The sequence below is a fragment of the Topomyia yanbarensis genome, chromosome 1, assembly GCF_030247195.1.
Source record: "Topomyia yanbarensis strain Yona2022 chromosome 1, ASM3024719v1, whole genome shotgun sequence".
NCBI lineage: Eukaryota > Metazoa > Arthropoda > Insecta > Diptera > Culicidae > Topomyia > Topomyia yanbarensis.
In genome coordinates, this window is record NC_080670.1 from 137337844 (window position 1) to 137626201 (window position 288358).

Genomic DNA, 288358 nt, shown 5'->3' on the forward strand with positions numbered 1-288358 from the left:
ACAACACGACGAGGCCCATGACCAACTAATTTATGTTGTGCTTCTGAAGTTAAAAGGTAAGGCCGCTGCAGCTATCCGCAGGATAAAAGCCGAAACGTGGCCGGACGTTAGATCCAACCTGATAAGAGAATTTGGGGACAACACGCCGGTGGAAGCACTATTGAAAAAATAGAAACGCTAAGGCAAGGACCAAACGAATCCAGTATAGAATTAGAGTCCTCGGGTTGAAAAGCGACCTGGAATCTTATAACGAGGACAACAGTAATTGCAGAGCAATGGACAAAAATCTAAGGCTGCACTGCATCGGTGGCTTCAGAAACCACCAATTGATTCAAATGGCCCAAGGGCACAGAGACATGGAATTGGAGGAATTGCTGGACTATTTAGAGGAACAACACGCAGAATGCGAGGAAATAGCTGGCATTAGCCAGAGATTGCGTAACCTCGACCAACCGGGGCGAGGACACCAAACCCCCAGACCACAAAATAATTGGGCCAATAAGAATGACCAGATTAACTGGAGGGATAGACAACAACTAAGCGTTGGACCATCCAGACAACAGAATTATCCACCACCACAAAGAAACAACTGGGAAGAGAGACAGAACTTTCCGGAGAACAACCGGAACAGAAATAATATCAGATGGAACGACCAGATCAGGAACAATACGAGATGGGACGGCCAGAATAGGAACAATAATAATAGTCGGGACAACCAAAATAACGAGAACAATAGACATCGGAATAACCAGAATGGTGATAGCGATAACAGAGGAAACGGCCAAAACAACAATTGGAGCCGACAGAACCAAGTCAGAAACTATCACTACGATAGAGATTCAAGGCAGAATGGGCCAAATAACCCAAACCATAGATATAGCAGAATCGGCCAGAACGGACGACAAGAATATAGGAATACGCAATCAAAAAACTAGGGAGTAGGGTGTTCGACGGACCAGCCCGAACACCCTCGAAGAGAATGCGTGCAATAAGCAATAGAAGAAACAACGAAAACGTCAGAATAATCAGAGCACATGGCAACACGCCAGAAAGAATAGAGTTACGTATGAAGCGGGACATCACTAATTTACCGCGAATAAAACTAGATAACGGGAACGAGCCGCTAGGAGATGTAAATTTCCTGTTGGACACGGGAGCAGGAGGTAGCATGATCCGAAAGGACATAGCTGAAAGTATAGGTGCATCCAAAATTGATAGATCGGAAACGATCAGATATACAGGAGTGGCAAATATATCCAAAACTAGTTACGGTACGGTAGAGATTACTTTCTGGATAGCAGGAAGAGCCTTTCCAGCCAAATTTGATGTGGTGGAAGACTTGATGTTAGAAGGGATTTTGGGGGTGGACTTCATAAACCAATATGTGGTTATGATAAATAATGCCGCTGGTACTATTACAATCCAGCAAGACCCAATAAAATTTAGTCCAAAGTTCAAGCTATACTCGCTGGACAGCTTTTTCCCGAGCGAAGGCCCAGGTAAAAATGGGACTTTCTTCGCGGAAGATGTATTCACAGAGGGAAGTACGTCAGGCACACAACGATATATGATCTACACCAAAGAACATAACGTTGTTGCTACGATTCCACCGACTAAAAACAATAATACCGCGGAAAGGACACACAACAGAAATGGGTTTAAAAAGACAACCGAGGAATATTCAAACTATAATGAAATTGATCTCGAATTACGCAAGGATTTCGATTTCATGGAAAATGCTAAGTTCAGACCTTTACTCGGACAGGATAGAGTGAAAGGTTTAGCTAGCGAGTTAGACCTTAGCCATCTAACAGAAGAAATGTTTCAACCAGTCCGAAACATGGTTGAAAACTATAATGACGTGTTCTTTTTAAACGGCGATAAACTAACGCACACTAATATCGCTATCCACGAAATAGAAACGTCAACTAATATCCCCATCAACAAGAGACAATACCGATTTCCGGAGTCAACAAAGACTCAAATCGATGAACAAATCGAAGAAATGGAGAAACAAGGCATCATCAAACCTAGTAGAAGTCCCTGGAATGCCCCGGTCCTTTGTGTACCAAAGAAACCAGACGCTAATGGTAATAAAAAGTATCGAATCGTAGTAGACTTTCGTGCTCTAAACACGATTACAAAACAATTTGTATACCCGATACCATTAATTGACGAAATACTGGACAATGTGGGACATAGTTGTTATTTCTCCTCTTTGGATTTGAAATCCGGATTTTATCAGGTGCCAATTCACCCACGGGATGCCGCTAAGACGGCATTCTCAACCCACAGAGGTCATTTTGAGTTCACTAGAATGCCAATGGGACTTAAGAATAGCCCAGCAACATTCCAAAAACTAATGAACACAATTTTATATGGTTTAAAGGGTATCAAAGCCTTCGTATATTTGGACGATGTCATTGTGTTCGGTCGAACAGTAAAGGAACATAACGAAAACTTGGAGAGAATTTTGAAAGCCCTGAGGGAGCACAACCTCAAATTGGAGCCGGGGAAGTGTCATCTTCTCATGGAGAGATTGCAGTATCTTGGACATGTTATCTCAAAGGACGGAATCCGCCCCAATGGAGACAATGTGGAGGCAATCAAGAACATGAATAGACCAAAAACGGTGAAGGAAGTTAGATCCTTTCTTGGAACCGTAAATTTTTATGGCAAATTCATTCGAGATATTGCCGCAAAGAGGAAACCTCTAAATGATTTACTTAAGAAGGAAGCAAAGTTTGTGTGGAGTCCGGAATGTGAAAACGCATTCAACGAATTAAGATTACACTTAACTTCGGATCCAATATTAGTAAGACCAAATTACGAAGACACATTCGTAATTACTACGGATGCAAGCGACTTTGCAATAGGCGCTGTGCTCTCCAACGAAAAGTCAACAGATCGTCCAATTGCATATGCAAGTAGAGGACTGGTCGGTGCCGAAAAGCGCTACCATACGATTGAGAAAGAATTACTCGTCATTGTATGGGCAGTAGAATACTTTAAGCACTATATATTTGGACAACGGTTCATAATATATACGGACCATCGTCCACTAATTTCAATCTGGCATTTAAAAGAAACCTCCTCAACACTTACGAGACTACGGCTTAAGCTACAAGGACTCGAGTGTGAGATCCGATATAAGCAAGGAAGAGAGAATGTGGTTCTATCTCGCCTACCACAAAACAATGAGATGACGAAAATAAAGAGTCAGCTGTCCCGGTACTAGTATTGACAAGAGCGCAGAAGCGTGAAAAAGACGCCGATACCGCGGAAAACAATCAGGCTGACAGTGATGACCTAGACTTCATTGATATAAGCAACGACGAGAGCCACAGAGACCGGGAGGAAAATATCAACATAAATGAAAGATACGAAGAATTCGAGGAAGCAATAGCATCTAATTCAATCCCCACCGAAATACTCAGTTTCGCATCGGTAATTGACACCGAAGGAACATATGACGCCAATTTTGTCATTTTGAATAGCAGAACATCGTACGCTGAAATTTCTAAAATTTGCAACTTACCGCATGGACTGAAGGATTATGTGCAGGACAGTATTCTTTCTGTCCCAGAGAAAAAACAATTTGGCATCATAATGCCAGGAAATGCCAATACGCTGCTAGACAGCAAAGACTTTTTTGACGTATTCATGCGGGGCTTTGCCACATTGATCAGCAAAATGCCCAACGCAAGTAACATATAGGTTGTTTCATTCAGAAAAATTAGACAATATGAGGCGATCCAAATGCTGCAATTCGCGGCATGGAAAGGCAGAAAGCAATGTACGCTGTACAATTCGGATTGCGAGCGCATTGCAGTAAAAACAGAGGAGGTAGAAAGAATCCTACTGGAATTCCACGATGCCCCTCTAGGAGGACATGTGGGAGCGAAACGCATGCTTCGCAGAATTAAGAATCTATTCCAGTGGAATAACATGCGCAGAGATGTAGAAAATTACGTACAACAATGCGAATCGTGCCAGAAGAACAAGATCCACAAGAAGAATAGGATTCCAATGAAAATTACTACAACGGCAACGGAACCGTTGGAAAAATTATATATGGATATAGTTGTCCTACCCGAATCAAACTGGGGAAACAAATATGGGTTGGTGATACAGGATGACCTCACCAGATACCTAATCGTAGCACCAATGGAGAATCAAGAAAGCGAAACAGTAGCGCGGACTTTCGTAGAACATGTAATCTGTAAATTTGGTACTCCACAGGAGCTAGTTACAGATAACGGCACAAACTTCGTTAGCTCTCTAATGAAGAATGTATGCAAAATTCTAAAGATAAAGAAGATAACTACCAGTGCATACCACCCGCAGGCAAACTTAGTAGAGAGAGCCAATAGGGAATTAAAAATTTACTTAAGACAGTATATAAGTGGAGAACACGGCACTTGGGACCAATTACTCCCATTCTTCACATTCGAGTACAACACTACAACGAACTCATCGACCGAATTTACACCGTACGAATTGATGTTCGGGCGAAAGGCTACACTTCCCACGTCAATTTATGAAAGAAAAGACCGGGAAATTTATTATGACAGCTACGCAGGCGAAATCAGGAAATGCTTCGCCAAAATGCACGCAACGGCAAAGGAAAGTCTGATTTTGTCAAAGCAAAAAAGAAAAGAACTCTATGACAAATCAACGAATGAATGGACACCTATGTGGGGGGATTTAGTATTAGTACACGCAACCCCTATGGGTGTAGGACAGAAATTGCAAAATCTATGGAGAGGACCATACGAAGTGGTCGAACTGCCTAGTGAGCAAACAGCCATTATTAAAAACGGAAATAAATTAGAAAAGGTACATGTCAACCGACTAAGGAAATATTACGAATAGAAATAAATATACACACCCATTGTATATATAGACATAAGGAATAGAAAGGTTGACGATCGTAGAACCGGGCTTGCAAAAGCCTTAATTTTATCTCTACGAGTAAGCTAACATAGAGTATTCGCAACAAAAAAAAAAGAAAGAGAAGGTGAAAAAACTTAACGAGTTGTCTTACTCTTCTCTTCTGTTTTTCTTTTACCCCAATAGGATGATTCTACTTTTGATATTGTTATTGGACGCGGCAGTGGGGAAGGAGCCCACACTTGTCCTGGAACGAATTCAAGGGGTTAAGATAGCCAGAGGGTTCTACACCATAACGGTAAGTCTGGACTCAGGTGAATTAACTCAGCACGAGAACCTATACTATAAGGCGATAAAGACATTCTCCGGCATATGCGCAAATTTAACGGAACACATTCCTACGAACGCATGCCAGGAGGTAAGCAGAAACATAGCACTAGCTAACAGTGACTTAAAAGAGAATAGCGAAGTCATTCAGAGCTTCTTCCAAGGGAGAAATAGGAGAAGTTTCTGGAGCACGTGCGGACTGATGGACAGTGGGGACAGAGCTAGAATTGACTACGATATGGACCAATTACGATTGAACGACGAGTCTATACGGACTCGCACCGACCACCAGGCACTAGTGGCCTCATCACTATACGATTTCGTGAACAAATAAATGATGAACATAGACAAAAAGAGCATTGGTATAATAGACAAATTCCAGGTTCTCAAAAACGAAGTCAGAAAAGGGATAAATTTCACGAGCCAAATAAAACATATTTTGGAAGTGGAAACGGAACTCGTAGAAGTAGGGATGTGGATACAAAATTTCTCAGAATATGTTAGAAGAAGACAAAGAACCTTTATGCAGGTTCTCATGGACGAGGTCCAGAAGAGCGATTTGTTATTACACCTGATAGGCAAAGAAGTAATCACAGCGACCCTCTCGGAGGCTAGGCGAACGTTGCCAGCAAATGTGAAGTTTCCAACTGGAAATGATGGTTTAACACCAGATGCCCTCAGGCTAGTTAAATTCGGCCACAGGGTTTCTGGACGGAAACAGCTTATACTAGACGTATTTTTTCCCTTAGTGGACACGAAAGAATACGAAGCAATAAGGGTATTCATTACACCTCAGATTCAAAACAACACGTTGTCATTTTTTCACGTGGAGGACAACATAATACTAAAAGACAAGCAAACTGAGTGGGGCTACATAATATCGGAGAACACACTCCGAACCTGTAAAACCCTGAGGAACGACCGAATATGCGAAATCGGGGAACCCGAGGAAAATCTTGCAAACAGTCGAAAATGTGCGGCACGTCTTATCTATGGTGCGTCTAGCAATAGCTGCGCATACAAAACGAGTAAGATAAACCATACTATGTGGTTTGCGACCCCTGACGCAAACGTATGGATCTATGCGGCCCCCTTGAAAACCATAGCGAATATAACTAATGGGAACAACTTCACCGTTTCGACTCTACAAGGTACGGGAAGAGTACTGTTACTAGAAGGAACAGCATTATATACAAACGAGGTAATAATAAGATACGAAGGAAACACCGCTCACCCAAGCAACTTCGAGATCAAAGAGAACTTCGGGAACATTTCAGTGCCCACATTAGACGCCTGGCAAATAAGCCCGTTGCCAATTCTAAACGAAACGGAAAAAATTTATTCATTTCTTGATAATAAGCGACTCTACGACCTAGGCGTAGATGTTAAGGATTTAATACTAGAAAGACCCATATTACGGGATTTAATTTACGCGCCACTGGAAAGACCATGGCTAAGCACGGGCGCATTAATAGGGGTAGTTGGCGCAATAACCTTAATCATTAGTGGATTTAAAGGGAAACTGTCCTGTTGCACGCGGGTATCATACACGGGACACACGCCAAAAAGGGCGGAGGAAAGAAGGAAGGAAATAAAAAGACCAAAACTTGAGATTTCCGAACCAATAATCCACCACGAAATCAGACGTGTTGACCAGGTAATAAATATTGAGACAATCGCCAGGAACGAAACCCAGAACAAGGCGGCGGAAAGAACAATACAAGATACCGAAAACGCGGGAGGAGAACCGCTGTATCTAGAACCACAGTACGAAGGGCAAGCTGAAGACGAGGAAACCCGAAACGAAATAAAATTAGAAGAGATAGGACAAGCTGCTATCAATAATAACGAGGTCCACAGTGGGGGACGTCGATGGGGGTCGCGTATTTTCTAATTCCGATCGTGTAAGTTAAACTACGATTTGGAACTCTCGAATTGACAAGACCGAATATCGAAGGAAGAACACAAAAAGAGTTTACGATACCTAATCGTAAATACACGCATACTAAGATGCAGTAGGATAACCATTAACATTGAACCAAGGCAGTTGTCATTAAAACCAATACACTAATAGATAGTGTAATAATCATTACTCAGAAGAAGAAAAAAAAAGAAAAGAAAACGGGAAACACAAAAAAAACTCACCCGTTAGCCGGCATCAATAAAACATATACAGCACACACCACTCCTTCTACCCGATAGGACGTAAAAGAGGAAACCTAAAATGAAAAAAAGAAGGTAACACCAAAAGAAAAAAATATAAGAAAAAAAAGATAATTAAGTACTTACCAACCCCACCCCGCGACGAGAAGAAAAAATTCAGATGGAGAAATGGGAAGCTGCTCCCAGTCTAGCATTTTTTTTTTTGTAGAAATTTATTCGTATAACCTCTAGAAAGCGAAGAAGAATGGAAAGGAAATTGAATCAGCTGAATTGAAAAAAAAAACAACAAAGATAAGACAAATAAGAAGTCCGTATGATTTTTTATTATTTTTTGAAATGATTTAAATTTAGATTGAGTAATTACAACATGAGTAAGGTGTACGAGTAAGTTAGGAAACCTTAATTTTATACGAATATCCAATATGAATATGAGCGATGAAGCATCCGAGTAAGCGGGCGAAGAAAGTCCGTTTCTTTCCAATTTCGGCGGCTGACTGCGACTATGGATGAACCTGGGAATGAAAAGAAAGAAAAATAACATAAGAAAGAAAAACAAAATATTATGGGCCGGGAAAGAGGCCAAGAGATCAAAATACTCACCAACGCTAAGAGGCGGACCGGAGTATCGCCCTAACACGACTTGTCGGATAGGGCGAAGTGTCCGCGATGTCCGAGATGAACGCGGATCGCGGTCGCCACAGAAAGTGACGAACGATCCGGAAGAGGGCCACTCGGTCATGTACCACAAAGGATACACCAAGTGGCCCGAGTTCATTGTTAATAAGTTGGTATTCCTCCGGGAAAAATGGCCCGGGCGTGGACGCCACCAAGGCGCGGCGGGTTAGCCAAGCCCACAACTCACGCACCAGGGGCCGGAAACCGGTCCACAAGTGGCGATGGGCGAACAAAAGCCATAAAAACCCGGCCTCACAATAGACGCGGGGTAACGGGCTCATTGGCGGTACGAAGGTCATGTGTGCATACCACATGAGACTGGCTATGAAGGGTGTATCGATACACCTAGCGACAGGTACACACAGCTGACGGTGTGGAATCGAAAAATATACCAGACTCATCTATAAGAAAATTAATCAAAGATTCTTCACACAATAAAATTGCCGGTTTAATAAATACTTAATTTAAACCACACTTAGAAAAATTCTCCCTAAGCCATAAGAAAATTAATCAAAGATTCTTCACACAATAAAATCACCGGTTTAATAAATACTTAATTTGGACCACACTTAGAAACATTCACTCAATTTTCACGGAACAAGAGGTTCCACTCATAAAGCTGTTATCATAATCGCTTAATCACCGGTTTAATAAATACTTAATTTGGACCACACTTAGAAACATTCACTCAATTTTCACGGAACAAGAGGTCCCACTCATAAAGCTGTTATCATAATCGCTTAATCACCGGTTTAATAAATACTTAATTTGGACCACACTTAGAAACATTCACTCAATTTTCACGGAACAAGAGGTCCCACTCATAAAGCTGTTATCATAATCGCTTAATCACCGGTTTAATAAATACTTAATTTGGACCACACTTAGAAACATTCACTCAATTTTCACGGAACAAGAGGTTCCACTCATAAAGCTGTTATCATAATCGCTTAATCACCGGTTTAATAAATACTTAATTTGGACCACACTTAGAAACATTCACTCAATTTTCACGGAACAAGAGGTCCCACTCATAAAGCTGTTATCATAATCGCTTAAGAGTACTTACCTTTTGATTTAGATCCTCCGCAACGAAAGGGCACTAGTCACTAGGTTGAACACACAACATAAAATAATCGAGGAATCGCCAAGCCACACTGCAGAAGCCTCAGTACTCGCGCATACAATCAAGGGAACGAACCCATTCCCATACTAGTTCGAATCTCAAGGCAACACCTATCACTCATCGCCGCTGTGCACGTCGCATTGGCGAGCACGCTCGAACGAAATAACCGAGCAATAGCGAGGGAGGGGGGCCCAACAAATGCCTACGGGACACTGAAGCACGAGTATCGCAGATATTTCAAAGATTACGTTATTACGAGACATTTAATACAGTTAACCTCTCAACCTGCAGCAATGCCAAAGGGATACACAAGCAAACAACTTGAAAACAATTAAACAAGTAACAAACAGATCGCAACTCGTAATACGGTAAGAATACAGACGGCACCTTACTGTAATACAATGAACTAACCGAACCAACAAAAAAATAAACAAAAACTAAGTGCAAGGTAGCACAAACGTAATTAAACACTATGCATTTGACCAAAGAAAAAAACGCACCGGTAGCTCGACTCGAGTTGCCAAGCAATAGAATGCTGCATAGACGGACCTCTTTCCGATCGACGCTGACGACAGTCATACAAATATTGATAGGGTGACCATGAGCGTTCTTGCAGATATAATGGACCGAAAGAATCCACAAATACGGGAATTTTAATGACAGAAAATATAAAAAGCGGGAAATATTTTAATAGTTTAAGATGCACAAAGACAGCCATAGACAATATGGGTTAAAATAAATATTGCAGCGTCAAATACAAGTATAAAATTGAATACATGGAAAAAAGTGCAATCAGAATGAAGGTTGCAAAACACTGATAACAAAATCGAATACAAGGGATGGTCAGAGTCCGAGAAACCTGAGCCGATCACAATGTTATAGAAAGAAACATATAAGAAGGCCTGAGTCAGTGAACCAGAGCCAAAATAAGAGTAGAGCCAAAAGCCAGAGTCAAAGGACCAGAGCTAGAGCCAAAATCATAGGGTGTCTCACGTATTTTCTAAATCGGATCATGTAAGCTATACTACGATTTGAAACTCCGGAGTAAACAATGCCGAAGTATCGAGATGGGAACACAAGAATGAATGAGCAAGGGGAAGTCAGACCCCTGGAATGAAAAGGGTGTATGATACACAAGGAAACTGACGCCAGGATGTATGATAAATGAATGAAGGGTGAACGAGTGTTTAAATGTTAGATAGGACGAAAAGGTTGACAAACGAGACCGAATCAAGTAAGGGCGAAAAGGGTGAAGAACAGGAATACGAGACAAAGACGAAGGGAATAATCGGTAGGAGATCTTAGCAGTGAAAACAAGGGAAAAAGTGTCATAATTAAAGAAAAGAACTACAATATATAGGTGATGAAAGCGTCACGAAAACCGTGAAAGTGGGAGTAGCAGACATTATCGAACAATTTATAAAGAGACGTGTAGCGAACACGTTCAGAAGATTACATTTTACCAAAGAGGCGTAGCATGAATCCGTCCAAGGTACTGATTAAAACATAAATACACATAATGAAAGGCAGACGAGTAGTAATGGCGAGTAAAACGCCCAGAAGGGAAATATTTTTACGGAAAACGGCAAACATGCCGGAGTCTGAAAACTATTAATAAATTGCAGTCGGGACAGACACTGCAGAAGAATTTCATTTTAAAATTCACAAGAGTCGCAAATCTGCCAAAATGCGTTATTTTTTCTATCTTTCTAAATATTATTAGGAGAATTTTGAGTTGGTTTCACAAGTTGCGCATCAGTCCACCTTGGCAATTGTAATTTTCAGGTACTCCCTAGGATGGATGTAGTTGATTATGGTAAGTAAGATTTCAGAGTACTTTTCTTTCATAACCGCATGGTTACAAATACCATGTATCTTTTCGGGAATTTAAGTCTTTATTTACAGGTACCCTCCTGGGTCAACCTCAATTGGATAGGGGGAGATGTCGAAGCAACATACACAATAGCCACAATAGACAGGAAGGAAGACAATCAAGTATTCCCACAAAAAATACATACCTCGCTTCGACAAATGTTGTCGGAACACCATTTTTGAAAAAAAATTTAAAGAAAAAAATATTTTATTATGAAAAAAAAATTATTATGAAAAAAAAATAAAACGCAATTAAAAAAAAAAAAAAAGACACAACTCGAGGAACACACAAAAAAATATATTATCCATCTCGAGTCTAAAACAATATTACCAAAAAAGAAATTTACTAAAAACGAGCACAATAGGCAAAAGAACTCGAAATTATTAAAACGAGCAAAGTAGCAAAAGATCTCGAACACAAAAAAAGACAAAAGAAAAAAAACATTTTGGGGAAAAAGAAGGAATTGGGGGAAACATACTAACCACTAACACTATGTTTTTGCTAAAAATCACCGACAAAAATTAGAAGATTAGGAAGATTGCCAAACCGAGTCGGTTTTCATTTTAAAATAAACTATAAACAAAAGTAATTTCACATATGACAAATTTTAAAAAGTTTAAAGCAAAAGATTGAAAACAAACATAAATTGAAATAATTAAATAGATATAGTAAATTACAGGTTGAGAATGAAGATAACACAAAAAAAAATTAGTTTGTTCATATTTTTAATACAATATTAATCTATACCAGTCAAATTATCAAAACCGTACAACAAATAAGCAAATAACGTATATTGACAAAAATAATAATAACTATTAAACATGGGAGATTTTGTATAAAGTGGAAGCAGAAGTCCAGAGAAGGGTGTGCCCTGTGGAGAAGGTAGTCACGAGCACTACCCAACGCGTTCGACAAGGATGGATTAAGGTAGCTTTGTTAGACTACCCAACGCGTTCGATAAGGATGGAACCAGTCGAAGATGGTGACGGGAACGATTGAGGGGCGCCACAGAAGACAACAAGAACAAGAAACGGAAAGCCAAACCGGCATGAAATGAGTATACGCTACTGGAAGTAAGAAGAAGACGTAGGGAGTGAAGTCGGTACAACCAATACCCGGCTCACTCCAAAACACGAGCAAAAAGGCCACAGCCGGGACATCAACCCGACTACGGTCATATAATTAACTACAAAGTACTTCGGTCGGAACATTACACTCTGACCGATGATACAAGAACAAGAAGTATGCCGCACAGTCGACACACTACAATTCGACTGATGCTTGGCCAACACATATATATTGCCCCAGTCGGAACTACCATAACGTCCGACTGCAGTGAATTACCGAACGAAGACACGACTGGAGAAAATCAAAAGCCCAGTCAGCCGCTCCAATAATGAGGCACTATACACAGTCAGAAACACCAAACTCTGACTGGTGCGAATATAAACGAAACATGAAGACAGTATACCACTAGGAGGGTGCAGGACCAGAGGAGGTGCCCCAAGATCAAAGTCCCGAAAACCATTATCGACCCGAGAGGAAGCAGCCAGGCAGCACACTGGTGAAAACACCGGTATAAGCATTGGACGAGCCGCGAGAAGGACAGCAGGGGTGCACACTAGGACCATCGTAAAGTTAGGATGTTAAGAAAATGTCAAATAATGATAGAAAATTGTAAATATTTGGTTTTGACAAAAGTAATAACAAATATGATTTTTGTAATGGCAATCTTAGGAGTTAGGACACAAAAGACTTTTTGACATAAATTTTTCTAAAGACCCGCCCAATCGTCTTGATGATGCGTCTCTTCGAGGCAACATCAAGCTCAGTAAGTAAGGGGGCATGCAGCGCCCATAGTTTTCGGCCAGCATCAACCCTGGAAAATTTCTCCAAGTGGTGCACCATGGAAGCTAATTTCCTGGGTTACATCACCAGCTACAGCCTTGAGCTAAGCTGATATTTTGATGCACTCGCGCTTTCCAAGCCATATGCTTACGGAAAACGAATACACACTTTGTTTAATTAAACACAGTTTGTTGCTGCTAGCAACAGACGGCGACGCTTTTGTAGAAAGTAAAGGCTTCCGAGTATGAGTCATAGTGAACTACTGATTCATCCACCGGGGTCTTTACTCTCGCGAGCGTGGAAAGAATGTTTTGTTTAGGTCTGAGACTCTCTCAGAGAGAAGTCTACACAGACGAAATGATAAAAGTCTTTTGCGTCAGATTGGAAGAGGTCAGTCGATATAAGTCAGTTAGAGTTAGCACGCGAAAACCGGGGTGCGTCGTGCAGTCTTGAGAAAAGTTAGTCGATAGTTGAGAACCACCTGACCGGGTTCGGCGGCTGAGAAAATTCAGTCAGAAGTCTATTCCTATCAGAAAATTAGTGATTAAAATTAAGCGGAAAATTCGACCGTATGTGAACATGTATGTATGTGCCTGAAGGTGTATCGCAAAACAAATAAAGGTAGTGAAACTTAGTGCCTTTTCTGTGCGCTATTTGTGCGAAAGAAAACGAAATAGCTTACGTTGGACCGAGTCCGGTAAGGCAAAATCTGTAAGGAAAATCCACCCTGCTCCCGTCATACAAAACCAGTGGCCACCGGCGGCTACAGTGGTCGTCTGAGCTATTCTGCCCGAGAATACACTATAAAACATCCAATAATACTTCCAAGCGTGTATTCTTTCACCAGAATGCTCGTTGATTATTTTCATCGTCAAACGGTCCACGGAGGACGTCTGCTAACACTAAAGGTTATGAGACAAGAGTTTTGGCCCATACACGAGTAAACGAGTGGTCAACAGTGTGCTTCGGAAATGTCATCGTTGTTTACGCTGCAATCCTGTACCCATCCAACAACCAACTGACCAGCTTCCGTGTCCACGCGTTCGACCAAGCAGACCGCTCTCCATTGTAGGTGTGGATTACTGCGGTTCTTTTTATTTAAAGCCTACGCATCGTCGAGCTGCAGCTCCCAAAGCAAAAAGCGTATATGTCTTTGTGTGTTTTGCCACCAAAGCGATGCACCTTGAAATCGTCGGTGACCAATAAACAGTTGGATTTATGTCGGCTTTCCCATCGCTTCATTGGATATCACAGTGCTCCGAGCGAAGTTCATTCAGACAATGCTAAAAACTTCGCTGGCACCAAGCACGAGTTAAATGAACTATACCCCATTCTAAATAATAAATCGAACAAAATTGGAACCGAACTTGCTCAACAAGGTATTTCATGGCAGTTTATTATGGGAGGCCGTAGTTCGCTCCGTCGAAACGTCTCTCAAACAGTAAATTGGTGTACGTCAGCTCTCTCATGAAGATTTCGCCACGCGTCTTGTTCAAATATCGGCTGTGTTAAATTGCCGTCCATTAGGACCATTGTCTGACGATCCCTCAGACCTCTATGCCCTTATTCCGGGGCATTTTTTGATCGGCGTCTCTATGAAAGCCCTTCCAGAACCCGATCTCCGCAGCATTCCCAAAAATCGTCTTGCCTAATAACAAAAGATGATAATTTTCCTATAAAACTGATTTCGAAAAATATGCAGGAAGCATCTAGCAGTCCAGATGAAATAAAGTATTTGCATTGAAATCAAAAAGAATTTTAAGCTAGTTTTTATGGCTTAGTCGAATGAGTATATAATACATTTTCCTTTAATCTGCAAAAACGAATTTTCATATCACAAAAAAACTATCTGATATATTATACAAAATTTTCGTAGTGTATTTTGAGGATCTTGATAAGACTTTCAGTGCGATTTCTACAATTTATGCGGGTTTTTATGAACACTCAAAACCTATCCAGTTTGATACTGTGTTTTTTTTTTGAATTTCTAAAGTACCGCGACTTTTTACATTTCTTACAAAAGAAATGTATAGGATTCGCTCAAACTTTGAAAACTTTTTCCGAGGCCCGGAGGGCCGAGTCTCATATATCAATCGACTTAGCTCGACAAATTGAGACAATGTCTGTATGTATGTGTATATATGTAAAAAAGGTCATGTAATTATCTCAGCAATGGCTGAACCGATCTTAATGAAACTATTTTCAAATGAAGGGCCCAACGCTCCCATTTGCCACTATTATTTTTGTTTTTCGACATGTTGTTTACTTATGCGTGAGTTTATCAAATTATAACAGGTTTATGGCAGATAACTTTCGAACAAGGCAATGTTGTTGCACAGTTGCACATTAGTAGAAAGCTAATAATTACCTTTCTAACAAGCCAAAGATTGTCAAAATCCGATCACGAGCGGCGGAGATATTAAACATTTTGTAATTTTATTCCTCGCTTATCAATTTTTACGACCGTTTCATACAGAGTTTTGTTTTACTGGTGCTTTAGGGGCTAAACTAAACCGATTTTGAATATCGGGGTATGAAAACACAACTACGTGATTCAAGGAATTCGTTTTTTTATTCGTTATCGAGCACTCAGTCGAGATAGAAGTCTTTTGTTGTCGATCCGTACACTATATAGCGACAAAAAGTGCTAATCCGCGTTCAAGGTTATTTCGCACACTCTACGCCTAGTCGAGGTTTCAGTATTTTTCCCTTCTTTTGTGTTTCTGAGTACCGTTAGCTTGTCAGTGACAAGTGAAGCAGTGTTCTTCTAGTAAGCCGTCTGGATACCGTCACCTACACAAGTTAAGTATTAGTTTACGTTTCCCCTTCTTGGTTGTCTTATTAACGTGCACTGGACAATAGGCCCGTGCAAAAATGACTTCCCCTGACGGCGGTTCATCTCAAGGTGAGATGGACGTCGAAACAAAATCGGCTCCCCGGCTCAAAGTATATCCAAGCACGGCCACCGGGCCATTCGTGATCTTCTTTCGGACCAAAGATAAAAAGTGTTTGAATCTGTTGCAGATTTCTCGAGTTCTGGCGGAGCGGTATTCGGCCGTGACAGAAATATCGAATGATATGCTTCGGGTGGTTATTAACAGTTTGACTCAGGCAAATGATATTGCTGGCCCGCCCTTTACGAAGGAGTACAGGGTGTATATTCCAGCTAACAGGGTCAACCCTGTCAGTGGGGTCGTTTCCGATTCTAGTCTGGATTGCGAGGACCTGCTGAAATATGGGACTGGCTGTTTCAAATAACCCATGCTTACGCCAGTGAATATACTGGAATGCAAACGTTTGCATTCAGCATCAGTCGCAGCTGACGGCAAGAAAATATACGTCAACTCAGACTCTTATCGGGCGACCTTCGCCGGTTCTGCTCTACCCAACTACCTCCTCTTTGACTAGGTTCGTCTACCTGTTCGCCTCTTTGTGCCGCGGGTCATGAACTGTACTCAGGCATTGCATTTATCGCTCATATGAGTAAATGCGCCCGGATAGTTTGCTACTGCGACAATAAAAACTCACATTTTCACACGAAAAGTTATTGGCACTCACACAACTTTCCTGTCGTTATTCCAAAACACGAAAAAACAAATCTATCATATTTCTTTGCCGCTTTTCTTTGTAATTAAGTGTATTTTTTGAAGTTTTTATTGATTTCCACGAAATTAAAATTTTATCACCTTCTCCGGTGAGAAGAAAAAAGTCAAATAAATTTTATCCGGAAAATCATTCTCACGCTATTTGTGGAGACGGAGAATTTTGCGACTCATCTTATCTCAGAAAAGTTGTACATCGGATAAACTTCTTCTCGCGTGAGTGAGAGAGAATTACAATGCCTGACTGTACTAATTGCAAACAATTGGGACACACAGCCTCCCATTGTAGCAGAACAACTTATGAAAAGGTCGTAATTTCACGAAGTAACACTTCATGTTGAAAGAAAATTTAAAATAACTTGAAAACATTTGCATTTTGAAGGACATTTTTCATGAGCGTTTTGAATTGAAAATAACATTTTGAAATACATTCTATAACTAAATTATTTAAAGAAAAAATTAAATTAAAATTAAGAAGAAATTTTGAAATATATTTCAAGTTTTTGTTATAAAATCTTTTATTGTTATTTTCTACACAATGCAATTATATTTTAAACTTTTTTATCTGTAATTCAATTTTACACGTGTTATGATTTTTGCGCTTGATATTTGTGAGTAGCTTATTGAAAGGGCGTATTTTCACTACTAGATACAAAATATTTTGGAAAAATTTTGTTAAGAGCATTTTGCTTCGAAATAACATTTAGTATTAATATTGTATAAGAAAATTATATTTATGACCGACAAATACTAAGAAATTTATAAGCATATTAAATGTCGGTAAAAATACTTTCCTATTAATAACTTCTTAATACTGCAATTACAGTCTCTTCTATTTTTAGGCTTGCGTTAACAAAATAAAAACATTTTTTTGTGATTTGCAAAATAAAAACATTTTTTTGCTTTTTACATTTCTTACAAAAGAAATGTATATGATTCGCTCAAACTTTGAAAACTTTCTCCGAGGCCCGGAAGGCCGAGTCTCATATACCAATCGACTCAGCTCGACAAATTGAGACAATGTATGTATGTGTGTATGTATGTATGTACAAAATGTCATGTAATTATCTCAGCAATGGCTGAACCGATCTTAATGAAACTAGTTTCAAATGAAAGGCCTAACGTTGCCATTTGACACTATTATTTTTGATTTTCGATATGTTGTTTACTTTCTGAGACATGGGCGATTTTGTCAAAACACAGCAGGTTTTTCGCAAATAACTTTCGAACAGTACAATATTGTCCCACAAAAATAGTAAGCTTTTAAAAATACCTTTCTAACAAGCTATAGATTGTCAAAATCCGTACACGAGCGGCGGAGATATTAAACATTTTGTATTTTTAGTCCTCGCTTACCAATTTCCACTAACTAAAAATGAGATTGTTTCATACAGAGTATTGCTTTACTGGTGTTTTAGGGGCAAAACTAAACCGATTTTGAATATCGGGGTATGAAAACACATCTACGTGATTCAAGGAATTCGATGTTGAGACATTTTGTGAATTACCTTTATAACAAATTAACTATTTCTCAAAAATCAATATATAAGTTCATTTCAAAGACAAAATAATGTGTTGATAAAGAAACAGTGAGTTCTAGTATTTATCCCTTGGATTAGGCATTGCGTCCAATCAAACAAGTAGTTCACCTAGTAGTGACATAAAAGATTTCTCATATAATTATACTCGTGGCGTTACCGAAAGCAACTGTATGTTTGAAGCCCAAAAATCTAGCGAAAATTTAGCTCTTTTGCAAGATTTAGGTTATACTGGTTATGGCGTAAAAATTACTACTTACATTATTTATGATAAGAATGTAAGAAATCAATATATCATAATAATATACCTATAAAAATAATGTCACTGCATTAACCATCATTTTAAATTCCTCACACGCCCCCCCCCACCTCTCTCTCCTCTCCACTCTCTCTCTCTCTCTCTCTCTCTCTCTCTCTCTCTCTCTCTCTCTCTCTCTCTCTCTCTCTCTCTCTCTCTCTCTGTCTCTCTTCTATCGCATGTATCTAGCTATTTCTGTATCCATTTCTAAGTTGTGTGATAAGATCTTCTGCCAATCTGAAATATTTATTAATTATAATTGCGAAGGTTTGAGAAAACAAAACTATTTTTTGTCTGCTGCTACATCAACTCAAATTTGAATCAATTGTATTCTAAGCCTGTATCTACACTATAATTAAGGAAATTCATGGCAATATTAAAAAAAATATTTGGCTTAGCTGGGTAATATGAAAGTTTGACGATGAAAAATTTCAAAAGAGACATTCCGCGTGCGATATGTACACTATTCGTATCTCTATTGAAGGTGGGTGGAGATGGAACGTGGCGCAGGCGAATGAACCATGAGTTGTATCAGCTGCACATTCGTTGTATTGGTACGAACTTTCATTAAAAATAACGGATCAAAGACCAAAAATATCCACAAATTAGATCCAGGAATAGAAGTCTCCCAAAGTACCCACTCTCCATGGGGGATGCAACTACAAATGTGTCTTCTAACTTATCGTCGTTCGTATCTGGATATACTGAGTAGTTTGAACCTTTTCTTTTTTCACAGTATTGGTCTGTGTAGGACTCATTTATCCATATTTCCTGCACGATAATTCCGAACGAAACAATATGAAAGCTATAAGGATGAATGGAAAGAGACTGCATTGCAATCAACTGAATGCACGGCTTTTATGCTATCGACATAGCCTAGACATTTTACACTATTTACTTCAATGCAAATAAAAACTTTGAAATATCTACCTGTTTCATTCACGAATCGCATTCTCCCTGTCGTTCTTTGTTCAAGGGGCTTGAAAGCACATGTGACCTTGTCTCACTTTACTATATTCAATTGCGCGTTGCCCAGCATCAACCCTGGCAAATTTCTCCAAGTGGTGCACCATGGAAGCTAATTTCCTGGGTTACATCACCAGCTACAGCCTTAAGCTAAGCTGATATTTTGATGCACTCGCGCTTTCCAAGGCATATGCTTACGGAAACGAATAAACACTTTGTTTAATTAAACACAGTTTGTTGCTGCTAGCAAACGGCGACGCTGTTGTAGAAAGTAAAGGCCTCCGAGTATGAGTCATAATGAACTACTGATTCATCCACCGGGGTCTTTACTCTCGCGAGCGTGGAAAGAATGTTTTGTTTAGGTCTGAGACTCTCTCAGAGAGAAGTCTACACAGACGATATGATAAAGGTCTTTTGGGTCAAATTGAAAAGAGTCAGTCGTGTGAAGTCGTTAAGGCGATAATTGGTGCTCGTACGCGGAACAGGCGCGCGCGTGCGAAAAAAGGAGTCGTTAATTATTAGTGACCTGCGCTCGTAGTCTGTAGTTGATAACCGCCCGACTCGGGTCCGGCGGTCCAGAAAGTTAATTACCCTAATAATAAATTGTTTCATATATATATATATATATATATATATATATATATATATATATATATATATATATATATATATATATATATATATATATATATATATATATATATATATATATATATATATATATATATATATATATATATATATATATATATATATATATAGATATATATATATATATATATATATATATATATATATATATATATATATATATATATATATATATATATATATATATATATATATATATATATATATATATATATATATATATATATATATATATATATGTGAGGGTAATTCGGACCCCCTCGATTTATCAGAAAATCGTAAGACTTTCTGACTGTCGTACATATTCGTGGAACCACTATTGTAATATTCTAAGGCATTAATTTTGACAGCAAAATCCAATTATTTGTTTTGTTTAGAAAGGCGATACAACGTGTTTCATTTTTTTGCCATCCTCAAAACAAAGATCACTATAATGCAAAAACCGTAATTAAAGCAACAAATAAAATTGAAACAAATGAAAGGTATGTATTTAAGAAAGCTTGAGGCTCTTATTTTATGGAATGATTATTGTTTGGATGAAAACACAGATATTTTGAAGACGCTAACCACTTTTGTGCGAAATTAGCGTACGGGGCTATTCGGACCCCCTATTCTATCAAACACCGTTTAGCGGCTTGCGGCTTCGCAGGCGATTGGACACGACATAGCAAAGAAAATACATGATGCGCCAATCGACAGCTGTGACTAACCAAATTAAGTTTTTGTATCGGTATTTTTTTCTTTGTTTCTTAAGGAGTTTCTCTAATAAATATTTCATAGGTAAATATAGCTGCATTGTAAAAAAAAACTAAAAAAACGGTCCGAATTGCCCCGTAGGGAGGTCCGAATTAGGGGAGACCGGGGCTAGTTGGCGGTGTACTGTATCGATTTTGTTGGCTATTTTCGGCAAATTTGAGACTAAGAGAAACGAAAGCAATGAAATTGAAAGACGGATAGGTATTCTAGAGCGAATCAGTTATAAACTTAGAACGGAAAACTAGAACTAGGCAGGCTCATATGGGCATGATCGAAAGGAAATGTGAAGAATTCTTTGCCTTCTGCAGAGTAGGAGTTGGGCGTTTCACCCAAGTCTACCGCATGGTCTATGGTAGAACATAACTCATCATCATGTTTTACCGCCGACGCCGGCAAAAAATTCTTCACAAGTCCTCGCCTAGAACGACCATGCGATCATTCTTCTCCCTTTTTAGTTGGCGGTGTTTTCAGTTTTCATTTTTTACCGCTTTGATTTTGATAGATCTTGCAAAATAGAACACGTTACATGAAAAGGCAGACTGTTGGCAACATCTCTTAATTTTATGAAAATGTTTCATACGTTGTCTTTATTTTTAGAGAAAAAAAATATGTGACGCGGAAAAGCCGCCAACTTACCCCAGCCCCGGGGTAAGTTGGTGGTATGTGTGGGGTAAGATGGCGGAATGCCAGAAAATAAGCAATCAAATGGAAATTCGATTACATCAGTGGTCCTTATGAAATGTGCCGATTGTCTTTTCAATAAAACTGTATATTATTCGACACTTTGCATTATATTTCAGTCTCAATAGCCTGTCATTTTCACTTCGACGCGTACTCCATATTAAAAAGCAAATTTTCGAAATTCTTCAGGCAATTGGTCGAAATAATTGTCCCCTGCATTGACGAGAGACACAAGAAAAAGTTTCTCTTACTTTGGAGTGAATTCGAGAAATGAAAATATTTGATGACTATTTTTGCACTGTAAATAGTACCGCCAACTTGCCCCGTGTGCGTCACCGCCAACTTACCCCTTTATAAAAAAAGATTAAAAAAATTACTTTTGTGTATGGATATGTGTAATATCTATACGGATACTGAAAGCTCTTTTCACGCACTATCGAAAAATATAATCATTCGGGGAATATATTGAAAACCACTTTAAATAACTCAAAATGTTTAAAATTAAGATAATTTACAAAGTATGCTCAAAAACACAATATCACCCACAGCTTCTACAAAACAAAATGTTTAACAACAACAACACATTGGATAATGCGTTTCACTTTACTTGAGGTTCACAACGAGAGAGAGCGCTTCATGTCTAATAAAAACGGAGAAAAAGGGATTCCGCCAACTTACCCCAACCGCCAACTAGCCCCGGGCTCCCCTACCCCTACATTGTAAAAGGATGGAAAACGTAGAGTTTTCCAAATAGCCACCTAGCGCTGTCATGGAGTGGTGCAAATGAACTTTTATAGCACCAAAATGTAGCTTAGGTTTCAAACTAATATTTTGGGACTTTTGACCGATTAATTTTTTCAGATCTATCCAGCTAAAAGGGCTATTTGCTTAGGTAGGTCCGAATAGCCCCGGGTTCCCCTATATAGGTTTTCTCTTTCGTCTACCGTTGTGATTTATAATCGGCGATTAATGATTTGTCCAGAATTCTCTCTTAAAGTGAATTTTGATAGTATGATTTTTGGCCCTTTTCAAAAAACAGATTTCTTGATGTGATGCGTTTTGGCATAGTGAGCGTAGTGAACGAATAATGACAAAAAATACGAAAAAGGTGAACATGCTACAAGTCCAAAAAAGTCAATTTTCGCCAAACAAATTTTTTTTTGTGTGATTTCACCAAATCTCAACGTTTCATGCATTTTAAAGCCATTTGACATCAAAAATGCAAATTCTATTTTGAAATTTTCTCTTACTCCCTCCTTTGAGATTTTTTCATTCAAGTTTATATGGGAATTTTCTGTGTGGTCGCACTCTTCCACCCGTAACTCCGGAACCGGAAGTCCAATCAATTAAAAATTCAATCACGGTGTGCCTAAAACCATTATTAATAAAAATGACTATAGATTTGGCATACGTCATTCGAAAGATACAGTATCCTAGCACCTTCTCAGTGAATTTCAAAATGATCCATCGAGAGATTCGAGAGAAATGGCGATTTGAAATTTTATTACACGTTTCATAAGGCTAACAGCAAACACCTACGGGTTTCGTCGTATCTTTATAAACAAAAAAGATTTGTCTACTTATTTGGTACCTGGCATTCGAAAGATATAGTAATCAAATATATCCGCTGCAAGTTTAAAAATATTTCATTGACGGAATCAAAAGTTATAACGATTTGAATGCGGTATGCGGTCATAGATGGGTTTTCTACCAGATTTCAAGCATGAAGCCATGTTTGTCCATTGACTATTTAGATCGTTTATACGTATCGCTGTTTTACAGAAAAACCTTACTATTTAATTACACAAATATAATGCCCAAAAGGTGTTATTTATAATGTGCGGCGAAAAACAGAGTTGTCTACCTCAAATAATAGACAATATAAATGTCTTAACTATATGTATTATCATTATTTAGTATTTTTTTATATTCAAAACGATGATCTATCGATTTCTATACATTGGCTCAATGCAGCGAACGCAATCTACAAATCATGGAAAATAAAATCATAAATTCAGTATATATATATATATATATATATATATATATATATATATATATATATATATATATATATATATATATATATATATATATATATATATATATATATATATATATATATATATATATATATATATATATATATATATATATATATATATATATATATATATATATATATATATATATATATATATATATATATATATATATATATATATATATATATATATATATATATATATATATATATATATATATATATATATATATATATACTGAATTTATGATTTTATTTTCCATGATTTGTAGATTGCATTCGCTGCATTGAGCCAATGTATAGAAATCGATAGATCATCGTTTTGAATATAAAAAATTACTAAATAATGATAATACATATAGTTAAGATCATTTATATTGTCTATTATTTGAGGTAGACAACTCTGTTTTTCGCCGCACATTATAAATAACACCTTTTGGGCATTATATTTGTGTAATTAAATAGTAAGGTTTTTCTGTAAAACAGCGATACGTATAAACGATCTAAATAGTCAATGGACAAACATGGCTTCATGCTTGAAATCTGGTAGAAAACCCATCTATGACCGCATACCGCATTCAAATCGTTATAACTTTTGATTCCGTTTCTCTCGAATCTCTCGATGGATCATTTTGAAATTCACTGAGAAGGTGCTAGGATACTGTATCTTTCGAATGACGTATGCCAAATCTATAGTCATTTTTATTAATAATGGTTTTAGGCACACCGTGATTGAATTTTTAATTGATTGGACTTCCGGTTCCGGAGTTACGGGTGGAAGAGTGCGACCACACAGAAAATTCCCATATAAACTTGAATGAAAAAATCTCAAAGGAGGGAGTAAGAGAAAATTTCAAAATAGAATTTGCATTTTTGATGTCAAATGGCTTTAAAATGCATGAAACGTTGAGATTTGGTGAAATCACACCAAAAAAAATTTGTTTGGCGAAAATTGACTTTTTTGGACTTGTAGCATGTTCACCTTTTTCGTATTTTTTGTCATTATTCGTTCACTACGCTCACTATGCCAAAACGCATCACATCAAGAAATCTGTTTTTTGAAAAGGGCCAAAAATCATACTATCAAAATTCACTTTAAGAGAGAATTCTGGACAAATCATTAATCGCCGATTATAAATCACAACGGTAGACGAAAGAGAAAACCTATATAGGGGAACCCGGGGCTATTCGGACCTACCTAAGCAAATAGCCCTTTTAGCTGGATAGATCTGAAAAAATTAATCGGTCAAAAGTCCCAAAATATTAGTTTGAAACCTAAGCTACATTTTGGTGCTATAAAAGTTCATTTGCACCACTCCATGACAGCGCTAGGTGGCTATTTGGAAAACTCTACGTTTTCCATCCTTTTACAATGTAGGGGTAGGGGAGCCCGGGGCTAGTTGGCGGTTGGGGTAAGTTGGCGGAATCCCTTTTTCTCCGTTTTTATTAGACATGAAGCGCTCTCTCTCGTTGTGAACCTCAAGTAAAGTGAAACGCATTATCCAATGTGTTGTTGTTTTTTTTTTTATTCATTTCGTTTATTTGATAGGCACAAATGCGTTAGCTTGGCGGTGCCAAATACTTATGTTTTTACATTTTGGATATCTTAAAACTAGGAGGTTACAATGTTGAAATATTTTTTTTACAAAGGAAAAAAAAAAGTTTACAGCTATCTTAAGACTAGAAATAAGATTCAATATACAAGAGAGGGCCAAAAGATTTTTTTATGAAAAAATTTAAAACAAGGGATTCACTTTGATATACAAGAGGGGGAGTAATAGTATTTTACGAAATATTTTACGGTTATCTTAAAACTAACAATATAGTTTAGTACACAAAAGGGGGAACAAATATTTATGAGAAACTTCACAGAAATCTTAAAACTAGGGATTCAATTCTATTTACAAGATGGAGGACAAGAGTTTCAATAAAGAGTAAAAATTATAGCTATCTTAAAACTAGGAATACAGAATACTAATTTGAATTTTTTAACTAAAACTTATGCTTGGTCAAGATATTCAGAGGGTGGCTTATTTCCGCATCAGTGTAGCAGCAGTTGTATCAAGGACAGGGGAGAGACAGGGAAAGAAGAGCAAAACTTGCAACTTTCGCTCGAACGGAGGGGGGGGGGGGGGGGGTAGGGGGATCAGCGAAACAAATTTGCGCCTCAGTCTAGTAAGTCGTCGAGTACCGGATTGGCGGATGGTATTCTTCGGACACGCGGGGAATCCTTCAAAACTCATCGGAACTCGAGTCGCTCTCGCTTCAGTTTCCTTCTATGCAGGAGTAGTGGTAAGGGCGACGGCGGTTACATAGTGGCACTCTGGAGCTGATCGGTTCCACAAGGCAGGAGGAAACTCTAAAAACGAGAAATAAAAGAGAGGGGCTAAATTGGGATATTTATCGTTTTTATGAAGGTATAAATAAGGGACATATAGGGGAAATCACGATTTGCCAGCATATCTCGGACTGGTACATTGGGTGGTCTACCACGGGCCCGAAGGGATTCCTTTAACTGAGACCTGGCGTCACAATACCCGGCGCATACCCAGACAACGTGTTCGATGTCGTGATAGCCCTCGTCACAAGCGCACAGACTACTCTCCGCAAGCCCAATACGCCGCAAATGCGCATCCATGGTGTAGTGATTGGACATAAGTCGGGACATTACGCGAATAAAATCCCGACCCACATCCATCCCCCCGAACCAAGGCTTCGTTGATACCTTTGGGATAATCGAATGTAGCCATCGTCCAAGTTCCCCGTTGCTCCACGAGGTTTGCCAACTGTTGAGCGTCCTCTGACGACAAATACTAAAAAATTCGTTGAAGCAGATTGGTCTTTCGTATATGTCACCATTTAATGCGCCCGCCTTTGCTAATGAGTCGGCCTTTTCATTGCCCGGGATAGAACAATGAGAGGGAACCCAAACAAAGGTAATCTGATAAGATTTTTCAGATAACGTACACAAGGACTCCTGTATCATCCCCAGAAAATACGGGAGTTGCTTTTTTGGCTTCACCGCACGAAGAGCCTCGATAGAGCTGAGGCTGTCCGAAACGATAAAGTAGTGATCTGTGGGCAGAGTGTCGATGATCCCAAGGGTGTACTGAATTGCAGCTAACTCTGCGACGTAAACTGAAGCGGGAGCATTGAGCTTGAATGAAGCGGTGATAGTATTGTTGAAGATACCGAAGCCAGTGGACCCATCGAGATTTGATCCGTCAGTGTAAAACATTTTGTCGCAGTCGACTTCTCGGAATTTATTATAAAATATATTGGGGATCACCTGCGGGCGTATATGGTCCGGGATTCCACGAATCTCTTCCTTCATGGATGTGTCGAAGAATACAGTAGAATCAGAAGTATCTAGGAAACGGACACGGTTGGGATTGTACGAAGAAGGATTGATGCTCTGTGCCATGTAGTCGAAGTACAAGGACATAAAACGGGTTTGAGAATTAAGCTCGACGAGCCTCTCGAAGTTTTGAATTACCAACGGGTTCAGAATGTCGCATCGGATGAGCAATCGTATGGGTCGAGTGCATGCAACCCAAGGCAATGCGCAAGCAACGATACTGGATTCTCTCCAGTTTGATGAAGTGTATGTTCGCAGCGGAGCGGAAACAGAAACACCCGTACTCCATCACCGACAATATCGTTGTTTGGTACAACCTGATCAGGTCTCCTGGGTGAGCACCCCACCATGTTCCAGTTATTGTTCGGAGAAAATTGATCCTTTGTTGGCATTTCTGTTTCAGATACCTAATGTGACATCCCCAGGTACCTTTAGAGTCGAACCAGACCCCGAGATATTTAAATGTGAAAACCTGGTTGATCGTTGCACCCATTAATAAAAGCTGGAGTTGCGCCGGCTCACGCTTCCTAGAAAAAACAACCAACTCAGTTTTCTCCGTGGAGAACTCAATACCCAGCTGAAGAGCCCAAGCAGACAAATTGTCCAAGGTATTTTGTAATGGTCCTTGCAAGTCGGCAGCTTTGGGCCCTGTAACAGAGACCACTCCGTCGTCTGCAAGTTGCCTTAGCGTGCATGAATTGGCAAGACAATCGTCAATGTCATTCACGTAGAAATTGTAGAGCAGGGGACTTAGACATGAGCCCTGGGGAAGACCCATGTAGCTAAATCGCGATGTTGTTAAATCGCCATGCGAAAAGTGCATGTGCTTTTCAGACAACAGGTTTAGCAAAAAGTTATTTAAAATTGGCGAAAGACCATGCTGGTGCAGCTTCTCTGACAGAATGTTGATAGAAACTGAGTCAAAAGCCCCCTTAATATCCAAGAAGACTGATGCCATCTGCTCTTTGTTAGCATAGGCCATTTGGATTTCTGTAGAAAGCAACGCAAGGCAATCGTTCGTCCCTTTGCCTTTGCGGAAGCCAAATTGTGTATCTGACAGTAAGCCATTTGCTTCAACCCAATTGTCGAGGCGAAACAAGATCATTTTCTCGAATAACTTCCGAATACAGGACAGCATTGCAATCGGCCGATACGAGTTGTGGTCGGAGGCTGGTTTTCCTGGTTTTTGGATGGCGATGACCTTCACTTGCCTCCATTCATAAGGGACAATGTTACCCTCAAGAAACTTGTTAAATAAATTCAACAAGCGCCTTTTTGCAGTGTCAGGCAGATTCTTCAGCAAGTTGAATTTAATTCTGTCTAACCCTGGGGCGTTATTGTTGCACGATAAGAGAGCAAGTGAGAACTCCACCATCGAAAACGATGTTTCGTTCGCGGTATCGTGAGGAGACGCGGCGCGGCACGTTTTCTGTACCGGGACAGAGTCCGGACAGATCTTCTTGGCGAAAGCGAATATCCAACGGTTTGAATATTCTACGTTCTCGTTGGTACTATTACGGTTACGCATACGTCGAGCCGTACCCCAAAGAGTGCTCATCGCTGTTTCTCTCGTTAACCCGTCGACGAACCGGCGCCAATAACTGCGTTTTTTGGCTTTCATTAGACTCTTCATTCGCCTTTCTAACGACGCGTACTGTTGATAGCTAGCGGGTAACCCGTCTTCCCGGAAGGCCTTATAAGCAGTGGACTTTTCCGCGTACAGCTCTGAGCACTCTTTATCCCACCACAGGGTGGGAGACCGTCCATGGGTATTCGCGCTGGGTACTGGTTTAGTCTGAGCTTGATTCGCACTGTCGAGAATCAAGCCAGCCAAAAACCTGTACTCTTCCTCCGGAGGAAGTTCTTGAGTGGATTCGATTTTAACGGATATCGCGGTCGCGTAACTCTTCCAATCAATGTTCCGTGTGAGGTCATATGAGACATTGATTGTTTCCGATGGTCTTGAACCGTTAGCAATTGAAATCACGATAGGCAAATGATCGCTACCGTGGGGATCAGGGATCACCTTCCACATGCAATCTAACTGTAGCGATGTCGAGCAAAGCGACAAATCCAACGCGCTTGCGCGTGCTGGTGGTGTAGGAATCCGCGTCATTTCTCCCGTGTTTAAGATGGTCATGTTGAAATTATCGCAAAGATCTTGGATTAATGTTGATCTATTATCATCATGAAGACAGCCCCATACCGTACCGTGCGAGTTAAAGTCTCCCAGAACTAGCCGCGGTGCCGGTAAGGATTCCGTGATATTACAAAGCGTTCGGTGCCCTACCGAGGCTCTAGGAGGAATGTGGATGGAAGCAACGCAAAGGTCTTTACCTTTGATTAAAACTTGACAAGCGACAATTTCAATGCCTGGTGTCGAAGGGAGGTTAATTCGGTTGAAAGAATAGCACTTTTTGATCCCCAAAAGTACTCCTCCATAGGGGTTTTCTCGATCCAGCCGAATTATATTAAAGTCGTGGAAGTTGAGATTTATATCGGAAGTTAACCAAGTTTCACATAATGCGAAAGCATCACATTTTAAACTATTTAGTAAAAATTTAAAGGAATCGATTTTCGGGAGGATACTTCTGCTGTTCCACTGTAGAACAGTGATCGAATCGGTGACCTCGTTCGATGACTTAGCCATCGAAGGATACGATCGCTGCAAGGAGGGGCCATTTAGTAGTCAACTGCTTCAAAAATGTTTGCACTATAGGGAGAAAACGTATCAGAAGGCTTTTAAGAGGATCAGTAACATTGAAAGCTGTGAAAATTAAGTCCACTATGTCAGAAAATTTCATTAGTCCGCTACTGGACTGAGTATCTGTTTGAAAAAAGGGGACACTTGGGGTTTTGGATGTCCCTGGAAGTGGTGGGTACTCCTTGTTAGAATTAATATTTCCAAGTCCTGGAGCAAATTGCTTCGACTTTTGTGCATCACTTCCGTTGGATTTATTGGTTGTAGATGGCGCACTCTGAGTGGACGACACCTTGGCACCCTTACGAGGCAATGTAGGGGAGGCTGGATTTCTCCTCTTCCTGGATTCCCCTGGGTTAACCAAAGATGTTCCCTCTCGTGGGTCGTCAGATTCTTGCTCAACGTTAGCCAAACCAGCATAGGGATTTTCGGACAGGACAGATGGCGAAGCATTCTTTAGCATTTCTGCATAAGAACGCCTTGAGCGTTCCTTAAGGGAGCGCTTAATTTTATCCCCGCGCTGCTTGTACGCAGGACATGATTTAAGAGCATGTGAAGGGCCCCCGCAGCAAATACACTTTTCAGTTTCTTTGTCGCAAGAGTCATCCTCATGCTCTCCTTCGCATTTGCCGCATCGTTTCTTATTTCCACAATATGTGGCTGTGTGGCCCAACTGCTTGCAATTGCTGCAGTTCATGACCCGCGGTACGAACAGGCGAACTGGTAGGCGAACCTTGTCAAGGAGGATGTAGTTGGGAAGAGAGGACCCGGCGAATGTCACCCGAATCGAGCCTGATAGAGAGTAGGTAGTCTTACCTCCCTCGGTGTTTGCGGTATACAATTGTTTGCATTCTAAGATCTTAATCTGTTCAAGAGAGGGGTCCTTAAAGCAGCCAACCCCGTGCTCCAACAGTTCTTCGCATTTCAGGCCCGGTTCGGACACTACCCCATCGATTTCACAGGCCACACAAGGCACGTATGCTTTAAATTCCCGCGTAAAGCGCTCACAGCAAGCAATCGCGTTTGCCTGGCCGAGATCACTCACTAGAACACGTATCTTGTTTGCCCGAACACGTGTTATCTGAGTCACGGCCGGGTAATTAGCAGTCAGATCTCGAGAAAGTTTTAATATATTAACCGGTTTCTCTCCGGTCCGAAAATATACCACCCATGGCCCAGAGGAACCTTCTGGGTACTGCTTTATACGGGGAGCAATGCGAGTATTAGGGGGATCAGGGACTTCCATGATTACATCAGATGGTATTTCGCCCTCGGCCATTTAAGCACGAGGGCAGAGCGTTATATAAACGGGAATGTGTCTTATTATTTGATTACAAGGTAGAGTAAAAGTAGGGAAAAGGAAAGAAAGGAAACGAGGAAAAAAAATAAAGCAAAACTTATCTGTAAACAACGTCGATTGTTCCGCACCAGCGAAAACAATGTACTGGATTTACTGCCGGCACCAGCAGAATGGTAGCTAACGAACGAACAAAGGATGACCTTGAATCACTGAATTTACACACCGAACACCACTGTGAAATATAACGATCCGTTCCGTTCAAAGGTTGGGAGACGTATCCATGTGTGTTGTTGTTGTTAAACATTTTGTTTTGTAGAAGCTGTGGGTGATATTGTGTTTTTGAGCATACTTTGTAAATTATCTTAATTTTAAACATTTTGAGTTATTTAAAGTGGTTTTCAATATATTCCCCGAATGATTATATTTTTCGATAGTGCGTGAAAAGAGCTTTCAGTATCCGTATAGATATTACACCTATCCATACACAAAAGTAATTTTTTTAATCCTTTTTTATAAAAAGTGCGGTTGGGGTAAGTTGGCGGTGACGCACACGGGGCAAGTTGGCGGTACTATTTACAGTGCAAAAATAGTCATCAAATATTTTCATTTCTCGAATTCACTCCAAAGTAAGAGAAACTTTTGGCTCAATGCAGCGAACGCAATCTACAAATCATGGAAAATAAAATCATAAATTCAGTATATATATATATATATATATATATATATATATATATATATATATATATATATATATATATATATATATATATATATATATATATATATATATATATATATATATATATATATATATATATATATATATATATATATATATATATATATATATATATTCTTTTGCGGTAAAATTGTTGATAAAACGTCTACCAGTTAAGTAACGAAAAAACAATTGGAGTCAGTCAACAAACCACTGATATATGGCCTTTTGACATTAAAAAAGTCTTACTCTACTATCTGGGGCTAGGTGTCATTCTAAAATCTAAACTATCTCCCATGTAACGAAACTATTTAAGGTTTGCACGCTTATAACTCCGATATTACTAGATGAATTTTAATCATTCATACACCAATCGATTCAGAAACACCTAACTTAAATATTGGTAATAATTTAATATCTCCCCAATAAAAGTAGACTTTTAGAAATTGGTAGAATTAAAAAGTTCACGAAAAACGGGAAAATTACCATTCGTGAGGCAGATTTCTCAGACACAGCCATCATTAGAGGGCACCTTAGTCGCTCAATCAAACACGAAAAGTCATAAATAGAAGCGACGCATGTCCGTTTAAATCAGTTGTTGCTAATATCCCATACGAGCAACATCGTCTCCGGGCGATGCAATAAGCGCTATCGATTTTCGGCAACGTTGGCATTTGCACACACTCGCACCTAAGTGACTAAACCATATACGGTTAGTTTATAAATAGAGGTGACGCGTACACGTTTGAATCAGTTTTTGTTCTTATGTCGAACGGGTAAGATCATGGCTGCAGCGTCTGGACGCTACTCTCTCTCTCTCTCTCTCTCTCTCTCTCTCTCTCTCTCTATATATATATATATATATATATATATATATATATATATATATATATATATATATATATATATATATATATATATATATATATATATATATATATATATATATATATATATATATATATATATATATATATATATATATATATATATATATATATATATATATATATATTGATTCCGTCAATGAAATATGTTCAACCTTGCAGCAGATATACTTGATTACTATATCTTTCGAATGCCAAGTACCAAATAAGTAGACAAATTTTTTTTGTTTATGTAGATGGGACGAAATCCGTGGGTCTTTGCTGGTAGCCTTATGAAACGTGTTATAAAACTTCAAATCGCCATTTCTCTCGAATCTCTCGATGGTTCATTTAGAAATTCACTGAGAAGATGCTTGGATACTGTATCTTTAAAATGACGTATGCCAAATTTATGGTTATTTTTTATTAATAATAGTTTTAGGCACACCGTGATTGAATTTTTAATTGATTGGACTTCCGGTTCCGGAGTTACGGGTGAAAGAGTGTGACCACACAGCAAATTCCCATATAAACTGAAATGAAAAATTCTCGAAGGGGAGACTAAGGGAAAATTTCAAAATCAAATTTGCATTTTTGATGCCAAATGACTTTAAAATGCGTGAAACGTTGAGATATGATGAAATCTCGAAAAAACAATTTTTTGACAAAAATTGACTTTTTTGACTTTGGCACATTTTTTCTCATATAGACAGGTTATGCAATCACTTTAAAAATCGTTAACCTAATCCCGGCCCGGAGGACCGAGTGTCATATGCGATTCGACTCAGTTCGTCGAGATCGGAAAATGTCTGTGTGTTGTAACCCGTACGGGTAACAATTTAGCACTGGGTGGAAATATACCTATTTCTGCGTACTCTCTCCGTAGAGTGTATTGTTATTGCAACATAACTCACCGCTGTTCATTATGCTCGTTCATGTTTTTGATGTAATTTTCGTTTAAATAATTGTCCATGAACGTTGTCATTAGTCCAGATAGGTGTAGTAATTTTTGTTGTGTATTTGTAAATAAATAGCATAGGGTTTAGCTAGGTTACCGCTCTCCTTTCGCTGCAAAAGTGGTCTGACTATGCTGTGCCATAGCGATGACAGCTATGCGGCGGTGCGTTTTTTGGTGTTTGTCTTGGGTCAAGTGAGGAAGGCGGCCATCGAGTTTTTAGAAACGAGCCACGGACGGACCACGAGCAAGAACAGACGTCCAGAATTTTTATTTTGCTTTCGGTACAGTTTTGCGCCACCGTAACTGTGGAGTTTAGTGCGCGCGTGTGACAGTGAAAATCCTGGCTCTCCTCTACAGCTAACAGTGAAGGAGAGGGAAGCAGGTAGGACAACGGCTCCACCTGGGAAGAACACTGCGGTGTGTTCCGGGATTCCTTGCGGGGAGCAAGTGAATCCGGTGATTTGTCACCAACGTCGCTAGGGAGGTTCCAACAAAGGAGCCAAGCTCACCTCCCTAGCTAATTGTCAAGGACCGCTGCCGGAGCAGCCAACGACCAAAGGAGAACGCGGCCGTTGTTGTCCCGGTCGGTCGGAGGAAACCGCCCGCCTTTCCGCCAGCAGTAGCAGATCACCAGCAGCAGCAGTAGTTGAGAGAGTAGCGGGGAATAAAAGTCGGTAAATTTAATAATTTTTCTGTTTGTTTACTTTTTTTGTTGTGTTACGAAATCAAATTTGAATTTTGGACGCCAAATGACTTTAAAAAATTGACTTTTTTTGTACTTTGGCACATTTTTGCCTTTCTCATATAGAAAGGTTATGCAATCGCTCTAAAAATCGTAAGGTTGATCCCGGCCATATACCATATGACAAAAATTGACTTTTTTGACTTTGGCACATTTTTTCTCATATAGACAGGTTATGCAATCACTTTAAAAATCGTTAACCTAATCCCGGCCCGGAGGACCGAGTGTCATATGCCATTCGACTCAGTTCGTCGAAATCGGAAAATGTCTGTCTGTGTGTATGTATGTGTATGTGTGTATATGGAAAAAAATGTACCTCTGTTTCTCTGAGATGGCTGGACCGGCTGTTATTGAATTTTTTGTTGATTGGACTTCTGGTTCTTGAGTTACGGGTTGAAGAATGCGACCACTCAGCAAATTCTCATATAAACTGAAATTAAAAATTCCCAAAGGGGGAGTAAGGGAAAATTTCAAAATCGAATTTGTGTTTTGGATGCCAAATAACTTTAAAATACATGAAACGTTGAGATTTGATGTAACCCCGAACATTTTTTTAACGATAATTGACTTTTTTGCCTTTGGCTCATTTTTGCCTTTCCCATATAGAAAGGTTATTGAATCGTCAACCTATTTTTTTGTCTTGTATAGGCTTAGGTAGGAGTATGCAGTAAGGGGTTGCTACTTTAAAATTATAACTAGTTTAAAATTTCTTAACGAAACTTCCACCTTGATTCGCCGCTGGTTTCAAGCGATGTTTCAGTGTCGACACATAGTATCTCAAAATCGTGGCTGTCGATCCATTGTATGTACTATGTGCAAATCGTACTGAATATGTAATATACATTTCCATCATTGAATTGAACATAACCAGCGATTGAATCGTAGTTTGGACAAATGAGAAAGGCACAATTGCACCACTAGGTGGATTAAAACAGGTTTTTCCTTTCTCATATAGAAAGGTTATGCAAACACTCTAAAAATCGTCAACCTAATCCCGGCCCGGGGGGCCGAGTGTCATATGCCATTCGACTCAGTTCGTCGAGATAGGAAAATGTCTATGTGTATGTATGTGTGTATGTGGAAAAAAATGTCACCTCTGTTTCTCAGAGATGGCTGGACCGATTTGCACCAACTTAGTCTCAAATGAGAGGTATGACCTTCCCATCGGCTGCTATTGAATTTTTCATTGATTGGACTTCCGGTTCCAGTCCCATATAAACTGAAATGAAAAGGTCTCAAAGGGGGAGGTAAGGGAAAATTTCAAAATCGAATTTGCATTTTTGATATCAAATGACATTAAAATGCATGAAACGTTGAGATTTGATGGAATCTCAAAAAAAAATTGACGAAAATTGACTTTTTTGGACTTGTAGCATGTTCACCTTTTTCGTAATTTTTGTCATTTTTCGTTCACTACGCTCACTAAGCCAAAACGCATCACTTCAAGAAATCTCGCGTGTTTTTTTGAAAAGGGCTAATAAGCATACTGTCAAAATTCACTTTAAGAGGAAATTCTGGACAAACCATTAATCGCCGATTATAGATCACAACGGCAGACGAAAGAGAAAACTTTTCTCTTTCATAAAATGTTAACATCCATTCTCGGCGAGCTACGGTTTGTTCGGAATTTTCTCTCAAAGTGAATTTTGACAGCATGCTTATTGGCCGTTTACAAAAACACGCGAGAAATATTCAGACGCTTGTGTACAAATATTCCCTTGCATGCAATTTTAGCCTATTTCGAATGAACTTTCAAAAAATATTCCGTCTCGCCAAAACCCAAATGCGCATGGGAAAGAAATGGAAAGATACGAATGTGTTAAGAGGAAAGAGTATTTTTAAAATTCAAGCGAGAAAAATGGTTGTCGAAAGAGTAGTATTTGTAAAAAATACGTACTTCCGATTACGAATACTCGAATCACTTTGCGCCTATCTGAGGATTTACAGAACTGCAACTCGTCCATTTTGCTCCTGATCATGGAAGAGGCATCAGTGTGAAGTTCTTTTTTTAGTATCGCGTTGTGTTTTGAAAGGTAGTTTGTTAAAAATGTGAGAAGTTTTCTAGGATTAAATTTATTAAAAAAAACGCTTTTAATCCACCTAACAGTGTGATGAGACATTTCTTATAACTCTTATCACTCTCTTCGGGTATTATATCGTTTGAGCACATTTAGAACTTGATGCTTCGCGATGTTTTGCCTTTCTCAATAGAAAGGTATTGCAATTGCTCTGAAAACCGACTTTTTAACGGAGGCCCGGAGGGCCGAGTGACATATACCATTCGATTCAGTTCGTCGAGTTCGGCAAATGTCTGTGTGTGTATGTATGTGTGTGTGTATGTATGTGTGTGTGTATGTGCGTCTGTGTGTGTGTACGCGAACACAATCTCACTAACTTTTCTCAGAGATGGATGAACCGATTTTTACAAACTTTGTCCCAAATGAAAGGTGCAACGTTCCCATAGGCTGCTATTGAATTTCTAATGTATCCGACTTCCGGTTCCGGAATTACAGGGTGATAAGTACGAACACGCAGAAAATGTCGATTTTAATAAATTCTGCAATGAATGTAAAAAGGTGAAAAATTTTCCAAAATATGACCACAACTGCTTCGACTTGTAGTATTAGGTCACTAACATCCATTCAAAGTCTATTTGGTCACATTGGCCACCATCCTCGGTTCCGGAAGCCCCGGCGGAAGTATCTAAATTCAGAATAACAGTCACATCGGTTTCTCGGAGATGGCTAGACCGATTCGACTAAACTTGGCCTCAAATGAAAGGTAGTGCGTCCCCGTAAATGGCTATTTAATTTCATCCCGATCCGACTTCCGGTTCCGGAGTTGCAGGTTGTGGCGTGCGATCACATAGCAAATTGTGATTCAAACCGATACTCCGATGAAAGCAAAAAAGGTAAAAATTTCGCTAAAATGTCTCTCAAACAACTTAAATTTGCTGTTCTAGGTCACCGACGGCCAACCAAACTTTCGTTGACTACATTAACCACCATAGACGGTTCCGGAAGTGCCCGGGAAAAGCGGCCATCTTTCATAACTAGCAAACTCATATCAGTTTCTCGGAAATGGTTGGGTCGATTTTCACAAACTTAGTCCCAAATGATAGCTATATTATCCCCACAGATGTCTATAAAATTTCGCACGGATCGCTTGTATGGTTCCGGAAATATAGACTGAACGGTCCGGTCACACATGAAATTCCCATATAAGCCTGAACTCATATTTTTTTTCAAAGGGGGGACCCCATGAAATTTCAGAAATCGAATTCGTATTTTTGATGCCAAACATCTTTAAAATGCATGAAACGTCGAGATTTAATGTTATCTCGAAAAACATTTTTTTTTAAAAATCGACTTTTTGGGACTTTGCCGATTTCGCACCTTTTTGCCTTTCTCAATAGAAAGGTATTGCAATTGCTCTGAAAACCGACTTTTTAACGGAGGCCCGGAGGGCCGAGTGACATATACCATTCGATTCAGTTCGTCGAGTTCGGCAAATGTCTGTGTGTGTATGTATGTGTGTATTGTAGCGGTCATGTCATATTCGGCAATATTTTTCAAATTTAGTAGAACCAGTCTGATTTGTTTGCGCCAAGAGTTAGACAACCTACCGTTGATCGACTCTTGCGCAACACCCTAGCAAATACTCCTCTCCGCGAGGGGAAGAAATTAAATTGCCTGTTGAGATTCTCCTGAAGACGAAAACCATGACGATCCTTCCCTTGGAATGCATGATGGAAAGGGACAGATAGAGCCAAAGGTTAGCTGACAGAATAAAACAGCTAGTGGGGTCGTTGATTTCCGAACTTGCCCGAAGAAATTTGCGGGAAAATACGCGCTTCCTGTAAGTTCGTACGAAATTACCTTCCCTAATCTGAGGATTAACGCTGCTAGTCCATTTCGTCCCAGTCCGCCAAACATAGTGAAAGTGCGCGTAGTTTTGTCCGGTTTAGTTTCCAAGTATGTAAAGTGTCGTGATAGTACTTTGAATTAGTCTAAATTTCTTGTCTCTCCCGTTCCATTAGTTGTATGTAAGTTCGTAGCAAACGCTAGCGTGTGGTAAAGTGCGTGCGAATTCAGGAGAAAGGTAATAGTGCTCAAAATTATAGTGCCATTGACCCTCCCCATGTGCTAATGACCCCGTTTGCAATAGCCAGACGGCACCTCTTTATTTGACACAGCTACGACGAACGAGAGGAAGAAGAGAGGAACAAAACCACACGCGCGCAGGTCCAAGCGCATCGGACGAAATTTGAACCCGGCACCGTTACGCCGCCGGAAGGAAGGACGACCCGTCTAAAAGCCGTCCCTTCTATCGTCGGGAAACCCAACGCAACTTTTCCGGCCGATAAATCATCAACCAGCATCCAACAACCGCTGGTCAGAAACCGGCGCGGCCGATCGATGTGATCGCCCGTCATCGAAACAGTCATCGCAGCAGAACGATCGACAGCAGCAGAAACCAACAGCAGCAGATTGGGTGAGTCGTATCGTTCTTGCTAATTAAGTGTGAAGGGTGGCGTCCAGGGAGGACGCCACAGTGATTTAATCCGGAAGAGCGCAAAACGCTCGAGAAGTCGTCCACGGACGGCTAGAATTAGGGACGCGTCCATGAAGTGAGGTTGTGTGTCGGCCATTATATCGAGTTCCGTTTTTATGAACGCCACACACAACCCTTTAATTAATTAGCCACCCGGGTGCAGAGTGCTAGCCAATAGAGCACTGGATCAGTGAGGTGACGTCACTAAAAGTTTGGGAGAGTTTTGATGGAAAAAGCACACAGTATGGTCAATGAGCACAGTAGGGAGAGAACACGCACACAGACAGAAGCTAGGCCTAGAATTTGAAAACTTTCAAATACAACATGAAATAGAAATAAATCTTTTCGTTCCGTACCGTGAAATAAATGCTATTTAGTGTAAACGTAGTCAGATGTTGTATTCATGTAGTACTCCCGTAAGTTTAGTCTCGTTCTAGTATGTTTACGTCACTTCGTTCGGTGTAGCTCTCGTTTTGTTTCGCTGTCTTCCGCTTGGCGGAATTTGATTAGTGGTGAAAGCTTCGCTTTCTGCATGTTTGTGCCACCTGGTAGTGTGTGGCTGCAGTTCCAGTGATGATAAGTTAGGTATGGGGAATTTCTTACCGCGCATTCTCTGAGGGTAAATAGGATCTTGATGATTGCTACTGACTGATAATAGGGTCGTCTACCCGATTTTTGGAGGCTGACTTTTGATAAGCCTGTCTGGTTCGATCCTGAATAATTTCTTTAGGTGAATTTTCTTCAGGGACTCGCCCTAAGAAGAGTCTCATCCGGGCAAACAAATCTTGGCGTGCAGTCTTCCTACGGGAAGTGGCGCATAAGCTGCACGCTTGCTAGGGATCGACCAGGGCTGGCTACAAATTGGCGCCCAACTGCAGGATTTTTTCGGAAGTCTTGAAGTATATTTGGAGAATATTGTTGAAATTATGATTGTTTCGGTTTTTTATTTCTTTTCTTATGTACATAGTTATTCTAGGTTCATGTTGTAATTTATGTAGTATTTAAGGTAATGTAGCGTATTTTGGAGTCCGTTTATTTTTTGGAGCAATATCATCAGGCATATTATTTTGGAGGAATTTTTTTGAGGATACAGAAATATTTTTGGGGTTTATAAGGAATATTCTTGTGATGTTATCGTTGTGTGGGAACATTTATTAGAGATAAGGGTTTATATTTACCATTTTTTGTACATTTTCTATACTATTTATTATTTTATACATAATCAAATATAAACCAAAATGGCTTCTAAGTTTCCGAGAGCTGACCACTTAACCAATGAGGAAGTAGATTACGAGCTCATGATTCGTGGTAAGGTTGAGGAAACTAAAACTGATTCGGAAGCCAAATACCGACTACTACGAAACCTTTTTTACGAAGATGTGAGGGAAAATCGGGATTATCCGTCGCGGTTTACTATCGAACAAGAGTTCGATCGCATGTCAAGCATAATCGATGTTTTGAGAGGAAAGTTGGAGAAAGGTCCAGATGAAAGGTGCATTTCCCGTTTGAAACATTACGCGCTTAGGGTCGCCCGAAGCATCGCCGAGGATCCGGGATCCGAAACCATGCGTAAAGAACTCGTGGGGGAAATTCGAAGTGTGTTGAACAAATTTAGTGGGAAGAAGGGTTTCGAAAATTCTCATTCAGAAGAAGTTGTCAATAATCAGCAGATGGCATTGGAGTCAGGGAATGATGATAGGAAAGACGAGGAGCATCGAGACGACGGACAAGAACGCGAAGACAGGTCGTCTGATGAGCATTCGAAGCGATCCCTTGGAGCTATTCCCAAAACGGCAAGTGAGGAACAACTGAAGAGGGAAAACCAATTAAACAACGAAAACAGAATGCTGAGAATGCAAGTGGCTGAGTTGAGGCGAGAATTGGCAGAATTTAGACTGGCAACCCAGATACCGGATCCGACGAGGTTCGTCAACCCTTCCAATCGAGGGCTTCAAGTTCCTGAGCTGATGAGTAGGGTGGAGTTCGACAGAGAAGCGCAACCGACACCGTACAACCGAGTCAACCGTCCAGAAACCGAACGCAGGCTGAGAGAAGAGGTACCACAACGACGATATAGCGGCATTCCACAGACGAGACAGGATGAGTCCGATAGGGGACGAGCGATTCGAAGGGAATCAGTTGAACGACGGATGGAGACAGTAAGCGACCGTTCCTACTACGATACACGAGACGGTCAGGAGCAAGCGCGACGGTTGAGCAGAATGTATAATATGGAGACGAGAATAGCTGAACGGGAGGATCCAGCTGATAGACGGTGGAGCGACAGACGGAGTTTTTCTCAGTGGGCTAGTCGAGGTAATCCCACCGGTGGCCTGCATCGAAGGCAGAGTGCAGTAATCCTGCAGAGTAGCGAGGACGAAGATGAGTATGACACTGAGCAGTTTCGTCCAAGACGTCGTGTGAATCGACGAATCGCGGATCGTGAGATTCAGGACGCAGACCGGCGTATGGAGAAATGGCATCTAACTTTTAGTGGCAACCCCCGCCATCGATCGTTAGAAGATTTTCTCCATAAGATTCGTAGGCTAGCGCGAATGGACCGGATCGCAGATGACATCCTGTTGCAGCGAGTGCATACCATATTGCGAGGAGATGCCTACGATTGGTACTTGTGCTACGCTGACGAGTTCCTAGATTGGCAGGACTTCGAGGAGAAAATCCGCTACATGTACGGCAACCCGAACAAGGACCAGGGAAATCGTCAGAAAATTTACGAGCGGAAACAACTTAGGAACGAGCCGTTCTTGACGTTTAAGACGGAGATAGAGAGGTTGAACAAGCTTCTATCATCACCACTTGATCAGGAAAGGGTGTTTGAAGTCATTTGGGACAACATGCGTCCACACTACCGTTCCAAACTGGCGTGCAGAACTGTACGAGATTTGCGCAAGCTCGAATACTATGCGTACCGTATCGATGCGAACGATCCGGCACTCAGACAGTGTCGAGAAGGACCGACACGTAACACGACGGGTCTACACAACATCGAGGCTGAAGAGTCGACGGGATCCTATTCCGAAGCAGAAGAGGTGAACGCGTTAGGAAAGAGGTTCGATGGTGATCGGCGGGCAAAGGAGCAGTCCAAATCAGTAACGCGTGCTCAACAACCCAGTACCACGCCGGCAGTCGAACAGACAAATGGTCCCCTTTGCTGGAATTGCCGCCAAACGGGACATATTTGGCGAAACTGCAGACACGAAAAGCAGTTGTTCTGCTACATCTGCGGAACACCCGGTAAGACGACGGTGACCTGCGAGAACCACCCACGGATTGACCGGGACAGGATTGGTAATCCATCGGGAAACTAGGTCAGGAATGCGGAGTAGGGAACAACAGCATTCCGCCGACGAACGATGTTCCCAGTTCTAGTCCGTTTGAGGACCCGTTTCTGAAGGTGTGTGAAGTAAGGGTCCACACCGAGAGCAGCCCTCACGTAACCGTGAAGATTTTTGACACCGATTACGACGCTCTACTCGACTCTGGAGCAAGCGTCAGTGTCACGAGCATGACTGATATTGCCAAAAGATATGGACTGACGATGCAGCGTAGCCCGCTGTAGATTGTCACGGCCGACAAAACCGTACATGAATGTCTCGGATTCGTACAGCTACCGATGGTATTCAAGGGAATGACCAGAGTGATTCCGACGCTAGTGGTACCGCAGATTTGTAGAGAGCTGATCCTGGGATACAACTTCTGGAAATCGTTCGGAATCGAGCCGATGATTGAGGGAGAGCACGGATTTGAACGAGTGGCCACTGTTGAGACAACTCCAACGGGAAATGAAAAGGTGGATACGATCCAATTCACCTTGCTGCCGATCGAGACGCTACCCGCGTTGAAGAATGTTGACCCTGATGCGACGTTGGATATTCCGGCTCTAGAGCTACCGGAACCTTCAAAAACGACTCCGGAGACGGTAGAAACGGAACATGATCTGACACCCGTCGAACGAAAGGAGCTGATTGAAGCAATTAAGAAATTTCCATGCACAACAGCAAATAAGTTGGGTAGGACCTCGTTGTTGCAACACGAGATTCGGTTGACCGAAGAAGCAAAACCGAGAAGACAACCATGGTATCGGTGTTCACCAGCAGTACAAGCGGAAATGGAAGCTGAGATTGAACGATACAAGCAGATGGATGCTATCGAAGAGTGTTCGAGCGAGTGGGCCAGCGCTTTAGTACCAGTTCGGAAAGCGAATGGTAAACTACGAGTCTGTCTGGACTCTCGCAAGATAAACGCCTGGACTAAGAAAGACTCGTACCCGATGAGGAACATGGGAGAGATCTTTCATCGTTTAGGGAGGGCGAAGTATTATTCGGTAGTGGATTTGAAGGATGCCTATTTCCAGATTCCTCTAAAGGAAGAATCAAGGGACTATACGGCATTCCGCACACCGCAAGGCTTGTTTCGGTTCAAAGTTTGTCCGTTTGGTTTAACAAACGCACCGTTCACGATGTGCCGGCTTATGGACCGGGTAATCGGATTCGATCTCGAACCAAACGTTTTCGTCTATCTGGACGATATCGTGATAGCGACGAATTCGTTCAGTGAGCATGTGAGACTGCTGAAAATAGTAGCAGATCGTTTGGCAAAGGCAAATCTGACTATTTCGCTTGATAAAAGTAGATTCTGCAGGAAACAGGTGTCATACCTCGGGTACCTTTTGACGGAGCGCGGCGTATCGATTGACAATGCGCGGATTTCACCAATTCTCGACTATACCCGTCCGAAGAGCGTGAAGGACATTCGGAGACTTTTAGGTTTGGCAGGGTTCTACCAGCGTTTTATACAGGACTACAGCCGCATCGTAGCCCCGATATCCGATCTGCTGAAAAAGTCAAAAAAGAAGTTCGTGTGGACAGAAGCAGCCGAGACAGCTTTCGGAGAGCTAAAGGCAGCTTTCGTGTCGGCGCCGATTCTAGGGAATCCAGACTTCGACAAGCCGTTTACGATCGAGTCTGATGCATCGGATAATGCGGTTGGTGCTGCACTGATACAGCACGTTGATGATCAGCCGAGAGTGATCGCCTACTTCAGCAAGAAGCTGAGTAGCACGCAACGGAAGTACGCCAGCGTGGAGAAAGAATGCTTGGGTGTTTTGCTAGCGATTGAGCATTTTCGTCACTACGTGGAGGGTTCTCGCTTCAAGGTGGTTACCGACGCACGTAGTTTGCTGTGGTTATTCACGATCGGGGTGGAATCTGGCAATTCGAAGTTGCTAAGGTGGGCTTTGAAGATTCAGTCATACGACATCGAGTTAGAATACCGGAAGGGTAAAAACAATATCCTGGCAGATTGTTTGTCGAGGTCGGTGGAGACGATATTTACCCTGACTGCCGATGTTGAGCATCAGGAATTAGCGGCGAAGATCCAGAAAGACCCAGCGAGTTTCTCGGATTTCAGGGTGATAGATGGACTGATCTTGAAGTACGTCAAAGGGGACAAAAAAGTGGAAGATGCACGATTCCAGTGGAAGAGATACCCGTCGAAGGTAGAGCGGAAGGAAATCGTCCAGGAAATTCACGATCGAGCTCATCTCGGTCCGGAGAAGACACTAGCAGCGGTGAAGGAGCGCTATTTCTGGCCACGAATGAGCAGCGAAGTGAAAAGGCAATGTCAGGCGTGCCTTGCATGCCAAACTAGTAAAGCGACAAACCAGAATACGACCGCGCCAATGGCAGAGCAGAAGAAGTTGGCTCAGTATCCCTGGCAGTTCTTGGCTATGGACTATGTCGGTCCACTTCCAGCTTCCGGCAAAGGCCGAAGTACTTGTCTCCTCGTCGTAACTGATCTCTTCAGCAAGTTTGTGCTGGTGCAGCCTTTTAGGCAAGCGACCGCGGAAACGTTGGTACAATTTGTGGAAAACATCATCTTCCTGCTGTTCGGTGTTCCGGAAGTGATCCTGTCGGACAATGGGACACAGTTTACTTCAGCGATGTTCCAAAGTCTGCTAGCGAAGTATAACGTGACGCACTGGAGAACTCCGAACTACCATCCTCAGGTAAACGATACGGAACGAGTCAACCGTGTAATCACGACAGCAATACGAGCCTCAATCCGGAAAGACCACAAAGAATGGGCCAATAACTTACAACAGATAGCCAATGCCGTGCGCAACTCAGTTCACGATGCCACTCGCTACACTCCGTACTTCGTTATGTTCGGCCGGAATATGGTTTCCGACGGTAGGGAATATCGCTATCTGAGGGATTCGCAAACGACCAACGATGGTCAGCTGAAGAACGAGGAAAGGGAGAAAATGCTCGAAGAGGTTCGGGAGAACTTGAAAGCGGCGTACAGCAAACACTCGTCCTACTATAATCTTCGCTCCAATGCCAATTGTCCAACTTACTCTGTGGGTGAGAAGGTTCTGAAGAAAAACATGGAACAATCGGACAAAGGCAAGGGATTTTCTGCAAAGCTGGCCCCCAAGTATGTGCCAGCCGTAGTGAAAAGGGTAGTAGGAACCCACTGTTATGACCTTGAGGACTTGAAGGGGAAGAGACTGGGAATTTTCAACTGCAAGTTTCTCAAGAAACTTACTCTTTCAAGTTCAGCTTTAACATCGATCACTGGTTGATCGAATAAAAGTCAAGCTATGTACCTCTCAGTATTTACTGATTGAGACAACGCACCATGATGCTTTTGCTCTGGTTGCAGAAAATACTGTACCGCAGTTCGTAAAGTTAGCACTGTCCTTCAGACAGTGCACCCCCACAACAACTTTCATTTACTGGGGGCATCCTTGTTGCTAAGATCTTCATTCTAGCTCAAGAAGAACTTTGCGAACGTGTTGGATTATGGTCATTTTAGATCTCCTTGAGTTGCAGCACTCTTGAGTATAAAACATTTGTTACTGAACGAACAAGTTCCCCTCGACCAGAAGACAGAGCGAGTCCTTGATTTCATCAGGACGATGAGCTATAAAACCAAGAACTCGGAGCCACCAGTGCGTTGATGAGGAGTATCGCAATCATTAAACGAGAAGCAATAAAGCGTGAGTTTAAGACTGGGGAATCTTAAACGTTGATCGTGAAATAAGACTCAGAAGTCGGCAGACAATGTTGAGCAAACCCGAGTTAATCGAGCTGTCAGTAACAAATTGCTTTAGCTGAATAGCATTGCAATTTTAAAGAAATCGGCAGTGTTCCTGGAAAATTAACCATGTTTGAAAAAAACACAGGTTGTATTGCATCGGGATACACATACCTTGTTAACAACCTATACAAGACTTGTGGGTGGAAGAAGAAAGGGGATTGTGCCTTTGCACGATCACCCAATGTATAAAAATTTTGTAAATACTATTTTTCGGATATAAGTAATGTTAGTTTGTAGTTCACAATGTTTCCTTATATCTATGTTAGTACTTAAAATTATTGTATATTTCTTTATATTCATGTTATTTGTTAATTGTTATTTATTTCTTTGTTAGTTATTTAAGTGTTTATTTATTTATCACAATATTTAGCAAAAATTTTGGGATTTAGTGGGTTAATGTTTAATGTGGGAGTTTATGTTAAATGTAGGTTCTTATTGAAGTCTTCCTTGGGGGTGGATTTCGCATCTTGGGTTTTGCCATCCGATTGTTCCTAAAATGAAAAAGAAAACATTAAAATTTGTTCACACACTTACCTTTAACTGGAAGTCAACTTCCCTTCTCGGCATCCGTTATAGCTGTCTTCAAATAGGCCGTTTGAGGCAATTCCGGGTCAGCATGGCAGCAGTCCGTCCAGCGCCAGTCCCGCTAAATAGTTCCGGCCCCGTGCCGTGGTCCACATTCATGTCCAGTCCAGCTGCATGCGACATCCTTCGATTCTGAAATTCGTCAAACGTTTGTTAGCCGGTCTGGCAAACATTAAAAAAAAAATCATTTAAACTCACCAGCATCAATTTGTCGTCCGCTTCAAGAGTCCAAATCCGTCCGTCCAGAACAGTCCAGTGCCGCGCGGAAACATCCCAGCCTTCATCTGAGTGGGTTTGTTTTGGTTTGTTTTGGTTGGTCCGTTTCAGCCTGAAAATACAAGAAAAACAACAAAAATTAGTTGACTCACCTTCCATTACGTTAGCCGTCTTTCGGAAACGTTTTATCTGCACGTTTTTTGGGCCATTTCGGTATAATATTTGGTAAATTACCTGGAAAATGTACAATTAACACACAGCACAACACATCACTTGCAATAATTTTTTAGTTTGACGTTTCTCTTCGTTGCGGGTTGGTAGTTCAGTGTATGCGTGAGTTTATGAGAGCTTTAATAGGGTTGGGAACTTTTTCATTTTCGTTGCATTTCGGTTTTGTCGAAAGTTTTTTTCGACGTAGGAAATGTAACGTAAGATGGATTTATGGGATATGTGGTCATTTAGGGTATGTGTTCGTATTGTCGGAATACATCCGGCTTTAATACATAACCAAAATGATTGTTTTGGGAGATATTTTCGGGGGATATTTTTGGGTGATATTTTCGGGGGATTTCGGGGGATATTTTCGGGGGATTTTCGGGGGATATTTTCGGGGGAATTTCGGGGGATATTTTCAGGAGAATTATGTGCAGATTTCTCACTAGCTGAATTATTTCGGCGTTCGAGTCACTGCAAAGGAAATTATGAAGTTCAGTTCTGCGTTTTGTCTAGTAGAAAGTGTTTATTCAGGGAAGAGCTCTGAGGTGCTTTCAAAAGACAAAACTGTGCGGTAAATTGAGTGAAGGGATACATTTCCAACGTAAGGATTGGAGTAGTTCTGGAACTCAATAAGCCTGTTTCTTGTAGTATTCATGAAGTTACATTGGGAATTATGTTGCATTGAGAGTCGTAAGAAACTCAATGTATGTTGTAGTGTTGGGGTTTCGGCTTGATCTAAAATTTCAATATTTTGGTATCAATGCCAGTATTTTGGGGATTTGTTGCAGTCTTTGAGTGTTATATATCTGAACTACCGGAGCGCAACAGGGGAAATGTCAAATCCATAAGTATTTCTGTATTCAAGGCGAACCTAGGATTAGTTGTACATAACATTTTGTAAATAGTAGTTGTAGTTTTTTTTCTATAGTTAGTTTTTGTCATTTTTGTAAGATTGTCCCTTACGAAAATTTGGTATTAATCCTAATACCAAATTTTCGTAAAACAAGCCTGGTGTTATGTAGCGGTCATGTCATATTCGGCAATATTTTTCAAATTTAGTAGAACCAGTCTGATTTGTTTGCGCCAAGAGTTAGACAACCTACCGTTGATCGACTCTTGCGCAACACCCTAGCAAATACTCCTCTCCGCGAGGGGAAGAAATTAAATTGCCTGTTGAGATTCTCCTGAAGACGAAAACCATGACGATCCTTCCCTTGGAATGCATGATGGAAAGGGACAGATAGAGCCAAAGGTTAGCTGACAGAATAAAACAGCTAGTGGGGTCGTTGATTTCCGAACTTGCCCGAAGAAATTTGCGGGAAAATACGCGCTTCCTGTAAGTTCGTACGAAATTACCTTCCCTAATCTGAGGATTAACGCTGCTAGTCCATTTCGTCCCAGTCCGCCAAACATAGTGAAAGTGCGCGTAGTTTTGTCCGGTTTAGTTTCCAAGTATGTAAAGTGTCGTGATAGTACTTTGAATTAGTCTAAATTTCTTGTCTCTCCCGTTCCATTAGTTGTATGTAAGTTCGTAGCAAACGCTAGCGTGTGGTAAAGTGCGTGCGAATTCAGGAGAAAGGTAATAGTGCTCAAAATTATAGTGCCATTGACCCTCCCCATGTGCTAATGACCCCGGTGTAGTTCTCGTTTTGTTTCGCTGTCTTCCGCTTGGCGGAATTTGATTAGTGGTGAAAGCTTCGCTTTCTGCATGTTTGTGCCACCTGGTAGTGTGTGGCTGCAGTTCCAGTGATGATAAGTTAGGTATGGGGAATTTCTTACCGCGTATTCTCTGAGGGTAAATAGGATCTTGATGATTGCTACTGACTGATAATAGGGTCGTCTACCCGATTTTTGGAGGCTGACTTTTGATAAGCCTGTCTGGTTCGATCCTGAATAATTTCTTTAGGTGAATTTTCTTCAGGGACTCGCCCTAAGAAGAGTCTCATCCGGGCAAACAAATCTTGGCGTGCAGTCTTCCTACGGGAAGTGGCGCATAAGCTGCACGCTTGCTAGGGATCGACCAGGGCTGGCTACAGTATGTATGTGTGTGTGTGTGTGTGTGTGTGTATGTGACCAAAAATGTCACTCATTTTTCTCAGAGATGGCTGAACCGATTTTGACAAACTTAGTCTCAAATGAAAGGTGCAACGTTCCCATAGGCTGCTATTGAATTTCTAATGGATCCGACTTCCGGTTCCGGATTTACAGGGTGATAAGTACGAACACGCAGAAAATGTCGATTTTAATAAATTCTGCAATGAATGTATAAAGGTGAAAATTTTTCCAAAATACGACCACAACTGCTTCGATTTGTAGTATTAGGTCACTAACATCCATTCAAAGTCTATTTGGCCACATTGGCCACCATCCTCGGTTCCGGAAGCCCCGGCGGAAGTATCTAAATTCAGAATAACAGTCACATCGGTTTCTCGGAGATGGCTAGACCGATTCGACTAAACTTGGCCTCAAATGAAAGGTATTGCGTCCCCGTAAATGGCTATTTAATTTCATCCCGATACGACTTCCGGTTCCGGAGTTACAGGTTGTGGCGTGCGATCACATAGCAAATTGTGATTCAAACCGATACTCCGATGAAAGCAAAACCTATTTTAATCCACCTAGCGGTGCAATTGTGCCTTTCTCAATCACGAATCACGAGAATGTGTGCGTTGTATATATTCATTGAAAGCTTTTAAATGCATATATTACATTTTATTATTATGCATCACATGACAACTATATACAGGAAAATAAATCATTATTCGCGTTCTAAAATTTTGAAAAAGAAGAAACACCAATATTAAACTGAAAAAAGGTGCAAAATCGGCAAAGTCCCAAAAAGTCGATTTTTATAAAAAAAAAATTTTCGAGATAACATTAAATCTCGACGTTTCATGCATTTTAAAGATGTTTGGCATCAAAAATACGAATTCGATTTCTGAAATTTCATGAGGTCCCCCCTTTGAAAAAAAATTTGAGTTCCGGCTTATATAGGAATTTCATATGTGACCGGACGGTTTAGTCTATATTTCCGGAACCATATAAGCGATCAGTACGAAATTTTATAGACATCTATGGGGATATTATAGCTATCATTTGGGACTAAGTTTGTGAAAATTGGCCCAACCATTTCCGGGAAACTGATGTGAGTTCGTAAATTTTGAAAGATGGCCGCTTTTCCCGGGCACTTCCGGAACCGTCTATGGTGGTTAATGTAGTCAACGAAAGTTTGGTTGGCCGTCGGTGACCTAGAACAGCAAATTTAAGTTGTTTGAGAGACATTTTAGCGAAATTTTTACCTTTTTTGCTTTCATCGGAGTATCGGTTTGAATCACAATTTGCTATGTGATCGCACGCCACAACCTGTAACTCCGGAGCCGGAAGTCGGATCGGGATGAAATTAAATAGCCATTTACGGGGACGCAATACCTTTCATTTGAGGCCAAGTTTAGTCGAATGGGTCTAGCCATCTCCGAGAAACCGATGTGACTGTTATTCTGAATTTAGATACTTCCGCCGGGGCTTCCGGAACCGATGATTGTGGCCAATGTGACCAAATAGACTTTGAATGGATGTTAGTGACCTAATACTACAAATCGAAGCAGTTGTGGTCATATTTTGGAAAAATTTTCACCTTTATACATTCATTGCAGAATTTATTAAAATCGATATTTTCTGCGTGTTCGTACTCATCACCCTGTAATTCCGGAACCGGAAGTCGGATCCATTAGAAATTCAATAGCAGCCTATGGGAACGTTGCACCTTTCATTTGAGACTAAGTTAGTCAAAATCGGTTCAGCCATCTCTGAGAAAAATGAGTGACATTTTTGGTCACATACACACACACATACACACACACATACATACATACACACATACATACACACACAGACATTTGCCGAACTCGACGAACTGAATCGAATGGTATATGTCACTCGGCCCTCCGGGCCTCCGTTAAAAAGTCGGTTTTCAGAGCAATTGCAATACCTTTCTATTGAGAAAGGCAAAAAGGTGCGAAATCGGCAAAGTCCCAAAAAGTCGATTTTTAAAAAAAAATGTTTTTCGAGATAACATTAAATCTCGACGTTTCATGCATTTTAAAGATGTTTGGCATCAAAAATACGAATTCGATTTCTGAAATTTCATGGGGTCCCCCCTTTGAAAAAAAATATGAGTTCAGGCTTATATGGGAATTTCATGTGTGACCGGACCGTTCAGTCTATATTTCCGGAACCATACAAGCGATCCGTGCGAAATTTTATAGACATCTGTGGGGATAATATAGCTATCATTTGGGACTAAGTTTGTGAAAATCGACCCAACCATTTCCGAGAAACTGATATGAGTTTGCTAGTTATGAAAGATGGCCGCTTTTCCCGGGCACTTCCGGAACCGTCTATGGTGGTTAATGTAGTCAACGAAAGTTTGGTTGGCCGTCGGTGACCTAGAACAGCAAATTTAAGTTGTTTGAGAGACATTTTAGCGAAATTTTTACCTTTTTTGCTTTCATCGGAGTATCGGTTTGAATCACAATTTGCTATGTGATCGCACGCCACAACCTGTAACTCCGGAACCGGAAGTCGGATCGGGATGAAATTAAATAGCCATTTACGGGGACGCAATACCTTTCATTTGAGGCCAAGTTTAGTCGAATCGGTCTAGCCATCTCCGAGAAACCGATGTGACTGTTATTCTGAATTTAGATACTTCCGCCGGGGCTTCCGGAACCGAGGATGGTGGCCAATGTGGCCAAATAGACTTTGAATGGATGTTAGTGACCTAATACTACAAGTCGAAGCAGTTGTGGTCATATTTTGGAAAATTTTTCACCTTTATACATTCATTGCAGAATTTATTAAAATCGACATTTTCTGCGTGTTCGTACTTATCACCCTGTAATTCCGGAACCGGAAGTCGGATACATTAGAAATTCAATAGCAGCCTATGGGAACGTTGCACCTTTCATTTGGGACAAAGTTTGTAAAAATCGGTTCATCCATCTCTGAGAAAAGTGAGTGAGATTGTGTTCGAGTACACACACACAGACGCACATACACACACACATACATACACACACACATACATACACACACACACATACATACACACACAGACATTTGCCGAACTCGACGAACTGAATCGAATGGTATATGTCACTCGGCCCTCCGGGCCTCCGTTAAAAAGTCGGTTTTCAGAGCAATTGCAATACCTTTCTATTGAGAAAGGCAAAAAGGTGCAAAATCGGCAAGTCCCAAAAAGTCGATTTTTATAAAAAAAATTTTTTCGAGATAACATAAAATCTCGACGTTTCATGCATTTTAAAGATGTTTGGCATCAAAAATACGAATTCGATTTCTGAAATTTCATGAGGTCCCCCCTTTGAAAAAAAAATTTAATTCCGGCTTATATGGGAATTTCATATGTGACCGGACGGTTTAGTCTATATTTCCGGAACCATACAAGCGATCCGTACGAAATTTTATGGACATCTATGGGGATATTATAGCTATCATTTGGGACTAAGTTTGTGAAAATCGGCCCAACCATTTCCGGGAAACTGATGTGAGTTCGTAAATTTTGAAAGATGGCCGCTTTTCCCGGGCACTTCCGGAACCGTTTATGGTGGTCAATGTAGTCAACGAAAGTTTGGTTGGCCGTCGGTGACCTAGAACAGCAAATTTAAGTTGTTTGAGAGACATTTTAGCGAAATTTTTACCTTTTTTGCTTTCATCGGAGTATCGGTTTGAATCACAATTTGCTATGTGATCGCACGCCACAACCTGTAACTCCGGAACCGGAAGTCGTATCGGGATGAAATTAAATAGCCATTTACGGGGACGCAACACCTTTCATTTGAGGCCAAGTTTAGTCGAATCGGTCTAGCCATCTCCGAGAAACCGATGTGACTGTTATTCTGAATTTAGATACTTCCGCCGGGGCTTCCGGAACCGAGGATGGTGGCCAATGTGGCCAAATAGACTTTGAATGGATGTTAGTGACCTAATACTACAAATCGAAGCAGTTGTGGTCATATTTTGGAAAAATTTTCACCTTTATACATTCATTGCAGAATTTATTAAAATCGACATTTTCTGCGTGTTCGTACTTATCACCCTGTAAATCCGGAACCGGAAGTCGGATCCATTAGAAATTCAATAGCAGCCTATGGGAACGTTGCACCTTTCATTTGAGACTAAGTTTGTCAAAATCGGTTCAGCCATCTCTGAGAAAAATGAGTGACATTTTTAGTCACATGCACACACACATACACACACATACATACATACACACATACATACACACACACAGACATTTGCCGAACTCGACGAACTGAATCGAATGGTATATGTCACTCGGCCCTCCGGGCCTCCGTTAAAAAGTCGGTTTTCAGAGCAATTGCAATACCTTTCTATTGAGAAAGGCAAAAAAGGTAAAAATTTCGCTAAAATGTCTCTCAAACAACTTAAATTTGCTGTTCTAGGTCACCGACGGCCAACCAAACTTTCGTTGACTACATTGACCACCATAAACGGTTCCGGAAGTGCCCGGGAAAAGCGGCCATCTTTCAAAATTTACGAACTCACATCAGTTTCCCGGAAATGGTTGGGCCGATTTTCACAAACTTAGTCCCAAATGATAGCTATAATATCCCCATAGATGTCTATAAAATTTCGTACGGATCGCTTATATGGTTCCGGAAATATAGACTAAACCGTCCGGTCACATATGAAATTCCCATATAAGCCGGAACTCAAATTTTTTGACATTAAAAATGTCTTACTCCACTATCTGGGGCTAGGTGTCATTCTAAAATCTAAACTATCTCCCATGTAACGAAACTATGTAAGGTTTGCACGCTTATAACTCCGATATTACTAGATGGATTTTAATCATTCATACACCAACCGATTCAGAAACACCTAACTTAAATATTGGTAATAATTTAATATCTCCCCAATAAAAGTAGACTTTTGGAAATTGGTAAAATTAAAAAGTTCACAAAAAACGGGAAAAATACCATTCGTGAGGCAGATTTCTCAGACACAGCCGTCAAAAGAGGGCAGCTTAGTTGCTCAATGAAACACGAAAAGTCATAAATAGAAGCAACGCATGTCCGTTTAAATCAGTTGTTGCTCTTATCCCACACGAGCAACGTCGTCTCCGGGCGATGCAATAAGCGCTATCGATTTTCGGTAACGTTGGCATTTGCACACACTCGCACTTAAGTGACTAAACCATATACGGTTAGTTTATAAATAGAGGTGACGCGTACCCGTTTGAATCAGTTTTTGTTCTTATGTCGAACGGGTAAGATCATGGCTGCAGCGTCTGGGCACTACAATAAGCGGTAGACGCTATGCATTTTCGGCAGCGGTGGCCGTGTGCGGATTTGTCGGGTACCAGCATGGTGTCACAGAATGATTTGCAAAGTGGGTGGGCGGGGTGGTTTGGATTTAATTCAATACGGTGTGTGCTGCTTAAGAGTGTTGCGTTTGAAAAAAATATATTTATTTTTATGCATGCGTGTGCGTTGTAACTTGTTAATCCATGTTTACGGCGCTTTGTAGCTGCGTAGGGTAAAGAGCCAATTGGTTTTCATGTTTCATATTTCGGTTATATGTTTTTTATCAGTAAGGCATCTGACAACGTGCTTCTGTAGTTATTGCACTGTTCAGCAGCGTAGTATTTTATATAGGAGAGTACACTCAGGTTTTTACGCGGATTTTGAAATTTACGCGGTTTTCATTAACGCGTTTTTTATAAATTTACGCGGTTTTCATTTACACGGCCTGTATCCCCTGCGTGAAAAATCTGAGTGTAATTGCATCGGAAACAATCACATTCCCAGCAGAACTTTTTGTTTTCTAATTTCAAACACTTTTGTTTCGTACTGCACACAACGGAAAATTTTAAAACAGAACTTACCGTCCCAGCAGCAGTTGAAGCGCGTGTTCTTTTTCGATTCAAATTCAAGCCATGTCTTGAGCGTTACTGGACTTAAAATTGTTTTCCCAGTTAAACCAGTCAGAATATCTGTCCTACCCTATGTATTTAAAACACAGTTCTAATTGCGTTTTAAGGTATACAACAAATACGGTTGTGTATACTAATTTAAATTTTAAAATAAATCTGTTCTAAATTATGAAACAAACCGCTGTACTGAACATATAATTATGTCAGTCCTATTACCACATAAAACACCTATATAACATAAAACGCTGCAGAATTGGTTTAATAATACAATGTTTACACTACAGAGTTATAACACGTTTTAATAATTAGCAACAAGAAAAATATCACCAAGATAGCATAAAAACCCGTTTTAACTGGTAGTGCGAACGTTGCATAACAATGTAATTTATCAAATAATTTCATTTTTCCACCACTAATCGATCAAGAAATACTTACACTTAAGATTGTTTACTTAAGTTCATTAGTACATTATTGAAAATTTAAATGGAAAATGAAATTTCATATTTTATGGAGAATCTGTATATTTCCGTTGGCGGGCGTGGGTTTCCTCATCACAGCTCTCAATATGGAACTTTTCTTTTGAATATATTTTCTGGACAGACCAGCCTATTTTTACTAGATGGATCAGCCAAATAATGCCAATCACCTAGTGAGATACTTGATTAATTAATAGATTACCGTTAAAAGACCTTCAATAAATTATGTTTTAATGGGGAGGGTATATAGCAAATTGTAACATATGAAAACAGGCGAGTGAACAAGAACGTGTGTCGATATGTGTGATAGATAAAAAAGCTATATTTTTAATGTCACCGTGGTCGTGTCCTGTACACAACCCTTTAATTTTTTTTTCCAAGGGGGGACCTCATGAAATTTCAGAAATCGAATTCGTATTTTTGATGCCAAACATCTTTAAAATGCATGAAACGTCGAGATTTTATGTTATCTCGAAAAATTTTTTTTTATAAAAATCGACTTTTTGGGACTTTGCCGATTTTGCACCTTTTTGCCTTTCTCAATAGAAAGGTATTGCAATTGCTCTGAAAACCGACTTTTTAACGGAGGCCCGGAGGGCCGAGTGACATATACCATTCGATTCAGTTCGTCGAGTTCGGCAAATGTCTGTGTGTGTGTATGTATGTGTGTATGTATGTATGTGTGTGTGTATGTGTGTGTGTATGTGACCAAAAATGTCACTCATTTTTCTCAGAGATGGCTGAACCGATTTTGACAAACTTAGTCTCAAATGAAAGGTGCAACGTTCCCATAGGCTGCTATTGAATTTCTAATGGATCCGACTTCCAGTTCCGGATTTACAGGGTGATAAGTACGAACACGCAGAAAATGTCGATTTTAATAAATTCTGCAATGAATGTATAAAGGTGAAAATTTTTCCAAAATACGATCACAACTGCTTCGATTTGTAGTATTAGGTCACTAACATCCATTCAAAGTCTATTTGGCCACATTGGCCACCATCCTCGGTTCCGGAAGCCCCGGCGGAAGTATCTAAATTCAGAATAACAGTCACATCGGTTTCTCGGAGATGGCTAGACCGATTCGACTAAACTTGGCCTCAAATGAAAGGTGTTGCGTCCCCGTAAATGGCTATTTAATTTCATCCCGATACGACTTCCGGTTCCGGAGTTACAGGTTGTGGCGTGCGATCACATAGCAAATTGTGATTCAAACCGATACTCCGATGAAAGCAAAAAAGGTAAAAATTTCGCTAAAATGTCTCTCAAACAACTTAAATTTGCTGTTCTAGGTCACCGACGGCCAACCAAACTTTCGTTGACTACATTAACCACCATAGACGGTTCCGGAAGTGCCCGGGAAAAGCGGCCATCTTTCAAAATTTACGAACTCACATCAGTTTCTCGGAAATGGTTGGGCCGATTTTCACAAACTTAGTCCCAAATGATAGCTATAATATCCCCATAGATGTCTATAAAATTTCGTACGGATCGCTTATATGGTTCCGGAAATATAGACTAAACCGTCCGGTCACATATGAAATTCCCATATAAGCCGGAATTAAATTTTTTTTTCAAAGGGGGGACCTCATGAAATTTCAGAAATCGAATTCGTATTTTTGATGCCAAACATCTTTAAAATGCATGAAACGTCGAGATTTTATGTTATCTCGAAAATTTTTTTTTTATAAAAATCGACTTTTTGGGACTTTGCCGATTTTGCACCTTTTTGCCTTTCTCAATAGAAAGGTATTGCAATTGCTCTGAAAACCGACTTTTTAACGGAGGCCCGGGGGGCCGAGTGACATATACCATTCGATTCAGTTCGTCGAGTTCGGCAAATGTCTGTGTGTGTGTATGTATGTGTGTATGTATGTATGTGTGTGTATGTGTGTGTGTATGTGACCAAAAATGTCACTCATTTTTCTCAGAGATGGCTGAACCGATTTTGACAAACTTAGTCTCAAATGAAAGGTGCAACGTTCCCATAGGCTGCTATTGAATTTCTAATGGATCCGACTTCCGGTTCCGGATTTACAGGGTGATGAGTACGAACACACAGAAAATGTCGATTTTAATAAATTCTGCAATGAATGTATAAAGGTGAAAATTTTTCCAAAATACGACCACAACTGCTTCGATTTGTAGTATTAGGTCACTAACATCCATTCAAAGTCTATTTGGCCACATTGGCCACCATCCTCGGTTCCGGAAGCCCCGGCGGAAGTATCTAAATTCAGAATAACAGTCACATCGGTTTCTCGGAGATGGCTAGACCGATTCGACTAAACTTGGCCTCAAATGAAAGGTATTGCGTCCCCGTAAATGGCTATTTAATTTCATCCCGATACGACTTCCGGTTCCGGAGTTACAGGTTGTGGCGTGCGATCACATAGCAAATTGTGATTCAAACCGATACTCCGATGAAAGCAAAAAAGGTAAAAATTTCGCTAAAATGTCTCTCAAACAACTTAAATTTGCTGTTCTAGGTCACCGACGGCCAACCAAACTTTCGTTGACTACATTGACCACCATAAACGGTTCCGGAAGTGCCCGGGAAAAGCGGCCATCTTTCAAAATTTACAAACTCACATCAGTTTCCCGGAAATGGTTGGGCCGATTTTCACAAACTTAGTCCCAAATGATAGCTATAATATCCCCATAGATGTCTATAAAATTTCGTACGGATCGCTTATATGGTTCCGGAAATATAGACTAAACCGTCCGGTCACATATGAAATTCTCATATAAGCCGGAACTCAAATTTTTTTTTTCAAAGGGGGGACCTCATGAAATTTCAGAAATCGAATTCGTATTTTTGATGCCAAACATCTTTAAAATGCATGAAACGTCGAGATTTTATGTTATCTCGAAAATTTTTTTTTATAAAAATCGACTTTTTGGGACTTTGCCGATTTTGCACCTTTTTGCCTTTCTCAATAGAAAGGTATTGCAATTGCTCTGAAAACCGACTTTTTAACGGAGGCCCGGAGGGCCGAGTGACATATACCATTCGATTCAGTTCGTCGAGTTCGGCAAATGTCTGTGTGTGTGTATGTATGTGTGTATGTATGTATGTGTGTGTGTATGTGTGTGTGTATGTGACCAAAAATGTCACTCATTTTTCTCAGAGATGGCTGAACCGATTTTGACAAACTTAGTCTCAAATGAAAGGTGCAACGTTCCCATAGGCTGCTATTGAATTTCTAATGGATCCGACTTCCGGTTCCGGATTTACAGGGTGATAAGTACGAACACGCAGAAAATGTCGATTTTAATAAATTCTGCAATGAATGTATAAAGGTGAAAATTTTTCCAAAATACGACCACAACTGCTTCGATTTGTAGTATTAGGTCACTAACATCCATTCAAAGTCTATTTGGCCACATTGGCCACCATCCTCGGTTCCGGAAGCCCCGGCGGAAGTATCTAAATTCAGAATAACAGTCACATCGGTTTCTCGGAGATGGCTAGACCGATTCGACGAAACTTGGCCTCAAATGAAAGGTATTGCGTCCCCGTAAATGGCTATTTAATTTCATCCCGATACGACTTCCGGTTCCGGAGTTACAGGTTGTGGCGTGCGATCACATAGCAAATTGTGATTCAAACCGATACTCCGATGAAAGCAAAACCTATTTTAATCCACCTAGCGGTGCAATTGTGCCTTTCTCAATCACGAATCACGAGAATGTGTGCGTTGTATATATTCATTGAAAGCTTTTAAATGCATATATTACATTTTATTATTATGCATCACATGACAACTATATACAGGAAAATAAATCATTATTCGCGTTCTAAAATTTTGAAAAAGAAGAAACACCAATATTAAACTGAAAAAATGTGCAAAATCGGCAAAGTCCCAAAAAGTCGATTTTTATAAAAAAAAAATTTTCGAGATAACATTAAATCTCGACGTTTCATGCATTTTAAAGATGTTTGGCATCAAAAATACGAATTCGATTTCTGAAATTTCATGAGGTCCCCCCTTTGAAAAAAAATTTGAGTTCCGGCTTATATAGGAATTTCATATGTGACCGGACGGTTTAGTCTATATTTCCGGAACCATATAAGCGATCAGTACGAAATTTTATAGACATCTATGGGGATATTATAGCTATCATTTGGGACTAAGTTTGTGAAAATTGGCCCAACCATTTCCGGGAAACTGATGTGAGTTCGTAAATTTTGAAAGATGGCCGCTTTTCCCGGGCACTTCCGGAACCGTCTATGGTGGTTAATGTAGTCAACGAAAGTTTGGTTGGCCGTCGGTGACCTAGAACAGCAAATTTAAGTTGTTTGAGAGACATTTTAGCGAAATTTTTACCTTTTTTGCTTTCATCGGAGTATCGGTTTGAATCACAATTTGCTATGTGATCGCACGCCACAACCTGTAACTCCGGAGCCGGAAGTCGGATCGGGATGAAATTAAATAGCCATTTACGGGGACGCAATACCTTTCATTTGAGGCCAAGTTTAGTCGAATGGGTCTAGCCATCTCCGAGAAACCGATGTGACTGTTATTCTGAATTTAGATACTTCCGCCGGGGCTTCCGGAACCGATGATTGTGGCCAATGTGACCAAATAGACTTTGAATGGATGTTAGTGACCTAATACTACAAATCGAAGCAGTTGTGGTCATATTTTGGAAAAATTTTCACCTTTATACATTCATTGCAGAATTTATTAAAATCGATATTTTCTGCGTGTTCGTACTCATCACCCTGTAATTCCGGAACCGGAAGTCGGATCCATTAGAAATTCAATAGCAGCCTATGGGAACGTTGCACCTTTCATTTGAGACTAAGTTAGTCAAAATCGGTTCAGCCATCTCTGAGAAAAATGAGTGACATTTTTGGTCACATACACACACACATACACACACACATACATACATACACACATACATACACACACAGACATTTGCCGAACTCGACGAACTGAATCGAATGGTATATGTCACTCGGCCCTCCGGGCCTCCGTTAAAAAGTCGGTTTTCAGAGCAATTGCAATACCTTTCTATTGAGAAAGGCAAAAAGGTGCGAAATCGGCAAAGTCCCAAAAAGTCGATTTTTACAAAAAAAAAAAAATTTCGAGATAACATAAAATCTCGACGTTTCATGCATTTTAAAGATGTTTGGCATCAAAAATACGAATTCGATTTCTGAAATTTCATGGGGTCCCCCCTTTGAAAAAAAATATGAGTTCAGGCTTATATGGGAATTTCATGTGTGACCGGACCGTTCAGTCTATATTTCCGGAACCATACAAGCGATCCGTGCGAAATTTTATAGACATCTGTGGGGATAATATAGCTATCATTTGGGACTAAGTTTGTGAAAATCGACCCAACCATTTCCGAGAAACTGATATGAGTTTGCTAGTTATGAAAGATGGCCGCTTTTCCCGGGCACTTCCGGAACCGTCTATGGTGGTTAATGTAGTCAACGAAAGTTTGGTTGGCCGTCGGTGACCTAGAACAGCAAATTTAAGTTGTTTGAGAGACATTTTAGCGAAATTTTTACCTTTTTTGCTTTCATCGGAGTATCGGTTTGAATCACAATTTGCTATGTGATCGCACGCCACAACCTGTAACTCCGGAACCGGAAGTCGGATCGGGATGAAATTAAATAGCCATTTACGGGGACGCAATACCTTTCATTTGAGGCCAAGTTTAGTCGAATCGGTCTAGCCATCTCCGAGAAACCGATGTGACTGTTATTCTGAATTTAGATACTTCCGCCGGGGCTTCCGGAACCGAGGATGGTGGCCAATGTGGCCAAATAGACTTTGAATGGATGTTAGTGACCTAATACTACAAGTCGAAGCAGTTGTGGTCATATTTTGGAAAATTTTTCACCTTTATACATTCATTGCAGAATTTATTAAAATCGACATTTTCTGCGTGTTCGTACTTATCACCCTGTAATTCCGGAACCGGAAGTCGGATACATTAGAAATTCAATAGCAGCCTATGGGAACGTTGCACCTTTCATTTGGGACAAAGTTTGTAAAAATCGGTTCATCCATCTCTGAGAAAAGTGAGTGAGATTGTGTTCGAGTACACACACACAGACGCACATACACACACATACATACACACACACATACATACACACACACATACATACACACACACAGACATTTGCCGAACTCGACGAACTGAATCGAATGGTATATGTCACTCGGCCCTCCGGGCCTCCGTTAAAAAGTCGGTTTTCAGAGCAATTGCAATACCTTTCTATTGAGAAAGGCAAAAAGGTGCAAAATCGGCAAAGTCCCAAAAAGTCGATTTTTATAAAAAAAAATTTTTCGAGATAACATAAAATCTCGACGTTTCATGCATTTTAAAGATGTTTGGCATCAAAAATACGAATTCGATTTCTGAAATTTCATGAGGTCCCCCCTTTGAAAAAAAAATTTAATTCCGGCTTATATGGGAATTTCATATGTGACCGGACGGTTTAGTCTATATTTCCGGAACCATATAAGCGATCCGTACGAAATTTTATGGACATCTATGGGGATATTATAGCTATCATTTGGGACTAAGTTTGTGAAAATCGGCCCAACCATTTCCGGGAAACTGATGTGAGTTCGTAAATTTTGAAAGATGGCCGCTTTTCCCGGGCACTTCCGGAACCGTTTATGGTGGTCAATGTAGTCAACGAAAGTTTGGTTGGCCGTCGGTGACCTAGAACAGCAAATTTAAGTTGTTTGAGAGACATTTTAGCGAAATTTTTACCTTTTTTGCTTTCATCGGAGTATCGGTTTGAATCACAATTTGCTATGTGATCGCACGCCACAACCTGTAACTCCGGAACCGGAAGTCGTATCGGGATGAAATTAAATAGCCATTTACGGGGACGCAACACCTTTCATTTGAGGCCAAGTTTAGTCGAATCGGTCTAGCCATCTCCGAGAAACCGATGTGACTGTTATTCTGAATTTAGATACTTCCGCCGGGGCTTCCGGAACCGAGGATGGTGGCCAATGTGGCCAAATAGACTTTGAATGGATGTTAGTGACCTAATACTACAAATCGAAGCAGTTGTGGTCATATTTTGGAAAAATTTTCACCTTTATACATTCATTGCAGAATTTATTAAAATCGACATTTTCTGCGTGTTCGTACTTATCACCCTGTAAATCCGGAACCGGAAGTCGGATCCATTAGAAATTCAATAGCAGCCTATGGGAACGTTGCACCTTTCATTTGAGACTAAGTTTGTCAAAATCGGTTCAGCCATCTCTGAGAAAAATGAGTGACATTTTTAGTCACATGCACACACACATACACACACACATACATACATACACACATACATACACACACACAGACATTTGCCGAACTCGACGAACTGAATCGAATGGTATATGTCACTCGGCCCTCCGGGCCTCCGTTAAAAAGTCGGTTTTCAGAGCAATTGCAATACCTTTCTATTGAGAAAGGCAAAAAAGGTAAAAATTTCGCTAAAATGTCTCTCAAACAACTTAAATTTGCTGTTCTAGGTCACCGACGGCCAACCAAACTTTCGTTGACTACATTGACCACCATAAACGGTTCCGGAAGTGCCCGGGAAAAGCGGCCATCTTTCAAAATTTACGAACTCACATCAGTTTCCCGGAAATGGTTGGGCCGATTTTCACAAACTTAGTCCCAAATGATAGCTATAATATCCCCATAGATGTCTATAAAATTTCGTACGGATCGCTTATATGGTTCCGGAAATATAGACTAAACCGTCCGGTCACATATGAAATTCCCATATAAGCCGGAACTCAAATTTTTTTTTTCAAAGGGGGGACCCCATGAAATTTCAGAAATCGAATTCGTATTTTTGATGCCAAACATCTTTAAAATGCATGAAACGTCGAGATTTTATGTTATCTCGAAAAATTTTTTTTTTATAAAAATCGACTTTTTGGGACTTTGCCGATTTTGCACCTTTTTGCCTTTCTCAATAGAAAGGTATTGCAATTGCTCTGAAAACCGACTTTTTAACGGAGGCCCGGAGGGCCGAGTGACATATACCATTCGATTCAGTTCGTCGAGTTCGGCAAATGTCTGTGTGTGTATGTATGTGTGTGTGTATGTATGTGTGTGTATGTGTGTGTGTATGTGACCAAAAATGTCACTCATTTTTCTCAGAGATGGCTGAACCGATTTTGACAAACTTAGTCTCAAATGAAAGGTGCAACGTTCCCATAGGCTGCTATTGAATTTCTAATGGATCCGACTTCCAGTTCCGGATTTACAGGGTGATAAGTACGAACACGCAGAAAATGTCGATTTTAATAAATTCTGCAATGAATGTATAAAGGTGAAAATTTTTCCAAAATACGATCACAACTGCTTCGATTTGTAGTATTAGGTCACTAACATCCATTCAAAGTCTATTTGGCCACATTGGCCACCATCCTCGGTTCCGGAAGCCCCGGCGGAAGTATCTAAATTCAGAATAACAGTCACATCGGTTTCTCGGAGATGGCTAGACCGATTCGACTAAACTTGGCCTCAAATGAAAGGTATTGCGTCCCCGTAAATGGCTATTTAATTTCATCCCGATACGACTTCCGGTTCCGGAGTTACAGGTTGTGGCGTGCGATCACATAGCAAATTGTGATTCAAACCGATACTCCGATGAAAGCAAAACCTATTTTAATCCACCTAGCGGTGCAATTGTGCCTTTCTCAATCACGAATCACGAGAATGTGTGCGTTGTATATATTCATTGAAAGCTTTTAAATGCATATATTACATTTTATTATTATGCATCACATGACAACTATATACAGGAAAATAAATCATTATTCGCGTTCTAAAATTTTGAAAAAGAAGAAACACCAATATTAAACTGAAAAAAGGTGCAAAATCGGCAAAGTCCCAAAAAGTCGATTTTTATAAAAAAAAATTTTTCGAGATAACATAAAATCTCGACGTTTCATGCATTTTAAAGATGTTTGGCATCAAAAATACGAATTCGATTTCTGAAATTTCATGAGGTCCCCCCTTTGAAAAAAAAATTTAATTCCGGCTTATATGGGAATTTCATATGTGACCGGACGGTTTAGTCTATATTTCCGGAACCATATAAGCGATCCGTACGAAATTTTATGGACATCTATGGGGATATTATAGCTATCATTTGGGACTAAGTTTGTGAAAATCGGCCCAACCATTTCCGGGAAACTGATGTGAGTTCGTAAATTTTGAAAGATGGCCGCTTTTCCCGGGCACTTCCGGAACCGTTTATGGTGGTCAATGTAGTCAACGAAAGTTTGGTTGGCCGTCGGTGACCTAGAACAGCAAATTTAAGTTGTTTGAGAGACATTTTAGCGAAATTTTTACCTTTTTTGCTTTCATCGGAGTATCGGTTTGAATCACAATTTGCTATGTGATCGCACGCCACAACCTGTAACTCCGGAACCGGAAGTCGTATCGGGATGAAATTAAATAGCCATTTACGGGGACGCAACACCTTTCATTTGAGGCCAAGTTTAGTCGAATCGGTCTAGCCATCTCCGAGAAACCGATGTGACTGTTATTCTGAATTTAGATACTTCCGCCGGGGCTTCCGGAACCGAGGATGGTGGCCAATGTGGCCAAATAGACTTTGAATGGATGTTAGTGACCTAATACTACAAATCGAAGCAGTTGTGGTAATATTTTGGAAAAATTTTCACCTTTATACATTCATTGCAGAATTTATTAAAATCGACATTTTCTGCGTGTTCGTACTTATCACCCTGTAAATCCGGAACCGGAAGTCGGATCCATTAGAAATTCAATAGCAGCCTATGGGAACGTTGCACCTTTCATTTGAGACTAAGTTTGTCAAAATCGGTTCAGCCATCTCTGAGAAAAATGAGTGACATTTTTAGTCACATGCACACACACATACACACACACATACATACATACACACATACATACACACACACAGACATTTGCCGAACTCGACGAACTGAATCGAATGGTATATGTCACTCGGCCCTCCGGGCCTCCGTTAAAAAGTCGGTTTTCAGAGCAATTGCAATACCTTTCTATTGAGAAAGGCAAAAAAGGTAAAAATTTCGCTAAAATGTCTCTCAAACAACTTAAATTTGCTGTTCTAGGTCACCGACGGCCAACCAAACTTTCGTTGACTACATTGACCACCATAAACGGTTCCGGAACTGCCCGGGAAAAGCGGCCATCTTTCAAAATTTACGAACTCACATCAGTTTCCCGGAAATGGTTGGGCCGATTTTCACAAACTTAGTCCCAAATGATAGCTATAATATCCCCATAGATGTCTATAAAATTTCGTACGGATCGCTTATATGGTTCCGGAAATATAGACTAAACCGTCCGGTCACATATGAAATTCCCATATAAGCCGGAACTCAAATTTTTTTTTTCAAAGGGGGGACCTCATGAAATTTCAGAAATCGAATTCGTATTTTTGATGCCAAACATCTTTAAAATGCATGAAACGTCGAGATTTTACGTTATCTCGAAAAATTTTTTTTTTATAAAAATCGACTTTTTGGGACTTTGCCGATTTTGCACCTTTTTGCCTTTCTCAATAGAAAGGTATTGCAATAGCTCTGAAAACCGACTTTTTAACGGAGGCCCGGAGGGCCGAGTGACATATACCATTCGATTCAGTTCGTCGAGTTCGGCAAATGTCTGTGTGTGTATGTATGTGTGTATGTATGTATGTGTGTGTGTATGTGTGTGTGTATGTGACCAAAAATGTCACTCATTTTTCTCAGAGATGGCTGAACCGATTTTGACAAACTTAGTCTCAAATGAAAGGTGCAACGTTCCCATAGGCTGCTATTGAATTTCTAATGGATCCGACTTCCAGTTCCGGATTTACAGGGTGATAAGTACGAACACGCAGAAAATGTCGATTTTAATAAATTCTGCAATTAATGTATAAAGGTGAAAATTTTTCCAAAATACGATCACAACTGCTTCGATTTGTAGTATTAGGTCACTAACATCCATTCAAAGTCTATTTGGCCACATTGGCCACCATCCTCGGTTCCGGAAGCCCCGGCGGAAGTATCTAAATTCAGAATAACAGTCACATCGGTTTCTCGGAGATGGCTAGACCGATTCGACTAAACTTGGCCTCAAATGAAAGGTATTGCGTCCCCGTAAATGGCTATTTAATTTCATCCCGATACGACTTCCGGTTCCGGAGTTACAGGTTGTGGCGTGCGATCACATAGCAAATTGTGATTCAAACCGATACTCCGATGAAAGCAAAAAAGGTAAAAATTTCGCTAAAATGTCTCTCAAACAACTTAAATTTGCTGTTCTAGGTCACCGACGGCCAACCAAACTTTCGTTGACTACATTAACCACCATAGACGGTTCCGGAAGTGCCCGGGAAAAGCGGCCATCTTTCAAAATTTACGAACTCACATCAGTTTCTCGGAAATGGTTGGGCCGATTTTCACAAACTTAGTCCCAAATGATAGCTATAATATCCCCATAGATGTCTATAAAATTTCGTACGGATCGCTTATATGGTTCCGGAAATATAGACTAAACCGTCCGGTCACATATGAAATTCCCATATAAGCCGGAATTAAATTTTTTTTTCAAAGGGGGGACCTCATGAAATTTCAGAAATCGAATTCGTATTTTTGATGCCAAACATCTTTAAAATGCATGAAACGTCGAGATTTTATGTTATCTCGAAAATTTTTTTTTTATAAAAATCGACTTTTTGGGACTTTGCCGATTTTGCACCTTTTTGCCTTTCTCAATAGAAAGGTATTGCAATTGCTCTGAAAACCGACTTTTTAACGGAGGCCCGGAGGGCCGAGTGACATATACCATTCGATTCAGTTCGTCGAGTTCGGCAAATGTCTGTGTGTGTGTATGTATGTGTGTATGTATGTATGTGTGTGTGTATGTGTGTGTGTGTATGTGACCAAAAATGTCACTCATTTTTCTCAGAGATGGCTGAACCGATTTTGACAAACTTAGTCTCAAATGAAAGGTGCAACGTTCCCATAGGCTGCTATTGAATTTCTAATGGATCCGACTTCCGGTGGTGGATTTACAGGGTGATAAGTACGAACACGCAGAAAATGTCGATTTTAATAAATTCTGCAATGAATGTATAAAGGTGAAATTTTTTCCAAAATACGACCACAACTGCTTCGATTTGTAGTATTAGGTCACTAACATCCATTCAAAGTCTATTTGGCCACATTGGCCACCATCCTCGGTTCCGGAAGCCCCGGCGGAAGTATCTAAATTCAGAATAACAGTCACATCGGTTTCTCGGAGATGGCTAGACCGATTCGACTAAACTTGGCCTCAAATGAAAGGTATTGCGTCCCCGTAAATGGCTATTTAATTTCATCCCGATACGACTTCCGGTTCCGGAGTTACAGGTTGTGGCGTGCGATCACATAGCAAATTGTGATTCAAACCGATACTCCGATGAAAGCAAAACCTATTTTAATCCACCTAGCGGTGCAATTGTGCCTTTCTCAATCACGAATCACGAGAATGTGTGCGTTGTATATATTCATTGAAAGCTTTTAAATGCATATATTACATTTTATTATTATGCATCACATGACAACTATATACAGGAAAATAAATCATTATTCGCGTTCTAAAATTTTGAAAAAGAAGAAACACCAATATTAAACTGAAAAAAGGTGCAAAATCGGCAAAGTCCCAAAAAGTCGATTTTTATAAAAAAAAAAATTTTCGAGATAACATTAAATCTCGACGTTTCATGCATTTTAAAGATGTTTGGCATCAAAAATACGAATTCGATTTCTGAAATTTCATGAGGTCCCCCCTTTGAAAAAAAATTTGAGTTCCGGCTTATATAGGAATTTCATATGTGACCGGACGGTTTAGTCTATATTTCCGGAACCATATAAGCGATCAGTACGAAATTTTATAGACATCTATGGGGATATTATAGCTATCATTTGGGACTAAGTTTGTGAAAATTGGCCCAACCATTTCCGGGAAACTGATGTGAGTTCGTAAATTTTGAAAGATGGCCGCTTTTCCCGGGCACTTCCGGAACCGTCTATGGTGGTTAATGTAGTCAACGAAAGTTTGGTTGGCCGTCGGTGACCTAGAACAGCAAATTTAAGTTGTTTGAGAGACATTTTAGCGAAATTTTTACCTTTTTTGCTTTCATCGGAGTATCGGTTTGAATCACAATTTGCTATGTGATCGCACGCCACAACCTGTAACTCCGGAGCCGGAAGTCGGATCGGGATGAAATTAAATAGCCATTTACGGGGACGCAATACCTTTCATTTGAGGCCAAGTTTAGTCGAATGGGTCTAGCCATCTCCGAGAAACCGATGTGACTGTTATTCTGAATTTAGATACTTCCGCCGGGGCTTCCGGAACCGATGATTGTGGCCAATGTGACCAAATAGACTTTGAATGGATGTTAGTGACCTAATACTACAAATCGAAGCAGTTGTGGTCATATTTTGGAAAAATTTTCACCTTTATACATTCATTGCAGAATTTATTAAAATCGATATTTTCTGCGTGTTCGTACTCATCACCCTGTAATTCCGGAACCGGAAGTCGGATCCATTAGAAATTCAATAGCAGCCTATGGGAACGTTGCACCTTTCATTTGAGACTAAGTTAGTCAAAATCGGTTCAGCCATCTCTGAGAAAAATGAGTGACATTTTTGGTCACATACACACACACATACACACACACATACATACATACACACATACATACACACACAGACATTTGCCGAACTCGACGAACTGAATCGAATGGTATATGTCACTCGGCCCTCCGGGCCTCCGTTAAAAAGTCGGTTTTCAGAGCAATTGCAATACCTTTCTATTGAGAAAGGCAAAAAGGTGCGAAATCGGCAAAGTCCCAAAAAGTCGATTTTTAAAAAAAAATGTTTTTCGAGATAACATTAAATCTCGACGTTTCATGCATTTTAAAGATGTTTGGCATCAAAAATACGAATTCGATTTCTGAAATTTCATGGGGTCCCCCCTTTGAAAAAAAATATGAGTTCAGGCTTATATGGGAATTTCATGTGTGACCGGACCGTTCAGTCTATATTTCCGGAACCATACAAGCGATCCGTGCGAAATTTTATAGACATCTGTGGGGATAATATAGCTATCATTTGGGACTAAGTTTGTGAAAATCGACCCAACCATTTCCGAGAAACTGATATGAGTTTGCTAGTTATGAAAGATGGCCGCTTTTCCCGGGCACTTCCGGAACCGTCTATGGTGGTTAATGTAGTCAACGAAAGTTTGGTTGGCCGTCGGTGACCTAGAACAGCAAATTTAAGTTGTTTGAGAGACATTTTAGCGAAATTTTTACCTTTTTTGCTTTCATCGGAGTATCGGTTTGAATCACAATTTGCTATGTGATCGCACGCCACAACCTGTAACTCCGGAACCGGAAGTCGGATCGGGATGAAATTAAATAGCCATTTACGGGGACGCAATACCTTTCATTTGAGGCCAAGTTTAGTCGAATCGGTCTAGCCATCTCCGAGAAACCGATGTGACTGTTATTCTGAATTTAGATACTTCCGCCGGGGCTTCCGGAACCGAGGATGGTGGCCAATGTGGCCAAATAGACTTTGAATGGATGTTAGTGACCTAATACTACAAGTCGAAGCAGTTGTGGTCATATTTTGGAAAATTTTTCACCTTTATACATTCATTGCAGAATTTATTAAAATCGACATTTTCTGCGTGTTCGTACTTATCACCCTGTAATTCCGGAACCGGAAGTCGGATACATTAGAAATTCAATAGCAGCCTATGGGAACGTTGCACCTTTCATTTGGGACAAAGTTTGTAAAAATCGGTTCATCCATCTCTGAGAAAAGTGAGTGAGATTGTGTTCGAGTACACACACACAGACGCACATACACACACACATACATACACACACACATACATACACACACACACATACATACACACACACAGACATTTGCCGAACTCGACGAACTGAATCGAATGGTATATGTCACTCGGCCCTCCGGGCCTCCGTTAAAAAGTCGGTTTTCAGAGCAATTGCAATACCTTTCTATTGAGAAAGGCAAAAAGGTGCAAAATCGGCAAAGTCCCAAAAAGTCGATTTTTATAAAAAAATGTTTTTCGAGATAACATAAAATCTCGACGTTTCATGCATTTTAAAGATGTTTGGCATCAAAAATACGAATTCGATTTCTGAAATTTCATGAGGTCCCCACTTTGAAAAAAAAATTTAATTCCGGCTTATATGGGAATTTCATATGTGACCGGACGGTTTAGTCTATATTTCCGGAACCATATAAGCGATCCGTACGAAATTTTATGGACATCTATGGGGATATTATAGCTATCATTTGGGACTAAGTTTGTGAAAATCGGCCCAACCATTTCCGGGAAACTGATGTGAGTTCGTAAATTTTGAAAGATGGCCGCTTTTCCCGGGCACTTCCGGAACCGTTTATGGTGGTCAATGTAGTCAACGAAAGTTTGGTTGGCCGTCGGTGACCTAGAACAGCAAATTTAAGTTGTTTGAGAGACATTTTAGCGAAATTTTTACCTTTTTTGCTTTCATCGGAGTATCGGTTTGAATCACAATTTGCTATGTGATCGCACGCCACAACCTGTAACTCCGGAACCGGAAGTCGTATCGGGATGAAATTAAATAGCCATTTACGGGGACGCAACATCTTTCATTTGAGGCCAAGTTTAGTCGAATCGGTCTAGCCATCTCCGAGAAACCGATGTGACTGTTATTCTGAATTTAGATACTTCCGCCGGGGCTTCCGGAACCGAGGATGGTGGCCAATGTGGCCAAATAGACTTTGAATGGATGTTAGTGACCTAATACTACAAATCGAAGCAGTTGTGGTCATATTTTGGAAAAATTTTCACCTTTATACATTCATTGCAGAATTTATTAAAATCGACATTTTCTGCGTGTTCGTACTTATCACCCTGTAAATCCGGAACCGGAAGTCGGATCCATTAGAAATTCAATAGCAGCCTATGGGAACGTTGCACCTTTCATTTGAGACTAAGTTTGTCAAAATCGGTTCAGCCATCTCTGAGAAAAATGAGTGACATTTTTAGTCACATGCACACACACATACACACACACATACATACATACACACATACATACACACACCCAGACATTTGCCGAACTCGACGAACTGAATCGAATGGTATATGTCACTCGGCCCTCCGGGCCTCCGTTAAAAAGTCGGTTTTCAGAGCAATTGCAATACCTTTCTATTGAGAAAGGCAAAAAAGGTAAAAATTTCGCTAAAATGTCTCTCAAACAACTTAAATTTGCTGTTCTAGGTCACCGACGGCCAACCAAACTTTCGTTGACTACATTGACCACCATAAACGGTTCCGGAAGTGCCCGGGAAAAGCGGCCATCTTTCAAAATTTACGAACTCACATCAGTTTCCCGGAAATGGTTGGGCCGATTTTCACAAACTTAGTCCCAAATGATAGCTATAATATCCCCATAGATGTCTATAAAATTTCGTACGGATCGCTTATATGGTTCCGGAAATATAGACTAAACCGTCCGGTCACATATGAAATTCCCATATAAGCCGGAACTCAAATTTTTTTTTTCAAAGGGGGGACCTCATGAAATTTCAGAAATCGAATTCGTATTTTTGATGCCAAACATCTTTAAAATGCATGAAACGTCGAGATTTTATGTTATCTCGAAAAATTTTTTTTTTATAAAAATCGACTTTTTGGGACTTTGCCGATTTTGCACCTTTTTGCCTTTCTCAATAGAAAGGTATTGCAATTGCTCTGAAAACCGACTTTTTAACGGAGGCCCGGAGGGCCGAGTGACATATACCATTCGATTCAGTTCGTCGAGTTCGGCAAATGTCTGTGTGTGTATGTATGTGTGTATGTATGTATGTGTGTGTGTATGTGTGTGTGTATGTGACCAAAAATGTCACTCATTTTTCTCAGAGATGGCTGAACCGATTTTGACAAACTTAGTCTCAAATGAAAGGTGCAACGTTCCCATAGGCTGCTATTGAATTTCTAATGGATCCGACTTCCAGTTCCGGATTTACAGGGTGATAAGTACGAACACGCAGAAAATGTCGATTTTAATAAATTCTGCAATGAATGTATAAAGGTGAAAATTTTTCCAAAATACGATCACAACTGCTTCGATTTGTAGTATTAGGTCACTAACATCCATTCAAAGTCTATTTGGCCACATTGGCCACCATCCTCGGTTCCGGAAGCCCCGGCGGAAGTATCTAAATTCAGAATAACAGTCACATCGGTTTCTCGGAGATGGCTAGACCGATTCGACTAAACTTGGCCTCAAATGAAAGGTATTGCGTCCCCGTAAATGGCTATTTAATTTCATCCCGATACGACTTCCGGTTCCGGAGTTACAGGTTGTGGCGTGCGATCACATAGCAAATTGTGATTCAAACCGATACTCCGATGAAAGCAAAAAAGGTAAAAATTTCGCTAAAATGTCTCTCAAACAACTTAAATTTGCTGTTCTAGGTCACCGACGGCCAACCAAACTTTCGTTGACTACATTAACCACCATAGACGGTTCCGGAAGTGCCCGGGAAAAGCGGCCATCTTTCAAAATTTACGAACTCACATCAGTTTCCCGGAAATGGTTGGGCCGATTTTCACAAACTTAGTCCCAAATGATAGCTATAATATCCCCATAGATGTCTATAAAATTTCGTACGGATCGCTTATATGGTTCCGGAAATATAGACTAAACCGTCCGGTCACATATGAAATTCCCATATAAGCCGGAATTAAATTTTTTTTTCAAAGGGGGGACCTCATGAAATTTCAGAAATCGAATTCGTATTTTTGATGCCAAACATCTTTAAAATGCATGAAACGTCGAGATTTTATGTTATCTCGAAAAATTTTTTTTTATAAAAATCGACTTTTTGGGACTTTGCCGATTTTGCACCTTTTTGCCTTTCTCAATAGAAAGGTATTGCAATTGCTCTGAAAACCGACTTTTTAACGGAGGCCCGGGGGGCCGAGTGACATATACCATTCGATTCAGTTCGTCGAGTTCGGCAAATGTCTGTGTGTGTGTGTGTATGTATGTGTGTATGTATGTATGTGTGTGTGTATGTGTGTGTGTATGTGACCAAAAATGTCACTCATTTTTCTCAGAGATGGCTGAACCGATTTTGACAAACTTAGTCTCAAATGAAAGGTGCAACGTTCCCATAGGCTGCTATTGAATTTCTAATGGATCCGACTTCCGGTTCCGGATTTACAGGGTGATGAGTACGAACACACAGAAAATGTCGATTTTAATAAATTCTGCAATGAATGTATAAAGGTGAAAATTTTTCCAAAATACGACCACAACTGCTTCGATTTGTAGTATTAGGTCACTAACATCCATTCAAAGTCTATTTGGCCACATTGGCCACCATCCTCGGTTCCGGAAGCCCCGGCGGAAGTATCTAAATTCAGAATAACAGTCACATCGGTTTCTCGGAGATGGCTAGACCGATTCGACTAAACTTGGCCTCAAATGAAAGGTATTGCGTCCCCGTAAATGGCTATTTAATTTCATCCCGATACGACTTCCGGTTCCGGAGTTACAGGTTGTGGCGTGCGATCACATAGCAAATTGTGATTCAAACCGATACTCCGATGAAAGCAAAAAAGGTAAAAATTTCGCTAAAATGTCTCTCAAACAACTTAAATTTGCTGTTCTAGGTCACCGACGGCCAACCAAACTTTCGTTGACTACATTGACCACCATAAACGGTTCCGGAAGTGCCCGGGAAAAGCGGCCATCTTTCAAAATTTACGAACTCACATCAGTTTCCCGGAAATGGTTGGGCCGATTTTCACAAACTTAGTCCCAAATGATAGCTATAATATCCCCATAGATGTCTATAAAATTTCGTACGGATCGCTTATATGGTTCCGGAAATATAGACTAAACCGTCCGGTCACATATGAAATTCCCATATAAGCCGGAACTCAAATTTTTTTTTTCAAAGGGGGGACCTCATGAAATTTCAGAAATCGAATTCGTATTTTTGATGCCAAACATCTTTAAAATGCATGAAACGTCGAGATTTTATGTTATCTCGAAAATTTTTTTTTATAAAAATCGACTTTTTGGGACTTTGCCGATTTTGCACCTTTTTGCCTTTCTCAATAGAAAGGTATTGCAATTGCTCTGAAAACCGACTTTTTAACGGAGGCCCGGAGGGCCGAGTGACATATACCATTCGATTCAGTTCGTCGAGTTCGGCAAATGTCTGTGTGTGTATGTATGTGTGTGTGTATGTATGTGTGTGTGTATGTGTGTGTGTATGTGACCAAAAATGTCACTCATTTTTCTCAGAGATGGCTGAACCGATTTTGACAAACTTAGTCTCAAATGAAAGGTGCAACGTTCCCATAGGCTGCTATTGAATTTCTAATGGATCCGACTTCCGGTTCCGGATTTACAGGGTGATAAGTACGAACACGCAGAAAATGTCGATTTTAATAAATTCTGCAATGAATGTATAAAGGTGAAAATTTTTCCAAAATATGACCACAACTGCTTCGATTTGTAGTATTAGGTCACTAACATCCATTCAAAGTCTATTTGGCCACATTGGCCACCATCCTCGGTTCCGGAAGCCCCGGCGGAAGTATCTAAATTCAGAATAACAGTCACATCGGTTTCTCGGAGATGGCTAGACCGATTCGACTAAACTTGGCCTCAAATGAAAGGTGTTGCGTCCCCGTAAATGGCTATTTAATTTCATCCCGATACGACTTCCGGTTCCGGAGTTACAGGTTGTGGCGTGCGATCACATAGCAAATTGTGATTCAAACCGATACTCCGATGAAAGCAAAAAAGGTAAAAATTTCGCTAAAATGTCTCTCAAACAACTTAAATTTGCTGTTCTAGGTCACCGACGGCCAACCAAACTTTCGTTGACTACATTGACCACCATAAACGGTTCCGGAAGTGCCCGGGAAAAGCGGCCATCTTTCAAAATTTACGAACTCACATCAGTTTCCCGGAAATGGTTGGGCCGATTTTCACAAACTTAGTCCCAAATGATAGCTATAATATCCCCATAGATGTCCATAAAATTTCGTACGGATCGCTTATATGGTTCCGGAAATATAGACTAAACCGTCCGGTCACATATGAAATTCCCATATAAGCCGGAATTAAATTTTTTTTTTTCAAAGGGGGGACCTCATGAAATTTCAGAAATCGAATTCGTATTTTTGATGCCAAACATCTTTAAAATGCATGAAACGTCGAGATTTTATGTTATCTCGAAAAATTTTTTTTTATAAAAATCGACTTTTTGGGACTTTGCCGATTTCGCACCTTTTTGCCTTTCTCCATAGAAAGGTATTGCAATTGCTCTGAAAACCGACTTTTTAACGGAGGCCCGGAGGGCCGAGTGACATATACCATTCGATTCAGTTCGTCGAGTTCGGCAAATGTCTGTGTGTGTATGTATGTGTGTGTGTATGTATGTGTGTGTGTATGTGCGTCTGTGTGTGTGTACGCGAACACAATCTCACTCACTTTTCTCAGAGATGGATGAACCGATTTTTACAAACTTTGTCCCAAATGAAAGGTGCAACGTTCCCATAGGCTGCTATTGAATTTCTAATGTATCCGACTTCCGGTTCCGGAATTACAGGGTGATAAGTACGAACACGCAGAAAATGTCGATTTTAATAAATTCTGCAATGAATGTATAAAGGTGAAAAATTTTCCAAAATATGACCACAACTGCTTCGACTTGTAGTATTAGGTCACTAACATCCATTCAAAGTCTATTTGGCCACATTGGCCACCATCCTCGGTTCCGGAAGCCCCGGCGGAAGTATCTAAATTCAGAATAACAGTCACATCGGTTTCTCGGAGATGGCTAGACCGATTCGACTAAACTTGGCCTCAAATGAAAGGTATTGCGTCCCCGTAAATGGCTATTTAATTTCATCCCGATCCGACTTCCGGTTCCGGAGTTGCAGGTTGTGGCGTGCGATCACATAGCAAATTGTGATTCAAACCGATACTCCGATGAAAGCAAAAAAGGTAAAAATTTCGCTAAAATGTCTCTCAAACAACTTAAATTTGCTGTTCTAGGTCACCGACGGCCAACCAAACTTTCGTTGACTACATTAACCACCATAGACGGTTCCGGAAGTGCCCGGGAAAAGCGGCCATCTTTCATAACTAGCAAACTCATATCAGTTTCTCGGAAATGGTTGGGTCGATTTTCACAAACTTAGTCCCAAATGATAGCTATATTATCCCCACAGATGTCTATAAAATTTCGCACGGATCGCTTGTATGGTTCCGGAAATATAGACTGAACGGTCCGGTCACACATGAAATTCCCATATAAGCCTGAACTCATATTTTTTTTCAAAGGGGGGACCCCATGAAATTTCAGAAATCGAATTCGTATTTTTGATGCCAAACATCTTTAAAATGCATGAAACGTCGAGATTTTATGTTATCTCGAAAAACATTTTTTTTTTAAAATCGACTTTTTGGGACTTTGCCGATTTCGCACCTTTTTGCCTTTCTCAATAGAAAGGTATTGCAATTGCTCTGAAAACCGACTTTTTAACGGAGGCCCGGAGGGCCGAGTGACATATACCATTCGATTCAGTTCGTCGAGTTCGGCAAATGTCTGTGTGTGTATGTATGTGTGTATGTATGTATGTGTGTGTGTATGTGTGTGTGTATGTGACCAAAAATGTCACTCATTTTTCTCAGAGATGGCTGAACCGATTTTGACTAACTTAGTCTCAAATGAAAGGTGCAACGTTCCCATAGGCTGCTATTGAATTTCTAATGGATCCGACTTCCGGTTCCGGAATTACAGGGTGATGAGTACGAACACGCAGAAAATATCGATTTTAATAAATTCTGCAATGAATGTATAAAGGTGAAAATTTTTCCAAAATATGACCACAACTGCTTCGATTTGTAGTATTAGGTCACTAACATCCATTCAAAGTCTATTTGGTCACATTGGCCACAATCATCGGTTCCGGAAGCCCCGGCGGAAGTATCTAAATTCAGAATAACAGTCACATCGGTTTCTCGGAGATGGCTAGACCCATTCGACTAAACTTGGCCTCAAATGAAAGGTATTGCGTCCCCGTAAATGGCTATTTAATTTCATCCCGATACGACTTCCGGTTCCGGAGTTACAGGTTGTGGCGTGCGATCACATAGCAAATTGTGATTCAAACCGATACTCCGATGAAAGCAAAAAAGGTAAAAATTTCGCTAAAATGTCTCTCAAACAACTTAAATTTGCTGTTCTAGGTTACCGACGGCCAACCAAACTTTCGTTGACTACATTAACCACCATAGACGGTTCCGGAAGTGCCCGGGAAAAGCGGCCATCTTTCAAAATTTACGAACTCACATCAGTTTCCCGGAAATGGTTGGGCCAATTTTCACAAACTTAGTCCCAAATGATAGCTATAATATCCCCATAGATGTCTATAAAATTTCGTACGGATCGCTTATATGGTTCCGGAAATATAGACTAAACCGTCCGGTCACATATGAAATTCCTATATAAGCCGGAACTCAAATTTTTTTTCAAAGGGGGGACCTCATGAAATTTCAGAAATCGAATTCGTATTTTTGATGCCAAACATCTTTAAAATGCATGAAACGTCGAGATTTAATGTTATCTCGAAAAAAATTTTTTTTATAAAAATCGACTTTTTGGGACTTTGCCGATTTTGCACCTTTTTTTTCAGTTTAATATTGGTGTTTCTTCTTTTTCAAAATTTTAGAACGCGAATAATGATTTATTTTCCTGTATATAGTTGTCATGTGATGCATAATAATAAAATGTAATATATGCATTTAAAAGCTTTCAATGAATATATACAACGCACACATTCTCGTGATTCGTGATTGAGAAAGGCACAATTGCACCGCTAGGTGGATTAAAATAGGTTTTTGATAACACATACTACATGGGATAGTGGCAGGACTCAGAGAATCGCTCAAATCAGCATAGGACAACATCAGTGCTAGAAATCTCAAACCAAATCAATGGGAAAGCGAAAAAATGGCCCATAAAATAGACATACCAATGAATTATTGTTAATGCTCTGTTAATAAAATATCTAAATTGTGGTGGGAAAACTGAATTTTCCTAAAGGGGTTATATATTGTACTGAGCCAAAAAAATCGATTTTTTTTTAATCGATTTGAAGTTTATACTTTACTCAAATTTCCAACGCGACCGACAACTAAGAAACGCTTTTTCTTGAAAAGGCGATACTAGCAGTGACACCATTCAAAGAAAATCAACAGTGAATATTTCCAGACTTGGTTTTATTTCCTATTTAAGAACTATTGTATTTTTTACATCCTAGATTGCATGATTCAGTGATCGAAACCCAAAACTTCATAAAGTATTTGAAATTATTAAATTAAAATTTGTTTTTGCTATTGAAATTGACAAAATGATAGTATCGCCCCTTTGGCGATTGTTTACTTTTTCGGTCCCACCTATCAGCATTGAAGTATCGCCCTTACGTTTTTTTACAATAACTACCGTTCTACACCACCGATTTCGTCCGTGTTTTTTCAATAGCGATCATTGTTATTATTTACAGCTGGTATCAGCTTGATAATCCTAAAAAAATACGAAAAAAAACAGTTTCGCATCTAAACTGCTAGCAAAAAAAGTATCGCCCTGTTTGTTAAAATACAGTTTCGCCCGTTGTATTTTTTGCTGTAGCAAATATCGTATAATCCAAATTTTTAGGTTAATTTGTTGCATTTCAAAGCCCTCATTCGCATGTTGAAAAAAGCCTTATGTTTACATTTGTAAGAATCGCCCTTTTCACAAAAAAGCGTTGAAATGAATTCGCTGCTCCTGATATCACGCTATCTCTGAAGTGCATGCGTGCATAGTTCTAAATTTTACTTCGTCATCGACTTTTTCTAAAGGTGACTTCCCAGTAGTATCCTTGATTTGAATTATTATCGCTAATCCTACTGCCAAAGAACAAATAAAAACCTCTCGAAAACCAACCGTTTGGGAAAATTATCATCACAACTGGAATTTTCATTTTCACGAAACTTTTCGATAACCTTCCGTCACTTGCGTTAATGCACTGGGTGCACAGTGCTCTGAAAATCTAGCAAATTGTCTTAGGGCACCAGCGGGTCTAATTGAGAGCTATCTGCGCGGCGAGTTAAATCTATAAAGAATACTTAAATTTAATTTCTATTCCATCATTTTCAGTTCAGCAATTCGAGAGATCGTGCTCACCGCAAGCCATGAAAAATAGACTACGTTGTGAAGCGATTGTCACTATTTATTAAAAAATCACGGTTAAATAAAAAAAATAAAACTATTAAATAGTTTCAAATGGTTTTTAATTTTCACAAACTTATTAGGAAAAATGGTTTAACAAGCTTTCGTAATATTGTGTAGGATAAAAGCTGAAAATTTCAGTATTTTCTCTATCTGCAACATATAAACCCTTAAGTATACCAATTAATTGGTATACGAATTGGAATAGGTTCGCTAACTTTTGGAAGAAATCTATAAAATAACCCAGAGCCGTAGCAATCCTGTTTTGCGTGAGGGGGCAATTTTTTTTATTAAACTTAACGTATATTTAAAGCAAGGGACTGGAAGAAAAAATATTTTTAATATTTAGAACCACAGTACTCAAGACGATTTGGTGTTTAATGTGGATGAAGCAATTGCGCAATGTCGCGACACGGATCCAATGTCACGCCCCAGGATCCCGAAGCTGAAGTATTCTTTTAAGTTAACCTGTGAACTTCAGGTCATGAATGGTAACGTGCTCCCAATTCACCTGGAATTTGTGCAGAACTTACTACAGTGGCAACCGTAAGATGTTTACGGTAGCGGAGATTGGAGAGTCGGATCTGGAACAACTCTGCCGCTATCATTTCACATACTGAGCTTCACATGCTAGGAGCTCGCCAGCTGACGAAAAAACACAACACACTAATTCAGTAATGGAGTGTTTTATCGAAATGGCTAAGGCGTTACACTTCTATGACCAAATCAGCCACAAGAAGCCCAATTTCAGCGAAGGTCTACCGGATATCAGCGATGTTATAGCTTTGAATCAGTATTTGGGAGGTCCCCGTACAATATCGCGAAGGACAACAGTGGTTTAGGCGCGTGGAGAAATGACCAGGCGAAGAAATCGACGAGATGTTAGCTGTCTCCGTCGAAACCAATGATGTATGCGAGGGTACACAGTATCTTAGAAATTGGGCGTTACGCGAACCCCATTTATCGCCGGATTTCATCACCCGTGGTACCACAATTCTCATCCCCAAGGACATACCAATTACCTGTCTAAGAAGTCTGCACAAGATCATGAGCACCTTCATCACTACATACAGCCCACTATGAGAAGAATAGCACCAGAAGGACCAGAGGAGCAGAAGGGTGTAAAAAAATACACAAGACTGAAAAGATCAAGTTATCCTCCATGCAATCATTGTTTGTATTTGTATTTGTATTTGTATTTATCATATATACACCAACAGGCAATTCAAAGCCACAATGATGTCTTAATGCTAAACTTATTGCTAACAGTCAAATCGTTACAAACTTTGATAAAAATAATAACAATACAGTGAAAAAATCAACAATGAAGGAATCAGCCGACATTACGGGTCCGTTGAAGGCTAGGTAAAATCATTGGCGTTGGGCGAGGCAAATTAAAGTCGAAAGCTGATGAGACTCGGTTGACGATCCGTTGTAGGCCCGTAATGGCCCCGTGCATAATTAGTGCGTTGAAATGGCAATCGGAGCATGAGGTTGTTACGCGTTGTTCGAGGTGCAACATTTATGTTAATTTTTTCCAAGGTGGCTGAGCAATCCAGATGACCTCACAAAGTATCAGCATCAAACAAAGCCCTTGCTGTATTCCATTGAACAATCAGGGGTTCCAAACTAATCAGCTGGCACCGGCTTTCGTAACTTGGCAGACGGACGGGATCTCTCTACGGTAAACTACGAAGCGCAAAACGTAAAAAGCGCCGTTGCACGGACTCAATTCTCTCAATACCGTTGTTATAGTTTGGGCTCCAAACTTCGCAGCAGTACTTCAGGATTGAGTACGACAAAGAGCAGTACAGCGCTTTGAGACAATACATGTCAGTAAAATTTTTCGCTATCCTGAAGATGCATCCCAGCATTCGATATGCTTTGCTAACTGTATAAGAGACGTGCTGTTTAAACGCAAGTTGCGAGTCTCCTAGACACTCCTAGATCCTTCACCTGACTAACGCGTTCAATTTCAGTATCAGGTAGACAGTAGTTTAAACAAATCGGGTCTTTTTTCGTGAGAACGATGTCACCTAGCACTTTTTTGGATTTACACACATACGGTTCGTGTTACACCAGTCAGCGAAGGTTTCATACTGTGGTTGGAGTAATCTGCAATCTTCAGTAGAGCTGATGAGAAGAAACATCTTGACATCGTCTGCGAAGGACAGGCGTGGAATCTTCAGAACTAGATGAACGTCGTTGAAGTAAAGCAGAAACATCAGCGGTTCCAAGTGACTTCCCTGGGGTACTCCTGACGTAGAAATAAATGTGGGTGCCTGATAATCTCCAATGACAACCACTATTTCTCGACCTAAAAGGTAGGATCGAAACAACTGCAACAGACTATCGTTAATTCCAAATCTCTCCATTTTAGCGATTGTTATTTCATAGTTCACTTTGTCAAAAGCGGCAGATAGGTCTGTATAGATAACATCGGTTTGAGCGCGACGTTCCATACTCTCTGTTATGTATGATGTTAGGCAAAGCAGGTTAGTCGTTGTCGAACGGCCAGACATGAAGCCATGTTAATCGTCACTTAGGTACTGCCTGCAGTGAGCCTGAAGAGGTTCCATAATCACCAACTCTCGAACAACTTCGAGACAGCACTCAATGAAGTAATTCCCCGGTAATTATCGACGTCTCGCTTATTACCCTTTTTATGGACTGGGAACATGTTCGCGGACTTCCAGCAGGATGGAAAGATGCCAATTAGGCAATCCACCACGACGTTTGATTGACAATTCAGCGAGTGATTTTGTCAACAAGTTTTCTCCAGCGAACAGAAAAACCCGTCCGACGACCATACTTCGTTAGCCCGATTCGTTTGATGTTGGATCAAATCGGCGATTTTGTCAGACATCGCACCCACCCGAGTTACGTCAGAAGAAAAAGATGGGTGGGTAATGTCAGAGACATAACCGGAGTGAAGTAGAATACACTTTAGACCGGTAAATTCTGCTCTGGAATAAGCAATTTCTATGCGATTTTGTCGACTTTAACACATTCACAGTTTATTTGGAGTATTTTTGGAATTGTCAAGTTGACAATTTGCAACATTCTTTGAAAATATTGTTGAACTTTTATGAATGAAGGCACGCAAACGAGCGTTTGACCGTCGTCCTACTACCAGCATCAGAGAAGTAGCAGATCAGCATTTTTCGCTACATGGCCTGTACCAAACAAACCGCTCGTAAGTCCACCGGAGGAAAGGCTCCCCGCAAGCAGTTGGCAACAGCCCCCTGGCAACCCTATACCATCATATGGAGTTTGACAGCGACCGACATATATGGGGCGTTATAGCTATAAAGCCCCAAACAAAGAATTATGTTCGGCACTATGCTCGATATTCAAGCATTCCACACGACGTTTTGCATCTTGTGGGATGATTTAATAATTTAATTTAATCGACATTTTGTAACTAAATACAGCTTCTAATCATTCGGTTCAAAATCAATGTTTTGCCTTTCATGGCAGTGAGGCTGGCTGTACAGAGACGTCGTCCTTGACAGGGGGCTGGTTGGCAACGAAGGCCGTGTAAAAGTGCCCCAGTCACGGTTGGCGTTAAGAGCCTCATCGCTACCGAACAGAAACAGTCGCCCTGCGAAAAATTCACAGCTATCAGAAATCGAGCGGGCCTAAATTGTGACCCAAAATAAACCACAAACCAACAAGTTGTTTGCAGGACCAGCCAATTATAAAGTATTATTATTATAAATGAAATTTTCCATTGCCTTACAACCTCCCTCCCCCTTTCCTCCCGGCTTGAATAACTATCAATCTTGATGATGCTGTGCGGTGGGGGCACTAGTTTTTATTATGGTGGAAAATTTAGGTTTGCGCGTTTTTCCCAAAAGTTTTTTAGGTGTGCTGTTTTCAAGGAAGTTGTAGTTGAATTCAAAATAAAATAGTTTATTTCTATTGTCAGAGATGGACCTTCCAACGAAAACTAGTTTGGCTCGCTTGGAATCGAATTGTATGGACCAACCACTGCTTTCACAAAATCTGTTATTTTCAGTAATTGAACATTCTACATTTTTGTAAATTGAATCATTACACTAACCTGTCTACAAATCACACAAATATCTTTTTTATTTTGTGCCATTCTACTTGAAAGCGACGATATTGTTCACAAGTGGCTCACTTACCATCCAACGCTCTTGGCAAGCCACTTTCTGATGCTTGTAATAAAATTTCAATTCGATTCTTTGTCGATAAATTGATGGCCCTGAAAAGGGCCTGTTGTTTGGACAGTGTTCCGAATTTACTTGGAGCTGGTGTATATGGTAACAGTTTTGGTGCCATCGAAGACGGCGTGCTTGGCCAACTCTTCTGACAGCAGCAAACGGACGGCGGTTTGAATTTTGCGGGAGATACTGCAAACGAACTGCTGTATGCTGATGCTGGAAACGAACTGAGCGTGAGCAACAGCATGCTGAGTTTTTATACCTGACTACAGCACAATGTAAGCTCGTCCTTTTTTGTGTTGTCCTCAATATGTGTTCTTCGTAGCTCCACCCTTTCGTTGGTCGACCACATATTTTTGATAAAGAACAAAATTGAAATTGTGTTTCCAATACGGAGATTATTGAACACTCAGGGTAAAGAGAGTAATGTAATACGGCACATTGGTAAAATGTTTGAGAATTGAAACCTTTTTTGAATGCTTACTAGGCGAAACTGTAAACAAACACACAAATGATAACTTTTAATTTTGTGTCATTCTACGTGAAATCTACGATATTGTTTACAAGTAGCTCACTTGCCATCGAACGCTCTTGGCAAGCTACTTTCGGATGCTTGTAATAACAAAATATCAATTCGATTCTTTGTTGATAAATGGCCCGTACCAAACATACCGCTCGAAAATCCACCGGAGGAAAGCCTCCCCGCAAGCAGTAAGCAACGAAAGCCGTGTAAAAGTGCCCCAGTCACGGTTGGCGTTAGGAAGCCTCATCACTGCTGAACAGAAACTGTCGCCCTGCGAGATATTCACAGCTATCAGCAATCGAGCAGGCCTAAATTGTGACCCAAAATAAACCACAAACCAACAAGTTCTTTTCAGGACCAGCCAATTATATTCCAGTAAGATATAAATGAAATTTTCGTTTTCCATTGCCTTACAACCTCTTTCCTCCCGGCTTGAATTACTATCAATCTTGATGATGCTGTGCAGCTGGGCACAGGCAGTTTCCATTATAGTGGAAAATTTGGGTTTGCGCGTTTTTCCCAAAAGTTTTTTAGCTGTGCTGTTTTCAAGGAAGTTGTAGTTGAATTCAAAATAAAATAGTTTACTTCTATTGTCAGAGGTGGACCTTCCAACGAAAACTAGTCTGGCTCGCTTGGAATCGAATTGTATGGACCAACCACTGCTTTCACAAAATCCGTTATTTCAGTAATTGTACATTCTACAGAATTAGTCACAACTATTTCCAATCAGCGCAAAAATCGAAGGTTTTCATTCAATACAACAGAAGATTTTCACGTTTGAAAAAACAGGCAGCATTCTGGCCGAAAGTTTTGAAACGGAGCACCTATATCGAAACGTTAGAAAACGTTCGATTTTTGTAAATTGAATCATTACACTAAACTGTCTGGAAATCACAAATAACTTTTGATTTTGTGCCATTCTCGTGAAAGCGACGGTATTGTTCACAAGTGGCTCACTTACCATCCAACGCTCTTGACAAGCTGATGCTTGTAATAACAAAACTTCAATTTCATTCTTTGTCGATAAATTGATGGCCCTGAAAAGGGCCTTTTCATTGGGCAGTGTTCGAAATTTACTTGGTGCTGGTGTATATGGTAACAGTTTTGGTGCCATCGAAGACGGCGTGCTTGGCCAACTCTTCTGACAGCAGCAAACGGACGGCGGTTTGAATTTTGCGGGAGATGCTGCAAACGAACTGCTGTATGCTGATGCTGGAAACGAACTGAGCGTGAGCAACAGCATGCTGAGTTTTTATACCTGACTACAGCACAATGTAAGCTCGTCCTTTTTTGTGTTGTCCTGAATATGTGGTCGTCGTAGCTCCACCCCTTGGTTGGTCGACCACATATTTTTGATAAAGAACAAAATTGAAATTGTGTTTCCACTACGGAGATTATCGAACACTCAGGGTAAAGAGAGTAATGTAATACGGCACCTTGGTAAAATGTTTGAGAATTGAAACCTTTTTTGAATGCGCCTAGTAAAAATGTTTTCTACTTCACTCCAGTTTGTTTCTGATCATATTTGCAATTTGCGTACTGAAATAAATCATAATTTAGGGTTTAACCCAAATAGCTCTCCAAGGAGAAACAGCCCATGAAACAGAAAATGCAAACTTATTCTTTGAAATGATTTTGGTGGCCCTGAAAAGGGCCTTTTTTATAATGATACAAGTGAGTTCTACCTTTTCAACTTCCAAATCCATACAAAGTGCGTCCCTGCGCTTCAGAGTATAGACGACATTCATTGCGGTTTTGCGCTTGACGTGTTCAGTGTAGGTTACGGCATCTCGGATGACATTTTCCTGCACACCATCAGCATTCGTAGATTAAATCGGAGATGCATTTTACACCACCACGACGAGCCAGACGCCGAATGGCGGATTTTGTGATTCCCTGGATTTTATCACGAAGAACCTTGCGATGACGTTTGATACGGGAACGCAAACATGATACCGCTCATTGTACCGTCCGGACGAACATGTTGCTCGTGTGGTAAGCGAGCACCTACTGATACAAAACAAGCTCGCGCGACCTGTATATATAATATTCCCGTATGTAATGAAACGCTTACATGCCCCTTTTTGACGGCTCTGCGTGGGATATGCTGGCAAATTGCGCATTTCCTCGCTGTTTCCGAAGGATTTTTTAAAAATCCTAGTTTTGGTTTATTTATAGTAGTCGCACTAATTACGAAATTTAATACGAAATACGTGCACAAATTTCCGATCAGATAGTGCAAAAATATTGCGATTTCGTCCAGTAGAACGGAAGATATTCGCATTTCAAACCTGGGAAAATTTCTCAACTGAAATTTTTGCAACGGGACCCCATATTGAAACGTTAGAAGTATTCTACTTCAAAAATCATCTGATCAGAAATGCCTCATGGATTGCCTAATGGCAATAGATGCTCTAAAGATGCGAAGAAGGGGAAGTGCTAAAACGTCGATGTGCCTTTTTTAAAGTACTGAAGGGAAACCATCGGGTCCCGGATTGAAAGACGATTTTAACCGAGAACAAGCTCTGGTATTCATCTTTCATTGACATCAATAGCGCTTAGAGTTTGGCTCACAACCGGAACTTGACTAACAGCGAGTTCAATTTGATCAACTGTTAAGGCCTCATATGTGAACACATTCGCGAATTTCTCCGAAAAAATTCTGCACATATCTTGGGATGTGATAGCTGTGCGGCCGTTGAAAGTCATAGACGACGGCAGTCCGGATTCCTTGCGCTGCTCACTCACAAATTTCCAGAAACGTTTTGGGTGCAACTTGAGAATACGCTGAATGTTTTGCTGATATCGAAAGAAACAATCCTGGCTAGCTCGTTTATAAGCATGGTTGAGACTGACGTAATAGTTTCTGAGTGGAATTGTGCGATACTTGGTCAACCTCCGTAGAGCAGCTCTCCTAATGGACTTCAGCCGTCGCATCGTGCTCGTTTGCCAAGGATGGCCAATTGGTTGATGATGAATTTCGGGACGTGTCTGTCAATAACATAACCCAAAACGTTGGAAAATGTTTGAACTGCTGTATCAACATCTTCGGGGTCCAGAAAATTTAGCCAATCGAGAATGGAGAAGAGGTCTGCGATGTTGTTGGAGAAGTAGTGTGTAACCAACGAAACATTAGTATACCGATTACAAGAAGACATACAACTCCATATCGCACTCGCTCCTCATCAAGGTATTAAAGATGTATAAAGCTGATCCTGTAGTCTAAGGTTCCTACGGCAGGTGATGGAGAGAGGAACGATAAAACTGCTCAGCTCAGAAGTGGAAAAGACGTGTTGCGGTCTAGAATGCTTCGCGTCTTGAGGGGGACCTTCCAAGACGATTCTTTTATCCCGCACAGTAGGACACCTCAATGACTATCAGATAAGGTATAAAGAAAGCTCACCGGAAGAGACGTCCCATACTTTCTACGTGGACGACATCAAGATCTATGCTGACTCGACAGAACGACTGGGTGTAGTCATCAAACTAGCCGAAAGAATTGGTGGCGATATCAGCATAGCGTTTGACCTAGAGAAATGCCGATCTGCTCCGCTACTATCAGGGCGATTGGTCGAGACTGGAGACTGCGAGATCGACGATGGTGAGATGATTCGGCACACGATTCGAGGCGAATCATATCAGTATATCGGATTCCGGCAGCTCCTCGGGATTCGCCACACCGACATTTGGCTTAAGCTCCGAAATAACGTTCCATTATATTACTTTTAGGTGAATTAACTAAACGATATACTTCTGGAGATGCGCAATCATAAGGGCAAAAACTTCTCCGAACAATCTATACTTCTAAAGTTAAAGAGTTTAGACGCTATTAATTTTGAGCACGAAAACGACGTTTTAAAACACTGTGCAGAGTGGAAGTGGCTAGCTGTGCATGGTGCCCATCCACACCAGTTGGAGCAACCGTACATCGACAAGACTGCATCTAATTTTTGAAGAATTTGTGTTCTCATTCGGCCCTTCATTGTGCAATTTGCTATATTATGACAGATCGTCTAGGCGCGGTGTTTCATGAAGCGCGGCCATTTGCGGCAATGAAATTTCGGGTCGATACTATTTAACCCAGAATACAATATACAAATAGTCCTCTTGCTTTTTATTTGATTAATCTATAATTTCGCTCGGCGCAAAACGCGTGGGGGGGCAAAGCCCCCTCTTGCCCCTTAGGTTGCTACGGCTCTGAAATAACCCCTTGAAAACTAGCTAAAAATTGTTGTAGTTCGATGCAATAAAAAAATCCCCAAAAATGAAATGTACCTATTAATGTGAAACACAGTGAATAATACATACAATAAAGACCCATTTTTATCAGTCTCATGGTGTATTTTAGGCTGACAAAATGGGGACATTGACTAAATTGGGCATTTTTTTCTTTATAATAAACTGAAGCTGTTAAAATATTCTTCCCGTCCCTTGATGTAGTCTGATATCTATTTCTGATTATGATGAACTTTTTATTTTTCCATATTTCCATCTTCATGATAAGGAAAACTTGCTCAAGAAAGGATTTACTCGAATTCAGTCTGCTAGAGCCCATCAAACATATGTTCATATTTGGCTCATAAAATCGGGGTTTCAATATGTTATAATAGATATTCAGCATTCGAAGAAGTTTCTTGTGAACGAGTGTAAAACGACTTTGTTTCTACTTACTTGAAGTCAGCGGCGTAGCGGCGTAGTTTGGTGAAAATCGATCATACTGTCCAAACTTTTGAAGTTTTAAAATTATGCAGAATTAATTTTTCAGAAAATAGTAACAGAGTTCGTGTCTTTAGCGAATTTGTAGAGACTTTATTGTAGTCATGAATATTAACCTGAGAAAATTCACCATAAATACTTCTTGGACGATATACCGTCAAAATTATTTTATCAAATGATGCGCTGTTTAACGTTTGTAAAACTCATCGAAGATACTAAACCTCCGAAATTGGCGGTTTCAAAATGATGCTATCTTGACCTTAAATTACTGTTTTTAAACATTTGACCTATACATATAATTGGTCATGCAACAAAAATCAAATGCTCATCAAAATCGATCAGGACCTGCTAGAGTCGAATGGAAATCGTCATTTTTCATAAATTTCTCTTTATATTCGGAAAGTGTTATCCTTGTTATTAATCATATTACGTTTTCGTCTCAACTCGACGCATTCCAAAAATAAAAACCTGTTTTAATCCACCTAGTGGTGCAATTGTGCTTGTCTCATTTGTCCAGACTACGATTCCATGGCTTTTTCAATATAATACAATGGTGGAAATGAATATTACATGTTCAATACGATTTGCACATACATACAATGGATCGACAGCCACGATCTTGAGATACTATGTGATACTGAAACATCGCTTGAAACCAGCGGCGGATCATGGAGAAAGATCCGGGAGGTCCGGGTCCTGCCGAAAATTTTCAACTTATTAAGAAATTTTAAACTAGTTTTAATTTTAAAGTAGCAACCCCTCACTGCATACTCCCTCCGGGCCGGTATGATTGACGATTTTTAGAGTGATTGCATAACCTTTCTATATGAGAAAGGCAAAAATGTATGTCAAACATCTCAATGTTTCATGCATTTTAAAGTCATTTGGCATCAAAAATACAAATTTGATTTTGAAAATTTTTCATTTCAGTTTATATGGGAATTTGCTGTGTGATTGCACTCTTCAACTCGTAACTCCGGAACCAGAAGTCCAATCAATAAAAAATTCAATAGCAGCCGATGGGAAGGTTGTACCTTTCATTTGAGACTAACTTTGTGCAAATCGATCCAGCCATCTCTGATTAACAGAGGTCACATTTTTTCCACATACACACACAGACATTTTCCGATCTCGACGAACTGAGTCGATTGGCATATGACGCTCGGCCCTTCCGGTCGGGATTAGATTGACGAATTTTAGAGTGAATGAGAAAGGCAAAAACATTTTTAGCAAATGTTGAAAGTTATGCATTTTTTTGGTGAGCAGTTCTATGTTTCATAGACATTAAATCAATTTTAACTTCGCTTCCTATTAAATGAAAACCCTTATTACAGTACATCTCTACAAAAGCGAGCTCAATTTGAAAAGAAATCTGAGGATTATGATTGATTACAGAACTCTGGAAGCATAAGTCGCTCCAGGAGTCTTCCATAAGACCCTGTATGTAATAATTGATGTGCAACATATTTGGGGGGTAAAATAACGGCTTGTCCGGAAAATACAATCAGTTTCAATTCGACAATCATCGAGTGTTTTATTAAATAACTATCACCACCAATCGGGACTACGTCACTATTAGACAACTGTGAAATCAAGACCAATAGATCAGTTACATATCAGGACCCCATTCCGACAATTTATCAAAAGTCCTCATGATGTTTACAACAACAGGTTATCAATCTACAGATCAGATAATTGTTATTGTAATATTGAATTAAAACAGTCTGCATTAATAAATTTTCAACTTCAATCCAATATTTTTTTGGGTGTGGTGGGGGGTGGGGGCGTTGTATGGTGTTAAGCCCGAAAACCTTCTCTTGGCTACGCCGTTGCTTGGAGTTATTTATTTCGCTTTTTATTTTCCGATATGTTTCCGATCGATCCGATGGTCATAAGTTAGAAAAATTGCAGTCAGAAGGTTCGCACAAGTGAACATTTTTGCACTGATAAGTTATCAAGTTTTTTCCAGACAACTTGGAAGTGTTCGGTAATTATTTCTAGCGGTTGTAGATAGAAAAATGAAATACAAAATTCGTTTTATCGAAATAATGTTTGGCTTTTTTCAATGGATTATTACTATATTGAACAATAAATAGGCGACAAAGAGTAATCCACAAACAACAAGCCATAACTTTTAAAGTATTCAAAATAGATATTTGAAGTCTTCAGTAAAGTTATTCGCAAAAGTAAGAGCTACAAATTTGCTGAAGGCATCATTTCGATATAATCACTTCCAAGAAAATTTGTGAAAATATCTCACTCACAGGGGGATTAATCAGCAAAAGCACAATACTAAAAGAAATGGCATATTGCCTCCATTAAATTCTCCGAAGATACTATTGACCTAAAATAAGCCATTTTGGCGTTAATAATAGATTACATGTTTTTGGTCATATTTCTGGCAATGGGAAATGATAAAAAACTTTCGTCCGCATTTAATGTTAAATATCTCTTTTGATAATAGTCCGATTTCAACAATCTATAGCTTGTTCGAAAGGTATTCGTTGAAGCTGTCTAAAAACAGATAAATTGTTAATTTCGGCAAATAATTCAAAAAAACTGCAAAAAACGCTATTTTTACGCATTCAAAAATTCATATCTTGGAAACTAAACATCAGAATCAAAAACAAACTAATAGCGTTCTTACCGTTTTTTAGCTCTTTCATTTAAAATTGGTATGGATAAGATCGGTTCAGCCATTGCTGAGAAACACGAATGAGAATTTGTCCGTTACATACACACACAGACACACACACACAGACATTGTCCCAAATCGTCGAGCTGAGTCGATTGGTATATAAGACTCGGCTCTCCGGGCCTCGGAAAAATCTTGAAAGTTTGAGCGAGTTCTATACATTTCTTTTATATGAAATGTAAAAAGTTCCTTTCCGATAGGCATGCGGTCAAAATGCAAATTTGAAATCGCTACATTTCGTGCGAACTTGTGTGTGAAAAGAAGGTAAGATTAAATAATTGAGTTGTGTGATAAAAAGCTTCAAATCGTCGAATAGCCGATCGACGGCTTATTTACTTTTGTTGAAAGTTTGGAGGTTTCCGCCATCCGAGACGCATACGCTCAGCACGCCGCCCGTCTCGTTTGCCACCCTGCTGACCCCACGTTCCGGCTTCGAAAGTTCCCGACGCTTTTGGAAAAAGGTCGGAAGGAAGCAGCAAATCGATCAACGCGCTTCATTAGAGCGACGGCCATCTTCATCGTTAAATAGTCAGCCGAATTCAACACCCGGTAGGCAAAGGTCTAAATAGCGTCATCATTGCGACGCCATTGTAGACGCCGTTCGTCGCCATCGCTGCTTTGTTTTGCGATAGGAAGTCGGTGCCGCAGCCGCAATACCAGTCGGCACCCAGCTGGGATGCAGCTCTGCAAGATCGACGCTGTTCCAGAAATAACGTATGTGAGTAAACATAGATCGTTGATCCGTGCACGTAGATCCATACACACACAAAACTCAAACCTTCGAAAGCTTTCTTTGCCCCTCGAAAGCTAAAGCCGAGCGCGCATTTGTACTGCTAAGCGCAGCTTTATCCACTGGCAGAAATTTTAACTCCACTTAGGTATACAGAAAGGGGAATGCTAGATAGAGAGAGAAGGAACCGGAAACCTGTAAATATATTCGTTAATAAAACCTAGGTTAAGAATAAAATGGCTTAATTTCGATCCGTTCAATAAAATGTTTTACTGTTAGTGTTACCTGAAATGTTTGTATTTTTATGTTGATTGGCTCTCCCGTGTAATGAATTTGGTTCGAGAAGATTTCTCACGTTTCGCGTCGTCTTCCGTAGATTTGAATTGTTTTGTGTTTGTTTTACTCCGATGGGCTTTCGGGAATTAGTCCCCACTACTGCATACAAAGCGAGAGGGAAAGAGTGTTCGATTGAGTTCTGCCGGTGATGATAACTGATCGTTTTTTTTAGTGCATGAGCTTTCGAGTTGGTATAACGATCATTTTTCTTGTGTCTTTGCTAAAAATGGTAGTGGCTCTATACGCGAAACGGAGTACATCTTTTCACCATTTGTGTTTACCTGCCGTTTCTTTGCGCCATTTTGGGATCAATTTCAATAACCTGCCCTGAGGTTAGCTTTCATGCTGGGCAATTCTAACCTGGCGAGTGGTCCTCTTCGGGGGTGGCGCTAAAGCTACTCGTTTAAAACGTCCTGAGGAGCGTTTTGGTACACGGAAACCGTAAACGGCCATTTGGCCCGCTACAGACTTAGGCACATGTTGCCTCTCTCATATAGAAAGGTAATGCAATCACTCTAAAAAATGTCAACTTATTCCCGGAGGGCCAATTTTTTTATCTGTATAGGCTTAGATAGGAGTATGCAATGAGGGGTTGCTACTTTAAAATTGAAACTAGTTTAAAATTTCTTAACAAGTTGAAAATTTTCGGCAGGGTCGGAACCCCCCGGATCTTCCATCTTGATTCACTGCTGGTTTCAAGCGATGTTTCAGTGTCGACACATAATATCTCAAGATCTTGGCTGTCGATCCATTGTATGTATCTGCAAATCGTACTGAATATGTAATATACATTTCCATCATTGTATTGAACATAACCAGCCATGGAATCGTAGTTTGGACAAATGAAAAAGGCATAATTGCACCACTAGGTGGATTATAACAGGTTTTTCAGAGACATTCTACAAAAAGTTTCGTCACCGAGTCGCTTGTTGATATTTTTGCATACAAAAATTATAAAATGTTATTGAAATGATAAATTATAATGTACAAACGTTTTGATCAATTCGCTTCACGCTTAATTTAAAAAAATCGATAAAATAGTGCTTTTTTCACGCAGAAACCCTTTACCATTTTTTCTTGAAACTACACCTTTCATTTGATCTATCGACAATGAAAATTGGTTTAGCGGTTCAGAAGCTATGAATTTTTAAAAAATTCACCTCTTGAAAGATTTTTTGAACCAGTCTAACGTGGAAGGTTAATGACCCTAATGATAAAATATAAACAATATGTTAACATCCCAGTATGCGATTGGGTCTCTTAGCTGCCTCACATTGAAGGATTTCCTTTCCATATTTATTGAAATTACGCAAATTTCGAAAAAATATTAAACTGATGCACATTTTTCCGACTGATTAGTGTAAACATGGTATAATTCCGTTCAATACAATTAATGCTACTGACATTCAAAAACGGCTTTTCCGAAATTTTGTTTCGGTTTTTGGGCCCAGCGCAACATATACCTAGACGAAATCCAGTATTTCTGTAAATAATTTATTGATTGAAGGACTTATTCACAAAGCATTGGGTATGATTTGATTGTCCGTGTAATTCAAATGCCATTTTCTTTCGCTTTACCACTGATTTTATTTGACTTCGAATTTTCTCGCAATGATGTTGTTTCATGCTGTGTTGATCGTTTCTCTGAGCTCTGCTACTATCCCGTGTAGTATGTGTTATCAAAAACATCGCGAAACATGTTCTAAATGTTCTCAATGTCTGAATGGATAGTAGTAAGAGTTATAAAAAATATCTCCAAACACTGTTGGATGAATTAAAAGCGTTTCCTTTTTTATAGTATCAGTGATTCAAAGAGCACTTTTGTAATTAATTTTCTACAAAAGATGTGGTTCACTTACAAGCTCGTGTGCCGATTTAAAACACTTATTTTTATTTTCCCTAGCTTGTCCGGCAAACCGGTTGTATACAACAATGTATTATATCTATCTCCGAAAGTTCTGCTTCGAAACTTTGGGATAATAGTCTCATGTAATATGACTATACATAGCAAATCCTTTCATTGGAGTTATCCGCTTAAAATCATGTATCACACGCTGATATCTCATATCATAGAAACCTACATGGTGATGTTAAATCCAACAACTCAACAATATTGAAAACCAGAAAAGGTGAACAGTTAAATAGAACCCATAAGATGCTTACTATAAGCGGATAATTTTTTCTCGAGGAGTTCCTTATCTTGTTTCATATGACGGCGTATAGATTGGATAGACTTCAGCAGTACATGCTTATAGATGCAAGAAAAAACGCAAAACACTTACTTCTGTTAAGTATCTGAAATGCTTCGAGGGACTAGATTTTTATAAAACCCAATAAGATGAGGGATGACACCAAGGAAGCAAACTTTTTTGAAATATAGGACTCACCGTTATTCAGCGCGGATATAAACAACACAAAAAGTAAAAATCATCCCAATGCACAGTGGTCCAGAATGTAAATTTAGCAGGAATTTTAACTTTTTGCTAAAATTAAATGACTTAGCCTTACAACATGTTTGGCAAAATTGTTGTACTTTGCAAGGCCTTTCTTTTTGTTTAAACCGATGCTAGGGTGGTTCTAAATTTAGTAATATTTACAATAGAACTTTTTAACGGTTTGAGATAGAGCTTTACTGTCTTCGATGATGTTGTAGAGCAACACATTTTAGATAAATTTGCTGAAGACATGCAAGCTCTAGCTTTTATATTTTCCATTGCACGGGAAATTCAAATGTAAGCTTTAGGGTGTTCCTTAAAAACGGTTTTATTTCTATAACTTTTGAAGTTTTTATTTTACGCTGAAGCACCCTTTGGACAACTTAAAGATTATATTAGGGCGCATAGTTTGCTTTAAAACACCAACTACTTAACTTTTTTCGATTTAAAGTTATAAGAACTTTTATATAAAAAATACAACTTTTTCAAATAGAATTATCTTCGATTCGGGCACTCAACATTGATAACTGTTGCTTTCATATGGAATAGCATGCTTTCTAGTATAATCACCAAAAAATGGCAAATACGATATTTTTTATATCTTGCAATATTTACTCAACAAATTGTTGATTTTTAGTAAAAAGTATATATAACTTTCTAACGAGCGAAGCTAAAGGTTCAATATATTAAGACAAATTGTTCTCCTTCAAAATATCTGAAAGTATTTCTAAAGTGATCTTAATGAAAAATCAAAACTGCAAAAGTTATACAAAGAAAACCATTTTTTAAGAAACACCCCAAATTTTTTTGGTCAATTTCTTGTAAAATGAAAAGTATACGACATAAAGTTTCAGTGTCTTCGACAAAGTTTTTCAAAATTTTATTATCTTCAATTTTGTGGAAGACAGCGAAACTCTATCTCGAACCATTCTAAAGCTTTTTTTCTGATTTAAAAAAATTAGAACCACCCTACTCACTATTTAAAATAATAGAAAAGTATTGCAAAGTGCAGTATTTTATCATGAAAACGAAACTACACTGGTGTGCAATAAAATAGATGTGAACCATATTTATAGTTGCTGATTACGCCACACTGCTAACAACGCAATAGCAAAGAACACAACCTATTGATTATAGCAGCTTACCTTTATGGCACAACGGTGATGTAAACAAATCAGGTAGGTTTATTTTGTTGACGGGATAACATCGCCTGTTTTGAAAATCATTTATTTTGGACTGTGCAATATAATAGGTGTGTTTTGTTTTGAGCCATTCTCATTCTAAATTTTTGCCAATATTTATTTTTAATTGGTCAATGGCGTACTGGATTGCAAATGATATGATTGGCTTTGCTGAAAAGTTATAAATTTACATCATATATTTATTGTTTACAATTACGATGGGACGAGGCAAACATTGTTCACCAGAACTACGGAATTTAATCATCAAGCTTCGGAATGAAGGTAAAACTTATAAAACTATATCAGAGTTACTAATGTGTTCTCAAAGCACAATTACAAATGCCATGAAATGGCGTCCACGTGCCGAAAGGCGCGGTAAACCTCGAAAAACGACTTTACGGCAGAACCGATAGATTGCAAGGCACTCGAAAAAAACACCCATTTCCTTCATCAACGGACATTAGAGACGAGCTTGGTCTCAAAGTTGACACTAGTACAATTCGGAGACGCTTAATAGAACAAAATCTACGTGCAAGACGTCCCAGAAAAGTACCATTACTTTCGGCTAAAAACAGAAAATGTAGACTGCAATTCGCTAAGGAACACGTACATTGGCCAGTTTCAAAATGGCGAAACATTTTATGGAGTGATGAAACTAAAATCAACCTTTTTGGCTCTGACAGCTCCTCGAAACCTGTGAGACGACCTAAGAACAAAGCTTTTTATCCAGAGTATACTTTTAAAACCGTTAAGCATGGGGGTGGTTGTATTATAGTTTGGGGGTGCTTCTCATGGTACGGTATGGGTCCAATTCACTGGATACAACAAATCATGACGCAAACGGTGTACACTGAAATCTTAGAGAAAGTTATGCTTCAGCACGCCGATGAAGAAATGCTTCTAATCTGGACATTTCAACAGGATAATGACCCGAAGCACACGTCAAAAACGGCCAAAGTATTTTTTGAGAGAAACAAACTGAATGTCCTGAAATGGCCTTCTCAGTCACCGGACCTCAACCCTATAGAGAATCTATGGGGAATGGTGAAAAATGAGCTGAATAAAACTACACCGAAACCAAAGAACAAAACTGAACTGTGGATTGCAGTTAAAAAGCGTGGGAAAGTATTCCAACTGAAAAGTTGCAGAAGCTCGTGAACTCCATGCCTCACCGGTGTCAAGAAGTCATCAAAATAGGGGAAACAGCATTAATTATTAATACAAAAGATTGAGAAAATGAATTAGTTCAAAATGTTATTAAAAAAATGAAGAATAAATGTTAATGAATTCGTTATGCAATGTTTCTTTTGTTTTTGTGCTTCGTTTTTGAAATACACCTATTATTTTGCACAACCAGTGTAAGAGTTTTTGACTGAATGATTAGGTTTAACATAGCAGTTATTTATCAGCAATACGTTACTAACTTACGCACTAGATACATGTTCGTGAAAATATTGTTAGAAAAAAATAGCACAACCTATTTTTTTTAATATTATTTTTGCAAAAAAAAATCGACCGCACCTATTTTATTGCACACCAGTGTACATTTTTTATATTGTTCACCGTGAAAGTAATTTAAACATATTACAAAGAGTCAATTAATGAAAAACCAAATTTTTAATATAACTTCTTCAGTTTTCATTTTTTACAACCTATCCTTCAGATGTTTTTCAGAGTTTTTGGAGAAGAACATTTTCTTCTAATACATCAAAACTCCAGCTTTTATTGTTCAGAAGATATAAGCACATAATATTTCAAAAATAGATTTTTTTAAAATCAATTTTATGAAATTTTAAAAAATATCGTGATCGCCATTTTTTGCTGAATTATAACTCTAATCATGACCTTATTTATAGTTCAAAAAGAATTATCTTTTATTTGCCCCAAATGAGTGATATTGTTATTCAAAACAACCTCATTTTTGGCGAAAAAGTGCTCATAACTTTTCAACGCAAATAGCTAGATATATAGTGCCATGAAACAAATTATTCGCATTGAAACAATCTTAAAGTTGTCTGAAGACTACTTCAGTTTTTAATGAATACAGCAAAAGTTATTGGAATAAAACTGTATTTCGAAGAAACACCCTAAGTTCTGACTTTAAAACTTTTCCAAAATTTGTCGTTCTACAACTTCGCTGCAGGTCGTTTGGCTCTAGCTAGGATGATTAAAAAGTTAATTTTGAAATTGGATGATTAAAAAGTTAATCTTGGTAAAATTAGAACCACCCTAACTGTTGTTTTAACAAAAAGAAGGGGCTCATAAACTACGAAAACTTCTCCAAAGACTTAATAAGGCTAAGTTGTTTAGTTTTAGTAAAATCTCAAAATTCCTGCTAAATTTGCATTCTGGACCACGGTGCAATGTTTATATTGAAATTCGGTACTTTCATTCAATTCGGTACGCGAGTTACGAGCATGACTGCGATTTATAAGTTAGTCGCTTGCTGACCAAGCGCATGTTAAACTCGTAGTAGCTAGCATCGACGAAGAGTGAAGATTTGATTATACTTCGTTTAAAAGCTAAAAAGTTCTCTGGCGTACCTCACCAAAGTGATACCCGCAGAGGGAAAATGTAAACCTTAACGTGAAAAGTTTTGAATTACACCTAATATAGACAATACACGAGCTTATTATCAATGGAACCCAAAAAATTTCATAATTCTGGATCAGTGCAAACCACAATTAGTGAAAATGTGACTCGATCGGAATCAAATAATGAATCGAAAATATTCAGGCACGATAAAAATGTAAAAATTCGAGCACACCGGGCAGATGCGCACCCGCAGATCGATTTGTTACCGACTAGTGATTCCAGAGTAAGCGTAGAGCACAGTTATATATTTTCTCTTTTAAAACGGTTCCCACGCAGCTAAAAATATTTTACGACTTATAGAATATAAAGCAGCTTAAATAAACAATTTATAATAACAATTCGATCATGAACACGGATTGAGCACTGTTTGTTCGCATTCATAATGCTAGCAACTGTATATGAAAAAGTGTATAAGGTGTCTGTTGTGAAAACATGTTTAGTTTACCGAAAGGTTGGCTCTTGTGTTTCTATGATATTCCGCAATATCACTATACGCGTGATATTGTGTGCTTCATCGTTGAATAATTGTGCTTCATCGTTGAATGCTTTTGTTCTGTTGTTTAAATTGTCATATTGACTATTTTTTATTATTACACTTCTCAACACAAGATTGAGGAACAGAAAAAACAAAAACGACCTGAAGTTTTTGCCTTATGGTACTGGTCCAAAGTACCCTCGTTACCCTAGTAAGACAGTATGTCGCACATTTATACGTGCATTCATTTTTTTCAGGATATCTTTTTTGTATTTAAACAAATAGCCTCAAACATTCAGGATATGCTATTCGCGTAGGCCTGCTAAGCCAAGACAAGTTTCGGCTTCACTGTGTGTCATCGGCATAAACAGAACTTCTGCTCGAACATCACGTTCGATTGAAACACAAAGTGTGATTTAGTTTTAAGGGATTTGCGTCAAGCCGGCGCTAATCTATTCCGACAATAAGTTAGTGTCGGTTTCTGATGAGGCGAAGCCGAAACGCAACTAACTATGGATTTAGGATATGTTTTACAGCTTCATTAACGATGTTTCTCGAAGTTTAGAAACACTGGTGCGTTTTGTTCGTTTGTCACGGTGCCTCTGGTAGAAAAATATTTAGACAAAAAATCAGTATCGCTGAGGTACTCACAAATCGAAAGCATAGATACTCCTCTTTCATCTGAGATTAAATTTGAAATGTTCTTTCGGGGGGTCTAGAACAACATTTTTTTTAACATTTTGATGATTATTTATGAAGATTGCGTTTCAATGAATAGCTCTACGAAGAGATCTCACTTTCAGGGGGATAAATCTTTGGACATACAGTATCAGAAGGACGGGTTTGTTACTTTAAGGCGAAAGGTTACAGGATCGGCTGCGGCGATTTCTCGAATTTTTAAAACTTTTACGTAAATTATATCAACAATCCCTCTCGTGTAAAGTTGCGCAAGGAATTAAGCTATTTTTTGGTATAACTAAAATTTTAAAATTTTGATGATTACTCACGGCTAGCATTTTCTAGTTCGAACCAAAATATCTCCAATATTTTATTCAAAAGTACCCCATATTATAGCATAGGATTGTAGCCTGTTTTGTGTAGAATTTTTCGTTCGCTTACATTATATAGCTACGATGCTCTGTTTACGAGTTATTCATATTTTAGTAAAGTTGATGAAATACCCATATTTGCAGCCGCATTTCTACCAAATGCCGTATGTCCATTCTAACTTCAGTGAAAATGAATACAAAGCGCACGCGCATGCATGATGTCGGTTTTGTGTCAGACCGGACTAAGCGATATTACATTGATACAGAGGAAAACGTGTACAAAGATTAAATCTTTACATTTTTTAAGGTATTATTCGCAATGGATTTATTCCATAATTCATGCTATTGATAATATTTTTCAAATTTGGCGCAAATGAAATGTTTATGTTTATGTTTATTACCTTCACCAACAGGCCCCTTGGCCCCAATGGTGGTTGCTTAAACTAATTACATTTTAAAATTGACAGAATTTTCACTTTAATCGCATTCCGCGTCCTGTTGAAGGCAAAGGCCGTCGCCACACTGTTAAAAATTCGTTGGAGTCCGGTAACGGCGCTCTGGCAACCATAGTTGGTTCTCCTGAACGGAACTCGCAGAAGGGAGTTATTGCGTAGAGCTCGCACGCGGGCTTGAAGATCCAGACGTCCGAGGATTGTAGGGCAATCCACTCTGGCAGAGAGTAAGTCCGAGACGAACAGGGCTCGAGAGCAGTCCCTCCGGATGCTGAGTGTATCGAGGTGTATTAGCTGGCAACGGTTTTCATAGCTCGGCAGCTGAAATCTGTTTCGCCATGGGAGATGACATATAGGAAACGGTGGATAAGCTGTAGGCTATCTCCAGATGTACTGCACGAATTGTGAGACAGGTGAAGAGAGCGATCTATCTTTTTACGCTCGACCTCCCGACTCTCACCAGCATTGGTCCGAAATAATCAAGTCCTGTGTATGTGAAGGGACGAACATAGACAGCAAGCCGGGCTGTAGGTAACGGAGCCATCAGGGGTATTTGGGGGTGAGCTCTTCGGATTTTACAGACTTGGCACGCCCGGGAAATTTTCCTCACCACAGTCCGGAGCCTCGAAATCATATACACCTGCCGCATCTTGTTGAGCACCGTTTCATGATTGGCGTGATGAAATGCGCGATGGTACCAGTCGATCAGAAGCAGTGTTACAGAATGATCCCTTGGCAATATTATAGGGTACCGCGCATCAACAGGCAGATGTTTAGTCTTCCTGACCCGACTACATTGACGAAGCAATCCGCGATCGTCCAACACCGGCACGTATTGGTATAGGTCACTACCGGTATCTAACGACTTCCTTTGCTCCAGTGGTAGAGCTGTGTTTCTTGTCAGCGTTATCATTTCATCCGTATACACCTCATACTGGACTTGCTTGAAAATAATTTCCTTGGCAGTCAGTAACTCTTCTTGCTCGAGTTGTCCAGAATACTTACGTCCTGTGCCTCGGGCGTTGTTCAAGAAACGATTCACGTAAGCTATCGTTCGATGCAATCTCTCCCAACGGGAAAAGCGGTTGTAATCGATCAAAGGTCCGGCCTCCACGTGAAGAAATACCGAAGGACGCATTTCCTCAGTGGTTGCTACCGACGGTTTCACTGACTTCGGCCAGTTGTCTTCTGAAAGACGCAAGAAGCTCGGTCCTCCAAACCAGTTACTCTCATCGCTAAAATAAGGGCCACTTCCCCACTTGGTCGCTTCATCTGCAGGGTTTCGCTTCGACGGGACCCACCTCCACTCGCTAGCTTTAGTTGACTCCAGAATTTCTCCTACTCGATGCGCTATGAAGGGTCGATAATTGCGTGGATCCGCTAGAATCCAGGACAACGCAGTTGTAGAGTCGGTCCACAGCACCCGTCTGGAAATGGGAATACGAAGGTTCTCCAGAGTAAACTTCAAGAACCGTGTTCCAAGCACGCATGCCTGCAACTCCAGTCTTGGCACGGACAATGGTTTCACAGGGGCCACCTTGGCCTTTCCAGCAACGAGCACACATTGGGCCTTGCCTCCGAAGTCTACCGTTCGTAAGTACACAGCACAGGAATAAGCGGTTTCACTAGCATCCACAAACACATGGAATTGGGTTGCAGCGTACGTCTCCTTTGTGGCGCCAGGAAAATAACAACGTGGGATTTGCACGGTCGAAATAAACTCGATCATCTTCGTCCATCTTCGCCAGAAGTCACGTGAATTGTCGTCGACTTTATCATCCCAATCCGCGCCAGTTCTCCACAGGTTTTGTATAAGCACCTTGCCGTGGATCAAGAATGGTGCCAATAATCCTAAGGGGTCGAAAAGTGACATAACACACCTTAGAATCTGCCGTTTTGTTGGTCGAATATCTCCAGCGATCAAGGATAGCACATCTTCACCCAGTTGTGTAGAAAAGCTCAACTCATCCGTCCGGGGAATCCACAGCATTCCTAGTACGCGTTCAGTTGCTGCAGTCCTGGTTAGGCAGAGGGTCTTGCCGTCCTCGGTTCTGGGCTCGCCCAGATGATCAAGGATATTTTCGTTGTTTGATCGCCATCCACGCAACGTAAAGCCGCCATTTCAATGTACTAGTCGAACTTCTGCTGCTACCTGCCGTGCTTCTTCTTCACTTCCAAAACTGTCAAGATAATCATCGACATAATGGCTGTCGACAATACCCTGCACTGCTCTCGGAGTGCTCCTTCGCGTTGAGGTCCTTTATATATTGAGCTGAGGCCGGTGAACATGTGGAACCGAACGTAGCAACATCCATAAGGTAGATTACGGGATCTTTAGAAGAATCGAAACGCCATAGGAATCGCTGCGAGTGCTTATCGACTTCTCGTATGCGCACTTGGTGAAACATTTCTTGAATGTCGGCACTCACGGCCACTTGGTACAATCGGAAACGGTAGAGAATGCCAGACAATGATGCTAGTCTATCCGGACCCTTCAATAGCACGGAATTGAGCGATACGCCGTCTACCTTGGCTGCAGCATCCCAGACAACACGAACCTTTCCGGGTTTTTTCGCATTGGTTACCGCCCCCAGAGGAAGGTACCATACTCTGTGCGGGTCCGCTCTCGATAACTCATCTTCTGTCGCTCGATGTGCATATCCCTTCTCGCCATACTCTCGAATCTGACGATGAAAATTCTCTTTCAATACAGGGTTGCGCTCCATCTGTCGTTCAAGGCACTTCAAACGGCGCACCGCCATCGGGTAGCTGTTTGGAAGTACGATATCATCTTGCTTCCACAACAGTCCTGTCTCATATCTGTTCCCGATCCGTTTGGTTGTAGTCTCTAAAAGATATTGTGCGCGTTGATCTTCATCCGACATCATTGAATCCGGTACCTTAACACTCGCTTGCTCGAACTCAAAAAACTGCTTCATTGCTTCATGCAACTCACCGTTAGAATTACATTCACATATATGAAAACTATGAACCTTGTCGGGTTCGTCCAGCTGGCGACCGTATACACACCACCCAAGTCTCGTTTTTACTGCTACCGGTCCAGTGCCGTCTCCTTCCCTCACCTTCACAGGCAGGGCTAGTCGTAGGTTATCGATTCCAATTAAAAGTTTCGGCACGACGCTCGCGTAACTCTGCAGTGGTATTCCTTTCAGGTACTTGAATCTCCTTTCCGCTACTTCACGGTGGAAACTCTGGCTGGGCAGGTTAAGGCGATCGACAGTTCGTGCTTCTGCTATTTTGAACTTTTGGCTGTGTCCTGTTCCTGCGATCTCGAAGCAAACCTTTTTCGAGTCCGTCTCCCTTCGAGACACGTCGCCAGTCCAATGAAGGCAAAGTGGCTGCGGACTTGCATCAAGACCAAGCTGCATTGCTAACTCGTCTTCAATTAGCGTCAGTGTAGATCCCTCATCTAAAAAGGCAAACACATCGATGGCTTTAGACTTTCCGTAAACTGTAACAGGAACGATCCGAAATAGCGAGCTTGAATCTAGGTAACGGTGAGCGTGGTTTTCTGCAAGTTCCACCGGCGGAACTCTCCCGGCCTTCCTCGTCGAATGTAGGAGAGGATGGTGGCGATATTGACAGCCATCGACAGTGCACCGACTGTTGCTACGACAGCTTCGTCGCCCATGCCTGAAGAGGCAAATCTGACATAATCCTAGTTCACGAACTTTTCGCCATCGATCATCCTCGCTGAGGCCTTTGAACTCGTTGCACTCACGAAGACGGTGACCCTGCTTACTACAGTAATGACACCCAGGCGATGTTGTGTCCTTACTGCCGGCCGTGTGCAAGTTCACGTACCCTTTGCTTCTCGACTTGTCTCTGCTCACTGTTTTTCCCGCATCAGGTTCGTAGAGTACAACACTCGATGCGTCGCGAACGATGTCAGCCATATAGTCGCAGAATGTTCGCAGATTCACATTCCCTACGCCACGTTTGTATCCAGCCCACAACAGTTTTTGATCTGCTGGTAGCTTTCCCACAAGCTCCTGTAAAAGCGTAGGATTCGCCAAATGCGCTTGTTCGTTGGCAGCTTCTATGTGATCACACAATGCTTGCACCGCCATCCCATATTCAATTAATCCTTCTAGTTTGTCCGACCTGGGAGCTGGAATCGATCGCACCTCTCGCAGCAGCGAGTTTATCAGCACCTCTGATCGCCCATACCGCATGCGAAGCGTTTCGATGACGTGTGGCACCGCCTGTGGCAACACCAAACGACTGCGGACAGTCTCGAGCGCGTGTCCTTTGAGGCACCGTTGCAGCCGAATCATATTCTCACCATCTGTATAACCGCAAGCTTCCGTAGTGTAATTGTAGTTGGAGATGAACATTGGCCACTCCGACGGATTTCCGGAAAAGCATGGGAGATCACGAGCCTGGGACTGTCGCGCAGCAAGTTGCTGCGGAGTGGGATGCTGTGTTGGGGGAAAATTCACTTGTGTTTTGGGCGGAAGGTGCCGGCAGGTGCGAATATATGACCCTGCCCCACGCGACGAGACTGATTATGAAGCATATTATTATTGGTCGTGGGGGGATTTGTTAAAAAGGTCTGGTAACTAAAGGCATAACGGTTTTCTATTTCAGGGGCTTTCGGACGGGATTTGGCAATAGCACCTGAAGAGTTTACCTGAGTACTAGATGTCAGTTGCAGTCCAGTGAGCAGCTTCTTGCATTGCTCCAGCTGTTCCCGTAAATCAGCTATTTGCTGCTCAGCTAGTTTGTGTTTATCAGCATCTAGCTTCTCCTCCGGTTGTTGCGGCTTCCCTAACGTTGGTTGTTCCTTGAGAATTCTCTGGCCCTCTTGCCATTGCTTCGATGGGTTCACTACTATGTCCGCTACTCTCCCTGGTGGCCCGAGTTCTGTGTGGATGGCTGCTAGTGGTACGAGGTTTCCTCCCACTGCGCCTTCTGCTGTTGAACCCAGCCATTCGTTCACCCGATTTTGGGCAGAGCGGCGACTCACACGGCTCTTCTGGGACTTTATCTCATCCTCTACGGTGGCATTGAATAGCTTTTGTTGCTCATCCAGAAACTTCCTTTGAAGCTCTAATTCGACGCGCTATTTTTCCAGCTCTTGCCTCTCCATTAGCCGTTTCATCGTGCCTGCCAGTTGGGAAGCGCGACCCGAAACGCTGCTTGATGATGCCGCATTAGTAAGTGCATTACATTTAGAACAGCTCCAAGCTCTTTTGTTAATGGAATGCGTTACACCAGCGCAGGAATAGTGCCACCAGTCGTCGCATCCATCGCATTGGACCATGTTATCCACCATATCGGGTCTATCACATGCGATGCAGTTGCTTTCCACCTCGTTGCGATTCGGGCTCGCGAGCGGACTTCTTGCCACGGGCATCGTGTAAATTTTGAAGATTTTGTCCGGGGAATTTGTGTAATCAAACTCCGCTGCGGTTTTCTCAAATTAAGTAGGCTCCACTTTCCGAAAGTCGTTTATTCACGCTTCAAAATTTAGTGCGCCTTACTCTTAGCCTTATCCTCTAGACTTCGCAAATTAAAAATTTAATTTTAATACATACGACCAAAATCAACCACGTTTTATTTATTCTCCCTTCAACCTGACAGTTCCTGCTTTATGCTGTGCCTGACAGACTGACTCGTCTGTATGGAGTATCGTCATGCCGGCAGGGTTGCCGAACCTTCGGCTGCGTCAACACGCTCATTTTTCCCGCCAAAAGCGACATCTTCTGGTAGATAGCTGAGATCACACATTGCGTGCAAGTTCGCTTGGATTGACGCACGTTATCATACCCGTTAGTTATTTTGCGCATATTGCATACGCGCTAGGCGTTATTTCTACACCAAAAGCATGGCTTGTACCAACTGCTCGAAAGTGGTTAATGATTCTGATCGAATCACATGTCGTGGCTACTGCGGTAGGCCACGTTTGTATCCAGCCCACAACAGTTTTTGATCTGCTGGTAGCTTTCCCACAAGCTCCTGTAAAAGCGTAGGATTCGCCAAATGCGCTTGTTCGTTGGCAGCTTCTATGTGATCACACAATGCTTGCACCGCCATCCCATATTCAATTAATCCTTCTAGTTTGTCCGACCTGGGAGCTGGAATCGATCGCACCTCTCGCAGCAGCGAGTTTATCAGCACCTCTGATCGCCCATACCGCATGCGAAGCGTTTCGATGACGTGTGGCACCGCCTGTGGCAACACCAAACGACTGCGGACAGTCTCGAGCGCGTGTCCTTTGAGGCACCGTTGCAGCCGAATCATATTCTCACCATCTGTATAACCGCAAGCTTCCGTAGTGTAATTGTAGTTGGAGATGAACATTGGCCACTCCGACGGATTTCCGGAAAAGCATGGGAGATCACGAGCCAGGGACTGTCGCGCAGCAAGTTGCTGCGGAGTGGGATGCTGTGTTGGGGGAAAATTCACTTGTGTTTTGGGCGGAAGGTGCCGGCAGGTGCGAATATATGACCCTGCCCCACGCGACGAGACTGATTATGAAGCATATTATTATTGGTCGTGGGGGGATTTGTTAAAAAGGTCTGGTAACTAAAGGCATAACGGTTTTCTATTTCAGGGGCTTTCGGACGGGATTTGGCAATAGCACCTGAAGAGTTTACCTGAGTACTAGATGTCAGTTGCAGTCCAGTGAGCAGCTTCTTGCATTGCTCCAGCTGTTCCCGTAAATCAGCTATTTGCTGCTCAGCTAGTTTGTGTTTATCAGCATCTAGCTTCTCCTCCGGTTGTTGCGGCTTCCCTAACGTTGGTTGTTCCTTGAGAATTCTCTGGCCCTCTTGCCATTGCTTCGATGGGTTCACTACTATGTCCGCTACTCTCCCTGGTGGCCCGAGTTCTGTGTGGATGGCTGCTAGTGGTACGAGGTTTCCTCCCACTGCGCCTTCTGCTGTTGAACCCAGCCATTCGTTCACCCGATTTTGGGCAGAGCGGCGACTCACACGGCTCTTCTGGGACTTTATCTCATCCTCTACGGTGGCATTGAATAGCTTTTGTTGCTCATCCAGAAACTTCCTTTGAAGCTCTAATTCGACGCGCTATTTTTCCAGCTCTTGCCTCTCCATTAGCCGTTTCATCGTGCCTGCCAGTTGGGAAGCGCGACCCGAAACGCTGCTTGATGATGCCGCATTAGTAAGTGCATTACATTTAGAACAGCTCCAAGCTCTTTTGTTAATGGAATGCGTTACACCAGCGCAGGAATAGTGCCACCAGTCGTCGCATCCATCGCATTGGACCATGTTATCCACCATATCGGGTCTATCACATGCGATGCAGTTGCTTTCCACCTCGTTGCGATTCGGGCTCGCGAGCGGACTTCTTGCCACGGGCATCGTGTAAATTTTGAAGATTTTGTCCGGGGAATTTGTGTAATCAAACTCCGCTGCGGTTTTCTCAAATTAAGTAGGCTCCACTTTCCGAAAGTCGTTTATTCACGCTTCAAAATTTAGTGCGCCTTACTCTTAGCCTTATCCTCTAGACTTCGCAAATTAAAAATTTAATTTTAATACATACGACCAAAATCAACCACGTTTTATTTATTCTCCCTTCAACCTGACAGTTCCTGCTTTATGCTGTGCCTGACAGACTGACTCGTCTGTATGGAGTATCGTCATGCCGGCAGGGTTGCCGAACCTTCGGCTGCGTCAACACGCTCATTTTTCCCGCCAAAAGCGACATCTTCTGGTAGATAGCTGAGATCACACATTGCGTGCAAGTTCGCTTGGATTGACGCACGTTATCATACCCGTTAGTTATTTTGCGCATATTGCATACGCGCTAGGCGTTATTTCTACACCAAAAGCATGGCTTGTACCAACTGCTCGAAAGTGGTTAATGATTCTGATCGAATCACATGTCGTGGCTACTGCGGTAAATCGTTCCACATGATTTGCGTCAAGATGGATTATGATGTTCGTGACGTCCTGGGAACCCACCCACGGAACCTATTCTGGATGTGCAACGGCTGTGCTGACTTATTTTCGAATGATAATTTCCGTAGAATGGCTTCGCGTTGTTGCGACATAGTACCCGACGACAGTTCCTTGTAATCTATAAAGAATGACATAGCTGATTTGAAAGATGTCGTCAAAGCTCTCTCGGTTAAAGTTGACTCGAGACCGCTATCCCCAACCGTAAGCACGCCTTGGAAAGGGATTGCTGCATATAATCCAATTTCAAACACGCCCAAGCGCAAACGTGAAGATGATCCGCTCAAAACAAAAATCCCTAATATTCGTGGATCCAAAGCTGCGTTTGAAACGATAAAAACAATTTCACCACCTGAAGAGTTGTTATGGGTTTACTTGTCAGCATTCGATCCCAGCACGACGGATGATGAAATTTATAAGTTTGTAAAAGACTGTCTGGGGTGGATCTGCAACCGAGAATAGTGCGTCTAGTTCCTAAGGACAAGGATCTCTCGTCTCTGAGCTTCATAACCTTTAAAGTTGGCGTTAGCAAATCATACAGGGATAAGGCTCTGTCCAAAGACTCTTGGCCGGAGAACATCTACTTCCGTGAATTTGTGACCAATTCAAAAATTCAACTACCTATCATCAGGATTGCTGCGGAGAAGAATCCATCTGATGGTGGACAGTAGCGCCAAGTTATTCTGGATAAACTCGTCTGTCAACCTTCTTGTACCCCGGCGAGCGATCTCGGTCTACCTGACGAATCGGCGACTTCTTCTGTGTCAGGTAAGGCCAAGAAGGGTATATGTCCTTCCGAAGCACTTCCAGATACTGCACACCCTCAATGTAAATTTCACTTACAGTCTGATGATGAACACAACTTAATGGACTCTACCGCTGCAGCGAATCTACAATGTCAAGTTGAAAATTTCGATCGCATCGCATCTGTCCGCTCAGGTAAACATTTGAAGAATATATGTCCTTCCGAAGCTACACGTGATACTGCGCACCCTCAAGTACGCCTCCCATTGCAGTCAGCCGCTGGACACAACAGTCATAACTCGGTCAATCCCCTCCGCACCGCTGCTTGCTCCCCTTCTGGACAACAGTACATCCTGCTCTCCCCGCGTCACTCGCGGTTATGCTGATCATCGAACTCGCAGTCCTGAAAATTGGTATACAGCACGACACCTCTCACATGACGCTGATGGTTTGCGGATCTACTATCAGAACGCGAGAGGGCTTAAGACGAAAATTGATGACGTGTATTTAGCTGCTGTGGACGGTGACTACGATGTTTGCGTCTTCACCGAAACATGGCTTGATGTAAGGATAACATCGGTGCAGCTTTTCGGCGATGCTTACACCGTATACCGTGCGGACCGAAATAGTGGCAACAGTATTCGCGGTCGTGGAGGAGGAGTTTTGATTGCTGTTTCCACCGCATTTGCCTCATGTGAGATTGATGTAGGTAGTTTAACCAGTGTTGAGGCTGTTTGGGTTAGAATTACAACTCCATCGAGAAACTTTTATATTGGTGCTTTCTATATTCCTGCTGAAAAGCGACTCGACTGCAATGTCATGCAACTTCACATTGATGCTGTGAATAACGCTTCTTCACAAGCTGGCGCGGATGGCGTGATGATTGTCCTTGGTGATTTCAATCAGCCAGGGGTCATTTGGGTGCCGCCACGACACGGATACGCTTACCCTGACCCGATTGCTTCGACAACCAACATCGCCAGTCATATGCTACTGGACGGATTTGCTTTCAACGGATTGAGTCAAGTAAGCATGATTCCCAATCACCAGTCACGCTTTCTGGATCTCGTCTTTGTTAGTGAGACTATTATACCTGTATGCTCCGTCAATGAAGCATACAGCGTGATTGTTCCACTTGACAACTTTCATCCAGCGCTTGAAATCTCAATTGGCACTATTCGCTCAATTCAGTACGTAGAAACTGTTTCTGTCGACCGTCTAAACTTTCGAAAAACTGATTTTGTAAAGCTACGTAGTTCACTGTCGCAAATTAATTGGAGTGTACTGTATGCCCAAAGGAGTGTTAATGCTGAAGTTGCCCTCTACAAGCGACTACTACTGAACTGTGTTGAGACCTCAGTGCCTAAATGTCAGCCTCCTAGCAAGCCGCCCTGGTCAAACAGCACTCTTCGAAAGCTAAAACGTACTCGAGCAAAAACTCTACGTGCATACACAAATCGACGATGTCCTCTTTCTAAGCGCATGTTCACTTTTGCCAGTAATGAGTATCGTTGTTACAACAAGCTTCTGTATAAACGCTATGTAAACCGCATCCAGAATAATCTACGCCGAAACCCGAAGGGCTTTTGGTCATTTGTCAACACGAAGCGAAAAGAAACTGGACTTCCATCAAGGATGCTTTACGACGGCGAAGAAGCTACGACAACTGTGGTGAAATGTACGCTGTTGGCCAGATTCTTCTCAAGTATTTTTTCAGCTGACTCGCCAACCGCAATCGAACTCGAAAATGCTTCTCGTGACGTTCCTGCTTGTGCTGTTGATATGGATGTGTTTACTGTCTCCGATCAAATGGTTATATCTGCAATCCGGAAAACCAAGTCATCTTATGCACCCGGCCTCAGTGCTATACCTTCAACTGTATTGAAAAAATGTTCGGACTTACTTGTAACACCACTTGCATATATTTTTAACCTATCGCCTCAGCAGCAAACGTTTCCTGAGGATTGGAAACGCTCAGTAATGTTCCCGGTATTCAAAAAGGGTGCCAGATGCAACATGGAGAGCTATCGCGGAGTCACTTCGCTTGGAGTCGAATCTAAAGTATATGAATCAATCATCAACGAAGCGCTATTTTCTGCTTGTCGACACTACATCAGTACATCCCAGCACGGATTTTTCCCCGGACGTTCGGTCGAGACGAATCTCGTCTGCTTCACGTCATTTTGCACGGAATAATTGTCTAAGAAATTGCAGGTGGATACTATCTACACTGATCTAAAGGTAGCTTTTGGTAGAGTTAATCATGAGATACTGATAACAAAGCTTGATAAGCTACGGTGTTCTACTAGATTCTGCCATTGGCTTCGATCCTATCTTGTACACCGTGAAGTCGTTGTTCAAATTGGCGATATTGTTTCAGAATCCTTTATCAACACTTCCGGAGTTCCTCAAGGTAGTACGCTGGGTCCACTGCTTTTTTCACTGTTCGTGAATGATGCAGTTTTCGTTCTAAGGCGTGGAGGAAAGCTATTTTTTGCCGACGACTTAAAATTTTTTCTTGTTATACGAAATGAAGCCGATTGCCGTGAGCTGCAGCATCTTATCGACACCTTTTATAGCTGGTGTGTAAGAAACATGATGGTCCTTAGTGTTGCAAAATGTTTTGTCATCAGCTATTTTCGAACGAGAAATATGCTTACCTTCAACTATAACATCGCAGGAACTCAGCTGCAACGCGTTGACCACGTGAAGGATCTAGGAGTCATTCTTGATGAAAAGCTAACGTATACTCATCACGTCTCTGCGTCCATCGACAAAGCCAATCGATAACTGTGATTTATTTTCAAAATTTCCAGTGAATTTCGGGATCCTCTGTGTTTAAAGGCTCTTTATTGCTCATTGGTGCGCCCGTTGGAATTTGCAAACGTCGTTTGGTGCCCCTATCAAGCAACGTGGAGCCTTAGGATCGAAGCAGTCCAGCGTAAATTCATACGATATGCGTTACGTGGATTGCCGTGGAACGATCCGTTAAACCTGCCACCGTACGAGGACCGTTGTCGTCTTTTAGGACTTAATACTTTAACGCATCGGAGACATGCAGCGCAGGCTACTTTCGTGTCAAAGATTCTGCTGGCTGAATATGATGATCCGGAGCTACTAGCGCAAATCAGCCTCTACGCGCCTACCCGTTCTCTTCGCAAACGAGCCCTGCTGCATTCTGACATGCGCAGCACTAACTACGCTGCCAATAGTCCGATTTTAGCAATAAGTCGTCGCTTCAACGAGTTTGCTGAAATTTTCGACTTCGTCGTGAATTCTTCGCAGTTTCGTCGTCGTGTATTGTCACTAGTTTAATTGTGTTTAGTTTAACTTAGTGTAGTTTAGTTCATTTAGACAAATTGTCTTTTTTATACAAATACAAACACAAAATACACGAATATGGGTTTCTAGCTAAACCGACATATTTGATCAAATCGACTATGGATCGAGTGATGTGTTACGTCCGAGTATCGGGGACACTATCAAGTTCTTTTGAAACTCAGGAAGGACTACGGCAAAGTTATGGAACCTCTTATCTAATGTTTAATATCTTCGGGAAAAAATGCGGAAATAAATGGTAATAAATATGTACACGAGAGCAAGAGGTTCGAAGGAAGAAACATTACACCTTATGCTCATACGCTCTGTTCTAAACCAAGAGGCGTGATATAGGATCATGTCAATCATCATTTCAACACTCTAATAACCAGACCTCGAAAGCGAAAATTCCATCTCGTTACATCTTAGCAGTTTAGAAAATATTGCAAGCTACTTTTTTGGGCTATCTAGACTACTGTATTACTACTACTGCATTTAGATGCGACCAAAGTTGAATTTTCTACGACTAAAAAGTCGGTGCAAGTACTACAAAACACTGAAAATTACAATTATGTGGAAGAATTTAAATCTATCGTGAATAACCATGAATGATATAACCTTAAATTATTTGTATGTGAGCGAAACATTTCTAGAAGACCGTTGATAGTTTCTCATGTAAGGAACAAAACTATCTTCACAATACAATACAGAAAATTTATCTTCACTGGATTTATTATGAAATTAGTATGTATATGAGTGAGACATTTCTAGACTATTGCTGATAGTTTTAACTCAATGAGCTATTATATCTTCATATATAGTTCAGAAAATTTTCTTATTTTCAATTCAGATTTGTTATTTGGCCGAGTCTCATATACCAATCGACTTGTGTGTTTTTTGTTTTTGTTTTTAGAGGATAGCAAAAAACTTCCAAAAAAGCCCTGAGGCTGCAGGAAAAAAATATATTAAACTGTAACGTCTCAGGGAGCTGTTTTGTGTTGCCACCCGACTCGCCAAAAACCACTACTCTTGCCCAAAACCTGAATCCTCCCCGGCACTACCTTACGGCATTACTTTGGGGAGGGGGTTTTTATGAGTATAACACCCACTCTAATTCCACTACTTAGCAGTTAGTTCCTTCAGTAGGGTTACAGCACTACTCCTCGACAGTGGTGTGTTCTTCACCATCAACACAGACTGGCAATTTCTACATGGTAGTCGGAAAGCTAGCAGTGGGTCGAAACTTTATGCTCTTCCCCTACGAAGACAATCTGGGCGGCAAACTTCAGAGTGTCTAATTTACCTAGCCCTTCGGCTCCCTTGTGCTACTCTGCACCGAAACTTTCTTCTCGTACCATTCAGCGCCACTTACTCGTTCAGCTCCCGACTTGTTCGCAAACTACTCGGTCCAGTCCCCAACGATGGATCTGGCCTACTCCGAAGGAGAATTCCTAGGCGAGAAAGGTTCTCTCGATACCGAGCGGTAGATTTCTCCCGATGCCGATGTTCGTTTCCGTGAGTCAATTAGCTCCCCGCTTTGTTCCGATCTACTCGATGTAGCCCCCGCGATGGACCTAGCCTACTCTACGGACCAGCCAGTAGGTGCTAAGGTCCATCCAGCGATTCCGGGTGGAGCGTAGCTTCCGGTTCACTGGCGTCCCAAGGATCCATTGCTAGCTATTCGACGCGGTCTGATCCCCGGCTGTGCATCTACCCTAATCACGAGCTATCCGGTAGGGTGTTAAGGTCGGTCCGGCGATTCCGGTTAAGTCTGACGTCTACTCGTACTACTCAACTTGTCCCTGGCGGGGGACCCAATCTACACCAACGGATAGTTCCCCGGCGGCGGAATATCTCGCGAATCCCAATTTGTGATTTAATGGCGACTTTCTAGCCATTACTTTGTACTTTGTTGGTCCTTTCGCCACTTCCTCTGCATCTCGGAGGGTATACTCGTAACCACTCTATTGACAGCGTCCCAGGTATGCTCGTCGTGGCACATCTCTTCAACGATACTGTCAACTATCACACCCTACGAAAACTTCTCCGAACCTAGACCACGTGTTCCTGTGTCTTTGCACGTTTACACACTCCGGGCAAAGGAGTGCCGAAGCATGTCCGAACCGGTGCAAGTACTTCCGGAAGCATCCGTGCCCGTACAAAATTTGCATCAAATGTAAGTTCACATCTCCATGTTTCCTATGCACCCAAGCTGTCACATTTGGGATTAGTCCTCAGCCAAAGTGATGCATTTTCGGGATCATGCCGGCGAGAACGCATACTACCTCCGACGATATTGTTCTGTAACCACTCGCGACTCGTCATCAGCCGGAATGTCCTGTTCAGCTTTTCACGGCTCCGTTTGGTTTGCAGCGCAGCACCCCAGGGAACCTCATATCGAAGTATCGATGACGAAACGGTAGATAGCAGACGTCCCGTGCTGCTACTCGGACAGCCGACGTTTGGCATGATTCTCGCTATTGCTTTTGTTGCCCTAGCCGAATTTTCGCAAGCGTAGTCGACGTGGTTGTTGAAACTCAACCAGTCGTCGGTTATCACTCCAAATTGCTACAGTGCACAGTGGTCCCAAAGAGCAAAAAAGGGGCTTTTAGATTGCATCAAAACTGTTGACAATAGTAATGTGGTGTTTTTGAGAAAGTTTCTTGGAATGGAACTCCCCTTCTTTATGTCTTATCGAATTGATGATTAATCCCCTTAGTAGTGAGTTACGAAATTTATTTTCTTCAAAAATTCAGATAGATGAACATTTACTTCAGCAAACTAGTGGAGACACTCATTGCAAACATTTTACCTGAAGACTTGAACTCTCTAGCTTTTATGCTTTTTGAGATACAGGGCATTATTTGTGAAAGGCCCTTTTAAAAGCAGTTTTTAAATCATATGTTTTCTTCTAGATTTTTTTCACTATATAAATGTTCTAGAACATTGTTTAAACTGTTAAACTGCATTACTTTGCCAAAGACAGAAACTTGATATCGCTAGTATGTGTGGAGATATTCACGTTTCTTGATTGAAAATAGCTCTTTTCCAATGCGGATAACTTTTAAGCGGGCAACAACAAGCAAACCACTCGATAAACAAATTAAAGTGCAAGAAAAGCACAACCAATGCTAGAAAAACCAGATCTCCCCAAGGCGGCCCTTTATGGAAATACTAGAGTTGAAGTTTGGCTCATTCCATTACATTACATTATATTACAATTAGTTCAATTACATTACTATATATTACTATTAGCTCTGAAATGAAGGGTTAAAGTCGCAATAATTAGCCTTTCTTACTTTTGTTGGCACGTATTAAGTAAATCAAAAGTTGCAGTTGTTTAACAACTTAATACATACGTCTGACATTAGAAACTGACAATTCCGTTGCGCCTACTTCATAACAATGGCGCAAGTGCAACAAAATGGTAAATAGGGGAACATGCATTTGATGACGGAATGAAACAAACTTTAACTCGAGTATTTCCATAGAGGGCCGCCTTGGGGAGATCTGATTTTTCCAACATTTGTTGTGTTTTTCTTGCACTTTAATTTGTTTACCGAGTGGTTTGCCCGTTTAAAAGTTATCGGTATTGGAAAAAGAGCTATTTTCAATCACGAAACGTTAATATCTCCACACATACTAGCGATATCCAGTTTCCGTCTTTGGCAAAGTAATGCAGTTTAACAGCCTAAACAATGTTCTAGAACATTTATATAGTGGAAAAAATCTAGAAGAAAACTTATGATGAAAAAACTGCTTTTAAGGGGCCTTTCACAAATAATCCCCTATATTTCAAAAAGCATAAAAGCTAGAGAGTTTAAGTCTTCAGGTAAAATGTTTGCAGTGAGTTCTCCACTAGTTTACTAAAGTAAGCGTTTGTCTATCTGAATTATTGCAGAAAATAAATTTCGTAACTCACTACTAGGGAGATTAATCATCAATCTGATAAGACAGAAAGAAGGGGAGTTTTTTCTCGAAGACACCACATTGCTAAAGGCAATAGTTTTGATGCAATCTAAAAAAACGCTTTTTTTGCTCTTTGGGACCACAGTGCAGTGCACGCTTCAATACAATCACGTGCCCTCAACGGTGATCTGCATCCGCTGTACCGCTTTGCAGTTGCTGACCAACAACTTGTGGTGAGCTATTTGCAGCTTGATCCCGTTCATCCAGCTCTCGATCGCGTCTATTGTCTTCGTCACCGACAACTCCACTTCTTCAAGTGTCTCACCCATCACCGTTAGTTACATGTCGTCCGCGAAATCCAAGATTTTCACTTTCCTGGGCAGCCGCAGAATTATGACCCCATCGTACATCGCGTTCCAAAGAGTTGGACCAAGAATGGAGCCTTGAGGAACACCCACTGTGACTCGCATTGACTTCTGCACTTCGCTAGTCTCTTATAGCAGCTCTCTGCTCTAGAAGTAGCTCTTCATGATCTAGCGTAGATAGTCGGAAACCCTCATTCTGTGCAGCGATGGCTTCCCAGCTGGCGCTGGTAAATGCATTCTTAACATCTATCGTGACTACAGCAATCTCCTCTTCACTTCTGTTTAGATACCTTCTCAGAACTCTTGAGCACTGTCTGAATTGCATCCACTGTCGATGCTCCTTGCCGCAATCCGAGCTGCATCTTGGACAGTCCGCGCTTCTCCTTTGTGCCATTTTTTTGAGAAACCAGTTTCTAGATTTAGGAAATAAACGAAACAACGTAAATTTCAATAACAAAATTAAATAACTGTTTTTGCCTTTCTCATATAGAAATGTTATGCAATCACTATGAAAATCGTCAACCTAATCCCGGCCTAAATTTTTTGACCTATATAGGCTTAGGTAGGAGTATGCAATGAGGGGTTGCTACTTTAAAATTGAAACTAGTTTAAAATTTCTTAACAAGTTGAAAATTTTAGGCAGGATCCAGACCCCTCGGATCTTCCTCCTTGATCCGCCGCTAGTTTCAAGCGATGTTTCAGTGTCGACACATCGTATCTCAAGATCTTGGCTGTCGATCCATTGTATGTATGTGCAAATCGTACTGAATATGTAATATACATTTGCAGCATTGTATTGAACATAATCAGCCATGGAATCGTAGTTTGGACAAATGAGAAAGGCACAATAGCACCACTAAGTGGATTAAAACAGGTTTTTTTATTGAGTTCGTTCATTTGTTAGGCACAAATGCGTTAGCTTAGCGGTGCCAAATTCATTTTTTTACATTTTGGATATCTTAAAACTAGAAGGTTACAAATTTGAAATATTTTTTACAACAAGGGGGATTTTTTACTGCAATCTTAAAGCTAGAAATGCAATGCTATATACAAAAGTAGGATACAATAGGCTTTCAGAAATTTTTTTTGCAGCTATCTTAAAACTAGGAATCGAGTTTGATATACAAAAGGAGGAACATAAGTTTTTTAACGAAAAATTTTACAGCTATTTTTAAATTAAGAATACAGTTTGAAAGAGGAACATGTTTTTATGAGAAATTGAACAGCTATCTTAAAACTAGGAATGCAGATCGATATACAAGGTGGGAAAGAATATTTTTATGACAAAAATACAGCTATCTTAAAACTAGGAATACAGAATGCAAATGTGGATTATTTCCAACATCGGTGTTGAAGCAGTTATATCAGGAACGGAAGAGAGTAGGCGGATATGTTGACAGGTAAGAAGACGAGACTTGCCACTTTCAGGCAAACGGGAGATCAGCGACATGCCAAATGTCAAGACCCGGTTTGATGAGTGGGATTCATCGGATCTGCGGAATCGGGTCGCTCTCGCCTCAAATTGCGTGGTAAAGGCGACGGCGGTCACATAATGGCACTCTGATGCTGATCGGCTCCACAAGGCAGGACAGGGAACTTCTAAAAACGAGAAATAAAAAAGAGGAGCTGAATTGGCGAGGTTTGCCAACTGTTGAGTATCCTTTGATGACAAATACTAAAAAAAAATCGTTGAAGCAGATTGGTCTTTCGTATATGTATCCATCTAATGCCCCCCTTTACTAAAGAGTCGGCCTTTCCCTTGCCCGGGATAGAGCAATGAGATGGGACCCAAACAAAGGTAATCTGGTAGGATTTTTTAGATAACGTATACAAGGACTCCCGCATCTTCCCCAGAAAATACGAGAATTGCTTTTTGGGCTTCATCGCACGAAGAGCCTCGACAGAGATGAGGCTTTCCGAAATGAAGTAGTGATCTGTGGGAAGAGTGTCGATGATCCCAAGGGTGTACTGAATTGCAGCTAACTCTGCGACGTAAACTGAAGCGGGATCATTGAGCTTGAATGAAGCGGTGATAGTATTATTGAAGATACCGAAGCCAGTGGACCCATCGAGATTTGATCCGTCAGTGTACAACATTTTGTAACAGTCGACTTATCGGAATTTATTATAAAATATGTTGGGAATCACTTACAGGCGTATATGGTCCGGGATTCCACGATCCTTCGTGGATGTGTCGAAGAATACAGTAGAATCAGAAATATTAGGGAGACGGATGCGGTTGGGATTATACGAAGAAGGATTGATGATTGCTGTTCCATGTAGTCGAAGTACAAGAACATAAATCGGGTTTGAGAATTAAGCTCAACGAGCCTCTTGAAGTTTCCAATCACCAACGAGTTCAGAATGTCGCATCGGATGAGCAATCGATATGAGAGTTCCCAAAATCGATTTTCCAGCGCGAGAACGCCCTCCAGCACTACGAAACTCATCGTATTGGTCGAGTGCATGCAACCCAAGGCACAGTGGCGTAGCCAAGGGGGGTTTTGGGGGTTAAAACCCCCTCCAAACCAAAATATTTGAATTGAAGAAAAAAAAAGTTTGATGCTGACTAGTTTATTAAATATTCAAATAATAATTTTGGAAGTTTATTATCTGTTCATTACGTTGAGAACCTAATGTTTTAAACGTTATGGGGCTTTTTGTAAGTTGTGAGAATGGGATCTTGTAACTAATATTTTAGTGAGGAACCTATAGTTGATAAATCATGTAAATATCAAGCAAAATACCTCAATGAAAACGCCTACATAGAAACTAATGGAAAATGGCGTTTTACGCTTGTCTCTACCAAGTGAGAATCGGTTTTTATGTGCATTTCATTTTTTTTGGGTTATCACTTATATAAAGTGCCACTAGCTAAGATTGGTAATAAAAAAATTGAAATTTTTCACGTTTTTCGCTATTTATGGTGTACATTTGGGTATCGAATTGAATGGCGCCAAGATTCCATAATTTGGAAACTATCAGCCTTTTGAGGTTTAGTATTTAGCAGCATAATGTTGTTGATTAAATTTTCCATTTGGATGCATTACTAATTCCAATCAAATTTAGTTCGAGACTTAGTGTCTTCAGCAAAGTTTTCAAGAGTGTTATTGCAAAGAGCTTGGTTGAAGATAGGCGGCAACAAAGAATTTGGGAGAACACCTTGTAGATGACGTTTACTATTCTAGTATGCAAAGGTGCATCTTTCATTGCAAACGATTTAAAAAAATAACTTGTTGAAATACGAAAAGCAAAGTGGCGAAAGCAAGCTTTTACCCGCACCTTGCAAGATTTGAAAATTGATTTCCTGATAAATATACTCGATGGCATTTACGTCACCTTTGCATACAAGGGCAGTTCAGTAATGCGATTAATCGGTAATTAGTTGCAACAATCCCACTTAACACCATTTTTATAGATGGGACATACTACTTCCTACATCCTATACTTCGGTAAAATCTCCTCCTTCCAGATTGTAGCGGTCATGTCATATTCAGCAATATTTTTCAAATTTAGTAGAACCAGTCTGATTTGTTTGCGCCAAGAGATAGACAACCTACCGTTGATCGACTCTTGCGCAACACCCTAGCAAGTACTCCTCTCCGCGAGGGGAAGAAATTAAATTGCCTGTTGAGATTCTCCTGAAGACGAAAACCATGACGATCCTTCGCTTGGAATGCATGATGGAAAGGGACAGATAGAGCCAAAGGTTAGCTGACAGAATAAAACAGCTAGTAGGGTCGTTGATTTCCGAACTTGTCCGAAGAAATTTGCGGGAAAATACGCGCTTCCTGTAGGTTCGTACGAAATTACCTTTCCTAATCTGAGGATTAACGCTGTTAGCCATTTCGTCCCAGTCCGACAAACGCAGAGAAAGTGCGCGTAGTTTGTCCGGTTTCGTTTGTGCAAAGTTAGTAAAAGTGACGTGATAGTATTTAAAACTAGACTAATTACTTTGTTCTCTCCTGTTAGATAAATCACTAAAAGTGATTAGCTAGTAGCTACGTGCGTAGAATTGTGTGCAAAAGGTTACAGAAAGGTAAATGTGCTCAAAGTAAAGTGGCATTGACCCCCACAAACGTGCTAATGACTACTTCATATCCACGCACAAAATGGATAGATTTCCATATTCTGAACATTTGAACTCTGAAGAAGTTGATTATGAACTTATGATCAGAGGTCAGTTGGAGGCAACTATTCTTGAACTTGATCTTGCTGGTAAACAGAGACTTCTAAGGACGTTGTTCAAGTCCGATGTCAAAAATAGTCAAAACTATCGTTCGCCGTTAAATATTTCAGTTCTTTTCATCTAAGCAGATAAGTGGAAAAAAGTCAAGCTATGTAGCTCTTCGGAGTAACCACAGATTACGATGAGAAGAAACACCTACGGGGAAATTTTTTTTTACTGGCAGCTATTAGCAGCTTTGTTTGTTTCTCCGAAAGATAACTGCGCTGAGAAATCATTAGAAGTTTGTGTTGACTCGTTAAACCAGTATTGCGGTTCACGACGCCTTAGAATGAGCAGGGGCAATGACCTGTACAAAGTAATATGCTATATGCTATGAATCATAAAGCGAGCCCTTACGATGATTTCCACAAACGGCCGTGATCAAGCGAAGAAAAGAGGAGCAAGCCTCTAATGCAACTCTCAGTGTGCTTTCGGAGAATACAAATGAAGCAACGGTAGCCGCCAACATAGCCTTTGTGCAGTGGACGCAACTCCACCAAAACAGCTATGTAAAAGGTAGTGACTACAAGGTGGATTCTTCCACATTGGATCAAGCACGACAAGCATCGTGTTGTAAATAGTATTGTAAATAGTAGTGTTAGTTAGATTAGTATGCAATTCCTACGATTAGTCCTATCTCTTATTCTCTAGTGTTAGTTCTTAAAGTAATATTAATCGACAATTTAAGAAACTTACGGTTTTCATATTTTTCCTTATTCATCATTAAATTTTTCGAATCATTCTATAATTTTGCTCCTAAATTGTATATTATTTCCTTCTTTTTTATTTTCTTCCATGTTATCTCCTTGGATTCCTAAAATATTATAAATTGAATTAGTTATTTTCTTCACTTTCAATATATTTTGATAATTTAAACGATTTCTTACCTTTTTTGCCTTTTTTGTCCGTTTCAAACCCAAAGTTCGTAGATTCCCTTCCGCCCTGTTCATCGAACAACTTTCCGTACTTCATCCATTCCATCCATCGTTCTCCCTTTCCCTTCGTCCTTCCTTCTCCAGCAAGCTATTGATGTAGGTTGAGGTTCGACATCTGAAGGCAGCTACACCTGCGAAGAGAAATAAGAAAAAACGGTTCTTTTCAAAACTTACATCGATACGACACTATGCGTAAAGTACTCTCCTGATGGTAGCAGGTCCAGTTTCCGGCGGATTTTTGGTGTAGCACCACCCTTTCACTGGAAATAAAGTTTCGCGAACACTTTTCACTACCGAACGCGACGAGTTAGAGTTACGGTTTGTTGACATTTGTTAGAACAGGTTCATTGGTATTGGCAAGAGAATGAGTGACGCGTGAGAGGGATGAATGAGAGTTCAACATGTGTGATCGAGGGGTGACTGCATGGTATTTTTTCTTGATAATTTATGTGGTGAGTTTTTCGTGGTCAAACAATTTTGACGGTCAGAAATTCTCGCTTCGTTCGATTTGCGTTTTTGGATTATCGTGAACATTTTTTCTGGAGAACTCCAGAGTAGTTCACAATAAAAGGAAACAGACCCCCATTTAAAGGATGTGATGTTGAATCCGTTTTGCTTGGATGTTACTCCGAGGTTTGGATATCAGCAAAACATACTAGTATTTTTTCACAAAGGTGAAGGTTTTACGAAGAGCGTATTTCACTTCTTAGTTTTTATACTGAGGTAAAGAAATTCGTATCTTAATTTTTAGTTTAACTCTCGACAAACATATGATTACGGCCTAAAAGCCAACTGTCAAAATCCACTTTGAATGGAAATTCCAGACAAACCGTTATTGGTCGAACACAGTTCACAACAATTTATGAAAGAGAAAACTTTTTTCTTTCGTTTACTACCAACATCTGTGATTGGCGTGTAACGGTTTGTCCGGAATTTCCATTCAAAGTGGATTTTGACAGTTGGCTTTTAGGCCGTAATCATATGTTTGTCGAGAACTGTACATTGGAATATTCCAATTATAGTGGAATATTATGAGTGAATGTGATTGCCAATTACCATTAGCCAAAGTTTATCGGAAAGATCAAGCAAAGTTTTTCAGTTGTTCAGTATTAGCATGGATATTGTATTTTTTTGGTTAAATTTAGTTGATTGCTGCTGGAGACCGGAGTTGAAAAACGATGATGGTCAGTAACAGATAATGTCTGCAAATAGATGATGAGTCAATTTTTTTGACGATGACCACATATGACCCCAGCAGTCAAGATTTTCTCAATTATAAATACAAATATCCTTCGAAAATTTGATTGGTTTTCAACCAATCAAATTTTCGAAAACAAAGTGGGGAATGATGTAGTACTACGATATGAATGTAAATAAAATCGAGCGGCCCCTCGAATAACTGGTCCGCTCAGCATGGGTAAAAGCTTCTGTAATTTCTCCCGAAATGTGAATGAGAGTGAGTGGTTGGTTGGAGTTCCTTCGAATGAACTGTCAGATGAGTGGTTGAGCACCCACCGGATCCAGCCGTGGTTGGAGCCGAGTTACTTTTGGCGGGTGGTCGCGACGCAGGCGTCGCCCCGCTTTTGAGATAACCCTTTCTGCGACCTTTAACCGCAGAATAAGCTATAGTGGAGGGGAAACTATTTGTCTCTGGGTTTTGAAAGCCATTCGGCAGCACCCGGGATTTGGTGGTAGAGGATCGAGGTCTGGGGATATTCAAAAGAAATTGAAGCCGTATGCAAAAAAAGGCTTCGGGGAAACTTGCGTAATTTCGTGAACGATTGCGTAGTTCCGGTCACGAAGATATGACTCATGCTTTAAACTGAGGACTCCAAAGATCTGATTTTTCACTTTGTTCTGGATCGTGGAAGAGGCAGGAGTGGTTTAGTTTTTTTTCTCGCGCCTCGGTGTGGTTTTATAGGTAAAAGATAAAAATCGTGAGATTCTCTATATCAGTTTTGCCAGTAATTAGTTTTCCCTTCCCAGTTCTAACTCGTACAAGTTAAGTGGCTTCCCGCATATCGAAGCAGTGGTTTAGAGTCGGTATTCCCGAATTAAGGTAAGGTGCAAATGGTGGTCAGTGCAGTGCGTGCCCTAATTCCAACTTGTCGTTGGATGCGTGTTTTTCGTGCAGGTTTGAAGCTGCAGCATCCCGTCACACCGATCATCATCCGTCAGCAACCGCTTCTGACCCCGCCATCTAGCTACAAAGTTCCCGGTGAGCCATCCGGAAGAGCGACGACCGTCAAATTCACGCTAGCTAGGGAGCAGCGTCGTTGCCAGCATACGTCCAGTTGCTGGGCACCGACTATCGATCAACCCACGTGGGAAACATGTAATGCAGTGACCGCCATCAGGTCAGACTCTGCCAGCAAACGACCGGGCAAATCGTTTGTGGCAACCGGATCAGCATCTCCAGCGGACTGGATCTTCGAGCGACCCACGTAAAACCATGGTAGTGTGAGTAATCATTTCCTTTTTTTTGACATGACCTTTTTTTTGACATGCGCATGATCAATTTTGTTTAAACCCGCAAATGCCGGTGAGCTAAGTGACAGCGTTTTCGTGACAAGCTCAAAAAGCCCGGGTTCGAAACCCGATTATCAATTTTTTTGTTCGGCGGTTTTATTTTTCCCACCCCGTGAAAATCCTAGGTCAGCGATGAAATCGCTGTATTACACGCAAACACGCCGACTGTATATGCACGCACCGTAAGTTGAGCCACTCATTTTCGGATGAACACCACGTTAGGTAGTTAGATTTTTGATATGCTTTGGGAAGGGAGAGAGAGACAGGATAGGCAGTGACCATGTTGGTTAGCGCGCTGCGAGGAAATTAGCTAGCAAGTTGAAAGGCCCCTGGGTTCGAGACCCGAAATGTGAAATAAATATTTTTTTTGTAAGCGAATTATGAGTTGAAGTGAATTAAACAGTTTTTTTTGCAGTAAACTATTTTTTGGTATTTTCTGGTGTAGGCAGTTTCACGATTTTCGGTCGTTTCCGTTTTTAGCGAGCAGAGTTGACTCCTTTTTCCTACGGCTCCACCTTTCCTAAATCGGCCACGATTGGGGACCTTGTGTTTGAGTAGATCTTTGCCCGTGATGATAAAAAGCGTTAGAGCTATTCAATTATACCGGTCTGAGGCCTTCTTTGCATACTGTTGTTGATTTCTAGCGAATGTTTTCAGACTGGTAATCAAGGTCCAGTTGGACCATTCTGGAGCCAGAACTCAGAAACAAATGGTACCCGCCCGTAGGAGGGGTCTCAATAGCTGGGCAAACCGAACAAGGCGAATGGTCTCCTTCGGGAGTGGCGCTGAAGCCATCCGCTAAATATTGATTTGGGCTCCGGCTCCAACTGTCTCGGGTTACACCCGGCACCGTTACGCCGCCAGAAGGAAGGACGATCCGTCTAAAACCCGTTCCTTCAATCGCCGGAAAATCAACTGTAACTTTTCCGGCCGATCAAACCATAAACCAGCATCCAACAACCGCTGGTCAGAAACCGGCGCGGCGATCGATGTGATCGCCCATCATCGCCCGTCATCGCAGCAGAACGATCGACAGCAGCAGCAACCAACAGTAGCATAAACAACTGGTGAGTCGTATCGTTCTTGCTAATTAAGTGTGAAGGGTGGCGTCCAGGGAGGACGCCACAGTGATTTAAGCCGCCAGAGCGCAAAACGCTCGAGAAGTCGTCCACGGACGGCTAGATTTAGGGACGCGTCCATGAAGTGAGGTTGTGTGTCGGCCATTATCTCGAATTCTGTTTTTATGAACGCCACACACAACCCTTTAATTAATTAGTCACCCGGGTGCAGAGTGCTAGCCAATAGAGCACTGGATCAGTGAGGTGACGTCACTAAAAGTTTGGGAGAGTTTTGATGGAAAAGCACACAGTATGGTCAATGAGCACAAGTAGGGAGAAAATACGCACACCATTAGAGAGATAGGCCTAGAAAATTTGAAAGATGCAAAATATACACATGTACCGTGAATAAATGTTGTTTAGTGTAAAGTAATCAAATGTTTGTAGATTCGTGTAGTACTCCCACAAGATATAGTCCCGTTCTAGTATGGTTACGTCACTTCGTTCTTTAGTTTTCGTTTGTTTCGCTGTCTTCCGCTTGGCGGAATGTGATGTGTGGTGAAAGCTTAGCTTTCAGCGTGTTTGTGCCACCTGGTGATGAGTGGCTGCAGTTCCAGTGATGATAAATTAGGTATGGGGAATTTCTTACCGCGAATTATTTGAGGGTGATTAGGTTTTCTGATGATTGCTGCTGCTGATAATAGGGTCATCTGCCCGACTTTTAGAGGCTAACTTTTGATAAGCCTGTCTGGTTCGATCCTGATTAATTTCTTTTAGGTGAATCTTCTTCAGGGACTCGCCCTAAGAAGAGTCTCATCCGGGCAAACAAATCTTGGCGTGCAGTCTTCCTACGGGAAGTGGCGCATAAACTGCACGCTTGCTAGGGATCGACCAGGGCTGGCTATAAATTAGCGCCCAACTGCAGGATTTTTTCGGAAGTCTTGAAGAATAATCTGGAGAATATTGTTGAAGTTATGATTGTTTTCGTCATTTATTTTCGTTCTTATGTACATACTTAGTCTAGGTTCATTTTTGTAGTTTATGTAGTATTTAGGGTAATGTAACATATTTTGGAGACCGTTTATTTTGGAGAAATATCATCAGGCATATGTTTTGGAGAAATTTATTGAGGATACAGAAATATTTTGGGGATTCTAAGGAATATTCTTGTGATGTTATCGTTGTGTGGGAACATTTATTAGAGATAAGGGTTTATATTTACCATTTTTTGTACATTTTCTATACTATTTATTAAATTTTACATTATTAAAAAAAACCGAAATGGCTTCTAAGTTTCCGAGAGCCGACCACTTAACCAATGAGGAAGTGGATTACGAGCTCATAATCCGTGGTAAGGTTGAGGAAACAAAAAATGATTCGGAAGCCAAATACCGACTGTTACGAAACCTTTTTTACGAAGATGTGAGGGAAAATCGGGATTATCCGTCGCGGTTTACTATCGAACAAGAGTTCGATCGCGTGTCAAGTATAATCGATGTTTTGAGAGGGAAGTTGGAGAAAGGTCCAGATGAAAGGTGCATTTCCCGATTAAAACATTACGCGCTTAGGGTCGCCCGAAGCATAGCTGAGGATCTTGGATCCGAAGCCATGCGTAAAGAACTGATAAGGGAAATTCGAAGTGTGTTGAACAGATTTGGTGGGAAGAAGGGTTCCGAAGATTCTCACTCAGGAGAAGTTGTCGACAATCAGCAAAAGTCATTGGAGTCATGGAATGATGATAGGAAAGACGAGGAGCACCGAGACGACAGACAAGAACGCGAAGACAGGTCGTCTGATGAGCATTCGAAGCGATCCCTTGGAGCTATTCCCAAAACGGCAAGTGAGGAACAACTACGGAGGGAAAACCAACTTAACGACGAGAACAGAATGCTGAGAATGCAAGTGGCTGAGTTGAGGCGAGAATTGGCAGAATTTAAACTGGCAACCCAGATACCGGATCCGACGAGGTTCGTCAACCCTTCCAATCGAGGGCTTCAAGTTCCTGAGCTGATGAGTAGGGCGGAGTTCGACAGAGAAGCGCAACCGACACCGTACATCCGAGTCAACCATCCAGAAACCGAACGCAGGCAGAGAGAAGAGGTACCACAACGACGATATAACGGCATTCCACAGACGAGACAGGATGAGTCCGATAGAGGACGAGCGATTCGAAGGGAATCAGGCGAACGACGGATGGAGACAGTAAGCGACCGTTCGTACTACGATACACGAGACGGTCAGGAGCAAGCGCGACGGTTGAGCAGAATGTGTGGCATGGAGACGAGAATAGCTGAACGGGAGGATCCAGCTGATAGGCGGTGGAGTGACAGACGGAGTTTTTCTCAGTGGGATAGTCGAGGTAATCCCACCGGTGGCCTGCATCGAAGGCAGAGTGCAGTAATCCTGCAGAGTAGCGAGGACGAAGATGGGTATGACGCTGAGCAGTTTCGCCCAAGACGTCGTGTGAATCGACGAATCGCGGATCGTGAGATTCAGGACGCAGACCGGCAAATGGAGAAATGGCATCTAACTTTTAGTGGCGACCCCCGCCATCGATCGTTGGAAGATTTTCTCCATAAGATTTGTAGGCTAGCGCGAATGGATCGGATCGCAGACGACATCCTGTTGCAGCGAGTGCATACCATATTGCGGGGAGATGCCGACGATTGGTACTTGTGCTACGCTGACGAGTTCCTAGATTGGCAGGACTTCGAGGAGAAAATCCGTTACATGTACGGTAACCCGAATAAGGACCAAGGAAACCGTCAGAAAATCGGAATCGGTTGAGCGGAAACAACTTCGGAACGAGCCGTTTTTGACGTTCAAGACGGAAATAGAACGCTTGAACAAACTATTGTCGACGTCACTGGATCAGGATAGGATTTTCGAGGGCTTCTGGGACAACATGCGCCCACACTACCGTTCCAAACTAGCATGTAGAACAGTACGTGATTTGCGAAAGCTCGAGTACTATGCGTACCGCATCGATGCGAATGATCCTGCGCTTAGGCACTTTCGAGAAGGGCCAACACGCAATGCGACGGGTCTACACAACATCGAGGCCGAAGAGTCGACGGGATCCTACTCCGAAGCAGAAGAAGTGAACGTGCTAGGAAAGAGATTCGATGATGATCGACGGTAAAAGGAGTTCAAATCGTTATCGCGAACTCAGCAAACCACCAGTGCCGCACCGGCAGTCGAACAGCAAAATGGTCCCCTTTGTTGGAACTGCCGCAGAACGGGACATGTCTGGCGAAACTGCAGACAGGAGAAACAGTTGTTTTGCTACATTTGCGGAACGCCCGGTAAAACAACAGTAAGATGCGAGAATCATTCACGATTTGATCACTCGAAAACAGCTAATCCATCGGGAAACTAAATCAGGGGTGCAGAAGAGGGAACGACGGCACTCCTGTGACTAAAAATGTTCCCAGAAAAACAGAGTACAAGGAAGTATGTGAGGTGAGCATTCGTAGTGGAAGTTGCCCGCATGTTGCAGTTAGTTTATTCAAAACAAAATACGAAGCATTGCTAGACTCGGGTACAAGCATCAGTATAACTAATATGACAGACGTGATGCAGAAAAATGGTTTGAAGATAGAGCCAAGTCCTCTTAAGATAATTACAGCAGATAGTACAGTGCATCCATGCTTAGGCTATGTTCAACTACCGATTACGTTCCGAGGAGTTACAAAGGTGTTACCAACACTAGTAGTTCCACAGATTTGTAGAAACCTGATTCTGGGCTATAACTTTTGGCAATTGTTCGGAATTGAGCCGAGAATAGGTGGAACGAATGATGTCGAGCAAGTTTGCATCACAAATAAGCCATCGGAAAGCAGAAGCGCAGCAGAGACGGTTGTCACGTTGGAAACGGAGGTAGAACAAGGAATGCAGATAGCGAAACGCGAAAATAGTCCTAGCAGCATTCTAGATCGTCTTGCAGAGCACAGGTTCACTACTCGCAAGGTGAACAACGGTCGTCGCGGACAGACGAAAGGTGCTCAATCGTCCTACTATAACCTTTGCTCCAATGCCAATTGTCCAACTTACTTTGTGGGTGAGAAGGTTCTGAAGAAAAACAATGGAACAATCGGACAAAGCCAAGCTATGTACCTCTCAGTATTTACTGATTGAGACAACGCACCATGATGCTTTTGCTCTGGTTGCAGAAAATACTGTACCGCAGTTCGTAAAGTTAGCACTGTCCTTCAGACAGTGCACCCCCACAACAACTTTCATTTACTCGGGGCAACCTTGTTGCTAAGATCTTCATTCTAGCTCAAGAAGAACTTTGCGAACGTGTTGGATTATGGTCATTTTAGATCTCCTTGAGTTGCAGCACTCTTGGGTATAAAACATTTGTTACTGAACGAACAAGTTCCCCTCGACCTGAAGACAGAGCGAGTCCTTGATTTCATCACGACGATGACCTATAAAACCAAGAACTCGGAGCCACTAGTGCGTTGATGAGGAGTACCGCGAAAATTCCGCGAGAAGCAACAAAGCGTGAGTTTAAGACGGGGGAATCTTAAACGTTGATCGCAAAATAAGACTCAGAAGTCCTACAGACGATGTTGAGCAAACCCGAGTTAATCGAGCTGTCAGTAACAAATTGCTTTAGCTGAATAGCGTTGCAATTTAAAGAAATCGGCAGTGTTCCTGGAAATTTAACCATGTTTGAAAAAAACACAGGTTGTATTGCATCGGGATACACATACCTTGTTAACAACCTATACAAGACTTGTGTGTGGAAGAAGAAAGGGGATTGTGCCTTTGGACGATCACCCAATGTATAAAATTTTTGTAAATACTATTTTTCGGATATAAGTAATGTTAGTTTGTAGTTCACAATGTTTCCTTATATCTATGTTAGTACTTAAAATTATTGTATATTTCTTTATATTCATGTTATTTGTTAATTGTTATTTATTTTCTTTGTTATTTATTTAAGTGGTTATTAATTTATCACAATTAAATAGCAAAATTTTGATGATTTAGTGGGGTTATGATTTAACGTGGGAAATTATGTTAGGATTTTCGGTCTTATATCGTCTTTCCTTCGGGGTTGATTGACATCTTGGGTTCCGCCGTCCGATTGTTCCTAAAAAGAAAAAGGAAACATTAGAATTTGTTCACACACTTACCTTGAATTGGAAGTCAACTTTCCTTCTCGGCATCCGTTATAGCTGTCTTCAAATAGGCCGTTTGAGGCAATTCCGGGTTAGCATGGCAGCAGTCCGTCCAGCGCCAGTCCCGCTAAGTAGTTCCGGCCCCGTGCCGTGGTCCACATTCACGTCCAGTCCAGCTGCATGCGACATCCTTCGATTCTGAAATTCGTCAAACATTTGTTAGCCGGTCTGGCAAACATTTAAAAAAATCATTTAAACTCACCAGCATCAATTTGTCGTCCGCTTCAAGAGTCCAAATCCGTCCGTCCAGAACAGTCCGGTGCCGCGCGGAAACATCCCAGCCTCCATCTGAGTACATTGTTTTGGTTGTTTTGGTTGGTCCGTTTCAGCCTGAAAATACAAGAAAAACAACAAAAATTAGTTCACTCACCTTCCAATACGTAATCCGTCTTTCGGAAACGCTTTTTCGGTACATTTTTGAGCCTTATAATGTAAATATTTGATAAATTACCTGTATAGTTTCCAATGTACACAAAACACGACACATCACTTCGAATATTTTTCGGTTTGACGTTTCTCTTCGTTGCGGATTGGTAGTTCAGTGTATGCGTGAGTTTATGAGAGCTTTAATAGGGTTGGGAACTTTTTCATTTTCGTTGCATTTCGGTTTTGTCGAAAGTTTTTTTTCGACATAGGAAATGTAACGTAAGATGGATTTACGGGATATGTGGTCATTTAGGGTATGTGTTCGTATTGTCGGAATACATCCGGCGTTAATACATAACCAAAATGATTGTTTTGGGAGATATTTTCGGGGGATATTTTTGGGTGATATTTTCGGGGGATTTCGGGGGATATTTTCGGGGGATTTTCGGGGGATATTTTCGGGGGAATTTCGGGGGATATTTTCAGGAGAATTATGTGCAGATTTCTCACTAGCTGAATTATTTCGGCGTTCGAGTCACTGCAAAGGAAATTATGAAGTTCAGTTCTGCGTTTTGTCTAGTAGAAAGTGTTTATTCAGGGAAGAGCTCTGAGGTGCTTTCAAAAGACACTTTCAAAAGACTGTGCGGTAAATTGAGTGAAGGGATACATTTCCAACGTAAGGATTGGAGTAGTTCTGGAACTCAATAAGCCTGTTTCTTGTAGTATTCATGAAGTTATATTGGGAATTATGTTGCATTGAGAGTCGTAAGAAACTCAATGTATGTTGTAGTGTTGGGGTTTCGGCTTGATCTAAAATTTCAATATTTTGGTATCAATTCCAGTATTTGGGATTTGTTGCAGTCTTTGAGTGTTATATATCTGAACTACCGGAGCGCAGCGGGGGAAATGTCAAATCCATCAGTATTTCTGTATTCAAGGCGAACCTAGGATTAGTTGTACATAACATTTTGTAAATAGTAGTTGTAGTTTTTTTTCTGTTGTTAGTCTTAGTCATTTTCGTAAAATTGTCCCTTACGAAAATTTGGTATTAATCCTAATACCAAATTTTCGTAAAACAAGCCTGGTGTTATGTAGCGGTCATGTCATATTCAGCAATATTTTTCAAATTTAGTAGAACCAGTCTGATTTGTTTGCGCCAAGAGTTAGACAACCTACCGTTGATCGACTCTTGCGCAACACCCTAGCAAGTACTCCTCTCCGCGAGGGGAAGAAATTAAATTGCCTGTTGAGATTCTCCTGAAGACGAAAACCATGACGATCCTTCGCTTGGAATGCATGATGGAAAGGGACAGATAGAGCCAAAGGTTAGCTGACAGAATAAAACAGCTAGTAGGGTCGTTGATTTCCGAACTTGTCCGAAGAAATTTGCGGGAAAATACGCGCTTCCTGTAGGTTCGTTCGAAATTACCTTCCCTAATCTGAAGATTAACGCTGTTAGCCATTTCGTCCCAGTCTGACAAACGCAGAGAAAGTGCGCGTAGTTTGTCCGGTTTCGTCTGTGCAAAGTTAGTAAAAGTGACGTGATAGTATTTAAAACTAGACTAATTACTTTGTTCTCTCCTGTTAGATAAATCACTAAAAGTGATTAGCTAGTAGCTACGTGCGTAGAATTGTGTGCAAAAGGTTACAGAAAGGTAAATGTGCTCAAAGTAAAGTGGCATTGACCCCCACAAACGTGCTAATGACCCCGTTTGCAATAGCCAGACGGCCTTTTTCTATTTCGCACAGCTCGCCGACGAACGTGAGAAGATGCAGAAGATGTTACGCCGCCGGAAGGAAGGACGACCCGTCTAAAACCCGTTCCCTCAATCGCCGGAAAATCAACTGTAACTTTTCCAGCCGATCAAACCATAAACCAGCATCCAACAACCGCTGGTCAGAAACCGGCGCGGCGATCGATGTGATCGCCCATCATCGCCCGTCATCGCAGCAGAACGATCGACAGCAGCAGCAACCAACAGTAGCAGAAACAACTGGTGAGTCGTATCGTTCTTGCTAATTAAGTGTGAAGGGTGGCGTCCAGGGAGGACGCCACAGTGATTTAAGCCGCCAGAGCGCAAAACGCTCGAGAAGTCGTCCACGGACGGCTAGATTTAGGGACGCGTCCATGAAGTGAGGTTGTGTGTCGGCCATTATCTCGAGTTCCGTTTTTATGAACGCCACACACAACCCTTTAATTAATTAGTCACCCGGGTGCAGAGTGCTAGCCAATAGAGCACTGGATCAGTGAGGTGACGTCACTAAAAGTTTGGGAGAGTTTTGATGGAAAAGCACACAGTATGGTCAATGAGCACAAGTAGGGAGAAAATACGCACACCATTAGAGAGATAGGCCTAGAAAATTTGAAAGATGCAAAAATTGTTTAGTGTAAAGTAATCAAATGTTTGTAGATTCGTGTAGTACTCCCACAAGATATAGTCCCGTTCTAGTATGGTTACGTCACTTCGATCTTTAGTTTTCGTTTGTTTCGTTGTCTTCCGCTTGGCGGAATGTGATGTGTGGTGAAAGCTTAGCTTTCAGCGTGTTTGTGCCACCTGGTTATGAGTGGCTGCAGTTCCAGTGATGATAAATTAGGTATGGGGAATTTCTTACCGCGAATTATTTGAGGGTGATTAGGTTTTCTGATGATTGCTGCTGCTGATAATAGCGTCATCTACCCGACTTTTAGAGGCTAACCTTTGATAAGCCTGTCTGGTTCGATCCTGATTAATTTCTTTTAGGTGAATCTTCTTCAGGGACTCGCCCTAAGAAGAGTCTCATCAGGGCAAACAAATCTTGGCGTGCAGTCTTCCTACGGGAAGTGGCGCATAAACTGCACGCTTGCTAGGGATCGACCAGGGCTGGCTACAAGATCTTCAAAAGCACCCTAGCCTAGCCAATTCCTCTACTCTGTGTTTGAGTTGCTTATATGACAGTTGATCATTGCCAGCGGTCCAACCGTTCTATTTTTTCATGAATCTTAGGTAGATCCGGAATCTGTCGTCGACTGCGCGCGTCTCCAAGCTGATTCTTGCAATACTCTTGTCGTCTACTGCTTCGCTATTTAGGTGTTCGTCATAATATACCTATCAATCAAGAGAATTTCTGCACATTGTTTATTAGGTTTATAAGGGAAGACTATCCTGTGCGATAACCGGTGTATACAATGCCCCGGCCTATCAGGATGTTTATGTCACCGATGACATCATAGCTATCATAGACATGCTCCAGCTGTGCATAAAATGCATCTTTCTCGGCTTCGTGAGGTCAGTGCACATTGATAATGCTGTGGATTTGATCCACACTACACAAATCCTTTCGCTGATCGCCTGCCACTTGATACGCGTTGGCGCATTTTGCCCAGCTCTTATGCCGTCGCTCGATCCCCGCATTTCCACACATTCTGCCCCGTCCATCAAAGCTCTTCCAATGCTACGGTTTCGAAGTTGCGAATTTTCAGCTCATCCTTTTCTGCTTGATTGTTAGTAAAGTGGTGTTTTGGGGCACTCGTTGAACTTGACCTAACCTGTCTCGTAGTCCGCCACCCAACATAACTGACACATGCGACAGGTATTTAATTCTACCTACAGTAGGGTTATAGCACCCATGTCCGCTCACACCATCCCATTTCGCTATTACTGCAGAACACGGTAGTACCCAGTCGATCGCGGCCTACAGATTAAATGTCATCAATAGACCCGCCAACATTTTTGAAAAATCGAAGATTTTCGTCAAAACCCCCTCCAAACCAAATTTTTGGCTACGCCGACAATGTGCAAGCAACGATACTGGATTCTCTCCAGTTTGATGAAGTGTATGTTCGAGGCAGAGCGGAAACAGAAACACCCCCAAATGCCTTGGGCGCTGTAACAGAGACCACCCCGTCGCACAGTGATCATCTTCCATACAAAAGCCGGACAAAACCTCAAAAGTGGCCCGAATTTGATGAAAACTTCACATTGGGGTAATTTTGTCGCACTGAATTCATATTTGATGTTATTTTTATTTCTACCTCAAAATTTTGGTACTTAGTTCGTGGTTCGAAAATTCAACATTAACGAATATTGAGGTGCACAATATATGAAAATTCATTTTCAAAAAAATTGATGTTGCGAATTTTTAGCAGAATACACATTTTTTCAATTCTTGATAATGCTGGTAGACATTCATAAATTATATTTCGTACCTTGGGGAATCAAACACAATCATGCGTCTCCTTCAGACATATAATGAAAAATCTCATTTTTTTCATACCTCGGGGCAAAAAGCACATTCATTTACGGAACGTACACCTATTTTAAAGTATCATTAACTACAAGTGATCTTTCCGAACTGTTACAAAATAAAGTACAGCCACTTTAAACATTATAATTTTAATTTAATGCACGATTTATTATTTGTGCTTCATGTCTGTGTGTGAAAAAAAAGCTTGTATCGACTAAATGGAAAGTTATAAGTCCAGCGAATAACCTTTCAAATGAAACCAGTTCGACCCTAATAGGAATCTTAACTAAAAATATATAGTCATTTGAATAACATAGGTTTGAATACATTTTTTTACAGAATTGATCATCTATTTTACCTTTGAAGTTCTGCAAAAAATCTATCTTTCGTCTTCAAGACCTAATATTTTGAGAAAACTCCATTAAACCTCTTTACAAACAAAGAAAATGTTAAATCCAAAATAAAATTTAGAGGTTTTGTCCGGCTAGGCGACACTGCGCGTCGTCTTCAAGTTGCCCTAGCGTTCATGAATTGACAATCGTCAATGTCATTTACGTAAAAATTGTAGAACAGGGAACTTAGACATGCATGTGCTTTTCAGACAACAGGTTTAGCAAAAAGTTATTTAAAATCGGTGAAAGACCATTCTGGTGCAGCTTCTCAGAAAGAAACTGAGTCAAACACCCCCTTTATATCCAAGAAGACTGAAGCCTTCGCAAGGCAATCGGTCGTCCTTTTAGGCGGGGGGGGGGGGGGGGTGGTCTAAAACCTTAAAAATTACCCTCGAACATACACGTCATCGAACTTGAGATAATCCAGTATCGTTGCCTGCGTATTGCCTTGGGTTGCATGCACTCGACCAATACGATGAGTCTCGTAGTGCTGGAGGGCGTTCTCGCGCTGGAAAATCGATTTTGGGAACTCTCATATCGATTGAACGGCTGTGATAAAAGTTATGGGCAGATTCCCCATTCAAGAAGTGGTAGAACGCTCATACGAAGGCTTCGTGATCGCCAAAATCAACGGCGTCTTCGTGTGTAGCTATTACGCTCCTCCAAGGTGGACAGTAAAGCAGTTCAGCCTAATGCTGGAGCAGTTAACCGAGTAGTTGATCGGTCGGAAGCCGGTAGTCATTGGTGGTTACTTCAACGCCTGGAGTTTGGAGAGTAACCTTAAAAAATCAGATTGCCCCAAAGAGCTGTACGAGAAATAGACGCTTATCCCTGGGACGACGCGTACCTAGTCGTGATGGCGAAAATGAAGGGTTCGACGACGCCAGCCAAAATATGCCCGAGTAAGCTGAATATAATTATCGAGGGTCTTTTACCCGAAGCACGATCCAACTATCTGGCCACCAACACCGTACGGCGAAGAAGAAGGAGCACACACAGACGATTGGTAAGTAACGATGAGCTCGACAAAGCATCGAAGTGTCTGAAATCAAAGAAATCCCCCGGTCCGGATAGAACACCAAACGTGGCGCTGAAAGCTGCGATCCTGGCATATCCGGACGTGTTCAGGATGGTGCTGCAGATGTGTTTAAATAAAGGTTCCCCGAAATTTGGAAGGTATAGAAGCTGGTACTGCAGCCGAAGCCGCGCGGACTAACTAAGAGGCAGCTCGGATTGCGCAAGAAGCGTCAACAGTGGATGCAATTCTGACAATGTTTAAGAGTGCTGAGAAGGCATCTAAACAGAAGTGAAGAGGATATCGATACTGGGCTGTGGTGATTATAGATGTTAAGAATGCATTTAACAGCGCCAACTGGACAGCCATTGCTGCAGCGCTGCACAGAATGAGGGTTCCCAACTATCTATGCTAGATCCTGAAGAGCTACTTATAGAGCAGAGTGCTGCTGTGCGAGACGAGCGAAGGGCAGAAGTCAATGTCATTCACAGCGTACGTTCCTCAAGGCTCCATTCTTGGTCCAACTCTTTGGAACGGGTATACGATGGGGTCATAACTCTTCGGCTGCCCAGGAAAGTGAAAATCGCGCACACAAAAAAATAATGAAATTTAAACGACATGTAAATCAATACGAATGTAAACATACAAAGATAGAATCAAAACTTTGATTGAAAATTACGTTAAAATCAATGCACTCAATTAGAGCATCAAAAAGCATACAATTTTACACTTTCGATCGTGTAATATTACATGTCATTCATTTTACAGCAATAAGCGTGTAAAAAATACATTGAAGTGCATTGGTTTTCCGTTTGAAGAAACTGTAATTTTCAATCCACGTGTAGATTTATAATAAAATTCGTTGAAGAAAGCACAAGTCGTGTGGATTTGTGGTGGAACTTAATTTTACATTTATATTCATGCTCCAAATATGTTTATGAAAATAAACTTAAAATTACAAAATATTTTTTTCTGTGTGGGTTTCGCGGACGACATGTAACTAACGGTGATTGGTGAGACATTTGAAGAAGTGGAGTTGTCGGTGACGGAGACAATAGATGCTACCGAGTGCTGGATGAACGGAGTCAAGCTGTAAATAACCCACCACAAGCAACGTCAAAGCGATTCAGCGGATTCAGATCGACGTTGGAGGGCAGAATTTTGAGTGATAACCGACGACCGGTTGAGCTTCAACAACCACGTCGACTACGTCTGTGAAAACTCGGCGAAGACAATGAGAATCATGCCAAATGTTGGCTACCGAGACGAGACGTATGCTATCTACTGTTTCGTCATCGATACTTCGATATGAGGTTCCTGCCTGGGGTGCTGCGCTGAAAACCAAGCGGAATCGTGAAAAGCTCAACCGGACATTCCGGCTGATGCCCGTACGAGTCGCGAGTGGTTACTGAACAATATCGTCGGAGGTAGTATGCGTTCTCGCCGGCATGATCCCGAAAATGCATCACTATGGCTGAGGACTAATCCCAAATGTGACAGCTTGGGTGCATAGGAAACATGGAGATGTGAACTTACATTTGATGCAAATTTTGTACGGGCACGGATGCTTCCGGAAGTACTTGCACCGGTTTGGACATGCTTCGGCACTCCTTTGCCCGGAGTGTGTTAACGTGCAAAGACACAGGAACACGTGGTCTACGTTCGGAGAAGTTTTCTTAGGGTGTGATAGTTGACAGTATCGTTGAAGAGATGTGCCACGACGAGCATACCTGGGACGCTGTCAATAGAGTAGTTACGACCAGTTGAGTAGTACGCAACGTAGAACCGGGTTCGAGTCATCTGGGCGCCAGTGATACGGACGTCAGACTTAACCGAAATCTCCGGACCGACCTTAACACCCTACCGGATAGCTCGTGAGTAGGGTAGATGCACAGCCGGGGATCAGACCGCGTCGAATAGCTAGCAATGGATCCTTGGGGCGCCAGTGAACCGGAAGCTACACTCTACCCGGAATCGCTGGATGGACCTTAGCACCTATTGGTTGGTCCGTAGAGTAGGCTAGGTCCATCGCTGGGGCTACATCGAGTAGATCGGAACAAAGCGGGGAGCTAATTGACTCACGGAAACGAACATCGGCATCGGGAGAAATCTACCGCTCGGTATCGAGAGAACCTGTCTCGCCTAGGAATTCTCCTTCGGAGTAGGCCAGATCCATCGTTGGGGACTGGAACGAGTAGTTTGCGAACAAGTCGGGAGCTGAACGAGTAAGTGGCGCTGAATGGTACGAGAAGAAAGTTTCGGTGCAGAGTGGCACAAGGGAGCCGAAGGGCTAGGTAAATTAGACACTCTGAAGTTTGCCGCCCAGATTGTCTTCGTAGGGGAAGAGCATAAAGTTTCGACCCACTGCTAGCTTTCCGACTACCATGTAGAAATTGCCAGTCTGTGTTGATGGTGAAGAACACACCACCGTCGAGGAGTAGTGCTGTAACCCTACTGAAGGAACTAACTGCTAAGTAGTGGAATTAGAGTGGGTGTTATAATCATAATAATAATAATGGGTGTTATAATCATAATAATAATCGGTTTAGCTAGAAACCCATATTCGTGTATTAGATCCCATAGGTGATCTCAATCGATTGTATCATATGCGGCTTTGAAATCTATAAACAGGTGGCACGTTATAATTGCAACATTTTTGAAAGACTAGTCGAAACGAAAATATTTCGTTTGTTGTGATGCATGCCCCAGTTAAACCTGCTCTGAATTGCCCATTTTTTCTATGGGCAGCGGTGAACACTTTGTAAGTGGCATTCAGCAATGTGATTAGCTTATCACCTTTGTTATAGACGGGACATGTGTACTACTCCCTCATTATTTTATATGAAGAGTAAACTGAACGAATTTCTATTCGAAAGGTTCAAGCCAGCAATAAGAACGTAGGGAAACGTATATCTGCAAAAACAAACACGGACATTTAAAAACTACAGCCATTTTCAAAATCTCTCTCGATTTAGCAGAAGCTTTTACTAGATCGAACAATCGACTAATGATACATATAGGTCATTCCACGCGAAGTGATCAAAAAAAGATGCAAACTTGAAATCGACCTTCACGAATTTGAACAAAATTTGGGGGAATTCTTCATCTAGGGCCAAGTGTTTTTTATGTAAAAATGTCTGAGGAACGCGAAGGCATTAAAATTTTCAAAATTAAAATATACGTATTGCGAGAAAAATTAACTTTTAATATTTAACTGAAAAATTGCATAGTTGGCAACACTGTCGGCAAAAAATAATATTTTTTATAGACTCCTTGAACAATTTTCTTCAAAAGCCATCTTGTGGTGTGATTCTAGAGTAAATAGAACCGGAGATATGATCAAAAGAAAATCAAGGGTTTTGGCAATTTGCCAAAACGGGGGGTGCTCCCATGACCCGAAGGGTGGTTCAATTGTCACAAAAAATTAGGTTTTTATATATTGGCCCTAGATGAACATTTCCTCCAAATTTTGTTCAAATCCGTGGAGGTCGATTACACGTGCCTTAATCACTTCGCATGGAATGACCCATATGCATACTATGCTGAACTATGCTCTCCAAAATGTGATTTTGTGTAAAGGTTTGGGAAAAAAGCTCTTCATTCAAACATGCTTTACTCTACTTATATGGGCTAGGTGTAAAACTAAAATCTGATTTCAAACAGCGTCACGAAAATGTGGCATAATTTTAAATTACTGTAGCGTTGTTAATTGTTGATGGATTTGCGTCATTTATACACTAATCGATTCAGAGAAGTTCAACTTAAAAATTGGCTGCAGCTATAAATTGGTATTTCAACTGTACACTATTGAAAAATTCGTATTATTGTGAAAACATTGGGAAAATGTAAGAAAATAGACATAGTTTTCGCTTACGTTATGTTAATTGTTGATGGATTTTCATAATTAGAACACTAATCGATTCTAAAAATTCCCAGTAAAAAATTGTTATCAAATTTATCTGGGTATTTTATTAGCACATTATTGAAAAATCTGTAAATATGGAATAAATACCCGATCAGAAATTAACATCAAAATTATATCAAAATAAGATATTATTTCATGGAAATATATATATATATATATATATATATATATATATATATATATATATATATATATATATATATATATATATATATATATATATATATATATATATATATATATATATATATATATATATATATATATATATATATATATATATATATATATATATATATATATATATATATATATATATATATATATATATATATTCCCCGAAGGGGAACCCCGGAGAAACCATTGCCGATCCCGTTTCTAGACCGGAGTAGCTCTAGGTTCGCTCTAATATTTACAAAATCTATACAACAATGACAGCTCCGAGCGAACCCAGAGCGACTCCGATCCAAAAGCGAAACAAACATATTATTGCTTGAATAACTAGCCGCGTTCTGAAATCCACCAACAACTCATTGGTATTTTGATGACTTTTTGTTGCGGGAGAGTAAAGCGACGCGCTGTGACATCAGTGTGCAACATAAACAAAGCTTGATTATGTTGTGCGAGAGAGAGATCATCACATCAGACAGCTCAACAATCCATCGTACGGTGAGGGCCGATGATTTGGTCAACAAACGGCATCGAGAGGAAAGAGACTTTTAAAGTACACATACCAATACACCAGTTATTTGGCATGCGCTAGTATTGAATTGCTGGTGAATAAGTTTCACTTCTGCGTGTCAGTCGAGTGAGCAGTTTAAAAAATGATTGGACTTGCGCCTGTCGTTGTTTTCCTATTTTCGGCCTGGGTAACTTATGCGCATCTTATGTACATTTTAGTTAATAAATTGCTTATCCTAAACACTAGTTGCGCACTCTGAAAATAAGACAATAAACAAAGAACAAGTTCACTATCTTGCTTTTCAATTGCAATCAGAATACTCTTCCTTTATGGACTATACTTTAAATGCATTTTTTAGCTTCCTACAGCTAATTATATAGCTATTTGAGAGTTTTTCGTGTTGGGTCTACTAAAAAGGTCTATATGTACTCGTCTCAATGCTTCAGGCATTAATTGAGATGAAACCAAAACTGTTATTAGCATTTATAATTTAAGTTTGATTCGGTGGTAAGTAGTTTCTTCAAAATTGTTCGCGCTTTTGAAGATTCAAAATTTGAATATCTCATCTTCAGTTCGGTGTTTTCCGCACAGCTGAACGGTCAGTTAATTTTTTCAATTGATAGTTCAGCAACGTGGCTTCAATTTACTGATTTTCAGTAATATATTTTCCGAGTTTCAGCAAAACAAACGTCACTTGTACTGAGATCTTGGTTAGCTCGGCTGTATAAAACTTGGTAAAAGGTGCGGAAAAAGTGGGAGTCGGTAGAACAAAATTAATGGTGTAGCTTCCAATCTGCTTATTTCGTTGATGTTGGAAAATGCCTGTATATTTTTATGAAAATACACTCAAGTTTTTTTACGCGGTTTTTTTTTGCGCGGTATTTTTTTACGCTGTTTTTTTACGCGGATTTTGAAATTTACACGGTTTTCATTTACGCGGATTTTGAAATTCACGCGGTTTTCATTTACGCGGATTTTGGAATTTACGCGGTACCCACCAATGAGGTTCCCTTTATCGCGGATTCTTAAATTTAAGTGGTCTTCATTTACGCGGATTTTGAAATTTACGCGGTTTTCATGTACGCGGATTTTGAAATTTACGCGGTTTTCATTTACGCGGTTTTCATTTACGCGGATTTTGAAATTTACGCGGTTTTCATTTACGCGGATTTTGAAATTTACGCGGTTTTCATTTACGCGGATTTTGAAATTTACGCGGTTTTCATTTACGCGGCTCGTATCTCCCGCGTAAAAAAAACCTGAGTGTATAAGGTAATGAGCAGATTTTCTCCTTGTTTCTATTATCACCCTACCTGTTAGATCAGAAAAGCACCTAAGCCTAAACAAACAGCATATTTACTGTTGGAAAATAATTCAAACAATAATACGTTCAATGTTGCTGATGTATACCAATCACTTAAGGCACCATAGATGTTTTTCTATGTTTTCTGACCAGTCTTAAAAAAATCATCGAACACGAGAATGTAAAATATATTGAGGTCTCATGCGTAGTTAAAAACACACTTTAGTGTTTAAATACAATATTTAGCGACATGCAAAAACTGCTTTACTGACTCTCTTCGGTGCCTTGAAGTTGTATAGGCAAAACAGATAAAAAGCGCAATAGTTGCAATGCTATTTTGAAAATACTTTCGAGAGTCCACAGAGTTCCAGAACAAAGAATAAGCCAGCGGTCACTGCTTGATGAATGTAAAATTCACAAATTTTACATTAAATGCGGTGTTGTTTTTGTCGAAAGGAATTTTTTAACTTTAATTGGAACTAATTGGAATTTGAATTCGAGTTTGTGTAAAATTGGTCAATTCATATTCTAGAACTTATATGGACCTTAATCCAGTCACCAGTATATATTAATATCAGTAAATCTACTAAAAATGCTTCCGAAAAAAACTCTGAGTTTTAGTACTGGATTCATGAAGTTTCAATATTATTTTAGTTGTGATTTTCTACATGCTTTAAAAATTATTATAAAGGTTTTAAATCAGTTTTAGCGATTGACCACATTATCTTTGTACAGTATTATTGAGGCCACACATGATCCACTTCGGCACCGATTCGTGTTGGCCAACCGCATCAAAGACATTATTTACCAAACTCTGAATTTCTAACAAACAATTTGGTTTCAAAAACATTTAAATATGGCTTAAAATAATTTTGAATTAATTGTTACAAAAATGTTACACCTAACGAAGGCTAACATTTTTCTCGTTGTTTCACTTCATATAGTTTCGTAGTAGGTAGGGGAAACTGGTCGGTTGCCGTCACTGGTCGGTTGTCGACAATTGATTCGTAGGTTCTGTATTACAACCAAAATATTTGTTGAACAAGTGAAAACCTGCTTAAAAGTTTTTTGATCATTTGCTGAGTGTTATAGAAAGAAGCAGATCGATCGAAAAAGTATGCCCATAGAATATTTACGAAGTGAAGTAATTTTATATTGTGGTTCAAAAATTGAATGCCACTGAAACGTTCGCCACAATTGTTTTTATTTATTTTACCCCATTTTTGTGGCAAATGCTTAATTATCTCTAACCTAATCAATATGGGTATTTTCGGAACAGGCTTTACGAGTAGATATCAGAGATCGATTTTGGATGCAATTCTGAAAACCAAGATGGCAACTTCTGGTGAACCGTTTTTGATAATTTACATGGGAAAAGCCCATGGGTCGTGTTTTCACCGCTGGGTAGCACTGTATACACCAAATTGTCACGACCAGAGAGACAAGGGGCCATTCATAAACCACGTAGACCAAAATTTGAGAATTTGATCACAGGAGCACGTCTTACCTGTGAGGCGATCGTAAGCAAAAAGATGGCCGGTCGAGGTTGCTGCGATCAATGAGCCCTTTGGCTCGTCGTTGCTAACGCTGGTGTGCGTATACGAGCAATTCATTAATGGCTCAAAAAATCGTGTTGCTCAAGGCATTCAGCTGAATACAATGCGATCGTCCCGATCTGCCATGCCAAGCTTTGTAGCGGTAATATTTTATGCTGGCGGCCATTTTGTTTTAGTCTTACGATTGATTATATGCAATTATGCGATGTTATTATGTTAGAACAAAAGGAAAACTATTTGTTTTGTGATTTGAATATAATGTGGTTGTCCCGAACCGTCATGCCTAGTTTTCATTGCGAGAAGGTATTTTTGCTGATATTTATGCGCGAGCTTTTTTATTCAATTGCGATGTGGCGTACTGTAAGGGGCCGTTCATTTACCACGTGGACAAAAAAACCCTTTTTTCTGACCCCCTCGTGGGCAAGTGTGGACGATTCATAAACCCCTATCCCTCCCTACGGTGTCCATGTGGACTTTCAAAAAATGGGTAGTTTCATAAAAATGGGATTTAGAAAATTTTCCCATGTGGAAGACTAATATGAAGTAGACCTTATGAAAATCGTTCAAATCTCAACGACTTATGATATTTTATATTTACATTTCAAAGATTCATCACAAATAACCTTTGAATTCTTGAATTGGTTCGTAATTTCAAACTCTAGCTATGAAATCCAAAATTAATGTGATTAGACCATGTTACAGATGATTGCATCAAGTGATTTAGGGTAGACGAGCCCTTATTCATCTCATTAGTCAGGATATCACACTATTTCATTGATAACTCGACTTAAAGTTAGTGGATTGCGCTTAAATAGGTATCATCATCTTTGCTTCGTTCCTAAGAAGCAGTACAGTTTAAAAAAAATTCCTGGGAAATGTAAAACACTCGCGTTTGAGCGAAGCGAAAAGTCGAGCACAACGTACCCTTATTCATCCTACCATTTGAGCTAATGCGTTGAATAGAGATAGCAGATACTGCTCTAACTAATGTGTTCAAATGGGTGAGATGAATAGAGGTGCTAAGATGAATTAGGGAGCAGTTACCCTAGATAAAAAATTCCGATTCTTTTCGTGCGAGTTCTTATGATTTTTTCGATGATAGTCTTCATAGATGTTTTCAATTTTCACACGTGATGCACACGCATATGCTATGCTGTTATAAGCACTTGGACTATTTAAAAATCTTGAAAAAATTTGAATGTAACCGCTCACACCAATGACAATACAAATTTGTTTCATTTTTATATAAAAGACAAAAATATGACGACGTGGACATTACCCATACCCTCACCCCCATCTCAATGGACAAGCATGGACTTTCTCGTGACCTCTACCCTTTCCTAAATTGTCCACGTGGTATATGGATGGCCCTTAAGGCGATTTTTGCGAAATATAATATATGCATGCGGCTGCTGAGTTTTTTCTTTGCAGGCTACAAAGCAGCTATTTTTCATGACAGGCGACCAAGCAGCAATTTTGCTAGTATGAAAAGGCACGTGGTTTACACGCTTTCACAATTCTTTTTCTTTCGAGTCGCCATATTGTTTTGGGAAGCCTTTCAGTTTACACGCTTTCACTCTTTCCCTACTTGATTTAACCGCGTGGGGGATTCCAACTGGATTCTTTTTACAATAACCGGCAGGATCGCCAATGTAAGAATTTTATTTTGCCAATGCTCATTCTACTATTAAATATATTCTATATCATTTTCACATCAATTTGAAATCACGCTTGTTTGGAATTATTATTTTTTTATTTATGATCATTTATCATTATTCCCGAAAATGTGGTGGGGGAGCGGAGTTACCCTTACGACTCCCCTCCTTCCCTCTGGTTACGTGCCAGCGTGGACTTCAGTCTGATTTGTCCTAATCTTTAGTTAAAATAAAGGTTGCCTGAAACTCACTCAATTGCAATGAAGGCGATCCGCCAGTGCAATAGTAGTACGTAATACTCGCACCAGTTTTTCACATAGGTACATATATTGTGCATCTAATGAAGAATGATGTTCAAAATGCCTTTGATGGTAGTTGAAATGAATAAATTTCCTTTTTTTAATGCAAAAGACTTAGATGTTCTTCTGAAAAAAAAAATTCTAAGTCCTTTGAAATGCAAAGAACTTAAAAGAATTTTGGCAGTTTTTTTTGCGTGGATTTCGAAATTAACTCGGTTATTTTCAAAAAAGTATTCTAAGTCCTTTTGAATGCAAAAGACAAAAGATTTTCAGAAAGCTGGAAGACGCGGGTCTGGAAGATTCCTTATGGCCCGCAATTCAACAATATGGATATTTTTGGAATGGTCTTGAAGTAGGTACCAGAAATTGATTTTGACGCCATTTTTAAATCTAAGATAGCGACTTCTGGTTTAGCGAAATTCGCTATAACCCAATGAGTATGGGATGTACAAATAGCTTTAATAAAGCAGTTGAATTTACTTGAATTTTAGCAATGTGTTTAATTTGAATCAATTAAAACCCCAACTCACATTACATACATCTCTTTCTTCTCTCATTTCCATTCTCATCGCACTCTTCAGGATACACACATAAAAATATTTTACATTTCGCTGGTTTATGATTAGATCTTATATTCGAGGATGTTTTGGATGATCGCCCAGATTTTCCATTCAGGAATTTCGGCTAACCGGAAGTCGCCATCTAGAATTTCAAAATTACGTCAAACATCGACATTTGTCTCCTGCTCGTCAAAAACCATTCTGAAAATATTCATATTGGTTAAGTTGTAAAGAATCTCGCTAAGCCGGAAATCACCATCTTGGATTTTAAAATGGCTTCCAAAATCAATTTTTCATGGACAACCTTGGGCTGAAGATGTTGATTTATTTATTTATTTATTCCTGGCACCTGCTCGTTAACACCATTCCGAAAATACCTATATTGATTGGGTTACAGCGAATTTCTCTAAACCGGAAGTTGCCATCTTGGATTTCAAAATAGCGTCAAATATCAATTTCTGGCACCTACTCGTCAAGATTATTCAGAAAATACCCATATTGTTGAGGTGCGGGACATAAGGAGTCCAGACCCGTCTCTTCCATCTTTCCGAAAATCTTCTAAGTCTGTTGCATTCAAAAGGACTATGCATATTTTTTTGCAAAAAAACGAGATAATTGCGAAATCCGCGCAAAAAAACTGCCAAATTTTTCTAAGTTCTTTGGATTTAAAAGAACTCAGCATTTTTGTAGGAAAAAGTCCAAGTCCAAGTGTAAAGGATACAAATGTCTGAAAGCGTCCAAAATAAGGAGGAGTCCAAATTAGGATGATTATTCTATCATTCGTTCATCAACATCGTATTTCTATCTTCTTTGATTGCTGTGTAAATTCAATGTGAATTTTTCTGCAGTCAATTTTATTGGACTCTTTCTCAAAAAGTATGCTTCATAACTTTTTTTCGCGTACTTCCATTCAATTTTACTATAATTTTCTACCAAATTAAGTCTTAATATTTTTCAGTTAAGACTATTTTGTAGCTTTTTTGAAGCTTTTTTTTTACCAAATACCACATAGTTTGACTCCCGTTCACTTCAATTGAAGTTTTTGCCATTTGCTTTTTGGGAAAATATTAGAGGGAAATACATTAAATGCTAGAACTTTCGAACAAACCTTTAGAAAATTACGCTTCATATATTTTTAAAGGGAGCAATCTTAGTTTTTGAATGAGAATACATCTGTTTCTTGAAGAATGCGGAAGTTAGAGTTTTGGGATATTTTGTCCGTAAAACATACATACATTTTTTGCAGTTTGTCTAATGTTCAATAGTTCTGTACCGGTTGAGACCGGACTCCTGATTAGATGTAATGTATAGAGCAATTATTTTTCGTCAAATATGGCGTCGTTCTTATTAATGAAATACAATATGTTTTTATTTCACTGTATTGGAATATATGCGCTACTATATAGAAGTACTGGTATTTTGACTTTACCAAGCAACTTCATTTCTTATTACATTTTTATTCCACATTTTTCAATTAACCGAAGGGTTGCTAAAATAAAAGTTTTCCTATTACTGCAGTAGAACGTTTTTGAATGTATAATGTTTGCCTTAAAATGTACGAAATTTTATTAATAGAAAATGCAAAAGTTGATTTTTTCATGAACATTACATTCTGAGGAGTCTCTTAAAGTTAAATTTCGTGTAAATAAGAATAACATTTTATTATATATGGTTACACAAATGTACAATTTTTCAACACTATTTTTAAAAATACAAAAATTTTACCGCATTACCGCGCGGTGCGGTGGATAAAGTGCGGTTGCGGTAAGCGGTGCGGTTTTATTATTTTTTTGCGGTTGCGGTGCGGACAATCCATTTACTGCCCACATCCGCACCGCGACGAACCCTATCCGGAACCATACAACGGATCCGTACGAATTTTTGTAGCAGGAAAACATACCTTTAATTTGAGGCATTTGTGATAATCGGCCAAACCATCACCGAGAAACTGATAATAGCAAAAATAACCCGAGAATAGTGAAAAACTGTATTTGAGCGCAATGAAAACTTGAATGCCCTATTTATCATACAACTGCGCGCATCAATTAGCAACCATCCTACCAGATGCGAGCCCAAGAGCACACTGACGCCAAAACATCGTTGACGGTGGTACACGCATTCTTGAAAGAAGCTTATACCACAGGTAAAAGAAGCGAAAGAGATAGCATGCCTGGGTGCCGACCACATGTTGTGAGAATGGGAATTTATTTCAGCCGACTGCATGCCCCCACCATCATTTCAAGAACGAATGAGAAGCGCGATTGACAGATCTGTATGCGTACCGCGCAGTGCTACCAAAAGTACAGATGTTTCTATAAAGCTGCAGATTATTTGAATTGTATAGGTACAGATTAAAATGATGTCTAAGGAAACTACAGCATGGTACATATTTTTGGAGATAAAATGGTAAAACAATAGTTTTATTTGACATTTCTAATACCTAGTAATATTGAGAAAGTGTATATAGGATATATAAATTTACGGAAACTGTTTTTCTTTTGTGTGTAATACAAATATATTTTGTAATTTGACTACTCCAAACAAATGATTTGCTGGCGAATGAACTTATTATTGAAACCTTAACAATAGAACAAATGATTTTTGCACTAAGAACTCAGTGTTTTTTTTATTTATTATTGACGGAAAAATAAAGTGAGATTGGAAAGTTTGATGTATAAAACACCCAAATTAACCAAATATTATTCAACTAGCAAAACGTTTACATTAACTTATTGCTGTAAATTTCGGTACAAATTTTCTGAAAAAGTAGTGCGATTTTTTTTATTCCCGGTAAATAATATAAAATGTGGCATCACTGGTAACAGCTTATTTTAGTTTCTCTTTGCCGCTCAGCAGCGAGAGGGGAATGGGTGTCGCAGCTCTCCAACGTGCAATGTTGCATCCGAAGTTTTGTATCACAACAGAGCAAAACTTTCTCTTTTGCTCACCGAAAAAAATCGCGGCGGCCATGTTTAACTCAACAATTTGGTCATCGATGACCAATTGTTGAGCAATGTTGAATTTCGAAACACGCCTACTGTATTCAAGCAGTAATACAGTTCCCATCAGTTTATGAAAGAGAAAACTTTTCTCTTTTGTCTCCTTTTAATATCTGCGATTAGCGAGCAACGGCTCGTCCGGAATCCCCATTCAAAGTGAATTCCGACAGTCGGCCCCCACACCGCAATCATATGTTTGACGAGATATATTTGGCATTATATAAAAATCCTATTGGAAATTTCTCACCCGAATACATGAACGATGCCATAGCACGACACACAATGCCATTCCCATGACAACACATATGCCTTGTAGTTGTAGTGGTATTTACACAAAACGGAATTTAGTAGTGCACACACATTATCACGTTATTTTCTTCACTATTCTTCCACAATCAACACTTTTGCTACACATGAAGGAATTCGATTTTCAATATCGTGAAACTTTTCTAGTGGTAATTTCTCCGATCGACGATGTCACTAAACACTAGCGCAGACTCAACGCTAAGCCACCAAGGCAAAAGATTAACCTCCCAGACTAGTCGTATGCACCTCAGTTCCGCCGTAATCACACACACAAAGAGTACCAACTGAGGTTAGAGGTACGCCACCCAGCCACATCACCATACACAAGAGCCTAACAAAATCTGAACCGCCTCCTTCGGTATCTCGATTCGAACTCGTGAATCAGCGTAGGACGTTTGTTAAACAAACTTTTCTGCGAGGCAGTATTAAATTAAAATTAAAAAAATTAAATGTATTTTTTCTAATTTGATGCATATTTGTTATACATTTCTAGAGTGATCTGCCCCTAGGGTTGAACACTATTTTCAAAAAGGCGAGGGGCATATTCCAACCAGTGCTTTCCTTGAAATGGTTAAAATTATTCAAAACGAGCTGCCTGATAAAGATCCTCGTGTTTGGTACACTAGATCATTTCGTACCGATTTCAAAAAGTAAAACAATCCGAAGATGTATCAAACACTAACCAAACTACTGATGATATCCTGAAGATATGACAGAAACTGAACGTGACTTTTTTCGCGTAAATTATTCCCAAATCTAAGCTCAAGTTATCTCATCTTAACCTACGATATGATTTCATCTGACTTACGTAAACTACCTCAATTGCATTTGCACTCACAAATACTAGTCGAAGTCTGATACACTGAAACCTCCATTTACGAACCAAACCGGGGTTTCGTAAATTGAATTGGTTCGTAAAAAAAGTGTTCGTTATTTGGGATTTAGTTCGTAAAAAAAGTTTTCTTCACATTCTTATTGATATTTGTTGGTTGAGCAATATTCTCGATAACCCTGACAATATGGATATTTTTGGGACGGGCTTGACAAGTAGATGCTGAAAATGAACAATTGGAACCGTTTTGAAATCCAAGATGGCGACTTCCGGTTGAGCAATATTCTCGATAACCCTAACAATAAGGGTATTTTTGGAACGGGCTTGACAAGTAGATACTGAAAATGGACAATTGGAACCTTTTCGAAATCCAAGATGGCGACTTCCGGTTGAGGAATATTCTCGATAACCCTAACAATATGGGTATTTTTGGAATGGGCTTGCCAAGTAGATACTGAAAATGGACAATTGGAAACTTTTCCAAGTTCAATATGACGATAGCCGCTTGAGCATTATTATTGATAACGAACAATATGGGTTCTATTTCCGTCATGCACTCGTCAACCTTATCCCGAAAATACCAATATTGTTGAGGTTTAGAGAATTGGATTCCAAAATAGTTCAATACATCGATTTCCGTCATGCACTCGTCAACCCCATTCCGAAAATACCCATATTGTTGAGGTTATAGAAAATTTATCTAAACCGGAAGTCGCCATCTTGGATTCGAAAATGGCTCAAGACATCGATTTCCGTCATACACTCGTCAACCCCATTCCGAAAATACCCATATTGTTGAGGTTATAGAGAATTTATCTAAACCGGAAGTCGCCATCTTAGATTCCAAAATGGCTCAAGACATCGATTTCAGTCTTGCACTCGTCAACCCTATTTCGAAAATACCCAACTTATATTGGTAACAATTAACTAAGAATACATACGTATATAACTTCATGCTGTAATGTATGAACTCAAACTTTCCAAAAAGAGTTCGTTATTTCGAATTTAGTTCGTAAAAAAAATTCGTAAATGGAGGTTTCAGTGCACTTGATAATTACTTGAACAAAGCATTTTTTTTTTTGGGAAAACTCACTTTTTTCACTTAAACGGCCATAACAACGGTGTCTCTGGTAGAAAATATTTAGACAAAAAAAATTTAAGGGTTGTGTACAAGACACGACCGCAGTCACATTGAAAATGCAGCATTTTTGGTGTGGCTTTCGCTTAGTGGCAGGGTTGTCACATTCACTAATTTTCTTAAAGGTTTTGCAGAAATCATCGGGGATTATTATTTTGAATATATGCTTATATTATGATTCAATGGTAAAGGAACAGAATCAACAAGCACAAACTTAATACAAGTTAAATAAAGGAATTTTCTAATTGAATTCTTTTTCCGTTATATATTCGTCCTAATAAGGACGGTTTGCTAATAACTATTTTTGGAATGCGGGACGAGAATCCTCTTTCGCAGCTCAGATCAAATGAGCACTATGTGACACCAGGCAATCTCTTTTAAACTTTTTGGTACAGATGGAAGACCCTCCTTTCGCACGACAAATAAAAATATTTTCATCATTCTTTTTAGTGTGCCTTTTGTTTAGTGGCAGAGTTGTCACATTGACTAATTTTCTTATAGGTTTTGCAGAAATCATCGGGGATTATTATTTTGAATATGTGCTTATATTATGATTCAATAGTAAAGGAACAGAATCAACAAGCACAAACTTAATACAAGCTAATTAAAGAAATTTTCTAATTGAATTCGTTTTCCGTTACATATTCGTCCTAATAAGGACGGTTTGCCAATAACCAAGTTTTGGGTTACGGACGAAAATCCTATGGAACGATTTGAGTCTTGCCTGCACTTCTAACAAGTAGCTGCGACGGTAATAACAATAAAAAAATTAGTAACACAGCGAAATTAAAAGCAAATTGTACTAATGAGAAATATCTATCACAAGAAATTATTTGATTTAATAATTCAAAACAGAAGAAAAAAATTTGATTTATGTAATACAATTCTGATATTTTCAGATATTTTTACTGCCCTCAATTAGATATAAACTGTCTTAAATATCCGTCTGTGTGATATAATTATTATATCAAACCAAGACCTAACAAAATATATATATATATATATATATATATATATATATATATATATATATATATATATATATATATATATATATATATATATATATATATATATATATATATATATATATATATATATATATATATATATATATATATATATATATATATATATATATATATATATATATATATATATATATATATATATATATATATATATATATATATATATATATATATATATATATATATATATATATATATATATATATATATATTATACCTCTCCACATTTTGAAAAAGTTTTGAATTATATATCGGTCAGCTCAAATTTTTGTTCTAGGTGTGAATTTAAGAACTTTCGCCAAAAATTAATTTGGACATGATTTAGAGGTGTCTCCAATCAAAAATCGTGTTTTTGCTATGTTTCCATAGAAAGATCACTTACACTCTGATTTTATAGGCCCTACATGCCCACATATCATCAAAGGTTGTTCTTTACACGTATCTTAAAATGTTTTAACAGGTGAACATAGCTCTAATCGCAATAGAAAATTTGATAGCTGGATTTTTATATAGAAAAGAATATCAAAACCAAGAAAAATTAGTAGCATTTTTCCTTGGTTTTGATATTCTTTTCAATATAAATATATCCAGTTAACAAATTTTCTATTGAGTTTAGAGCTATGTTCACCTGTTAAAACATGTTAAGATACGTGTAAAGAACAATCTTTGATGATATGTGGGCATGTAGGGCCTATAAAATCAGAGTGTAAGTGATCTTTCTATGGAAACATAGTAAAAACACGATTTTTGATTGGAGAAGCCTCTAAATCATGTCCAAATTAAGTCATTTTTGGCGAAAGTATATATCTGTTTGCTATAAAATATAGCTGGATAGTTGTTAAAATATCAAGTTTTTATATCAAGAAAATTTATCGGTTATATCTTATTATATCTCAGTCTATTTTGATATAAAGTATTTTTGTTAGGTCTTGGTTTGATATAATAATTATATCACACAGACGGATATTTAAGATAGTTTATATCTAATTGAGGGCAGTAAAAATATCTGAAAATATCAGAATTGTATTACATAAATCAATTTTTTTTCTTCTGTTTTGAATTATTAAATCAAATAATTTCTTGTGATAGATATTTCTCATTAGTACAATTTGCTTTTAATTTCGCTGTGTTACTAATTTTTTTATTGTTATTACCGTCGCAGCTACTTGTTAGAAGTGCAGGCAAGACTCAAATCGTTCCATAGGATTTTCGTCCGTAACCCAAAACTTGGTTATTAGCAAACCGTCCTTATTAGGACGAATATGTAACGGAAAACGAATTCAATTAGAAAATTTCTTTAATTAGCTTGTATTAAGTTTGTGCTTGTTGATTCTGTTCCTTTACTATTGAATCATAATATAAGCACATATTCAAAATAATAATCCCTGATGATTTCTGCAAAACCTATAAGAAAATTAGTCAATGTGACAACCCTGCCACTAAACAAAAGGCACACTAAAAAGAATGATGAAAATATTTTTATTTGTCGTGCGAAAGGAGGGTCTTCCATCTGTACCAAAAAGTTTAAAAGAGATTGCCTGGTGTCACATAGTGCTCATTTGATCTGAGCTGCGAAAGAGGATTCTCGTCCCGCATCCCAAAAATAGTTATTAGCAAACCGTCCTTATTAGGACGAATATATAACGGAAAAAGAATTCAATTAGAAAATTCCTTTATTTAACTTGTATTAAGTTTGTGCTTGTTGATTCTGTTCCTTTACCATTGAATCATAATATAAGCATATATTCAAAATAATAATCCCCGATGATTTCTGCAAAACCTTTAAGAAAATTAGTGAATGTGACAACCCTGCCACTAAGCGAAAGCCACACCAAAAATGCTGCATTTTCAATGTGACTGCGGTCGTGTCTTGTACACAACCCTTAAAATTTTTTTGTCTAAATATTTTCTACCAGAGACACCGTTGTTATGGCCGTTTAAGTGAAAAAAGTGAGTTTTCCCAAAAAAAATGCTTTGTTCAAGTAATTATCAAGTACACTGAAACCTCCATTTACGAACTTTTTTTACGAACTAAATTCGAAATAACGAACTCTTTTTGGAAAGTTTGAGTTCATACATTACAGCATGAAGTTATATACGTATGTATTCTTAGTTAATTGTTACCAATATAAGTTGGGTATTTTCGAAATAGGGTTGACGAGTGCAAGACTGAAATCGATGTCTTGAGCCGTTTTGGAATCTAAGATGGCGACTTCCGGTTTAGATAAATTCTCTATAACCTCAACAATATGGGTATTTTCGGAATGGGGTTGACGAGTGTATGACGGAAATCGATGTCTTGAGCCATTTTCGAATCCAAGATGGCGACTTCCGGTTTAGATAAATTTTCTATAACCTCAACAATATGGGTATTTTCGGAATGGGGTTGACGAGTGCATGACGGAAATCGATGTATTGAACTATTTTGGAATCCAATTCTCTAAACCTCAACAATATTGGTATTTTCGGGATAAGGTTGACGAGTGCATGACGGAAATAGAACCCATATTGTTCGTTATCAATAATAATGCTCAAGCGGCTATCGTCATATTGAACTTGGAAAAGTTTCCAATTGTCCATTTTCAGTATCTACTTGGCAAGCCCATTCCAAAAATACCCATATTGTTAGGGTTATCGAGAATATTCCTCAACCGGAAGTCGCCATCTTGGATTTCGAAAAGGTTCCAATTGTCCATTTTCAGTATCTACTTGTCAAGCCCGTTCCAAAAATACCCTTATTGTTAGGGTTATCGAGAATATTGCTCAACCGGAAGTCGCCATCTTGGATTTCAAAACGGTTCCAATTGTTCATTTTCAGCATCTACTTGTCAAGCCCGTCCCAAAAATATCCATATTGTCAGGGTTATCGAGAATATTGCTCAACCAACAAATATCAATAAGAATGTGAAGAAAACTTTTTTTACGAACTAAATCCCAAATAACGAACACTTTTTTTACGAACCAATTCAATTTACGAAACCCCGGTTTGGTTCGTAAATGGAGGTTTCAGTGTATCAGACTTCGACTAGTATTTGTGAGTGCAAATGCAATTGAGGTAGTTTACGTAAGTCAGATGAAATCATATCGTAGGTTAAGATGAGATAACTTGAGCTTAGATTTGGGAATAATTTACGCGAACAAAGTCACGTTCAGTTTCTGTCATATCTTCAGGATATCATCAGTAGTTTGGTTAGTGTTTGATACATCTTCGGATTGTTTTACTTTTTGAAATCGTTTGTCGTGCTGAAGCAAGTATCTGTATATGATAAATAATAAACCTTCCGCGGCTTTGGTACGAAATGATCTAGTGTACCAAACACGAGGATCTTTATCAGGCAGCTCGTTTTGAATAATTTTAACCATTTCAAGGAAAGCACTGGTTGGAATATGCCCCTCGCCTTTTTGAAAATAGTGTTCAACCCTAGGGGCAGATCACTCTAGAAATGTATAACAAATATGCATCAAATTAGAAAAAATACATTTAATTTTTTTAATTTTAATTTAACACTGCCTCGCAGAAAAGTTTGTTTAACAAACGTCCTACGCTGATTCACGAGTTCGAATCGAGATACCGAAGGAGGCGGTTCAGATTTTGTTAGGCTCTTGTGTATGGTGATGTGGCTGGGTGGCGTACCTCTAGCCTCAGTTGGTACTCTTTGTGTGTGTGATTACGGCGGAACTGAGGTGCATACGACTAGTCTGGGAGGTTAATCTTTTACCTTGGTGGCTTAGCGTTGAGTCTGCGCTAGTGTTTAGTGACATCGTCGATCGGAGAAATTACCACTAGAAAAGTTTCACGATATTGAAAATCGAATTCCTTCATGTGTAGCAAAAGTGTTGATTGTGGAAGAATAGTGAAGAAAATAACGTGATAATGTGTGTGCACTACTAAATTCCGTTTTGTGTAAATACCACTACAACTACAAGGCATATGTGTTGTCATGGGAATGGCATTGTGTGTCGTGCTATGGCATCGTTCATGTATTCGGGTGAGAAATTTCCAATAGGATTTTTATATAATGCCAAATATATCTCGTCAAACATATGATTGCGGTGTGGGGGCCGACTGTCGGAATTCACTTTGAATGGGGATTCCGGACGAGCCGTTGCTCGCTAATCGCAGATATTAAAAGGAGACAAAAGAGAAAAGTTTTCTCTTTCATAAACTGATGGGAACTGTATTACTGCTTGAATACAGTTATTCAAGCAATAATATGTTTGTTTCGCTTTTGGATCGGAGTCGCTCTGGGTTCGCTCGGAGCTGTCATTGTTGCATAGATTTTGTAAATATTAGAGCGAACCTAGAGCTACTCCGGTCTAGAAACGGGATCGGCAATGGTTTCTCCGGGGTTCCCCTTCGGGGGCGGGGGGCTTTGGCGGTTGGCTTTTGCGCCGTAGTTTGTCGAGATATGATTTAATTAGTTCAGTGCGGGTAGGACAGGTTTCAACAAAATCTAATGCGTAAAGGCACCGTCACGCGCACAACCTCGATGGAATATACACTTGAGTTTAATTTGTTCTGATTGAGATAATTATTATGGGCATAATTTCGATGGTTATTATTAGCGTTTTTGTTGATATTGGATTACATCATAGGGGTAATGCAAGTAACAACTACAATTCATGCTTTGTTAGTTCGGAGTTGGAAGATAGTTCGGAGTTGTTTGTTGGAAAACAGTTCGGAGGATTTCTATAGTTTTTTTATACATGCATACAAGTTTTTGACGCATCATTGTAGAAGTACCAACACTGGTCAGTAGCGGAGTGGAACGACACGGGCGGTCCGTTTATGCTCACTTTTAATTGGCAAATTGGTTTCTTGTCGTTCTTCTTGTCTCTAGTTTTGTTTCTATTTCTAGTGGTAGGCTGAGAAATAAAACACGCGTGTGTCGTCGGTTGTGTGTCCGACATACAGGGTAGCTCGGTTCAGACATACCGGTTATACTTATTTTATACCTCGCAGGATATACTCCGGTTAGCATAACGACGCATGCGTTATTGTTATATTACCTATATTACGAAGACTTTAACTACATGGATCCTACCATAAAAAACTCATGAGACAGAAAAGGTAGTCGCTTTTCGTTGTATTCTACAGTTCTTTGAATGTCGTGTATAGAAACAAAGTGAAAGTTCACATGCCGTTATACACTGAAACCTCCATTTACGAACCAAACCGGGGGTTCGTAAATTGAATTAGTTCGTAAAAAAGTGTTCGTTATTTAGGATTTAGTTTGCTTCACATTCTTATTAATATTGGTTGGTTGAGCAATATTCTCGATAACCCTGACAATATGGATATTTTTGGGATGGGCTTGACAAGTAGATGCTGAAAATGGACAATTGGAACCTTTTCGAAATCCAAGATGGCGACTTCCGGTTGAGGAATATTCTCGATAACCCTAACAATATGGTTATCTTTGGAATGGGCTTGCCAAGTAGATACTGAAAATGGACAATTGGAAACTTTTCCATGTTCAATATGACGATAGCCGCTTGAGCATTATTATTGATAACGAACAATATAGGTTCTATTTCCGTCATGCACTCGTCAACCTTATCCCGAAAATACCAATATTGTTGAGGTTTAGAGAATTGGATTCCAAAATAGTTCAATACATCGATTTCCGTCATGCACTCGTCAACCCCATTCCGAAAATACCCATATTGTTGAGGTTATAGAAAATTTATCTAAACCGGAAGTCGCCATCTTGGATTCGAAAACGGCTCAAGACATCGATTTCCGTCATACACTCGTCAACCCCATTCCTAAAATACCCATATTGTTGAGGTTATAGAGAATTTTTCTAAACCGGAAGTCGCCATCTTGGATTCCAAAATGGCTCAAGACATCGATTTCCGTCATACACTCGTCAACCCCATTCCGAAAATACCCATATTGTTGAGGTTATAGAGAATTTATCTAAACCGGAAGTCGCCATCTTGGATTCCAAAATGGCTCAAGACATCGATTTCCGTTTTGCACTCGTCAACCCCATTTCGAAATACCCAACTTATATTAGTAACAATTAACTAAGAATACATACGTATATAACTTCATGCTGTAATGTATGAACTCAAACTTTCCAAAAAGAGTTCGTTATTTCGAATTTAGTTCGTAAAAAAAGTTACGTAAATCGAATATTACGTAAAAAAGAGTTCGTAAATGGAGGTTTCAGTGTATAACAATAACGCATGCGTCGTTATGCTAACCGGAGTATATCCTGCGAGGTATAAAATAAGTATAACCGGTATGTCTGAACCGAGCGACCCTGTATGTCGGACACACAACCGACGACACACGCGTGTTTTATTTCTCAGCCTACCACTAGAAATAGAAACAAAACTAGAGACAAGAAGAACGACAAGAAACCAATTTGCCAATTAAAAGTGAGCATAAAGGGACCGCCCGTGTCGTTCCACTCCGCTACTGACCAGTGTTGGTACTTCTACAATGATGCGTCAAAAACTTGTATGCATGTATAAAAAAACTATAGAAATCCTCCGAACTGTTTTCCAACAAACAACTCCGAACTATCTTCCAACTCCGAACTAACAAAGCATGAATTGTAGTTGTTACTTGCATTACCCCTATGATGTAATCCAATATCAACAAAAACGCTAATAATAACCATCGAAATTATGCCCATAATAATTATCTCAATCAGAACAAATTAAACTCAAGTGTATATTCCATCGAGGTTGTGCGCGTGACGGTGCCTTTACGCATTAGATTTTGTTGAAACCTGTCCTACCCGCACTGAACTAATTAAATCATATCTCGACAAACTACGGCGCAAAAGCCAACCGCCAAAGCCCCCCGCCCCCGAAGGGGAACCCCGGAGAAACCATTGCCGATCCCGTTTCTAGACCGGAGTAGCTCTAGGTTCGCTCTAATATTTACAAAATCTATACAACAATGACAGCTCCGAGCGAACCCAGAGCGACTCCGATCCAAAAGCGAAACAAACATATTACTGCTTGAATAACTGTATTCAAGCAGTAATACAGTTCCCATCAGTTTATGAAAGAGAAAACTTTTCTCTTTTGTCTACTTTTAATATCTGCGATTAGCGAGCAACAGCTCGTCCGGAATCCCCATTCAAAGTGAATTCCGACAGTCGGCCCCCACACCGCAATCATATGTTTGACGAGATATATTTGGCATTATATAAAAATCCTATTGGAAATTTCTCACCCGAATACATGAACGATGCCATAGCACGACACACAATGCCATTCCCATGACAACACATATGCCTTGTAGTTGTAGTGGTATTTACACAAAACGGAATTTAGTAGTGCACACACATTATCACGTTATTTTCTTCACTATTCTTCCACAATCAACACTTTTGCTACACATGAAGGAATTCGATTTTCAATATCGTGAAACTTTTCTAGTGGTAATTTCTCCGATCGACGATGTCACTAAACACTAGCGCAGACTCAACGCTAAGCCACCAAGGCAAAAGATTAACCTCCCAGACTAGTCGTATGCACCTCAGTTCCGCCGTAATCACACACACAAAGAGTACCAACTGAGGCTAGAGGTACGCCACCCAGCCACATCACCATACACAAGAGCCTAACAAAATCTGAACCGCCTCCTTCGGTATCTCGATTCGAACTCGTGAATCAGCGTAGGACGTTTGTTAAACAAACTTTTCTGCGAGGCAGTGTTAAATTAAAATTAAAAAACCTATTTTAATCCACCTAGCGGTGCAATTGTGCCTTTCTCAATCATGAATCACGAGAATGTGTGCGTTATTTATATTCATTAAAAGCTTTTAAATGCATATATTACATTTTATTATTATACATCACATGACAACTATATACAGGAAAATAAATCATTATTCGAGTTCTAAAATTTTGAAAAAGAAAAAACAGCCTCGGTAATATTGAACTGAAAAAAGGCAAAGTCCCAAAAAGTCGATTTTCAAAAAAAAATAATTTCGTGATAACATAAAATCTCGACGTTTCATGCATTTTAAAGATGTTTGGCATCAAAAATACGAATTCGATTTCTGAAATTTCATGGGGTCCCCCCTTTGAAAAAAATTTTGAGTTCCGGCTTATATGGGAATTTCATGTGTGACCGGACCGTTCAGTCTATATTTCCGGAACCATACAAGCGATCCGTGCGAAATTTTACAGACATCTGTGGGGATAATAGAGCTATCATTTGGGACTAAGTTTGTGAAAATCGGCCCAACCATTTCCGAGAAACTGATATGAGTTTGCTAGTTATGAAAGATGGCCGCTTTTCCCGGGCACTTCCGGAACCGTCTATGGTGGTCAATGTAGTCAACGAAAGTTTGTTTGGCCGTCGGTGACCTAGAACTGCAAAGTTAAGTTATTTGAGAGACATTTTAGCGAAATTTTTACCTTTTTTGCTTCCATCGGGGTATCGGTTTGAATCACAATTTGCTATGTGATCGCACGCCACAACCCGTAACTCCGGAACCGGAAGTCGGTTGGGGATAAAATTTAATAGCCATTTACGGGGACGCAATACCTTTCATTTGAGGTCAAGTTTAGTCGAATCGGTCTAGCCATCTCCGAGAAACCGATGTGACTGTTACTCTGAATTTGGATACTTCCGCCGGGGCTTCCGGAACCGATGATGGTGGCCAATGTGACCAAAGAGACTTTGAATGGCTGTTAATGACCTAGTACTACAAATCGAAGCAGTTGTGGTCACATTTTGGAAAAATTTTCACCATTATACATTCATTGCAGAATTTCTCAAAATCGACATTTTCTGCGTGATCGTACTCATCACCCTGTAATTCCGGAACCGGAAGTCGGATCCATTAGAAATTCAATAGCAGCCTATGGGAACGTTGCACCTTTCATTTGGGACTAAGTTTGTAAAAATCGGTTCATCCATCTCTGAGAAAAGTGAGTGAGATTGTGTTCGCGTACACACACACAGACGCACATACACACACACATACATACACACACACATACATACACACACAGACATTTGCCGAACTCGACGAACTGAATCGAATGGTATATGTCACTCGGCCCTCCGGGCCTCCGTTAGAAAGTCGGTTTTCAGAGCAATTGCAATACCTTTCTATTGAGAAAGGCAAAAATTAAATGTATTTTTTCTAATTTGATGCATATTTGTTATACATTTCTAGAGTGATCTGCCCCTAGGGCAGTGTTGCCACAATTAAATCTGCACCGGGAGTTGAAAAATCTTTTCTATCTGTACTCTTCTATAGAAAAATCTGTACCGGATTCTGTACCCAAATAATAACAAGGTTGTTTTACAAAAATCATTTTTCTTATTCATATTTTTCATTCGGGGAAATCAAACCAGACATTCTGACTCGGTTGTTTTATTTGAGCTGGAATTCCGAAAACCAGTTAGAATTCCATGTGAGTTTGACTGGGTAATATCAATATCAGCTCCAGCTCAAATTCTCGCTGCCACTTTGTTTGTAACCAATCGTGGCCAACAGAGTAGCGGCAAGAAGCTGAGATGGGGCTGGTAATATCAATAGGATACTAGGAACCTGCTTGGAATTCAAATGGAGCAGGTCAGAGTAAATGTATGCACTCCGAGAAGATTCGCTAGACTTTCACTTAGACATCATCCCTTTGATTTGCTGGAAGCAGGTTTCTCGCCTATCGCATTCTAACATGTCATCTTCAGTTCATGCTCAATCAGCACCAGCTCCACTTCAAATTCTTGCCATCACTGCTGCCTAACACAACGTTTTCCTGCTGTTTACTGGGATGCATCGCAGGGTTAACATATTTTACCTTGCTGTCATGTAAAAAAATCTGTACCAATCTACTTTTTCACAAAAATCTGTAATCTGTACCGTACAGAATCTGTACCAAAAATGCTTCAAAAATCTGTACCTTTCTAGATAAAGCTGTACTTGTGGCATCACTGCCCTAGGGTTGAACACTATTTTCAAAAAGGCGAGGGGCATATTCCAACCAGTGCTTTCCTTGAAATGGTTAAAATTATTCAAAACGAGCTGCCTGATAAAGATCCTCGTGTTTGGTACACTAGATCATTTCGTACCAAAGCCGCGGAAGGTTTATTATTTATCAGATACAGATACTTGCTTCAGCACGACAAACGATTTCAAAAAGTAAAACAATCCGAAGATGTATCAAACACTAACCAAACTACTGATGATATCCTGAAGATATGACAGAAACTGAACGTGACTTTGTTCGCGTAAATTATTCCCAAATCTAAGCTCAAGTTATCTCATCTTAACCTACGATATAATTTCATCTGACTTACGTAAACTACCTCAATTGCATTTGCACTCACAAATACTAGTCGAAGTCTGATATGTATAATATTTTTAAAGTATATTTAACTGCCCATAATCGCAAGTCAATCCCACGTTCTGTGCGATTCCCTAAATACGTGGGACTAACTTGCGATTATAGGCAATCATTCATTTACGTACCTATATTGATTAATAATACCATACAGTTGCCAAAATTAAACTACGTGGAATTGGATTCAATAACAAGGAGGAGATTACAAACGCTTGGAAAATAAGTTATCCACTAAGAAGATACGAAACATTAACCGGTACCTTATCTTTTGACCACTGGGATATTTTGCATCATCATGATGATATCAATCAATTGGTACATGCTGGTATCAGTTATGATTATGAAACAATTTACGTTAATTTACTTTTAGTTTTCTTACGACTTCCGAATGATACATTCGTCTACCAATGACATCTTTGGTAAAAGTGTTCCACGTTTTGTCAGAAGTTTTAAATAAATATACCAGGGCTACAAATCTTTAATGGAAGAAGACAAACAGCTTGCGATCGCTTTAGTGTCTACATTAACAGATAACTTCGACATATCAGGTATTGAACTAAATTTCCTTGCAACCGAGATCAAGCATTAAACAAAAACACAACTCAACTCAACTCTTCTAGGAAGTTATTTATATAATTGTAGTATTCACTATCACTTTTTCTCGTAATCTTATGGCGTTTTCGTTTTTTCTTGGTGCTACACCGGTGTAGTGCAAAGAAAGAGATAGACTGATTACACCCAAGTTTGAATGAGTGTAGCACCGACTACACCGGTGTAGTCAAAAACGAATATGCCATTAAATTTTCTTTGCTGCCATCGTATCACCAAGTGACGTAAACAAACTGTCGACATAAGTGTGAAACATTTTCAGATTGTCTAGATTGATTTAGGCATCTTTAACTATGATTGAAAACGATCTGTTGAACTGAGTCGAGTTATATTTTCCAAATAGAGCAGATATTGCCCAAAATATGGGTATTCAGAAACCGAGCCATTATTTCGGACTGTAATTTTTATTAAAATTTGCAAAGACTCCCCAAAATGTATTTGAATGTTTGTTTTCAGATTACACTCAGGTTTTTTTTACGCAGGGGAAACGAGCCGCGTAAATGAAAACCGCGTAAATTTCAAAATCCGCGTAAATGAAAACCGCGTAAATTTCAAAATCCGCGTAAATGAAAACCGCGTAAATTTCAAAATCCGCGTAAATGAAAACCGCGTAAATTTCAAAATCCGCGTAAATGAAAACCGCGTAAATTTCAAAATCCGCGTAAATGAAAACCACTTAAATTTAAGAATCCGCGATAAAGGAAACCTCATTGATGGATACCGCGTAAATTCCAAAATCCGCGTAAATGAAAACCGCGTAAATTTCAAAAACCGCGTAAATGAAAACCGCGTAAATTTCAAAATCCGCGTAAATGAAAACCGCGTAAATTTCAAAATCCGCGTAAATTTCAAAATCCGCGTAAAAAATACCGCGCAAAAAAAACCGCGTAAAAAAAACTTGAGTGTACTCGATTTTCCTCGCTTATTATGCTATACCATTGACATTGCGGCAAAGCTTTGTTGGAAAAGGAAAAAGCGAAACAAACCATCACTTCTTCAATCTCGGACTTCATTCATCACATTATTAGCGGTAAGTTCCGGAAATGTTCAGTATCGAAACTGAATTTTTGCTACTTGAAAGAGTTTCTCGAGCTCGAGATCTAGATACGACTTTCTTTTGAAGCACGTTGTTAAGGGTGGCGGATCGAGTATGGAGCTAAACTGCTTCGGGCTCAATATATGGTCGTTTTCCAACTTTTTATATAGCATCGTGCCATAACGTCCGATGGCACCGAAAGATGTACTGCGTCACAATGCCAGGGATCTTATAACGCACTCTGGTATTCTGCCTTATTCTGTATTACGAAGGAATCCATTTTTCCAATGATTTTTCGATCGAATCTGATTCCCATTTGATTTTGCTGTCGTTATTGAGAAAGCAAATCACATTCGTTCGAAAAAGCGATTCATCGTAATGCAGAGTAAGGCTGATTGGGATGTAATAGTTTCGGACATTGTGATGCATAAGAACTGCGTCATAACGCCCAAGGTCATTAGGTCCCACCCAGTAAAGCTCAGCCGGAATTGAACTGGAATTCTGGCTGGTTCCAGCTCGCACACTGGCTCCAGTGACACAACCGATTCTAACTAGAATCGGTTGTGTCACTGGAGCCGGAATGCGAACTGGAACCAGCCAGAATTCCGGTTCATTTCCGGCTGAGCTTAACTGGGAAAGGGAGCTATCTATACACGCGAAAAGCTCCCAATATCAGTGTGCGTCATTAAATTTCTTGACGCAGTAAAATTTTCGGCGAATATGACTTTAATAGCGGCAAGCTTGAAGCTAGTTGGTACCGCCGCACGGTACTATCTTTGATTTTAGGCCTGAGTTTAGTCTGTTCTAAGACGTTAATACTTGTCATCGCCATATTCCTCTTGCATACATCTCAATAATTTGAATCAACTTTTCGACCTTTATGTGCAATATTATGGCCCATGTTGCACACAAACCATATGAGGGCAAGTAAGCAAGTTTTATCCCGTACGAAAAACAGGTAAAATCGAGTTTTAAATGTCATTTATTTTTGATATTCTTTATCGTCCTATCTATAAGGTGCTGCACGCTCATTTGAAAATGCTATGTCGAAGAGTTATATTGCAGATTAGCAGAAGTCGAATCATTTTGAAATAAACCGTAGAACGAAATTTTATAATTGGATGCAGAGCTGCATTAAATAAAAATTGTTTTCGTTTGTTAGTTTACTTATGGCTATCAAAATGAGTGAAGCTGTTTAATTTACCCACAATTTTATAGTTAGTTTAACTAGAGGAAAAGAAAAAAATATATAATCACAATGTGTACCCTTTTTACTTATATCTTCTCACAAAGAACATAATAAGCAAGTGGAAGTTTTCTTATAATTCTCCTGCTTTCGAAAGAATTCAAACTAAGATTAAATAAAAGATTGTAAATAAAGTCATGCCATACAACCTAAGTAACACTATGACGGCACACAATCTGCTACAAATATTCTCATTTTGATCGTTATTTAAATGATATCGAAGCTTGCTTATATTGTTTCACTATTTATAATTTTCCATCAGATCTTGGATGATAAGCGTTTCCACTGTAGTACAAATTGTCGTTTAATTCTTAGTGATAGAACAGAAATGCACAGGGTATGAAAGAAGTTGTGAAAGTTGAGATTGGGCAGATGACTTGGCAAAATGACACAAAAAGTTGAATGCGGAAGAATCAACTAAATCGTGTCGGAACTTAAGGGGGGTTGTGTAAGGAATTATCGGCAAAAAATTGGATTGCTTAATTTTTTTTTCGATACAAAGATTGTCTCTTCAGTCAGGTGCCACGTCGAAAACTGGTTTTGCGGTGTACACCATAACTCAAAATCTGCTGGACCAATCGTTGATGCATTTGCATAGTTGTTTTTTACATCACTCCACAAGTAACTAATGGAGCTTTTATTTCTTGGTCACTTTGAAGCCAAAGTCCGAGTATTGCTAAAAATCGATGAAAATGCTATTGAAAAAATAATAATATTAAGCATTTTGCAAAAAGCTCTTGTAGTTACCTTGGCAATGATGTAAGGAAGAAAAACTGTGCAAAATTCAGTACGATTGGTCCAGGAAATTTTCAGTTACGGTTTACACCGCATTTTGTCGTGGTGCCTCCTGAAGATTCACTTATTCAATTTGTTAAGTTATATTTGTCAATTGACTATCAGACAGATTGCAGAGTATAGGAAGTAAATAATAGTGAGAAATTTTGGTTTTCACCAAATTTTCCTCCTTAGGGTGAAATATAACATAGTGCTTTCGCATAGGCCTGCTAAGCCAAGGCCAAGGCTTCACTTGTGTCTCATCGGCATAAACAGAACTTCTGCTCGAACGGGACATCACGTTTGATCAGTCGTTTGATTGAAACACATAGTGTGTTTTAGTTTTAAGGGATTTGCGTCAAGCCGGCGCTAATCTATTCCGACAATGTGTTAGTGTCGGTTTCTGATGAGGCGAAGCCGATACGCAACATAGTATGAAATAAGGATTTGTGCCCTCCTGTACAAAGACTGGTTTTTACCAACAAATTTTCACCCTAGTGAGAAATTTTGGTTTTCACCAAATTTTCCTCCTTAGGGTGAAATATAGCATAGTGCTTTCGCATAGGCCTGCTAAGCCAAGACAAGTTTCGGCTTCACTTGTGTCTCATCGGCATAAACAGAACTTCTGCTCGAACGGGACATCACGTTTAATCAGTCGTTTGATTGAAGCACATAGTGTTTTAGTTTTAAGGGATTTGCGTCAAGCCGGCGCAAATCTATTCCGACAATGTGTTAGTGTCGGTTTCTGATGAGGCGAAGCCGAAACGCAACATAGTATGAGTAAATAATTGTAATTTATTATTTTGTAACCGGGATTTGAAGCTTCCTCAATTTTTGCATGACTTCGCGGAATTTCGTTGAACTGAACGTTTCAGCAAACCAAGATGTTGAAAGCTCAGCAATTTGGCATTTGACAGGTTTCCTTCGCTGAAAATCAGCTTTTGAAATCGTCAAATTCTCAGCTCAATTACTGAACTTTTAGAATTTTAGGATTGATTAGGTAATCGTGCTGATAATTTGAATTACTTCATTTTCAGCAAAGTAGGTCTGCCAAATTCTATATGCATGGTTAGTGGAATAGTTGGGTAGGATGGTATAATAAGCCCCACCAGGCTAAAATGAAAGATTTCTTTTCCAAGGACCTCATAATTACCTGAAGCAATTAAATAATTGTTTTTGGCTTTTTCGTGTGCTGCAGAACAGCAACTAATACAAACGTTTCCAAAAAAGGTAAGCTTCCATTATTGTTCTGTAAGCATTTGATTTAATTTGAAATAGTCAGATTTGGCTGAACTGTCTGACTACTAAATATAATGTTAGAGAAGTTCTTTCAATCCTTGGAGTGGCTAGCGACTAACAATACAACTCTATAACGTTCACGATAGTATGCACCATTATTAGCAAAATAGCGAAATAACCATGTTCACACTACAGAGTTTCAAACATGTTATAATAATTAGCAACAAGAAAAATGTCATCAAGATAGCGTTAAAACACGTTTTAACTCGTAGTGTGAACGTAGTATTAGCCACTTGGATCTTAAATAATTCTAATGTTACTTTGTTTAAGCTAAATCGAGGATTCCAAAATTGTTTTAAAAATATAGATACATCAGACTATTAAATGTCATAAACAGCGAATTTTCAAGTAACCTCACCTCATTTTAACATTGCCGTGTATTGCCGATCAGAACGCAGTAATGCAAATGGCAGCATCATGTTACCGGAAGAAGACAAAAAATGTCATGCTCCTCTTGCGTATACTTCGGTATCTTCAATCCTCTCTTCGGCTTTCTTCTGAATAAATATGGCTCTCTCTTCTCGCAATAAAGATGACAATAAATAAGCCAGTTTTATCAGTTAGGAAGGACAAGTACCGTCGAACTATATTTACCTGTATTTTTGATTTCTCTGTTCTTTCCTTCTCTCTACACGCTTGATTCCAATTGCTCATCGAAGAATTACAGGAGAGCACATTTGGATAAATCGAATCGATTATTGCATATTCAGAACAAAGTTGTTTTTGCGAATTAGAATCAAAACTGCAATAAGAATTGTTTTGATTATTTTCTTTTACATATCGCTATAAGAATAAGTGCGAATATTTAATTCCTTAATATAAATCAATAACATGTTATCACGAATTATTGCCCATATATCTGTCGTATCTCACATCAACGGAAGTGAATAACGAAAAAATAAGTCTTTTTGTCATTGGATAGATCCAAATAAATTGCAATCGGATGTAGATCGTAAAATGCACTATTTTATAAATTTTCTTATTTTCACTCCCAGTTCACAAATTGAATCAGAATGTTAACTGCTTACAAAGTAACTCCATAAATACCCTAAGCAAAGATTAAATAAAAGATTTTAAATATACGTATTTTCCCTATATGAATAAATTCACACAAAACATCAAAATAAAATTTTAAAATTGATTGCGAACGCAACGGTGATCAATATATTTGTTCGTAAAAATATATTACTAGGATGCTCAAAACTTTCATTTCTGTTTTAATGTACTTATTATTTTATTTATAAAATCGTAGAAATTTCGTTAGCAAATAAAATCCTTCCAATCTGCATTGATGCATTACAGAAATATATCTATATTCTCTGTTTGCCACAGTGCAAACAAAAATATGAAATATAACATTTGTCAATTTAAAATGATCAATCTGTCAAAGTTTAATTTTTTGTTTGACCTTTGTTTACTTTTTATTTAAGCTTCGCTGAAAAAACGTGTACAATTTTAAATCGCAGAGTGTGATCTAACTTCTATTTATAATTGATATTTATTCCAAACTTTTGAAAATTTGCTTGAAACGAATATAAATATTCTCCCTCGTGTCGACAGGTAGGCTGGATGTTGCTGGCTCGAATCAAAACTTGTCGAAAGTAAACAAATTTCGTTTCATATCGTCAAACTGGCGCCCAGGTGGTGAAATCGTTAGAATTCAACGGGGTGCTGCACAGAGAAGCAACTGGGGTCGAATCCTGGCCAAAACTATTTATTGCGGCTATTGCTGTTATTTTACCGTAATATAAACTAAAAATAGACAATAACTAGTTTTTGGGAGAATTATCCACCTACCAGTGCAGGGGTCAATTTTCTATGTCCTTCCGAATACTAGTATTTTTGAGGTGATCCTTGTGAATACATTTGATTTTCCCGTTGCATGAGCAGTTAGTCAGTGGAAAAGCAAGAAGAAAAGGGATGCCTGTGCACATATTCATAGAGATACATTTTGCCAAACATAGTATTTGGCCCTACAGCATTTCGGCGTACCTCAAATTAGTATAAATATCAATATTTTCAAATCGCTTGGAATTTGTGGATCGGACAAGATCGGAAGAGATTTGATGTTTTTTAGATAGCCAGAATCTTGTTTTGTAATGCTGTTTCAGCAACATTGCCGGATCGTGCCGTATCATGTAACTTTTTTCACATTCAAATTTGGAATAAAATGTTAAAAAAAGGTTTTTTTAAAGATGGCCCAATTTACAGCAACACTGTTTTTTCAGTTATTTTTATGCTGAGGTTATACAAATAGTTATGTTCAACTACGTTTGTTATAATATTGTCTTATTTAACACAGTCATCATCATATGAAAGCGATTTTGCTGGATACATAACAAAAATGATTAAAAACCCCTTAAAATATCACTATTTTGCATCCATGCAAAAATTCTTTAGCAATTTTTGACATACTTTTTATTTTGCTACATTATGCAGCATGCTTTTAGGTATGTAAAAAAATATAACTAATTTAAAAATATAAAAAAAAATATTTTGGTTATTGGCCAACAATTTGTTCTAGTTACTCCTCTGTGTGCTGGAGCGTTGCCAGAAAATTTTAATTTCCAGATTTAATTTTTCTAAACTTTCCAGTTAAGCTCAGTCGGAATGCTGGCTGGTTCTAATTCGTATTCCGGCTCCGGTGACTCAACCGATTCTAGTTAGAATGATTAAGGGGTGCCATTTCGATGCGGCTTAGCCGACTCGCCGTCGGAAGCAAGCGAACCTGTGATCCACTCGTTTGCCCGGCTTACTCAAACATAGGGGCTATCCCTAATTTAAAAAAAGCGATGTGACGTAGCCACATTGGGTGATGTACACAAAATAAAATTGGCAACGCTAGCAAAATGTAAACACAAACGAACACTCCGGTTGAACTTATCGTCAATTGACATTTCGACGAGTTTTAATTCGAGCCAATAATATGGGCCCCGATTCGTGTTCAATTAGAATGACATTCACAGTTCATTTTGAATAGGGATCTTTAGGGGTGTGCGGGTTAAGGCATATTCTGATGCAGATTAGTACCGTGAGTTAATATCTCAGTCCTTTTTCAATTTTTTGGCCCGAAACTATTGAAAAAAAACATTTTTTAGTTTGTTTCCTTTTAGGACAATAACACATCCAAACCCATGCGACTTGCACGATCCTATAGGTTGCCTTATCAGATCTACCATAGTTTGCAGATGAAGCTTGGGATGGCAGGTTGCTAGCGGATTGACAAAGTACCAGATCATGCTGTGTGGGGTGCTGTCCCGGTTAACAATGAGGCGAACGAGATATTTGCAGATACGTCATTTAGTAGGACAACTGTCAGTTTGCTGGTTGAGTTTAAATTGTTTTTTTTTTTTTTTAATTTAAAAATCATAAAAGAATAATTAAGGTTTAAGAATGATATGAGTGTACTCGTAAGGACACCCGCTACCAATACATATGAAAAACTGGCACAATTTTTCCAAATTAAAGATCCCTATTCAAATTGAAATATTTCAACCAATTTGTCAAAGTTTAAAATAACTATCATGGCACCAGTTACGAACGATGGTTCAACCACCTCAAACTTATTTTCTTTTGCGCATTGAATATTATGTCACTACAAAATGCTGTACATCGTCGGCCAACTATAAACTATCCACCAAGTTAAAGTTCCAAGTTTAGAAACATCGGTTACATGTTGACAAAATTGTTCTCACACGCTATAGAACGAGACATATGACGAAGAAAAGCTATTTTACTGCAAGAAAATATCGGAATGAAAAATAATTCTCCATCCCCGATAAACTCATTCCGGAACCGGTTCGGACAACCAATTCCGACTCAGAATCGGTTGTTGCATTTGATTTGGAATCCATACTGACTCCATTCAGGATTCCGAATCAAATTCCGAATGGTTTGACCGGGATGTTGTCTAATTCACTCATTTTCTTTAACATGAATTTTTTGTTTTTTAACATTGTCGTAGGGGGTGGGCGTAGCGTAGTTGGTAAATCGATTTCCTTGTACGCAGCGCACCTGGGTTCGATTCCCGACCCCGCACATAGGGTTAGAAATTTTTCATAAGAGATTTTTCTAGCCCGAAGAGGCGAATGACCTTAAGGTTAAAACCTCTATAATCGAAAAAAAAAACATTGTCGTGTATCGCAGATCAGAACACAGCCATATAAATGCATCGTTTGGTTAAAGCTTACCAAATAGTTTAGGCCGGTTTAAAAGTTAGTTCGGTTTAAAAATAGTACGCGTTTGAGCTTACGGCTATAAATGTTGGACTTTATGACGCACATTAATCTTCGGCTCTTTTGACGCACAGTTGGGCATCATAGTGTCCCGAACGTTATTACGTATCACTCCTCGAACATGATGTTCTCCGCCGTTATGACACTTTGCTTAGTACACATAAAAAGATACCGCAATCTGCACTACAGAGCGAAACAGGATTTACTTGTTAGCTAATCGATGATCTATAAAGAAATAATAGTCGTTAATCTGTGCTATTTAACTTAGATGCTGCATACGATGCTTGCGCGTTCATTTAAAATATTTTTGAATTGATCACGTTGTGTGCGGCGATCTTATGATCCATTGGGATGTAAGCAGTAATCCAACTATAATGTTGCTGTAGTTTAGTGGGAAGATAGCGAATAGCATATCCTACTCGAGACCTGCAATGTTGCGTAAAAGGGATTAAAACATTCAGTAACTCAGAACATGTCATCAATACATATGTTTAGCTTAGTATAAGTGACCTGATATTTTAAGGGAAAACGCGGGACACTTTTTAGAAATCTCTTTTTTACCTGGTTCTACACCGGTGTAGTGCAAAAAAAGAGACAGACTTATTGCACCCACGTTTGAACGAGTGTAGCACCGACTACACCGGTGTAGTGCACTGTCAAGAACGAAAACGACGTTCGTTTAAGCTATCAAAAACTTCTAAGGCAAGTCTATTTTGGATTTCTGGCTATGATTCCATTCAACAGATCATGAAAGTGGCTTTCAAGTGCAACTTCTTGATCAACTTTTGACGGTGATAATGTGGAAAAAATAGATTATCAAGAATACGGGATAGTTTTTGGGACGTTTGGCCATGTGAAGTCCATTAAATTTGAAACTGCCCCACCTAATATGATCGCTCCGGTCACTTTTGTCCTTCGCATGTTAATTGGAGCTGTTGATTGAACTGAAATTTCACTTGCGATTCATACGCTGTTTCCCATTGTAAAACGACAATAGTGTACAGGTCGAGTTCAAACTTTGAAATAAAAATCGCTATTACTTACATTTGGATTGGTGAAGCTAAATTTATTATTGTTTCCCCACATTTCAGACAGAAGCTATAATGACTGGAACAATAGAAAAGGCCCGACACGTAGCTCGCGAGACGAAGACCCGGATTCAGCATTATCGCTGTTGGTTCCGTTGATTAGTAGTTATTTTGTCATTCTGGACAATATTGTATTTCGCTGCAAGACGGCGGTTGATACATTTGATTTGCTGTTCAAGGTTCATAGTGTTTTTCATCTTGAGTATCGAAGAATTGCGTTAATGTTCATCAATTTTTACAAACTTACTTTTATAATGTGACATATCCGGGAGATCGGATTGATCCAAATGTGCTAGCGTTCATCACTGATCTCAACCGAATTGGAGCATAGTAAATTACAAGATTTTTCTCGTTGAAAAGAAATGGAAAATAATACTTGTTACCATAAAAATTAAACAGAAAATAAATTTCTTATAAAATACCAATTTTGAAATGAATGTACTTTATTTGCATTGAAACGAAAAACTCTGATTTTATTATAAGTCGTCCTCAGCCGTACAACAACGATTTTGCCCCATATTGTGTGACATCTCGCCACTTTTAATAGCGGAATTTTTTAATCTACTTGAAATATAGATAGCTGCGTTCATAAATTTTAAGAGGTAAGTTACTGAATTATCGCACTTTTTGAGTACTGTCAATATCGTTCCTCTGTATAATCCAACCAGATCCCCATTGAAAGGTTTTTAAGGTTATTTTATACACGGCGAGATGTAGATTAGTTAATCGATACTACTCGGTCAAACTATTCGGAATTCGATTCGGAATCCTGAATGGAATCAGTATTGATTTCAACTCAAATGCAATAACCGATTCCGAAACAATCGGAATCGGTGATTGCATTTGAGTTGGAATCCGTACTGAATCCATTCAGGTTTCCGAACCGATTCCAGAATAGTTTATACAAACACTACCAAGAGGATTTTTTTCGATAACACAAATACAAAAATGTAATTGACATAAACCACTACAATCATTAATCCTGATAAAGGTACTCACACAGTCGCAAGAGCCGAAGTTGATTCGTGACACAAACAAGCAGAATTTCAAGCTTGTATTGGAAGCCTTACACCCAATACTAAACCATTTCCCTTACCTACGGTGTGTAACAATTCCTATGCGTAGGCATATTTCATAATTTGTATCTGACCTGTTTTGATTCAAAGTTTGTTTCAAAAAATTTCAAAATTGAAACAAAATATGAGCGCTTTTGTTTTGGGTGTAGGTATTCAGTGTATAGCGTTTTTGGCAATTAGAACTACTCCATTGCACATCTCGTAACCCGTCTGAGCATATTGTTTATTATATGTACTGTTGCAAATAAATTTGTTTATAATAATTGTATTGGTTTATGGTACCTAGGTATTCAGTGCATAGCTTTTTTGGCAATTAGAACTACTCCATTGCATATCTCGTAACCCGTCTAAGCATATATTTAATTATAAACACTGTTGCAAATAAATTTGTTTATAATAATTGTATTGGTTTAACTCCCACTCGCTATCTGATTACAGGTTTTGGAATACATAAAAACGCAGAAGGGCGATTTAGGCTAGGAACAGTTTTTTTCCGATAAATCACTGTTATCACTATTGAGATGTGCAAATTGTGTTATAGTTGCACGAGAACCAAAATGACGAGAATAGTTTGGATACGAAATGCAACTTCATAGATGTGCTTCGAGTAACCAATCCACGATGTCGAATTGACCTCGAGTTGCCAATTTACAGTACCAATCATTGCGTGGTCATAGTGCACCGTGCATAAAAGGAAAAATAAATGTTGCGAGGAGGAAAGTTACATACAAATTGTAAGAAGCAGGTTTGTAATGTGTAAGATGTATATAAATATAGTCATTTTTAAACAGAACGCAAGGTTCTTTCGTTTGACGTTCTTTTGTCATGATGTCCTTTTGCGTTGATATGCTATACACTTAATTGTTTCAGTTTACATTGTAACATTAAAATTACGTCGCTTTAAAATATGCCAGTCTATGAGAAAAGTACAGGTAACCCGAGAAAGGCTTAGGTGGACAACAGCGGTTGGGGTTAGAACCTGGCTCAGTTTCAACTTTTCAACTACTTTCGCAACTTTTTAACTGTAATCAGAATATAAGACAATGTAATAAATGGACATTCATTCGCATAACAACGTTTCGTGATTTAACTGATGAAATCTTTAAGAATCACGCGATTTAATCAATAACCGTTGTTGTATCTTAATATTCATGAAGCCCTACACACTAAATTTTGCTTGCCGAATATCAGCAAAATTTTGCTGAATTTTGCCTTGCTGAAATATCAGCTACACTTCCAGCAAAAAATATTTCACTGAAACTACAGCAATTCAAAACTGTCAAAATTTGCTGAACTGTCAGTTTGATTTGCTGGAACTCAGCAAAATTGCCATTCTTTCACTGATTGTTTCAGCAATCAAATTCTATAGATTTGCTGATTTTCGTCAAAATAATGGGCTTTACTAAAAATCAGCGAAACAAAATGACAAAGCTGAACTCTCAGCAAATCCAATTTTGCTGAAAAGTTCCAGCAAAATATTTTGCTGAAATAAAATACAAAAAAGTGGTGTGTACGAAATGAGTACCGTCGTGCGGGGTTTCTTTGCGCATTTTTATCAATTTTTCAATTTTGACGAATTATAACTCCTTTAATAATCCATGGATTTGTATCATATCAGCACAGATTTACCGTTATCGTGTATGTATTATTTAGGCTAAATGTGAGCAGAATTGGTTCACACGTAAAAAAGTTGTTCATATAGCATTCAACAATATTTTTTGTGGACTAGCTGGGGGCTACTTTGCACACTTCTTGAATTTCATATAAAATAAAAACTAATCTGTTGTATTTACTTTTATTAAAGTATCATTAATTTATACTGATATCAGAGGCTTTTTCAACAATAAAGCATCACCCATTTATCGCATTTTCCAAAATGAGGGATTCGTTTTAATTTAACATTTACAACGTTACTTGTCAAAAAAGTGAGTGAGTTGAGACTGCATATTGTTTATCGTAGAGAGAAAAAAGGCAAATGATGAAAAATGGCAATATCAGTTTATTTCTAGCATGTCAGAATAAGTTTTTAAGAGCATTTAAAGATTTTTTGTATTATAAAAATCGTCACACAGTGGCAGTAAACAATAGAAAATAATGCACACTTTCTCTAATTTGATGTAAACTAAAGTGCTCCTCGTTTATATTTAGATAAATTTCGTTAATTTTGTTACAATGTTTTTTATGTTGACTACGCCAATATGACGTCATGTTATCCTCTTGGTTTCACCACTTCATTTGCAGAGTTGCCAATAATACATTCCGAAATATACAAAACAGTGCTGCCGAAACGCATATTTCGAGTCTCACTATTCTTGATTTGGTGAAAAATATACTCAACATTCTTGCATTTTGGATGTCGACACAAATCATAGAAAAATCAAGAAAAGTCCAAAAAATCTCATTTTAACGAGAATGATCTTAAAAAACTCAGGACTTTAGATAAAAAATAAGAAACAGGGAGGTTAGGTCTGACGGGAAAGGACTCTCCGCCTAATTGTGAATGTACGAACTATAGTAACTACGTACCGAGAGTCGGATACTTAGAGCATGTTCAGGAGTGTTTCATTTTTAGATCTATAATTTTGACAGTTCTATAAAATAAAACTGAAAATTTTAAAAGAGGAACTTTTTGTCCCCAGCAGCAGTTTTAGCGGGTGTTCTATTCAGTTTAAAATTCATGTATCGCCATGCCTTCAGCGTTACTGCATTCAAATTTATTTTCCCCAGTCTATCGGTTCTAACTGTCTGTGCTGAAAACTTTGCATGTATTTAAAACACAGTTCTAGACGTGTTTTAAAATCAGCAACAAATAGAACGGCGTCGTATAACAGTTTTAAATTTTGAAACAAAACTGTTCGAATAAAATAAAACAAAACGCTCTGCTGGGGATATGAATGTTTCAGTTCCAGTTCTGCTTTGAAACTCCTATATAAAATAAAACGCTCCTGAACATGCCCTTAGACTAACAGCACCGGAGCGTGGGTAAAAGCGATTTGCTAACCGCCATCATAACACGACACCGCACCGGCGGTTGGTAATCAGGTTGGGATATGGAAACTTATCGCTTCGGTTTATAGCGAGTGTCTATATTTGGTAACTTCTTCCAACCGACGCCAACGTTGCTATTCGCAGAAAGGAGGCAAAACAAAGGAAAATGTAAAAAATAGGATCTCGTGATAAATGTTATGCAGAAGTATTCTGCGTGAATTTTGATTCGACTCGTCGAAAATTTTTATTTTAAATATAATTATGGATTGTTCAATAAATAAAATTATTGGTTGTGAGACAATAAATTATTTGATTGCATTCAATAACATTTTTCTTAAAGTTTACAGAAATTAAAACAATTATTGAAATTAAAAGTTTATTGTTGTTTTAATGAAAATATACTTTCAAACCTCGATTCACACCAATTATTTTGTCGTTTGATAGAATGAACAGTATGGCTAATGACAGAGTCCAACGAAAATCGAAAATCGCTGCGAATGGTGATGATTGTGGGGATTGTGGAAAGTAAAATTCGAGAAGAAAGAAAATAGGTGTATTTTTCTCGCGCAAAAGTTTTTAATTCAGGACCAGTAGTAAAAAGAAGGTCACGACGATAGTGGTTTATCACTCACTCTGCAGCGCTTAGTTCAAAAACGCTGGATTTAATTGCTAATAGGTACGCATGGCAGGACACAGATCACACCTATTACATCATCACCATCTCATTTCATCCGGTGGCTCATCATATTTTCGAGGGATAATATTGTGTTGTGGTGTATACTACCCATGATCGCATATTTGCCCTGTTTTCTATGGAATTTCCTATCTTCATGGGACTGACTTACGATCATAGGCAGTATAGTGAAATGCATGAACGTGAATGCACTTGGAATTAAATTCACTTAGTCTATAAATAAGGGGAGGGAGGGAGTAGACGGGGTTGGGTGGTTGTACTTAACTTATAAAAATGAAATTTTTAATACATTTTAACATTTCTAATATTGTTCTTAGAAACAGTAACACGAAATGTTAATTAACTTTATAATTTATTGTTGGACAATAAAATAGCTTGTTGCAAGACGTTTATTATAAACTTACTAGAAGTATTCCGCGCCGAACAATGTGGAAATGTCCTATGATTCTAGGATAACCACTTTTGTTAATTCGTTGCAATAGTTTTTGACTTACTCCGAGAATTTTATCCAAACTGTGGATACATGGATGTGGATTTGATGATCAATTTGGTAATCAGCAAACGTCACGTTCAAAAATATTCGAACGTTCGACTGTTTAACCTACCTATGATTAAGACCCGTGTCAGGCCATGGCAAACACCTGATGATCCTTTGGCTCGTTCTAAGGACAGACAAACAAATATAACAATTCGAAGACTGATTTGGGAAATACATCGATGATATTCAAAAGAGCATATCTGAACATTACATTACATTATTGTCGTATCAGCTCAACGCATCGTAAAAATTGATGCTAATGCATTTGACAGGCGAAGATCTAATAGAATTTCAAATTGTTTGAGTTAAAAGTTGGAGACACAGTACGCTACTTCGAATTATGAAAAAATTCTTATCGCTGACGCTAGGAATTTTGCACTACCCCGCAGGATCGTTGTTTGAAAGCAAGAATCCGTGCTATGTAATTTGCCATACTGATAAATTGAAATCAAATTTATAATTTTGAACAATAACTCATTATACAACCGATTCTAATTAGAATTAGTTGTGTTATTGGCGCCGGAATACTACACAGTTAAGCTTTTTCGGGAAATCAGCCGGAATGTTGGCTACACCGAGCAAAAAGCATCTACGAATTTCATAAGTCTCGGCATATGAGCCAGCCTTCTGACGATGCCATTGAACGCATTAGAATGTCATAGGCAGGCTCATGAATTCATTTATCTTTATTCATGCACTCCATAGACGTACAAATAATGCATTTCATAAAACAGTCTTATGCCTTCGCTTCAATATATGCGTTTAAGAATTCCATAAGTTTTTCTCATGAAACCCATATGAGATCTGTTATTGATTCTATAAAATTATATTTTGTTTTTCATAAACGTCACTTTTGTGAAAAGTTCATAATTGTTTCTTATGAATTCAGAACTAGCCTGGACGGCCAACCAGGAGCTAATCGTTTCAGACTAGCGCTTTTTGGTTACCACTGTTTGAAACAATTTTTAGTCAAATTGCAACAAAATTTTAAATATGTATTTTTTTATGTTATTTAATAAATTACTGTGAGCATTAAACTAGGGGCAGATCACTTGCGATGCATTTTTAAAAATCAGCGAAATTAAATGCATTTATTTCCATCAAAATAGAAATTCATAATGTACACGCTTACCGGCCGTTACCTAATTTTGGGTAGAATCCTACCCAAAATGGACTAAAGTGCATCTCCTCACTTTTGGGTAACAAGCTTTGAACTTAAATTTTGGGTAGTGTGAGGACTACCCAAAGTTTGGGTTACAGATAACCCAAGCGTTGGGTACAGAGCGGGTAACCCAAAGTTTAAGTAACGATGAAATAATCCAAAATTTGAGTAACGAGCGGATAACCCAACATTTGAGTAACGCGCGGATAACCCAACATTTGAGTACTGAGCGGATAACCGAAAATTTGAGTACTGAGCGGATAACCCAAAATTTGAGTAAAGAGCGGATAACCCAAAGTTTGTGTACTGAGCGCATAACCCAAAATTTATAACGAGCGGATAACCCAAAATTTCTGTAACGTTTGGATAACCCAAAATATAGGCTTCCAATATATATTATATGGATGCTTGGCATTCGCACTAAGAACAGCCATCAATATGGGTATCATTTGAAAAGTAGCCATTTGTAGAAGCTGTAAATTGATGATTGGCGCCATTTTGAAATTCAAGATGGCGGCTTTCGGTTACCACAAAACACTTGAAACTACCATAAATATGGGTGTCATTTGAAAGGTATTGATTAGTTGAAGGCAAAAATTGATGATTGGTGCCATTATGAAATCCAAAATGGCGGCTTCCGGTTACCACAAAACACTGAAAACCACCATCAATATGGCTATCATTTAAACGGTAATAATTAGTAGAAGGCGAAAATCGATGATTGGCGATTGAAATCCAAGATGGCGGTTTCCGATTACCACAAAACATCAAAAACCACCATCAATATTGGGGTCATTTGAAAGGTAATTGTTAGAAGACAAAAATTGATGATTGACGCCATTTTGAAATCCAAGATGGCGGCTTCCGGTTACCATAAAACACTGAAAATCACCATCAATATGGGTGTCGTTTGAAAGGTAGTAATTAGTAGAAGGCGAAAATTGATGATTGGCGCCATTTTGAAATCCAAGATGGCGGCTTCCCGTTACCACAAAACACTCAAAACCACCATCAATATGGGTGTCATTTGAAAGGTAGTAATTAGTAGAAGATAAAAATCGATGATTGGTGCCATTTTGAAATCCAAGATGGCGGCTTCCGGTTACCACAAAACACTGAAAACCACCATCAATATGATGGTCATTTGAAAGGTAGTAATTGTTAGAAGGCGAAAATTGATGATTGGTGCCATTTTGAAATCCAAGATGGCGCCTTCCGGTTACCACAAAACACTGAAAACCACCATCAATATGAGGGTCATTTGAAAAGTAGTAATTAGTAGAAGATAAAAATCGATGATTGGTGCCATTTTGAAATCCAAGATGGCGGCTTCCGGTTACCACAAAATACTGAAAACCACCATCAATATGAGGGTCATTTGAAAGGTAGTAATTGTTAGAAGGCGAAAATTGATGATTGGCGCCATTTTGAAATCCAAGATGGCGGCTTCCTGTTACCATAAAACACTGAAAACCGTCATCAATATGGGTGTCGTTTGAAAGTTAGTAATTAGTAGGAGGCAAAGATTGATGATTGGTGCCATTTTGAAATCCAAGATGGCGGTTTCCGATTACCACAAAACACTAAAAATCACCATCAATATGGGTGTCATTTGAAAGGTAGTAATTAGTAGAAGATAAAAATCGATGATTGGTGCCATTTTGAAATCCAAGATGGCGCCTTCCGGTTACCACAAAACACTGAAAACCACCATCAATATGAGGGTCATTTGAAAGGTAGTAATTAGTAGAAAGTGAAAATTGATGATTGGCGTCATTTTGAAATCCAAGATGGCGGCTGGTAACAAAACACTTAAAACCACCATCAATATGGGTGGTTACCCCTCAGGTTTAAGAACAATTATTCACTAGTGGTCTATCCCCCATACGCTTGCTCATATGTCAGTGGCACCATAATTGCAAATGTGGCCATAGTCCCAACTACAAATATATTTGAAATGAATTAATCATCAACAAAAAACAAAAAAAAATGAATGCACAATTAAAATACTTGTCTCTTAGACAGCCAGAATTCTATATTATATTCCAGCCGGTATGACTAAAGTCAAATGGAATTGTAGTGGCTCGGAGCTCGGGTAAGCTACAGTCTTGTTCAAATGTTCCGTATTGCTCGATGTATCTGAAGTCAATAACCGAGATGACGTTGTTTCACCGGTGTTGACTATTGGAAGCCTCAGTTTGACATGACTGAAGTTTCCTTAAAAAAATGTTATTATATATACGTTATACCACAACCGATCATCTTAACCATACCTGAAGTCACCACGCAGATGCGAGGTCATCTAGAGGCAACCAAGGCCCATAGCAACAGGTGGAATATCGAAACAAGCCACGCGGCTCGCTACCAACGAGTTGCCGATCCACGAGGCAGCACGTCGAAGCCACGTGAACGGAATCGAACGACCGCAAGGAGTGCAGAGGCAGCAGAAATATTCTATAAAAAGTGGTAGAAATTAAATTAGTCTTATGGCGCTTTCGTTTGTTCTTGGTGCTACACAGGTGTAGTGCAAAAAAAGAGATAGACTGATTACACTCAGGTTTGAATGAGTGTAGCACCGACTACACTGGTGTAGTGCAGAGTCAAAAACGAAAACGCCATTAGTTTATCTTCCAGTGTATCCACAAGTAATAGTGAATAAATGTCGTTTCCTTATTTACTTACCAAATATTTTGAGGAGAAAAATTTCTTCAATTATTTATTTTTTTCCGTTCGTTGGCAACAAAAAGTGCAACTCGATCATCATCTGCAAAACGAAACGCGTCAGATTTTTAATTTTTAGTTTGTGTAATTTTGCAACATTTTCCCTTTAGATAGATTTAATAGGTGTTTGAAACAAGACGACCTAAAATGCACGGAATAAATTCTTCGATGCCGCACGCCATATTCTTTAGATTTGGAGTCACAGGACCGAATCAATTTTGCAACCCTGGGGGTATTGATGACAATGCTTTAAATATACGATTCGATTAATAGAATTAAATTACAGGACTAGATTTAAAATAATAAATATCCTTACATATCCAACTGCTCCGCAAAACGATGCGAGGCTACCAAAATTTGTTTATATTTCTTTAACCGTATCCAGGCCTGCGTTGACGATTTTCGTTTTCTCAGTTTTCTCAAACCACTCAAAAGAAATATCAAACTGGGACGTCATCAAGCGGTAAGTGCGGTCAAATTTGAAGGGACATGAGCCACTCATTATAAAAGTGTTAAATGTACCACTATTTGCTATAACTTGTTCGTACGATTTACGTTTTGCCTTTCTCAATAGAAAACTGCTCTGAAAACCGTCTTTTCAACGGAGACCCGGAGGCTCGAGTGACATATACCATTCGATTCAGTCCGTCAATTCTCTGTGTGTATGTGACCACAATCTCACTCACTTTTCTCAGAGATGGCTGAACCGATTTTCATAAACTTAGTCTCAAATGAAACGTGCATCCTGTAGGCTGCTATTGAATTTATAATGGATCTGACTTCCAGTTCCGGAGTTACAGAGTGAAGAGTACGATCACGCAGAAAATGTTGATTTTAAAAAATTCTGTAATGAATGTATAAAGGTGAAAACTTTTTCAAACTGGTGCCACATCTACTTAGATTTGTAGTACTAGGTCACTAACAGCCATTCAAAGTCTCTTTGATCACATTGGCCACCATCGTTGGTTCCGGAAGCCCCGGCGGAAGTATCCAAATTTAGAATTACAGTCTCATTGGTTTTTCGGAGATTCGACCAAACTTGGTCTCAAATGAAAGGTGTTTTATCCCCGTAAATGGCTATTAAATTTCATCTCGATCCGATTTCCCATTCCAGAGTTATGGGTTGTGGGGTGCGGTCACTAAGCAAAATCTGTTTCAAATCGATTATTCTAGGGGAATTGTATTGACCATTAGAAGGTAGAAATTGAGCAGCTTCTAGTGCTGCGAGGGAAGCTCCTATCTTTATGAAAAAAGAATTCGTGTTTCTTAACATCACTGTTTTCAAGGAAAAATAGTTTTGAAACCCTACATGCACTAGAAAAACTTTGGGAATGAAAGGGTTAAAAGCAATAGATAGATGATTTGAAAAAAGGAAGAGCGTCAGTACGATGATTTCCATTTCACCGAATGCTAGTTTACGAAATGGATGATTCTAGAAACATAGTTATTTTTAATGGTACTATCGAAGTACTTAGAAATATAGGGAAGATCCGATATTATCAGCCACCGATATTGTCTGTGCCTGATTCAGTCTACCCCCGATTTTGTCAGTGCATTGACCCCATTCTGTCACCTCTTGCATGAAAATTTGTTTGATGGGCTCTATCAAACAAGCCAAGTCAATCGTCTTAGATTTCAAAATTAATTTTTGCCTTCTACTAAACACTACATTTTAATTGACACCCATATTGATGATGGTTTTCAATATTTTGTAGTAAATGGAAGTCGCCATCATGGAACTCAAAATGGCGCCAATAGGGATCTTTAATTTGGAAAAATTATGTCAGTGTTACATTTGTACTGATAGCGGGTGTCCTCACGAGTACACTCATATCATTCTTAAACCTTAATTATTCTTTTCTGATTTTTAAATTTAAAAAAACCAGATTAAATTCAACCAACAAACTGACAGTTGTTCTACTAAATGACGTATATGCAAATATCTCGTTCGCCTCATTGTCAACCGGGTCAGCACCCCACACGGCATGATCTGGTACTTTTGCAATCCGCTAGCAGCCTGCCATCCCAAGTTTCATCTGCAAACTATGGTAGGTCTGATAAGGCAACCTATAGAGCTGTGCAAGTCGCATGGGTTTGGATGTGTTATTGTCTTAAAAGGAAACAAACTAAAACATGTTTTTTCAATAGTTTTTGGCCTAAAATTGAAAAAGGACTGAGATATTAACTCACGGTACTAATATGCATCAGAAAATGCCTTAACCCGCACACCCCTAAAGATCCCTATTATCAATTTTTGCCATCTACTAATTACTACCTTGCAAATGACACCCATGCTGATGGTGGTTTTCAGTGTTTTGTGATAATCGGAATCCACCATCTTGGATTTTTAAATGGCTCCAATCATCATTTTTTGCCTTCTAATAAACACTACCTTTCAAATGGCACCTATATTAACGGTGGTTTTAAGTGTTTGGTTGTAACCATAAACCGCCTTCTTGAATTTCAAAAAAACGCCTATCTTCAATTTACGTCATTCAGAAACTTCCCAACTGCCATTATCCAAAAGGAAATGTTACCCGAAAATTCAAAAAAAATATCTGAAAAAACGCAACACTTTTTGGTTCTAATCACCTACATTTTTTAGGTGAGCACGCGCAGAAAAATAATTATTAAAGTCGAATAAAATGAGGGTTAAAACAACAAATTTATCAAATTGTTCAGTGTTCAATAAAAAATGTTTGTCAATTTAAATAAAACAATTGTTGAAATAACTCTGAATAATTTATTGGGTCAAACATGAAAAAAAATTGAATCAAAAAATGTTTTATTGATCTAATCATAACAACAATCGAAACAAAAATACAAATTTGTTGTTTCAATAAGTCCGTTTGGTTGCTTTAAACAATACAAATATTTGTATCAATACATATCAAACATTGAAATGAAAAAAAACTATTTTATCAATTCAAATTGTACATTTCGTTGTTTTAAATATAAGAAACGTTCAAAATAATGGTTTTGAAATGTTGAGTCAACACCAATTTTGTTGCAAAATGTAATTATATTGGTTGCAGGGCATATAATTTCAACCATCGCTCCTTCACCTGGTACATTCGCATCAACTTCAGTAGTAACAATCGGTATATTTTCCGTGACACTATCGAGTGTCTCCTGTTCATCTGCAGAATTCACTTATTCTGGGCCAATTTCAGTAGCATCTATAAGGACTATTTAAGCGTGAGAAAACATCGCCACTGTCGCTGTAGCCTGACGAATATCTCGTACTACTAGAACTGTGTCTTCTGCAGAGTTATTCTATAAAATGAAGTTGAAAGCAAACAAGACTCTATGGATGCGATCGTCTCTGTTCTATTCTTTGATGCGTCGAAAAATCCAACAGCAGATTTTTCGTAGCATTCGTTGTACCTTCAAATGAATAAATTGTTCTCAACTCATTGCGCAAGACTAAATGATAAGTAACTTACCACTGAAGAATTTTGTTATGTTTAGAACCTTCGGCATAGCGACGGCCTACTCGCGTAAGACCATTACTTCCGCGGGATGCTTTTGCTCAGTTAGTTCCTCGGTCAAATGCTCGCTTGATATCAACTTCGAACGACTCAACGAATCCGGCAGTAATGCCAACTTGACCTTTGTTGCTATTGAATCCAACAAATCGCTGGAGAGTATATTTTCTTTGGGATTTTGTTTTCGATGTAACGCATCAAAAACAAATTACTTTCGATCGCTTCAGAATTCGATTGTTTGTCGCACGTGTAAACAACGTTCTTATTAGTTAGAACAAACTTTTATCTCTTTGTTTCAATCCAGCAAGGATTGTCGAACTAATACAGGAAGACTTTTGGAATCAATCAGACGCATGTTTATGCTTCAATCACTGATTTATTTGAAATAAACAATAATTTGGTTGATCTTCGAAAAACACAGATAACAAAACCTGTAAGATTAATGTAATAGATATTTTGGTTGATCCAACCCAAAAATCCATTTTAGTTTAATAAATTCCTTGATTTAAAATGAAAATTTTATCTTGATTAAAAGTGAAGAAATAATTTGTGGAATTAAACATAGATAATTCTTTTTCGTGCATTTAGTCACTTTTTCCCATCTTACGGTGACCGTCGTCACTCAAAATGATTATTGGAATCGCTCTGCCAGGTGACTTCTGTCACCTTGGGTGACTATAGTCACCTAAGTGACTGCGGTGATCGCTTTTTCGCTCTCACCTCACCAAACTAGGCGAGGTGACACGTCATAACGGTGATAATACATTATTCTGTTTTTTTAAATTTTAAACTTTTGTTTCATTAAACCTTTTAGTAACATTGGAACCTTTGTTATTTTCAATCATTTGCTATATTCGACCTTTTATCATTCAACATTTCGTCGCATCTTTTAGAATTACCCCGTTTACTAAATTCACACCGCTTGAGGTTTTTGCCTGCTTTTGATCAATAGACTCGAATTAGAATTGTTGCAGCCTGGAACATTTGGCATATAATTGCCAAACTGTATCGCTTTGTAGCTGCTATTGTTACTAATTACTTTAACCTGCGTGTGTCAGGGGCAACAAATGTCAATCTAATGGGCCCATCATATGTAAGAACGAGAAAATATTTAATCACCGCTAGCCGCTGCCATTGCCCTCTAATAGTTATATTCTATTTTAACTCTAGCGATATGCATTTCAGACATTTCCAAAAAATATGAATCATCAACGTCCCATCATGAGTTCAATGTGTCTTTCGAGGTCCGATCGGGTTTCGGAATGATGCGGTGGCCGCTATTTAAGTACTATGAGCAACTCAACATGAACCCACAAGCAAAAAATAAACAACGTTTCAGTACTCACCGACTCATGTTTTAGATCCAGCGCTAATTGCTTTATCCTACGCTAAGGCAAAATGCATAGCGAAATTCATAAGATTCATCTTATGATGACTAGAAAAGTAACAAAACTATGATTTCATAAGATTAATATGGAAAACATACGACTTGTATGATTACCTTTACATTTTACAATTTATTGCATATGTCAGTCGTTCGAGTTTCATACGAGCATCTTATGATTCTCATAAACATAAGAGAAATGTATGATATTGTCTTATGATAATTCAAAGATGCCTTATGGAACATGAAATCATAGCAAACCGATTTGACCAAATAAATGCCGTTTCATAAGATAATCTTATGATTTACATACGTGCTGCTTGTGGCTAAAAATTATACGATATTCATGTGAAATTCGCTGTATTTTTTGCCTGAGTGTAAGTTTCTAGGCTGAAATAAATTAATCATTAATTTTAGTTGAAATTATTGCATTATGCATTATAATTACCATTCTTTTCCAGAGCCACTTCATGCAATTTGATTCACAACAATAACAATGGCTGTCAAAAACATTACCTACTACTTTGTTTGAAATGGACTACCCAAAATATAAGTACAAAGCGATGAACTTGAATTTGAGTAGACGTCATTATTCAATTCCTACCCAACACGAAGTTCACAGCGACCAACTCAAATTATGGGTAATCGCCATGTTCAAATTTCTACCTAATTTTGGGTTGCCCATGTATAAACTTTCCCCCAGTAAAGTTCAGCCGGAAATGAACTGGAATTCCGGCTGGTTCCAGTTCGTATTCCGGCTCCAGTGACACAACCGATTCTAACTAGAATCGGTTGTGTCACTGGAGCCGGAATACGAACTGGAACCAGCCGGAAATCCAGTTCATTTCCGGCTGAGTTTAACTGGGCCAGTGAGCAAATTTAACCCAAAAAATAGGTAACTTTGATTTTCAGTGTATTTTGCGTTGCGTGCAATGTTTTTGCGTTGCGTGCAATGTTGTTTACGTTGCGTGTAAGACGTCAAAACCCTATACAGAAAAACTAGCCCTACCCCAGTTAAGCTCAGCCGGAAATGAACCGGAATTCTGACTGGTTCCAGTTCGTATTCCGGCTCCAGTGACACAACCGATTCTAGTTAGAATCGGTTGTGTCACTGGAGCCCGTGTACGAACTGGAACCAGCCAGAATTCCAGTTCAATTCCGGCTGAGCTTAACTGGGACATTTAACAAAACGTCGAACAAAGTAGATCAGCGTAGGACGTTTGTTAAACAAACTTTTCTGCGAGGGAGTGCAAAGCTGATGCAAAAATGGAAATTAAATGCATTTTTTCTAATTTGATGCAAATTTGTTATACATTCTTAGAGTGATCTGCAGGCATTAAATCAGTTTACATGGTTATGATTTTTACAGAAGATATCCGATGATTTGAAATGGAAAAAGTTGTGCATATAATTAGTGTATGACGCGTATTTTATAATTATCAAAATCATTTGAGAAGTAACAATCATTATCATTCAGTTATCAAGTCCAGTTTCCCAGTTATCTAAGCCCAGTTTCCCAGGCAATATTGACGAAGTGTAGCTCATTATGTACAAATTTTAATATTTAATGAGAATTTTCTCTTCAATCTTCTGAAGGGACCTACACTTGGTGGTTCATTTGTCCCGAATTGAGTTCTACAAGATGACGAATGAACTCATGGGGAGTGACGTTCATGTTTGACAATTCTCGGTGGGTTGTTTACTTTATCAGTTGCATGAGTTCGAGTGCAACGGGTGCCCATCTGTTACATTCAAACTCACGTAACTCCCATGTAAATTGTAAACAAACCACCGAGAATTGCCAAACGAAGTTCAGCCGGCTCATTTTGTGGGGTTATATCGGTTGGTGTAAAACCAGCCTCCTGCTAGGCAGCCATTTTGTCCTAGCCAACATCTGCCTTTGTTGAAATCTAAACAACCCAATGCTATTGCATGGGCGACGTGGGCCTAGATGCAGCTAGGCCCATCATATGTTGACTACTGTCAAAGTCCGTATATTTCCATAGCGGATGACAAGAGTGACACCCTCCTGTGTAAAACCTAATATCCTCTCAAGGTTGATTTTTACTGTTGATTTTTTGTCTGCTAAAAACGCTCGAAAAATATCAGCCATGTTCTATTTTTTATATAAATGCACAATAATATCCATAAATAAAAAACTTATGGCATTCATTCATGTGATGAATTTCATAAGACCACAGAGAACAGACATCCATGATCGAACAAAAATATTTAAAAAACGTGTGTAAACATTTGAATTAATATACTAAAAACACTAGCGCCGCCACACCAACCTATCCCAACTATCCGTCAAATCGATTCTGGAACCGGTTCGAAATCCTGGATGGATTCAGCATGGAATCTTGCTCAAAGAAAACAACCGATTCTGACTCTATCGGTTGACGCATTTGAGCTGGAATTCATGCTGGAAGTCCGAATCGGTTTCGGACTAGTTTGACTGGGTAGAGGAATAACCGCTGTCAATTCTGTCGCACTCAGCCACAAAAAAATATGACGACAGTAGCGCACCTGGTTTAGATATCCAAACTACCTTCGAAACCGTTAGAGATTTTACACAAGTTGAATGCTGAAGATGGACGTCTGTTCTCTGTGATAAGACTGTTCTATGGACATCATTATTTCTACTATGTTTTCTGCTTATAAAAGTCAGCAAAATGAATAGCAAATAAATGAATTTAAAAACAAAAACAAAATAATTTTCATTTCACATTATAATCTCCTTATAAAAATATAGGAATCTAGATAGACATCCCATTCTAAAACTACTAAACAAAACAAAACCGCCAACTGGATATATTTTTGATGACTGGATCTTTTGGCTGCTCAAAAAATGACGAACTGGCGCATATTATGCAATATCCTCAGTAGTATAAACAGCCGTTGTTTTCGGAGCATTGGCGAAATGTTCCGTTTCCGTCACGGACTCAGATACACGCCAATAGTTTGCATGTTCCGCTACGATCCTTAGTTTGCAGGTTAACTAAGGTTGAAAAAATTCTTAAGGATTTCTCACCCATTATTAAGATCAATATACCCAATGGCATTATCTCATCGAGTAGTTGTGGAATGGATAAAAAGTACTCATTGTTAGAAACAAAAAAACTACAAGGGGCAGCCCTATGGGGTTGCACGAACTGTAGACGTAGGACTATACTACTTAATGTAAAATATTTATTTTCTTAATACTTAGTGTGTGGGAAAAAACACCCGGACCGGTGAAGAAAAATCAAATTTTAGAAAATATAATTACATCTCATGTATAGAACAAGCTTTCTAGTTGCTCTCAAACAGATCCTAAAAGTTCAAACACCCATGAATAACCCCAAGTTTGTAGATGTGTTTCGATGCCACAGGATTGTAAAATGGTTAATATTACGTCATGAAAATTCAATTCTTCCGTGACAATTTTTTTTTTTGGCCTGCAAAATGCCCTGTGTGTATGCAAAGCTCATGATTTGTTGGGATATTAGTATTGATCGGAAAATGCTTTCCAACGCTGCGCATTGCATACATACAGGACATTTTGCAGGTCACCAGACGCTGTTCATTTTACCACCGCCACATGTTCATTTTACCCACTCGCTATAAACATGTCTCATTTTTGGACATGTTTAGAAATCAAGAATCATGTTAGAAAAAATGTGTTTATGACGAAGTATTTTTACCAGATATGTACAAAACATGTCTAACAAGAAACATAAGGTGATTGTAATATCTCATGCACTTATTAGTTAGAAAATAATGACTTTGCTTAACGTGTTCATTGTACCGCGTACAATGCAAAATGAGTCAACGCTGATGATGATGGGTAGAGCGAAAGAGAGAACTAGTACCACCACGACACTATTAGTGCATTTCACCAAAATTCCACGCGGCCTTTCCCGATTGAAAGGAACGGCCGCGCTTAGCCCATAATATCGTGATTTTGCATAGCGAAGGGCTGAATGATAACACATTTTGTTACAAAAAACAGCCCTGCGTTATGCAACACTTTGTGCAGGTTGATTATACCAATTGTGCAAGTGGGGCCAAATTCATCAAGTTCCGTGAAATTCCTTTTAAATTACAGAATTGATAAAATTGCTTGGATGAGCTAAACTAATTAATCAAATCCTGTTTTAAAAATTGAATAGTTTATGTCGTTTCTGCTTACGTTATTTGATAGGGTGCGCTTTTCCATATTTTAAACATCTTGCGGCAATATACATGAAACTAGAGCTTCTTTATGACGACACATAGATGTCCGTACCATAAAATATCCTCATCCCAGTAAATTACATTCGTAATGAGATTTGGAATATGGGCTGATTTATGATGGAATTCCAACCGAAGGTAACAACCCATCCTGAATGAATCGGTTTTCGAATCGGTTGTTACATTTGCGCTTAAATTCTAAAGGAAAACATTCCGAATGCGATGAGCAGGGAATCTGCTGTCAAAACGAGTGAAACAGAGAGTTGTGAGAGAAAGAGTTTCAACTTTTCTTGGTGGAAACCAATGAGTAAAATGTATGGACGCAAACAGTTTTTTTAGATTTTATATGAAAATTTTCAAGTAAGTATCTAAATAAACTTCTACAAACTGTTCCCATATTTTTTCTGCATCAAATGTGTATTCATTTTACAACCACAATATTATAGTTTCTCCAAAATCCCAAGTTTTAATATCTTTCCCATACATTTAAATTCACCATAGCCACCACTGAAGCAGTGCCATCTCTTAAATATTTCCATGAAAGTATTACCTAATTGTCCTCGCGTTTAAACCAAAATGGGAAGCTTATTACTACCACTACTTTACTTAATTTCAAGCGCAAATAGCAAATACATGTGCTAGTTAAACCAAAAATTTACTGGCAACATTACAGCGGCATTTAGGAAGCAGTTGGAGCGGTCGCCTGTTGGACGACACAGGCTAGCGTCCCTCCACAGCTAGTGTAACGGACTTCTAGCTCAGCTACACTGTAAAAAACACAGCGCAGTAATCTGCTTCGCCAGCCGTTCAACAGGGCACTGAGCGTGTCTGGCCAAGTCCGTTCTTTAAATAGTCGATGATGACGTCATTCATAGAAGCGTTGCGCGCTAGGTACACCAATCTGTCGTACAGGGCTTGGGAAGCGCTATCTTCTGTGTGTTAATGCGCGATATTTTGACAAGGTTGTATATTATTTAATTGTTTAATGCTATGATATCAAAAATCTTTGGGTGAATCTATTCTTAGAAGTATTTCGGGGCGATTTGGGCAAAAAATTTGAAAATTTATCGTTTAAAATTGGACCACTTTTCGTTACATACCATTTTTGCAGAGTGCACCCCCATATCGAAAACACAGACGTAGTCCTACGCCAAAATATCCATTTTTTGACAACTCGAAGAACTTCCGAAAATGGGCAATTCGAATGCATAAATGGGTAAAGTTTTTGTTTACCGTGCAGTGACACAACAGATTCTTGTTAGAATCGATTATGTCACTGCAGCCGGAATACGAATCAGAACCAACCAGAATTTCCGATTGAACTTTACCCATGGGTTTTCAATATAGTGGCTTTTCAATATAGTATTAGCTCCTCTTCAAAGGCTTCGAAATACATAAAAACGAAAGCGTATTCGAAACTGATCGTTCGTATAAACTGTTTCCGCAAAACAATCGTTGAATGGTCGTAAAGGTTCCTTCTCCGCAAGTCTGTTTGTAATATCTAGCATGAGAACCTCTTCATTGCACTCCTGATTCAGGGCGGCCGCGTAGTATGTGCTTCAGACAATAACTTCTGGGCTAACATTAGTTAATAGAATTCGTCGTCCGTCCCGAACCCATAACATTTCTCAGAATTGTTATTACATAGAAAATTTTAGCATATATGAAAAAAATGTCTTATTCAATTCAATAATACAATGTTTATTACTTGCTTCAAACGGCAAAATTAATGGAATGAGCATTTTTTTCATTGAAACAATAATTAACTTTTAATCTCAATAAACATTTCCAGTTTGACTAATTTTACAATCATTGCACAAAAATATTTTGAATGATGTTTGTTACTGAAATGATTTTATTTAATTCAATAAATAAATGTATTTTCTTTCTAGCAACATTTTTTTCACTGAGTAAAGTCCATATCATTAAAAAAAACGATTGTTTTATTGCATGATTGAAAAAAATGTAACGTAACTATAATAACAACTACCGGTGTAAAAACAGATTATTATTTTGGCAACCTATTTACCAACGACCGGTGCGAAAACGGGTGTCTAAATACAATATTATCGTTTGGCGTAATCAAAATACACACGCATTTGCTTACGCATCGGTGCTGATAGTCTTACAATAACAAATTTTTATAAATTATTTCAGGAAGAAAGAAAAGCTAACGGCAGGATAATAGCAGTGTGTGCGGCCATTTTCCTCATATTCTTGGGATTATATCAAGCGTGGATAAGGCGTACGGCTGTTGTAGCTGGGGTAATCGTCCCAGTGTTGATAATGCTGCTTTATACAACGTGGATCTTATACTCTGCGAAAAGACACAAGCAGAAAATGTTGATGGTAAGCGGTATTTTTAAGCTGTTCACTAATGAAGGCTGTGTGATTTTAAAGTGCATTTTGCATTTTTTGTAACATAGTGGAATTAAAACGGAGGACATTATAAAAACGTGTTCAATATAACATTTCACTAAGTCACTCATAAACAGTGCTTTTTTGAAGTATCAGCCAAAGGTGTTGTTTATGTTAAAGGCTCGTACAGAGTGAATCCAAATCGACCTATTGAACAGTTAGATGGCTACCTATCGTGCAAAGTGCACAAACATTATTCTTTCGGTAAACTGTAAGAAAAGTATTAGGGTTGATAAAAATAACATCCTGGCGAAATATTTCAATCGATTAAGCAACAAAAAATGTAAAATAAATTACATGGAAGAGTATTATGAATAAAGTGCTATAAGCCACGAAATAAGTTTTCAGTTCACTCCATATTAATTTATTGTGTAACTCGGTAGAAGTCACTCAAAGTCACATCAAAAACTGTGGGTGCCAGAAACAAAGAAGAGGACATTGTTTTAGGCAGTGTATCGCATTACTCTGTACGGAACTCTATAATACCTCAGACTCTAGTATCAGCATGTTGCTATCCCGTTCTTAATCTCGCACGTCTTTCAAAGTTTATTGGCGATTCGCGGTAATACGTAAGGGCCGATGGGGGTTAGGGTTTCAGCATAAAAAAAAACGTTTTTTTTTGCGATTTTTTTAGAATTTTGCGTGAAGCGAATTGATCAAAACTTTCGTGCATTATAGTGTAACATTTCAATAACATTCTGTAATTTTTCGATGCAAAAGCGACAAACGACTTGGTGACGAAGTTTTTTGTAGAACGTCTCTGGTAAAAACATGATTTGCGGTGTTATCTGCCATTCAAAAACTACTTAACCGACTTTTTTCAAACTTTGCATACACATTCTATGTTAAAAATACCTAACCCTTATGTTGAATTTTTGAGATAATTTTTAAAGGGAGCAAAAAAATGAAGTTTTTTGCCACAGTTTTTGAAATCCTTGGTTTGATATTCAATTACAAGTATTATTTTCACTTATACCTGAATATTTCAGATTTTATAAACGTGGTAGCTAAAATGTGAAGTTTTTAATATCTTTGGAGATCCCAAACTACTATATACTCAAATAGACATGTCATAATGAATTTAATGCTTACAAAAGGATGTCATACCATTAATTACTAAATTTGACGGAAATTTTTTTGCTGATTTTTGTATGGAAAAAGTTAAAAAACATGATAAAGTAAGCTTACCCTATTCATAGGGTTCTAGAGTGCCATGAACCAAACCTTCTTAGCTTTATTGTGCATAGTTTAGACAGTCAAAAAAGTGCCTGTTCGTGAATTTTGGTTTGCACCTTTCTATCTTATACGTAGTTGAAGTTGGTGTAAAAATCCTCAATAACTTTGAAACGAATGAGTATTTTTACATACAGTCTTCGACAATATTATATAACTTTGATAACTACACATTTTTCTTGAACATAGTTTGCCCGAGAAGTCTTAATGAAAAAAATTATATAAAAAAACTATATTTAAGGGGGTTGCCACAGAAAACGCCTTATAAATCGATAACCTTTAATCCTACAAGCTCAAATTCTTCAACAAAATTTTTCACTATGAGCATTTCTAAAACTTTGTCGAAGACACCAACTTTCTACCTCGTCAGTATAAAAAGTTTTTTTTTAGTTTGATCATAGTAAGCCATGCCTAATTTCAATTGTTATCAGTTTATAGGGAACATCCATACGAACAATTTGTCCAAAGACACCCTGTTAATATATTCGATGGTTTGGTCTCTAGTGAATTAAGTTCACGTTTTTGGCGTTTCTGACAACTGTGCATTGGAGCCAAGGGGTCTGTTGGTGACGGTACAACAAATAAACAAATGTGAACAGAAATCCGGCGCTAATCTATTCCGACAAAAAGTCAGTGTCGGTTTCTGAAGAGACAAAGTCAAAACGAGCTCATGACTAATAAAGTTTACCTATTCAAGTTGCTTGCGGTAAAAACTATTGAAACAAACCCGAAACACAGATAAAAATTCTCTACCTACCCAAAAACCATTTGCTAGTCATACCAACCATGTCCCTTGTCTCAGCAAATAGGTTAAATAGTATTACACACTCAATTCGGCTCGGCAATTTCCCAACAGCCGTGTAATCAGCAAATTTAGAAACTGATATCTCAGTAAAATGAGATTTGTTAGCTGATTTTTGGTGAAATATTTCCCGAGTATCCGCTTCGAAACGTCACGTTTACAATGGTATGATCTCAGGGTGCTTACAGAGTGGCAACGAGAAGCTGAGCTGGCGCTGGAACTGACATTAGAATGCGAGATGCGAGAAACCTGCTTGCTGCAAACCAAATGGGTGATGTCAGAGTGAAAGCCGAGCGGATCGGCGCCGACTGCCCGCATTCACTCTGACAGGCTTCATTTAATATGCTGCAAGCAGGTTTCTCGCATCTCGCACTCTAATGTCAGTACCAGCCCCAGCTCAGCTTCTCGCCGCCACTCTGTAAGCACCCTCAGAGTAGATACAGAACCTAGGGGCAGATCACTTGTGATGCATTTTTAAAAATCAGCGAAATTAAATGCATTTATTTCCATCAAAATAGAAATTCATAATGTATTTTGCGTTGCGTGCAATGTTTTTGCGTTGCCTACAATGTGGTTTGCGCTGCATGTAAGACGTCAAAACCCTACAGAAAAACTAGCCCTACATTTAACAAAACGTCGAACAAAGTGGATCAGCGTAGGACGTTTGTTAAACAAAACTTTTCTGCGAGGGAGTGCCAAGCTAATGCAAAAATGGAAATTAAATGCATTTTTTTTAATTTGATGCAAATTTGTTATACATTCTTAGAGTGATCTGCCCCTAGTACAGAACACTAGATTAGGGTTGTCGCTGGCGTTTCCATTGTTTTTGTCTCGGAACATATTTGTTTTGCTTTTGGTATATATCTGTCAAAGTATCGAAAGTTTCTCCAGTAAAAGTCTTTGGTCCACACTTTTGGTACACGCAGAAAATATGGCCTTCTTATAAACCACAAACCGTTTAGTTGAACTTCAAATTAGTAAATTGCCGAGTTTACCTTTTTCATTTCAGTCTCGTTTATTTTGCCGTGATTTTTATGCATTCAACACCGAAAATGTCCAATGCATAAAATTTACAGCAGAATAAACGATAGGCAAACAGAAAAATGATGTGATATCTATTATGAAACAAATTTCTATGTGGCATACTATTCTAATTTAATTAGTTTTCACATGATATCTATGCGTGGCAGATAATTTTTATGTGATACTACAAATTATGTGTGAAATCGATATATTCAATATAACGAATTTTCTCGGTGTAAATTTTCGACTGTTATTGTTATGAAATGAAAGAGTTTGTATATACCGCACAAGGAAATAAAAATTCGTCAAAATTCAGTACAGGTTTAGACAATTTGTGCATTCTAATTAGTGAAAATACATCAGCCAAGAATGGCCATTGTGTTGCTGGTCAAAAGAAACATAAAATGATTAGTCGCTATGAAACGACGATAGAGGATTATTTTTTGTTTTTTTATTTGGCCCATGTGACAGGTATATACCGGAATCAAAACAATGACGTTCCTACCACTGATGCCAGCGACAATCCTAATCTAGTGTTCTGTATCTACTGATCTCAGTCAAAAAATTGTTTTCTGAGTTGAGTTGAGATTTCGGCAAAAGTTGCGAAAAAAGCTGAGATTCGGCAGAAAAAATTAAGTGTGTAGGTAAGATTTTGCACAGTTAGGCAATCCATTAGACGTTTGTTTGACAATTCAGCGGTGGGTTCTGTCAACAAGTCTACTCCTGCGAACAGAAAAACTCGTCCGACAAATAACTTTGTTAGTCCAATTCGTTTGATGTTGGATCGAGTCAACGATATTGTCGGACGTCGCACCCCTCGGAGTAACGTCAGAATAAGTAAACAAGAAATAATCAGCTGATCAGAAACGTCTCATGGATTGCCTAGTTCCCACCAAATCGAATTGCACAGTATGAAAGTATGATCCCAGTTAAGCTCAGCCGGAAATGAACCAGAATTCTGGCTGGTTCCAGTTCGTACACGGACTCCAGTGACACAACCGATTCTAGTTAGAATCGGTTGTGTCACTGGAGCCCGTGTACGAACTGGAACCAGCCAGAATTCCAGTTCATTTTCGGCTGAACTTTACTGGGATGAATCAAAAGTGCAACTCCTTTGACGTGACAGATTATTGACATTGGAAAGTGTCAACAACAAACTTCTTATTGAGTTCTACGAGATGACGACACGAATGAACTCATAATGAATGAAGTTCATATTTGACAATTCTCGGTGGTTTGTTTACTTTGTCAGTTGCATGAGTGCGAGTGCAACGGGTGCTCATCTGTTACATTCGAACTCACGTAAGTTCCATGTAAACAAACCACCGAGAATTGTCAAACGAAGTTCATCCGGCTCATTTTGTGGGGTTATGTCGGTTGGTGTAAAACTTATGGCGATTTCGCTTGAACCTAAAACTGAGTCAGGTTCTAACCCCAACCGCTGTCAGTTCATACATTTTGACAGCAGTTGGGGTTAGGAACTGACTCAGTTTCGCCTCAAACAAAAACCACATTAATTACTTTTAGTAGCTGGTAGGTTTGCATGGCTGCCAGTCTCGCAGTTTTTATAATATATTTTACCGAAAAAGTTAATTTTTTGTCGATTTCATAGATGTAATCCCTCTAAGAACGGTTGGTTTCAAAATCGTCCAATGAAGGACGTTCGTTGGACCGATTTGGACATCGTCCAAATAACCGTTCAACGAACGTCCATCGTTGGACCCGTGTTGAACGATTTTGAAACAATTTTTTGGACTTCTCAGTGGGATACTTGAAGACGGTGTCCGGCCGAGGGACGTTATGCCGAAGGTCATTAGGCCGAATGGTCATTAGGTCGAATGGACATTAGGCCGAATGATCATCGAGTCGAATGGCCTTTAGGTCGGATACTTAATAGAGAGAAGGGAAAGGGAACCGAAGCTTATCCCGTTCAGCTTTCGGGGCTTCTCGGTATGAGCTATATTTTCGTATCTCGATTGAACGAATCTCGTATTTTTTCCATTGTCTGGATATCACAAAATTTTTTTTTTATTTGAGTTCCGAGCACACGGATTGAAGCGATGTGCGGTAGCCACGTTAGGCGCTATTATAATTTATTTTTTACATTACGTCGGCGACATTGTCTGGCCATTAGGTAGAAGGATGCTAAGCAAATCAAATCTGTCTGTAATCAAAATAATCTGTTCTATGACAATTTAATCAATCATGCATTATAAAGTCTTGTGGAAGGGAAACAATCCAATTTTCTTCTTTCATATTTATTCTCTACCATTTTGTCTCACCCTCTTCCACTTTTCTTACTTTTCTATTTGGTTCTATATTCTCTTAAAATTTCTAATTATTTCCCTAACTCACTTATGACCATTTGGCCTTATGCCCTTCGGCCGAATGACCTTCGGCCTATTGACCCAGCATCGTCTTCTACATCAGCCCCGCAACTGCTTTAAACCCTTGGACTCCCTTATCGTGCTACTGCCTCGATCCCGACTTGTTCGAGAAATACTCGGCTTGGTCCCGACGATGGACCTAGCTTACTCGACAGAGAATTCCCTGGCGAGAGTTCTTCCGAAACCAGCCAACCAGCCTGGTGCTGAGGTCGGTCCAGCGATTCCGTTGGAGCAACGCATCTGGTTTGCTGGTGCCCCGATGACTCGCGACTGGTGGTGTCTCGTCACGATCTACTCAGCCTTGTTCTCGGATCTAGCTTACGCTAACGGAGAGTTCTTCGGCGATACCGATTCTTCTTTGGTTTCGTTGACGCCCAGACGACATATACCCGGTGGTCTATCGCGGTCTACTTGACTAGTCCTCGGCGGTGGATGTATCCTACTCCTGCGGAGTTTCCCGACGGAAATTGCTCTTCCGAAAACGTTGTTCGCTGTCCATCACGCCATCTATGTCACCACTCTGTTGAACTCGTTCCCTGTGTTGACTTCGCTTATCATTCTGTAGACGACATCACAGTCTATAGAGAACAGTTGCGCAAAGAGTGAAGTCAAAAAAAGCCTACCTATCGAGCACAATTGGAATCCATCTCTGATACCTCTGCAGCAAAGTTGAATTCTAATTTTGCTCGATAGGTAGACTTTTTTCGGTTTCACTTTCTGCAGGCTCTTTGCGTACCTTTATACTAGGGCCTTTAGACGACATTATTCGGGTTGATGTACGACTCTCCCGATTCGAGCATCTCTGTGCATCACTTCGAACATAGGACATACGAAGACCACGCCCGGATAGAATTTTACAATAGCATTTACCCTACAAACAATCATAAAGTAATAAATATTATAGTTATTACTGTTTCAACATTGTTCGATGCCAAGTTCTCACAGTAGATTTACAATAAAATTTCATGTAACAATAAATTTCACTGTTCAGCAAAAAACTGATACAGTGCATTCACATTAAATTTTACTGTTTTCGAGAAAAAAATGTATGGAGAAACACTGATTTTTTTAATGTTAAGATACATAACCACCCCCCTTTTTCACTGTAAAAGTCTATTTTACATTGAAATTTACTATAAAAATGTTAAAGTTTATTGTTTTTGTATTGTAGCATAACACTAAAACTTACTGTAAATTATTGTAAAAATACTGTACTGTCACAGTGAAAATCAAGGTTTTGTTACTGTACATTTCTATTCGGGCGTGCTCGAAGTTCTCACATCGTCACCGATACCTCCACCGTTAGTGACACTTCGCCTGCGAAACCCACGATTTTCACTATCCTCGGCAGCCGTAGTGTTAAGATACCATTGTACTGCCCTTGTATGCAAAAGTGACGTAAGCGCCACTTTAGTCAAATTTCATTTTTTTCATATTTCTGAATTCTCCACAAAAATCCACGTCTTTCAGTGCAATAGACCTTTCTCCTCCGACCTAACACCTGTTTTTCTTATTTTTAATCGAAAGATTACACATTGATAAGAACATTTCCGTAAAAATGAAATTTTTAGGAGCTATCATGATTTTTTAATGATTTTTTAAAATTTGAAATATGCAAGAATGTTGAATATTTTTTTCACCTCAGCAAGAATGGTGGGACTTAAAATGTGCGTTTGGGCAGCACTGCTTTGAATATTTTCACTTAAGTTCTTGGCAACGCGGTAAATGAAGTGGTGAATAAAATAAATATAAAATGATTAGTCGCTATGAAACGACGATAGAGGATTATTTTTTGTTTTTTTATTTGGCCCATGTGACAGGTATATACCGGAATCAAAACAATGACGTTCCTACCACTGATGCCAGCGACAATCCTAATCTAGTGTTCTGTATCTACTGATCTCAGTCAAAAAATTGTTTTCTGAGTTGAGTTGAGATTTCGGCAAAAGTTGCGAAAAAAGCTGAGATTCGGCAGAAAAAATTAAGTGTGTAGGTAAGATTTTGCACAGTTAGGCAATCCATTAGACGTTTGTTTGACAATTCAGCGGTGGGTTCTGTCAACAAGTCTACTCCTGCGAACAGAAAAACTCGTCCGACAAATAACTTTGTTAGTCCAATTCGTTTGATGTTGGATCGAGTCAACGATATTGTCGGACGTCGCACCCCTCGGAGTAACGTCAGAATAAGTAAACAAGAAATAATCAGCTGATCAGAAACGTCTCATGGATTGCCTAGTTCCCACCAAATCGAATTGCACAGTATGAAAGTATGATCCCAGTTAAGCTCAGCCGGAAATGAACCAGAATTCTGGCTGGTTCCAGTTCGTACACGGACTCCAGTGACACAACCGATTCTAGTTAGAATCGGTTGTGTCACTGGAGCCCGTGTACGAACTGGAACCAGCCAGAATTCCAGTTCATTTTCGGCTGAACTTTACTGGGATGAATCAAAAGTGCAACTCCTTTGACGTGACAGATTATTGACATTGGAAAGTGTCAACAACAAACTTCTTATTGAGTTCTACGAGATGACGACACGAATGAACTCATAATGAATGAAGTTCATATTTGACAATTCTCGGTGGTTTGTTTACTTTGTCAGTTGCATGAGTGCGAGTGCAACGGGTGCTCATCTGTTACATTCGAACTCACGTAAGTTCCATGTAAACAAACCACCGAGAATTGTCAAACGAAGTTCATCCGGCTCATTTTGTGGGGTTATGTCGGTTGGTGTAAAACTTATGGCGATTTCGCTTGAACCTAAAACTGAGTCAGGTTCTAACCCCAACCGCTGTCAGTTCATACATTTTGACAGCAGTTGGGGTTAGGAACTGACTCAGTTTCGCCTCAAACAAAAACCACATTAATTACTTTTAGTAGCTGGTAGGTTTGCATGGCTGCCAGTCTCGCAGTTTTTATAATATATTTTACCGAAAAAGTTAATTTTTTGTCGATTTCATAGATGTAATCCCTCTAAGAACGGTTGGTTTCAAAATCGTCCAATGAAGGACGTTCGTTGGACCGATTTGGACATCGTCCAAATAACCGTTCAACGAACGTCCATCGTTGGACCCGTGTTGAACGATTTTGAAACAATTTTTTGGACTTCTCAGTGGGATACTTGAAGACGGTGTCCGGCCGAGGGACGTTATGCCGAAGGTCATTAGGCCGAATGGTCATTAGGTCGAATGGACATTAGGCCGAATGATCATCGAGTCGAATGGCCTTTAGGTCGGATACTTAATAGAGAGAAGGGAAAGGGAACCGAAGCTTATCCCGTTCAGCTTTCGGGGCTTCTCGGTATGAGCTATATTTTCGTATCTCGATTGAACGAATCTCGTATTTTTTCCATTGTCTGGATATCACAAAATTTTTTTTTTTATTTGAGTTCCGAGCACACGGATTGAAGCGATGTGCGGTAGCCACGTTAGGCGCTATTATAATTTATTTTTTACATTACGTCGGCGACATTGTCTGGCCATTAGGTAGAAGGATGCTAAGCAAATCAAATCTGTCTGTAATCAAAATAATCTGTTCTATGACAATTTAATCAATCATGCATTATAAAGTCTTGTGGAAGGGAAACAATCCAATTTTCTTCTTTCATATTTATTCTCTACCATTTTGTCTCACCCTCTTCCACTTTTCTTACTTTTCTATTTGGTTCTATATTCTCTTAAAATTTCTAATTATTTCCCTAACTCACTTATGACCATTTGGCCTTATGCCCTTCGGCCGAATGACCTTCGGCCTATTGACCCAGCATCGTCTTCTACATCAGCCCCGCAACTGCTTTAAACCCTTGGACTCCCTTATCGTGCTACTGCCTCGATCCCGACTTGTTCGAGAAATACTCGGCTTGGTCCCGACGATGGACCTAGCTTACTCGACAGAGAATTCCCTGGCGAGAGTTCTTCCGAAACCAGCCAACCAGCCTGGTGCTGAGGTCGGTCCAGCGATTCCGTTGGAGCAACGCATCTGGTTTGCTGGTGCCCCGATGACTCGCGACTGGTGGTGTCTCGTCACGATCTACTCAGCCTTGTTCTCGGATCTAGCTTACGCTAACGGAGAGTTCTTCGGCGATACCGATTCTTCTTTGGTTTCGTTGACGCCCAGACGACATATACCCGGTGGTCTATCGCGGTCTACTTGACTAGTCCTCGGCGGTGGATGTATCCTACTCCTGCGGAGTTTCCCGACGGAAATTGCTCTTCCGAAAACGTTGTTCGCTGTCCATCACGCCATCTATGTCACCACTCTGTTGAACTCGTTCCCTGTGTTGACTTCGCTTATCATTCTGTAGACGACATCACAGTCTATAGAGAACAGTTGCGCAAAGAGTGAAGTCAAAAAAAGCCTACCTATCGAGCACAATTGGAATCCATCTCTGATACCTCTGCAGCAAAGTTGAATTCTAATTTTGCTCGATAGGTAGACTTTTTTCGGTTTCACTTTCTGCAGGCTCTTTGCGTACCTTTATACTAGGGCCTTTAGACGACATTATTCGGGTTGATGTACGACTCTCCCGATTCGAGCATCTCTGTGCATCACTTCGAACATAGGACATACGAAGACCACGCCCGGATAGAATTTTACAATAGCATTTACCCTACAAACAATCATAAAGTAATAAATATTATAGTTATTACTGTTTCAACATTGTTCGATGCCAAGTTCTCACAGTAGATTTACAATAAAATTTCATGTAACAATAAATTTCACTGTTCAGCAAAAAACTGATACAGTGCATTCACATTAAATTTTACTGTTTTCGAGAAAAAAATGTATGGAGAAACACTGATTTTTTTAATGTTAAGATACATAACCACCCCCCTTTTTCACTGTAAAAGTCTATTTTACATTGAAATTTACTATAAAAATGTTAAAGTTTATTGTTTTTGTATTGTAGCATAACACTAAAACTTACTGTAAATTATTGTAAAAATACTGTACTGTCACAGTGAAAATCAAGGTTTTGTTACTGTACATTTCTATTCGGGCGTGCTCGAAGTTCTCACATCGTCACCGATACCTCCACCGTTAGTGACACTTCGCCTGCGAAACCCACGATTTTCACTATCCTCGGCAGCCGTAGTGTTAAGATACCATTGTACTGCCCTTGTATGCAAAAGTGACGTAAGCGCCACTTTAGTCAAATTTCATTTTTTTCATATTTCTGAATTCTCCACAAAAATCCACGTCTTTCAGTGCAATAGACCTTTCTCCTCCGACCTAACACCTGTTTTTCTTATTTTTAATCGAAAGATTACACATTGATAAGAACATTTCCGTAAAAATGAAATTTTTAGGAGCTATCATGATTTTTTAATGATTTTTTAAAATTTGAAATATGCAAGAATGTTGAATATTTTTTTCACCTCAGCAAGAATGGTGGGACTTAAAATGTGCGTTTGGGCAGCACTGCTTTGAATATTTTCACTTAAGTTCTTGGCAACGCGGTAAATGAAGTGGTGAATCGCAGTACAAAATTCATTAGCAATGTAAACAAACTAAAATGAACCTCTCGCTGTAGTGGCCCATATTATTGGCTCGAATCAAAACTCGTCGAAATGTCAATTGACGATAGGTTCATCCGGAGTGTTCATTTGTGTTTACCTTTTGCTGGCGTTGCCAATTTTATTTTGTGTTCAGCACCCAATGTGGCTACGCCACATCGCTTTTGCGCGTGCTGTCCGACTTCGCTACCGCTCAGTCGGACTTAAACTAGGGATAGCCCCTATGTTTGAGTAAGCCGGGCAAACGAGTGGATCACAGGTTCGCTTGCTTCCGACGGCGGGTCGGTGGCCACCTCGCCCGGGCCTCGGTGGGCCCATATTATTGGCTCGAATCAAAACTCGTCGAAATGTCAATTGACGATATGTTCATCCGAAGTGTTCATTTGTGTTTACCTTTTGCTAGCGTTGCCAATTTTATTTTGTGTCCAGCACCCAATGTGGCTACGCCACATCGCTTTTGCGCGTGCTGTCCGACTTCGCTACCGCTCAGTCGGACTTAAACTAGGGATAGCCCCTATGTTTGAGTAAGCCGGGCAAACGAGTGGATCACAGGTTCGCTTGCTTCCGACGGCGGGTCGGTGGCCATCTCGCCCGGGCCTCGGTTATGCGGCTAAGCCGCATCGAAATGGTACCCCTTAAACATTCTAACTTGAATCGGTTGTGTCACCGGAGCCGGAATACGAATTAGATCCAGCCAGCATTTCGGCTGAGTTAAACTGGGAAGTTTAGTAAAATTTAATCTGGAAATAAATTTTTTTGGCAACGCTCCAGCACCCCGTTGATTTCACCACCTGGGCGCCAGGTTGACGATATGAAATGAACTTTGTTTACTTTCGACAAGTTTTGATTCGAGCCAACAACATCCAGCCGGCCTCGGTTATGCGGCTAAGCCGCATCGAAATGGTACCCCTTAAACATTCTAACTTGAATCGGTTGTGTCACCGGAGCCGGAATACGAATTAGATCCAGCCAGCATTCCGGCTGAGTTAAACTGGGAAGTTTAGTAAAATTTTATCGGGAAATAAAATTTTTTTGGCAACGCTCCAGCACCCCGTTGATTTCACCACCTGGGCGCCAGGTTGACGATATGAAATGAACTTTGTTTACTTTCGACAAGTTTTGATTCGAGCCAACAACATCCAGCCCGCTGTAGAACATTGGATGAAAATTTTCAACCTCACTTTTTTGACATTTCGCAGAGCTTGTTTACATAGACTTGGAATTTTTTTTTTATTCGACCACAGTATTGCGAATCTTTTCTTAAATCCACATTGCAACTTTTCAGCCATGCGCCACAGGGCCGTGCGTTGAGTTACGCGCCCATCTAGTTTGCATCAGTGCGAGTGAGAAAACGTTTTGACGTTTGTTCTTGTTTCGATCGCACTCGTGTGTATCCCATATAGCTAGAACTCGACGAAATGCTAGATTATCTCGAGATAGACAATATGAGAAACTTGTTTTGTTTTGCTTTTAAATGCGAATATCTTGTATTAACAAGCTCGCTAGGCTTTCATTTTTATTTGAGGTCATTAGGCAATGTTCCGTTAAATTTGGCATTTGGATTTTTCTTGTCCACGATTCGTTGAAGAAAGTGATTTTATTTGTTGCGATCAATTTAACTTTTGTTTTTTTTGCTGAATTACAACGTTAGCCACAAAACATTTTGATGATCTCTGGTAATTGGTAATCTCTGGTAATCCTTGAAATTATATGCATCGCAACATAGGTCCGCACCAGTTGCAGCCGCTCCACCTCGCCGGAATCGAGTTAGCCGATGGTCCAGCCTGCGTCACACTCGGCTGTCGCTGCACCAATGGTAGCTCCCAACCAGGCCTTTGGATTAATTGCTCAAATCGCAGCTACTGCTGGTAGTGTAGCGATCGGCTCCGTCGGTAACACCGTTGGACATGCCCTCATCGGAATGTTCAGCGGTTCCGATTCACAAGATGCAGCCTCGCTAGGACAGGCTACCCCGGTATCGGGCGAATATTTTGTACCCAAGTCCAGGTCGATTGTGATTCGGAACAATTACCAAATTTAGAAGTCCATATATAGTGTTCACGTGATACATTTTCCTTGAAGTTGATTGAATAAAAATAGTATAAATGTTGGCCAAATCCTGCAGCACTAGGATCAAAGATAGAGCATTAACACCAACTCACTGTGCTTCGGTGTTTTTTTTTGCAAACGAACTATCAGGTCTATGTTTTTATTTAGTAAATATTTTAATAAATATTAGTTCATTATGAGTATGACTTATTTTTATTTTGATGGCGCGGTGAAGGGGTGGTTAAAGTGCGAGTCGTATCTTTAAAATCGATCACTTGAAAGTAGTATGAATGCGACAACAATAAACTCATAACCTTTTTAATGGTTATTTAGCCATAGGTAACGAGGAAATCGGTATGTTTTATTCATGTACAACAAAAAATACTCAGCAATAATGTAACTTATTATTAATTGTTACGTAGTATAAATGATTATAAAATGCGACAACATAAGCTCATAACCTTTCTAATGGTTATTTAGCCATACTACCGTGATACGCATAACTGTCCCATCTGCATAGGAAACCCAAATGGGACTATTATGCGGATCACGGCAGCATAGGTAACGAGGCAATCGGTATGTTTTATTCATGTACAACAAAAATTACTCAGCAACAATTTAATTTATTATTAGTTGTTACACGTGATTTTGTCTCCAGTGATTGGCCAAAATTGGTCGCCTTTAGAATCTGGTGCTCTAAGCATAACTGTCCCATGTTAATAGCGAATCCCATAACACATGGGGCAGTATAGCGACCATACAGCTGCAACAGCGAACTTAGCATTGACATCAATATAACCAGGTTGGTTGCAAGCAGAAAGAACAATACTAGCTGGGCTGCTAGCTGTTTGTGCTACTAATAACACTTGCAGTCTGTCAAATTAACATGACTCTATGATCTAGCTTCAATGACGATGGAATATAGCCCAATCCAAAGCCTAACCCATCAGCGCATTTGATCATGTAATGGATATTATAAACTCTGAAAGAAATACATTTTATTGTTGTCTGTTTTAGAGGTTAGAACTTTTATACTATTGTGAGAATGGTCCTCAGCAACTATCCTTCCAAATCAAAAACTCGTGCTAGCAATGGCTTCGTTCAGAAGCTGCTGCTGTACATTTGTTTTCGTTAGCTGGTCAATTACGATTCCCCCGACCGAACCACTTTTCCGACGCAACAAGGGGGAAACGAACGATTCTCATTTGATTTCCGTAGACACAAATTACCAAACCATTGGCAGGTAGCATAATATTCGGACTTAGCTGTGAATTGGAACAGTCAAGCCTGACTTCCCGAGTTACATCTTTAGTATTGTCGTCCCATACGACTAGTGAACCTAAATGTGATGAGATTAGATTGAAAATTTTTCTACGAAAGTTATCTTCGACTAACCTCCCGAACAGAAAGTAATATCGAAGTCGATCGTAGAAACGTTGAATTTACAACAGTTTTATTTGTTAACAACAACTTTTGTCCCAAAGAAAAAAAAGTGTTTGAATCTGTAGCAGATTTCTCGCGTTCTGACAGACCGGTATTCGGCCGTGACAGAAATATCGAAAATTCGCCCTGATAAGCTTCGGGTGGTTGTTAACAGTTCAACTCAGGCAAATGATATTGCTGGCTACGAGCCCTTTACGAGGGAGTACAGGGTGTATATTCCAGCTAGCAGGGTTGAAGTCAGTGGGATCGTTTCCGATTCGAGTCTGAATTGCGAGGACCTGCTAAAATATGGGACTGGCTGTTTCAAAGACCCCATGCTTAAGCCAGTGAAGATACTTGAATGCAAACGTTTGCATTCAGCATCAGTCGCAGCTGATGGCAAGAAAATATACGTCAACTCAGACTCTTATCGGGTGACCTTCGCCGGCTCTGCCCTGCCCAATTACCTCCTCTTTGACAAGGTTCGTCTACCTGTTCGCCTCTTTGTGCCGCGGGTCATGAACTGTACTAATTGCAAACAATTGGGACACACAGCCTCCCATTGTAGCAATAAAGCCCGCTGTGGGAAATGCGGTGGGAATCATGCGGATGATTCCTGTGGTAGAGATATCGAAAAGTGTCTCTACTGTGGGGGAAACCCACATGATTTCCCTTCATGTCCCGCGTACAAACAGCGCGAGGAAAATCTTAAGCGTTCCCTTCAGGGACGCTCTAAGCGATCTTTTGCAGAAATGCTTAAGATAGCTACGCCACCTGTCTCTACGAACATCTTTACCAGCTTGTCTACTGACGAAGGCGACTGTGATGAACCCCCTTCTGCTGTGCCTAGAAGTAGTAGAAAAAGGAAGAACATTTCCTCTTCCAAGCTTCGTCGTAAAGGCCAGAAGGTGTCTCTTCATGGTCCCCCTAAAATGACTACTCAAGGAAGTACTGGTGCAAAACCGAAGCAAGTCGCTCCCGGTCTCAGTAACCTGAGCTCAGAAAAGGAGTTCCCAGCACTTCCAGGAACATAAAAAACCCCAAGTGTTCCCATATCTCAGCCAGAGAAAGAAAACAGTGCTGGTTTAATAAATTTCTCTGACATTGTGGACCGTATTCTTACAGCGTTGAACATTTCTGACCCCCTTGAAAGTATCTTGATAAGCTTTCTCCCCGCAGTAAAAACATTCTTGATGCAGTTCACTGCGAAATGGCCCCTCCTTTCAGCGATTGTATCCTTCTATGGCTAATTCATCGAACGAGGTCAAGGATTTAATCACTGTTCTACAGTGGAATTGCAGAAGTATTATCCCGAAAATCGATTCGTTTAAAATCTTACTAAATAATTTGAAATGCGATGCATTTGCCCTATGCGAGACATGGCTCACTTCAGAAATAACCCTACACTTTCACGATTTTAATATTATTCGCTTGGATCGAGAAGACTCTTACGGAGGAGTACTTTTGAGGATCAAAAAGTGCTATTCTTTCAATCGGATCGACCTCCCCTCGACACCAGGCATTGAAGTTGTCGCTTGCCAAACCAGAATTAAAGGCAAAGACCTTTGCATTGCTTCCACCTACATCCCCCCTAGAGCCTCAGTTAGCCACCGACGGCTTTGCGATATTGCGGAACTCCTCCCCGCACCGAGGCTAGTTTTAGGTGACTTTAACTCCCACGGCACGGCATGGGGTTGCCTTCATGACGATAATCGATCTACCCTACTCCATGAGCTTTGCGACAACTTCAATATGACCATTTTGAATACGGGTGAAATGACACGGATTCCTGCCCCTCCAGCGTGTCCGAGCGCCTTAGACCTGTCCCTCTGCTCGACATCGCTGCGGTTAGATTGCATGTGGAAGGTAGTCTCTGATCCCCACGGCAGCGACCATCTGCCAATCGTAATTAATATTGCTAACGGTTCAGGGCCACCGAATACAATCAATGTTTCGTATGACCTCACACGAAATATTGATTGGAAGAGCTACGCGTCCGCGATATCCGAAAAAGTGGAATCGACACAAGAGCTTCCTCCGGAGGAAGAGTACGGGTTCCTGGCTGGCTTGATTCTCGATACCGCGATTCAAGCTCAGACTAAACGCGTACCAGACGCGAATTCACGCGGGCGTCCTCCCAATCCATGGTGGGACAAAGAGTGCTCAGACGTGTACGCGGAGAAGGCCGCTGCGTATAAGACCTTCCGGGACGACGGACTGCCAGCTAGCTACCGACAGTACGCGATGGCGGAAACGCGCATGAAGAGTTTGATAAAAGCCAAAAAACGTAGCTACTGGCGCCGGTTCGTCGACGGACTAACGAGAGAAACATCGATGAGCACTCTTTGGAGTACGGCCCGGCGCTTACGAAACCGAAACAGTACCAATGAGAGCGTGGAATATTCAAACCGTTGGATATTCGATTTTGCCAAGAAGGTTTGTCCGGATTCCGCCCCGGCACAGAAGATCTACCGCGCCGCGTCCCCTCACAATAACGCGAACGAAACACCGTTTTCGATGGTGGAGTTCTCACTTGCTCTCTTATCATGTAACAATAAAGCCCCAGGGCCAGACAGAATCAAATTTAACTTGTTAAAGAATCTGCCAGACTCTGCCAAGAGACGCTTGTTGAATTTATTTAATAAGTTTCTTGAGGGTAATATTGTCCCTCATGACTGGAGGCAAGTGAAGGTCATCGCCATTCAAAAACCAGGAAAACCAGCCTCCGACCACAACTCGTATCGACCGATTGCAATGCTGTCCTGTATCCGAAAGTTGTTAGAGAAAATGATCTTGGCATCTGTTTTCCTAGATATAAAGGGGGCTTTTGATTCAGTTTCTATCAAAATTCTTTCTGAGAAGCTGCACCAGCATGGTCTTTCACCGACTCTAAACAACTTTTTGCTAAACTTGCTGTCTGAAAAACATATGCATTTTTCGCATGGTGATTTATCGACATCACGAATTAGCTACATGGGTCTTCCCCAGGGCTCATGTCTAAGCCCCCTTCTCTATAACTTTTACGTGAATGACATTGACGAATGTCTTGTCAATTCCTGCACGCTAAGGCAGCTTGCAGATGACGGTGTGGTCTCTATTACAGGTCCCAAAGCCGTCGATCTGCAAGGACCATTGCAAGATACCTTGGACAATTTGTCTGCCTGGGCCCTCCAGCTAGGTATCGAGTTCTCCACGGAGAAAACTGAGCTAGTCGTATTTTCAAGGAAGCATGAACCAGCGCAACTACAGCTTCAATTAATGGGTCAAACTATTGCTCAGGTTTCAACTTTCAAATATCTCGGGGTCTGGTTCGACTCTAAAGGAACCTGGGGATGTCACATTAGGTATCTGAAACAGAAGTGCCAGCAAAGGATCAACTTTCTCCGTACAATAACCGGAACATGGTGGGGTGCCCACCCAGGAGACCTGATCAGGCTGTACCAAACAACAATATTGTCGGTGATGGAGTACGGGAGTTTCTGTTTCCGCTCCGCTGCGAACATACATTTCATCAAACTAGAGCGAATCCAATATTGTTGTTTGCGTATTGCTTTGGGTTGCATGCACTCGACACATACGATGAGTTTAGAAGTGCTGGCGAGTGTCCTTCCGCTGAAAAATCGATTTTGGGAACTCTCATATCGATTGCTCATCCGATGCGATATCTTGAACCCGTTAGTAATTGCAAATTTCGAAAGGCTTGTCGAGCTCAATTCTCAAACCCGATTTATGTCCTTGTACTTCGATTACATGGCACAAAATATCAATCCTTCTTCATACTATCCCAACCGTGTCAATCTCTTTCATGCTTCTGATTCAACTGTATTCTTCGACACATCCATGAAAGACGAGATTCGTGGAATCCCGGATCACATACGTCCGCAAGTGATCCCAAGCATATTTCATAGTAAATTTCGAGAAGTCGACTGCAACAAGATGTTTTACACCGACGGGTCAAGCCTCGACGGCTCCACTGGCTTCGGTATATTCAATCAAAACCTCACCGCCTCATTCAAACTCAATAATCCTGCTTCAGTTTACGTCGCAGAACTTGCTGCTATTCAGTATACCCTTGGGATCATTGATACTTTGCCCACCGATCATTACTTTATTGTCTCGGATAGCCTCAGCTCAATCGAGGCTCTCCGTTCAATGAAACCTAGAAAGCACATTCCATATTTTCTGGGGAAAATCTGGGAGCGCCTGCGTGCTTTGTCTGTAAGATCGTACAAGATTACCTTAGTTTGGGTTCCCTCGCATTGCTCCATTCCAGGTAATGAAGAAGCGGACTCTTTAGCTAAGGCGGGCGCTTTACAAGGTGACATATATGAAAGACCAATTAGCTTCAGCGAATTTTTCAGTATCACTCATCAGAGAACCCTCGAAAGTTGGCAAACTTCATGGAGCAATGGTGAACTGGGAAGGTGGCTACATTCGATAATCCCTAAGGTATCGACGAAACCTTGGTTCAGAGGGATGGATGTGGGTCGGGATTTCATTCGCGTGATGTCTCGGCTCATGTCCAATCCCTACACGCTGGACGCACATCTCCGGCGTATTGGGCTCGTGGATATCTGCGCTTGTGGCAACGGTTATCACGAAATCGAACATGTTGTCTGGGCATGCGCCGAGTACTGTTCTGCCAGATCTCAACTATTCGATTCCCTTCGGGCCCGAGGAAGATCACCCAATGTCCCGGTTCGAGATGTACTAGCAAGCCGCGATATTCTCTACATGTCCCTTATATACACGTTCCTCAAAACCATCAATATCCAAATTTAAATGCCCCTATCTTTTCTCTTATTATTCCCAGAAGTGCCCTCTTCCGCCTACCGTACCCCAACGATGGTTTGATACGACTCCAAGACGAGACAAAACATCTGTCGAATGAACCAACAACACAAGATCTACAGTACAACATCACACACGCAGCGCGGTGTGTTCCCGATCCGTATCTGAGCCGTACTACGACATCGTCTGGAGGAACCCCTGCCGGCTCGAGGAAAACCGCCCGGCGTCCCAATACTTGATACATCCGTTCGAATCTGTAATCCTGGTCGTTGATTCCTGATGCCAGAAACTGAAAGTTTATATCCCCCCCCCCCCCCCGTTCAGCCTTGTCCACCCTCTCTCCCATGTCTCTGATACACAGATGTATGACTTCATCCCTTCTCCCCTTCAATATCTTCCCAAATCTTACGCGCGCCCCTATCTTCTAGTGTTAGTTGATCAATCCGTTCGAATCTGTAATCCTGGCCGTTAATTCCTGATGTCGGAAACTGAAAGCTTATATCTCACCCCCCCCCCCCCTTCAGCCTTGTCCGCTCTCCCTCCCATGTCTCTGATACACAGATGTATGACTTCACCCCCTTCTCCCCTTGAATATATTCCCAAAACTTAAGTGCTTAGTTTTAGTTGATCAATATTTAATCTCGTTAAGAAATGCCCAACAGTACCACTACTTTAAAATAGCCCTAATTAATTCCCCTTAATCTTGAACCACTCTTTCTAGTTATTTCTAGTTAATAAGCTTGTAAACTGTTCCGCTTAGTTAATAATTAATTTCTCCTACAATCTCCCTTCTAAAAATCATAAAGTGAATTACTATACAAAGAACACACAAAATGACCCGTCCCCCAAATCTTACGAATATTATATTATACCCTCTTTTATATGTATAAGTTAGCTATAAAGTTTTTTTTAGTTTCATTATATAAAACAAAATAATATTGAAATGTGTAACCCCCTAGTTTTAAGAAATTCAAAATGTAAAACAATGAAAAAATGGCACCTTTAAGCTAACGCATACGGGCCTTATCAAATAAACAAATTGAAAAAAAAACAACTTTTGTTGTAACATCAATATACTTATGATGCAGTCCTTCATGCCTCCAAAATCTACAACGGAAAAACAATGTAAATCGATGTTTTTGATTTCAGAATGTATGGGAAAAGATCAATTTTTACATCCCTTAACGACCCCCCTTTTTCCAAGTAAAAATCGGGTTTACAATGAAATTGGATGTAGAAACAACAAATGTGATTATATTTCCATTGTAAATTATTCAGAATAACATTGTTTTTCGTTGTAATATAACAATAAAAACTGTTGTGCATTTTTGCATTTGTTTGCTGGCTTTCCAGTCACGAGAAGGGACGGCGACAGCATCACAAGCGATGAATATGCATGACGGACGGTCATGGTGTTGAGCGGCTGACCCTGAAATCTATCCCAGAACCGTATTCGTTCGTTCAGTCCGAGCGATATTGCGTAACTTGGGGAACAGGCAAGTGCGACGAGTGAGTCGTCATGGGCTTCAATTTTGTACATACAGGTACCTATAAATAACCTATCAATTTAATTATGTAGATTTAGGCCATACCGTAATTTTGGCTGACATACCCCGTATCAAGTCCCACACACCATCCTGGCAACCAGATGCGCCCATCTCGGCCTGCCACTGGTCTATGAAAATACATGTGATAGGACCGCAATGGCCGTTTAGGGTGAACTGCAATAGGTGGCTATCGAGCCGGAACACGTTAACAGTGTGGTCCTGGCTGCCAGTAATGACTGTACCGCCCACCACTTCCAAACATGTCACCGGTGACCCTGCTGGTGAAACTCCAGGATACATCGAAGCTCCTCCTCGGATGCGTGATGTTGAGCTGGCAACGCTGTTGACGGATTTGAGCAGGCGGGTTGCTGAAATAAACTAATGCTTCCTGCCGAACCGCTGCGTACGTGGGCTAAAAAGAATAAGAATTAAGGCACTTGACATACTCATTACAGACTGAAAATTAAATGACTTAGAATATACAGTATTTTAAAAGAACAAGTAAAACCTGTCTGCGCCCTAGGTGAGCTTAAAAAATTGCTTGAAACATAGAACTTACTTCGCCCATATTTATTTATTTATTTATTCTTATTTTTCATCTGACCTATGTTGGTCTACATGAAATGTAGTTGAATGGGAAAAGCCCATTTCAGGATATACTTCAGAAGCAATCCTCAAATGGGCGTAAAAACCCATTATCTTTTCATATATTCACACCTGATTACAATGGATTCACACTACAATAAAATATAATAACATAGTACACAGCATTACATAAATAAAAAATACAAATATTACAAAAAATGAATCTTAAAATCTAAGTCAACCTTCTTAGTCTATTTTTGAAAACATCACAAGATAAAGAAAAGTCAAAATGGCCATAAACACTATTAAAAACATTACACATCGCCCTAATGGGTTCGTTTTGACCGTACTCGGTGCGTTGAAACTCGAGTCTTAAAAAGTTATGCGATCTGAGACTTCTCGGGGGCACATTGACATTTATTTGTGAGAGAATATCTGGAGCATCTATTTGGCCAGTTAATATCTTCCCAACAAATACTGCTCTAAATGTGTTCCGCCTTTTGGCTAGGGTTTCCATATCGAGCAGACGACAGCGATCGATGTACGGTGGTAGCTCTGTTGGGTTACGCCACGGCAGAGTTCTAAGAGCAAAACGGAGGAATCTTGCCTGCACTGCTTCTATTCGGTTGATCCAAATGCTTGTGTAAGGACACCAGATGGGTGCTGAAGCTTCCAAGACAGATCGCACAAGTGAAAAGTAGAGTGCCCGCCAACAATATGGATCAGTGAACTCTTTGGCGATTCTTATAATGAAACCGAGATTTCTATTTGCCTGTGCTGTAACATGAGAGTAATGATTTCTGAATGTCAGTTGTGAGTCCAGAAGTACACCGAGGTCTCTGACAACTGTCATTCTCTCTAGCGATTCCCCGGAAATGGTGTAGTTCCACAGTATTGGATTTTTTCTACGTGTAAAAGATATTATGGAGCATTTGGACACGCTGAGAGCCAGCAAGTTGCGATTACACCAACAACAAAAAGCATCTAAGTGTTTCTGTAGTTCCTTGCAATCTTCTATTGACCGCACAATAAGAAATAGTTTGAGATCATCGGCATATATAAGTCTACACCCAGGAGGTAGGAGAGTATAACAGACGTAAATCCCCAATCGATCTCACAGCCTTACGTGTACGTTTCCAGTCTCAGAAAATCGATTTGTTCACTCAACCGTGCGACTATCACTTTGTTACCGGCGAGGTTTATGTTAGTTACCCCATTGTTGTGGGTGTTTTCGGCTTCATATATATCCTGCAATGAAACGTCCGTCAATAGTTGTAATAAAAAACAAATGACTCCAAACAATTTACCTTAAAGTTACCAGTCGTTCCCTCCCAGAACTTTAACCGCCCATCTGCACACCCAATCTCTATGAGATCATCAAAAAAGTCCAGATACCAGATCGGCGAAGTCTGGTAACATTTCTTCCGCGCTGAACTTCCTCCTCCAGATGGCTGAAAATATTCCCCAGCGCTCATCTGCTCTCGGGGTGGGATGAAGCCGTATGATTGGACTTACTCTGACCGCTGCTATATCATAGCCCTTGGTCGAATTATTCCACAAAAACCGAATTCGCAGATCCGCACAAAACCTTTTGGGCATACACGATTATCATTTGTGAAATGTTTCTCCAACTGGACGGTAAAATGAAACCGTCCAGTTGGAGAAACATTTCTGGGTTAATATTTTCCTGCATCTCATTCTGATGATTGTGCCTGGTGAAGTTAAACTGTAGTTTTCTCTTCAGTTTGAAAGCAAAACTGGTCGGCGAACTCTCTGGAAACGGGAGACAGCTGATGTTTTTGGATTCCTTGGCAGGATGAAACACATCAGATAGGTAGAGAAAACAGAAAAAACAAAAAAAATTAAAGGGGACACGACCACGGCGACATTAAAAATGTAGCTTTTTTCAAGAGCGTGCAAATGAATTTTATCTATCACACATATTGACTCACGTTCTTGTTCACTTGTCTGTTTTCATGTTACAATTTGCTATATACCCTCCCCATCAAAACATAATTTATTGAAGGTCTTTTAACGGTAATCTATTAATTAATCAAGTATCTCACTAGGTGATTGGCATTATTTGGCTGATCCATCTAGTAAAAATAGGCTGGTCTGTCCAGAAAATATATTCAAAAGAAAAGTTCCATATTGAGAGCTGTGATGAAGAAGTCCACGCCCGCCAACGGAAATATACAGATTCTCCATGAAATATGAAATTTCATTTTCCATTTAAATTTTCAATAATGTACTAATGAACTTAAGTAAACAATCTTCAGTTTAAGTATTTCTTGATCGATTAGTGGTGGAAAAAATGAAATTATTTGATAAATTACATTGTTATGCAACGTTCGCACTACCAGTTAAAACGGGTTTTTATGCTATCTTGGTGACATTTTTCTTGTTGATAATTATTAAAACGTGTTATAACTCTGTAGTGTAAACATTGTATTATTAAACCAATTCTGCAGCGTTTTATGTTATATAGGTGTTTTATGTGGTAATATAGGACTGACATAATTATATCTTCAGTACAGCGGTTTGTTTCATAATTTAAAACAGATTTATTTTTAAATTTAAATTAGTATACCCAACCGTTCTATTTGTTGTGTACTTTAAAACGCAATTAGAACTGTGTTTTAAATACATAGGGTAGGACAGATATTCTGACTGGATAAACTGGGAAAACAATTTTAAGTCCAGTAACGCTTAAGACATGGCTTGAATTTGAATCGAAAAAGAACACCCGCTTCAACTGCTGCTGGGACGGTAAGTTCTGTTTTAAAATTTTCCGTTGTGTGCAGTACGAAACAAAAGTGTTTGAAATTAGAAAACAAAAAGTTCTGCTGGGAATGTGATTGTTTCCGGTGCAATTACACTCAGATTTGTCACGCAGGGATTATAGGCCGTGTAAATGAAAACCGCGTAAATTTAAAAAAAACGCGTTAATGAAAACCGCGTAAATTTCAAAATCCGCGTAAAAAAACCTGAGTGTACTCTCCTATATAAAATACTACGCTGCTGAACAGTGCAATAACTACAGAAGCACGTTGTCAGATGACTTACTGATAAAAAACATATAACCGAAATATGAAACATGAAAACCAATAGGCTCTTTACCCTACGCAGCTACAAAGCGCCGTAAACATGGATTAACAAGTTACAACGCACACGCATGCATAAAAATAAATATATTTTTTTCAAACGCAACACTCTTAAGCAGCACACACCGTATTGAATTAAATCCAAACCACCCCACCCACCCACTTTGCAAATCATTCTGTGACACAGTGCTGGTACCCGAAAAATCCGCACACGGCCACCGCTGCCGAAAATGCATAGCGTCTACCGCTTATTGTAGTGCCCAGACGCTGCAGCCATGATCTTACCCGTTCGACATAAGAACAAAAACTGATTCAAAAGGGTACGCGTCACCTCTATTTATAAACTAACCGTATATGGTTTAGTCACTTAAGTGCGAGTGTGTGCAAATGCCAACGTTACCGAAAATCGATAGCGCTTATTGCATCGCCCGGAGACGATGTTGCTCGTATGGGATAAGAGCAACAACTGATTTAAACGGACGTTGCTTCTATTTATGACTTTTCGTGTTTCATTGAGCAACTAAGCTGCCCTCTCTTGACGGCTGTGTCTGAGAAATCTGCCTCACGAATGGTAATTTTCCCGTTTTTCGTGAACTTTTTAATTTTACCAATTTCCAAAAGTCTACTTTTATTGGGGAGATATTAAATTATTACCAATATTTAAGTTAGGTGTTTCTGAATCGGTTGGTGTATGAATGATTAAAATCCATCTAGTAATATCGGAGTTATAAGCGTGCAAACCTTACATAGTTTCGTTACATGGGAGATAGTTTAGATTTTAGAATGACACCTAGCCCCAGATAGTGGAGTAAGACATTTTTAATGTCAAAAGATGTCATCGATGTTTTAAGAGCACTTTTCACTTTAGAGCAGCGTTGTCAGATGGTTTTGTATAATAGGTTTGTTCTAGTACACAGAAGTTGCTCCGGAGCAAACAGAAGCAAAAAATACTTCCTTTTTACTCCGGTTTGCTAACGGAAGCAGAAAAAAGAGAAGAGAACATAGGAACCATTTTCTCTCTGTTTGCTCCGGAGTACTTCCACTTTCTACTGGTACTGGAACAAATCTAATATCGGTATAGTTCTAAATAAAAAAATAGGTATTTATCGGTGTGAAGATGTATGCTAACCAAAAGTTACCTGCAAATTATTGGTTTTAAATTATAGATCATTCTAATGTTATGTTATCAAACCTACCAAGCTCAATCAATTTCAGAATCGGTTGTAGAGCTTCATTTGAAATTTTGATAGTAACCTGGCAGATTGCTGAATCAATTTCCGGATGATTTGATGTGGAAAGGTGAAGACATTTTCTAAAAAGGCCCACACGTAATATTAGTTGATCTTATTATATGAAAATCGTGATTTTTTGGTAAGAAAAAAGAAATCGGTATTTTTAGTAACTTTATTGGTATTGAAATTAAAAATCGGTTTAAATATCGATAAATCGGTATATTCTGCAATACTGTTTTGGGGTTCATCTACGTCAAAACAATGTTTTTGACAAATTGGAATGAACTCTTGGAGTTCATACCCAGTAAACGGAACGGCGAATAGCCAGATTAAAACAGATGCCGGCTAGCGGTAGGCTGCTGGAACTATGTTATAGGCTACCCACCGTAACTTTATTTCATATTCCCCACTCGAAGTTCATCCAAATGGTGAAAAAGTATGGAGAATCGAGGTAAAATAGGACAGGGGAATACAGAGTAAAATGGGCAGCTCGAAGAATTTTTGATTTTTTCAATAGTTAGAGACACCAAATTAACGTGACAGTATTCAGAAGTGATCCAGCGATGAAAACGGAAGCTGTTCTGCATATAAAATTTTTTGACGAGAAAGGTCTATTATCTTTAAAAAATTATGCAAAATGGCATTTTAAAAGGGACCATTCATAAATTACGTAACGCTTTTAGGGGGGGGGGGGGGTACGACAAGTTGTGACATAGGGGAGAGGGGGTGTTAACTAGATCGTTACGTAACATGTTTTCATCGAAGAAAAAAAAATTTTCTTGGGATTTGTTACGTAACAGGGGATGGGGGGATGGAAAAATTTGTGACAATTTGTTACATAGGGGGAGGGGGGGGGTCAATTTTGGGCAATTTTTGCGTTACGTAATTTATGAATGGTCCCAAACGAGAAAAACAAAATAACGTAGACGCCATTTTTTTAGCAAAATGACGAACCGGTGCAATATAGTATTGAAGGTATATTTAACAAGGCAAAACAATTTATTCTTAAGCTGTTGTATCATAAGTAATGTTGGGAGCTAGATAAGCACCATTTTGTGATGAAAATGGCTAGGTTGGTGTTATATTTATGCTAGGGTTGTATTCAAATTCTTTTAGCACGATAATTTTTTTTAACTATTTATATTTTATAAAGAAGTCTCCTGTGCAAGTTCGAATGCTTCTTTAAAGCAGCAAGCTTAGTCTTTTTCAACATGTATTTATCATACCACAATAATGTACGAATGTATCTTGGTGAAAACTTTTGTTCAAAACCTTGACCGCTGTTGTTCTATATTTCATCATTGTAGTTCGCAATTGGTACCCAACCAATTAATTTCAAAACCAATTCCAACCAAAACACCTGCAAATGAAATGGAATTTATTCAAGTCTCATAAACCGTGAGTTGAACTGTTCACATATCCGGCTCCAAATTTAAACGAAAATTTTATGGGGTCAGTCCGAGGCAATGTTAAGCCAGTTTCAATAATTTTTCAAAGTATAGCATGAAAACTGGTATTAATATAACATGAACATTAATAAATTGTATATATAAAGGCTCTAAACTAATTTTGAAACCATCTGAGAGACTTTATGGATTCAAAATGAGTAACCCATGCCTGTGAAATGTTTGTACCTGAATACACCTGTTATTCGACACGCTTGATCCACTAAAAATGCAATCAACTCCAGAATAACCGTATACTAGGAAGACTTCAAATGTGCTTGAATAGTTTATAGACAACCTATATGATGTATTTTGATGTACCGTGTAACAAGAATATTCCCTACAAAATTACCAAAGAAGTGGGAAACCGGAATTACCGCGATCAGTCGTTAAAAGGAACACTGTATCCAAATGTCTTCAAATATGACTGCATTTTTCACAGATCAAAGTATTTGATGTGCCGCATGACAGAAATAATTACTAGAACTGTTTGGTCCGAACTTCCATATTCCAGAATTGTTAATAAAGTGTCCCTATTTGGCATTGAATTTGCATTGTCCATAAATTATAGAGTTGATATTATTTGATATGTCGCATGACAGAAATGTTTAACACCTAACAGTGTGATGAGACATTTCTTATAACTCTTATCACTCTCTTCGGATATTATATCGTTTAAGAACATTTAGAACTTGATGCTTCGCGATGTTTTTGATAACACATACTACATGGGATAGTGGCAGGACTCAGAGAATCGCTCAAAATAGCATAGGATCAGTGCTAGAAATCTCAAACCAAATCAATGGGAAATGGGAAAATAGACATACCAACGAATTATTGTTAATGCTCTGTTAATAAAATATCTAAATTGTGGTGGGAAAACCGAATTTTCCTAAAAGGGTTATATATTGCACTGAGCCAAAAAAAAATTTTTTTGAATCGATTTGAAGTTTATACTTTACTCAAATTTCCAACGCGACTGAGAACTAAGAAATCAACGCTTTTTCTTGAAAAGGGCCATACTAGCAGTGATACCATTCAAAGAAAATCAACAGTGAATATTTCCAGACTTGGTTTTATTTCCTATTTAAGAACTATTGTGTTTTTTACATCCTAGATTGCATGATTCAGTGATCGAAACCCAAAACTTCATAAAGTATTTGATATTATTTAATTAAAATTTGTTTTTGCTATTGAAATTGACAAAATGATAGTATCGCCCCTTTGGCGATTGTTTACTTTTTCGGCCCCACCTATCAGCATTGAAGTATCGCCCTTACGTTTTTTTACAATAACTACCGTTCTACACCACCGATTTGGTCTGTGTTTTGAATAGCGATCATTGTTACTATTTACAGCTGGTATCAGCTTGATAATCCTAAAAAAAAATACGAAAATAACAGTTTCGCCTCTAAACTGCTAGCAAAAAAAGTATCGCCCTGTTTGTTTGCATGGAGCGTGGAGGGCGAAACTTTAAATAAACAAACAAAATACAGTTTCGCCCGTTGTATTTTTTGCTGTAGTTTAAGAAAGCAATATCGTAGAATCAAAATTTTTAGGTTAATTTATTGCGTTTCAAAGCCCTCATTCGCATGTATGAAAAAAGCCTTATGTTTACATTTGTAAGTATCGCCCTTATCACAAAAAGGCGTTAAAATGAAATCGCAGCTCCTGATATCACGCAATCTCTGAAGTGCATGCGTGCATAGTTCCAAATTTTACTTCGACATCGACTTTTTCTAAAGGTGACTTCCCAGTAGTATCCTTGATTTTAATAATTATCGCTAATCCTAATGCCAAAGAACAAATAAAAACCCCTCGAAAACGAACCGTTTGGGAAAATCATCATCATTACTAGAATTTTCATTTTCACGAATCTAGCGAAATCATCTTAGGGCACCAGCGGGTCTAATTCAGAGCTATCTGCGCAGCGTGTTAAATCTGTAAAGAATATTAAAAATTAATTTCTATTCCATTATGTTCAGTTCAGCAATTCGAGAGATCGTGCTCACCACAAGCCACGAAAAATAGACTACGTTGTGAATCGATGGTCACTATTTATTAAAAAGTCACGGTTAACTAAAAAATTAAACTATTAAAAAATTTCAAATAGTTTATAATTTTCACAAACTTATCAGGAAAAATTGTTTAATAAGCTTTCCTAATATTGTGTAGGAAAAAAGCTGAAAATTTCAGTATTTTCTCTATCTGCAACATATAAACCCTTAAGTATACCAATTAATTGATATACGAATTGGAATAAGTTCGCCAAATTTTGGAAGAAGTCTATAAAATAATCCCTTGAAAAGTACCTAAAAATTGTTGTAGTTCGATGCAATAAAAAATCCCCATAAATGAAATATACATATTAATGTGAAACACAGTGAATAATACATACAATAAAGACCCATTTTTATCAGTCTCATGGTGTATTTTAGGCTGACAAATCGGGCAATTTTTTCTTTATAATAAACTGAAGCTGTTAAAATATTCTTCCCGTCCCTTGATGTAGTCTGATAACTATTTCTGATTATGATGAACTTTTTATTTTTGCATATATCCATCTTCAAGATAAGGAAAACATGCTCAAGAAAGAATTTACTCGAATTCAGTCTTGTTCGTCTGCTAGAGCCCATCAAACATATGTTCATATTTGGCTGATAAAATCGGGGTTTCAATGTATTGTAATAGACTAGCTAATACCCATCGCGCGTTGCTGCGACACTCTGCGAAATAGGAGAAAAACACAATTTGTTCCAAAGCGCCATCTGGCGAGCAGATAATCTCCAACTAATAGCACACAAACACGCCCCATACCAAATACCTACTGTGTGCAAATTTTTACGGAAATCGGTTAAGCCGTTTGGGAGTCTATAAATCATATACATACAAGCTTTGACTTTTATATATATATATATATATATATATATATATATATATATATAGATATTCAGCATTCTAAGAAGTTTCTTGTGAACGAGTGTAGAACGATTTTGTTTCTACTTACTTGAAGTCAGCGGCGTAGCCAGAAATTCGGTTTGGTGGGGGTTTGGTGAAAATCGATCTTACTGTCCAAACGGCATAATTCCGAAACCGTAATTTTTGAAGTTTTAAAATTATGCAGAATTAATTTTTCAGAAAATAGTAACAGAGTTCGTGTCTTTAGTTAATTTGTTGAGATTTTATTGTAGTCATGAATATTAACCTGAGAAAATTCACCATAAATACTTCTTGGACGATATACCGCCAAAATTATTTTATCAAATGATGCGCTGTTTAACGTTTGTAAAACCCAAGTAACCAATAAGCATGCTAAATGCATCTTAACGGCTACTCGATAAGCACTTAAGTCATATTAAATGCTATTTAAAAGTTGCTTTTGGCAAAATATACGGCTAAATTACTGTTGTGCCATGAAAATGCTTTTTTACTGCTGTTGTGCATTCAGAATGCTGCTTAGTGACAAGAAGTTTTTAAATAGTTTTTCGAATGCTGATTAACAACAGTTATGCATAACGAATGCTAACATACGGCAAGAAGCATCCGAAATGCAAATTTTACGCTACTTTACTGCACACACTAATGCTTATTGGTTACCTGGGAACTTATCGAAGATACTAAACCTCCGAAATTGGCGGTTTCAAAATGATGTTATCTTGACCTTAAATTACTGTTTTTGAACATTTGACCTATACATATAATCGGTCCTACAACAAAAATCAAATTCTCATCAAAATCGATCAGGACCTGCTAGAGTCGAATGGAAATCGTCATTTTTCATAAATTTCTCTCTACGTTCGGAAAGGGTTATCCTCGCTATTAATCATATTACGTTTTCATCTCAACTCGACGCATTCCCAAAATGAAAATCTGTTTTAATCCTCCTAGTGGTGCAAATGTGCTTGTCTCAGTTGTCCAGACTACGATTCCATGGCTGGTTATGTTCAATACAATGGTGGAAATGAATATTACATGTTCAGTACGATTTGCACATACATACAATGGATCGACAGCAACGATCTTGAGATACTATGTGATACTAAAACATCGCTTGAAACCAGCGGCGGATCATGGAGAAAGATCCGGGAGGTCCAGGTCCTGCCGAACATTTTCAACTTGTTAAGAAATTTTAAACTAGTTTTAATTTTAAAGTTGCAACCCCTCACTGCATACTCCCTCCGGCCCGGAATGATTGACGAATTTTAGAGTGATTAACCTTTCTATATGAGAATGGCAAAAATGTACCAAAGTCCAAAAAAGTCAATTTTTGTCAAACATCTCAATGTTTCATGCATTTTAAAGTCATTTGGCATCAAAAATACAAATTTGATTTTGAAAATTTTTCATTTCAGTTTATATGGGAATTTGCTGTGTGATTGCATTCTTCAACTCGTAACTCCGGAACCGGAAGTCCAATCAATAAAAAATTCAATAGTAGCCGATGGGAAGGTTGTAACTTTGTGCAAATCGGTCCAGCCATTTCTGAGAAACAGAGGTCACATTTTTTCCACATACACACACATACATACACACACAGACATTTTCCGATCTCGACGAACTCAGTCGATTGGCATATGACACTCGGCCCTCCGGGTCGGGATTAGATTGACGAATTTTAGAGTGAATGAGAAAGAAAGAATTTTTTTGGTGAGCAGTTCTATGTTTCATAGACATTAAATCAATTTTAACTTCGCTTCCTATTAAATAAAGACCCTTATTACAGTACATCTCTGCAAAAACGAGCTCCATTTGAAAATAAAGCTGAGGATTATGATTGATTACAGAACTCTGGAATCTATCAAAAGTCCTCATGATGTTTACAACAACAGGTTATCAATCTACGGATCAGATAATTGTTATTGTAATATTGAATTAAATCAGTCTGCATCAATAAATTTTCAACTTCTATCCAATATTTTTTGGGTGTGGTGAGGGGGAGGGGGGTTGTATGGTGTTAAACCCCAAAACCTTCTCTTGGCTACGCCGTTGCTTGGAGTTATTTATTTCGCTTTTCATTTTCCGATATGTTTCAGATCGATCCGATGGTTATAAGTTAGAAAAATTGCAGTCAGAAGGTTCGCACAAATGAACATTTTTGCACTGATAAGTGATCAAGTTCCTTCCATACAACTTGGAAGTGTTCGGTGATTATTTCTAACGGTTGTAGATAGAAAAATGAAATACAAAATTCGTTTTATCGAAATAATGTTTGGCTTATTTCAATTGATTATTACTATATTGAATAATAAATAGTGTAACTATGACTGTTACTGGCTAGCACAAGCATGCGACTTACCTTTGACTGTAACCTCGGGGTGCTCCTATCTGCTTTGTTTCTTCTACGTCGGCCGCCGTTTCGCGCCGACCCGAGTTCGCGCCACTTTCCTCGATCGCGTCACTCACTCTCACACTATGCCGCGTACTGCTCTGATTCCTTAGGCGGTTTTGGGGAGGCCGAGCGGTTAATTTTAAGGGTTCTCGGGACGGAATGTTCCGAATTATACGGGTGGAAAATAAATGTAGGGAAGACACTACCGGCGGATGATTCGATGGCCGGCCTCGTGCGCAAGGTAATTTATTCCCTTTATAGGGTTTACTTTTACGGGCGGAATTATGCTCCCGTTTGGGCGCCACTCGCGACACTTTTTCTTCCCTATTCGGACCGGTATTTGCATTCCGGTATTACGGAACAGTTCTTCGTTCTTGGTTTATTAATGTCGTCTCACTAAACCTTTTAGTATTAGGCCTTCGGCTACACACACGACCTTTTATCTCGCGATCTGCACTTTGGTATTGGCCCTTCGGCCACACGCGCGGTTTTTTTTAGCGGTATCACTCTATCGGGAAAACGTCTGCACTGTCCAGTAGCCAAAATCGAAGAGAGCGAGATCACTTTTTCGGCCTACGATGAGCCCTTTCTAACCCTGGTCGCTACCAATTGGGGCGGATGGAGCCGAACGCCAAGAGCGGGGCGCACTGTGTGAGGGGATTGCTGGCAAAATGCGTTATTTGCCTTGGTAGCGACACTCGAGATTTGAAACGGCGGTTGTTTTTCCTAAATGATTTTTCCTCTCCCTATCTCCTATACACAAATTTAGATTTAACAATTTATTTCTATTTTATTTTATTTTATGGGACATGAACAAATGTAACAATAGGCGACAAAGAGTAATCCACAAACTACAAGCCATAACTTTTAAAGTATTCAAAAAAGATATTTGAAGTCTTCAGTAGAGATATTCGCAAAAGTAAGAGCTACAAATTTGCTGAAGGCATCATTTCGATATAATCACTTCCAAGAAAATTTGTGAAAATATCTCATTCATAGGGGGATTAATCAGCAAAAGTACAATACCAAAAGAAAGGGCATATTACCTCCATTAAATTCTCCGAAGATACTATTGACCTAAAATAAGCCGTTTAGGCGTTAATAATAGATTACATGTTTTTGGTCATATTTCTGGCAATGGAAAATGATAAAAATCTTTCGTCCGCATTTAACGTTAAATATCTTTTTTGATAATAGTCCGATTTCAACAATCTATAGCTTGTTCGAAAGGTATTCGTTGAAGCTGTCTAAAAACATTTGAATTGTTAATGTATATTGTCAATGTCGGCAGATAATTCATTTTTACGCATTCACTCTAAAATTCGTCAATCTAATCCCGACCCGGAGGGCCGAGTATCATATGCCAATCGACTGAGTTCGTCGAGATCGGAAAATGTGTGTGTGTGTGTATGTGGAAAAAATGTGACCTCTGTTTCTCAGAAATGGCTGGACCGATTTGCACAAAGTTACAACCTTCCCATCGGCTGCTATTGAATTTTTTATTGATTGGACTTCCGGTTCCGGAATGAAATTGAGAATTAGCTCAAACTTTCAAGATTTTTTCCGAGGCCCGGAGGGCCGAGTCTTATATACCAATCGACTCAGCTCGACGATGTGGGACAATGTCTGTGTGTGTATGTAACGGACAAATTCTCATTCGTGTTTCTCAGCAATGGCTGAACCGATCTTATCCAAACCAATTTTAAATGAAAGAACTAAAAAAACAGTAAGAACGCTATTAATTTGTTTTTGATTCTGACGTTTAGTTTCCAAGATATGAATGTTTAAATGCGTAAAAACTGCAAAAAACGCCATTTTTACGCATTCAAACATTCATATCTTGGAAACTAAACATTAGAATCAAAAACAAATTAATAGCGTTCTTACTGTTTTTTAGTTCTTTCATTTAAAATTGGTTTGGATAAGATCGGTTGAGCCATTGCTGAGAAACACGAATGAGAATTTGTCCGTTACATACACACACACACAGACATTGTCCCAAATCGTCGAGCTGAGTCGATTGGTATATAAGACTCGGCCCTCCGGGCCTCGGAAAAAATCTTGAAAGTTTGAGCGAATTCTATACATTTCTTTTATAAGAAATGTAAAACGTTTCATCCCGGATGACTTTACATGTGATAGCATTGTTCGTAGAAAACCGAGCTGATGCACCTTGATGTGCCGCGTGACAGGAATATTCACTTGAAAATGTGTCCGTTGAAAAGGAATCCGGAATCACCGAATGGGCTGTAAAGTTTCTCCGTGTTTCCGGATGACTTTACATGTCTGCAGATCATCGTTAATGTGCCGAATGGCAGGTATCTTCAAGTATAAATGTTTCACAAACATGGGTATACTTGAATATGGAATGCGCTACCCATTGGGTAGCGCATTCCATATTCACTAGGACTTCCAGCCCAGAACTGCTTCCACGTTGCTTGAAAGAGGCATACATGATACCAAAATGAAGTTATAGTGTTCAAATGTAGGATAAAATATACAATACATTTTATAATAATGCCTGACTTGCAGCTAAACTTTGGAAAATTAATGAAAATGTACTGAATGGCCCTCGGACATAACCCATGGAACATCCGTATAGATCCAAAACCGACCATCTGACCAGACCACCACATATAGCCTCGGAAACTTGAAGGAAGTAATAATAGTAGTAAAACACTTTATTGATTGAATTTCGATAAATTATACATAACTATAGAATACAGTTTAGAGTTCAGCCTACGCTTTCCAACTTTGCTACATTTGTTTATACTGTGATATAATGAAGTTGATGTTTTTTCTATTATTTCGATATTGTCGAGGAAAAACTTATCTAAAAAAAACCTACTGTGAAATTTTCATAATAATTAAACTAACCTAAACCTAAAGCTAAACCAGTTACATGGATTTTTAAACTAGTTTCTATAAAGTTGGGATATTAGTTCATTAGCGGAAGTACTACAGTTTTGTTTAAATTTTACGATGAGTTTGTTTATGAATGAGTCTAACATTTCGATATTTGTCAATCGGTGCAGTTCAAATGTGCTGAAATCGTACGGTAGATCACAAATTATTTTCAAGCATTTGTTTTGAATTATTTGTAATTTTTTTTTGTGAGTTTGGGCGCAATTACCCCACATAGGACAAGCGTATGATAAAATGGATCTGAAAACAACTTTATACAACATCAACTTGTTTTTCAAGTTCAGTTTGGATTTGCGATTCACTAAGGAGTACAATATTCTAATGCTTTTGTAACATTTATCAACTACGTAATTTGTTTGATCTTTGTAAGTTAATTTTTTATCGAGTATTGCCCCCAAATATTTCACATTATCTTTCCATTCAATCTCGTTTCCATCTAGTATCAGTTTGCGATGGGGCAAGTATTTGGCCGCTCGCTTTTTTGTAAAATATATGCTTTCAGATTTTGTCGGATTGAGCTTAATTTTCCAGGTTTTGAAATAGTTATTAATAGTTTCTAATGCTGCATTCAAATTGTTTCTTACTATTACAGGATCTTCGTGAGTGCTACTTATTGCAGTATCGTCAGCAAACAATGAAAGAATACAATCGTCTAGGTCGGGAATGTCCGACGTGTATATGTTAAACAGCGTGGGGGATAAAACGGCTCCTTGTGGCACTCCGGCTGGTATTTCAAATCTGCGGGACTTTGATTTGTTGTATGTTACACAAAAGGTTCTGTTGGTTATGAAACTAGCAATCAGTTTGATCATATACGTTGGGAAATTAAATTTCGATAATTTGAAAACTAATCCTTTATGCCAAATCGTATCAAATGCTCGTTGTATATCCAAAAGCACCATCCCGGTGGACTTTTTGTTGGCGAACCCAATTTGAATGTGGTTTACAATACGAACTAGTTGGTGATTTGTAGAATGGTGAGCTCTGAATCCGAACTGTTCCTTCAGAAGAATGTCATGAGTAATTAGATGCGAATTTATCCTATTCAAGAGAATCCTTTCTAGGATTTTACTTATACAATTCAATAAGCTGATAGGTCTATAGCTTGAAGCTAATGTTGCATCTTTTCCTGGTTTACTAACTGGTAAAACATTTGCATGTTTCCAAGCGGTCGGGAAATATGAAAGTTTTATGCAAGCATTTAAGATTTGTAAAGTGTATATTATTGCTTTTCGAGGTAAATTTTTGAGCAGTACATTGTTTATTGTGTCAGGTCCTGGTGATTTTGACTTTTTCAGTTTTTTCAGGATGCGTTTTAATTCAGAGATAGTAGTATATGTGGAGCTATTTTCATTTATTTCATGATTATTCAGGATAATTTGTTCGTAGAGTTGATTAACTTCATTTTATTTGGGTGACTTATCGTTTAACGTTAGTTTATGAGCATCTTGAAACTGAACACCGAGGGCCTCCACTTTTTCAGCATCACTGATATATTTTTTTGAATCGCAGTTTAATATTGGTATTAGTTTAGTTTTTTTATTGAGCAACTTAGAGGCTTTCCATACTTTATTATCATTTGGTCTGATGTTTTTTATCATAATTTCCCAATTTTTATTTTTCAATAACCTGATTTCTCTTTGTATTCGGTCATTTAGTTCGTTAACGATAGTTTTTAAGTACGTGTGTTTTGTTCTTTGATATTGTCTTCGTCTGGTATTTTTTAAGCGAATTAGATTACGAATGTCTTCCGAAATAGAAAATTTGTAACGATAAGGTTGAACCATGGGCACTGCTTTTTTGCTTGCTTCCGTTATGGATGAAATTAGTGTATCTACGTGAGAGTCAATATCATCATTGTTGCGAAACGATTCCTCTGAAATGTTTTGAACATCCAGGTTTTCATTGAGATACTTTTGAAACACATTCTGGTTAAATTTTTGATAGCATGGTACGAGATGAGGGTCATTTATAGCAATATCTGACACGACAATATCAAATAAGACAGGTATATGATCAGAACTGAGAGCATTTTCAGTTTTTAGAGATGATATATCATGTAAGCCATTTGTAATCAATAAGTCCAGAGTTGAAGGAGTCCCCCGTGGATCAGCAGGAAAATAAGTAGGGGAGTCTGGAAAATTTACTGTAAAATCACGAATGCACATCTCTTCGAACAGTATTTTTCCTGCTCCATTAGCTTTCGCGCAATTCTAGCGTTAAAGCTCTATGCCTAGCGTTAAAATCTCCACATAGAAAATAGCTGTTTCTTTCATTGGTAAGCAATTTCAGGTCATGTTTGAAGTTATCTAGATCATTTCTTTTAGTCGAGCCAGGAAAGTAAGCAACGATTATTTTAAGTTCTTCGCCACTTGTTAAAACTTTGATGCCAAGGGATTCTATGATTTTGGTGTTAAATTGCTCTAAAACCGAGAATTGAATAGATTTTTTCACTGCGATAACAACTCCCCCGCCAATTCTATCTGATCTACTTAGACAAATGCAGTTATAATCTGCGTGTGTCAAAATTTGGTCAGGCTTTAGCCATGTTTCAACGAATAACACTATGTCGATATCTTTTTCAGAGATAAATGAGAACGTTTCTACATATTTTTTTGAAATACTGCGTGCATTCCAAATCATAACCTTCAGCTTTTCATCTAAATTAGCCATTGTAAAGATACTTTGTTACCAGTTCAGTCATAACCTTGATTTGGTCAAACTTGTTTCTACACTGTGCTAATTTAACCATTAACTCCATCGTAATAGTTACCATTTCATCCGCTGTAAAAAAATCAGCTGTACCCGACGAGTGTTGATTGTGATGTCCAGAAAGCACACCGCTGCACAGTGGTTTTTTTTTGCCAAAAACACGCGATTAATTATTTACACAAAAACGGTCAAGTTTAGATCAATAAAGTCTTCTGAAAGTTTTATCAGTATTTCAAGACCTTTCTTCTGGTTTAGTACATTGAGTGATTAATCTTCCTAAAAGTGAGATATTTTTCTTATTTTTTTAAAATGTATAGATAATGAGATCATATGTTCTGCAATGTTGTACAGCTACTTTTTGCGAACAACTTTGCTTAAGAGTCCAAAACTATATATTCAATACTTGTGAAGTTATAGTGTCTTGTTTGTGGATGACCCCTTAAAATCATTTTTTTAATATAACTTTTTTGGTACCGTACCTATGAATTTAGAATGTACTACAAAGTTATTTGCGTCAATGCCAGCCGCAACTCTTTAAAAGAACGTTTTGTTCTAGCTCTTCTATCTTCGAAGTTATTTAGCAATTTTTGAAAAAAATAGTGCTATTTCCAATAGCAATAACTTTTGAACGGGCAAAAACGGGCTACCAGCTATAGTTATAAACATTAGTACAATAAATGAACTACAAAATCCAATTTAATTCATTTGTCTACTGTTGTCTCCGGTGCTGTTATGGACGGTTTAGGAAGTGCTTTCCGCTGCTTAGTATGCATTTTTCATTAAGTGGAATTGTTCATCTGTTCCTCGCTGGATTCTCTTCTTACGTATGCGTATGCAGGAAAGAAATTGAGAGAGAAAGAGAGAGAGAGAGAGAGAGAGAGAAAAAGAGAGAGAAAGAAAGAGAGAGAAAAAGAGAGATTTGAGGAGAGGACCGCTAAGCGCATAACTTCTACGAAATCGCCTTTAAGAAAATCAGTGTTATACAGCTCCGAGATGACTTGACTGTTACTAAGGGTAACGCTTAAAACTAGAAGATTCCCGAACTTCGACGCGGTCACGTGTGCGGGAGAGTGTCTATACACGTTTTTTCGTACATTCAATGATACGAAACGTTTTAAGCGATACTAATTTAAAGGGATTTTCATCAAAATGTATACAATTGGAATGCAAGGTAATTGATTGAAATATAATTTCTTTATATACTTAGTATTCTTGTTTATTGAAAAGTACACTCGTTGAAATATTCAGCATTCATACTAAAAACATTAGTTACTGTGCGATTATGCTTGATCCACAGTCTTTTGAAATAAATGCAAGACTTCTTGACTATTTGCATTATTCCAGCGGCAACATCGGGCATATTATGTTAGTCAACGTTATAATATTGAAAGACTTGTTGAGCTACAGAACCTATTTTCATATTTTCTGTCGCGGAAACCCAAAGGGAAAACAAGTGACGTTTATCAAGGGAACCTAAATAGTATAACGAGTGTACTTTTCAATAAACAAGAACACTAAGTATATAAAGAAATTATGTTTCAATCAATTAACTTGCATTCCAATTGTACACATTTTGATGAAAATCCCTTTAAATTAGTATCGCTTAAAACGTTTCGTATCATTGAATGTACTAAAAAACGTGTACAGACACTCTCCCGCACACGTGACCGCGTCGAATTTCGGGAATCTTCTAGTTTTAAGCCTTACCCTTAGTAACAGTCAAATCATCTCGGAGCTGTGTAACACTGATTTTCTTAGAAGTTATGCGCTTAGCGGTCCTCTCAAATCTCTCTTTTTCTATCTCTTTCTTTCTCTCTCTCTGTCTTGTTCTCTCTCTCTCTCTCTTTCTCTTTCTCTCTCAATTTCTTTCCTGCACACGCATACGTAAAAAGAGAATCCAGCGAGGAACAGATGAACAATTCCACTTAATGAAAAATGCATACTAAGCAGCGGAAAGCACTTCCTAAACCGTCCATAACAGAACCGGAGACAACAGTAGACAAATGAATTAAATTGGATTTTGTAGTTCATTTATTGTACTAATGTTTATAACTATAGCTGGTTGCCCGTTTTTGCCCGTTCAAAAGTTATTGCTATTGGAAATAGCACTATTTTTTCAAAAATTGCTAAATAACTTCGAAGATAGAAGAGCTAGAACAAAACGTTCTTCTAAAGAGTTGCGGCTGGCATTGACGCAAATAACTTTGTAGAACATTCTAAATTCATAGGTACGGTACCAAAAAAGTTATATTAAAAAAAATGATTTTAAGGGGTCATCCACAAACAAGACACTATAACTTCACAAGTATGGAATATACAGTTTTGGACTCTTAAGCAAAGTTGTTCGCAAAAAGTAGCTGTACAACATTGCAGAACATATGATCTCATTATCTATACATTTTAAAAAAAAAGAAAAATATCTCACTTTTAGGGAGATTAATCACTCAATGTAGTAAACCAGAAGAAAGGTCTTGAAATACTGATAAAACTTTCAGGAGACATTATTGATCTAAACTTGACCGAATAATTATTCGCGTGTTTTTGGCAAAAAAAACCACTGTGCGCTGTACCGAAATCCTGGCGGCTGCTGATGAAACACGTGGTTGTAGCTTGGTGATGCTTGACTGTTTGATGCGTCGTTTGACTGTTGCGTACTTGGCAGCTTAGGGAAGTTTTCTTCGTTGAAAGTTGGCCTTCGTGGTGCTTGACCTTGAACTCGGCGATGGTTCCTATTGTTGATGACATCTTTTATTCGCTTGTAATTGTCTCTTGCTGGACATTGTTTGAAATTTGCCGTATGGTTTCCATCACAGTTGGCACAATGCAGTTGGTCGTCAGTAATTGCAGGTTGGATTTCGTCTTTGTTTTTTCGGTTTAGTTCACAAGAAGATGATGAATGGTCTTTGCCACAGACGATGCATTTTGGAGGCAGGTGACAGTGCTTCGTTCCATGGCCGAAAGCTTGACAGTTTCGGCATTGAGTTAAAGATTCCTTTTTTCGGTAATATGACCACGTTACAGATACTCCATCTAGGAAACGTATTTTGCGTAGCGTCTCCATATCGAACTCTTTCTTTTTGAAATGAAGAAGATACAGAGCCTGTCCATCATATCGTTGTCGACGACCAAGCATTTATTTGATGTCGCTTGGGTTTACTCCAACCTCATTTAGAACAGCCTTCAAGTGGCCTATTTCATCGCCATCACGAGCGAGATAATCCATCTTTGGGAGTCCAGACAAAACAACTTTTGTCGTTTTCTCTTCTACTGTTTCATATGTAAAAAACCGCATTCTACAGTCCAGAATACTCACTTTTGTCTTCTTGTATGCTGGAAATGGAATGGAAAGGTCAGCTTTATTCCGAGAGAAATCATTTTGGCAGTGAAATCCAGCTGATATTGTTTTTTCATGTCTACAACATCCTTGTATACAGCGTTTTTAATGATTATCGGAGGAGCTCTTATTATAGTCTTTGTAGCTTGGGCCAATTGGGTACCCGTTTCATCGTCCATCTTGTTTGGATCATCCGTTCTGAGAATGTCGTATTGATTTGTAACAGGGATCGGATTTTTGTTTTTTTGTTGGTCACCTCGACCATTTTTTTCCTGTCGGGTTTGTTGCGAAGAACAAGATGGCGATTTACTCGCTCTTTTCGTCATGTTTCCGATTGCCTCAATCCGATTTACTTTATGGCGTGGGTAGTCGTTCAGAAAGTTACTGAAGACATCTGCTTCACTAGCGGAAGAGCTACGCTTCTTCCTTTGAGGAACAATTGCGATATTTTCTAATGGAACTTTCAGTCAAAACACGAGAACTTCGCGGATCGCTTGAAAAACACTCCCGATCACGACGCTAGTCGAAACCGAACTGAGGAAGTAATAATCATTTGCAGATAATTCAGTTGAAACGGTTGATAATATACGACACGTTTTACCCGGTACTTTTGGTTTGTATACGTACGTCAGAATTGCATAAAAACAGTGAAATGAAATCGCTATTTTTTGCAAAAGATGGATTGTACACATTTTGTACAGAACAGATAGTTGAAACATTATTCGTGCTTTTGAAAACATCACTAAACACAAAAATTGGTTTCCTGAAAAATATTCCTATTGGCGCTAACGTCAGAATTGCATAAAAGAGCAGTGTACATCCCCTCCTAAAAAATTGATCTGAGTATGGAACGCACGCTGTGACTCGAATTGACTTCTGCCCTTCGTTATTTGCTTTTCTTCTTCACCGTTCCGTGCAGAACTGAAAAAATTGACAACCCTGCATGAGCTTGTAAGCGAAACGAAATTCAACGCCGCAATGAAATATTTGGTTCTTTTCCCTCACAGTGCATTCAGGTTTGGTTATGTTCAGCTTCAGAAGCAAACTGAATAAAGAAGTCGTAGAAGTAGAAGTCGTTTAGTGTGTTCACAAGTAGTGTTTCAAATTTTGGACTTAGCGTAGGCTCGGTACATTGGTCAAGTGCTGTAGTTCTGAAGAGACGAAGTCGAAACGCAAACACTTGGACTAATTAAACTGAATTTTGTATCTATGCTAGCTCTGAGAGATTATTGACGAAAAGTGCACCAGATATATATTACAACAGTTCACTTATCCCCGAAAATGTAGAAGATGTCAACTTCTGCCTTCAAATGTCCACATAATAGCAAATGAATGGTTGGTGAAACAATTTATATTTCCTCTGCACTCAAGCATTCGATTCTTCATGTCAGTTGAAAAGTTGATCAATGAGGAAAGCGGCAAATCTGAATGTTGCTTTCGGTAAATACAAGCAGAAATAGGCAACTGATTTCGAAATTTTGCAGCACAGCAGGTGACCAGGTTACACATAACTTATGTGTAGGGTAAACGACTGCTCGAGACTGATATCCCGGTTTACACAGAAGTTTTTTTTTACTAACGAGGACCAAATTGAACCGAAACTGTTTGTGACTTACACGCCAATGTGGCAAAATAATGCAGAATCTAAATTGGGGTAATCCCCTGTATTTATGCATAGGTGCATATAACCTAACTCAAATTAAGTCATATTTTTGTGTTTCGGATTCTCCTCGTCAGTAGCTAACAGCTGACTGGACCGCTAGCTAGACACTAAATCAAAAAAAAAATACACATAACTTATGTGTAGGGTAAACGACTGATCGAGAGTGTCATTCTAGAATCAAACGATGTCACGTTTTTGCGTCACTATTTTGAACGCTAATAACTTTGTTATTTATAAAAGGATTTCCATCTGGTTATCACCAAACAATTCGGAATTAGCTGAAATTATGTTTTATTACTACAGTGTTTTTGTATTTCAATAGCACACTATTGAAAAACAAGCAAAAATTAACAGATCTCGAAAACGTGAAAACTCCCATACATCAATCAATCTATCCCCGGCAGCGCCGACAATAGGGAGCAGCGTAGTGATTCAAACGAACACGAAAAGTTATAAATAAATGTGCCGTGTGCCTGTTTGAATCAGTTGTTGCTCTTTTGCTATAGTAACATCGTGCCTATAGCGTCTCGTACGACAGATTTGAGCACCCAGCACACTAAGCTTCTATGAATGACGCCATCCTCGACTATTTAAAGAATATCATTTCTTGGGCGACTTCATTCTCCTGTCGAACGTCGGGTCGTAAAGAGCAACAGTAGCAATCATGCATGTTGACAATGCGCTACGATGAGTGCTGCATTTGATCACTGCTACCGCTGGGGGTGATCCGAGGTAAATAGCGCGCGGCTTAAAGAGTTTGCAAACCTCAGTTGAAGCTGACTAATTGTTCCATTGTGCATGTTATTAGTGTTAAATTAAAAGCCCTTTTAAGGGCTATAACAAACAATGAAGAACAAATTTGAATATTTCCAATCATTGACAGCGATAATCCAATTGCGCAGTTTATATTCGTTATTTGTTGCTTGCGCGTATATTGACAATCTGAAATTTGCAACAACCTGTTATTTGTTTAAATTTATCCTTCCGAAACAATACAAAAATGTGCAGCTACTTAAAGTACATTTTTAGGCTGAAATTGGCGAAAACCTGTGATTTATTAAAAATAATCTTTCGGAAAAATAATCCAAAATTCTGCATTGTTTAAGAAAATTGGAGGATGTGGCAACACTGCCAACTAGCGAAGGACCAAAAAGAATATTTTTTCGTTATTCTGCATGAAGGCAGTCCTTCCATCAACAATGCGAAAATGATAAAAGCCGATGTCACGTTTCAAACTATCAGTATTTCAAATTATCTGTTGAAGGGGAAGGTTATTTATTTCTTTCCAATTTTAATTATTTATCCGATGTAAGTAGCGCGCGGCTGGAAGAGACGGCAAACCATAGTTGCGGCTGACTGATTGTTCCATTTCGCATTTTATTTTTGTAAATTAAATGCCCTTTTAAGGGCTATAATTAACATTGAAGAACAAATTTGAAAAATTCCTTACAATGACAGCGATAATCTAATACCGCCGTTTATATTCGTTACTTGTTGCTGGAGATAAAGAATCCTATATACCATCAGCCTCGGTTCGGGTGACTTTCGCCGGATCGTCTCTTCCAAATTACGTCCTTCTGGATAGGGTTCGCCTGCCTGTACGCCTGTTTGTACCGCGGGTAATGAACTGCAGCAACTGCAAATAGTTGGGCCACACAACCACCTATTGTGGCAATAAAAAACGATGTGGCAAGTGCGGTGGAGAGCATGAGGATGACTCTTGTGACAAAGACACTGAAAAGTGTGTTTACTGCGGGGGTCCTTCGCATGCTCTTAAATCATGCCCTGCGTACAAACAGCGCGGGGATAAAATTAAGCGCTCCCTCAAGGAACGCTCGAAGCGCTCTTATGCAGAAATGTTAAAGAATGCTTCGCCATCTGTCCTTTCCGAAAACTCCTTTGCTCTTTTGGCTCCTGTTGAGCAAGAATCTGATAATCTGATCAAGGTGTCCTCCTCTGAGAGTGCGCCAACCACATCTAATAAATCCAACGGATGTGCTGCACTAAAGCCGAAGCAATCTGCTCCCGGATTTGGAAATTTTAATTCAAACAAGGAGTACCCACCACTTCCAGGGACACCAGAAACCCCAAGTGTCCCTCTTTTTCAAACAGACACTCAGTCCAGTAATGGGCTAATGAAATTTTCTGACATCGTGGACTTAATTTTCACAGCTTTCAATGTTACTGATCCTCTTAAAAGGCTTCTGATATGTTTATAGGGAGTATAGTGCAGCCTTTTTGAAGCAGTTGACTAATAAATGGCCCCTCCTTGCAGCGATCGTATCCTTCGATGGCTAAGTTATCAAACGAGGTTACCGATTCGATCACTGTTCTACAGTGGAACAGCAGAAGTATCCTCCCGAAAATCGATTCCTTTAAATTTTTACTAAATAGTTTAAAATGTGATGTTTTCGCATTATGTGAAACTTGGTTAACTTCCGATATAAATTTCAACTTCCACGACTTTAATATAATTCGTCTGGATCGAGAAAACCCCTATGGAGGAGTACTTTTGGGGATTAAAAAGTGCTATTCTTTCAACCGAATTAACCTCCCTTCGACACCAGGCATTGAAGTTGTCGCTTGTGAAAAAGGATCAAAAGCAAATACCTTAGCATTGCATCCATCTACAATCCCCTTAGAGCATCGGTAGGGAACCGAACGCTCTGTAATATCTCGGAATTCCTACCGGCACCGCGGCTAGTTCTAGGAGACTTTAACTCGCACGGTACGGTATGGGGTGGTCTTCACGATGATAACAGATCAACATTAATCCAAGATCTTTGCGACAATTTCAACATGACCATCTTAAACATGGGAGAAATGACACGGATTCCTACACCACCAGCACGCGCAAGCGCGTTGGATTTATCTCTATGCTCGACATCGCTACAGTTAGATTGCACGTGGAATGTGATCCCTGATCCCCACGGTAGCGACCATTTGCCTATCGTAATTTCAATTACCAACGGTTCAAGACCATCAGAAACAATCAATGTCTCATATGACCTCACACGGAACATTGATTGGAAGAGTTACGCGACCACGATATCCGCTAAAATCGAATCCATTCAAGAACTTCCTCCGGAGGAAGAGTACAGGCTGTTGGCTGGCTTGATTCTCGACAGTGCGAATCAAGCTCAGACTAAACCAGTACCGGGCGCGAACACCCACGGACGATCTCCCACCCTGTGGTGGGACAAAGAGTGCTCAGAACTGTACGCGGAAAAGTCCACTGCGTATAAAGCCTTCCGGGACGACGGGTTACCCGACAGCTATCGATAATACGCGTCGCTAGAAAAGCGAATGAAGTGTTTGATGAAAGCCAAGAAACGCAGTTATTGGCGCCGGTTCGTCGACGGGTTAACGAGAGAAACAGCGATGAGCACTCTTTGGGGTACGGCTCGACGTATGCGTAACCGAAACAGTATCAACGAGAACGTGGAATATTCAAACCGCTGGATATTCGCCTTCGCCAAGAAGATCTGTCCGGACTCTGTCCCGGTACAGAAAACATACCACGCCGCGTCTCCTCACGATACCGCGAACGAAACACCGTTTTCGATGGTGGAGCTCTCACTTGCCCTCTTATCGTGCAACAATAACGCCAGAATCAAATTCAACTTGTAGAAGAATCTGCCTGATTCTGCTAAAAGGCGTTTGCTGAATTTATTTAACAAGTTCCTTGAGGGTAACATTGTTTCTCATGACTGGAGGCAAGTGAAGGTCATCGCCATCGAAAAAACCAGCCTCCGACCACAACTCGTACCGACCGATTGCAATGCTTTCCTGTATTTGGAAGTTGTTCGAGAAAATGATCTTGTTTCGCCTCGACAATTGGGTCGAAGCAAATGGCTTACTGTCAGATACACAATTTGGTTTCCGCAAAGGCAAAGGGACGAACGACTGCCTTGCGTTGCTCTCAACAGAAATTCAAATGGCCTATGCTGGTAAAGAGCAGATGGCATCAGTTTTCGTGAATATTAAGGGGGCTTTTGACTCAGTGTCTATCAATGTAGTTTCAGAGAAGCTGCATCACCATGGTCTTTCGCCGATTTTAAATAACTTTTTGCTAAACCTATTGTCTGAGAAGCATATGCATTTTTCGCATGACGACTTAACAACATCGCGATTTAGCTACATGGGTCTTCCCCAGGGCTCATGTCTAAGTCCCCTACTCTACAATTTTTACTTGAATGACATTGACGATTGTCTTGCCAATTCATGCACGCTAAGGCAACTTGCAGACGACGGGGTGGTCTCTGTTACAGGGCCCAAAGCTGCCGATTTACAAGGACCATTACAAGATACTTTGGACAATTTGTCTGCTTGGGCTCTTCAGCTGGGTATCGAGTTCTCCACGGAGAAAACTGAGCTGGTCGTCTTTTCTAGGAAGCGTGAGCCGGCGCTACTCCAGCTTCTACTCATGGATGTAACGATCAATCAGGTCTTCACATTTAAATATCTCGGGGTCTGGTTCGACTCTAAAGGTACCTGGGGATGTCACATTAGGTATCTGAAACAAAAATGCCAACAAAGGATTAATTTTCTTCGGACAATAACTGGAACATGGTGGGGTGCCCACCCAGGAGACCTAATTAGGTTGTATCAAACAACGATACTGTCGGTAATGGAATACGGATGCTTCTGCTTTCGCTCCGCCGCGAACATACATTTCATCAAACTCAAAAGAATTCAGTATCGTTGTTTGCGTATCGCCTTAGGGTGCATGCAGTTGACCCATACGATGAGTCTCGAAGTGCTGTCGGGCGTTCTCCCGTTGAAAAATCGATTTTGGGAATTCTCATATCAATTGCTCATTCGATGCGATATCTTGAACCCGTTGGTGATTGAAAACTTCGAAAGATTCGTCGAGCTTAATTCTCAAACCCGTTTTATGTCCTTGTACTTCGACTACATGGCACAGAGCATCAATCCTTCTTCGTATTATCCCAACCATGTCCGTTTTCTAGATACTTCTGATTCTACTGTATTCTTCGACACATCCATGAAGGAAGAGATTCGTGGAATACCGGATCACATACTCCCACAAGTGATCACAATATATTTTATAATAAATTCCGAGAAGTCGACTGTGACAAAATGTTCTACACTGACGGATCAAATCTCGATGGGTCCACTGGCTTCGGTATCTTCAATAATACTATCACCGCTTCATTCAAGCTCAATGATCTCGCTTCAGTTTACGTCGCAGAATTAGCTGCTATTCAGTACACCCTTGGGATCATCGACACTCTGCCCACAGATCACTACTTCATCATCTCGGACAGCCTCAGCTCTATCGAGGCTCTTCGTGCGATGAAGCCCAAAAAACAATTCCCGTATTATCTGGGAAAGATACGGGAGTCCTTGTATACGTTATCTGAAAAATCTTACCAGATTACCTTTGTTTGGGTCCCCTCTCATTGCTCTATTTTGGGCAATGAAAAGAACGACTCATTAGCAAAGGTGGGCGCATTAAATGGTGACATATACGAAAGACCAATCTGCTTCAACGAATTTTTTTAGTATTTGTCGTCAGAGGACACTCAACAGTTGGCAAACATCATGGAGCAATGGTGAACTTGGACGATGGCTACATTCCATTATCCCGAAGGTATCAACGAAGCCATGCTTCAGGGGGATGGATGTGGGTCGGGACTTCATTCGTGTAATGTCCCGGCTCATGTCTAACCACTACACGTTGCATGCACAATTGCAGCGTATTGGGCTTGCGGAGAGTAGTCTGTACGCTTGTGACGAGGGTTATCACGACATCGACCACGTTGTCTGGGTTTGTGCCGAGTATTGTGACGCCAGGTCTCTGTTAAAGGATTCCCTTCGGGCCCGAGGTAGACCACCCAATGTCCCAGTCCGGGATATGCTAGCAAATCGCGATCTCCCCTATATGTCCCTTATTTACAATTTCATTAAAACGATAAATATCCCAATTTAGCCCCTCTCTTTTATTTCTTGTTTTTAGAAATTCCCTCTTGCTTTGTGGAACCGATCAGCTCCAGAGTGCCACTATGTAACCGCCGTCGCCTTTACCACTACGCCTGCATAGAAGGAAACTAAAGCGAGAGCGACTTGATGTCCGATGACTTTTGAAGGATTCCCCGCGGGTCCGAAGAATACATCCGCCAACCCGGTACTCGACGACTTACTAGACTGAGGCGCAAATTTGTTTCGCTGATCTCCCGTTTGCGCGAAAGTTGCAAGCAAGCTTGTTGATTGCTGAGTGAACGTCGATTTTTTTTCCGTTTCGCTTTGTGCTGTGATGATGCACACGTCGAATCTCATAATGGTTTGTTCATTCCCAGATATCTGTTCATGCGGTGAATACAATGCCTGATGAGTGGCGTTGTTGAGCAAAGGCTGGCACAATCTAGCTTAGAATTGCTCACACAGCATTTCGTTCGATGGATGAAGTAAATTCTCCCGAATGCCACGCTCACTGAATCTGGAGGCAGCATTTTCATGCGAATGCGATTTTCGCCACTCGTGAGAATCTTTTTTTTGTAAGAATGTGTGTTGCGTTTGGCTGCAGCATGAAGAGTCAGTGGATAAAAAGGCTACCAGATGCATAGCGTGTGCAGATGCACAGTGATTTGGATTGAAATTATCGCGCATCCAATGAAGTGTATGTATTGCTACCACCCATTGTAGCAGGTCTACCGCCTATAGCACTGGGCATATCGGATTGCATTTATCCCCTCAATAAAATTTGATCAAGCATTACCCACTAACCATAATCACGAGCCATTGCTTGAAGAGTCAAAAGGGGTATTGAGTGACAGGAATGAAATTATCGTAATCTTTCACTCTATAACAATATGGTAAGGAAATATAGTTTGTTCTCTGCTATAGTGATTTTAAACTGCTAATGTTCATCAAAACTTTTCTCTTTATCAAATATTTGGCACAGCTTAAGATAGGGTTGTTCGGAAATCGAGTCTACAGGTTTAATTCAAACTATCCTTGCAAGTGAAACAGAAATTGAATGTGTTAATATATAATATACTATATAGTTACATATCGCATTAGTCTGGTTGAAATGAGTGTTTAGTACAAATTCTACGTTGCAATACGGATTCTACAATGTAGAAGAACCATATTAAGAATGCGTTGACTTTGATGAACCGGATAATTTGAAATATTGTAAATTGTATTTAAACTGGCATTTTATCTGATCAAATAGGTCATATATAATCACAGTTCTGGGTATTACATAAGTTTAAGATTTACAAGTTTTCATACCCATATCCGATCAAAATGAATTAACAGATTGTATTACTATACTGTTTTCGTAACAAGTTGGGTTTATTTATTTATTTATAATTGATATCAACAGACACAGTGTGGCCCTAATGATAATTTCTTAATCTATTTAAAAAGTCAAATTGTAATCTGCTACGTGGAATGTGAAGATCGAACTCGGACTCTGTTGAAGGTCCGCTGCAAACCAATGATGGCACCGTTTACTCCATAGTCCGGCGAAGAGGTAATCGGAGGAATAAATTATTGCGAAGGGCGCGAGGGCGAACGTTCATATTTATCGCACTGAGAAGCTCGGGGAAGTCAATTCGATCTTGCAAAATATCCGAAATCGTCATAGCACGGAATAGATCCCGCCGCACTTGCAATGTATCGAGTCCAATAAGCAAACCCCGGCTTTCGTAACTTGGCAGCTGGTGAGGGTTGCTCCAAGGCAATCGACGAAGGGCAAACCGAACAAATCTGCGCTGTACTGTCTCAATTCGATGGACACCGTTAAGATAATGAGGGTACCACACAACTGAACAATATTCCAGAGTTGATCGAACGAGTGAGCAGTAGAGAGATTTAAAGTAGTAAATATCTGAAAAGTGCTTAGATATTCTCATTATGAACCCCAAACAGCGTGATGCTTTTGCGAATATAGCTGATGTGCTGTTTAAACGCCAGTTATTCATCGAGAAAAACTCCGAGATCTTTGACACAATTCGCTCTGTCAATCGTGAATTCAGCTAGACAGTAATCGAATCGAATTGGCGTTTTTTCCTCGAGAACGTAATGACCGTAGATTTCTTGGGGTTTAGGGTCATTCGGTTGAACTCGCACCATTCCGCAAAGGTTACCAGTTGGTGTTGAAGGAAAGCTGCATCATCAGTATTCCGGATTCTATGGTATAACTTGAGATCGTCGGCGAAAGACAACCGTGGTCCTTCTAAACAAAAGTTGACGTCGTTGAAATACAGAAGAAAAATCAATGGACCGAGATGGCTGCCTTGTGGAATACCAGATGAAGCAAAGAACTCTTTGGATACACAATCACCTATCTTGACTGCTAGACGACGATCACTGAGATACGATTGCATCCAACGCAGGCCCGATGAGAGGGGGGGGGTCAGCCGGGGCAATTGCCCCGGGGCCCGGATCGTATTTAGGAGCCCGCGGTTTTACCCGGAAGATGGGCGAAAACGTATTCACAAAAGAGCAATAAAAATGGTGATTTCTTTGTAATTATTCATTTTATTAAATAGTCATATAATGAAAGCGGAAAAATCGAAAGACATTTTAATTTAATAACTTGAGAATTCGAACTCCTGTTGTGGATACCAGAACTTTATTTGATATTTGACTTTTTTTTAAAAAACAAACTTTCGTAAGGGTCTACTTTATGTACTAGATCAAAAAAGCCGAGTTTTATTGTTTGAATCAACGGAATACGCGCCGAACAGCAATGCAAGCGCACGGACGTATCCGTCCTCTTCTGCGTTCGATTCTTTGTTGGTGGTACCGGTTGTTGATTTGGAGATACTGAGAACGATTTTTATTGAATGAATTTTTGTTCCTGTAAGACCCGTAAATCTTGGTTTTGAAGCTTTTTGTGGGTTGCCACAAGGAAAGTATCTATTGTTTACGGTTATAGTGGGCGGACTTTTCTAAGCTACTTCTGTGCAATGTTTTCCGTGGTGCAGTGTCTTTTTGCAGAATTTGCGCATATGAATTTGCCCTGCGTTCGTAACCAATGTTGTCTGATGAGAGGTTACATTTTTTTTATTAATAGCCCGCCTCTTACCCCGACACCAAAAAGCTCACAAACGGAGCCCCCTGGTAGTGGACACATCAGTTCTCAGCGTGCAAAAAAAAGGTCAGCACAACAAAACAAAGTTACGAATCGCGGAAACGCTGAGAACAAAAAAAAACAATACGAGACCGACAAAACACAAAATTTGACAAGAAGCTACGGCGAGTACCCAGCAAAAAAAGAATCCTTTTAAGGGTCCCATCGTAGCTTTGCAGGAAGCTCATAATAATTTAAATTTATTTATTACTAATTGCTAGAAAAAATGCATTTATCAATTGTTTTTATTAAAAAAATGTTAACCAATTATAGCTAAAGGAATAAGCTCGATTGGCGGTGAACGAAGTTTATATTGAAAATTCTCCTATTTTATTTTTCAAAATTAGTTTCAATTTTGCTTGGAAACGAGTGCGACATGTTATTTGCTTTAAATCAGTAGGAAGCTGGTTGAATAACTTAGGTCCGATGAAAGAAATGCGTCTTTGACCAAGGTTCGTGAATACTCTGGAGTATAATAAATGATTGGCTTGTCTAGTGCTGTGAGCTCGAATGCCTGTTGTAAATTCTAGATTATTATGAGCAATAGTATTATGCAAAGCATTGTGGATGTATATTATTGTTTGGTAGTTAGTCAACCCAAGCAAAGGTAAAATGTTATGGGCATTATTATTGTATAACAAAATAGTAGGGTACATAAATGATTTTTTATAAATAATTTTAAGACATCTGTTTTGAAGCGTTTGTAGCTTTTTCAGATTCGAGATACTGGCACGGCCCCACACAGATACAAGGTAGTTCAGCAATGAGTGGATGTGCGCATAATAAAATTTTAGAAGTACATGCTGGGGAACAAAAGAGCATACTTTACGCATAGCCCCACATAACGATGCAACTTTTCTCTCTATAGATGTTATATGCTCAATCCAGGAGAGTGTGGGGTCTAAGTGAAGTCCTAAATATTTGAAGCAGTTAGTTTCCTGAATTACAGACTGTCCCATTCTTGGGTCTGGATGCACGCCTATAGCTCTTCTAGATGAACGAAACAGCATATATTTAGTTTTTGATAGGTTCAAGGAAAGAAGGTTTTCGTTGAAATACGTCGTTAGTGTTTTTAAATCCGATTCAATGTCGCGTACAATATCCAGGCAGTTGTTGTTAGGGTAGAACAACGCTGTGTCATCCGCGAAAAGACGAGGAGTCCCTTTAAACCCGAGTCTACCTAGGTCATTGATATACAATAAAAATAACAGTGGCCCAATACTACTGCCTTGGGGCACTCCTATTTCTATTGGTCTATAAGAGCTACACGAGTCTCCAATAGATACGAATTGGTTCCTATACGACGGATAGCTACGAATAATATGATTTGCTAATCCCCTGATACCATAGCATTCTAACTTTTTAAGCAGGATTGAGTGATCCAGAGTATCGAATGCTTTTTTTAGGTCCAGAAAAAGGGCACCAACAATTCTTTTGCTATCAATTTGACTAATGATGGAGTCAATTAGTTCGGTCATTGCAATTAAAGTGCTGCAGCCCTGTCTGAACCCATACTGGTAGTTGTAAATTATGTTGTGTTTGTTCAAAAACTCGAGTAGTCGAGTGATGAACAATTTCTCAAGAATTTTATTGAAAACGCACAATGTTGAAATTGGTCTATAGTTGCAAGGTTGGTTTGGATCACCAGCTTTGAAAATTGAAATTACTCGGGCTATTTTTAAACAGTCTGGGTACCTGCCGGTTTGAATTATTAAATTAAAAGCTTTGGTTAGGATGTTTGCAAAAGTGGTACAGTTACTCTTAAGAACACTAGCGGGGATCTTATCAGGACCATCGGTTGATCTGCATAGAATAGTTATGTAAATAGGAAATTGTTTGTTGACAAGCAATCTTACCACAGGAAATGAGTTGGTAATACCCGGGAAAATGTTCCTCAAAGTTAAGTGATCCACTTCCTCGTATCTTGACATATTTTTTTATCACCATGTCAGGAGTGAGCGGAGATAAATCATGTAAGCGCACCTGTCTAGAGCCGTTGTATGTATATATATATATATATATATATATATATATATATATATATATATATATATATATATATATATATATATATATATATATATATATATATATATATATATATATATATATATATATATATATATATATATATATATATATATATATATATATATATATATATATATATATATATCCGGAGATGCTGTAGTTATCGTTGGCGGGTGCTTCGCGGAACGAATGACTGTTCTTGGTTAATGTTTGATATGATGTAATTACAGTGTATTATCTCCTGCCAGATTGAGCACCTTCTGCACTTTAAGCAAGTTGTTTAATTTCTCGAATAGCTGGTCTTATACAACTTGTCTAGAAACCAATAGCAGTACAACTCGGCTACAGTGTGGCTAATTTTTGACGTGTATCTATAGCGGAACGATTTTTAGCTTCGACTATGAGTGAGATGAGAAGGTAGACTGACCTTAATTAACCGGTAATTGAAATGAATATTTTTTGTATATTTGTGTTTTTATAGCACTTTAAAGTATTTTTTTAAATGCATTGCGTTAAGATAGAACAATAATTTTGGGCCTTGCTAAAGATGTTTATGATATCTATAAGAACCCAATTGTTATGTGCGAAATAAAGAAATCAAATCAGTTCAATTCAGCCACCAGCACCAGCAGTCGGTTGATCGATGTACTCGCATTTGTTTTATTTGTGTCTGATTCTTTATTACTGCGTTCTGTATCTTTATTTTGTTCAGTTACTACATATTCCAACAGTGTATCAAAACCGGCTTTTACACTAACACATCCATTGCTTTCCAAAAAAATAAAATGAAAATTCTGATTAGAAAATTTTCTCGACAAACTTTGTCGCGGTTCGCTCTTGGTGCGATAAATTGGCAGTTGAAATGTTCTAGGATAATCCAAAGTACCGTATGAACATAGGCACATAAGTCTCAGAAAAGTTTTACTAAACGCAGCTAAGTAAATTGATAAGCTAGATGTACCGAAATCCTTCTCTAAGGGATGACAGTAATACTGACGTATATGCTGTTATCCGTAACGCGTATGGTAAGTACAACCCCGACGGAGAGATGACTGTGAGATTTTCCTGGGCGCCCGAAAGAAAGTTGGCGGTCTCTTATCCATTTTGTCGTCGAGCGAGCAAGTCCTGATTGGCAGAAGTAGTCGCCAAAGAAGTTGCGAAGTTGTGCGCGGTGTTACGGTGTAAAAGTTGGTGCAAGTGAAGTTTTCCCGCTTTGAATCTTGCGTATATAACGTGAAATAACGCGAATTTTCGATCGCGCTCCGCGAGTGGCAAAGTGACTAGAAGCGATCTAGAGGGCAGATAGGCTTACGGAACAGCCATTTGTCCAAACCGCGGAGAAGATTGATTGTGCGTCGTTTGCGAGACGGAGGACAGTGCATTTGGTAAGTCTTTTTACTTCTGCTGTTTTTTTTTAGATTATCTCTGAGCTGTGCCTATTGGAAACGATATTGCGAATTCCGGCGAATATTTCCACTGCGGATCCGCCGCGTTTCTTTTAAAGTTGCTGCACCGACACCATTTTGTGCGAGTCTCCATTGAACCTCCCCTGGGAAGCGAGTCCGGGCATAACACGCTATCGGCACATCCACTGCAATACAGTGGATGGCGCAAAAGTGCCGATAGTTTAAAGTCTGCATTTTGCAGCATAATTGATCAGCTTCCGGAGGCTCAAATGTTGGTTGGTTGCGGCAATAACTATTTTCCGCTCTAGCATTCATAACGCTGGGTATCCGTGAGAGACGCAAAAACGGTACAACTTATATAAATATAAAATCTTTTCGATTTTATATTTTTAAACGAGAATGACGAGCTATATCTGCTACCTTCTCATCTTGCTTACAACAAAAGCTAAAAACTGATCCACCGCTACCAGTAGATAAATCTACCCGTGTATCGCTTTGTCTAAACCGCAGAAGCAAAATATCCTGCCCCAACCTACTATGTTGAACATGAACAATAATGAGTGTCGATCAAAGTAGAAAGTGTGTCAAACTCTATTCCTGTTTACTTTTCGAGATATGTCCTTAAAATTCACGTGTTGGAGAAGTGGAAAAAATATCAAGTTTACAAATGTAGCTAAAGATGAACAATATCTACACCCTACAATTTCACCATGTTAGACAGCATATTGATTATTCTTTAGACTATTAACCAAGCAGAAGTGTTAGTTCCGCGAAACGAAATATATCGTTGAATGTGGCAACAAGAATTCAGTACCTCTAGCGATAACACAATAGAAGTGCTAATACACGAGTTAGATCCGTGTACCTCTAATAACGTTGTTAACCATTGTGTACATTTTTAACAGGCCGAAAGGGTATCCGCGTACCATAGCAAGTTTAGCAGAAACAGTTTGATTTGAACAGTTGAATGTATACAATTCCTCTAACCAAAATTCAAATAAATAAGTTTAGAAGGGCCCATCAGTAAATCTAACCTTGGGGCCCGCCGCGGCTCTCAACGGCCCTGATCCAACGGAGAATATTAGTACCAAAGCCAAGTCTATCCAACTTTGCCACTGCAATAGCGTGATTAATCTTGTCAAAAGCAGCTGAAAGGTCCGTGTAGATAACGTCAGTTTGAAGGCCGTCCGACATGGCATCTGTAACATATGTTGTGAACGACAGAAGATTCGTAGATGTTGAACGTTTCGGCATAGATCCATGCTGAGTTTCGGAGATATACTGTTTGCAGTGGCTGGAGATGGGTTCCAACACAGCCATTTCAAACAGCTTAGGAACTGCGCTTAGCGTTGTAATACCACGGTAGTTGTCAACTACCTTTTTATCGCCTTTTTTTGTGAACTGGAAACCTGAAGGATGATTTTCAGAGTTCGGGAAATACTCCGGTTGTTAGCAACAATTGAAACACATCTAGCAAACTTATTCAAAAGATCGATGTGCAAATGTTAAAAATATAATATGCAGTCGGTCAATGAGAAAGGCTTAGGGGCACCTGGGTTAATTCGGACCTGGTAAGGTTTTATGAGTTATAGATCTGAAATGTGTTCACCAACTAGCTGCACTTATTTTTTCCTGGGAAGGCTGATCAATTGCGCACTTTTTTGCTGATACGGCTTTTTCAACCTCTTACTTTTATTGTGTATAAACGCTTAAACGCAAAAGTACATCAGAAGTTCGAATTACTCTAACCCTGGACCGCCTATTTAAAATCATCATATCATTTTATCAGATCAGATTTTATAGATTGGATTGTTAGCATAAAATTATAAAATACCCAATAAATAAAGCGATTGAAACAAAAATTTTAAAACTTAAATTATATGCCAACAAAGAAATTTACCTGAGTGAGATATTTGAAATTATTTATTGAAAAGTATTTCGTTAAAAAAATACAAATCTCCAGGAAACATAGGAAATATACTATAATTTTGCCGAATAATTTAAATTGTTATACAGATAAATGAGAACGCAAAGATTTACTTTTAAGGGAAGGTACTTATCCTTTTGGAAGAAAATAAAGAAAAGTTTGTTTTTATTGTAAATAGTAAACGGTAAATGGTTTTGCTGATTAAAACGTCAGACTTCGTAAAAATCAGTATCTGGGTGAAATTTAAATTGCCGCTTTAATATGGCGAATTCCTTCAGCCACTACGAGCGAAACATGGTCCGAAAATTACGAGTCTGCAGCATCTTGTAGTAAACTAAAATTTAAAAATCATTGTAATTTCCTAAAGTTAATGAAATTTTGCTCGACTTATACCTAATTGGAATGAATTTTGACGATGAAGTGATTGCATAACAAATATTTGAATTATTAAATAAAGTTTTATGTCACCTTTTTCACTTGAATCACGTTGAAAAATTATAAATAATTATTCCTTTTTCCTTTTTTATTTCGACTATGTTAGTCATATTTTCTTTTTTACATTTTAACGACATTCAATTAGCTAGATATTACTGGGTAGGGAAAGTTATGAAAATTAGAGCCATAGTACTCAAGTGAGAGCAAGGATGTGAAGTAAATAGATCGGAAAACTAGAAGTGGCAGAGTCATTGGAACAGGTTTAATATCGTGCGGGCTTAATCTTTGTCTTCTGTTAATGAGGGTCGAGCTTAGGCAGTATAACTACGAATCACCCGAGTTCACTAACATGTGTCCTGGTAATGATACACGTGTCCATCTTTACCGTGACAACCGACTCGTGTACTTTACCTTATTTGCGTCCAAAAGAAAAAATGACCTCCCCTAAAGAAGTTTATACTCCATAACTCTACCCAGTTATGTTAAACCGGAAAATGAGCCGGAATGCTGGCTGGTTCTAATTCGTATTCCGGCTCCAGTGACACAACTTGAATCGGTTGTGTAGGAGTATGAATTAGAACCAGCCGGCTCATTTCCGACTGATCTTTACAGGGTATATTTAAAGACTTTTTTACAGAACGATTATGCAAAAAAATACTACCGCAGAAAAATCAAGTTTTCGCGAGAAACAAAATTTTGATTACCCAATTGTCGCTTTGGCTAATTTGTGCTCCATACGAAACGCTTTTCTTAGATAGAGATTGTTGATGGGAAGTATATATACTTTGTATGCTTCTGTATGTTTTGTATGTGATGATATCCCAAAAAATGGAAGACGAAAGCAATATATAAATATTTAAATATTCAATTCTGCTGTAACGTCTCTTATGTACACTTCGAGTGTACTGAAAACTTGTGATGAAATTACTTGAATTATTTTTTGATATTCATTACTTATGACATCAATCCCATTTAATAAGATCTCAATTCATCTATTTATTGCGCCACGAAAAATTCCCGAAAAATGTCTTTTTTTTCGCGCTCCACAGTTGTATAACTCCTTAATGTACAAGCCATTGATCTCCATGCGATGATTTTTTCACCAAATTAATTTATGATTTATGTTATTAGTATGCCTGGAACACTGCGCTCCATTTCACGACAGAAGTGCACGCTTTCATTTAGTATATCGGGTAATTTTGCACGCAGTATTTCCATTCCTGGAGACAGCAGCCGCCCACCAAAATCAGTTCCTTCCTACTCAGGGAACGGAGGCAGAACACATTATAGGCACCAGCCACTAGCAGTATTCCGAATCAATTAAGATCTACAACCAACGCGCACAAGAATAGCAGCAGCACCGGCATCGAAATGGCGCTCAAGAACGCCATTCATGCGAATGCGATTCACTCAATTATTGCGAATTTCATTCTCATGATTCTAGACTCCGAAAATTCGTGCGAGTGTGGACTCACAGCCTAAACGAAAATGTATTGAGGAGAATGGCATATGAATGAACCTATGCTGTGAGTTTGTTTATACTCTCTCTCCCGAAGCTCTCACTCCCTCGAGCTTGATTTCGGCTCTCGTTTTCAATCTATGCTATGGTTCTTTCAAGTATTGCCTTCCGATAAATCTAGCACCTGAAACCATTCGGCAGATGAGTTCATTTCGCATTCAGGCGAATGAAAATTATACAACCTTGGTTGCAAGTTTTGCTCTTCTTTCCCTGTCACCATATACGCCTTCTCTCCCCTGTCCTCGATACACTTGCTGCTACACTGATGTGGAAATAAGCCCCCCTCTGAATATCTTGACCAAGCATAAATCTTCGTTAAAAAATCAAATTTGTATTCTGTATTCCTAGTTTTAAGATAGCTGTAATTTCTACTCTTTATTGAAACTCTTGTCCTCCATCTTGTAAATAGAATTGTATCCCTAGTTTTAAGATATCTGTGAAATTTCTCATAAATATTTGTTCCACCTTTTGTGTGCTGAACTATATTGTTAGTTTTAAGATAACTGTAAAATATTTCGTAAAATATTATTACTCCCCCTCTTGTATTTCAAACTGAATCCCTTGTTTTAAAATTTTTCATAAAAAAATCCTTTGGCCCTCTCTTGTATATTGAATCTTATTTCTAGTCCTAAGATAGCTGTAAACTTTTTTTTCTTGTGTAAAAAAAAATATTTCAACATTGTAACCTCCTAGTTCTAAGATATCTAAAATGTAAAAACAAAAGAATTTGGCACCGCCAAGCTAACGCATTTGTGCCTACCAAATAAACGACATGAATAAAAAAAGACTGCTTCAATCCATCAATCCCATTTAAATTCAATTTTTCTGCTCGTGTAGGGTCCGCTATAGAGGAAGCAAAAAAACAGCGCGCTAGCTGGGTGGGGTCCCGATCAGAAACACCTAACAGAAATATTTCAAAACTATATCTCGCATTGTTACTTATTAAAAATTTCTGTTATTTTAACAACTAACGAAACCTAATTTATAACACAATATGTTACAAAAATTGTGTTCTGTTACAATCTTGTTATTTCATTCTGATCGGGGTTTGGCTCTCTCGCCGACCGATGCTGAGTGAGACACGCTCTTACAAGCTGCTTCTGGTCGCCGTGTTGACCAGGCTGGCTCTGCTCTGCTGCTCGATGGGTTTTCTCTCTCGCGAATCAAAGATGAGAGTTTGATTTTCAGCTTTATTTTAGTTATTCACTTGTTAATGGTACAAAAACTGAATGAGTCTGGAATCGCATCTCGCGGGTTTATATAATGGCTCGTTCACTGCTCTAGCCAATCAGCGCACGCCACTATGACGCCCAATTAGCGTTACTCGATCGTTCTGGAAGCGTACACTACCGAATATATAAAGATGCATATGTTAAACTTTCTTCGTTTACGAATAATTTGATTTATGACCAGTTATTTTTCTATCGTGCTTGCAAACATTTAATTTGAATGCAAGTATTTAAAGATAGATGTAAGGTTTTGTTTGTGAGCATCATTAATTTATGTTCCCATTTCGAGGAGTTGAATAAAACTTTTTTAAAACTTTAATTTGTCACACTAAAGGTTATCGAGCTTTTTATTTAAAAATTAAACAATAAACTCTAGTGAAGAATAGCATGCCTGTGTGTAGTTCTGAAACAGTCGATGACATTAAGGGGTTTTAATTTGGCCACGGATAATATTGCTTGCTCATAAAACTGGCTGCATTTTTAATGTCATCGTGGTCGTGTCTTGTACACAACTCTTAATTATTTTACTAACGAGGACCAAATTGAACAGAAACTTTTTGTGGCTTACACGCCAATGTGGTAAAATAATGCAGAATTTAAATTGGGGTATATATATATATATATATATATATATATATATATATATATATATATATATATATATATATATATATATATATATATATATATATATATATATATATATATATATATATATATATATATATATATATATATATATATATATATATATATATATATATATATATATATATATACTTATTTAAATTTATTTAAAATCATCATACGCAAATTCGACTGTTTTCTGTCACTTCCTAATCAGACGGCAAGCGGCAAAAATCAATCCATTTCGTTCTTAGTTGCGGATCAGTTGAGAACCGGAAAAAGCTTAAATTCTTTATACGATATTATTGATCGTACTGATTTTAACCAAATAAAACTAAACACTTCATTTTAAACTTTTAAACGCACCAAATTAACTTCTAACTGAAGCGTTCGGTTGAAGTCATTTCAAATTTAATTAAAAATAGAAGGTCGCCAAAATCTAAAAAAAATCCAATGATTGATCCAATGTTGTCAATCCTCTTTACGCAACTCTACCATTAAAAACTCTAACATTACCCACCCATATTTTTTAAAGCTAGAAATGAGAATTTTTTGGAAATTTGTAATCTTTTAAATATCGGTTTTTATTTTGCCAATAAAGAAAAGAATAGGTAGATAATGTCAACGATATTACCGAAATGAAGTAGCATACATTTTAAGCTATTAATACAAATGCTACAATTTTACTAATTTCAGAAAGGTTTTATTAAAATAAAATATTTCGGTGTTTCTAATGGAAATAGCGAAATAACGGTACAAGTATATCCGATTCTCTGCTGTTGCCAAATGAATTGTTTCACTCTCATTAAATGCTCTTTTCAGGATAAGGGACCATTCATAAATTACGTAACGCTTTTAGGGGGGAGGGGGTACGACAAGTTGTGACATAGGGGGGAGGGGGTGTTAACTAGATCGTTACGTAACATGTTTTCATCGAAGAAAACATTTTTTTCTTGGAATTTGTTACGTAACAGGGGAGGGGGGGATGGAAAAATTTGTGACAATTTGTTACATAGGGGGAGGGGGGAGTCAATTTTGAGCAATTTTTGCGTTACGTAATTAATGAATGGTCCCTAAGAAGAATCCGAAACACAAAAATATGACTTAATTTAATTTAGGTTATATGCACCTATGCATAAATACAGGGGTTTACCCCAATTTAGATTCTGCATTATTTTGCCACATTGGCGTGTAAGTCACAAACAGTTTCGGTTCAATTTGGTCCTCGTTAGTAAAAAAGAACTTCTGTGCAAACCGGGACATCAGTCTCGATCAGTCGTTTACCCTACACATAAGTTATGTGTAATTTTTTTTTGGATTTAGTGTCTAGCTAGCGGCCCAGTAAGCTGTTAGCTACTGACGAGGAGAATCCGAATCACAAAAATATGACTTAATTTGAGTTAGGTTATATGCACCTATGCATAAATACAGGGGTTTATCCCAATTTAGATTCTGCATTATTAAATTTGAGTTTTGTTGTGCAGAAATCATATACGTTTGTTCTGCATCAAGAAAAAGCAATTAAGGAATGTCATATCAGTAATTTATCATTGTATGTCTTACAATTTTTTAAATGGTTTCCTGTGAGTCACTTATCATGGAACTGACTGAAAATTTAGTGTAGGGTGAAGATCTTGCGCATTTTTGCACCGAAAGTTTTATATCTATGTTTTTGAAAATACCCAGATTGAGACGCCCTATAGCTCATAAATCTTCTTACAACTAGGTTGCCTAAACAACATCATATTACTGAAAAAATAGTGAGTTTTACTAATTTTGTCATCCATTTCTGCTATTCGATGTGATTGGCTACTATAATTGACGTGTATATTAACCAAGACCACCAAATGAGCTTACATAAAAATAGTCGAAACAGAATTATGGAATATCAAATATAATAGTAGAAATGGATTCAGCGGCCCAAAATTAGTTAAAATCCCAATTTTTAGTCACATGAACCAATTTTAAATTTGCAATTTATTTGGAAAATTCTTTCAAGTAGTGTATACTACTTCACATTCTGAAACAGACCGCGACCGCGACTACTTTTCATTTATACCTTTCCCGTCCAGGAACTATCTTAACACGAAATTACCACTGCACTAAAAAACCTAGACGCATCAAAAGTACCTCGACCGGACGGAATTGCCCCAATATTTTTAAAAAATCTAGCAGAAGAACTTACTCTGCCATTACACCGTGTTTTCAACATGTCACTGCAAAATGGCACATTCCCAGAAATATGGAAATCATCATTTTTAGTGCCAATTTTTAAATCAGGCACTAAATCAGACATTCGAAAACATCGAGGGATTGCCATTATCTCATGCAAAATTATTTGAAAAACTAGTACATGACAAAATATTCCAGCAAATCAAAAATCCAATAACAAGCAAACAGCATGGCTTTTATAAAGGCCGCTCAACAACATCAAACCTTTTAGAATTTGTAACATTCACTGTAAATGCAATGGACAATGGCAACCATGTGGAAACTCTCTACACAGACTTTAGTAAAGCATTCGACCGTATTGACATACCATTACAGTCGTGATCCGCTGGTTGGGCCTTGTCCAACTAACGAATTTGATTCGCTAGTTGGACCGACTGACAAATGTCAAAAACTCTCCAAAGTAGATGTTGGCTGCGTAAATGCATCTGCTCACATCTCTAAATATTGTCAGATTGATTGTCAAAGTAAATTTGACTTGAGATTTTGGCGTTCAGATGCTTTTTAGTTGGACAATAGTCAACCGAGCGGAGGTCGGACTAAACTAAAAGACCAACTAAGAGGTCCAACTAAAAAGCGGTCCAGTTAAAAAGTTTCAACCCAGCGAATGGCGACTGTATTACTCTTCAAACTGCAAAAATATGGCAAGAAAAATAAACTTTTGAAATGGCTCGAATCATACTTAACGAAATGCGAACAAACAGTTCGCTTTCAGAATATACTCTCTGAACCAATTCGTGTCACCTCTGGCGTACCCCAGGGTTCCCACTTAGGCCCTCTTCTTTTTATTTTGTACGTAAATGACATTACCTTTATACTCAAACATCTAGAAGTTCTTGTATATGCAGACGACATGAAACTTTTCATGGAAATAAGAAATGTTAAAGACGCTGAAGTTTTCCAAAACGAAATCAACATATTCCACACATGGTGTAGCAAAAGTCTACTCCAACTTAACGTAAAGAAATGTAACACAATAACATTCAGCAGAAAAACTTCAAATATTCCAATAGAAATACACTTAGGAAACAAACTAGTAGAAAAATGCAAAATTGTACGTGACTTAGGCGTAATCTTAGACTCCAAGCTCACATTTGTGGAACAATACAATACAATAATAAATAAAGCAAATAGTATGCTGGGCTTTATTAAACGCTTCAGCTATAATTTTGAAGACCCCTACACAATTAAATCATTATACAATACATATGTCAGGCCAATTTTGGGATATTGCAGCGTAGTATGGAACCCATACACTGCACAGTGTTTTAAAACGTCGTTTTCGTGCTCAAAATTAATAGCGTCTAAACCGTTGACTTTAGAGGTATAGTTTGTTCGGAGAAGTTGTTGTTCTTATGATTGCGCATCCACAGGAGTATACCGTTCAGTGATTAATTCACCTATAAGTGATATACGAAATTTATTTTCCGAACTAATTGAGATAGAGACTTTGTGTCTTTCGACAAAGTTGCAGAAAATGTTACTACAAAAGAAATTGCTGAAGACACTATATCTAGCTTCAATATTTTACGAGTTATGGAACATATCATATGGAAGACCCCTTAAAATTAGTTTTTTCATGATAACTTTTTTACACATTCTCGTATCTTCTTGGAATCTTCCACAAAGTTGTTTGCAGTATCGAAACATATATTTTTGCTTAACATAGTTACTTCCTATCTGTTGAATTTAAAAAGATATTCCAAATTTTATGATATTTTTGGGGTAACTTCCACCTTAAATAATTCGTTAAGGAGCAAAACGGAGCAAACAACATCATAACATTCTGAAAGTACTAGCTTTTTGCTTTCATACAATGGCTCGATTGTTAGTCGACGCGATTCTCCCGGAGTGTTATGTTCAATACAATATGCCATCGCAGTGGTATAAAATGAAATATTCAAGCGCACAGCGACAAACAGCTTCATGTTTTTCTGGTAAATTGCATAGAACACGCCTATAACATGCAATGCATATGGTTTGCCTTTCAAAAATCAAATTGCAGTTTTGGATGTGTTTAATAATGTCGATATTTGCATTATAAATTAGATAAATAAATTTATTTTTAATACTCGTTTTCTACGTCATCTTCAAAATTTCTTCTTTGGCTAGAAGAGCTTTGGCGTCTTCTAAAAATCGTTTTGTACCTTTTTTAGCCATCCCCGAGCCTTAGTCACGACAGAATCCACATTGTAAACAGGTGAGGTTAATCAAGCTCCATTATAATTGTCACGAAAGACATTAATAAACCTTCGGGTGGGATTTTCATAATTTTCCCAAGATTACCAGTATCCACTGATTGCTTAATTTTCACGTGACACACTTCTCGAACGCACGATATGCTACGTTTCGTACTTTGATCTTGATTGTGGTCAAAGTTCTCTTTTCCTTTTTTTGGACATCGATGAATATGTTTCATGCAATTTATCATGAAAGATGAAGCTGTTTGTCGCAGTGCGCTTGAATATTTCATTTTATACCACTGCGATGGGATATTGTATTGAACATAACACTCGAGGAGAATCGCGTCGACTAACAATCGGGCTATTTTATGAAAGTAAAAAGCTAGTACTTTCAGTATGTTATGATGTTGTTTGCTCCTTAACGAATTATTTAAGGTGGAATTACCCCAAAACTATCGTAAAATTTAGAATATCTTTTTAAATTCAATAGATAGGAAGTAACTATGTTCAGCAAAAATATATGTTCATGAAAAAACTAATTTTAAGGGGTCTTCCATATAATATGTTCCATACTCGTAAACTATTGAAGCTAGATATATAGTGACTTCAGCAATTTCTTTTTTAGTAACATTTGCTGCAACTTTGTCAAAGACATAAAGTCTCTAGCTCAATTAGTTAGGAAAATAAATTTCGTATATCACTTATAGGTGAATTAATCACTTATCGGTATACTCCTATGGATGCGCAATAATAAGAACAACAACTTCTCCGAACAAACTATACCTCTAAAGTTAACGGTTTAGACACTATTAATTTTGAGCACGAAAGCGACGTTTTAAAACACTGTGCACTGTCCTGTACGAAAAACGCATCGAATCAGTCCAAAAACAATTTGTTTTGTACGCACTTCGTAAATTTAACTGGAAAACATTTCCTCTTCCTTCGTATAAAGCACGTTGTATGCTCATTAACATACAAACACTCAAAGAACGCCGCGAATTTGCAATGCTTTGCTTTATCAACGACATTATTTTTCAACGTGTACAATCCGCATCATTTCTCCCGCAAATCAAATTTTATGTACCTAGCCGTCAACTAAGAACTCGTAATTTATTCCGAGAACTATCTTTTAGGACAAACTATGCTAAAAATAGTTCCATCAATAGAATGATGCGTCATTATAATGAAAATTGTGCAATAATCGACCTTTCCATGTCCAGAAAACAAATTAAATTTGAACTTAATCGTAGAAATAATGTATAGTATATAAGCAAATATTGTAATACCATTCTATGTAGTCTACATATGCTTGACGAAAATATATTATTTTTATAATTTTGTCACTGCTTTGAATGGAGAGGTGCCACTTTGCAATGGTTCGGCGTCTCACCAGCCAATGCGGCATCTCGCCCGAATTTACCCTTTTTATAAAAACATTTGGGGAAATATGAATTTTTGTTCATAACCATATGATAAATTAAGTTAAATTAATCCAATAGGGATCTTTAATTTGAAAAAAATGTATCAGTTTTTCATATGTATTGATAGTGGGTGTCCTAACGAGTACACTAGATTGCCCAGAAAAAGAACCAATTTTTGAAAACTCAACCGACCCACCCCTGACTTGATTCGTAGTCCCACCAGGAATACTTGTACCAAATTTGAAGCAAATCGGACAAATCTAGCTACCGGACCAACGTGCCTGAAATTTGTATGAGATTTTTCGACAATTTACATGGAAAAACTCCACTAGCTCCATTTTCACCGCTGGGTGGCACTGTATGCATCATATTATCACTGTAGGTCAAAATAACAAAGATAATTTAATTGTCTACCACTTTGTCGAAGACTGCTAGTCTATCCGGCTTTGTTAAAATAAGTTATTAAACGTTTAACGAAGTGATGTCTGAGTCAGTTTTGCATGGGTCCTAGCGGTACATGGTTGTTAGAGTGGCTCGCGGTTGTATGGGAAAACTTCAAAATGATTTAAACTAGCGGGCACAGCCTACTTGCAGTAGGCCCGCTGAGAAGTGTGTTTACTGTGGGGAGAATCCGCATGAACTTTTGACATGACCAACGTACAAACTTCGCGCGCATAAACTGAAGCGATCCGCCAAAGATCGCTCCAGAAGCTCTTATGCAGAAATGCTTAAAAGAGCTGTTCCACTTATCTCCGAAAACCCATTCGATTTCTTGCCAACTGACAATAACGCCTCTAACGACCCTTGCGAGGGGCATTCTTTGGCTCTGCTTGGAAACTCTAGGAAAAGACCTAATCAAAACTCACCTGAACTTCCTCGTAAGGGTCCTAGGCTGTCCCAAACAAGGGTACAAAATAAAAATAATTCATCAACTCATCAACAGTGCTGCCACAAATCCGAAGATAATACCTCCTGGTTTTGGGAAATTGAGATACAACCAGGAGTTCCCAGCACTCCCCGGGGCGACAAAAATCCCAAGTGCTCCCATTTTACAGTCAGAAAATCAGCCTGAAACGGGATTCCTTAAATTCTCTGACATTGTGGACTGGATATTCACAGCTTTCAACATTACGGATCCTCCGAAAAGTTTGCTGGTTGCTATTCTACCAAGAGTAAGAACATGTTTAAATCAGTTGACTGAACAATGGCCCCGCCTTGCAGCGATCGTATCCTTCGATGGCTAACTTATTAAACGGAATCACGTATGCGATCACTGTTTTACAGTGGAACTGCAGAAGTAATATCCCCAAAATTGATTCATTAAAACACTTGCTAGGTTACAATAATTTTGATGCCTTTTCCCTATGTGAAACATGGCTTACTTCTAATGTAAACCTCAACTTCCGCGATTTTAAGATTATCCGCTTGGATCGAGCAGACTCATAGGGGAGGGGTACTTTTGGGGATCAAAAAGTGCTACTCCTTCAATCGAATCAATCTCCCTTCGACGCCAGGCATTGAAGTTGTCGCTTGTCAAACAACAATCAAAGGCAAAGATCTTTGCATTGCTTCTAGTTACATTCCTCCTAGGGCCATTATGGGATATCGAAGACTCTCTAACGCGATTGAACAACTTCCCTCGCCCCGCCTGCTTCTTGGAGACTTTAACTCTCACGGTACAGAGTGGGGATGTCTGTACGACGATAATCGATCCTCGACAATTCAAGATCTTTGTGACAACTTCAATATGACAATTCTGAACACAGGGGAAATGACACGGATTCCTAGACCACCCGCGCAAGCAAGTGCACTGGACATATCTCTAGGCTCGACATCACTACGGTTAGACTGCAAGTGGAAGGTAATATCTGATCCCCACGGTAGTGACCACCTGCCGATTGTAATTGCCATCACCACTCGTTCAAGACCTTCGGAACCAATCAATGTTTCCTATGACCTCACACGAAACATTGATTGGAAGAGGTACGCTGCTGAGATATCCAAAACTATCGATTCAACACAGGTACTTCCTCCGGAGGAAGAGTATAAGTTTTTGTCCAACTCGATTCTCGATATCGCGATTCAAACTCGGACGAAACGAGTACCTGACGGGAACACCCAAAAACGTTCTCCCAACCCGTGGTGGGACAAAGAGTGCTCAGACGTGTACGCGGAGAAGGCTGCCGCGTATAAAGCCTTCCGGAACGACGTGTTAGTCGCTAGCTATCGACTGTACGCGATATTAGAAAAGCGAATGAAAAATTTAATGAAAGCTAAGAAACGCAGTTACTGGCGCCGGTTTGTCGACGGGTTAACAAGAGAAACATCGATGAGCACTCTTTGGGGCAGGGCCCGACGTATGCGAAACCAAAACAGTACTAACGAGAGCGTGGAATATTCAAACCGTTGGATATTCGATTTCGCCAAGAAGGTTTTCCCGGATTCCGCCCCGGCACAAAAAATCTACCGCGCGCGTCGCCTTACAATACCGCGAACGAAACACCGTTTTCGATGGTGGAGTTCTCACTTGCTCTCTTATCATGTAACAATAAAGCTTCAGGGCCAGACAGAATTCAACTTGTTGAAGAATCTATCAGACTCTGCCAAGAAACGCTTGTTGAATTTATTTAATAAGTTTCTTGAGGGTAACATTGTCCCACATGATTGGAAACAAGTGAGTGTCATCGCCATCCAAAAACCAGGAAAACTAGCCTCCGACCACAACTCGTATCGACCGATTGCAATGCTATCCTGTATACGGAAGTTATTCGAGAAAATGATCTTGTTTCGCCTCGACAATTGGATCGAAGCAAATGGCTTACTGTCAGATACACAATTTGGCTTCCGCAAAGGCAAAGGGACGAACGATTGCCTTGCGTTGCTCTCAACAGAAATTCAAATGACATATGCTAACAAAGAGCAGAGGGCATCAGTATTCTTGGATATTACGGGGGCTTTCGATTCGGTTTCTATCAACATTCTTTATGAGAAGTTGCACCAGCATGGTCTTTCACCAATTTTAAATAACTTTTTGCTAAACCTGTTGTCTGAAAAACAAATGCATTTCTCGCATGGTGATTTATCGACATCACGATTTAGCTACATGGGCCTTCCCCAGGGCTCATGTCTAAGCCCTCTTCTGTACAATTTTTACGTGAATGACATTGACGAATGTCTTGTCAATTCCTGCACGCTAAGGCAACTTGCAGATGACGGTGTGGTCTCTATTACAGGTCCCAATGCCGTCGACTTGCAAGGACCACTGCAAAATACCTTGGACAATTTGTCTGCTTGGGCTCTCCAGCTGGGTATCGAGTTCTCTACGGAGAAAACTGAGCTAGTTGCATTTTCAAGGAAGCATGAACCACCGAAACTACAGCTTCAGTTAATGGATAAAACTATTGCTCAAGTTGCAACACTCAAATATCTCGGGGTCGGGTTCGACTCTAAAGGTACCTGGGGATGTCACATTAGGTATCTGAAACAGAAGTGCCAATAAAGGATCAACTTTCTCCGTACAATAACCGGAACATAGCGGGGTGGCCACCCAGGAGACCTAATCAGGCTGTACCAAACAACAATATTATCAGTGATGGAGTACGGATGTTTCTGCTTTCGCTCCGTTGCGAGCATACATTTCATCAAACTAGAGAGAATCCAGTATCGCTGTTTGCGTATTGCCTTGGGTTGCATGCACTCGACCCATACGATGAGTTTAGAAGTGCTGGCGGGCGTCCTTCCACTAAAAAATCGATTGTGGGACCTTTCGTATCGATTGCTCATTCGATGCGATATTTTGAACCCATTGGTGATTTGGTATTTTTCGACACATCCATGAAGGAAGAGATTTGTGGAATCCCGGATCACATTCGCCCTCAAGTGGTCCCAAATATTTTCTATAATAAATTAATTCTCGACGGGTCCACAGGCTTCGGTATCGTCAACGAAATTCTTGCTACCTCATTCTCTCGTCAGAGGACGCTCGAAAGTTGGCAAACTTCGTGGAGCAATCGGCATCTGGGACGGTGGTTACATTCTATTACCCCGAAGGTATCAACGAATGCTTGGTTTTAGGGCTTGGATGTGAACCGGGACTTTATTCGTACGATGTCAAGGCTCATGTCCAACCATTACTCGTTTGATGCGCATCTCCGTCGTATAGGGCTTGCTGACAATAATCATTGTGTTTGTGCGAACGGCTATCACGACATTGAGCATGTTGTTTGGCTGTGCGCAGAGTACCGTGTTGCCAGGTCCTAACTAATAGATTCCCTTTGGGCCCGAGGTAGATCACCCTATGTGCCAGTCCGGGACGTCCTGGCAAGCCGTAACCACCCCTACATTTTTCTTATCTACACCTTTTTGAAAACTATTGATGTCCAAGTTTAATACATTTTCCCCTCTCATTCACAGTAGAACCTCGTCAACCTCTCCCTGTATCTACAATATGGCATTGCTTCACGAGTCTACGATGCATACGTTTCTTGATATCCGACCATCCAGAACATCATGACACATGTCACAAGAACATCATGACAGCATCGGAGTGCCAATAATCATCCGAAATATCGACCCTCCCTTCGCCCCTGCGATTACAGGATGGAAACCACTACAACAAAGTGTGCATATTCCCCACAATCATCAACCAGCCAACGAGAATGTCAATTTTACAAAATTTTACAATATGTATCCCACTTCCTACCTTTTTCCTTTACTAACATAAGAGGGGAGCAAGCCGCCCCCAAATACGGCTTTCTCTTCCCCCACTAACACGTGCGATATGCCTTAAAAATGAATTATCGGCCTCGTTAAGCTACCGTATTTGAGCCTAAATAAACTTAGTTATATAAAAAAAGTTTTAAAATCGTTTTAACTATTTTTTGAAAACTCCTAGCTAGTTACGGTCTTCGACAAAGTTGTTAACCAAGGTTTGAACTATAGTTTTATAAAGCTGTTTTTTTTTTCATATTGAATGAAATGGCGAACTTTATTAACGTAAATGCAAAATAATTGATTTCCCCATATAAAATCCCATACAAACTTTGAACGCAATGCGCAAACCCGGGAAGCAACCGACCGCTCTCAAACTTTGCACAGGCATTTGGGACCACAAAAGGAACTCAAAAAGTGGTGTGCTGAAAAATGTCATATTGGAGCCACTCTAATGGTTGTGTATCAGTATTCGATTCCCGATTAAACATTTTTTGTGAAATAATGGTTAGATTTAGCTGAATAGCATGTTCAGAAGAATGGTAGCTCATGATACGAGTTATGTTTTGGTCATAAAATTTTAATTCCACCTATGACCGCATAGAGAGCGCCAACACTAACTTTTCATGGAGAAGAGATAGAATATCGGGATATTCGAAAGAATTACTGAAAAATACCGGTTCTATAACTTTGTACAAGATATCTAATTTCTATCTCTCTCCGTTGAAAAGTTAGTGTTGGCGCCCTCTATGCGATAGCATGTGGAACTAAAATGTTCTAACCAAAAAATGTCTCGTATTATCTATTATCTATTATCTATCTATCTATATATATATATATATATATATATATATATATATATATATATATATATATATATATATATATATATATATATATATATATATATATATATATATATATATATATATATATATATATATATATATATATATATATATATATATATATATATATATATATATATATATATATATATATATATATATATATATATATATATATATATATATAAAAGTCAAAGTTTGTATGTATATGATTTATGGACTCCCAAACGGCTTAACCGATTGCCGTCAAAATTTGTATATAGTAGGCATTTGTTCTGGAGCGTGTTTGTGTGCTATTGGTTGGGGATTATCTGCCCGACAGATGGCGCTTAGGAACAAATTGTGTTTTCGTCCTATTTAGTTGAAAGTCGCAGCAACGCGCGATGGGTATTAGCTAGTCTATCTATCTATCTATCTATATATATATAAAAGTCAAAGTTTGTATGTATACGATTTATAGACTCCCAAACGGCTTAACCGATTTCCGTAAAAATTTGCACACAGTAGGTATTTGGTATAGGGTGTGTTTGTGTGCTATTAGTTGGAGATTATCTGCCCGCCAGATGGCGCTTTGGAACAAATTGTGTTTTCCTCCTATTTCGCAGAGTGTCGCAGCGACGCGCGATGGGTATTAGCTAGTATATATATAAATTAATTCTCGACGGGTCCACAGGCTTCGGTATCTTCAACGAAATTCTTGCTACCTCATTCTCTCGTCAGAGGACGCTCGAAAGTTGGCAAACTTCGTGGAGCAATCGGCATCTGGGACGGTGGTTACATTCTATTACCCCGAAGGTATCAACGAATGCTTGGTTTTAGGGCTTGGATGTGAACCGGGACTTTATTCGTACGATGTCAAGGCTCATGTCCAACCATTACTCGTTTGATGCGCATCTCCGTCGTATAGGGCTTGCTGACAATAATCATTGTGTTTGTGCGAACGGCTATCACGACATTGAGCATGTTGTTTGGCTGTGCGCAGAGTACCGTGTTGCCAGGTCCCAACTAATAGATTCCCTTTGGGCCCGAGGTAGATCACCCTATGTGCCAGTCCGGGACGTCCTGGCAAGCCGTAACCACCCCTACATTTTTCTTATCTACACCTTTTTGAAAACTATTGATGTCCAAGTTTAATACATTTTCCCCTCTCATTCACAGTAGAACCTCGTCAACCTCTCCCTGTATCTACAATATGGCATTGCTTCACGGGTCTACGATGCATACGTTTCTTGATATCCGACCATCCAGAACATCATGACACATGTCACAAGAACATCATGACAGCATCGGAGTGCCAATAATCATCCGAAATATCGACCCTCCCTTCGCCCCTGCGATTACAGGATGGAAACCACTACAACAAAGTGTGCATATTCCCCACAATCATCAACCAGCCAACGAGAATGTCAATTTTACAAAATTTTACAATATGTATCCCACTTCCTACCTTTTTCCTTTACTAACATAAGAGGGGAGCAAGCCGCCCCCAAATACGGCTTTCTCTTCCCCCACTAACACGTGCGATATGCCTTAAAAATGAATTATCGGCCTCGTTAAGCTACCGTATTTGAGCCTAAATAAACTTAGTTATATAAAAAAAGTTTTAAAATCGTTTTAACTATTTTTTGAAAACTCCTAGCTAGTTACGGTCTTCGACAAAGTTGTTAACCAAGGTTTGAACTATAGTTTTATAAAGCTGTTTTTTTTTCATATTGAATGAAATGGCGAACTTTATTAACGTAAATGCAAAATAATTGATTTCCCCATATAAAATCCCATACAAACTTTGAACGCAATGCGCAAACCCGGGAAGCAACCGACCGCTCTCAAACTTTGCACAGGCATTTGGGACCACAAAAGGAACTCAAAAAGTGGTGTGCTGAAAAATGTCATATTGGAGCCACTCTAATGGTTGTGTATCAGTATTCGATTCCCGATTAAACATTTTTTGTGAAATAATGGTTAGATTTAGCTGAATAGCATGTTCAGAAGAATGGTAGCTCATGATACGAGTTATGTTTTGGTCATAAAATTTTAATTCCACCTATGACCGCGTAGAGAGCGCCAACACTAACTTTTCATGGAGAAGAGATAGAATATCGGGATATTCGAAAGAATTACTGAAAAATACCGGTTCTATAACTTTGTACAAGATATCTAATTTCTATCTCTCTCCGTTGAAAAGTTAGTGTTGGCGCCCTCTATGCGATAGCATGTGGAACTAAAATGTTCTAACCAAAAAATGTCTCGTATTATCTATTATCTATCTATCTATCTATCTATCTATCTATATATATATATATATATATATATATATATATATATATATATATATATATATATATATATATATATATATATATATATATATATATATATATATATGTATATATATATATATATATATATATATATATATATATATATATATATATATATATATATATATATATATATATATATATATATATATATATATATATATATATATATATATATATATATATATATATATATATATAAAAGTCAAAGTTTGTATGTATATGATTTATGGACTCCCAAACGGCTTAACCGATTGCCGTCAAAATTTGTATATAGTAGGCATTTGTTCTGGAGCGTGTTTGTGTGCTATTGGTTGGGGATTATCTGCCCGACAGATGGCGCTTAGGAACAAATTGTGTTTTCGTCATATTTAGTTGAAAGTCGCAGCAACGCGCGATGGGTATTAGCTAGTCTATCTATCTATCTATCTATATATATAAAAGTCAAAGTTTGTATGTATACGATTTATAGACTCCCAAACGGCTTAACCGATTTCCGTAAAAATTTGCACACAGTAGGTATTTGGTATAGGGTGTGTTTGTGTGCTATTAGTTGGAGATTATCTGCCCGCCAGATGGCGCTTTGGAACAAATTGTGTTTTCCTCCTATTTCGCAGAGTGTCGCAGCGACGCGCGATGGGTATTAGCTAGTATATATATAAAAGTCAATGTTTGTATGTATATGATTTATGGACTCCCAAACGGCTTAACCGATTGCCGTCAAAATTTATACATAGTAGGCATTTGTTCTGGAGCGTGTTTGTGTGCTATTGGTTGGAGATTATCTGCCCGCCAGATGGCGCTTTAGAAGAAATTGTGTTTTCCTCATATTTCGTTGATAGTCGCAGCAACGCGCGATGGGTATTAGCTAGTTTACTATAATTCTTCTGAACATACTATTGAGCTAAACCTAACCATTATTCCACAAAAGTGTTTAGTTCGTGGGAATTGAGTACTGATACATTACCACCCAAGTAATCAATAAGCATTATAACGTAGCCTAATATCTGCTTTAGATCCACATATAAAGCAGTCTTATAGAGCCGTGAAGCCCGAAATACTGATATAATGTTAGTATTATGCCAGAAAAGGCGAAATATAGTGCTATTACTGTACAGAGATTGATAGCTCGTTTCTGCAGTACTAATGCTATTATATAGCACCAGCGCAAAAATGTCAAATTTGAAAGCCTTATATTGGCAGTACTAATGCTATTAAAAAGCTTCAGCTGGCTGTCATTGTCCGCCATGGTTTTAAAGCCATTTCTCATGTATCCTTTCGGTATGATGAGCAAAAAGGAAACAAATTAAAATAAAATGTTCTGTTTAAAACCGTAATTGACTCTCTTCTAATGCATTGTAATGATGGGATATTAATATTATTAATGGGTTTTCGTTCTGACATGATATGAATGTTTTACGAAAATTACCTTTAGTAAGTCTCGAACTGAGGTACCTTGCCTCGTCCTTCACGGTAAGTGCGCTGCGTTTACTGCCTGGACTATATTGCATATATTCGATTGAAATGAAATATGCCGAAAATAATTTTCAAGAAGAGTTACATAACAAATAAACCCACAGCATTACAATAGGATTATATCGGCTTTCTATTTGCTCAAAAATGACACTAAATGCACATGTAAAGCTTACATGCTTTAAAGATACTTGAAGCATGTACGCGTTATATCAGCTTTATATAAGCATATAGAGCAAGCGATAATGCTATATTTCGGCTGTGCATTTATGCGTTATTGATGCTAATATAGACCTTTATTGCATTGTTAATGCTGTAATAGAGTTTTAATGCAACATTAGTGCAAATGTATAGCCAATATAGTGCAATGGCTTAATGCTTATGGTTACTTGGGCATGCACTGCTAGACCCTATGCAAAACTGACTCAGACATCACTTCGTTAAAAGTTTAATAACTTCTTTCAACAAAAGCGGATTCACTAGCAGTCTTCGACAAAGTTGTAGGCAATTAAATCTTTTTTATTTTCACTTACCGTGATAAAACGATGCACACAGTGCTACCTAGCAGCGGTAGCTAGACTTATCCGATTTGCTTCAAATTTGGTACAAGTGCTCCCGGTGGGACTAGCAATCGACTCAGGGGTGGGTCGATAGGGGTCATTTTTTTCTTGTCACTCTAGAGTACATTTATATTATTTTTAAACCTTAATTATTCTTTTTTGACTTTTAAATTAAAAGAAACTAAATAAAGTTCAGGCAACAAACTGACAGTTGTCCTATTAAATGACGTATCTGCAAATATCTCGTTCGCCTCATTGTTAACCGGGACAGCACCCCACACAGCATAATCTGGTACTTTTGCAACCTAGTTAAGCCAGAATTCCAGTTCATTTCCGGCTAAACTTTACTGGGAATCCGCTAGCAGCTTCCCGGTCAAACCATTCGGAATTTGATTTGGAATCCTGAATGGAGTCAGTATGGATTCCAAATCAAATGTAACAACCGATTCTGAGTCGGAATCGGTTGTTGAATTTGATTTGGAATCCATACTGACTCCATTCAGAAATCCGAACCGGTTCCGGAATCATAAACTCATTTCGGTACTGGGTTGCAATCCCAAATTTCATCTGCAAACTATGGTAGATATGATGAGTCAACCTATAGAGTCGTGAAAGTCACATGGTTTTGGATGTGTTATTGTCCTAAAAGGAAACAAACTAAAAAATGTTTTTTCAATAGTTTCGGGCTTAAAAACAGAAAAAGGATTGAGATATTTACTCACAGTACTAATCTGTATCAGAAAAGGCCTTAACATCCCCAAAGATCCCTATTACGTTAAAGTAAATTTAAAAACCAGAACACTTCGTCAATGTACTAGATGTAAACGCTAATATACTCCAGTATACAGTCGTGATTCTCTGGTTGGAGACTTTTTAACTGGACCGATTTTTAGTTGCATCAGCATCTGAACGCCAAAATCTCATGTCAAATTTACTTTGACAAACAATCTGACAATATTTAGAGATATGAACAGATGCATTTGCACTGCCAACATCTCCTTTGGAGAGTTTTTGACATTTGTCAGTCGGTCCAGCTAGCGAATCAAATTCGTTAGTTGGACAAGGCTGTGGCCCAACCAGCGAATCATGTTTTTGCCCATCCCTGAAGAAGAAAATGATATTTTGATATCATAATTACCGTTTAGTATTTTTTTATTTCGATTATAGAGGTTTTAACCTTAAGGTCATTCGCCTCTTCGGGTTAGAAAAATCTCTTATGAAAAATTTCTAACCCTATGAGCGGAGTCGGGACTCGAACCCAGGTGCGCTGCGTACAAGGCAATCGATTTACCAACTACGCCAAGGTGCTAAGAGTTCTAAAGTGATTCTAAAATCTTTGACAGTAGCTAGGTGAGGAGTGAGGTAAGCGTGCAGCAAGCTGCGGGGTACAAAAATGACAGCGAAAAACTTTGTTTACATACTGAAATCTAAGCAAACATGCATGGGGATGTACTAAACAATGATGTTAGCTGTCGTTTCTAGAACCAACATGGCTGATCTGCGATTTCAAGGATCGTATCACCTGAGAATAAAAGCTCCTTGAACTACGCTACGCTCATCCCCAGTACCATTTAGTATTTTTCATACTCTAGCGCTTTTGCATGTTGACTACTAATCTACAATTTTAGTATTTTTAGTTATGCCCATGACAATTACATACTTTTGTAAATCGATATTTGATACTTTCAGTTGCAGAATGCTAGTTCGCTGGACTCAGTTAACGGTATTGATAAAAATTCAATATCAGATAAATTAGACGAGGAAACAAAAGGAAATGAATTAACTGCTTCAAGTACTGGATCCACTAAATCAAAAACTACATTTAATAATATCAGGTATAACAACGTCAGTGAAATAATACCTAGTACATCAAAACTGTACAAAGATGCGTCAAAAAATGTGAATTTTCAAAAACATCGGAACAATAAATTGATATCCCATGGCAGCCAAAAAAGAATCTTCAAATCTACGGAGCAGAAGTCAGTACAAAAATCTTCGATAACACAAAATAGAACAAAAAACCGTCGACTTTCATTGGAGCAATTCGGTAAGCTTCCACTACACAAACAAATACTAGATGAAACTCTCAACAATGAAAGAGTTAATACCAAAAACCTGTATAAAAAATCTAAAGCTAATAAAGAAAAAAATGTCGTAGTCATTTGAGATGTACGCTCCAGGACAATTTGTTTCGTCAGTTTTACCTGTACTAGCCTTCGAAGTTCCAGTGGTAAGAAATATTGTCGAGGAAAACTTCTAAGGTAGATGTTTCTTATTCATCACAATTTCTGTAGTAATGCAGTGAGTTGTTTAAAAAAAATAACAAAAACACTCAAGTCGGTAAGCCTAAATTTGATTTTTACCTGTTCAAGGATTCATATCAGGCAATCCATGAGACGTTTCTGGTCAGCTGATTATTTCTTGTTTACTTCCTCTGACGTTACTCCGAGGTGTGCGATGTCCGACAATATCGTTGATTGGATCTAACATAAAACGTATCGGACTAACGAAAGATGTTTGCCGGACGAGTTTTTCTGTTCGCAGGAGTAGACTTGTTAACAGAACCCACCGCTGAATTGTCAAACAAACGTCTAATAGATTGCCTAATTACTACACGCAAAAGAATTGTGCATGTTTGATTCTATAAATTATTTCTTCATTTTTAATCGATAAAAATTCTTTATTGTGAACCAAGGAATTCATTAAACCAAACTTATTTTTTTGGTTAGATCAACCAAAATATATTTTGAATCAATCTTACAATTTTTGTTATCTGTGCTTTTCGAAGATCGACAAAATTATTGTTTGTTCCAAACAAATCATTGATTCTAACAAAAGCATGCAGCTGATTGATTCAAAAAGACTGAATGCATTACATCAACAGTCCTTGTTGAATTGAAACAAATAAAAAATAAAAGTTTCTACGAAGAAGAAAACTTTTTCCACGTGCGTCAATGCTGGAGAAATAATCTATTTTTAAATCAGGAAATTCAGATTTCGGTAAATTCTTATAGTGCTCAGATTTTCTGGACTCGAAGGGCGCAAGTGCAGCTTGAAAATAATCATGATGTCGCACAAAGGTTAGTGAATAAATTAAGTCGAATGCACACGGTGCGTTTTATGGTGCCTTCCTCTATTCCAGGACTCAAACAAAACATCCTGTGTGGCTTAAAAACGACAATCGCAGAACTGAAAACACGTCACCGCACCAGAGATAAATAATACCCGTTCGAGAGGGCAGTTTCCTGTACTTCACCATCTCTGGCCCAACAGGAAGACACAGCGTATTCGTGCGCCTTCTGCAATCTTTTTGGAAAATCCGAGACTCTGAAGCACTACATTATAGCGCATATCTGGAATAAACCACGCGCACGGCCAAAGGTACCACATAAAGGGACGGTGATTGGAATGCGCTGCATGTAATAAAATTTCATTTCATTCCAAGCAAACCTACTCAGGAACAGGTTTGAAATCCCTTTCTCGCACAAATGCAACAAACGATTGAGTCGGAATCGGTTGTTGCCTTTGAGCTGGAACTCATAATGAATCCATTCAGAATTCCTAACCGATCCCGGAATGGGTTTGACTAGGCCATACTGCATCCATTCAGGATTCCGAAGCGGTTCCAGAATGATTTGACTGCGTAAAATTAATGCGTTTGTAGCCTGTTTTTAAAGAAAGGCCAAGAAGTCAATGGCAAGTATTTACTTTGTGAGGTTCATTTGTACTGATGTTATCTGTTGTCAGCGAGTAATGGTTTGTTCTAAATTTGTCACCATGACAGTTGGCCTTTGGTTCCTATTAAAGAATAGGCAAATTTTATATACAATAAAATTGGTTTTGCTTCAATATTTGCTATGCATTGATTCAAATATTTGTTATGTTTAAAACAATAAAAGATATTATTTGTATTGAACATTTGACATGCATTGATCCAAATATTTTATTAGTTTTATTCAACAAAATGAGCTCATTGATTCAACAAAGTTGTTTGTTGTTTCGATTATTGTTATGATAAAATCAATAAAAAATTTGTTGGTCCAACTATTTTCCATGTTTGATCCAATAAATTCTTCAGAATTATTTCAACAATTGTTTTATTTATATAAACATGTATTTTTTATTGAACACAGAACAACTTGGTAAATTTATTATTTCAACCCTCATATTATTTGACATTAAAAATTATTTGTCTGCGTGCTCCGATGCAGGGCGATAATTTGCAGGTTCCACTACGATCCTTAGTTTGCAGGTTAACTCGCTTGAAATAATGCTTACGGATTTTTCACCCATTATCAAGATCAATATACCCATTGACATTACCTCATCGAGTAGTTATGAAATGGATAAAAAGTACTCATTGTTAGAAACAAAAAAATACCCATTTTTTAACAGCTCGAATAACTTCCGAAAATGGGCAATTTGAATACATAAAATGGGTAAAGTTTTTTTACCGTGCAGTTGTCTCGTCTTATCTTAGATTCTAACAGGAGCGGATCCAGAAAAAAATTTCGGGAGGGGGTCCGAAATTTGACTTTGGAATGAGCATTGTACAATACGTCATGCGTCAAAAACTCATTTAATGAAAATTAGTTTTGTTGGTCAAATTTGGTTTGAAATTATGTTAAGTTTGAAACTAGTATATAATTGAAACTAATTTAAAATTTCTCAACAAGCTGAAAATTTTTGAGGGGGTCCGGACCTCCAGGGCCCTCTCCCTGCATCCACCACTGGATTCTAACATGAACAAATTAACTAGATTACGTCATACTATTCGTCCAGCTCTCTTAGATCGTATGAACGCTATGACATCGACCCAATGTGCTTTTGCATTGTTTACATATTTCTATTCCTTTTATTCAATGCGTTATTTCTAAAAAAATTTAAACTATGTTTATTATGCCAAATACAAACTAAACATTAGCTCTTTATCGTCTACAAATAATAGAAAAAAATAATCTCAAAACTAAATGTCACATGCTAAAATTTTGTAGGTGGGATATTTTGCATTTTGATGTTCTGCTAAGTCGACTGTAGTTAGCATGTTTTTCAAATGCCACACCTCATATCTACACACTCGATTGCAATACAGCCCATAAAATATATGACACCTACCACACCACCTGGCCAAAAGTCATTAGTCATCCTCTAGGGAGAGATATGCAAAGACGCCATATTGAGCCAGCAAAACTGTCAAATTTTGGGAATGAATAAAAGAGATTATAACTACTAGAGGGAGCAAAGCGCTACTGTCTCCATGCATTCACGGACTGAAAAATGGGGTCTTGCTCTAGCATATTGTATCCCATTACTTTGACAGGTGTATATCCGGGGCAATATGTTTCAAACTAATGGGCCTAGCATATGTAAGAGCGAGATGATAAATTTCCAGTGTTAACAGCGACATGCGACCTCTAGTAGTTATAATCTCTTTTGAATGAATGGTTTATTTTCAATTTATCTGTTTTTTTGCTCCGTACACCTCTGACTATGAGGATAATTAAATAAAATGTGCCATCTACAAACGGTGTTGCCAAGACCGCATATGCAAAAGAGCATAATAGCAAAAGCGAATCTCAAAATGTAATAATTGTTATTTATTTTCTATAATAATCTCGGGAAAAACGTGTGATATGTTTATTCCATCTAGCAATCAGTAAAGGCAGAGGTAATAGTAGAATTAATAGCTTTCTATGTCCTTTGATTGTTAAATAACAAGTTATATTGGCATTGTAACACGCGATTTTCCCCCGTTTGTTTGATATTATGTACTCAAAAAAGGCTCTAGATTTTTGGTTTTCAATATTACTCAATTATTAATTCGGAATCCAGAACTGAGTCAGTATGGATCCCAGCTCAAATGCAACAACCAATTCTAAAACCGATTGAGTCGAAATCGGTTGTTGCATGTGAGTTGGAAACCATACTGACTCCATTCAGAAATCTGAACTGGTTGCGGAATGAGTTTAACCGGGTCAATCTACTAGATTCTAAGATGTGGCAATGCTATGGCTCCCTCCCTCGATCTCTGTAAAGCACATGGAGATATATGGAAAATATATGGGGTCGAAATTTATTACGCAATAAATCTACAGAAATTGAGCGAGAGAACAATGTAACATAAAACATAAACACCTTAAAGCATGTTCAGGAGTGTTTCAGTTTCAGATTCATAACTTTGACAGTTCTATTATATAAAACTGAAAATTTTAAAACTAGAACTTACTGTCCCCAGCAGCAGTTTTAGCGGATGTTCTATTCAGTTTAAAATGCATGTCACGCTATGCCTTCAGCGTCGCTGCATTCAAAGTTATTTTCCCCCAGTCTATCGGGTCTAAGTGTCTGTGCTGAAAACTTTGCATGTGTTTAAAACACAGTTCTAAACGTGTTTTAAAACCCTCTAAGAACGGTTGGTTTCAAAATCGTCCAATGAAGGACGTTCGTCGGACCAATTTGGACAACGTCCAAATAACCGTTCAACGAACGTCCATCGTTGGACCCGTGTTGAACGATTTTGAAACAATTTTTTGGACGTCTCAGTCGGAATCAGCAACAAATAGAACGACGTCGTATAACAGTTTTAAATTTTAAAACAAAACTGTTCGAAATTATAAAACAAAACGCTCTGCTGGGGATGTGAATGTTTCAGTTCCAGTTCTGCTTTGAAACTCCTATACAAAATAAAACGCTCCTGAACATGCCCTTAGTTCTTGCGTTCTATACTATCTTTCTGAATAACACCGATTGTGAAGTCGAGCGGTTGGCAGAAGCTATGAAATTTAGTGCACAAAAAATAACCCGTAACTCGTTATCACCCCAAAATTTTCATTCCATCTGACGTTAAACATTCGTTCAATTTTATATGTGAGAGGTAAGATGTATGTTGAAAGATTAAAAAATGGGTGAATAACTTATCAAGTTCTTTTTCACTGCAGGATAAAATCATTTTTTTTTCATTTCGTTTATTTGATAGGCACAAATGCGTTAGCTTGGCGGTGCCAAATTCTTTTGTTTTTACATTTTGGATATTTTAAAACTAGGAGGTTACAATATTGAAATATTTTTTTTTATGAAAGAGAAAAATTTTACAGCTATCTTAAGACTAGAAATAAGATTCTATATACAAGAGAGGGGGCAAAAAAAAATTATTTTATGAAAAATTTTAAAACAAGGAATTCAAGGATAAAATCATTGCTGTGGTTGTGTGCGACAATGCCTCGTACAGCTCAAAAACTGATAAGTATGATCGAATGGGTTCCTTCAAATGATTTATCTGACAGGAACGGCAATAAACAAAATCAGATACGATAAATATTTGCAGAGCCATTGGAAAATGATTTTTGTTATTATTTCTAAGTGATTCACTTACAGGTGCGAGATAACTTATTTATGCGATGGTGGTGTTGGTTTTTTTTACAATGGAGAAGACCTTTACGTCCTAGCACAGTACACGTGCTATTGGTAGGGTCCAATCTACCGCACGGGGTGCACTGGGGGCGTGTCGGGCTCGAATGGTGACGTTTCGTTTTTAATAGACCTTTCTCGTTAGACCTAACCTTCCTTTTTCTTATTTTTTATCGAAAGATTTCATGTTTTTATAAACAATTCCGTTTAAATGAGACTTTTCTGGCGTTTCCTCGATTTTTAATAATTCAAAAATTGAAAATTGCAAGAATGTTGAATATTTTTTACACCACAGCAAGAATGGTGAGATGCAAAATACGCATTTCGGCGGTACTGTTTTGAATATTTTTTATCTTTTTATCGGGAACACTGTAAATGAAGTAGTGAATCGCGATACTACATTCATTCATAACTGAGTGAACTTCACTCTGTCAAGTTTGGCTTTTTGTAAACAAAGTCATAGAACATTGCACAAAAATGTTTAACCTCACTTTTCTAACAGTTCAGAGTTTGGATTTAGAAAGTTTGATACCATTCAGTACAAGGAACTTGGTTCAAATTGCTTTTAAACTATAACACCTTGTGGACAAGCGGGCGACAATCGTTTTTTTTTTCACTTGTTCAGTGCGTGTACGAATAATGTGCGCTACTTCCCATGCCTTGCTTAGAACAAGAGAAAATACGAATGTCGCTGGTTGGATTTTCAGTTTTCAACTGCAACCAGTATATTCCGTATACTCAGATAACGCCATCTTGCAAAGTTCCATTGCCAACGAACAAGCCAACCCTCCCAAACGATCAAACCCCAGCTGTGGTTTTTACAAGGAGCGGTAGATTGGCGATGATGCAATAAACCAGTTTACGTTTAACCCACAAAACACAATGTTCTATGCTAAGTGGTGTTGGCCACAAATTATACAAATTCACCGATGTCAATAATTACAGCAAATCAAAGAACCATCAGGATGGTCTCAGTCCCTCGATCTATAAACTGGATGTACCGCACGAGGAACTGAAGTGCGATCTGCTCTGGTCCTATCCCGATGACCGAGGCGGATGAAGTATCCGTGGAACTGCCACTCGATATTGTCTATACTTTCGGATAGTGTATATTAGAGATATGCAATCAACCAAACAGTTCAACGCATGTATCTTTATTATAAAATATGTTAAAGTATGCCATGCATATCACTTTTAGTATAAAATATGTTAAAGTACGCCATGTTCGATAATACTAGTCCGGAAAAAACAATAGACAGACGCGCGAGCAAGAAACCAGTAGTTACCGCGCTTAAAATTGTAAACTCAAGTTTGCCGTGAACCATGACGGTGCGTAGAGCTCCTGCCTCCAGCAGTCTTTTCATTAATCAGCAATCAATGCCAACCATAAAGATGCGTAAGTTATTCCTTTTTACGTTTAAAAACTAATTGTGCGCTATCGGTGACGGATCGTGTAAATGATACTCAACACTTTACATAAAGTGTTATAAATAACAAAATTATCGTATTTCATAATTCATTTAAAAATTATTGAAACATTTTATAATACACCGTTATTATAATTATATTAAAATTGAAAGAGAAAGTTAATGAAGTGGTCCTAATAGGCAGTTACATTGTATTCAAAATTTAGGGATGAATTTGAATGCGAAATCAAAGTGCCATTTCCACGATCCATCACTCTCACCGGTGCAGAACGTCAACATGTATTTCGTATAAGAGACATTCACACACAACACCAACGGCACGGAACGTGTAAATGCGCTCAGGAGAAATGCATTCAACAATGATCCAAACGAACCGAGCTTCCTGTTTCGGAAGTAACAAGAGCTTAGATGATAAAATTCACGACTGAATAGTATTCGGTTGCGGTTGAATACGGATATAAATTAGAATACTCTTTAAGGAACATTCGTGCCATCCATTTGCGAATTTGATTTTAAAAACTGACTCAGCAACATTACGTACACCAGTTTGTACACGGACAGTACGTATCCGACGACATCCTGTACAATGTTCGACATTTGCTACCATTCCGGGTAATTTGTTCAACCAACCGATCCGGTAGATCAAGAAATGTTTCGTCGTGATAGAAAACTGTTTTTATTCTAATCGATACTCATTGGAATACTGCAGCGAAACAATATGTTTTACTACATAAGTAACAGTTCGTATGTAACTTTTGATTCAGTCAATGACTTTCATTTAATTTCTTTATGTATACATTTTGCTGCAATCATATCATCATTTGCTACTTCGACCTCGATGAATTACAGGTAAATCCCGAGTAATGTGTACCAGCACAGCAATAGATTCTACATTCCGACGACGACGACAGTCACAGAAACTTTATCTGGAATTTGATGCTTGCCTACACTTTGTCGATCTTCTGCATATTTGTTCCGCTGTACGCCAACACAAAAAAGTTGCCGGCCTTGTTAAGATCCGGACCAATCAGACGAGAAATCTGCTTGATCAGTGTTTTGGATACCAGGAAGGCATCGTATTTTGTAGCTAGCTTCTTTACCACTTTTTGTTCTTAAGAACACAAATCTGCATCTTCTGGCGTAGAATATACTTTAGCCTAGAAAGCAACAAAAATCTCTATTAACTATTAGTCATTTGGAAAATAAAAATAGAACTGGTCACATTTGTGAAAACCTGTCCAACACTAACTCACCACCGGTAGTGAAGAGAGAGCTTATCAAACGGTGTTCAACCCAACAGGAAAATGTTCGGCAGTCCTCTAGCTTTAACCTGCTCAATTGTTTGCTGGTCCGTCCTCCCAAAACAAGAGGACTTCCCGATATCAGTATCCATGAGCAAACCGAGTGAACGGCAATTCACAAGTGTATCACTTCCAGTGTCCGATATTAAATATTAACGTAATTGACTGCCGGAGAAACGCTTATGCTTTTAGGGATCGTAGTTCTTCAGACCAATCAGAAATTCCACCTTTTGCAGGATGCGACGATGGTAATTGTAATTTTATCGAATACGGTATTCTGTTGGTTTACACCTAGTATCAGGACAAGGATGGTTCTTTCTATCATCATTAAACACCTCAGTGACGCACTCGTGCAGAATCTTTCGATATTTTGGTACTGAAATGAAAAAACGAAGGAACGAAAATGCGGGATAAAAGCCTAATATTACAAAACAAACAGTTTAGCACAGAAATTGAAAAAATACTCACGTCATTTTGCTATAACTATCGCACTCTACGAACAACACGAGAAAATTGTTGACTGTCTCGAATCACAACAAATTTCTGCCTCTGCAGTTAAAGGATCGATGTTTTGACAGTGTTGAATGAACAACGCGGATGCCAGATCAATTTTTGTAATAGCATGCAGTATAAATCTGAAAAGTCCTGCAAGATACTTGAAGGAGGAAAGTAGTGCGATGATTTTTTAAATAATCCAAAATGTTGAATACTTGTTGAAATTTAATGATAAAGGCTTTGTATTGCGAAATATCAGAAGTCTGCAAAAAAGGTGCAGCCTAATTGAAAAATCTGCAAATTTGCTGATAAATTTTGAGATCTGGCATCTTTTTTTCCATTCCCCACTTGAAATTCATCCAAATGGTGTAAAAATATGGGGAAATGAGGCAAAATAGATCATCAGCATATGGGGTGAAATGAGTAGTTGGTAGATTTTTTGATTTTTTCAATAGTTAGAGGAAATTAAACATCGCGGCAATATGAAATTTCGACTCAGGGATAAAAAAGGAAACATTTAAGCAAATAAAAATTTTCGACAAGAAACCTCTATTTAAGTTGCACGCAAATGCTATTGATTTTTGCTTGTAAATAGTTGGCAGATACAATTTTATCCTTGACCATTTGTGGAACACCAAAAATAGATCATAGTTGACCCACCCTTCGATGAGATCATGTGCAATGCATGGAGGAGCACTGTTGTTAAATATATTAAAATATTTCAACTCATTTAAGATACAACCAGCCTTAACTCCTCGTTATGGAATTTTCAAAGGTTGGCTTGTTATGACGGAAATATCCTCATCGTTTGAGACTGGTGTTCTTAGTTCTGCGTGTTTCGTATAGTCGTGTTGGAAAGTACTGTGATCAATATAGTAAGTTCTACAGAAATATGAGCTTCTTGAAAAGTTTTCAATTAATCCAGAGAGCTGATGTGCTCCCAAGTTGTCACCCATAGTAGTGAACAGCGAACCAAAAATCCTCTCTATTCTGAATCTCCCTGGCTAATCACAATTCCGGTTTCTTCTAACTCTTTCAAATCTTGAACTAATCTTCGAAGGATAATCTGTGCCCCAAAGTAAGAGAAATCTTTTGTTTTGCACACTAGAATTAGCTGCACATTATCCGTTAGACATCGTTGGTGGGGATCAAAGTTTCCCAAAACCATGTAGACACACAGTATCTTGTGACGTCCAACTGCGTTCCCTAAGCTATTTGCCACAACTTCGAGTGCGTTCTGGTACAAAAATATGTTCAACGTTTTTTGGGAGAAGAAACTACTGCGCTTGAATTTCAATCCATCAGCGTAATCTCTAAAATATCCGGGGACCTCAAGTTTTTCACGGAACAGTGCTTCATAGATAAGTTTATCATTGAGCATTTCTCTCAATGTATCTAAAATTGGAACGTAGTGGTACACACATTATTTATGCTTATTATCGCGCTGTAGTGATATTTCTTCAAATGAAATATATGAAAAAAATTCACGAAAATACTTCTTTCGCATGTGTGTCGAACGAAACACACCACCAGAACCGAACATTTGATCTAAAACACTTTCTGAATTGATTGTACGAATCAACTCATTTCTTGCGTCCTTTGAAAGATTCAAAGCATCCGCAACTGATGCACATTTAATTAGCCAGAGCTTACTTTGAGTGTTCGTGACTTCTTCCAATGCCGATACAATTTCCTGCACAACGGTTTCGGTTACGTGGTTTTGTGAAATTAATTTTATAAAAAAGTCTTCCAAACATGTTTTCTAGTGACTTTCTGATGTCCGTCAAAGATTCTTCGTCGTCAAGATAATCGATATTTTCCTCATCACTATTATCTTGTGATGGAAATGGGAACCTATTATTTTGGCTTGCAAACTCAGTAGATTTCACAATTTTCTTCTGTGTAACAACCCGATGAAAATACATGTTGTGGATCCTCAAACTATTAGCGGTAGCGAAAGGCTTTCCGGTTCTACATTGCAGGGGACAAAAAATTGGATTTCCGGCAGATATGTGTTGCGTAGCATGTTTTGTTATTATTTTGAACTCGGTTGTTTCAAAATCACAACCAATCATTGTGCATTGGTAACTTTGCCCATTTTCTTTTTCGCAATGGCGTTGTCTGAGGTGCTTACGATACGCAACGAAGGATTTAATGGTCACTTCAAATTCAAAAGCGCACTTGAATATTTTAAGACCGCGATGAATTCGTATGTGCTTTTGGTAAGCAATTGTATTTCCGCGCATAAGTTCGCAAATTCTGCACCGAACACCCATATTTCACCTTTTTTGAAAAAAAATATTACCGTGGCAAACAGCTCTAGAGAAGTTTGAAATGAGACTAATGCGGGTTGCTTGATGATGCCACCCAAGTCAAAGAACATGTAAATTTACGGCTAACAAGTCACAGAATTAAGCTTTGTGCATTATTTTTTACAGCTTTACTCACCTAGATTTAGAGTCATGATGTATACTTCAGATTTTGGTGTAAAACTGGGTTATGATACATAATTCTCAATGAAGTATTATGTATTTTTAAATCGTGTCTATTGGGGATTCAACCTACGTGAAAAGAAACTTATAATTATGTCATATTTCCGTTTCAGTCCCAAAATATTTGAGTGAAATATGATTTACGTCACATGTAAAATTCATTTTTTTAAGAGTGTATGATTCGAAGCTACATTAAGCAAGATCAAAAGCTTTGGGATTCGAAGACATCTGAGATTGAATTTGTGCTAAACAACACGATTCACTCATCAACCAAATTCAGTCCCTATTGCATTGTAGGGTGAAGTGCCTATTTTCACCATACTAAGGAGGGCGCCTCACTGATTCATTAATTACTCGGTGTACAAACAATGGAATGCGTACAAAATGGCATCAACAGCTTTGCTTCGTTGTTAAGTACCAAGATAATAACATACATGCGCTGAAAACAGTGAAATTCTCGTGTTTGAGCGCAACGAAAACACGAATCGAGTGCCCCTATTGTTGCACTACCATTTGACTCAATGCGTTAAACAAAGATGGCAAACACTGCTCTAACCAACGGCTTCAAATGGGTAGCGTGATAATAGAAACATAGCGATAATGGGCTTATCACCTTATATGGTCATGAAATCATCACCAAAGGAATTTAAAATACCTTTGAAATGTGAGAATCGCTTTCAGAGGAAGAGAGAATGAATAGAATGAGAGAGGTAAACAAGAGAATTTATGATTTCGTGAGAGCGCAGCTACAAAAGACCCACGAAGAGACGAAAAGGCGATATGAAGACTTTTTTTCATTAGGCGTGTTCTTAAAGCCACCAGCAACTCATCGGTGTTTTGATGACTTTTTGTTGCGGGAGAGTAAAGCGACGCACTGTGACACTTGTGCGCAACTTAACAAAAGGCGTGTTTCGAAATTCAACATTGCTCAACAATTGGTCATCGATGACCAGATTGTTGAGTTAAACATGGCCGCCGCGATTTTTTTCGGTGAGCAAAAGAGAAAGTTTTGCTCTGTTGTGATACAAAACTTCGGATGCAACATTAGGCACGTTCTTAAATCCACCAGCATCTCATCGATATTTTGATGACTTTTTGTTGCGGGAGAGTAAAGCGACGCGCTGTGACATCAGGGTGCAACATAAACAAAGCATGATTATGTTGCGCGAGAGAGAGAGATCATCACATCAGACAGCTCAACAATCCATCGTACGGTGAGGGCCGATGATTTGGTCAACAAACAGCATCGAGAGGAAAGAGACTTTTAACGTACACATCAATCAAAATACGCTGTGTTACAAACGTTACGTTCCGAGCCCCATTTTGACCGGAATGACATTTGCTGCGCTCTCCTTGTTTACTTGGCTGATCAGCTGATCTTTAGAAAGCCTGTGAACAGCAGCCAAGTAAACAAAGTGCGCACCAAATGTCATTCCGGTCGAGCAGGGGCTCGGAAAGTACCGCTATGTAACGCAGCGTGTACTGGTTCATACCAATACACCAGTTATTTGGCATGCGCTAGTATTGAATTGCTGGTGAATAAGTTTCACTTCTGTGATTCGCACTGCGTGTCAGTCGAGTGAGCAGTTTAGAAACTGATTGGACTTGCGCCTGTCGTTTTTTCCTATTTTCGGCTTGGGCAACTTATGCGCATCTTATGTACATTTTAATTAATAAATTGCTTATCCTAAACACTAGTTGCGCTCGCTGAAAATAGGACAATTAACAAAGAACAAGTTCACTATCTCGCTTTTCAATTGCAATCAGAATACTCTTCTTTTATGGACTATATTTTAAATGCATTTTTTCAGCTTCCTACAGCTAATTATATAGCTATTTGAGTGGTTTTCGTGTTGGGTCTACTAAAAAGGTCTATATGTACTCGTCTCGATGCTTCAGGCATTAATTAAGATGAAACCAAAATTTTTATTAGCATTTACAATTTAAGTTTGATTCGGTGGTAAGTAGTTTCTTCAAAATCGTTCGCGCTTTTGAAGATTCAACATTTGAATATCTCATCCTCAGTTCGATGTTTCCCGCACAGCTGAACGGTCAGTTAATTTTTTCAATTGATAGTTCAGCAACGTGGCTTCAATTTACTGATTTTCAGTGCTATATGTTCCGAGTTTCAACAAAACAAGCGTCACTTGTACTGAGATCTTGGTTAGCTCGGCTGCGTAAAACTTGGTAAAAAGTTGCGGAAAAAGTGAGAGTCGGTAGAACAAAATTAATGGTGTAGCATCCAATCTGCTTATTTCGTTGACGTTGGAAAATGCCTGTATATTTTTATGAAAATATAAGGAAATGAGCAGATTTTCTCCTTGTTTCTATTATCACCCTACCTGTTAGATCAGAAAAGCACCTAAGCCTAAACAAACAGCATATTTACTGTTGGAAAATAATTCAAACAATACGTATTATTGTATTCAATGTTGCTGATGTATACCAATCACTTAAGGGACCATGTTTTTCTACGTTTTCTGACCAGTCTTAAAACATCATCGAGCACGAGAATGTAAAATATATTGAGGTCTCTTGCGTAATTAAAAACACACTTTAGTGTTTAAATACAATATTTAGCGACATGCAAAAACTGCTTTGCTGCCCCTCTTCGGTACCTTGAAGTTGTTTAGGCAAAACAGATGAAAAGCGCAATAGTTGCAATGCGAATTTTGAAAATACTTTCGAGAGTCCACAGAGTTCCAAAACAAAGAATAAGCCAGCGGTCGCTGCTTGATGAATGTAAACTTCACAAATTTTACATTAAATGCGGCATTTGAAAAAACTGGAGTCCTATCTTAAAAGATTTGTATCTGAGCTCAATCAACATTCACACGAAAAACGCATTGTCTTCTATCTCGCCATCTTGGATTTATCAGCCACCACTTATTGTCAATATAAAATTCGGCTACTCCATATTTTTTTAGTATTAGGAAAGGGTTTACACGGTGCTGCTAGCATGTGGAATACTGGCACCAGCATGCTAACTTACACGCAGAACTTTTTCATTCAACGATAGCATACTTTTCTATCTGCTTTTCGTTTCTTATGCTGTAAATTTCAAGCATTGTGCATATTCGGTCTATCCTCTTATTGAATGCTTACTAAAAGTATATTCTAGAAGATGCATAAAAATCAGAATAAAAGAGACGGGGATAAAAGGAACGCTAACTTTGCATATATTTATTTCTCAGTGTAATATAAATATGACATATGTGCATGCCATCCCGCAACGCTGCCAGAGTCACAAACGTCGAACAGGTCGAAACGTGAGCGCGTTGCGAAAAAAATAGAAAAAGTTTACCGAAAGGATTT

At 39.2% G+C, this 288358-nt stretch overlaps 1 protein-coding gene and 2 long non-coding RNA genes across 3 annotated transcripts; 1 reads left to right on the forward strand and 2 right to left on the reverse strand.

Annotated features, from left to right (window-relative positions):
- Positions 1-46089: 46089 nt before the first annotated feature.
- Positions 46090-46844, reverse strand: LOC131692127 (uncharacterized). The gene is made up of 3 exons (XR_009305923.1): positions 46799-46844; positions 46547-46676; positions 46090-46480 (listed from the first exon to the last, which is right to left on the reverse strand). It is a non-coding gene; the product is annotated as an uncharacterized LOC131692127 (long non-coding RNA).
- A 52172-nt stretch (positions 46845-99016) lies between these two features.
- LOC131692186 (uncharacterized) lies at positions 99017-230917 on the forward strand. Its single transcript, XM_058979104.1, has 3 exons — positions 99017-99238; positions 194538-194729; positions 230780-230917. Exons 1-3 carry the CDS (start codon positions 99059-99061, stop codon positions 230870-230872), a joined length of 465 nt encoding a protein of 154 aa, XP_058835087.1. The 5' UTR covers positions 99017-99058; the 3' UTR covers positions 230873-230917.
- A 50259-nt stretch (positions 230918-281176) lies between these two features.
- LOC131676364 (uncharacterized) lies at positions 281177-282633 on the reverse strand. The gene is made up of 3 exons (XR_009303159.1): positions 282525-282633; positions 282009-282432; positions 281177-281912 (listed from the first exon to the last, which is right to left on the reverse strand). It is a non-coding gene; the product is annotated as an uncharacterized LOC131676364 (long non-coding RNA).
- Between the last annotated feature and the right edge of the window lie 5725 nt (positions 282634-288358).

Excerpts from the sequence above, each read along its gene's own strand:
- LOC131692186 (XM_058979104.1), top strand. The coding sequence starts at position 99,059 with ATGGAACCCAAAAAATTTCATAATTCTGGATCAGTGCAAACCACAATT. Across the intron at positions 99,239-194,537 it reads TACCGACTAGTGATTCCAGA|GAAGAAAGAAAAGCTAACGG; the intron begins GTAAGCGTAGAG and ends AAATTATTTCAG. Across the intron at positions 194,730-230,779 it reads ACAAGCAGAAAATGTTGATG|GATCTTCGTGAGTGCTACTT; the intron begins GTAAGCGGTATT and ends TTACTATTACAG.